At 46.1% G+C, this 288,358-nt stretch overlaps 2 long non-coding RNA genes across 3 annotated transcripts; one reads left to right on the forward strand and one right to left on the reverse strand.

Moving 5' to 3' along the window:
• Nucleotides 1-18,445: 18,445 nt before the first annotated feature.
• Nucleotides 18,446-149,003, forward strand: LOC141747413 (uncharacterized). The gene is made up of 4 exons (XR_012588720.1): nucleotides 18,446-18,477; nucleotides 18,560-18,816; nucleotides 137,640-137,802; nucleotides 148,235-149,003. It is a non-coding gene; the product is annotated as an uncharacterized LOC141747413 (long non-coding RNA).
• Nucleotides 149,004-213,463: 64,460 nt separating this feature from the next.
• On the reverse strand, nucleotides 213,464-224,493 carry LOC141747456 (uncharacterized). 2 transcript variants are annotated; one of them, XR_012588738.1, is made up of 5 exons: nucleotides 224,293-224,493; nucleotides 223,828-223,941; nucleotides 217,876-218,134; nucleotides 216,930-217,090; nucleotides 213,464-216,116 (listed from the first exon to the last, which is right to left on the reverse strand). It is a non-coding gene; the product is annotated as an uncharacterized LOC141747456 (long non-coding RNA). The 2 variants fall into 2 exon arrangements; XR_012588737.1 differs by having other exon boundaries at nucleotides 216,930-217,226.
• Nucleotides 224,494-288,358: the final 63,865 nt, after the last annotated feature.

The following is a 288,358-nucleotide window of genomic DNA, read 5'->3' on the forward strand; positions in this document are numbered from 1 at the left end:
TCAAAATGGTACTTAGGAGGTTTATCCAACAGACTGTGAACTGGAGGTGTAGTCACTGAGCTGATCCTGTTTTAATCATTGACCTTAAGTGGAAAGAAGGGAAAGATCAAACAAATATTTTTTTCTGATCTTTGAAAAGCTGCCAAAACTAACGAAGTTGAATTCATTTGGGACAAAGGAGATGCTTTTGTTTTTCTGCCTCTTTCAGCTCAGTCGCCTTTTGGATGGCACTCAGCTATTGCAACTGGAATACAAAACAACTGCATCAAATCCCTCTGCAAGCTAGGTCTGTCTCGTGTAATTACAATGCCACCCAGAAAATACTTGCTTGCGTATCTTACATGTGTGTACTTCTTATCTTCTTGGTAAGTAGCCCGAATTCACACAGTGGGGTTTTTTGGTTAGGGGGAAGAGCTGGGGAGATAATTTGCCTTTCCTGTACTTCTTTAGCTTGTCCACAAGAGATCAACCTAAATCAAAGGTTGACCCAAGTGCACCTATTTTTAAAATGACAGAGGTGAATTTTTAAGTGTGAATCTCAGCTTTTTGGTATCAGATGGACTGCTGACGTGAAACCCCCCAGCACTGTCACTTGTATCCTTACACTGAATGCTCTGAGCGCCACACACCTGTTCAGTTCAGCAGCTCATACACATACACACGGCACAGCCTGGCCAATATTCATGTATTCTTCAGGTTCACTACCCTGGGAATAAACCTTAAAGCAAAGCCATTTTTCTTAAAAGGTCATTAAAGCTTTCCAGGGGCCAGAACTGTTCGGTAAGGTTCATGTAGTGAGTGAAGTGGTGCCACATTGGTGATTAATGTCAATTAAATAGTGTTGGCCGATCTGGTATGATCCAAAGCAATCTCATCCCATATTGTCTGCCGTGGGACTTTGCTGCAACTTCGGTTCTGGCTGTGGGCTCCTCGCGAGCTAGGATGATAGATTATGAAGGTCATTTGCAAAGACTGGGAGGCGAATTGTTCCTTATTGGAGAGGTCGTTAACATATTCTTTGTGCATTAGTTGGTGTGGCCCAGAATATTTTCCTCCCTGAATTACAACTGAAACAAAACCGCAAGAACAAAAGTGAGCTCAGCAGGGCCAGCTTTGTTTCCTTAGGTGTGCTACTCAGGGTACTGGCCCTGTCATAGAATAACTTGCTTTCACAGGAGTGTAAGCATTTGCAGGACTAAATAAATAAAACCAATATTAACACTAATGAGTGGAAAGCAAGTAACTCCCTGAAAGTTTGATGGATGTTCAAATGTAATGGCATGTGCCCAACAAGTCGTCCTACAGAGAACTTGCACGTTGGCCAGTTATTTGTATTATGGAAGGTTGATGGCAGGAGTGAACAGGCTCTTTCGGCGTTCTGGGCAGGGTGTCAAACAGAGCTTTGCCACCACTGGCGTGGGTGCTGGGCTGGCTCCAGGGCTGGGACAGCCCAGCTCCGGAGAGCCAGCGTTTTTTTGAAGGTGAAGGAAGAGCGGTGACAGCTCTTCCCCAGCATCAGCCGCCTGCAGAATCCTTAAAGGCAGCTCTTGTGTCATTCCCGTCGAGCCTGCTTCCGAGAGCATTCGCCTGCTCTGGCTTCTCCAAGCACCGTCTGCAGAGGCCCAGTCCTGCAGCCGGACTCATGCTGTCCTCTTGTCAGATACCATATTGTCTAAGAAAGTGTGGCAAAAGGGTTGGTTAGCTGACTTTAAAATGGGACCCTGGATCAAGCTAGGACTGAAATATCACAGAAGTGATTTCCTTAGTTATCTGCTCAGAAGTGACTGAATATACTTCCCCCCACCTCAAATGTAAGCCCCGAGGAAGGAAGGAGAGGATTTGGATTGAAATATTAACTGGAATCCCTTCGCTCCCCTGCCTCGCTTGGGTGATGGATGGCTCGGAATCGTGCTGGGAAACTGTCGGGACTCATGTAAGTCAGTCTGGCCTTTTCTTTCTTTAAACCACACGCTCAGTACTGTGTTAAAGCACAAGATGAATGCGGTTCTGAAATCAGTCACAGTCACCCTGAAGGGTAAGGGCATTAGGCAGTATTTGATGCAGGAAACAATTTTCACTCACCAAGGACAGAACTCACGCACAAAAAAGAATAATTTGAAAAGATAGTGCTTCAGAAATTGGATAAAATGCATATTTTCAACTGGATTTTGGGATGTTATTAAACAAGTGCTTGTAAATTTATTCTGTTATATAAGTTTCGTAAACAGATGGGGTCATTTTTTTTCTCTCTTATGACGCCCTTCGTCTTTATTTTTATCTCTTTGTATTGCCCACGAAGTCCGGACGGAGGCTACTGTCTGTAGTAGTTTTTATGAGAATTCACCAGGAACAAAGATCTTTCAGTTGTAGTGAAGCCAACATGCCTGGTTTATAGCTATATCTGTTCCTTTCCCTCATATTTTATCATTTATTCATCGAAAACTGCAACTTGGGGGGAAAAATATTATTTAGAAATGGTTTTGGCTGAGTTGTATGGGGGAAAACGGTTTTAAAAGCTTTAAGGCTTTTCATTCACTTCATCCCTGGAGGGGTTCAAGGCCAGGCTGGACGGGGCTTGGAGCAACCTGGGCTGGTGGGAGGTGTCCCTGCCCAGGGCAGGGGGTGGCACTGGGTGGCCTTTAAGGTCCCTTCCCACCCAAACTACTCTGTGATTAAAAGTAGCACTTCAGTTTTCTGAAGCTATGAACATCTTATTGAAACACAGCTAAAAATTCCAGTATTTGTTGAAACAAAGGTCTAAGGCGTAACTTTTTCACACGGGTCTGCAGTCGGATCGGTTGCCTCCAATTGCTGATGTTGGTTATTCTGAATCTTCCTTCTAGACACTCCTCTCTGATTTTCAGCCTAAACAGTATACTAGTTTGTTCTTATGCCAGCATTGTCCTTTAATTTAAATAGTTCTTCTGCCTCCGTAATGCTTGCTCCCCTGGGAATATTTCTAGAAGGCAATGACATTCTCTCTCAGCCTTCATTCTGCTAGGCTACACAAGCTATGCTCATCGTTGTCTCTTGTAAGTTGAGGTTTGTGTTCCCATCATCCTCACAGACCATTCCTTCACCAGCTCATTTGTCCTCGGCTAGCTTGAAGAAGAATGAACACAACTGTATCTCAGTATTACCAATAATGCTGCAAAAATGTCTTGTAAATCCTGCTAATACATCTCTCTAATTTCTGGAAATTGCTTTCCCTATTCATGCGAGGCCTTAATTTGTCTTTTCTTTGAGGCAGGGATGCCACAACTTAGTGGCTCATAGCCATTTTGATACCCTTGAGGGCTTTCTCCTCTGTCTTGTGGAAATCAGAATGTGATTTTTATGGAGCTCCTTCTGCTCTGATGAAAGCAAACATCAAATATTTTCTGACCGGGCCATACAGTTTTGGGCTAGCAGGCACCTTGGTTTCCTGAGAGTTTGCTGTGTGGTGGGCTCTGCTTCTGGGCCACCTTAGCTGAGTCCTGTCAGGTGTATCAGAGCAGAAGGCCAAGCCTCAAGCGAGTAATCGCCAGATCCAGGGATTCTAGTCCTCGCCTCGCCTGGTCTGAGGTAACCCCCCAAACCGGAGCTTAGCCATCCCAGGGCTGTTGGCACATGTGTGCTCAGATTCTCTGAGGTCCAGTTGTACAACAAAATAAAATGGTTTATTTCCAAATTAAATTGAAGTTTCTCTTGAATGATTATTTCTTTTTTTTATTTTTCATTCTCAAATGTTCCCCAGAACAGAACTCTTTCTCTAGCAATAGTAAATACCATTGTGCTTCTGAGTAGTATGTTTATAGAGAAAGCCGCTCTATTTGTCTTTGAGATTGGATTAAGACACTGGCAATGAGTGCAGCCATTTATATGGCTCTTCATGGCTCTGCTATTCTTAGCTGTCAGCGTTTTCTTGAAGGATATCTTCATTGTACATTGTCACCTTCAGTTTTTTCTCAGCTAACCACGCTTCTCATCTGAAAAAAAGAACCAAATATTTAAGAAGAAAGAACTTTACTCCTTCAGCCCTTAACCTTGCTAGTCATACTGGTCGCCATATCACACTAATTCATCACATACAGCTTTTTATTGTTAGAATTCCTCCACGAAGGACAATTTGTCAATTACCGTGTTATTGAATGCCAAATACAGTGGCTCAAAACTCCCTTTTTAAAGCAATGCCTTATCTTATCATAGAATCATAGAATCATAGGGTTGGAAGGGACCTCTGGAGATCATCTAGTCCAACCCCCCTGCCAGAGCAGGATCACCTAGAGCAGGTTACACAGGAACATGTCCAGGTGGGTTTTGAATGTCTCCAGAATTGGAGACTCCACCACCTCTCTGGGCAGCCTGTTCCAGTGCTCTGCCACCCTCAGGGTAAAGAAGTCCTCATGTTTAGGTGGAACTTCCTATGTTCGAGTTTGTGCCCATTGCCTCTTGTCCTGTCCCCGGGCACCACTGAAAAGAGCCTGGCCCCATCCTCCTGACACCCACCCTTTAAGTATTTATAAGTGTTGATAAGGTCCCCCCTCAGCCGTCTTTTTTCCAGACTGAAGAGACCCAAATCCCTCAGCCTTTCCTCATAAGAGAGGTGTTCCAGTCCCCTAATCATCTTTGTAGCCCTCTGCTGCACCCTTTCCAGCAGTTCCCTGTCCCTCTTGAACCGGGGAGCCCAGAACTGGACACAGTACTCCAGGTGCGGCCTCACCAAGGCAGAGTAGAGGGGGAGGATGACCTCCCTTGACCTGCTGGCCACGCTCTTCTTGATGCACCCCAGGATGCCATTGGCCTTCTTGGCCACAAGGGCACATTGCTGACTCATGGTCATCCTGTTGTCCACCAGGACTCCCAGGTCTCTTTCCACAGAGCTGCTCTCCAGCAGGTCAGCACCCAACCTGTACTGGTGCATGGGGTTATTCCTCCCCAGGTGCAGCACCCTACACTTGCCCTTGTTGAACTTCATAAGGTTTCTCTCTGCCCAGATCTCCAACCTGTCCAGGTCTCTCTGTATGGCAGCACAGCCTTCCGGTGTGTCAGCCACACCACCCAGCTTGGTGTCATCAGCAAACTTGCTGAGGGTGCACTCTATCCTCTCATCCAGGTCATTGATGAATATGTTGAAGAGGACTGGACCCAGTACTGACCCCTGGGGAACACCACTCGTCACTGGTCTCCAACTAGACTCTGTGCCCCTAATCACAACCCTCTGAACTCTATCTTTCAACCAGTTTTCTATCCACCCCACCGTCCATTCATCAAGCCCACACTTCCTGAGCTTCCCTATGAGGATGCTGTGGGAGACCGTGTCAAACGCCTTGCTTAAGTCAAGGTAGACCACATCTACCGGTCTCCCCTCATCTATCCATCTAGTCATGCCATCGTAGAAGGCTATCAGATTAGTCAGACATGATTTCCCCTTGGTGAATCCACGCTGAGTACTTCTGATAGCTTTCCTTTCCTCCACGTGCCTTGAGATGACACCCAGAACGAGCTGTTCCATCATCTTTCCAGGGATGGAGGTGAGGCTGACCGGCCTGTAGTTCCCCGGCTCCTCCTTCTTGCCTTTCTTGAAGACTGGAGTGACATTGGCTTTCCTCCAGTCCCCAGGCACCTCGCCTGTTCTCCAGGACTTTTCAAAGATGATGGAGAGCGGCCCAGCAATGACTTCTGCCAGCTCCCTCAGCACTCTCGGGTGCATCCCATCAGGGCCCATGGACTTGTGAATATCTAGATGATCTAATTGGTCCCTCACTCGCTCCTCCTCAACCCAAGGGAAGTCGTCTTCTTTCCCTGTTACTTTATTCAATGCCTGGGACTCCTGAGGGCTGGGCCGAGCAGAAAAGACCGAAGCAAAGAAGGCATTCAGTAACTCTGCCTTCTCCACATCCTCCGTCACCATGACTCCTGCCTCATTCAGCAGTGGGCCTACAACTTCTCTGGTCTTCCTTTTGCTTCCGATATACTTGTAGAAGCTCTTTTTGTTGTGCTTGATGTCCCTAGCCAGGTCTAATTCCAAGGCGGCCTTGGCTTTCCTTGTTTCATCCCTGCACGCTCTGGTGGCATTCTTGTAATCCTCCCAAGGGGTCAGTCCCTTCTTCCACTTATTATAAACTTCCTTCTTCCACTTGAGCTTTTTCTGAAGCTCCCTGCTCAACCATGCAGGTCTCCTGCGTCCCTTGGCCGATTTCTTTCTCTTAGGGATGCACTGATCCTGAGCTTGGAGGAAGTGGTCTTTGAATATCAACCAGCTTTCTTGAGCCCCTTTGCCTTCCAGAGCCCTAGCCCACGGGATCTCTCCAAGCAGTTTCTTGAAGAGGTCAAAGTTAGCCCTCCTGAAATCCAAGGCTGCGATTTTACTTCTTGTTGTTGTTTTGTGCGTAGTACCCATGATCCTGAACTCAATCATTTCATGATCACTACAACCTAGGGTGCCCCCAACCTTAATGTCCTCCACCAATCCCTCTGTGTTTGTCAGTACCAGGTCTAGAAGTGCTCCTCTCCTTGTTGGCTCCTGTACCACCTGTGTCAAGAAGTTGTCATCAATGCACTGGAGGAGCCTCCTGGACTGTGCATGCCTGGCTGTGTGGTCTTCCAGTAACCTTATGTCCAGTAACCTTATGTCCAGTAACCTTAAAATATTGGACCTCGTTCTCTGGTAGACTGATCATCACTTTTCTTCAAAATCATCACTGATTTTGCACACTGGGGTTCCTTCCTCGAAACACCCCCGAGTAGTTGCCGGGGATGATTATCACCTGCTCTTTCCTCTCACTACCATTTTCAATGATTCCCTCAAAAACTGGTTTGGTAAGGAAAATCACACTACGCGATGGTTCTCTCCTACCAAGTAAATTTAAAGTTGCTATGTAGTGAAGTGAAGCCCGGTTTAACACTAAATGTATTTATTTCCTATAGCGCATTACTGTCAGCCTTCCAGAAACATTGTTCAAGAGTGAAAGTAAGTTAATTCACTTATAGGAAGGTTTTCATTTTATTGTTTATGTTCACACATTGTTGAATTATTGTCTACCAGTTAGATGTCAGGTTACCTTCCACTGCCTCCTTCAAGGAATGACTGTGCATGAGTGACAAGCCACCGTCATGTGCCTGTAGGACACAGCGTCCCTGGAAATGTGGTGGATAGTTTTCACTGCCTCACTGGGTTGCCTCTTCCGTGGTTTCTTTTCTCCACTTCCCTCCTTCCCTCCCTCTCCCCAGCATTGATGTTTCTTTTGAGTTGGAACCCACAAAATCAAATACACAGCTTTCTCCCGAGTACAACTTTATCTCTGCATTTCATGACTCATTTGTGTTCACGACTGGAATGAGTAGAACTGTCTGCTTTTATGAAGGCTTGAGACTTTTTTGTGGCAGTAAGAGATAAATCAACTGGGCATAATTAAGAGAAGGATGTGATAGATTCAAATGCTCTGTGAGAGCAGAGAACTTTGTTCTCTACTAATACAGACAGTATTTTCATGATTGTTACGTCAATTTGGAAAAGGCCTCTGCTTTTTCAAGGGAGTGCCTGCTCTGCATATTCTAAAATTGGGTTACTTTAAAGATATATGGAACTGAGCCCCCAAAATATCTACACACTTCTGTATAATCTGGGAAGTTGGTTGTTCCCACAGGTTTACCAGGGCCAGAGAGACAAAAGAGAGGACAGAAATGTGAAATAAGCTAAAGCTTTTTGAATGCTGTCAGGCTTTGGAGAGGGAAGAAGCAGAAGCCAGTGGGTAGTAAGCTCACACGAACGAGAGAAGGCTGCGGGTAAAAGGAGAGCCCTAGTTTACCCAGTCCTCAACTGTCTCCCACTGCACAGGGACCCGGTTTTCTCAGTGACTGATTGCAGTTGAAGAACTGCTTTGTGGTGTGAGAACATAATCTGGCACGTGTCACCGTGCAGATCTGGCAAAGGCATTACGTGTGTGGGAAGCGATTACCAGGCTTGTTGAAAACGATGTTACAGCGTGAGTTACCTGCTCAGCTGCAGAAGCCAGTGGTCAGGAGACTGCGGTTAGTGTATCGCCTCATCTAACCATCGCCACCTACACTAGTGGTCTCGGAAGCACCATCGCCACCTACACTAGTGGTCTCGGCTGCACTTGGGGCCAATGGAGGGGGAAGTGCTTCACAAGAGTGTTTCATCTTTGCATGAAACTTGCATGCTCTGGCCTACCTGTTTCCATTGTTTATTAAGTGAACAATGTGTAAAACTTAAGACTAAAGCCTTAATTTTTAGGTGGCAGAAACTGCTCTGAATTCTCTTCAGAAACCGTGTTGAGAAGCTGGTTTTGGTGTATACTCATGGAAGACAGTAGCTGCAGTTACTTGACATGATTAATTGACATTTGTCAGCACTTTCTAGAGACTACCTTTCTCTTGCTTGTGTAGGGCCCATCAAAGTCACCCCCCGATGCTAATAATTGTCACTACTGTATAAACAATAATAATGGTCTAGACAGTGAAAAATCATGTGTAAAATAAGTAGTTTATTTAGTAAAAAAAAAAAGTTCATCTTCATATGTCATATAAAGTTAATTCCTCATGAAATCCCATTACAAAGAGCTATTTCCCATTCCGCCTATCTAGAATACTGTACCTGGTCTGAGAGAAATCTTCCTCTACATGGTCCTGTGCAACGGTACAATACTCACTTGCATATTTTGTGTAGACTTGTGTCCTGGCTTTCTATCTCCAAGGAAAAACAAATGAAAGTTGCATGCAGTGTTTAGTAAGTATTATTCCAGCCTGACATACAATTTAAATTTCAATTTAAGATTAAGTTCTGGATTTTCTGTTGTCCATTTTGTGTGTCAACAATTGAGCTGTTGTGGGGTTTTTTTAGTTTTTTGTTTGTTTGTTTGTTTTTGGAACAGGCTAAAACTGGTTTGGAACTCACTTTCTATTTTCATTAGCAGTACAGTCCATAGATAATTTTTTTTTCTATACAGATACAAGAAAATAATATAGGTTTCTCTGTTCTTCATAGATTACAGTTGACAGTTTTTTACAAGTCACAGATTTTACAGATAAGGTAATAGATTGGGATGCGAGAGACCTGAGTATCACGTTCTTCATAACAACCTAGGCTGTGTAAGCTTGGGCAAAACGTTGGATTTCCCTTAAATGATGACCTACCTTTGTCTTGTCTTGTTACTTCTGAGCATAGGAGCTTTCTGCCTCTGTACAGCATCATTCCAGTCTTGTCCGTCAAAAATAGACGAAGATCTTAAGATCTGGCATAAGACAAATAGATTTGAGTTGCAATGGATTTCAGCGTTTACTGTAACATTGGATTCCTTTGAAAATCCTAGCTATAATTATCATCATAATTTGTGATGAACACTAAAATGGAGCAATGGGACTAGATCAAGGGCCTTATAACAATTGAGAAAATTATTTAGGAAAAGAGTCTAGGAAGTTTTATTTTCTAATGTAGCCCAAGCTCTTGCATTTCCATTTCTTTGATAACAGGACCAAGCTCATTTGAGTCTGAATTTCAGCCTGATTTTTCCTTTTGCTTGTAAATCTCAGTCTTACAGAAACTTTTGGACTTACAGCAGATGTGCAACCTTTACTGTGTTTTGCAGTATATGTGTGCTGGGTCTACCAAGTGTGCTGCATTAACTGGAGCAAAAAGCACCCATGGCAGAGAAAGCAGTGTCTTTTATGGAAGCAGTTGACCGTACCTCTCCTTTCTACCAGTGGAAAGGCTAAGTATAGTAGGTTTTACAGCTGTGCCAATGTTTTCATTTGTTCGTTCTAGAAAAAGCAATGGCAAACTCTGTAAGTGAATGATGGAGTGATTTAAAACTGTATTAAACATTCATCAGAAAATACAAAAAAAAAAAAAAGCTGCTGGACTGCCTGGGATTTCACAGCTCCCAGTGCTGTGAAACACTGTGTAGGTGCAACTTCTGCCTGTATCCATGGCACAATGTTGTATCTGCCTTGTCCACGAGAGTCCCACCTGACCTGAGGATTCGGAGCTCTCTGACTTCCCAGTGTGGTGCCCAACAGAACAGCGTCTTTGCCGAGGCTACTGGTTGGCTATATGCACTGCTGGTTATGTGTTCTGTCTCAGAGAAACGTTCTCGTGTCTCTTGGGATGAATGTATGCTCGCTTTCAGATCTTCAGTGTGTAACATCAAACCTCTGCATTGAGGATTCCTGCTTAGTTCTTTGAGTACAATTTCCTTTCAAAGTTACCCTTAAAAAAACCAAAACACCACCTCATGAATTTGAAGGCATGATCTGAAAGATTGTCCCCTACTGCTGTAAAATTAACATCAAAGTCTCTGTGCTGAAAGCTTATTTCACATTGCAGATTCCTCTGTTTGTACCACAGTGGCGTTTACAACACTTTTCCTTTTTAATTACGGTTTTCCATAGGACAAATAACTATGTCCTTTTTTCTTTTTTGCTTTTACCCAAGATGTTACAGGTTTCTCAACAGTATTTAGTCACAAGGAACATATTCAATGCGAGTACTGGTGTTTTGGATAAATTTCACTACTTTATAAGAGTCAAAGGATGGAGTTTGCCTTTGGGTATATGTGTGTGAGCACCAAAGGAAGAAAGGTGTGTTTGAAAGAGAACTTAATTTAAGGTTTGATAGAAAGCCTCTTAGGGCAATAGGAAGCCTATTGATTTCAGCGGATTGGCAAAAACCCAATGCAATAGGTAATTAACTTAGTAACTTGACCTAATTTTTATGGTATTTGCTTAATGATCATATATGTTGTTTACTTGCCGTAGTCTCAGAAACACTCTGTGTTGGTTATTGTTCCTTCAGCTTCCTTTGCTCAGGTCTGGCTGATTCTTTGCTTTTCAAAGTTGAAGGGTGAACAAGAAGTTCAGGAATTTCATCATGAAAGCTGTACAATGTAAAGGAATTGACACCTAGAAAAACAAGCAGAGATAAACAGGATTTGACAGGTTGCAGAAAAGAGAGAGTGAAGAAGATGGGAACAACGAGCAGCAACTTATTATTATTTCACTGGTCACCACGACACATTAAAAACTTCCAAAGTCTGTGAAATTAATTGCATGCAGAGCAGCACTCAAGGTGCTTAATATTTTGTCTCTCTGGGACAATTTGCTAGAGACATCTTTTGAACTACAAATACAAAGCAGGAAAGACAGGGTACTCTCTGGCTGTGTCGTTCTTCATTTTAATGAGGAAAAAATGTCACACAGAGCAGTGTGAATTTGAAATATTATAATGTGCTTCAGTTTTATGTCAGAGTAAGTATGTTTCTTAAACGAGCCCTAATGATTCTAAATTCTAGACCTTGTTGACAAGACATCTGCTTACTTGGCCTGTGGTTTGTGTCTCATCTATAAGCTCATTATCATATATATTAAAAGAAACCTATTAAAATATTTGCATTTTAAAATGAATGATAAAAGCCCCCTGCCCATCTTTCAGAAACTTGTTCCTTTTGTCAAGCAAAACATTCCACTAGGGAGAGAGAAATATTTCAGTTATTTTCAAACCATTTAACATTTGGGTAATTCTTATAATTACTTTTCTCTTTAATTGTTAAAGCTGGAAGGCTTATATAATATTACTTTTAAAATTCATAGTTCAATGTAAATAATCTTTTCTGTACCCACAGACCTCTCAGCTGCAATGCTGACTATAACCCTAAGGGTGCTCATTCTTTCTTTTGGTCTTATTTATTATTTTCTTCTCTCCTCATCAGTTTTCTATTCTTCTCTTTCCTGCCTCTTCAGCTCTCGAGCTGCTCGTGTAATGGGTGAAATGACACTTGAAGCCATGCTGGTTGTTTATTTAAACAAATCAGATTGAGACGAAACGAGCAGATGATTGCAAAGATATAATAAATCTGATCTAGAAGCTCGTCAGGCTCTTGAGAGGTCTTACCATTTTAAAGATCTCCCACCTGGACTTGTGGCTCTGAGATCTTTCGTGTTGGCCCTTCTGGTCTAGCACAGAGCGTGGGAAGGTCCTTCTGCTTTGGCTGGCTGGGTCTGGTCCTTCGTTGTCACCGGGGGAGTTCAGACTTGGATGAGTTTGGCTGCTCAACCCCATCTCAGCTCTGTTAAGTTCCACTGAGAGCAAGGTGGTGGTTTGCAAGTTGTAAACAGTCCTTCTGGGTCTCGTTCTGTGGTAGGACTGACGAGCATAAAGAAAACATAAGAATACACCCAGCAGCTGAGAGGCTGCCTGCTGTCCTGGTTGGTAGGAAACCTCCGCCCAAAGGATGAGAGAGTGCCACAGCAAGTACCAGGGAAATGGCAGCCGAGAAGGTTCAGCTGCTTTCTAGAACCTACTCAGCACAAAAAGGCATCCTCCGGGCAGGATGTTTTCCCCAGCACGTTCAGCTAGTGGAAACTAAAGGGGAGACACCACTGGCTTCATCAGCACAACCAGAAAGGTGCCCTTCTCTGAAGGCGTAGAGCAGCCCGTGTCACCTCTGCTGGACGAGCTGCGTGGCTTGGATGGCAGGGCTCTGTTAGTGCGTCCGCTGTCGCCATGCTGTGATTTTTATTTCAGGAAACAGATGCCCCAGAAGGAAAAGCTGCAGCAAAAATGAGATAAATTTTCTCTGGAGTACCACAGGTTACTCTGAGAAGAGTATTTCTTGGTGACAAGACTAGCAAGGAACAATTTTGGCAGCTAAGGTTCTCATACTAACAAGGAGACATCTTTATTGCTGATACTCCTCTTTCAGTCTCCTCTCTCCAAAAAAAATCTTTACCGTGGCAGTTTCTTAAAACATCCTTAGTGCCTTCTCAGGCATTTAAACCATTTTGTTGCATATTGAAAGCAGGAGTATGGGGAAAGGAAGCAGCTCCCGCTGCTTTTCAAAAGCAGTATGTATAACATCACAGCTGGAAAGAACATGTTTTATGAACTTGATTTATCCCCTCTGCTGTGTGGTATAACTCCTGCTCCCTCACTGCGTGGGCTGCACGTGCATTTTTGAGGGCCTCATCCTGGCAGGTCCTGAACAAGGTGCGGAGGAAGGATTTAATTAAAAGCAATTGTTGGTTTGGGGATTGCTGACTCCTGCACATCCTCTGCTGCCTGGCAGGGGGAAGCACTCGGTAGGACGGTAGGAATCACTACAAATATTTCCTCCCCGCTGGTACTTGCAGTACCTAATACGTTATCTCAGAATGACAGTTATAACCCGTGTGAAGCACAACATGAAAATGCCTCGCTTAAGACAGCATGGTCTGTCTGTTCCGTTTCATAACAGCTAGTGGTAGTGGGGGACAAACTGCCATGGCTTCCATTTTACGTTGGTTTTTCCTCTCAGTGCATTTTGTTGCCAATTTTAATGGACTGACCACTTCTTTTTTTTTTTTAATGGGCAGCTGCACAGTCCCTGTTCTTAGACTGAGTCCCTCACTGTCCTTTGCTTGTTTTTTGTCACCAGTCCCTGTGTTGGGAAGGTTCGCAGGTAACTGAGGCAGAGAAAAACGAGGTATGTGAGCACCTTAAACGATTGAAATCTGTCGGAGTTAGATGTTTGTACTGGGGTTACGTGCTGTCGTGCCGCTCTAGAAGTAAGCGGGCCGCGGCTGGAGCTGTGTCTCGCTGCTGGCCCAGGCTGCCATTGCCGGCCGACTGCTCCTGCTGCTGCCTCTGCCTGCCACATACTCCAGGGAGGATTAAAAGCCAGGGAAGTTGTTTCCTGTTTCTCATCTTAGAAAATCTGGTTATTGATTTAGATGCCCAAACATTCTAGTCCTGTGAGGAACATTGAATAATGAACTACAAAACCTTGAGTAGCTCGCTGTCCTAATTGTGTGCATTATGTGCAACGTGGTTATTTTTAGGAAGGTAGCACGTACACGATGGTCAGAAGCCCGTTATGGGCGTTACTGTACAAACCCACAGGGAGATGTCCCTGTCCTGCAATTTGAAACTTCTGAGATGTTTACGAGGTGGGAAGCTTGGTTCGAACAATGGGGGAACTGAAGGACACTCATTAAATCTTTCAGCCAGCGTCGCACCGGCAGCCTGTGGTGGGTCTGGAAAACGCTCTGTCCCCAGTCTTACGCCTGTATCTTACCAGCACGGCTCCTGCCAGCCCTGTGTGCGAACCCCACAGATACACAGCCCACTGACAGGTACTGATTAACAAAAAAAGCTGTTTTGCTTTATGAAGTGTTGGAGTATTTTATCTTTTCATGTCTGTTGTGGTGTCTGTCCTTCTCAGCATGAGCGGGAAAGGGAGCGAGATGATCCAGATAGCAGCGTCCTTATTAATGAGAAGTTCAGCCAAGCATGTGCTGGGTTTTCTGTCACTCTGTGCTGTGGTTATCTGCAGAACAGGAATAGAAAATGAATATCTAATCTTTCAAAAGGGCTTTGGAAGATTACTTCGACCTTTACCCTGCCCCAGCTGAGCTCTGCTTAAATCCTAAAATGATCTAAATAACTTTTGTTTCAAAGCCGGACATTAGTGTACCGTGCTGGAACCACACAAAAGCAGCCAGTAGGAACTAGGCTGGAGAGAGATTTTCACATAAAAACAAAAGTGGAGAATGTTTCAACTTTCTTTTATTCTTTTTCCTAGTGAAGAAAAGTGGAGCTGTGCATGTTGGAACAAACCATCGGGAGTGAGCGAAGGTCAGACGAGGAGGACTGTTCCTTGAATGCTAACAAGAAATGCTAACTTCTAACTCAGTGTGGGCTGAATTCCTTCCCTATGTCATCAGGACTACATGGGCTCCCAAAGAATTACTTGGATTTCGATTTGCACTGAAACTTTTAGGAAAGCGTAAATACATTTTTCAGTAGTCTGGGGGAATTCCGACTGGATTGGCAACAGCTTTAATTAGTGCTGCTGCTGGAACACATTCAGGCACAGTCTCCTAAGGCACCCTTGTTCCTTCAGGACCGTCCTGAAAATATGACCCGAGTTTAGGGTTGGAGAGGATGAGATTGTGCAACCGTGTGCTACTGGCTTGCACACAGTGTCTGACACTGCGTCTCAGACAGACACGTTGCCTGATGGGAAAGAGAAGATGTAAAAGGCCAGTTCCCAAAGAGTGTGCTTTCCTTTGGCGGTGTGGCAAAAGGGTGGGCGAGGCTTATGCGATTGGAGGGATTTTTCTTTAACTTCAGTTTCTACTAGAAAAAATGGCTGCTTTGTGACCATATTTATTAGGTTCAAGCTCATCATTAATTTACCTGTATGTTTCGCTTGAGTCCGGAGAGAGCAGCTGCCTGCCCAGAGGACACTCTCTCCCTTAGGGAGCTGGAAGAAGTTCCCCAGAGGGTGCCAGGGATGTTGTAGGGCCTGGTCACAGCTCACGCACCCCCTTGGCAAGTGGGCAGGGCGGCAGGAAGGAGAAGCTGGCTTATTATGGACCAAAATAAGGGTTCGGGAGCGGGCTGTGCACCACTGGCCAATTGCAGTATTTCAGGAAGTTTCCGTGAGATCGGTCTCAGTGGAAGACAAAGTGCCTCTGGCTGCTCCACTTCCCTGGGCAGTGCCACACGGCCTGGTGATATTCCGCAGGGATGGAGGGCGAGCTGACTGTAGTGGGGACTTGATTTGCTTTCATGGGTGTACTTTTGGATTCAAAGCGCTGTCTTTCCTCTTCCCCAAAGGCAGAGTAATGAAAACAACTGCGAGTTACCAGGTATAGGGGAGGCTGGGAATAGTGTTAGGAGTTCTCCCGTCACTGCGCTGCCCTTAGGAGAGAGAAGCGGGAGAGCGCCTGCCACAGCCTTCGAGTGCTCCACGTCACCACGGGAGTCAAAGGCACTTAATACTTTCCAGGAGGTGTTTATGGCATCAATCTCTAGGGCCGTATGGGAACGAGAAAAAGGATCATGTGTGTACCTGTCCTTGCTGTTAATTACCTTGCCATTGAAAAAACCAAAGCAACATAAAATGGCCTTAGGAAATATTTAGACTAGCTGGAACAGAAGGGTAAAGGTTTCTAATCTGCTTTATGATGGATAGTCCCAGCAGTGCTTGGGGGGCGAGCAGGGAGCAGTTCTTTCTCTCTTTGGTTATAATATGGCCAGAAGTTGTTCAGACTGCAAACGAACTGCAAACTTGCAGCACCCCCCCCGCAGGGCAGGGCAGCCCCTCTCCCAGCGGTGCGCAGCGCTGCAGCAGCCTCGGGGGGGCCTGGCGCTGCAGGAGCGCCTACGGGCCCCCTGCATGTTTTCCTGACAATAACTGTAAGTCGCGGCTGCTTTTTTCTTTATCATCCATAAAGCTTAATTATTCACAACCAACTTTACTCTAAAGAGCTCTCTCATGTACATTTCAAAAATAGAACATATTTAAATGAACGTGAAATCCTGCTTTTAATTTATACAAGGGTTAGTGCTTCTGCTCCTAAGAGATGTCTTTGAATGGCTGTGAGAAGGTTACCTTGTACCTTCAAACGTATGCCTTCATCTGACAGCTTCTCCCCCCAAGCCACTCTTTCCAGCTCAGTAATTTCAGTGTACAAATAACATGCTATGGAAATATTGTCTTTTTTAAGACTTTTTTTTTTTAATTATTTGATCTTTCCTTTATGTGATGAAATTTCTGTACCTATAGACAAGAACTTCAGTAGCAAAATAATCTTCCCCGTTATGCTGAACTTCTCCAGAGCCCTTGTAGATCTTAAAAAATAATTCCAAATTCTAAAATACGTTAGAAATAAGTATGCAAAGTGCCAGGAACCTGATTTTGAAAATATCTGAGGTCAAGAGGGGAACGGTCTACAGAGTAACACCAGGCAGCATTTTGCTGCTCAGAACTGCTTAAGCGTTCCCAACGCAGAGTGTCAGTCAGTCCCTTTCCTCCGCTACTCTCTTCCATCAGCAGTGCTGTTTTTAACTAATAATCGTCAGAGCCCAGTGATTAAAAAGTCTTTCTTGTGAGCAGTACGAAGACACTACCATCCTTCATGTTACCCCGGGATCATCAGCAGTGATCATCCCTGTAAAAATGTGCACATTTTGTTAAATGCTGTCATTTATTTCAATGCATTTATTGCCATAAAACATCAATGACAGTTTAATTAAGAGCTTAAATTTTTAATACTGCAAAGTAGAAGTATTTATGAAGGAGCTCGTCTGAGGCAGAATATTAAAACAAAACAGGTGTTTTTGCAGAAACACAAATGAAATGTCTAACAGTAAACATTACAAAAATCAATTATTTATCGCGGTTCCTTTCATTCCTATTGAATTGCCTCCCAAAGATTTTGTGTCTAACAAGTCTATGGCTCTGCAATATTGTCTCATCGCACCACTTGGTCTTCCTGTTTGTATCCTGTACTACACCTGGATAGATTATTTGCTTCTTCAGAAAAAATCTTGGGACCAAACTGAGATGAAGGTTGTAAACTAATGGTTTGAACTCCTGCTAATTGCTCTGTTGGAAGAGGTGCCTTTGCCATTTCCTCCGCATGGGCGAATTTTCACTCTTAACGTTAGGATTTCCTCACTGTTGATGACACCAAACCCAGGCCCTTTGTTATGAACCCTTTGGTGGCCTGTAAAATGGCCTGATATTTTCTAGCTTTGTCTCATGTTTCCATTGTTCGAGTAAAGTTGGTCTGTCATCTGAGATCCCTTAGGCTTCTTGCCCAGTCCAGCTGGGAGATGTCTAGGAGGCTGGAGTGGGAGGTGGGACTCAGCGTCATTCCTTGGTGAGGCAGGCTTCACCTGGTGCTTCATCACTTCTGAAGCTCTGCTCTGCTCTGCTCTCCTCTCGTGGTGGCAGATCCTTCAACAATCAGCACTATCTTTAGTTTTATGTCAACATCTAGAAGTTTCTAGGCCTTTGACTTACTGCAATCTGTAGGTTTCCTTCAACTCGGTTCCTTTATGGTGATGTTGTCTTAAAGTTTGCCCCCCACTGGCTCTTTGAAACACCGGGGTTTTATTACAGCAGCTATAAATTACACATTATTTATGGCTTGCCCACATACATTATGGGAAAATTTTGCTGTTGGCTCCTCTGAAAGAATGACTGGGTTGTAACAGGATTCATGTTACAAAATCTCTGCTAGATTTTTGAAGAGAAAAATTGCATTTAATTTTCTTCCAGGTTTCTGATTATCCCCAGACTGATGAGGACAGAGCCCACCTCTGTACCTGGTATTTAGCAGCATAGTGTCATCAGCTGTGCCGAAGTTGTTTGATTCGCAGTAGGTGGCGATAAGGAAAAAATGCAATCATGGTAATTAGCGGGAGGGGTGGAGATGTTTTCATTTCTATAGCTCTGAGAACATATTCCTGGGAAGTCTAAATTTTCCTTGGTGAAAAGAAACGTGATGTAGCAAGAAGATCCATGTTGCTAAAAGTTAGAAAGAGAGGTCAGGCAGGGGTTGTTCCCCTTGTGCAGGGAGGGACTGAGGACCAGGACGAGCTGCCCAGGTGTTTGCAGTCACCTATAAAAAGCTCTGATGAGGGTGGAGAATGCACCTGAGTTGCAGAGAGGGTGTTTTTGTCGCTGTAGGTGAATCTGGCAAGAGGTATTGGGCTGAGACAAGATGTTAGTACCCAGTCCAACTGGAAAATCCTTTTCTAATGTGGAAATCTGCTTTATCCTAGTAGGGATGAACTACCCATCACTGCCAGCTGTGAGGCAGAAAAGAGAAATGGAGTAACCTTGAGATCGTGCTCATCCGTGCTGCAGTGAAGCCAGCAGAATGGATTACAAGTGTCTGTTTTACAAGAGGTGAGGGTAAAAGAGGAGGCGGCTTGCTCGGGAAGGAAGTAAGAAGTGTGTCTTCCTGCAAAGCTCTTCTGCGTCTTTTTGGATCAAGGGAAGCAGAGTCGTGTGGATGCTGGGACTGGTTGCGCTGCTAAAGGTGAGTGAGTTGCGACTGCTGATGTGATACTCCCCCAGCCTGCGGAGCGGGGGGGAGGGGGGCTGGTGGTGTGGCACAGTTAGGGACTGAGGTTGAACGTTTGAGAAGGAGGAGTTTGCTCACGCCTTGGAACTGCCTGTGAATGGAGCCTTCCTTGAGGATGACCCCTGGCTTGATCGGTAGCTGTTCTTTGTCTTCTGCCCTTTATATAAAGCTAAAAAGCAGGAGATGAAATGTTTATCTAAAGGCTTTTGTCCCATGGTTAAACTCTGTGATTTCCTGCCAAACGTTTTCCAAAACGGTAAGACTATGCAGGTAAACTAATCTTTACTGTACCTTTGCACCCGTGGCAGTGTTATTGTTGCAAAACTGAGTGTGCCAGGTAACTGTCCCTCTTTCATTGATCTATCATCCTGTTCCACTACAGTCAACTGCCCAGTGACTTTGTTTCTCACTCCAAGCTCCTAAAGGAGCTATTCACGTTTTTTCCAGCAACTATTGTTAAACTCGGTGGGTGAACTTGGCTGGCAAAAGTCCCGTTGGTTGCAGTGGAGGCCAGATTCCGCATATTGCTGTTTCTCTGTTAATTAGTGGATTTATGTTTTTCCCCTTTCCAATCTTCACAAACAATCGAAGGAACTGCAGCGGGTGCCTCTCATGGTGTCTGCTGCTTAAGAGAGTGAGGGAACAAATTAAACTGATTAAACCACATTTATTCTTTGTGATGTAAATTTGATGACTTAATTCTAGGAACAAAACGGCAAGCGACTTGGTCTGCCAGCTTTGCCAGTGTTGCAGTGCATGAAAATAATGAGGGCCTCAAATACAGAGGGTTCCAGTGACTCAGACAGTGGAAACAAGTTTGTTGTAGCTCTTTGATTAGAGGCTCAGAACTCTGCGTCTGGTGCTGGCTGTAATACTGATCCTGTCTTCATCTCAAGTTAGCAAAGAAATCGGGCTGTTGGTTAAGAATCTTGCTGTCTTTGGAGGAGCAGAGCATATTCCCTCTTAATTCTTCCCTCCAGGGAAGTTTTTACATTAATGCTGTGGACTTTTTCTTTTGCTAAGCTCTCCTTAACTGTCAAATTATAGAAATACTAATCTTTCTCCTGTTCTAGTGCCTAAAACCTTTACTCTCTGGAAGCCACAGAGGATAAGCGGCATGACTCAAAACGCAGGGCAAAGCTCTGGTTTTGCTGGTGGGTGGGGGAGGAAGGATAGAAATAGCCCTTGTCCAGCTGCTTGGTTAGAAATAAAATACTGCATAGTTTCACCTGAAGTGTTCCCCCTAGCTTTTTTTTACCTATTCATTTTATTCATCTACTTTAAGTCAGCCAGTAAACTAATGTGGGAAAGCCACGTGCCAGTTCAGAACCATTTATCCTATGGGTAACATGATCAAAACTCCCTCAGGAAGGCATTAACCTTTGTATTGATTCAATCAAAGAGCTTCACCTGATTTCTCAAGTTGCTGTATGCTCAGTGTGAAGGGAGTGCAACTGGACATTATTCATCTCGTAGCAGTGGAATTAATTAAGCAATGTTTTGGTAAGAGTAATACAGCAAAGATGCTCACTCTGATATAACAGGTTATAGTTTTATAATTACAGAATGTTATTCTGATTTTTTTCTTGCATCTTGCCTTTACCTTTTCAGGTTCAGGATTTATAATACTTATACTGCAAAGTATATCCTCCTTTTCCATCCTTCCCCAATCAGCTGCTGTTTTAAATGCAGCTGGACTTTTAATTACCCATCAGCATCCGCTTGACCAGCCTGAAAAATATTCTTTCTTGTCTTGTGACATTTTCAATCATGTCTTACTAAATAATCAAATAAAGGAAAGCCTGTTGTGCAATACGAAGTATTGAAGTGATCTCTCTGAGCCGCGTCCGAGCAACGCTGCAGGGTGAGCTGCTCACTGGTGTGAATGGGACGGGGGCTGGAATCAATAGGTCAGTAGTACACGCCATGCGAATGCTGCTGCTGCTCCTCCAGCCCCTTGCTCTTAAGGCAAAGGCCTTTGCTGGTTGGTTGAACCTACCAAGTACTATCTTTAGGTAGTACTTTCTCTGTTAAAGAAGACTCGCTTTAGAAATGTTGCGTGCAGTACAAGTAAACTCTTGATGTGGTGTCTGCAGCCCCCCAGCCCTGCGCTAGCACGGCGTCATGGGACCAGTGGGGTGCTCCGGTAACAGAATGGCTATTTCCAACACTTTAACAGCGTAGCATGTCATTGAGCCGTACGTTATAGGATGTATGGCTTCTGCAGAGAGATGGCAGAATCTAATTAGCCAGGAATTATCTAACATACATTGTCTACAGCAATAGATTTACTATGGTAATTCTAAACATAACATCACAGCGATGACTGCAAAGGGCTGCCTTGAACGGAGGAGCTTCCTTTCGGAGAGCTGTGGTTGTTGAGTTTCCATTGGAGTCCCTTCTTTGCACGGTTGGAATATGGCCCCGTGGTGTGGAACACGTGAGCAGATACAAGTTCCTAGAAATCTGCTGTCTTCCTTCTGTAAGTTGGGAATTTCTTTATTTTATTTTTTTTTTCTTTTCAGTCTCCATTGGTCTGCCTGTGTTCTTCTAAAATTGAAGAATGTTCGTAGCCCTGGGGATATTTAGTTATTGTCAGTAGAGTGTGTTCATCATACTTGGTGGGTTTTTTAATGAGGACCTTTTAGAATTAAAAAAAACCCAGCCCCAAACAACCCTCGCTATTGTGTGTGATTTATGGTGTCAGAGGAGCTAATTAAAAATAATAGGGAGGAAACTGCCCAGAAGAGTATAATTAGAATTGAATCCAAATGGAAATCTCAGTTTTGCCCTTTCTTCTACTTTCTCCTGAATTTTGGAGCTCTTATTTGAGCGTTGTGGGATGAAATTTATTTTGTAATATGCCTAAACTAGAACACAGAATCCAGAGTCATCTGAGTGTAGCTTCAGTATAGAACTCTTGTGGCTTGTGTATCTGCGTAATTGCAACCCTTTCAATGTGTCTCTTTGACTATTTGAGTACTTCTTTTCGAAATTACGTACTTAAAAAATACAATTTTATGGTAGGTTTTGTTATAAGAGAAATCTAAATATTATCTTAGGAAAACTCTCTATTCCTATATCATTAGCAATAGTTGCTCATGATGTTCCTTGTTGCAATTCCCGGATAATTTCACTGTTGTTATTGTACACCTCTTCTGTTCTTCTGCATAAAGTGCAAACAAGTGGTTTGTGGCCTGAAAAGAAGACAAGGTTCTACTCTCTCTACTTACAGTTCTGAGAGTCTATTTTAGATGTTTTAGGAACAGAGAAAACTATATTTAACAATGCTAGTAAAACAAACGGAGAAGCTCCCGGGCACGTAGACAGTATACCACAGGTTATAAATATCTGCCTGAGTTATTTCAGAAGGGAGAACAGCGTGGACTCCTTCGCAGATGAACGAGAAAATTCTTGTGGCCAGTGGTAAACGATCCAGCTGGCATTTTGATTACCTCTGGATGAGAGACTTGCATTGAAGGGTTTTATTGTCGTTTATACAAGCTGTCCAAGTGTTCATGCCGCATCCCCATGGAAAACAAAAGATGATGTATATGCAGTTTGGTTCAGATGGGTTTGCTGCTACCATGAATACATGTGCTGGCTTGAAAAGGAGAAGAAACGTTGAATGGTTAGGGTTTAAAAATGTATTACTTAATAGGAATAATGCGAGTGGCTTTTTTTGTCAGTGCAGCGCGAGGCAATAGAGGGTTTTGCAGTTTGCGGCCCTGCCAATGCTTCCTCCTTTCTTCTAACACTTCCAGTCCTTTCACATTCAAAGATTCAGCAAAGGTGTCCATGAACCCCTCTGCCTCAAAGCCCTGTTGCTCTGGCGGGAGGTCCCCCCACATCCCCAGTGCTTTGCTGACTTTGTGCCCTAGTAAGGTCACTGCTTTGGGTGCCACCGCGACCCTTCCCCCACGCTCCTTGCTCTCCATTGCCTTTGTAATCCCCTAAAGGAGCCAAACTTCTCCTCTGAGGCCAACGCCACCAAAGCTTGAATGCAAGTTGCACGGTGAGAGAAAGGGATGGGAAGGGAGGAGGCCATGGCAAGGGAGCAGCGTGCCCAGCTCGCCAGCTCTTGTCGCACAGGGTGTACTGAGCCCTCCTCCCAGCACCGTCTCGCTTAGCCTGGTGTTACCAGCCAGGAGCGCAGCGGGGAGGAGAAGTCGGATGGGATTTTGAGTCATACTTGTGCTCCTGCCCTCCTCAGCCCAGAGGAGTGAGCAGCGTGGCTTGTGCGCCCTGTCTTGCTGGAGAGCCAGTGCTGTACCGCAGCGTGCTCTTATTATAAAGCTGAACTTGAAAAATAACTTTTTTTCCATGCATTCGATTGATGTCAGAATGAGCGTGACCTGCCGGCTCCTGAGGACTGTGTACAGTACAGTGTGTTGTCACTTGTCTGTGGGTAACATAATGCTAAAATGCCTGCTGCGCTCTGAGGGAAAACCTGGTGCTTTTCCCCTTGAGCAGGGTGGGGAAGTAATAAAGAGTTTAACCTACCAGTTTGTGACTCCTCCATGCATCCAGAATGTCAGGCCCTCTTGTGTAAGACGTGAGTTATAAAAACCAAGCTTTGTTACCTATAGGTATCTATTAAAAGCCTGTGCTGATAAATCAGCTGTTGGGGTTACGTTGAATTCCATAGCTTCTTCCTCCATCCGCTCTTCCTGAACGCAGCCACACCACTATCGTCTTGCACTGCCTGTATTTAGAAATCTAGAATAACTGCCAAGGAGGATCTGAAGCATTCATGCTTATTGGCTTTGAGGAAGTGAGGATTTCACTCTTAAATTGCCACTTTATGGTGGTGTGCTCAAAAGCTAGCTGGCCTAGCGTGAAGTTTCGAGTGTGTCTTCCTGGTCCAGCCATGGTGGCTAGCTCTGGCTGTTCTCTGAGTTGAGGAGAGGTCAGGATTTAGTGTGGTGAGTGGCCAGAGCTAATGTCCCTTAGGGGGACAGCGTGCAGTTGAGTACAGCTTTGGGCATGGCTGAGCCCACTACGCGGAGGGAGCTCCCTTGTCCCTGCAGTAGATGACATGGATGCATTGTTAGAAACCACAGCGTGGTGTTTGCATCCCAGAAGTGTTAGTCTAGCTGCTTAAAGGGCTTTTTGGCATAATATCGTAGACTGACCCACTTCCGTACCTCTTTGAGGTAGTCTGCAAAACCAGCAGGTTCTGCTAAGAGCTGGTTCTTACCATATGCGAGGATGGCGTTCTTAGCCATGGATACGGAGCTGAAGGAATTCTAGTAATAGCATTGGGAAATGATGGTGTTCTCTAACTTGGAGGGTGGGTGGATCCAAGGCAACCCTTTCCTATCGTGTGGGATGAAGAACAGGCTTCAGAAGTTGTCACGTGATGGTTCTTCGTCAAGCGATGCTGTGTAGTCCATAGGTATGTGGCAGAACAGTATGAATTATCTGTTCTGACCACTCCTTCGTGTTGGTGGGTGACCACCTTGTGTCAGTCACAACTGTTGCACTTCTTTCCCCAAACCTATAGAAACATGAGGTTAAGTGGTATCTTGAAATGTTTTTGTTGTTTTCCAGAACCGTGGATGAGCTGGTATTTAAAAACTAAGATTTTTTTTTTTTTAATAGCCCTGAAGTTCCCAGAAGTGTGTTCAGAATGAAAATTAATCAAGGGTCCTGTGGATGAAATGTTGTATGATCATGTAATTAAAACCATGCATATATAGAGTGGGGCCAAATTGAAGTTGCATGGGCAGTTCTAATTCTGGCAGTTCTGAGTTTTGGAGTGCTTGGCTTAGCAATAAAATGCTGTTTTATTGTAGTTCTTGGATGTAATTGAAAATATACTGGGAGATGAACAAGTGAAGTAGGAAACAACACTGAAGATAATTACAAGCAGATCTTCATTTCAAGCAGAGCAGTTAATCTTCCTTTGGGCTCTCGGGCCTGTTTTAACAGGGTAATTAGCCATAGACCCTGTGGCTTTTGACTCCCAGTCCCAGCTCAAACCTCAGTGTCCTAATAAATGAGGACACAGGACTCTGTGACGGGGAGAGGCTGTCAGAGGCACATGTATTATGCATGTTTGAACCGTAGGGAGAGCAGTCTGAGTTCAGCTGGACTCTGCTTACTTCAGCAAGGACACACGTCCAGCTGGTTGCAGTGAAGCGAGGAGCCACTAAAGCAATTTAGTTCATGTGAATGCGTGAATTATATTAGCCCTCTTTCTTTCCTTTTCCTTTACATTATCTTTCATTTGCAAAAGTATACAGTCACAGCTGAATTCAGCCTGGCAGAGCTGTAAAACTAATTAATTTGATTTCTCCTTTAACTTTTTCCACACTTTGTTTTTGGGTCATCATATTCAGCCCTTCTGTTTCCTCTACTCTAGCTAGATAGGCATTGCCAGAGGTGAGCGACACCTGACTGTCCTTTTGTTATGAATCTGGTGCAGATGATTATTTCTGTCTCCCTCTTGTTCAAAAGCAGGTCCTGCCTTCTAGGAGCAGGCCCTCGATGTTTTTTCGCTTGTTCCTTTCCTTTGCTTTTTAACGCTCAAACACCCTCCCAGTAGAGTCTCCTTCAGAAGACATCTGGGAGGAGATAAGGTCTCTGGCCACTGTTGCTGCTGTAGAAAGGGAGTTCATGGATTTGCGGTAGTAGGGAAGGGTTCTCATCTCTGACAATAGCTCACTGGCCCATTTCAGATATCAAATCCAGCCCTTTTAAAAACGGGACGGGCCTAACAGTGGGGGGAGATTTGAGTACAGTGGTCCTGGGCTGAACCGTGTGTTCATTGGGCCCGATAGCTACGGCCTGTGCTGCCAAGCCCTGCAGGATCACTCCGAAAAATCTATCAGCCTTGGAGTACTGGCATTTTATTTTCTTCTTTTTCTTTTCAAGAATACTTATAATACGAATGCGTAAAGATTAAAAAAAAAACCAAAAAACTAAGGATAATTTGTGACATGCATTTCTCCCAGGCGACTGGAAAGGAAGGCTTTTGCCAAGCTAGAAAGATAAACAGTGAATCAAAGTTCTGAAAGTTGAAGGGGCAATCTAATAGGGAAGAGAAAATAAACACTCCTCAGCTTCTCATGGAAGTTAACGTTTTCTCAGGTTTACAGAATGATGAGTATTTAACATGGGCTGATCCCATTTTTAAGACTGTTGGCATGAGCACGCGATGCAGGGCTTACCCTTAACGCCCGCAGGAAGGGGCTGAAATGGCCGTCCCGGCTCCGCTTCTGCACTGGCTGCCGGAGGGGGGGGAAGTCAGTGCTAAAAGCCTCCCGAAGGAGCTGCTAGTTCTTTGGGAAGATTATTCCCTTTGGCAAAATGTGCATGCATTGAATAATCTACAGCTTGGCCTCATTCTGTTTCCAGTTTTCTGACATACTCGCAGAGAACTCGCTGGGCTGTTCATTAACGTGTGGGGGTGATGCTGCTCTCAGCCCTGCAGCCACGAGGGTGATACCAAAAAGGGCGCAGCAGAAATACAGGAGCCCACGCATCGTCCTCCCCGCTCTCTCTGAGGAATTTCTCACCCCATGTCTTCTTTCTTAGACGTGTCGAATGTTTTGTTCCGTAGGTAGCACACTTCAGCACATCTTTCCCCTGAGAAGCGGTGCCGTACAGCTCTCTCCTCTCGCTGTAGCCACCTAATAGACACAGTTCGAAGCTAAAGAAATATTAAGCTGCTCGTGCATGTGCGTCTGTGTGCTATAAATGGAGGAGGAAGGATTAAAACTTCCCAGAGTCTGGAGGTAGCTAAATCTACTAAATATTTTATGACTGTCTCTTCCATCAATAATTCAAAAAAACTTGAGTCCAAAATGACAAAAATCTCACTTGGACAGCTGTAGCTGCAGGCAGAACAGAAAGGCCTTCAGCCAGTTGTGGACTCAGTGCTTTGTTGACTATAAAGGTTGAAGAACACCTGAGGTCCCTGCAGTCATTAAAAGAAAAGAGCAGAGCAAAGCAGAATATTGCTGCAGAAAAGGCAAAGTACGTTTTAACACTCACTGCAATTGTATTGATAGGTGTGAGGGGGCTGAATATCTGCTGCAGCACAAGTAACGCTACCCTGAAACACCGGATTAATTTAGGAATGTTACTGAACATAATTTTATCCTATTTGTGTGTAACGAGATCCCTTAGCCCCTGCTCTCTTAATCGCTGGGCTGGATGCGGAGAGAGGAAGGTAGAACGTGGATTTCTGGCACCTGGAGGACTCGGGTATCGATCCAAGCACACACGATGCCGGCAGGATGGAAGGAGCGGGACTCGGGCTGTTACTCCAGTGCTGCAGGACTGGCCTCAGGGTGGTCACAGCCATGCCGGGCTGGGCCCCTCATTCTTGGGTTTCCCCAGCCTTTGCTGGAGGATGTAATGTTGTAGCTGGGACTGTCCCAACGCTTGTGGACCTCAAGAGTGGTTTGAGGAGCTCCTCGCTAAACCTTTCGGCCCCCTGTCAGGGAGGCTTCAGATCCGTTGCGATGGGGCGATGCTGAAAGTTGAGTGTTTTCTCTCACTGAGAGCTTGAGAAACTGAAATCACAAACTGAATTAACTGGAGCGCGGGTGAAAGCTTTCTGGTCGTGCCAGATGGAGGGGTTTTAAAAGTATTTCAATTTGTTGGGGTTTTTTTATGTCTTTGTTCCTTTTAAAAATGATTATTTTTTTTTTTATTTTTGCACTAACATATCAGAGTGAAAAGATGATTTAGGCGAGAAAACAACTCTAGTATTTCAGCAATTTTGAGTGAATTTGGTCTGTTTTTCCAGATGGGAAATGTGTCAGAAGTGGCTTTTTTTTGGAAGGAAAATAATGCTTTACTCCATATCTGATAACTTTTGGTGTGGGATGCGGTTGTCCTGCACCTCTTCAAATTCAGGAGAGATTTTCTTCAATCCTTTTGTTATTCTCGGGAGGATGTATTCTTGGGTTCTCACTTTTCTTCAGAAAAAGAACAGAAGGTATTTCAAATGAAGGAGCAAAGGGCTAGTTTTATTAGTTGATGAAATGTTTGTAGGTGTATGGAAGGACATGTCGATCACGTCTTTGCTTTTCGCCTGCTACTATTTGGGCTCTCAAATAGTATGAATGTAGTCCCGTGCTCATACAAATTGATAGATTTCTTTCTACAATATCTAATTGACCTTCTTGTTTTGTTCTTTCTCGTGTTATGGGGGTCAGAAATCCTTAGCTTATTTCTGGTGAGGCTAGCACGCTCTCTTCCCCTCACAAGGGAAGGTGCTAAAGCCACCTTGACAGTAAGGGTCTGTTGCCTGTAGTCTCAGAGAAGCGCCACTTGTTCACATGCCTCATCTGATTCAGGAATATTATTGCTGAGAGCTTGAGAAACCACCATGAGAGACTGAACGAAGGCTAGGAAGAGGACGAGATTACTAAAGGGCCATTAGTAGCTAAGGATACACGGTGTTTTTCTGTTAAGAACCTGACCAGTCTTCAGTCCTTGTAGGCTCAAAGATGAAAGTATTTGACTTATAAACCCAACTCTGTTCTCTGAAACTTGGTTATTGACAGATGCAAATTTAACTTCCATCTGGAACTGGTTCATGAGTTGGCCCTAAAAATCCTCAGGCTATAAATTCAAGAATCTCTTCCTTCACATTTCCTCTATTTCTAGAATTTCAAATGAACCTAGTGCCCAAAAGAGCAGAATACTCGGTTCACAGCTCTGGTCCTCATAATCACAAATCGTTCGTGCAATACTTCTGGCTGAAGTGAGCAGATCATAAAAGCCTTGTCTCATGAAATTTTCAGACCAAGTTTTATACTGCTACACAGTTCAGAGCAAAAATTTTTCTTTTCTTGAATTCTTATCTGAACTTCCTTGATACAAAGGTTTTTACTGACTACAAAACAGCAAATCTCCAATGTATATGTGAGCAATTCTGTTAAATTTAAACACCAATGAACTCACCCAGGTGAATAACCCTAAAAGCTCAGTCCTTTTAAAGTGCGCAGGTAAAATTCTGATTGTTTCTCAGAGCTCTGTTTGAAGTCAGCGATGCTTCAGAGAGCAGAGGGTGAAATCTTGGTTGGACACGATTGACGTTTCAATGCCATGTATTGTCTAACTTCTTCCAGTAGCTTCACACAAAGCCCCTAGAAATAATTGGATCCGTCCTTAGGTGAGTAGGGCATAGGCCTGAGACCCAGGTTCTTGCTCCGCTTCAGGCTGGGAGTGAGTTCAGATTGTTCTCCTGCTTCTGGGACCTGGCCCCAGCCCTGTGGGGTCCCTTGGGCTCTCAGAAAGATGTGGTGCCTGTGAAAAGGGCAGGATCTTGCCAGGGTGTCGTCCCTGGTACCCTGAGGCCAACTGACCCTGGAGGGTTTTATGTAAGATTAAAAAATAATATGTTTGAAAAACACAAATCGTCAAAACTTCCTCTTTAGTATACTGTAGATTAAGGCCTTTACTGCTGCTGGCATAGTGCTAGCTTTAAGTAAATCTATGTTATGCGAGTAGTTGATGCAAATAGCTAGTTTAATGTGAAACATTTTCCTTTAAGCAACATGGCTAAGGATGCAAGTGGTGTGTTTCCTTTAATGTGTTGTGGCTGCATTATATATTTCACTTACATTTTAATGTAATGATAGGTACAAATTGCTCACATTTGGTCTTATGAAGCCCTGAAAAGTTATGTCTCGTGAGTCAGCGTGTAATTTCCTTCTGCACAAATTGCAGAATTATGCATCGAAGCTAAGTACATTGAATAATGGCAATTTACAATTGAATTCCTATGGATTTACATATTACAATCACATTAATGTCAAAGGAATCCACAATATTGTCAAATAGGTTAATAATGGTTACTGTTAGCACGGAGGATACCAGTGGAATTAATAATGATTAGCCACTTACTTTAAATGTATGCAAAATTATGCAGCTACCTTGAAATTATGAAAATTACAGAAATGTCAGGAAAGTAAAGGCTGGAAAGTGAACTGAATGTCTCCGTTAGGAAGGGTTACCCACACACAACTCCGGGCTTTCCTAGGGAGCTCTCTTTGCATCTGAAAGCTGCTGGAAGTTTGTCACTCGTGGAACTGTAGAATTTTTCCTGCTTTCCGATGTGCTTGTCACTTGGGCTTGCCATTCTGGTGTCAGCTCCGTTCCTCTTTCTCACGCCTTTCTCGCAACCCCCGATGCCGGAGTCACGCACTCATTGATGTGTACCAGCCGGACAGCCCCTCTTCATCAGGCCTTCGCTGTGAAGGCCACTGCTCACGAGGTCCTGTAAGAGACTCCCAGTGACGTTCAGCTGGCTTGTAAATAACCTGGCTGTCTTCATCCTAATCTTTCCCAAAATACAGTCTGTCCATGGGAAGCTTCAGAGGTAGGCAACCAAAACCAGATGTTGAGAAATTGGTGCTACTTGGAGATGAAATCCAGACACAACACGCTTTTTGCTCTGTGATGTCAACTGGGGAGCTTTGAGCGCAGGCTCCTTCCGGTGCCGTTCCCCTCGGTGTGCGCAGCCCAGAGCTCCCGGCCCAGGAGGAATGGTCCCTTCTGCTCTGCACTGGGATGGGGCCACGGGGGTCTCGGTGCAGAGGTGACTGCAGCCTCAGTTCCTCAATTAAACACCGTTAATCGAGCTAGTGCAGGATGTATTCGGCCTCACAACCATCTTGGAGGACAAGGACCTGTCCTTTTGGTTTGTGGCCAGGAGAGAAGCGGAGCCCAAGCAAGGAGAACTTCGTTAGCTCTGACGTGCGGAGCTGCAGCTTCCGACAGCGTTAGTTCAGCTCATTGGGCTCCTCCGTCTGAGCGCTCCCTCCGTGTCCGTGCACCGCATTAGAAACGCGGACGTGTTACAGCTCCTGTGCGCCGGCTGGCGAGCCCCGTTAGGCCTGTGCTGAGCAGGGACCGCAAACGGCACGTTCTGGAGGGCAATCAATGGCACTGCAAACGGACGGGGCCTGTCATTTGTACGGGCATTAATATTTAACTGTCCTTTTTCACAGGCTATTACCACTTGAATTTGTAGGATGTCGAAGATTGCCTGCTTCGGATGAAACATAGATTTGATCCTGGCAGACTTGAAAGGTGCTCAGATTTTATTTTCTGGATCAAAATACATATCGTGTATTTGTGACACGTTTACAGCCAGGAAGCGTTCAGCCCTGGCCCTCAGCTGCGGGCTTTGTGTTCCCCTCTCTCCCATGAGCCGGGGGAAGACGCAGCCTCATACAGAAGCGTGGAGGGTTTTGGTGTGGTTTTGTTTTACGCTCCTGCTCAGCAAGAGTTAACGGTATTTGAGCTGTAGGAGCAGGCATTGATGTTTCGGTCAAAGGAGGAACTGATTGTGCTAATTGTTTCAGCCTGGTCAGAGTGGGCGCTCACATCCTGCTTGTATTCCTGTGCAAGAATGCCTTGCCGCCAAAGGTCGAAAAAAAAAAAAAATTTAAAAAATCATGATTTTGTGAAATAGGAAAAAGAATTAATCCATGACACCACCTGGTCTCTGTATAAGCAAATGGCTAATAAGCCAGTTCCAGAAAGCAGCTGGTTTGCTGTCCTCACCAGAAAAACAAAAGCATGCTTAAGCTTTGATTTAGGACAACCTTTTGATGAACGGGATCAGTATAAGGAAAAATATTCTTCTAGTCAATTTGCACATTTTATGGGGATCTGTCTAGAAGGTGGCTGTTACAGGAAGATAAGGATTCTAATTTTGTAATTGAGTGCACTCTGAAAAGACAATTAGGAGCTAATGTGATAAGTAATTGTAAATTATAACAGCAGAAGAAACCTGATTCACAGCACTCTGAAAACTGTATTTGTGTATTCAAATGATGCATCTGTACTTTTATTTCCCCTGCATGTACATTTTATTTAATAAAGCTAGAAAAAGATTTCTGTACAGTTTTGATTTAAAAAACAGGAATCCAAAAATGCTGGAATGCAGATGCATCTCAGCCTCGTGCTAATCCCAGTGCAGTACTGGAACACTCCTAGGTAGGAGAATAATTTGGCAGTTCTGCCGCTTATAAAGAGTGATAGGGGTATGGTGCCTGGTGTCCCTGCTCCTCGGGGTTTTACAGGATTTGATCTGTGTCTCTTTGTCGGGGATAAATGCCCAAGTCAGTGGAGAGCAGGAGGAAGTTTTAGAGCCTTTGTGACGGCAAGAGGACGGCAGCGGGGTCCGGCTGTGTAAATCCTTGTGGTGGTGGTTACAGTAACGGCTCCGGCACTGCGGGGCTGGAGCCTGGGGCTGAGGGAAGACGGCGCTGCCTTATTGCTTGGCAGAGATGCGTGCAGTTCCTTCATGCCCTCTCCGTTTTTTCCTGGCTGTAGGCTTTCCGCACAGTATGGCTTCTATTTCTGATCATTAAAGTGGGGATAATATTTTTACACTGCCAGGGAAACGCTGTGATTTTTTTTAGGGAGGCGAGTGCTCTGTGCCCATGGGCCGGGTGTCCTGGCTGCCCTGCGCCACCTGGCTCTAACGGGGTCTGCACCGGCCCCACCGAGGGGTCTGTCCTGGAAGGTGTCGGTGACAAACACCTCATCACACTTACGGCTCCAGGCGGATTAAAACCCTTCCAGGAGCCCTGTGTCAAACATGGCTAGAGCAGGCACTGTTTGAGTTTTGGGTAGATGCTTGTGAGCTCTTTATGCACTCCGCTCTGATTGTTTAAATTTTTTTTTTTAATTCTGCTTAATTCTATGAACAAACTACTTGAGTATCTTCTTACAAGGATTTTAACATAAGTAATAAAATGGTTCAAAGGAACTGAAAGTTTATTATTAAAAAAAAGAAAAGCAAGGGTCCTGCTTTCTTACCCTCCTAAGCCTCCTCATGCGTCTCTGCTCCAAAGGTCCCATGCTAAGGAATTCACTGAAAAATTATCTAAGAATTTTTGGGTGGGAGTTGAGGGACAGGGTTGAGCAGAATTCTAAAGATTTCCTGTAATACCTGGCGGAGCCAACTTTCGTCTGCGTCCCAGACCGCAGCGTCCCCCAGGCAAGGTGCCCCTGGGCGGGTGTCTGCTCCCCTGCCCGGGGGGTTCCCGCTCAGCCCCAACCCGGACCCCCCTGGGGACCCCTGGAGCGCTCTTCCTCTAACGTAGGGTGCACCTCTGCGTGTGCGTTCTTAAAGCACTTTTTGCCTTCTTCGGGCCCTTTAGCTAAGGATCCTTCCTGGGCCTTTGTCTGTGCTGTTGCTAACCTCATTTAAAGGAAATCTAGGTGTGTTTTAAAAAAAAAAAAAAAATTCAGTGCTTTATTATGCTGACCTTAATCAGCTCAATGTGACTTCATTCTGGGTATCGTATTATTTTTTTATTTCCTTGGATTTTATTCTAGTTTAATTGTCAATCTGTCCTTCATGAAGTAAAGCTATTGGAATTTTTTTGAGTTTAGGGATAACAGATATTTTGAATTCTTGTTCTAGAGGGACACTTTTGAAAACCAGCACTCTGTTTTCCACATGTTCCCATAACTGGAGTTAACAGAGTTTTTGTATGTAATCCTTAAATCTGTAAAAGTAACCAGTTCTATATAGCTCGTTGAAATATCTCTTCTTTGATCCTTGTGATAGAAACAGTTCCCTAAGATTCTGGTGGCAGCAACAACTGCTCAACTGAAGAAAGCAGAGTGTTCTTACTTTCCCTTATTAATGCTACAGCCTTTTCCTCAGAGTATTAATAAAAATACTTTTTGAAGTGTCTGATTATGTAATTAATAATTAGTTATTATTATTTTAGTCACAGCAATTAATAATTTTAGCTATATAAGTGAAAGACTGTGTAAATGAAATGAAATACTTATGTGAATGACTTCCTAATGTTAGGTTTAGGAAAGGGCCCGTAAGAAACGATCCTTGTCCGTTGCAAAGAACCAGTACAATTGCTCTGCAGTTGCCCCGTACTCGCAGCCAAGTCGTAGTACTGAAGTCTGAAATTCATTTTAGAAAACTACCCCGTTCTCGGGTAGGGAGGAGGGGAAACTGTGATTAGTTTATCACTGCTGAAATCAGCCTAGTGCGTAAATCAATCAAAGCTGTCCTATCACTGCTCTCGATTTCCCCAGCCTGTAGACTCAGAACTGCTTCAGATACAGCAGTGCCAACTTAGCAGGTGCTAAACCTACAGTAATTTCGTGTATCAGCATTTTTTCACTTGATACTAAAACTTCAACAGTAGTGGAAGCTGCTAGTACTCGGAGACTTTAGTGCCGCCATAAAACCAGCATTGTAGGAAAATAGCCTTAAGCTGAGAATGGATGAGTGGTTTCGAAGGTGTTCTGCTGTACCTCCAAACAGAGCCAGGGTGGGAGAGCTGAACACAATCCCCAGTGTTAGCATTCTCTTGAGTGTTGTTGATAGACGGTGAAGGACCGTGTTGCGATGTAGTTGAAAATACGCTGCTGTGGTGCAATTTGTCATATAAAGCCAAACTTCCTGGGTATTGCGTATAGTTCTCTATTCAAAGCTCACTAAACTGGTATTTACTGGCAGCAACTGTCCTCATACCAGGTGGCTTTCTCCCAGCTTGCATCACTTGTCCTCGTGCCTGCATGTTATCTTCTGGTAAATGTGCACTACGATGGAAATAAGGCAAAGAAAAACCAGAGCAGGAAAGCGTCTTTTGCTAAAAAGAACTTAAAGTTACAGGCAGGCTTGACTAAAAGAAATCAGTAGTTTTGAAGGCTTCTGAAATCTGTCAGTGATTTACCAAGCTGCGGACCGTTAACCCTGACTTTGGTTATTTCTTGATCTGACCTCAAGATGCTTCTCAGGTGACGAACTTCTCTTGTGTAGCCTGGCGGTCCCGTTCCTGTGGCTGCTGCGGAGGGCCCCAGCCAGCCAGGCAGGAACTCAGCAGGAATTTGGGTGGGCTTTGCAGCCCGCCCTGGGCGGCAGGAAAGGAATAAATGCCTGTATTCCAAACGTGCAGTTGGCAGGTTAGGTGTAGGATGCAAAGCAGGTAAAAAGCTGTTGTCATCTTGCAAAGAGCAGTGGTATTGAACAACATAAATGCTGTGTTGCTCTGGAAATCAGATTTAAGTTTAGATTATTGCTATTGGAGTCTATCTTCTTGATTTCTCTAGGAATGCTCAGATTTTTCTACTAAAGGTCACTGATTCCATCAAATATAAATCCTGACCTCATACAAGGTCAGATCAAACCAGGCGCTAAGTGGAGATGTCAGATATCTGTACTTAACACTTCATCTGATATCCCTCATCTCTGTTGTTATTGTATAATGTCCTAATTGAAAATAGGTTTGGGGTTAGTCTCATCGCTCTGCCCTGACCACTGAAGTCAATGCCCTCGGGTTTGGTGTGCAGCTCTGTGGATTCAGGGAAGCAGCAGTGGGGGTTTCTCTGGGGGGACGTTGGGGTTCAGCCTTCTGGGAAGAGCGTAAGAGGCTGCTGCGAGCGCGAGGTCTGCTGCTGCAGGCAGGGGCGCCGGCCAGCAGCAACAAACTGCAGCCTGGGTCACATCACCATCTTCTGTGAAGAGATGATGTGGTTCTTGGTTTAAAAAAAAAATTTAAAAAGTAGAATGTGCAAAAGTCAACAACCGGTGTGCCACGATGAAAGCAGGTCGCGAGCCCCCAGTCGCACTGTGCAGCGGCAGCCGCAGCACTAACGGCGTGTGCCAACAGCGGCGTTTCTCTCTGACCGGGCGGTTTTTAGGAAGAGGGTAAAGGGGAAGTGGTTTTGGTCAGTCAGCGGGTTAGGAGGTAAGGGGTCATTCTGAAAGAACAACTGCAGCACCCCTTCGCAACACAACCTGTATAAATAATTTTTGGGAAAATCCGTGTTTGTAGGAATACGAACAGAACAACAATTCCTAGCTATATGAGGGAGCATATTAGCAAATAAGTATGGTGAGAACAGTATTAAGCTGCTGTCTGCTACATAACTCCGCGTTGTTGGATTAGTTGTTTCAGGAAGCTTTTAAAAAACGGTGGGGCAGGTTTTGAAGCCCTTATCCTCTCTGCAGGTAATGGAAGTACCCAATCCACTGCAGGGGAGCTGAAGGCAGAGCTGGTCAATACCATATTTACATACTTGAATCTCCCACTACAGGCCCAGACCGAAATTCAAGTACTTGAATCCCTAGAATTTTTGATATCTAAGTAAAAATGCAATACGGAGCCCGCATTTGCAATAAGGAAGATCTGGTTGCCGCTGCTTTGAAGACTTCTGCATGTGTTTGCATGTATGAGCCCGTCGCAGCACTAAGGTTTTAGGCGTCCCCTTTAAAAATGGGGACAGATTTGTGTGTGTTAAATGATTGCTATCGAGTTGCTGCAATGGAAACCATCTGAGTCTTGGTGGCAATTTCTGAGTAGCAAAGTACAAGTTCGCCATGCTCTCCTGGAGCTGGAGGCAGACTGAAAGTGGTAGGAACGGTGCTGTTCTTAATTGCATCATAGTTATAGGCACCAATCTGAACCAGAGGAATTAATATCTATCAGTCTCGCCTGAACTGGAAGACAATTTAAAAAAACCGTAAAAATAAAATCTTTCAACACGTTGTTCCCGAATGCTGTCCACATTCCTGCTGCTGTGGAAATTGCTGTGTGTACCTGAAAGCCGGGGCCATCACCTACTGCTTTGCTCAGATGCTTTTGACTAATGCTACTTTATGAACCTCATCGAGGAGCACTTTGCTATTAAAACCTCCCTTGGCTGTAGAGTGATTTAATTACATTCAATTAAACATCTCTTGCTCAAAAAGAAAAAAAAAAATAATCAAGATTTATTTCATTGAGAAGAATTGCAAATGTCATCTAAAAATAGTGCTGAATCAGATTCCTTGGGGACATTCATTTCATTCAGAGGAGCTCTCTGGGTTACAGGCATATTGTTTATTAGACAATAATAGCTCTGTTATTTCTTTCTCAAGCAGGTAAAAGCCTTTTGGCAATTTTACACTGCTGAAATTCCTGTCACGTTCAGAACCTCTTACAGGAATCTAAAACGTCAGTGTGAGATTAAGCATTAAAATTTAAAAGGTTTTAGGTTTTGTGAGACACTGCAAACCATGATTCCAGTGAAAATATATATATTATTGCACCATGTGTAATACAGTATATTACGTGTGTGTGTATGTATATACACATGCGTATATGCATTCACAAGGAATACACAACTCTTGTGAAAATTTATATAAATATATATAATAAAAAATCATGGTTGGGGGTTGGCTGATTCCCATGTTCTTTTCTCATGCTCAAATGCCTAAACCTATTGAACTACCCAGTTACTACGAAACTTTTATTCTTTCCTATGGAAAGAATTGCCGGAGACTTACCAGTAGGAATATGAAGCAGCACAAATTACCTTCAGCCTCCCTCAAGTCCGTGATGTACCATTTGGTCGGGGTTTGTGCTCCCGGGAGACGCGCGCTGTGGATGGCGCAGGCTGAGGTCCCCGCTGCGTGGTGCCTTCCACCCGTTTCTCTTGCAGCTTTCACAGGCCGAGATTCACTGTCGAGCCAACAAAACCTGCCAGTGTGCTCATTACCCGAACCGGGAGCTAGCTGATGCAGAAGGTGGTGGAATTCTGGATACATTAGACACTGAGGAGAATCTAAATTCCCACCCCCAGCAAAAAAAATCAAAACCCAAACAAAAACCAAACCAAAACAAAAAAACCAACCAAAACCAACATCAAACCCTAAACAAATCTTTTTCCTTTGGAATTCAACGAAGGGGTTTATGTTTCTAATGGCTTTAATTACAATGATGGTTTCTCAGGATGTTTAACAGGTACTGTCGGTCTCCCATCCAATAATTAGCTGTCTGCTACGCCTCAGACAGCACGCTTTTTCTTGCTGTTCCCCTGTTGTTAGCGATATTGTGTAATGGAAACGCAAAGCCCGTTTCACCAAGCTGGGAGTCCTCTCTGATGTGGGGTCTTCTGTGTCCTGTCGGTTCTCCTCAGAGAAGGGCGCCAGGCTGGCGGCCCTCAGGGCTGCTGCGCTGGTGGGAGCGTGGGGGGGCTCTCCTGGGCAAAACCATGAGTCTGTGCACCTGTCACGACCCTGCCGTCGGAACAGAAGGGACACGCGGTCGGGAAGACTGGGCCGTTGGCAAGCTGCTTATGAAAAGCAGTGGCAGACGTTACGGATGGATCTTTGAAAATGAATCGCTTGCTTTTGTTTTTTCTTCTTTTGTTTTATCCTTTAATCTGCACTTGGAGAAAGCTTCTCTAGTTTTTAGTAGACCTCTTTAAAGAAAAGTTTATTGTTCTGTTAAACTGGTTACATTTCCTTTCAACTAACATGCTGGGTTTTTTTTTAAAAAAAAAAAAAAGGTGAATATTCCATGTTACGACACTGTGGTGGATCATTCTGGTTTTGAATATTCTTTCTTTTTTGTTACAGATGTAAGCTCCTGATGCTGTAGGCCTCTGTAAATCTAAAAAATAGATTTATACCAGAAAACATATGAATGCCATGAATATAATGCATTATAATTGTTGTGAGGCTAGTATTTAGCAACGCTGACTGTAATCTATGTTCCTGCAGTGTACATAGCCATACAAAATGCTAAATATAATGGCATGATGGGACTGATAAACATGTAGGCACACTACTTATGATAATGCTTCATAATTACTGTCTTTTAGTCTTTTCTTAGTTCGAAGACAGGATTTTGTGGCCAGTAGTTTGCAATTGCTGGTTTGGCTGAGAGGGAGTGAGAGGGTCAGCGGTGTGGTGGTGCCAGCGGTGTGGAGAGCAGAGGGACTCCAGGAGCTGGGGCTGTGGCCTGGGAGAGCACTTCCCGAAACAGCCCTCTTCAGACATTAGCTGAACAGATTTATGTGACGATGCCTCTGGTGATAACGCCAGCGCCTGCCGAGTGGTGAGTCCTGACTGTGTGTGATGTGCACTCTCTGACGGTTGAGGAGGTCTGGGAGGCTCCTGATCGCGGGTCTGGTTTTGAAGTGTTGCTTTTGATGTATTGAACCGAAGTCAGAAAGCATGATCGCTCCTGCCTTGCTCAAGGATTCAATTACTCGAGACCTGATTCAAGATGCACTTGTGAAACAACTTGCTGATGCTTAATGGCAAATGCTTTCAGTTACGCGGCTCACGGCGTAGAATTTTGTGAGAAGTTTTCTTTTACAAAAGTTATGTGCCCAGACTGGCTTTCTTGACTATAAGATGTTTTCAAAACACATAATTACAATTTACCATGATAAGTTGAATTTATTTTTGCCTCTAAGTTTAAAAAAAAAAATAAATTACTACCCTGGGAAAATATGCCAAGTTTTTCTCCATTTTTGAGGAGATGCATCCCTAGTATGTAAAGCCAGCTGGAGAATAAGAAGCCTTTCAATTCTGTGCTGAGCCCTGGGGCTGTCATTTTTTTAAATAAGACAAGATGATAATAGTATTGATTGGTTTTACACATTTTCAAGCTCCGCTAAAACAATAACAACTGGTGCAACTACACATTTCCAAAGTTGTAAATGTTTTCTACTGAATTTCTTTTTTGGAAAGAATTGCTTCCCCGTGTACTGTAGAATTAAGAACAGGGTCTAACTATTTTCAGAATGTGGTGGACTGAAGGCAGTCATTTGGAGGAAAAAGGGAGAAGAGAATCAAAAGAATGTCTAAGTTTTCACTTTTAAAAGGCAAGTTTTGTGTTTCCAAATGCGACGTTTTGCCCCGTCAGGGCTCGTGGCAGCCGGTGCGGTTGCAGTGAGAGAAGAGCCCTCCAGGAGGTCACCTCTCCCTCTCCTCGGTGGCCCCCACCCTGGGCAGGAAGGCGCTGGAGGTCTGAGCAGCTGCAGGAGAGGGAGGAGCATCTCTGTCCCTTCCAGGCCCAGAGTCCCTGAGGGACCTAGAGAAGGGTGTCCTGGGTGTTACCTACTGCTGGGATCCGGCACGGGGAGACTGGGGGATTGGTCTCTTAAAGGAGCAGTTTTATTAAAGCGTCATTAAAGTACTCCTATTAAAGATTAGTCGTATTTCTGTTGACTTTAACAAAAGCATGATGGAGTACTGGAAGAGGGAACTGCGACCCCGGTTGTTGCTGCCCTTGGTCTATCTAGGCACAGCACTCATCCTGCTCGCCCTTCTCCCTTGCTCTGTAACGGGGCGGAATTAAAGAAAGTTGAAGTAGCTTTAAAGGAGTGAAAAATAAGTTTCTATGAAAGTCAAAGTGGTAAGATTTTATTTATTGTCTGTTTATTTCTTTTAAAAAAGCACTAGAGATTAAATTTCTCTGAAAGGTATCATGAAGATACTCCTCTGGGCATGGGGACCGAGCTGGGTAGGAGTTCAATACCGAGCTGCGAGCTGGCAGCGCTGTAGGGGCCCGCGTGTGAGTTGGGGGGGTGTCACAGGAGAGCCCTCTGCTCTCTTACTTTCAAGACCACACAGCTGAAGTTTCATGGAGAAATATTTTCAGTGTGATGTGAGTTTCAGCGCCCTGTGATTCCTGCGACCACTCTGAGAGTGTCTGTGTAGCTTGGCTCAAGCTGTTGTTTGCCGTGTTTTTCTATTCCCACTGAGCGAGGAGGAGAGTCACCGGGGGCCAGGAGGGGATCGGGATGTAGCAGGAATGTGTCTCAGCGCCGCCTTGTTGCTCGTGCAATGATACGTGGGTATTCTGAGACAAAGATTTTTCGAAGCCATCAGTTGGGTGAGAAAGGTCAAACTGTGATACTGAAAGTATGTCTGGGCAATGAAAGTACTAAGTGGGTTGCGTTGGCAAAAAAAAAAAATAAAAAATCACTTTCAGTGATGCCGACATCCTGGCAGGATTTTCCCAAACGGTGAGTCTGTTTTGTTGCCTGAAGTTCCAGAACAGAATAAAAACCAGAGGGAAGGGGAAGAGGAGCAATGAATGAAATGTTCGAGGTGACAACTGGCTATTCCCTGCTAACACAGGTTTATGTTAACATGTTTTAGTTTATTGGAGTTTTTAAATGTCAGCCAATTACTGCCCGGTATTAGTGTTTTAGCACTCCAAACATAAATTAGGGTATATTAAAATTTGAAGCTCTTGAAGGGCTGTGCAGGTTATTTGTTCAGGGTTTCATGAGCATCAATGTGGTGCACATATCTAATTATAATCATCATAAGCAGAGTGTATGGAATGCTCCAGCACGTGAATCTCTAATATTGAGTAAGTCCTTATAAAAATGAGGCAGCCCATATGGGTGAACAGATGAAACGCTGATAAACACTGGGAAGTAGAGCAGATGTATGAGTTATGCCAAGGGTTCTTCACTCCTAATGTTTACTGTCCATGAGGAGAGAGTGATGATTTGTTACATGCCTCTGAAATGCGAGGTACGAAATACAACGAGGACTTTACAGCCTGAATCACAGAGGTATTGCTACAGGAGATGCGGTTTTAAGGCCGCATTTGTGGATGATGGTGTAATGTTGGTTAGAACAACCATGAAGGGGGTGTTGGATTGCTGTCCTGGTGAATGTCATCTCAATCATGGAGCAGAACGGTACTTCGACAGTGCTCTCTGCAACAGCTTCATTTCTGTTATTCCGAAGAATTGCAGTATATTGAATAATTTCCTCTGATGTGTATTGCAGCTGGAGAAAGATGGTTGCTTATTGTAGCCTGGAAGTACTTATTCTAGATGGGATATACTTTAGCATAGGCATAGTAAAAAGAAGAAACCATAGGTACTTAAGTGTTTATGAATGACTTTATTCATTTGTGATGAGTTTTTTTAAGGCAAATACAGCAAATGAGTAGGTAGGCTCTTGTATGGAAATGATAAGAGATTCATGTGTTTCAAGTGTTTCTAAAACGTAGGTTTTGCGTGATTAGGTTTTGTAACAAGGCCCAATGCCTTACAAGAGGGTAAAGAATTTTAAGAGAATTTTGGTGGCAGCAGCATCCTGCTGTGTGAGCGGGTGCTGCTCCCCCTGCCCCAGACCTGGCCGGGCTCTGGGCTCTGCATGGCCCGGCCGGTATTTCTCTTCTCGCTGTGCCGGGGCCGTGTGGCCGGGGCAGGGGCGTGCTGCTGAGCTTCACCCTTCAGCCTCCGCTACAGCCGGGAAAGGCTTATTCGGTGAAGCCAGTACCTGTTGTTGGGACCTTAATTGTCACACACCCATAGATAAATAAACGTTGTTTTAGGCTTGATTAAACTTGCTGTATATTTCCTCGTAACAACGAAACCGTAATGCCTGATGTTTTGACACATGTAGGTGTTAAGAGCACGATTTTCAGAGATGGAGTCTGTGGTGAAATCTGCTGGGTTTAGTCAGAGGAAACCCCGGCCACCTTACTGCAGCCAGACACGGACTTCTCCGTGCAATAAGCTCATTGACCGCATTCGCTATTGTTCAGGCAGGCTTCTTTGCCACAAAATTGGACAGGGTGTTTTGGGATGTAGATATTAGAAGTGTCCCACAGCACACCCAGCTAGTGTTTCTATAAGCATTAGAGTCAGCAAGATTTATTTCAAAGATATAACTTACTGGAGAAATCCAGCCTATATAATGTCTATTACCAGTGATGGCATTCCGGAGGTGGAATTGGTTTGTGCTCAGCAAAGAAATGAAACCTACATTGTTATATACAGGCGGTAATAAGTGCTGATTTCCAGCATGAAGATGGCTTGGTTACTCAGGGTTTGTTACTGGTTGGTTAAAATACGTCGAATGAAAAGGCTCATCTGTCCGAAGGATTTGCAAGTGAACGAGATGAAAGTGTATGTTTTGTCAAAGCTAATGAAAAGCAATGGGGAGATAACTTTTAGTGAATAATTTATTCATGAAACTTCCTTTTTGTTTATAAATTTGTTGCAAACAGATGGCAATAGTCTAGAATGCATTTGAACTTGTTCTCATAACTTCTCTGAATAATTCTTCAGCAGGGGCTCACTGGTAAGTTGAATGCGTTTTGTATAATTTGGGGGATTTTGATTGGCTCACCTGTGCCACCAGAGATCCCGCTCCCTGATTAGAGAAATGAGACTCTTGGTGCGGTGCTCTCCATTCAAATCCCGGCTAATTCCCTGGGGTATTTTGCCAACTTGCTGTATAGAGACGATACTTTTATCTGAGGGCCAGGCAGGGATCAGCACAGCAAAAGTAATTAAACTTGATGTGCAGAAGGGGCAACTTCTTTGTTTCCCTTCTTTGAGATTTCTCCCAGGCGAAAGCAGGTGAGCAGTGCCGCGCGACCGCTCGGCCTGCCCGCCTTTCTGCTGAGGGGCAGGAGCACGCGCAGCGAGGTCTCGGGGTGTGCGAGAGGGGAGAAAGCCACTGAAAGGGCAATACTCAATTAGTCTGTCAAACTGCAGGATCTCCTACTGCCTTGCAAACCTCAATAATCTGCAAGTGCAGCTCATAGTCGTACATGTGTATGGGCTTCTTGTGGTGTAAATTGGGCAGGACAGGGTCAGCAAGCGGCAGGCTTTTCATCGAATCCCAGAATGGTTTGGGTGGGAAGGGACCTCAAAGCCCAGCCAGTGCCACCCCCTGCCCTGGGCAGGGACACCTCCCACCAGCCCAGGTTGCTCCAAGCCCCGTCCAACCTGGCCTTGAACCCCTCCAGGGATGGGGCAGCCACAGCTTCTCTGGGCAACCTGGGCCAGGGGCTCACCACCCTCAGTTTCTTCCTGATACCAAATCTAGATCTCCCCTCTTCCAGTTTGAATCCATTACCCCTCATCCCATCGCTACGTGCCCTTGTAAAAAGTCCATCTCCGCCTTTGCTGTAGTCCCTTCAGATACTGGAAGGCCACTGTAAGGTCTCCCTGGAGCCGTGTCTTCTCCAGACAACTTCATGGCAATCCGAATAGCAGTGTGCTCCCAGCGCGGTGCTGGGAGAGGCTTAACACCGAGCTCCTGCTGGTTTCTGAAGGCAGTGGGACCTGGGAAGTGCTGCCTCATACAGAATAAAGCACTGCAGACAAAAGCACTGGCAACAATCGGCCTTTTTTGGGGGAGTGTTTCCTGATGCCCGTTGGGTTTCTGCTTAATCCGTACGCTGTGAAAGAAGCCTGTAATGTGGCAGGCCAGGCTGGGAGCTGTGCTGCTCCTCCTGCCAGGGCTGCGGGGGGAAAGGCAGTGACGTGCCTTCTGTACCCTCGCTGGGTCTGGTCCCGCGCTGCTCCACTGCTGTGTGTCTGAAACCAACCCCTCCGAGGAGGTGTTAGCTGTTCACGTCAGTTTATACTTAAGTAGTCTGTAAGATCAATGAGGTAAAATTTTTCATTAAGCGGGGGGGAAGGGAGCAGGCAATGTCAGAATACTCCTTCAATTGACTTTGTTGTTTTTCTGTACGTAATCTGTGCATAGTCTTTTATATAGAGGACACGCTGTCATACTACATTGGTTGCGGCTACTCCCATATAATACTTAATAATAACTCTGTCAATATTGCTGGAGAGACATACATTTTATTTTCCTGGAGATATTTGGGGAGTACTCAGGAGTAAGTAATATTTCCATAATCTAAATTCATGCTCCGTCCAAGAGGGCTGTGTCTAAGGTACATAGAATTGTGTTTCACAAAATGTGTTTATTGCTATAAGTGTCTGTTTTTTATAGTTCATTTGTTAAGCTACATAGTGATGGGTAGCTGCTTACGCTAAGGTAATAACGATTCTTCCACATTCTTCGTTCTTGCAATCTCTTCTTCTCCCCCTTGATTATCCCAAGGGTATTGAAAGAGCTGGCGGAGGTGCTCGCCAGGCCACTTGGTATCATTTATGAGCAGTCCTGGACAACCGGGGAGGTCCCAGCTGACTGGAGGTTAGCAAATGTGACACCCATCCACAAGAAGGGCCGGAAGGAGGATCCGGGGAACTACAGGCCAGTCAGTCTGACCTCGGTGCCTGGGAAGGTCATGGAACAGATCCTCCTCAGTGCCATTACACGGCACATGCAGGAGAACAGGGTGATCAGGCCCAGTCAGCATGGGCTTGTGAAGGGCAGGTCATGCCTATCAAACCTAATATCCTTCTATGATAAGGTGACCCACTTAGTGGATGAGGGAAAAGCTGTGGATGTTATCTACTTGGATTTTTGCAAAGCTTTTGACACTGTTTCCCACAGCATTCTCCTGGAGAAACTGGCTGCTCATGGCCTGGACAGGTGTACTCTTCGCTGGGTAAAAAACTGGGTGGACGGCCGTGCCCAGAGAGTGGTGGTAAATGGAGTTAAATCCAGTTGGTGTCCAGTCACAAGTGGTGTCCCCCAGGGCTCGGTGCTGGGGCCGGTTCTCTTTAATATCTTTATCAATGATCTGGATGAAGGGATTGAATGCACCCTCAGTAAGTCCGCAGATGACACTAAGCTGGGCGGGCGTGTTGATCTGCTTGAGGGTAGGTTGGCTCTGCAGAGGGATCTGGACAGGCTGGACCGATGGGCTGAGACCAATGGTATGAGGTTCAACAAGGCCAAGTGCCGGGTCCTGCACTTGGGTCACAACAACCCCATGCAGCGCTACAGGATTGGGGCAGAATGGCTTGAAAGCAGCTCGACAGAAAAGGACTTGGGAGTGTTGGTTGACAGCCGGCTGAATATGAGCCAGCAGTGTGCCCAGGTGGCCAAGAAGGCCAACAGCATCCTAGCCTGTATCAGGAATAGTGTGGTGAGCCGGACTAGGGAAGTGATCATCCCCCTGTACTCGGCACTGGTGAGGCCCCACCTCGAGTACTGCGTTCAGTTTTGGGCCCCTCGCTACAAGAGGGACATTGAGGTGTTGGAGCGTGTCCAGAGAAGGGCTACAAAGCTGGTGAGGGGCCTGGAGGACAAACCTTATGATGAGCGACTGAGGGAGCTGGGGTTGTTTAGCCTGGAGAAGAGGAGGCTGAGGGGAGACCTTATCACCCTCTACAACTACCTGAAAGGAGGTTGTAGAGAGATGGGGGCTGACCTCTTCTCCCTGGTGACAAGTGACAGGACGAGGGGAAACGGGTTCAAGTTACGTCAGGGGAGGTTTAGATTAGATATTAGGAGACATTTTTTCACTGAAAGGGTTATTAAACATTGGAATAGGCTGCCCAGGGAGGTGGTGGATTCACCATCTCTGGAGGTGTTTAAAAAAAGGGTAGATGGGGCACTGAGGGACATGGTTTAGAAGTGGCTCTTGTCAGGGTAGGCTAAAGGTTGGACTCGATGATCTTAAAGGTCCCTTCCAACCTCAACAATTCTATGATTCTATCAATACTCAGTACTTTGTTAGAAGAAGTCTCAGTGACATATTGGTAACAGTTTCTCTTTTTTAACAAAAAAAACACAAATGAAATCAAACCCAGAAAACCCAAATCTCTAGTTATTGTAACAATTAGCAAAAGAGATAAGACAGCATAAACCAAAAGCCTCCTTTGAAAGACTGCTTCTGATTATATTTTCCCTTGAAATTCAGACCTTTATAAAACACTAATGCCGTAGGAAGAGATTGTCTGTAGTCCAAAATACAAATTAATTTTGAAGAGGAATGTCACCTTTGAAACAGGACTGCAGTAGAAAATGCTCAGTGCTATTTGACTTTTTATTTTAGGGACAAATGTAGAACATGGAGACTACATTTTCAGCTACCGTAAAGGAAAACAGCTGGTACTTGAATTGTGCTGATATAACACTTCCAGATTATATTGAGTGTAACAACTCCTAAATTTCAGAAATCACATGACGGAAATCCTTACCCTCTAATTAAGGAAAGACAACGGAGTTGTAAGAAGAGGATGAATATTTTTCTGGATTTTTTTTAAAAAAAAAAAACAAACCAAAACAAAAAAGCCTAGTCTGCCAGTGAGTCTCCTTCTCAGAGCGGAGCTAAGACAGTTCCTTCTCCAGGCTGTGGAGGTGGCCCGGAGCAGCCCTGGGACAGGGCCCGTGGGCGCTGGGGGCAGTTTGGTGCCACCGGGAGCTCATGAGGAGCTGGGGGGATTTCTCCGTCGGAGGGCATGGCTGGCTGGGGAGAGCTGAAGTGGTGCGTGTCTTTCTTCCTTTGGTACTATTTCCTATGGAAGATTTACGTGGCGTAAATGTTAGTGTAAATATAGGCTTTGATACAGGTGGGGTCCTGCCGGCGTCGGAGCTGTCACCGGCAGGTCCGTGGCTGCGGGCTGTGTGGTGAGAAGGCACAGTACCATAGGCAGCCCGAAGTAGTAATTCACGTTCCTAAAGCCTGTGTTCACAGAAGGGTTGAAGCTGGTTTTGAAGCCCTGGGGTGCTGCCCTGGGGTGCGTGGCGTTCCCTGCAGCGTGCTGGAGCCCGGGCACCCAGCCTCCCCCCTCAGCTGCAGCACCAACGCCGCTGCTGGAGGCTCCTGCAGAGCGCGGAGTGGCTCAGACCCATTTTTATGCACTCCCTGCAAGGAAATCTGTACAAAAGAATGCTTATGCTTGGTTTTCCCCCCTTGTTCTAGTGCCATCGGTTGTTCCTTTGGTTGCCGTTGTGATGGATTACTTCATGGTCCTTCAGATATCCCAAACCAAGAGGCACTGAGGAGATGAGTCCTCAGCGATTGATACCCGTAGAATAGGGTATGTGACAGCAGCAATAAATATGCAGTTGCTTCTGAGGCAGCTCATAGAAATGGAAGTGCTTTAACTGACAGTGTTTTCAGTAGCACAGGCCCTGGGGAGTCTCAGACAAAGGAAATATTCCACAAGACTTTAGGAAACAGAGCCCTATTCAATTATTCATATTTTCACTGAGTTTCTGTTTTTTGAGAATGGCATAAATTCCTTGACACAGACTTGGTTTTGAGGAGTTCTGTATGATCACTTTTGTTTAAAGAATATTAGAAACACTATTTGAAATGGTAACTATGCTGCGAATTTCAAAGGGGTCAGGGACTGCCTGGAAGTCAAATGGAGTTGGGAACTCAAACCCTCCGGCAAAACCTTAGTTCTCGTGTCCATCATTAAAACTGACCTGTAAGTAGCTTAAGGGCAAGCAGAAGGCAAATGGGGTTTTCCCTTAGGTGCTGGAATGCACACACGTCATTCTGGAAGGCGATACGTAGGCTGAAAGGAGAAGTCAGGTATCCCAGGATACTGAAGTCTGGGGAGAAAGAAGTGAGGTGGGGACGATGCCGTTATCAAAGCCCAGTGCTGAGGTATAGTTGCAGAGCACCCATGGTGTTGCATCACCATCTATTTGCTTTTGGCAGTTTTGATGAAACCGGCAGCTGGAGCAAAGTTTTATGCTCTTAGAATGACTTACTTTTTCTTGGCTTCCCTGTGCTTGATGCCGTTAGTATCATCTGGAACATAGAGCTGTCGTGCTTTTCGCTTTTGTAATCTCATTTTACAAAAGAAGAAAGTTTGGAGATCAACCCGTTTCCACGTAGGCATAAGGAATAGGAAAGGTTCTCGGACAATTGTGGTACTAACAGGTAATTAAGAAATACTGCATGTTGGCCTTGCTAATAGGCGTTTACTGTGTGAATATGTGAGTTTACTTAAGGGCGGTTTCTTGAGAGACGGGATGGGAGGAGAAAGGTGTGCTTGAGATGGCAAATGCTTGTTGTGGAGGCCTCAGGTTTCCAGACTGACCTGCTGTTGAATTTATCCCGCTTCTTTGGTTGAGGAGAAGAAAAACCTGAGCTGTTGTGGCGATGAAAGGAGCTGGTCCCTCTCCTGAGGGAGCTGTTAGGAGGACTTTCTTGCCCAGCAGGAGGGAGTCCTGGTGGAAGCTGCCCTAGATGTACAGATACTTCCTCTGGTCTCTCAGAAAATTAAGGCTGCCTCGATTGTCCCCAGGAGACAGTAATCTCCAAGTAAGAGAGACATATGTTAACACTGTCTGTTTTAATATCGTCTTCCTGTTATGTCTTGTTCCTAATGGGAGAATAAACTATTTTGAGTATGAGCAGATTCTTTGTTTATGGTGCGCAGCAGGAGGAGCAGCACGTATTAAATGTAGTGAGAGGCAGAGTGTGCGGAGTCTCGTGGTCCAGGCGTGGTAGGATGAAACGTTGGCACAGCAGATGGGAAGGCAGAGACGAGCATGCGAGGGGCACGTAACTCTCAGAAGACAATGGGTCGCAACCCAAACTTGTTGGCCAGTCCCAGTCACTGGGCCTCACTGAGGGCTCGCCAGGCGAGACGCCTTTGTCATCCGTGGCGGCAGGATGGAAACGCGGGTCCCCCCTGATCCCAACAGTCATGGCACTTTTTGACTTGTTGGTTGTAAAACTGGGTTTCTCTGCTCTATAAAGGGTAACTTTCAAAGATAATATATTTATTTTAATAAGTGATGGTGGTACCTTAATAAATTAGCCCAGAACATGATTAACACAGACCATCTTTATAGCTCCATATTTTCAGAAAATGAACCCAATATGAAGGCCAAGGAAAGTTTTCTTTGCAGTTTTGTTTTTATGCTGACATAAGTGGTACAGCTATTGAACTGTATGTTTTGAGATTTTTTTTTTCCTCTTCAAACTTAGTGTTCTTACTTCCCAGAGTATCTGTATTAAAGCCGTTGTGGTGCAGTGGGTTTCTGGCATTTGATTTCAGGGGCAAATGTATTTATTGTGGTAGAACAAGTGCAAATATTGTGCCTTTCAGTGCTGCTACTTGTTCCTTTGTTATGATCTAATTATTTAAGAAACTGAGTCTAACTATTATTACAGTAAGTTGGGATTTCTTAGTGCAAGCCAGAAACATTCTTACGATCCCTCCCAACATTTTCCTAACTCTGCAATCTCTAGCCCTGAAGTAATTTCCAAGCTTTTAATTATTCCTGGATGTTAATACTTTGCTTTCAGTTGGATGGTAAGAACCACAAGAGCTTGCCTAGCCTTTTTTCTTCCAGTAGATTGGAATCTAGATATTCCAGCCATGGATGTGACGGAAGATTTTAGATGACACTGGAGATATGAATGTGAAAAGATTTCTTATATGTAAACGGGTTATCTTGCAAAAGGAATCTTTCTTCCCATCCACTCCAGGCAAGAACTATGTAGGTTAGGATTTATTTAGTTCCTGTGGTCTGACACAAGTGCAGGATGAACCTCTTGGGAGTCACAAACTGCACATCAAGACTTGCACAATGTAAATTTTACTGGATGATTTGAAAGTTTTTCATAGTCCACCGTAGGAGACGTCTCCCACTAACCGTGTTGTAAAGAGAATGGGAACGCATAGCCATGAAATAACAGTTCCTATGAGTCACCGTAAAGGTATTTGAGAAGCAAAACATACTGAGTTGAGGCTGAGATGTTTGTGATTCCTCACAATTTAAACAGTGTTCTTTCCTGATACGAGACTCAAAACATAGGAAGAAATAAGAGTATGCCAGGAACGGTACGTTTGTATTCAAACAGGATTTGACTGTTGTGGAAATCAAGGAAATAGGATACATGACTGCTCCCACGACACTTTAAACTGTGCTTCCCTGTGTGTTAACACCTGAGAGAGATTAGCAAATACAAATGGGAAAGGCGCTGTGCAAAGCACAGCGTAGACGTGTTTTACTTCCACGTTGGGGTGCTCTAGGGATATTCAAGGGGTGAGGAATTGCCTTACGGCAGTGCAGCGTACACTTCAGATTGAAATTGCAAGACTCTACCTCAACGCACAGATTTCTAATGTCTGAGGTGTTGTCAAAAGATTAGAGCAGGGAAAGAGGAAGGGAAGACCAAGGGGAGATGCAAAGATGGAAGAGAATGGAAAAAATGAGAGAGAAGGATGGGGCAAAGGAGGAAGTTTAGAAGCAGTGTTGAAAGTAGTTAATCATTTATTGTGAAGGCTGTAGCCTCTTCTCCAGGAGCGTGGGAGCTGAAGGGAGGATGGTGTCCTGAATTAATGCTCAAGCCCGTGGGCCGTAATTAAATATGGAATCTGGCGCTCATCCAAATGAGTTTGATACCTGTGCCCTAAGCACCAGCATCTATGAAGTCAATCAAATGTGATGCCGTTGTCATACTTCTCGTGCCAAAGAGTGGTAAAAAATTATGCGTTGTTTTCGCTTCAGGTATCTGTTACTTGTGTGACTGGTACTTACTTTTTACATACAGGCAGCATAATAATCAACTTTCATTAAGACTAATGCTGACTGTTGATTTACTACAAAGAGTATTTCGATTAAATTTAGCATTTTGGATAGGACGTGATAATTATCTGGTGTTGACATTCAATTTTGTGGGCCTGAAGTTTACAAACAAATCCCACATCTTTGTTAGGTGCATTAGCAATTGAAATACCGTCCTAAATCACTGTCTGTGTAAATGGTAAATCTCTGCAATCAATCTTCCTTTTCTTTAAAAATAAATTTAGGAGGAATTTGCATAATTGGCCATGCTTGATAAAAGTCTGATGTATAGTGTTGTCTTTTAAATGCACTGCTACCTGGAATCGTGATGAAGTGTCAACATGCAGGAGGTAAATATAAAACAAGCGTTTAGTAAAGGACGCAGCTGGTCTCATGAGGTGAGAAATGGCATCTAGCGGTGTTATAGTTTGAAGTGGCTTTATAATTTGGTGTAGGGCTCCCACTATGGAGGGTGCGAGAGGAAAGGACAGAACTCAATTGCATCAAAAAGCTTTAATTTGCACTGAACTTTGAAGTGAAATTTGCACCGAGAAGTGCTTTTAAAATACAGCGAGGGTGATGCAAATGAACATCTGCCCTTCTGTTTGAAAAGACGCGATTCTCACTGTGTGGAATTAGTGCGGGGGTGTGCGGTGGGGCCCAGCCTGAAGTGGTCCTTGCGTAGGCAAACCCTGAGCTCTTGTCGTGGCAAAATAAACCAAGGGAACTGAGTTGGAATATTACACAGCAGCTGAGCTGTGGGGCACCCGCTGCTGTAAATCTGTACGGCACTCCTAGTTCAGGTGCAGGAGGAGATTACAGTCTGGCCTTGTGTTTTGCAGCTGTCTGCAGATTAATGCTCCCTCATCCTTTAAAATTGAGAGGGAAATGTGCAGTCATTTCTCTGATAAAATAAGCAGGCGTTATTTCAATGAGGTGTGTATATATGTGCTTGCCCTGGTAATGACTTGGGACATGTTTGTGCAGCTAAATAGCTGTGGTGCCCTGCCCTAATGTCACAAGGGCAGGGTGTAGTGACAGTCTAACATGGGGGTCAGTGCACACTGACAACCGGAATGTCTGCCCCGGGGCCTGCATGGGCTCTGCCGTCTGGCGAGTGCCCACGCGTTCCTCTTTGGGCCGGCTGGAGGGCGCGGGCGGTGGTGTGCAGTGATGGGTGGGAGCAGGGTCCGTGTGTGGGGGGTGGCTGGAGCGTGTCCCCGGCGGTGCCGGCCGCATCGGGGGCCCGTGTGCCGCGGGAGGGGGCCGCCGGGAGCAGGGTGTGCTGGCACGGCCGGGGTGGGCAACGCAGAGCCCACTCTGCCCAGCCAGGGATGGCAACCGAACCGAGGGGGTCAGAGCCATCGGGGCATGCAGATCTGCGTAGGGGCTTCCTCAGGGTGGCTGCCATGTCCCTTGCCTATCTTTGTGCTTACGTACAAGGACTCTGCAGCGAGGGACTCCAACACTCTTTCGGTGGCTGCCATTTTAGCATGAGCTTGTGAAGGTGAACTGCCGTAAGTGTGCCGTTTGGTCACAGAGGGGACATCGGGTTAGATAACAGCTCACAATGGTTCGTTTTCTACAGCCAGTCTTTGAGAAAATGGACTGAAATGCACTGATTATAACAGGAGATGTTTGATCGTCAGTCCAGAATAGACAGAGCCTGCCGGAGATGGCTCTCCTCATCTCGGTTCCTCTTTACTGTTTCCTTGCCCAGGACTTTTAACAACTTGCATTGGAGGGAGCCTGGTTTTTTTCAGGTCACATGTGTCCAGCTTCAGGTAATTTAATCTCTGAAATACTGATTAGTTTTGTCTTTTGTAGACGGTGGAGTTGAACCAACAAATGCAGCAAGACTTTTGTAAGTAATAAAGAATGCAGTTCCGATTTAAGCACTGGTCTGTGAGACAGCGATGCCTCAGAGTGGGACAGCATCTCCCCTTAAAATATAAGGTGTATCTGGGAAAAATGCTCTATTGTCCTAGAAATTACATACTTGCTGCAAGCTCCTTCAAAATCTGTCATATTTAAATAAGAAAGGATGGTAGAGCTTGATTATTATTATTATTTTTTTATTTTTTTAAATGTAAACTTTGACCATTGTTTTTTCACTGGGTTGAAAAGAGGCCAAATTCCTCTGTTACCGTCAGAGCTGTGTGGTCCCATCTGCATAAGCAAATTGAAGAAATAGGTCAGTTTTACTTTTCTGCTACGGTACAGACAGTTTAGATTTCAGAAGGCTGCCGACAGCTCTGCCGTAACATGAAGCCGCGCGCTCGCCCCAGGGCTGGACAGGACACGACGTGCCCATGCGAACCACTGCTGGGGCAGGGATGTGGGGACAGCCCGCCCAGAGCACGGCTGGTGTCCTTGGCATCCCTTTGTGCCTGCCGCTCCTTTCCCTGGGAGCTGGAAATAGAGGTAACGAGTGACACCCGCTTTCCAGTGTTCCAGTGTCTTCTGTGCTCTGGGTGATCGATGTCTTATGAGCCCATCTCTGCGGGTGCTCCGAGGAGGTTACTGTAACGTGCCTTGGGCTTTTACAGTAAAAGCACTGCTGGTGTGTTTAAGAATCTGTGTTTACCCTCTCTAAATAGCGATGTCTGCTATACTGAATGCTCCTTTTATTCCAGCAGTTCCTTTCGAGAAGATAACAAGAATATCTTCCAGCTCCTTGACCATTTCGTAAGTCATGACTCACAGGCCAGGACTGACTACTGTAACGTGAGCAGTGCAATGTAATACCCTCAGCTGTCAGTTGGTTCGGAAAGAAGTTCAAATAAGGCTGCTAGCATGATGAGAGAGTTGATAATGTTAACAGTGAACTGTGTGCTGCGTGAGAGGTTGGTGTGAGGATCTCAAATTGCAGGAGCAGCATGAAGTACTTAATTTCCATTCTTCCGTACGTCTGTTAGGGAATCTCTGAATTCTTGTGAATGGTGTTCACACTGTGGCCTGGGACTTCACTACGACTTTTAAAAAAAAGAATTTAAAAATTGCCCAGTGGAACCAAAGAATTATCATACAACATTATACACAGGCAGAGTTGGTATTTTTTTTCTTTGGTGTTTGAACCATGACCGTACCATTAAAGACAAACTTAATTCATCATCTTTTTCTACTTGAAGGAATTAGCCATGCCGGTTTTGTATTCTAATTCCAGTTCTTTCCTTATTTTCAATCTGCTGGGGTTTTGACGTGCACAACACATCAAAGAATCGAGTTGATGGGATTTCTGTCACTTTTCTAACATAATGCATTGTATGAAATAACTTAATCTGTTTCTGCATTGTATATAATTTGTTGTAAAACATCATTGTCGTCCTGCCATAGCAAATGCTGACTCTTAGTGCTGTTACGGTGTTGCACGTTAGTATGGGAGCTCGTCGGGGCAGGGGAGGAAGGAGGAGCAGCCAAGGCTGTGGGCAGCGGTATGGTGGGCAAAGCCCGCTAGCGCGAGAGCTGCTCTTCTCGGTCTCCTTGTGGTTTTCTGTAGCCCGCTTGTGTGCGGGCACTGACGAACCAGGAAGGCTTGTGAGTCTTTGCGGATTCTTCTCTAGAGCCTTGCCTAAGGATTTTTTCCAAGCCCTTTCATTCTATTCCCATGAGAATGAGGTGATCCACAAGATGCATACTGATCTTTAAAGCCTAATAGGTGAATTTTCATTTCTGGCAAAACCTTCTTAACTCGGATGCAGGTAAGCTCATCTTCCTTTTATTTTTCTCTTAAAAGCAGCAGGGGAGTAACTGGAGATGCCAACAGCCTAGCGGTGAGAGCAGTGCGGGGCAGCCGCGTTCCGCAGTCGCCTGCGCTCAGGTTCCCTTTGCAGCTCTGTCGCTTGCCCTCTGGGTGCGTGGGAGCAGAGTGTACAGCAGGGATGGGGCTTGGGTGGGCAGAACTTGTGCGGTCGTATCGATCGGTAATTTCATTAGTTCTGTAGATAGAAACACTGATGGCTTTGCTGAGAATCCATTTCACTTTCTGTGGCTGATACCATAATGGATTTGGGGGAAAGACTCATGGAAATGGGAAGTAATTAGTAGTATCGACAGAGATGCCAACCTTCGCTATTTTTTTTGGATTCTCCTGTTGACTCTGACTTGCTGTCCAGGCTAACCCCTGAGTAGGGGTCTGCTTTTTCTCACCGTTTTCTTGTTGCTGCAGGCAGGCTGCAGGAATCTGCCTTCTCTGCTGAAGGCAGGGGACATGAAGCCACACGAATATCTTTGTGTGCTCACCGTGTTTAAAACGGGTGCACTGGCTTATGTGATTTCACCCCAGAAATGTATTTTCTGTCCTCCTGTGTGCAGCCCAAGCTGCAGAGGGGTCCGTGTGTCCTCACAAGTGAAGTGGTGGTGCAAGTGCTGGAGGCTCCGGCTCGTTTGCTCTGTCCTTTGCTTACTGGGAAGCTTGAAGTGTGCACGAGCAGAGACCCGTCTCTTGCAAATAACAAAGTGATCTTCCCCTTTTTATGTATTTATTTATATAGATAACACAGATGTTTAATTATAAGCGGTCTGGGTTGGGGGTAAACTGAACCAATAGGACCAAGGATCTCTGTGGGATAAACTGGCATTACTTCGTGCTGGAACTGCTCTGGTTTAAATCTTCTGAGATTCTGGTCGTTTCTCTCTCTGCCGTCACTCTTGCATGCTCCAGTCCTGGGCTACGGTTGAAGGCCTCAGGTCCAGCTTAAAGTTTGCTGAATGATGCTTCTGGAGGCTTGTTCGGGCAACTCCAGAGGCTTTGCTCTGGTTGGGCTCTTTCCTGACATAAGCCACAGCTTATTCTGCTACTTAAGGTATCTCGTCTGTAAAATATGAAGGAAATAAAAATTGTATTGCAACATGTTTATTGTGAAAACATGTCTAATCCCACTACACTGCTAGGGAAAAGGATTTCTATGGATCCTGAGTGGGGAAAGGGACTATTTGTGTGTGTTAATTTGCTGTGTGAAGACACACTCTTCAGGAATTTTTTTTTTTTTTTTGGAAGACCAGAATTGTGTTTCTTACTTTTATTTCTAAGATGATGAATAAAACACGGAAGTACGATCTGTGATGACCTGTTCCCAAGCCAGAGCTATGCCAGTTGATGCTTAAAGGGGTGATGAGACAGGGTTTTTCGGAGGAGAAGGACCATTGTGTGCAGAAGGGCTGTGCGCTGCACAAGCAGCTGAGGCCGAGAGCGCAGCCGGCGCTCTACCTCTGCCACGACACGGGACAGCCGAGAAATGAAAATAGATCCTTAGGTCTCATTTTCTTGAACCTTTTCTGGAAATATCTAATCCACAGGTGTGAGGAGCATATTGATGTTACAACACAAGTTAGTGCTTCAGCTTTAGAAAAATAACTTTTTTTGATTATTGATGTTAAAGCCAGCTGCCTCTAAGTTTGTGTATCTGCTATAGGAGATCACTGTTGCAAAAAATCTGCCAATTTATCTTCCCTAAGGTAACGCCCTGAACAAGTAGCTTCCTAGCCAGGGCAGAAAACCACTGGGATCTTCCAGAGTTTTCTCTGACTAACTCTAGGCTTTAAAGGACCTCAGAAAGGGACATATTCTCCGTTGCTGTGCTTTGCTTGATGAGCTCGAATAGTTAGTGTATAATGTACCTGCTTTGCTAATTATAGTCAAACTGGAATACTTCAGCAGGCCCGTAAATAAGAGACAGATAAGAGACAAACCACCTTTGTAATGACCTCTACTCAGTGGTGAGTAGGAGGAGATGGATGTACATCCGAGCCTAGTATCGGAGTGCGGCTGCATTGATCCGGGGCTCCAGCGACGCTGTGAGCACTCTGATTTGGCTGCTTGCTGTTCCTTGGTATTGTGAGCAAACAGCTTTTTAAGGAGGCGTTTTCTGAGCCTTTGAACCTGCAGCACAACATATTGTTTTTTCCTCTTTACCCATCCATTTGTACGCATGTGCGTATATAAAGATATGCAGAGCTCCTTACTAGTTACCTGCCGTATACATACACTATAAGCACATTTACTTTTAAAATAGTTTTTTCATTGTTTCTGATGTCACTGGGATTGACTACTACTTTTTATTATGAATGGACCTGCAGGTATGTGTGCTGGCTCCCACTGACTTCAAAGGAATTTAGCGCAAATGGAGGAAACGTTCTGGACCAATCCCTCGTTAAGCTCAGTGATCCTCCCAGCAGGCCAAACCAAGATGAAATGAAGCATCCGTACTTTCGGATGAATGACTTTGCATTTTGGGTCTCTCTAGAACCTGTACTAAATTCTCTGAATTTAAGTGGCTAAAACCAATGTCCAAAATTTATTTTTTCTGCATAAAATAAAAAGCAACGTGTGCTGGAATTTAAAAGTGGGAATGGTGACTTAAATTGCTATTAATTATTTTTATTCTCGGTGAATTGCAAAATCCCTGACTTGATCTCCTGACAGACCGCTTCTTGCTTCTCTCCCACACGTGCCAACTTGGGTAGGAAGAAAACCATTTCAGATCCTAATCAGAGCGCTACGCCAGGAATTTTCAGAAGGGCCTTTTCTTCTGACTGGTTGGGTTGAGAGAAAGGAACAGGACTCACCTCTGAACCTCCAGAATCTTGTCATGGATCAAAGCAGAGCGGCCCTTAGGCTGCTCAGATCCTGCAGAGCTCGTGGCTTCTTCCTGCCCACGTTGCGTTCAGAGACTGTAATCCTCTGTCCGTGAAGCCCTAGTGAGGGTTTTAAAGGCATATTAAGACTTCCATGTCCAGAGGCAGAACACTTTTCATTTAATAATTTTACAAATTGGATGAATAAAGATATCCCTTTTTGTCTTCCCTCTCCCGCTTCTGTTTGCGTGGAAAAACCTTTCCTCCATGCTTAACCCTGATCAACAGCAGGATGGAAAGCCCTCGGCAAGTGGACTGATGGTGTGAAGGCCAGTGACTTTCTGGTGGGGTCTGCCTGAGCGAGCAGTGATGGGCAGCAGTTTGGGTGAGGAAAAGCCTGCTTAAGCTGCATTGATCTCTCTACTAGGTATCCTACCAGACTGCTCTTCAAAAACATCTCTTCAGTGCGGGAGGGGTTTTCTTAATGACATCTCTCTAGCAGATCGCCTCGTGCTCTCACAAGAGGCCGTACTGACTGCAAGCTGGGGATCGTCATCTTGCTCAAGTGGTTTTCCGGAATTATCTTGTGTAGAGTGTGTAGGAGACATGGATGTCTTCGTCACTGAACAGACCCCTCCTTCTGCTTAAACTCTTCTGGTTACTTTGAAATAACGTAGGTCAGAAAGGCTAAATGCATCCCGGAATGCCACTCTGGCGGGTGGCAGGCTGGGAAAATAGGCAGTTCTGGCTTTGCTTCTGTGGAGCGCGGTTGCGACTGGAGGCCTCAAAGTGGAGTATCGGCACACATATAACACCACGTATAAAGGCTGAATTAGAGCAGCTACACAGCCTCCTCAGACTGCCGCCTGCTTTGCCATCTGGAGGAACCCTCCCTGCTCCTCCTACCCATTTACTGTAGCGGCAGCCCGGGGAAATTAGAGCTGTGGCTCAGTCCTGTGGCGACTCCCCAAAACTATCTGTAAACATCAATGCAGAGACCTAATTTGACTTATGGGTGATGATTCATCTTAATGGACATCGTTACTGAAGTCAAACAGATGCCATGGTGCTCAGTTTCAACCTATGGTCGCTGCAGGCAGAAGAAGCAAGCTTGCTTTGCCGTGTTTTGTCATGAACGGGGGCTTAATAGCCTGTGCTCTGGTTTCTCTGAATGGCTCCTGTGCTCAGGATTGTGAAGCAGAGAGGAGGCAAGTGTGTGCTGCCGCCAGGCTCGTCTGGACTTTGTAACGAAGAGTGGTGGAAGTGCCGTGCGGGAGCTGGGGTAACACAGCGTTAGGCCGCGAGCTCGAGGTGGCTTCTGGGAGGGAGCCCTTGGAGGCTTCGCGGGCCAGCGCGGTGCTCAGCAGCGATGCCAAGCTCTGCCAGTAGCAGAGACAGAAGTAGTATACTGCTCGTGAGACTGGCACTACCGATTATCTCGCAGAGCTGTAAAAGGGTAATAATTCACGGGGTGTGGGTTTGGTTAAGTAGGAGAGCCTCCCAAGACTGGGGCGCTGCCTCCGACGGAGTAATGACTTCTGTTGTCGTTACAATGACCTTAATTGCAAGCAGTGACATTAAATGCCGACCAGACGATCCTTCTTCAAGGGGATTCAGAAGCAGGGAGGGAAATGTCCGTAAGCATTTTTCTAGGAACAAAGGGCACACTTTCAGTTCTGCTCCCAGTGGCCACACCTAGTGATTACCCTGAGGATCCTTGTCTGTCAAAAACATGCCACTCATCACTGATCTCATTTAGGCTTTAATAAAGCATACGACCCAAAGTCTTTCAGTTCAGTTATGCAGATGCAGTGCCCTATGCATTTAATTAGGGAGCTGAAAAGCCACTAGCATTTAATTCTCAAACCTCCCTTGTCCCCTCTCCCCTCTCCCAGCCTTCCCTCTGATGCTGGAACTGTAGGTGCGTTGTCGGGGATGCAGCCAGCGGTGATCGGCAAAGGGCTAAGATGGGTGGCCTGTGTGTGTGTATATCAATACGTACATACATATATATATAAAAAACCAAAAAGCAGCAAAGGAGGCGGAGCTAATGAGGTTCAGCCTCCTCTGTGGGTGAGCCGTGGCTGGGATTTGACAGTGGCACAGGAGAGTCGTGGAGTACTTGAAGTGTAAAATCCTGGAGGGAGATTTTAGCAAAGGATTCCGTTTTGGTTTTTTCCCAGGTCCAGAATCCCACCTTTTTCATTGTGTAAGAAAAGATTGTTTTAAATTAAAGCACAATTTGTTTAAACTTGAATCTGTAAGATTCTTGGCGAGAATCAGTACCCAGCACATTAGTCAAAGTGATGGAGGCTAGAAAGGACTGTGATGGAGGCTAGAAAGGACTGTTTTGTCGTGAGAAAAGGAAAATATGTGATTCTTTTTCAAAAGATTATCAGCAGTAAAAACTTCGGGAGCCACCAGGCAGGCGGAGTTTTGGACTATACTTTTTTTCCATATCTCCTGAGAAGATAAAATTATATGCATTAAGACTGCTATAATAATCCTTTTTTTTTTTTTTTACCACTGGAAAATTGTTCCCTGCAGTTTTTCTCTAATGCTTTTTCCAGTCCAGTTTCAAATGGCCCAACTGATAGGTTTCCAAGACTGAGTTAATGCCTAAATTGTAGGTATTAAATCTCTCCTTGAACTTCTGACTGAGCAGCAGAATTGAGTCACAATTGTCATATATTAAAAAGTAAAGCCCAGATTTCCTTTGCAATTTGCATCTCCAGAATTCCTGTTCTGCCTTCACTTCCCCCCCCCCGCCCTTTTTTTTTTTAATGAGGGGCTGCAATTACTAATGGGCTTTGTATCGAGTTAATTATATTTTCATCAAAAACTTTGCCTAAAACTTCAATCCCACTGCCCAAACTCCGACAGAATCGGTGGCTGCAGATGGGCAGGAGGCGCGTGGGGCAGCTGGTGAGAGCAGCAGCAGCAACAAGCTGGCAAACATGAAGCAACTTGGTCGTCACTGCTCAGGTCTCCCATCTAATGAGCTGCTCACGTGGGGTTTGTCCTGAACGATGGGGCTGCTGAAACATTCGCGTTTGGTGGGGTTTTGTTTTGTTTTTTTTAATGGAATTTCTCCTTTTAGTGGAGGTCTAGATTTCTGAGCAGAGTTGTGTGCAAGTGCAACTGGGCAGCTTCGGAATTGGCCTTTTAGCTATTGCTGAGGTGCTGGAAAAGCTTTTCTCTTTATCTCTGGTTCTTCCCATAAGGCAGATTGTGAAGCGGTGCTACATGGGGGGAAAATGTCTGTGTGATGCAAGGAATGTTGAAAAGGGCGAACACTCACAAGATAAGCTAATACGCAAACTCCAGCCATGCCAAATATAAAATCCCCTGTTTTCTTTTTTAAAGCCTAAAACAACAGAGAGGCTACATTCAGCAGAAAAATAATAGTACTGTCTCCCAGGAGACACAGAGTTGTGACAGCTAAAATGAGCACAATTTCATTCCCATGACGTGACTGGCACTTCTGAGGTACAGTTCCTCTCTGCCACCGGATGATCAAAATATGATAAAGTACATGGTCAAAGCCAGTAAATCTTACTGCCTTTCATCTGGATGATGATCCTTGCTAGTAGAAATGAAAAAGAGAGAAGGCAGGAGATGTTCCGCTCTGCCTGAAAGTGCTCAAAGACTTCTTGCCCTCCTGAGAGCCTCGTCTCCTGCGGCTGCTGTTACTGCGCTGACTTTCATAGCAGGGTTTGGAACTGGTCCAGAGCTTCTTCCCATTATGGGAGGCTTTCTGTCAACTCGAGATCGCTGCTTGTTGCCAGCCACTGCAATAAAATGAATCATAGTCCGTAGGTGTGGAAAACCCGCTGTATTCTTGGATTTCTCTTTCAATTATTTAATTGTATGGTTTTAATGATCTCACACACAAGAACTTCTGACACTTGCAACCTAGATTTTAGAAAATCACATAGCAGCTGAACGTTAGAGGCTTTAATATTTTGTATTTGTCATAATGGGATCTTTCTCCTGCAGTTAGAATGTATTTTTGATTCAGTATCATATGTGTGTGTAATGTAGGAATTACTATTTCCACTTGAAATAGTGAAGTGTTCTTCAAGGTGGGCCCATTTTAATATAAAACACAAAGTCCAAAGTGATGAAATCTTTATTTTAAACTTTGGCATTACTTGTTTGAAAGCACATAATTCTCAGAGATGGTATTTCCACTTTCAGTAATAAGACCATGTCATTTTGGACCATAAAGATACGGGAAGTAAGTTGCTTTGTTTGAGACGCAGCTACAGAACCCCGCATGGGCACGGACACAATAGAGGAAGCATGAAATTATCTCCACAGCCGTGGCCAGCATTGGAAGGACAGAGCTGGATAAACCCCCCTCTTCTGAAGAGTGATGCACCTGGAGAGGCGCTTGTTCAGAAACTCCTCGGAGATCCTCTGTTCACAAAGCAAAAACTGCATCAGTCTCTGCTTGGGAGAGAGCTGGAGAACCTTCCCTGCAATTAGACAGACCATAGTTCCAGGCAGCTGCAAAAGTAGAAATTTAATAACAATTTAGTTATCAATTTTTGGGGGAGGAAAGATAGCATGAATGTTTCAATCAAATAAGTGTTCCTCATCTAAGAGGGTCAAAGGGACTTGTAAAACACAGGGCGTGTGGAAGAGGAGAACTCCAGCCTGGAGGTCATTGTATGCGCCAGGACAGCGCGTGAGGAGAGACAGAGGACACTGCCGTACTTAATTAGAGTGAAGATGCCAAAAACCATTCAGAAAAGACAAAGGAAAACCAAGGGCATGATCACAACTTTCTGGATAGCATCAGAAGCGTAGTAAGGAGGCAGATACCAGGATGGAAAATCACCCCAGGTATCAATCTCTAGTTTTCAGTTCTCTCAATCTGTGGACCTCCCAGTATTTTCAGGGAGGGTGCAGACCAAATTCAAACTGACCGGAGAATTGCTTTTATTAATGATCCATTCTGGAGCACGCTAGAAGTAATTTGCAGATACCCAGTGCCCGGCAGACTTGACGCTGCTGTGAGCTCTGGGGTGGAAGAGCTATCAGAATCGGAGAGAACAGAGACTGAAGTGCAGGAAGCTAGAGGTACTTGTCCTCTTCAAAGGACGGCAGACCTCTCCAGTTGTCCTTGCCCCTCAAGGACAGAGAAGACGATCAGTTGGAGAATGGATGCCCTTTTACAGCTGCCGCACCTGGTTAGCCTCTGCTGTACGAGGGCCGGAGCAGTAACAGTGAGCAAAAGGCCGGGGATCAAAGAGATTGTGACATCGTTCTCCATGTCTCATCAAGCAATGTACTAGGGGGCTAGGTTTATGACATTGCTCTACACTCGAACCTTCCCAAATTTCAGGGTTGGTAGGATGGAGCAGAGAGGATGAGATACTGATCCCTGACGCTTCTGAAGTAATTCTGTGGAAGGGAACGGATCTGCCGGCAGGACCAGGCTGCAGCTGCGTGAGGGGCTCTGGAAACAAGCATCGCGTGTGGGGCAGTCGCTGTGAGCAGGATTATTGTATCCGAAAGCAGCCCCGCAAATCTGCCTCTGGAAAGACAGGCTCCGAAGTGAGATCAGAACTGGGGCCGCATGTTTGGAAATGCATTGGTATTCTGTGCTTCATGGATAATCTGTACCCATTGGCATATCGAAGAAAGTAAGGTGTGTGCTCTATTTTTGCTTTGAAAACAGTCTAAATAGAGGAAAATATTCCAGAAGCAAACCGAAAAAGCTCATGCTGCATTATGCTGAGTTTCCCCCTGACTTGATTGCCTTTATTCTGCTGCAGCTACAGAAAACTCATTTAAACTATGAAAGTTCTTTGGCATGGATTCTTTATATTGATGAAACAGAGCTGACTTTCTCTGGAGAGCCAGAATGTTATTAAAGCACTTAACCTAGCACTGCTGTGGCTATCAATTATACCCTTCATTTACACTATACAAGGCTGACGGCTTATTTGAAGTTCAAGAGGTTTTTTTAATGAGATGTTAATTGAGTACACCTGCAGTTGGCTAAAATTTTCATGGACAATTAAGTGTGATCTTTTCCCTTCCTAAATTCTTTGGTTTTCCTAGGTTCCTACGCTGTATGTCAGTAAATGTGTTCAGTGTAGAAGTATGGACTCTTAATATACACCAACTAGAAGAATAATCGATGCTTGTGATTTATGACTAGTGCTTTAAGCTTATTGTCTAAGTCACCATGACTTTTCTGTTTACATGAACCAGAAGGCTAAAGCTCTGTGCCTCGTAATTTGATTAAGCTGGAAACCATTTGTGCTCGAGCAACCAAATTGCCTTGCGAGTAAAGATCCCGATCTTGGAAAGCCACCTTTGTCCCTCAGCATCCTGGAGTAACTTCTGTGTTCTTTTCCACTTCCTTCCATGGGGACTTTGGTAACAGAGTCCTCTCCAGATAAGTGGAGAAAGTCAGGTCATACTATGGGTATGTAACTTCTCCCGCGAGGCGAACCCAAGTACAACCCAGCTTGTGTTCGGGATGCTGCTGGTGGTGGTTGCCTGGTGGATCTGAGCGGCAGTCTGCAGAGGTACTAGGGTGGAACAGAACTGTCAAAATGTAAAACACTTTAGCCGCTATTCTTCTAGTGCTGTTTGCAACTTTGTTAAACCTACAGAAACTTATCAAAACAGGAGATAAAAATAGAATTTGTTGTGCCCTGGCTTGTGTCATAGGTTTAGAGCATAAACTCTTGGTTCCAGCTCTCCTGGATAAGTTTATGACAGTGCCATGGCCTCATGTCTCAGCAAACAGCAGAGTTCTTGTACAAATAAAAAAATCCTTCAGTCTATGTGAAATTTTTGTTTCTCAACTTCCGCTGAGATACTGCAGTTCGGCGTATCTGAAGGTCAACATCATTGGACTTTTTGACTTGAAGTGGCAAATATTCAGAGGAGAAACATGTCACAATGGGAAAACAATAAACATTTCAGACATTAAACACTGTAGTAGTCTGGTAAGGACCTTTCCTCAGCTTGAAGAAGGCTGAACTCGTATAATTTCCCTCTGCGGGTCGATGTCTTGGCCATCATCCTGTGGGGTAGGTGAAGTGAGGAGGAGAGAGGGACACTGACGCAGCTCTCTTCCCAAACGATACTGTCCTCCTTTGTCTAAGGCCGTGGAGTGTTCGCTGAGCTGGAAAGCAGAGGGCAGGCAGTTTCTCGTGAGGCGCTCAGGCTGCGCGGCTGGGAGATGGGGCAGTTTGTGGTGGTGAATCCTCTCCTCTCTGGTGCCAAGGTCCAGGTGGCCTCAGCGAAATAGGGATATCCATCTGCTTCCCAGGTTGGTGCTGTGGCTACCGGGAACTGGGTGGCACAGGGCGGAGGGCACTGCTGGTTCTCTTTGTCGGCTCTTTAGTTACATTCAGATTTTTCTGTTAAGTAAGAAAATTTTTTAGCCACGCAAACCTGAATATTGTGTTTGATGTTTGATCTGGATGGCAACTGAAATTTCGATAATTTGTGGAGTCCTGTTTTCTGTATTGTTAACTCTGGTGAATGAGTGTGAAAACTTGAGTGTCGAAAAAGGGAGGAAAAAAAAATAATCTGATCACGGATATTGTACTACTTTATCTTTTGCTTTAAGCAAGTAATTTTTGACCTGTGATCTATTCTGGGTTTTCTCTGTTGCTTCTAAGGGGTTCAGGAAAAGCAAGTTAATATGCAGCATCTACAGATGGGAATGTTCCACACTCTCACTGGAATGTTTTTTAGGGTCCATAAATCAAAAGATTGAAAATGCCTCCTCTAAACATACTAAGCATACAGCAATTTCCCGCAACAAAAGACTAAAGTGATTTGTTACAATGCGAACTAATTTTAGCACCAAGTTCTCCGGTGTGTTTGCTGCAGGCTCCTTGTGTGCCCAGAGCGGGAATGCAGACCCAGCTCCCAGCAGAGCCTGTGGACTTTCATTCCCCAGGCTCCGGAGCCACGGAGCGTAACTGGGTCGGGATTCAGTTGGTGTCGCTCTGCCGTGGTGCCTGTGCCAGAAAGCCCAGAGTCTGCCAGGAGAGAGCATTTCAAGCTCTGGCAGGAATTACTCACTGATAAATTGAAGGACGGCTTTGAAAAGTCTCCAAAGAGGCAGGTGTTCAACCTAAAACATTGGCACTGTTTTCACCTGAATGACTGCTTAACCTGAAGTCTTATCAATATACAAACATGGGGCTGAATTCTGCTCTGGTGCGACAAGGTGACTGTATTACAATGACCCTGATGTCTATGAGTAGACGCCAGGATAAATAAAGAGAATGATTTTTTTTTTTTTCTGTTTCTCTAGAGTGGACTAATTGCCTGTCTGCTGATGAGAAAAGTGCACTTAAATTAATTAAAGAATGTTTAACAAATTCTACAAAGCTGCATGAAAGTTCAAAATCACATAGAAAAATCTACCAAACATATTCAAGAGGATTTTTTGAGAAGGGGCACCTAAATGGGGGGAAAAAAAACCCAAAACCCAAACCAAACCCCACCATATGCAACGCATTTGTTTTGTGGCCCTTCAGCGATGAAACGCTCTGCACCAAGCGCATCCTTTTCAGCTGTCTTTGCAAAATAGAAGAGGGTAAATGCAGCTCCCTTTGGGGCCTGATCTGAAGTACGCAGAAGTAAAGGGGAAGATTTCCCTAAAGCCGGTGACCTTTAGATTGTGTCCCTTAAGGTCAGTGGTTATGGTTTGGGAAGTATTCTCACTCTGCACCTGGCCAAAGCTGTGGGTAGTGTCTTCTGGCTCCGTTTTTGCCAGATTCCCATGGATTTTAGCTAAGCCATGAGTATACTGTTTTGTACATAGTGAATTACTTATTACAACTTATAGCAATCGCTGAGAATTAGAAGGTGACATTTTTCTTGTCTGTTAACTTTAAAAAAAATTTCAGTTTTTTTCTTTAAAGTTGAGTGTTGCCTCGACTCTAGTGCTCCTACCCCGTTTTTCCCGTTCCTGTTCTGTTGACGGTCAGTGTTGTCCCCTACACTGCAGTCAGTGAAGTCTGCCGTGTCAGAAAGAAGCTAACTGTTAGAACCAGTAAAAAATATTGTTAATTCACGTTTCATGTGGAAGAATGACCCTCCTGATGAAGACGTTTTGTTTGTTTGTTTTTGTGGGCTTGGACCAACCTCCAAGATATTAAAATCCGTTGAGTTCCTTTCTTTCACTTCATTTCTAGCCATGAATGTGACAGAACGAGTCATCACAAGGATGCTGCGCTTTATTCCCCACCATTCTCTTAGTTTTACTGAATTCAGTGAGTTGCAGAGTAAAGAGAGGAAAAATTGAAATCTCAGCTCTGCAGAAGTTTCACCAACGGTGGAGAACAACTCTATAACTCGGAGTAGGTTCAGTGGAGAATGTTTGTGGCCCTTAATTGGAGCAACACAGTTACCTTAATGTCGCCATTCTTCTAAATTAACTTTAAGTAGCATTTGTATTAATGATGATCATTATGTATTAATGAGAAATCATTTGTTCCTTCGATATTTCCAAATTGTATTATGATTTTCAGAGCTTGGTGGCGGTGATTACCAATCTAAAAAAATAAACAAATCATCTTCATAAGGACAGATCACATCTTTAATATGACACAAACGATAAAAGAAGAAATAGATCTTACTAATTTGCTTGATTGTAGTCAATATCATTGCATATTGAGATCTAAGCGGTTTGTGCCGTGTCAGTCCTTATTTCCCATGGAAGAGTCTATGTCGTGTTGTCTTGGTTCATCACTCACGCCAAGGGCACGGTTACCAGCAGGAAAACAACAGCGGAGACACGAGTCTCTGTTGCTGTGCTGTTAACTGCTTCTAAACAAAACCTTCGTGGCACTGAAGACAGAACCGTGCCACGACGACTTCGCCTTAAAGCTACTTGGCTTTGACTCCAGACAAGCATTTGCTGGTGTCAGAAAACCCAAAAGGCGGGTTTGAATGTGTCCGGGCTTCTCCTGACTGATGCTGCCTGAGCGAGATGTCTGGAGAAAGGGTGTTCCGAGCTAGCCAGGATGGATGTGACCCAAAGGAACCTACCCTTAAAACCAAGCCCCTGCTGGCTCCGTTCGGCTTTGACTGAGGCCCAGGAGGAGATTTTGAAAGCTTTGTTTTCAATTTCTTCTGAATGCAAAGCCAGATGTGCTGATTACAGGGTGGAATGACTTTGGAAGCACAGAGGTGACCTTCGTTTACTGGTTAGTTCTCTGACCTTGTACGCTGCTAAGACCAGGACTGTCATCCGGAGTTATTTATTAAAAGGTAGAAATATACCTGTGAAATCCTTGAAGGCAGCTGCTTTCAGAAGTCAGAAGGGTGCTGAAACGTTTCTCCTTGCAGTGTTCCCCAGATGGCTTAAACGTACAGAGCACAAGGACATCATGTGCGGTGGGGTCAGACCCTCGTCACGGGCAGCAGCCTTGCCCGGGACAGCAATTTAGCTCTTGTAGATAATGTGCAGTAGCAAAATATCAGTGTGAGGTCTTGCACTTTTCTAAACAGCTTCATTTTCCAGATACGTCAAACCTCTGCTGAAATACTCTGGAGAATAATTTTTGCAGCCAGGGAGGGCTTCAGCACTTCTTTTTCCCTTCTCCTGGGAAAAGTTTCATCTTATAAAAATGATTTTTTTTCTGGTTCTCCAGGTGGGTTAATATTCAAAAGGGCTGCCTTTTTTTTTTTTTTTTTTTTTTTTGGTATTGCTGTTGAGCTCCTGAGCTAGGTAACTCTGGCTGAGACTTTGAAAGGCGTTTAGGCATACGAGAGCATTGAGAGCACGTTAGCTTTACGCCTTCCATTAGCTGTGTCTTGTGGGCTTGCAAATCTCAGCCGTCCGCTGTGCCCTATAGCACTGCCGGCATCCCCTCGCTGTGAACTGGCGTCGCTCCACAGGCGTCAGTAGAGTTGTACAATCTACACCAGGTGTGACGCCTTGTTTAAAATTATTCCTCTAAGAGTTTTCTAGACACTGTGCCCAAGCTATATAATCAGATAAATTCCTGAAAAGGAACCAGTGATTCCTTTGCTCCTGCTCCAGATCTTTTTCTGATTTTCTCCGCCTTCCCTGGGTCTGAGGGGGCCGGCCGAGCCGCACACCCAGCTGCTCTCTGAAGAGCTCCGGGCCGAGATCAGGAGCTGGCCTGGAGCATCCTATAGCGCGCGTTAGCTCCCAGCCCGCAGATTGGAAGGTCGAGTGTTTCCATGATATGGAAAGAAACAGGCAAAGCAAACACAGCAAGGTCAGGGAAGTGAAAATCCAGCCTGTTTGTGTAAGAACAGCAATTCTGGTACCTACCGGGAGACTTTGCTGAAAGCAGCGCCATTCCAGCCAGGCTGAGTGTAAATTATAACAGTGATAAAAGATTTGTTCCCCTCCCCTTAACTGAAAAGTGGTTTAACTTGACTTAAGGCATTAACCCTTTTTTCTTTTATTTTGAAAATTTCTGAGCCTGTATGGCAGCTGCTTTTTCTGGTCTCGGCTATTAAAAATGTATCATTTTTATTGGTTGCATGGCAACAGATAATCCCTTTGTTCTGTTTTGTTTAAACAGATGCTGAGAACTCTGCCTGTCGCAATAAGTAAAAGCACTACCCTCAGGCTTCCTTTAAAACTGCAAAAGAGGGAGAGTATGGGGCTTGAATTAATGTTACTTCCAAAAGTGAAACTTTTGGTCATAGCAAGTAACAGACCTATAATCTGCTTAAATAGTTATGCTTAAAATGTGCTTTGATGCCATAACCTAATTGACTTCGGCAGCCTTGCCTGGAAGGTTAACTCACCCAGAGCGGGACGGGGATTGCCAAGCCAAAGGCCGTAGCTCCTCTGACCAGGATAAAGGAATTGTTCTGCAGAGAAGCAGTAAATTGAAACCAAAAATCTGTTGGAAATCGGAAGCATTTTTCATTAACTTTAATAAGCCGTAAGCTCACTGATGTTTAATGAGCCTGTTGGATAGCATAAATTGTAAGTGGCACGATGAGGCCACAGTCCTGATTTTGGTTTCTCTTGGCCCGATATAATTTCACTGATGCCTGGGAAGTTTCTCCTGAATCCCTTCAGCTGCAGGGAGACCAGAAGCAGGCTGGAGGAGTTTCGCAAAGGGCCAGCACGAATGCTTCGGTGGCCAGTGTTACCTGTTATAAAATGGATGAGGGTGTCAGTGCCTCAGAGGTTTTCCTGACAAACGCGAGTGGAGTGCAGCCCGGGAGACAAAAGGAAGAGACTTGCAGCGTGTCTGTCACAATAGAGCTGTTATAAACACTTACGTTCGTTTTGCCACCTTTGAACATTACCATAAGGAATAAACCTCACCGCTTGCTTTCTCCCCCCCCCCCCCCTTTTTTTTTTTTTTAAATAAAATGAACACTGACATGGTGCAGCCAGGTGTTTAGGTTTTCTAAAGAAGATAAATGAACCTGTAGAAAGTTATTTAGACTCTACTGTTGCCCTCTATGATGTATAGACTTGGAAGCCTCTGAAGCATGAGAGAAGTGACTGTAACGTCTGCATGTTAGTCGCAGACCCAAATTACACTCTAACAACTCTCCCAGGGGATATTTTTAGGAGGACCAGGTTGCTTGGGTATTAGCATGTCTCCAGTAAAAACTCTCCCTAGACACTGCTATGGGGCCACAGGATTTTGTTCCTGGATTTGAACTGGAGCCTCAAAGAGGGAGGCTCCACTAGTTTATGTAGAGAGCAACGTTGTAAGAAGGCTTGGTAGATGAGAAAGGTCTCGCCTTCTCTGGGTTTACTGCAGACTCTGAGAGGTTTCAGTGACAAATGGAGGAAAAGAAAAGGGTTATGAAAAAGCTGCTTTTCTGTCCTCTGAGGCACTGAGAGGCAGGGCACAAACAGGGAAAACACGGGCAGCTTCTCCACTGTCCATCTGAGAACATCTCCTCGGGGTGTTCTCTGCTTCTGAGGGGCACGAAGGGAGTAGGGAAGTTTGGTTCTTGGTGTATTCTTGGAGCTGCACAGAGATCCTTGCACTCAGGTTATCGGTGAGATGCCTGTACACTCTGTATGGCTTAAACCTTGGGCCTTTTCAACGTGAGGATGAAAGTGTGGATGAGATGAGACAAAGGCTTTTTTGTCCATCAGAAATGTAATATTTGTTTCTCAAATGTAGCTTTTACTAATCAACTGTTCATGCCCTGCTTTCTACCTTAGACATCCTCAGCTGCTGTAAGGGGAAGTTATGCTGCAGGGAAGCTATATCCAGTTCTTCTAGGGTTCATTTGAAAAACACACATTTCATTGTCTATTCAGTTCAAAAACGTGCAAGAATTTGTCCTAAGGAGACAGTTCATATGTCAGTCTTAACTCTTTGTATGGCCCTAGTGTTGTTATATCATCTGATTTGCTAGGTTTTATTGTCTTTCTCTGTGCTGTGGCACTTCTAATAAGTTGCTTTCTAATTCCGTTGCCACATAAACCATTTCTCTGAAGCCCCCATAAATTCAGACTGGCTCACGCTCCATCTGTGCCTCTGCTCCTCCGTCATATCAGCAGGGATTGGGGGGTCTCAGTCTCAGACTGTGTCCGTGCGTCTCACCTGCCTAATGCTCTGGAAGAAATAAGACTGGAAGCCCTATGTCACAGTCGTGCAATTGCCTGAAGACATCAGGTAAATAAAAAAAGAGCTGATTTATTCTGATGTGAAGGCATTGTTAATTAAGTCATTGAGGGGAATGAACGCTAAGCAAAGAATGCTATCTGACATCAGCAATTATTTTATTGATGCCTCCGCATCTCAATCAAATGCAGCTCTTTCTTGACAGGTAGTATTTAGCAATGATGGCAAAATGGTAGCTTTAGAGGAGGGGAGGTGAGGGTCTCCAGCGAACGGTGGAATATTTCCATTAGCATCAGATTTTTGGATACAGTTTTAGGTGCAAAACTGAGTTAACTCCACCTGGGTAGCTGCGTGAGTTTATTCTAGAAGATGAGTTCTTAGTTGATGCAATCCCAGGTATTGTTCCAAATCCTCAGAAAATTGGTACAGTCCTAAATTAATGGAATGGGATCTATTGGCATGGACTTTAATGTTGGGTTGCTTTTATATTTATTCCTCAGAAGTGCCAACAAGTCTGTGCTGTGATCAAAAATTGTTTCATTTTTATGGTATAATTTTTGGAAGTGTTACTGTTTAAAGCAGGGGTTGCTGGGAATAGTTGATTTGTCATGTTTGAAGATCCAAGTATCAGTCTTACTTGGGCGCTGGCAGAAGAAGTTCGAGTTTGTAAGACCCATACTGATATTTCTTTGCTTAAACACCAGTTAATCATCTACTCAGGTGCTTCTGTGGTCACCAGAGGACAAGACAACCTCAACAGCAGCTAAAGTCAGAGCAGAGTGGGATGTGTGCTGATGAAATAAGCTCTGATGCATATAGAGTCCAAAAGAAACTAATGCTCAGAACTCAATGGATCCAAATCTTTGGCACCTAAAAAATGAAGAAAAGAGTAAAATGAACTGAAATATTTTACATAAAAGTGTTTCACATTTAAGAGAGCATGCCTTGAGCACTAAAATTATAGTAGCGAGAAAATAAACTTTGTAGACTATGTCAATAGCATAAAGGCAGATTAATTTTACCTTAACAGTTATCTCCTCCTCTGTGCAGTTATTCAGACGGCATTATGCCGTGAAAACAAAGAGGAGCCTACTGTGCACGTGCAGTTTGCGACTGTAAATAAGAAGGTATCAGAACCGAAGCTTCTAGTTACAGAACAACAGTAGTTGTAGGCTGCGGATCACATCGGATACCCGGCTTGCAAATTATAGACACAGGCTGGAGGAATGGCGGGGTGAGGACAGTTTCTCAATTGCTGCTTCCCAGTTCCCAGCGTGCTCAGGGTTTTGGAGTGCTGTGCAAACAACGTAAGAGAGCTGTTACGTGCCCGTACACCAAGCAGGGGCTCTGAGTCTCCTGGAGGTGCACGGGCCTGCAGAGCACCGGCTGGTCTCTGTCTCTGAGATCACCCCAGCGGTGGCTGCTCAGGTCATCAGGCTCTCCAGGCTTCTCCTTAATGCTTTTGTTGTCTACTGTTGAAATAATAGTATTCATCATCTTCATCATCAGACGTGACCGTATTGTCCAGCTTTTCTTCACATAGAGGCAATGTGTTTACTGAAAACATTTTCCTTTCCTGTGTTATTTTTGACCATTTGACACTTCAGTCTCTATATGAAGAGTATGACTTTACGCTTCCTTTCTGTTACTGTTGTATCTAAACATTTCCTTATCTTGGCCTTTATTTTTTTATGCAGCTCGACAAAAGGAGAAATCCATGGCTTTTCTGTAAGTTTTTAGCAATTTCTGTGTTGTGATTTGTATTAAAACTAAGAACATTGCATTTCTTGCATTTGTTATACCTATGTTTTATACCTGCTTCCGCTTCCCCCTAAGCCGACTTGGTTTTGTAGCGGCTACAGCTTGCTTTGACTCAGACTGTGGTTTTTCTGGACATCCAGAAAAATGTTCTTAGGCTGTTCCCAATTATTGTAACATTTTTCTTCTAAAATTCTTTCTCCCAACTGGTTTGGCTCTTCTACTCCCTGCCCTCGCCGCCCCCCAGCGTCATGAAATCGATCCTTTTTAAGCAGCAAGCATGTATATTAGTACTTTTGGCAAAGTAAAAAGTCTTCTGTTTGCACTTGAAAAATGCAATCAAGTCATGATCACTTCTTCTTTGGATAATACCTTTTTTTTGTGATCAATTTACTCCTTATCACACAGATGAGCTCTAATATAGAATTATCTGTGTTGGATGCACCTTTTCTGAGTTAAGATTTTGTCATCCGTAGTTTCTTAGCAATTGCAAGGACAATTTAACTCTGGCAGCATGAGTTCTCTCTGCATAAATCACACATTGGAGTATTATTATTTTTTTTTCCCCTTGCGCTTTATATATTGGTGTTCAAGGAGCTGCTCGTACTGATTTGTACTGTGATTTGGTCCTCTTTTGGGGGTGAGGGGATATCTTTTTCTCAATTACTTGCAAAGGGGCTGACCAGATGTGTTTTTGCTCAAGACCGTTTTTATTTTTGGCTGTCATCATAGACCTAATTACATCTGCATGATACCCCGCGAAAGCTGAGCCGGTAGCTCCACTGGGCCCTGCACCTTTCCCAGAACAACCCCCCAGCTGTCGCCGCCCCTTACACCTTCCAGGAACGGGGTGATGCTGCCCCGCAAACTGCCTCTCCTCTGCTTCGGGCTGGCTTGGCCAGCCCTGGCAGACTCCTGCGCGGATCCTGGAACAAAGAGAGTCTTGTTCTTTGGATACTTGGAGATCTTCAGTGCAGTTGCTGTGAAGGTGGAGAGCTCTCCCGCCAGGCAGGCCGCGTGGTGGTGTTTGCGGAGCAGCACTTCTGCCTCTCTGAGAGACAGGTCTCGGCAGCGGTGTGGCCTCGCAGGGGTTCCCTTTGGGCTGAGGCGCAGGCTGCGCCCCGCAGGCTTCGGCAGGGTCAGGGTGGCACCGTAACGCTCGCTTAGTCTCAGACGCATCCCCCTGCCCCCAGTGATTCGGCCTCTCTGCACTGTAAAACACGCTCCCGGGCACCTACCGCCTTCAGTCAGAGAAAACTCGACGTGAACGTACGCGGTAACATGAAGGTTTGCATAGGGAAGTAGTAACTTGGGGCCAAAGCGTAGAGTAGAGTTATTGCTGTGGTTATCACTTCAGTGTCTGCTGAAGCGATTATTAGAAGCACCCGGGAGACACACGACAGTTCATGCGTATGCTTGCCTTGGAGAATGCAGAACCCACACTGGAATTAAAATGCTTAATAAAATAGGGTAGTTTGCGTTAAGTTTCAAAAGGGATTTATGAGAAGCTGTAACCAACTGACTAAAGAATATGGATCAGGCTGTGAAAGAAGGAAGACCTAGAATTGACATGAAAGATTTATTCTTGAAGGCGATCTTATGTAATCGAAATCGGTGGTATTACCATATTTTTGCCTTTCTTCGGGAAATAATTAAGCACTCCTTTCTGATCGTTTTATGGAATCAATGCTCTTTCAGCAGCGTTAGCATTATTTGTCTTTGTGAAGTGCACATTTAGGGATGGTAATCATTTTTAAATAGCTGACATTAAATACAGAGTAGCCCTCTTTTCCCTGGACAGAGAAGAACACGACTGAAGGGCTGGGAGCGGTATTACTATCTTCGCGTGGGTCCCCTCTTGGCTGCAAGTGGGCCGTAGTTCCAGCTCCATATTCACTTTTGCCTTGATTTTAATTGCCCGGTGCTTGTTTTGCCTTTTCACACAGGGGAGCGGGAGGGGGCAGCCCTCAGTGTCTCATGGGGCAGCTTTGCCCTGCGCAGTCTGAAGTCCCTCGGGAGCATTGGGTGAGACCTGAGCAACGCTGGGCACCGGCGGGGCACGAACCGATGGGAGTGAAGGGGATAAAGTGAAGCACATGGTGGGCGGCAGCAGAGGAAGCAGAGTTAGCCGCCTGGAAACGCGGGCGGGAATGAAGCAGCAGAACAGTTCTCGTCACTTCACTTTCCTGTTTTCTCCTGCAAATTGCAGAGGCAGATACGCCACGGGACAAGTTAGTTTTCTTCCCACAGCTGTTTGCTTTGTCTGCTCTTCTCAGAATCTACCCAAATCCAGTGGGTAGCGCTGGAGAAAGACGGGGGGAGTTTGTTTGAACCCCACTAGCTGCCTCTGCAGCTGCACAGGAAAATGAGCTGCTGGTGGCAGAGTGAAGAGGGGGCAGCAGGAGGTGGACCAGGAGGATGGCAGGAACCCAGGGAGAGGTGCGGGATCGGGGTGCCAATGCTAATCCAGTCTGGTGAAAAATTCCCCTGTTTTTCTCCTGCAATTTAGCCTTGTCTTTTCTTTACAGTTGTGAACTTGAGTGCTTTCAGTCTGCAGCTCATCAACCTTCCGGATACCCATCTCTAGTTGCAGAACAAGCCATGGCAGACAGTGTCTCTGCCTTCATCTCCTGCACCCGCGTGCAGTGAGCTGAGGCACGGTGTTTGTTACCGTCCTTACCCTTTTGTGGGGTTTATCCCCTTCAAAACTTATTAAAAGACTCCCCCTAAAGCAGTAACATGGATAATGCTCCTAATCATCTCTGTGCTCTAAAATACTTGTAAATGAAGCCTAAGTACCAGCCAGTTCTTGAAATGTAATTACAGGAATTCACTTGAGATGCGAGTTTCTTTGAATGTGTTAAGGATGGAACTGGAGTAGAAAAATAACAACTAAAGACTGGCTTCTGCTTGGAAGAAAGCCTCTCTGCTCCCCCCTCTGCCACATCTCCCATGCCTAGCATAAAGCCACTGTGTCATTGGGTCAGTGGGTCTCAGATATTTAGCTTAAACCAGCTGAAAGTTCAAGACAGATACTAGAAATACTGTGTTAATTCTGGCTTCGTTCCTTCCTCTGCACAGACACTGCTTTAAGAGTCTACTGAAAGCAGAAGGTCTTTTAACTCCTGCTATGTTAGGGTACCCATAAATCATGAAAGCTTTTATTTCGAAGCTCTCTGTTGTATGTGGGACATCTAGAGCTTCTCCTCAGAGCATTAACACCGTGTCGTGCCCCTGGGACACTGCGAACCGGCTCTGTGAGCTGCGTGGTCCCATACGCGCCTGCGCCGCGGCAGCTGCTCGGCGGGGAGATGGCGTAAGCAGCAATACATTCCTCTGACTTTGGTGTGTATGGGAGCGGGGCTGGGCAAGAGGGTTGTGGCCGTTTTCTGTTCTCATTATGAGATTGAAACCACACCTGGTTTTTGTGTGTGTGTCCATGTGACTGGAGAACAGCAGGGAGTCGGCAGAGCTTGGCTTTGAACAGAAAGGAAATACCAAGATATAAAAAGGTATTTCTCTAAGTGCAGCGACCTGGAGGCAAACCCAAGAAGGGAGAAATTATGCCAGGAATACAACACGGAGCCCGTGTTTAAGAGCTGGTGTGAAGAGGAGGGAAGTTGAACTTGGTGATGCTCTTTGTGTTGCTTACCTGTAGCGGTATTGGAGATGTAACGAGGATAACGAGGTGATGGTTACACCAGCCCTAATGCAGAGCAGAAGGAAAGCTTGTGTCTTCATAAATGATGTATAAATTAGTGAGACAGTTTGAGAAAAGTCTCTGCCTCTGTTTTTATGGGCTGTGCTGTTAGCCCGGCACCAGCTGCCTCTGTCAGAGCCCCCCGTGTGCATTCAGCTACCTCGGGAGCACGCTGTGTGGTGGATTTATGAACTCACAGGAGTTGCAGTGCTAAGCATGGCTGCCTTTCTCTCCTGATTACCTGCTTCTTATTAGGATATATTGCTCTGCCAGTCGTGCTGAGTGCCGGTTCCCAGGACCGTGCGTGGCGTGGCGTGGCGTGACCAGGCGACGTGGCCAGCCCTGGGTGCTCTGGGACGCGCTTGTTCCCTACCAGCGCTCTTAAACCTTCTGCAGGCTGAGCGCAGAGTAAATATGACATTCTCACCTGCCAGGGAGAAAGCCTCTGGTGTGGGACGGGATTTCCCTAATCTGAAATTGCAATAAAATAAAATATTAGCAGCCAATATGATCCGGGGAACCCTTTCTCAGTCAGAATAATCAGACTCCACTGCAAGAAGCGATTCCTCTAACAGCTGCCACGGGGAACAGCTGCCACGGGGTGCAGCTGCAGTGCTGCAAGGTGCCCTGTCCACAGCGGCTATCCCCGGGGAGAGGAGCTTCGTGCGTATCTGAGAACGTACACGATGAAACGATGCTGCAATCAGTGTGGTTAGGCTGCAGCATTTGATTATCAGCGAAACCTAAATGGCATCTAGGCTAGCTCTGTAATTGCTCTGAGACCTCAAACAGAACCGGCTGTTCAGATGTGGCATGGCTCGCAGAGAAGATTTGTGGTGCTTGTCAAGAAATTTATTAAATTGTCGTTTATTATTGTTATTCAATATTATGAGTACACCGGCATGTGATCTTTCCATTTACAAGAGAGTACAAATTTACCTCCCTGCTGAAAGAAACCTCTTCTAACTCAGAAAGTGCGTTTGCAGAGAGAGAGAGAGAGAGACTGTTAAGTGAATTAATGACTTAATGATGATTGTTTATTATTTGTATTACAGTAGTGTTTAAACTGAGACTGGATCTTTTATGTGTTCAGTATTGCACAAAGGCTGATTGCAAAAGCCGCTTCCCCAAAGAGCTAAATGGAGAACAGATAAAAGACAGAAGAAAAATGACTTTTCCCGGATCTGAGAAGTCGAGAAAGGAGCTGCCTTGCCTGGGGTTACGTAGCGAGTCTGTGGCAGAGCTTGGATGTGAACCCAGATGGATGAGTACAACTCTTCTCACACAAACCGATGTGGCATCTTGATTTTTATCCAGTGTTGCATTAACTACTTGGTGTTGCACTGGTGAAAGTGTCTGTGCTCCTCTACTGAAGAAAGCAAACACTTTGTGTGTACGTGGGAATAGAAAGCTAACATTCATGTCTGAAAGTATCTTTAATCTCTTGTTCTTACATATGCGTGTTTCTTAAAAAGATACATCTGTCAGCAGCTGCAAATCCCATCAGTAATGCTTGCTAGGTGCAAAATTACCCTGTCTCCTGAGCCCTGGACTGGGATTCGGGCAGTCTGAGTGCTAGCCTGGCTCCGGCCAGGTGGGCTTCGCTCTGGTAAGGCGCTGCAGGGTGGGAGGGGCGTGTTCTTTGTTTGGTTTTTTCTTTTGTTTTTTTTGCACCTTTCAGCCTCAGTGTGCTTGTCACCACCGTGACCATCTCCCAGACTCAGACTAGCTCATTCCTATCCTTCCATCTTGTCCTCAACGGTGCTGTAAGAGCCTGAGCGTCTCCCGTGCTCGCTGGGTTCCTCGGAGCCCCCCGGGAGGGAGCAGCAGGCCCTGCCGTGTGAGCCCCGGCCGGCGGCGGGGCCGGGCCCTGCTGGGAGGCGTCTGCAGGCTGGCGGCGGCGCGGGCCTGGGGGGACTGGAGGAGGCGGCTCCTCCCAGCGCTGGCACTGGCATGGCGGCAGCAGCTGAGGCCTTGGCACGGGTTGGGTTTGCCCAGAGCTCTCCACGCTGGCTGCCCACGGCCTCTGCTTCTGCTCTCCGCCGGGTTCCGGAGGGAATTATTTTGTGCTTCGCTCCTGTTACCTGAGGCTCTCGGTGGGGCTGGGCAGGACGAGGGGATGAAGGGATCCTTTCATGAGGCGTCTCCCGGCAATCTCTGCCGGGGTTTGCGGAGCCACCCGTGCTGGAACAGGCCTTTCGCTGACACCATAGGGCTTGTGGGTTCGGTTCTTTTAAAAAGAACTGGCTCGTTTCCCAAGGCAGAAGTTTCTTTAAGAAGGAGCTTCCTGCCACATACAGTATTTGTTTTTTAATTAGTTGAGCTAACGTGCAATTAACGTTTATAATGCAAACCTGTCTGGGGCCATTCATTCACTTAATCAGAACGCTTTCAGTAGTTGCGTTTTCTTTAGTGTTTGTTCTTTGTGAACAAAATGCTGTGGCTGCATAACAGCATTTCTCTTGAACCTTGCTGTTCGCTTGGCTGGCCCTCCAGAGTCTGCTCCTCCAGAGACCAGCCCTGAGGAACTTCTTGTTCTTTGCTGTCCAACAGGTTTGTAAAACTTTCCCAGAACAAAATGAGCCAGCAAAAGAACATTCCCACTGCCAGGAAAATTTTTAGCCTGTTTGGTGCTTGTTGCTATTTCCAGTCTGGAAGTAAAATTCCAGTGTGAGTTAATAGACCTTGCTTCAGATTTGAACTGGCCTGAAATTGGATTTTCTCTGGCAAATATCTTTGCTATTGGATACAGAAAGTTTTGTTTGTTTTTAGTCGTGTATCATCCTATGTCTTCCTTCTCTCCTGCCCCAATAAGCAGGTTAGACACAACATTTTGCAATACGTTGATGCAGCAAGCTTAGGCAAAGGGCAATTAAACACAGTTGGACAAAAACATATGAAAACTATTTAATCTTAGATACAATTCAAGTGTAGACATTTAGAAATGCAAGTATCGTGTTCACTCGGTGTGACAGAAGATCAGAGGCTGGACAGCCTGTAACAAGTATCCTTAACTTTTCCCAGAAAAATACTGAAGAACTTGGAATAACTGCTGCGTCCCTCGTGTGTGTGTGCCCGTAGGTGTGCGTGCGGACATGGCTAATGACCGTAGGAACTGGCATCGCTCCTATGGGGTGACAGCAGGAAAACTGCGTGCCTGGTCCTGCCATGTCTGTACAGGCCATGCTTTTTGTTGTCAGCGTGTAGGTGTGTAGAGTGCTTTCAGAAACATAAATAGCTGGGGAGAGCCGTGCTCCTGCTCTGACTTGATCTGGTGGCCCTCCTCGCTAGGGAATTTGGGTAAGTGCTCAATTTGCTGGTAGGAAAACCTGTACTGGGTGGTGGCCTTTGCAGAGTCTGGAGGAGCTGCCAGCCGGGGCTCGGGGAGGTGCGTGGCTTGGAGAGCTTGAGTTATGGAATGGAAGTGGCAGCAAGTAGGGAAGAACTGTTTACGGTCTGTTTCTGCACAGTAGTGAAGGACTTTCAAACTAATCTTAGTTCCTGAGAGTCCAGTAGGAAAGTGTAATACCATTGTAACGGCTCCTGGACCTCCCACGCGCGCTACCAAGAGTGTCCCTCTGGTCTGCTCCTTTCCCAGGTGGTCTGTAGCTCTTGCTCTCTAATTTTGCTCACCTTCACGTTCACATCCCTTTGATTCTCTTCATGGGCTTCGGTTTTTGAACCTGCTACCTTTTTGTGGCCGAAAGTCTGTTAACATTAGGACCTCATCGGTACGGATGAAGTGCACTCAGAAAGGGCTTACCTGGCAGGGTGTGCAGCCGGGAGCGCTGGGTGGGAGCAGCTGCCCGGGCAGGGGAACGGCTGGGCTCCTCGCCCTGAACCGTCAGGACTCTGAAGAGCAAAGAGCCTCGAAAACCCTGCGTATCCTGTGGTTCCTCACTTTTGTCTCAGAATACCATCAAAGCAAGGGAAAAAACCCAATATCTGGGATATTTATTCCTCTTCAGTACAGGGAGTGAGCCAAATGGTTATTTGTCCCTTGATGTCCCACAGTTCTCTAATCCTAAATAAGTGTCTCGAAGTGGTGGCAGACATGCATTATAGCTGGCATTCAGAGGCGAAACAGTGGAGGTGTTTGAAGATATAGTCATAAAAAGGAAAGAAAATCAGAAAAATACAGTGTAGCTGTAACAGTCAGAAAGATGACAGATGTTCAGTAATTGAGACTTTCAAGACACATTATTTGGTAACGTCCCTTCATGTTTCAGACTTAATCCTGTTCAGCGCTGGGCTCCAGTATCATGTGAGTGAAAGGCAGGGGGTCCTACTGTGCGGTAATAAGGTCCTTGCCGTGTGGGGACCAGATTCCTCTTCACAAGCGAAAACCCCCGGCGCTTTCTTAACGCAGCAAGATTATGTCTCCTCTCTCTTGCTCTGACTGGGGAAGACGCTGGGGAAGCACCAGAATAAGCAAACCTGCTATAGTCTTGTGGGTCTGGGTGCACGTAGCAGCACCTGAAGCATGAAGTAGCCTGCACCTGACTCTTCGGAGCTCTTCAGTATCGCTGCTGGTCACCCTCTCTGTATGAAAGAGATTGTGGCTCATCTTGAGCTTATGGCACTGCCATGAAGTTAAGTGGGGACAGATGTATAAAATAGTGATTTGATTGTACAGCAATGAATCATGTTCTTCATACCATCAGTTTCTGGGCTGTTAATTACAGTGAAGTGTTTCATGGTAGGAACTAAAGCAAAATCCATTATGGCGTTGGTCAGCATGGGAGTAATTATATCCTTTTGATTTGGTCTGTGGTGAAAAAAGGCCTCACTAAAGACTGTGATTCTTCTTCCTTCTGAAAGAGGAATGTTCCAAAATAATTAAAACTATCATAATGAACGCCTTAATGGAGGATAATCAAGAAAGAGGCAAGACCGCTGGATGGGTCAATTTGTAGGGCATTGAAATCAATATCCAATTATCAGACAGTGCTTTAAAAACACAAGTGAAAAAAATCAGAAACAGTGACCTTAACTTGGAGTTAATTTACTCTTATTAATTTGAGTAACATTTCTTCTGAATGCACAAATTAAAACTTGGCTGAGGGCATTTGTTTCAGGCGTGATTATGGGCCTTATGAGTGCGCATGTGTGCAGGGAAAGAAAACCCATTTGTGTGATGTTGCGAGGCACGGTGTGGGGGCAGTTCTGGTGCAGAGCTCACATGCTTTCTTCAGCGATAGACTGGCTGGACTTGTGCATCGGAGAGATATTCCAATGAGGAGCAGGTGGTTCACCAAGATGATATAGCCAGAGACAAGCCAAGCCCTATTTTGGGGAAAAAACAGAGAAAATATAAACATGCAGTGCCTCTTTCAATATCTTCTGCTCATGGTGCATATCCTTTCGGGAACGGCATCCAAAATGACTTATCAGAACTTGCTATGCTTCAGAAGGAAGGGTGAAAACAAACAAGGTATGCTATATCCAAATGAAGGCTGTAGAGCATCAGACACGTGTTGCCATAGCAATGCTGCATGTAGGGCATAAAGAAGTGGAATAGCAAGAAGCCAGCAGGTCATTAACATCATCAGCAGGCTCGGTGGAGCACAGCTCTATGGTAGATAAAATGGCTTCGTGTTTTCTTCAAACAACATCTGTGGGAGTGATGCACAAAAAGAGAGAAGATGGTTAAAGTACAACAGCGGTGGGAGTCCTACCCGTGGTAGCATTGACCCTGACATCTGCGGCAGCTGCTTTAGTCCTCTTGAAACCTGTGATGGGTCTGTAAAGCTCCGGCACTGGGGATGTCCAGGGATATCCCCCATCCGGAGGGCTTCTTGTAGACGCTCCGAGGATGCGTCACACCTCTTTGAGGTGACGGGTATGACCGTGGCTCAGAAATGCTCTGCCGCCTTCCCCAGCATCTCTAGGAAGGTGATGGTCAATCGCAGTTTCATTCTTCCCAGCCAGAGTATCTGGGGTTCTTTATGGGCTTTGATGTGTCAAATGAAAGGAGTAAAGTGAAATTCTAATTTTGGTTACGGGGGAGATGCTAAGAAACAAAGGGAGGAAGGAATAATAGTAATGCAAAAAAGATCTCTTCCATATGCCAAAGCAAGAAGGAAAGACTATAAACGCTACTGCCTGTAGGCATTGAGCAGAATTCCTTGTGTGATCCACTGTGTGGGGATACATCTGTGTTACAGCCACTTAGCTTGTGGCTTGTACTATCAACACAAACGCACATTTCCTTTCTTTTTTGGGTTTCTTCTAATGCCATTTCCTGAATTTCCAGGGAACGACTGTGGCAGGGGAAATAGAATGATTGATCCCATATTATCAGTGCTGTACAATCATCTCCAGATGTCTGTCAGCTTCAAGCGGTATCCCTGAAATCAGTGTGGGCTGACGAGCTGCATGCAAATCAGGGTCAGCATTAACAGGGCCGGATCCTGAACTGCTGTGAGGTGGGGCAGCAGATCAGCTTCCTCCGATCAGCTTCTGCTCCCTAATGGTACTGCGTGACAGGAGCAGATCTTTTGTGTTGGTCAAATCCAGCAGTTATGCACGTTATTTAGGTTTTTTTAAAAAATCTTTTAAAAAAATTGGGTCAGCTTTTGATTAATGCCTTATTTTTTTTGGAACACTTTTAGTTGCTCCAAAATTCCTGTTAGGGCTGAAGCGAGTAATTTTTTTACAGGCTTTCTATGGTGTTTAATTAAAAGGACAAGGTTTGGAGCTTGAATGTGCTTATTAAAATAAATGTTGCTATTTTAAACAGGAGTCATAATCAGAAAAAATCAGAAATCATTAACCACTGAAACAAAGCTTATGTAAAAATAGTTGGATTAAGCAGTGATGAGTAGGGTCCTGTCCAGCTTTAGTGCCAGAAACATCTTTTCAAAGCAACCATGCTTTCCCAAGACAGTATCAGCGAGGAAGGATTAGCACTACAAAACGTTACACCTTGTTTAACTTTCCATAGAGGCAAAATGCTTGTGTTCTGTAGCGGCTGTTCATGTTTTATTGGTATGACGCTAAATCACAGCTGCCAGGCGAAGAAGCGGCCAAGACGGAGCAGAGACTCTCTGCTCTGGCCCCTCGTTTGCCTCCCCGCCCCGGCGGCTCTTGCCTTGAGTTGAAGCACGTGGTAACTATGGTTTGTGTAGACACGGGCTCTCCCCGCCGCGGGGGCACCGGGCAGACCTTGGGAACAGATCGCCCGCAGCCGTTGTGCAGGGGCGAGAGGCGCAACTGGGTTGGGAGTGAGGTCAAAATGTATTAGGGGACGTATTCTGCCTTTACTCTGCAGCAGTGGAAAGGGGCAGCTCAGAGATGCCACCCACCACCTCTCCACCCTGTGTCCCAGTAAGCGATAGTGCTTTTGGTTGCTGCCTTCCAGAAAAGTCATGCCCCACAGCCACTGGGGATGGGGCAGGGCTAGAAGGACACCACAACGCTGCTCCCAGAAAAGCAGGGTGTTTGCAGCCCGGTTTTGGCAGTCCTACAGACGGAAGGAACAGCTGCACGGCTCGTGTCCTTCCAGGGTGAAGGGCGCACCAGAACTGTAAGGCTGATGGGGCTGTTGTCCTTTGCCTGGTGGCAAGCTGTGGAAACACAGAGCAGAAAGGAGTCCTGCAAGCTTTTCCCTGTCACCCCATTAACGTTCAAGAGATTTCAGTATTTGCAACTCTGTTCTGGAGAAAGTCCGCCATGCCGAGAGTTACCAACTCCTGCTGGCAGCGCTACTGTAGAGCTGCGCGTCAGGAGCTCTTGACGTGTGAGCGAATCGATTGAACTCTTGCAACATCTAATTAATTTGCAGTTGTTGTGAAGAATCTACAAACGATCATTATTGGTAATGAAAGCTATTGATCCAAAGTGTACAAACGAAACAAAAAAAGAGCAACAGGTGAAGGCTCCAGGGCAGATCCCTTGGTAGCCATCACCGGCACTTCAGAGGCCTCAGCGGGGCCTTGCTGAGGAACAGCAGCTGAGAACACCGCACATAAAATTTAATGTTCCTTGAACTGTTTCAGGATTTAGTAATAATGTAGCTTATGCATACACCTACGCGGAAATTTTCAAAGCTACCTAGGGGAGCTGAATGCTAATTGTAATGGAAATGGGCACTCAAAGCCCTTAAATGGCCCTCCCCACCTCAGCGCCGTGGCGGGAAGGATGCGGTCCCCGTCAGGCAGAGCCATTGCTCGGCCCCTCGCTGCTTTTCCTCTTTCTGTCGACTTTTCTTTCAACCAGAAACCAGCCCCTTTCCCCTTCTTCTTTTAAAGGGTCTGAGTTGTAACCATGGCACAAACTTTGGATGCTTTGCTAGCAAACCTATAGATTGCTAAGGCTGTGTAATATAAATTCTCCAGTTTTCAGTTTTCACATGACTTTGTAATTTAAAAGGTAATTCGGGAAAGATACGTTTTGAAACTCACTGCTGCCTGTGCTCTCACCGCTCTTTCTTTTTGACTGTTCAGAATACAACTACTGTATGGGAAAGGGAATGATACAATTTTAGTTGCTGCTGTAAATTCGTCCCTAGCACAATTCCATTAAAACTAATGGAATTATATCACCATTAGTTTTGTCCCATTTTAGAATTTTTGGACACTGGAAAAAAAATCATATTATGCTTGTCATGAGGTAAAGTAAGTCTGACACTACCTTCTATGAATTCAAACTTCACCCGTTATTAATGTTAGAGGGTAATGATGCCCTGTATTACTTTTCCAGCAGCTGAAATACTGTGCTGTTTTAAGGGATTTTATTCAGTCCTTCAGGGACATTTGCTGCCGCCTGCAGCAAAATGCGTTGAGATGTGCCTATGGAAGTGTGTGCGTGTGTTCGGTGTAGACACACACGCATGGGTGCGATCGCACAAAAAAAGGCAGGAAACCTCTGCATATGAAGGGGGTTTAAATTGTTTTGAAGGAATGTATAGACCTTGCAATTTTCCAACCTGTTTCTATTTATTAAATGAGTCTTAAAATTAAGAGCAAAATAGCATTTAAACAAGTTAAATCTTAGCATTCGTCATGAAAGATGAATGCCTAATTTCTAGGCACTTAGCTGTGCTGCTGCTTTTTTGGTTGGATCTTGAGAGAATTTTATTAAAATGCAAATACTGTAGCTACAACACTGTTCCCTGATTAAATGGAAGAAGCATCACTTAGTACTCATTGAAGTCAAATGTAATCAAGATAGAATTGATTTTATATTCTGTTCATGTAAACACTGTTCATTCTAGCTGTTAAAAACCCATAAAATAACAAAAATGCCAACTTTATTTTTCAAATGGATACAAGGTAAAGCGAAAGCTGCTTATGTGCTTTATCCATGTGTAATGGAAGTGATGCTAGCCTAAGGAAAGTGCAAGAATGATACTCCTCCACTGCTGTAGGCCTCTGTGGAAGCTATGGTTCAGTAATGACATTTTCACAGGCTGAGTAAAGTTGAGACCTTTCGGCATGTTTATAGCTCGAACTGAGCTCTCCGTCTGTGTGCGCCTTACCTGGGATGGCGTCACCCCTGCGGGGGTGAGGAAGGAAGAGCGATGGTGTGGCAGGACCCAGAGACACTCACTGCAGATCAGGCGTTGCCTGGCGGCTTAGCCTTTGGTGTCCAGACCCAGTTTCTTGTTGGGAATGACGCTCTCTCTATAAAGTAGCTGGTTGCAGGTGTATCTCCCGTGGGCACGTCCCACCCCTCGATCCAGACAGACATTACGGTTAGGATCAGGGTGCTGAGCCCACTGCATGTCTGCAAGGAGAGAAAGCCGTTTGGCAGACGCAGATAAGTTCACAGAGTTTTAGGCACGGTTAAATGAGCTTGTGGTTGCGCCCGTGCAGGAGTGCAGTGGTGTGGGAGGAGCTGGAAACCAGTTGTGAAGCCTGTGAAGGTGTGTAAATGCGCAGGTGGGATCATCTGCTCCTGCACACCCCGAACGCCGCTGGAGGCACAGCAGACGCCGCCTGGTGCACGCTGGGCTCTGCCTGTCCGTGAAAATCGCTCACACAGGACACTTCAACTGCACCCCTCTGCATCCAGCGCAGCAACCCGGGGCGTGCGGTTATGGGGACTTGCTGTCCATGTGTCCTCTCAGTGGTGATAGGAGATAAGTTATGGTTGATTTTCCTACCTGCAAAGTGTCTGTTTTGTTTCGCTGTGCAGGCACAGAGACACAGACATGTATATGCAAAGGAAACCTTGCGGGCTGTTCTCAAAAACTAGGCACCAGGCATCCCGCTCTCTGGCTCTCTTAAGTCATAACATCTGATGAGCATGTGGACGGAAGATAAAAGCTTCTACTGACGTTGTGTTAATGCAAAGCCAGGGAAATGCTCCTGAAGCTCAGAGTTCTCTGAAGTGTTGGTTGGGTTTTGGATCAGTCTCATGAGCTTCAGCTCCGTTACCTGCTGAGGAGGACGCAGGGCAGAAGGTGGAAGGGCGTAGGTGGGTGGTCTTCAGGCTTGCGTTTTCCCCGCTGGCTCCTGCGCTCCCCCGGCATGTACGGAGTATGGAGGCACCGCGGGGGGTGAGGAACCTGCCCTACATCTGCTGAGCCAGTGGGAAAATCTCCACCTTTGGTGACGGAGGATGCTGTGAATCCCGTCTTTAGAGAGAATACACCCCGGTGAGCCCCGCTGGCAGGCAGGGCGGAGAGGGAAGCTGCGTCTCCCTCCCCGCTCTCTTTTCTACTGGATTTTGCTTTTTTCACATTGATCTAAGGAGAGCAATTGAGCTTTTAAGCGAGTTGCCTGGGGTTTTTCTGAAACACACTTTAGGTCATGTACAACAAAAATATTAGTATTAATGCTACGATGGTCTTTTAGTAGCTAAAATTAGATTCTCTGGGAAGAAAATTATATTTTGAATTACTGTGAATTCTCGTGGGTTTATATATTTACTGTTTTTCCCGAGATGATGACTCCTAATAACAATCATTATGCACATTTCACAGACATTACACTGAATGATTTAAACTTTAGGAAGTTTCTTTTTTAGAAGCCAGTCTTTACAAGGAAAATTAGAGTGCTGGCCTCTTTTAACATAAAGTGGAAATGAAAATTAATTCAGTTTGCAAAATGTGTTTCAGGATGTGTTTAAGCAAGCGAAAATCAACAAATCAAAGGTCATTCTTAGAAGATGCGGCAATGTGGAGTGAGTGCCTTGGAGCACGTTTCCTAATTAAATCCCTGTAGAGGAAATCATGGTGAAATTTAAAGACCAGAGTCAATGCATCTAGGACAGGTCAGCACGTCAGTTACCGCGGCGGCTTTGACTGTCTTATTGAAATGACTGCAGCAAAAAGTAAGCTAGCATATTTGGGAGTAAGAAGGTGTAATCGATTCATAATTTCTACTAGTAATAACCTGTTTCACTGTAAATTCCAGGTGCTTCCACTTAACGTGGCACACCATTTCCAAAGAATGTACTTCTGCATCATAAAATTGTTATAAAAGACGTAATCGGAAAGAAGAGTGGAATCTGTGAATGCCATTCATGTCGCTTTTCGCATGTCTGTCCGTCTCCTGACGCAACGCTTGCACCATGAAGATGGTCTTCTAAACCCTCCTCACCTGGAAGGAGGGACAAGCTAACGGTGCTCAGACATTTCTGAAGCGGCTCCTTAATCCTTTTCTCCAAGACTTTTTGCTAATCACTCTTAGAATTAGGTAATCAATTTTTATATTGAATTTCTCCTGCTTCACTGCAAGTGTTTACTCTTGTTTGTTTCTTTGGTTTTTATAATGGCTTTTATTTAGTGTTAGTGAAGATGATATTTAATTACATGTACACGAGGCTCTTTGGACAACTTACATAGAAACAACTGATGCAGTCAAAGAGGCAAAGGAACAATTCTACAAGACTTCTAATGCTCACGTCAATGTTTTGTGTGACAGCAAAAATTAGTGAGACTGTCCGTCTAAATGCCCGTGACTCTGTCACCTGGCACTAAGGGACCGGCACGGCCGGGGCAGGGGGTGCCCCTCACGCCTGCACGGGGCAGAAGTGCCAGAAGCTCTGTGGGGGTTCTTCAGTGGTTTGCAGGGGGTGATGCCCCTTATTTTCAGGCTGGAAGCTTCCATCTTAATCTTAGCTTGGATTATTCTGTATTTGATGTGTGCTGTCTCCTTAACTGCGTAGCTTAAATACTAGCTAACTTTTTAAAAATAGAAGAAAATTGTTTGTGCGTCTTTTGGTACAAGTGGCTGAATCTCAGATTTGAAACATTGGCCGTGGGGGTGCAAAAAACCCAGGTTTTTTTTTTTCTTTTTTGTGGTCAGGGTTTGTTTTGTTTTTAATCTTTTTAGACTGGCAAGGGCTACTAAACCTGTCACCACGTTATGGTTTTTTTTTTCATTTGGCACTTTGTTATAAACAGGTCAGTAGTACAGGTAACCTAAAATCCACAAAGGGAATGAAAATAAGAGAAGAGCACTAGCTGTTTCACGAGCTGAATAGAAAAAGATATGATGAAATCACTCCAGAAGCAGAGAGGAAATGTGATTTCCATGCTGCTTTATGGTTTACGCTTTCTGAGCTGTGCTACAAAGGCAGCAATGAAAGGAAAGCAAAATATCCCCTGGTGCTACTGTGGTCACTGCAGACCACGGAAGGGCGGCAGCTGAAGGCCGCGGGGAGGAGGAGCTGGTGCTCCCCCCGTCCAGCCCCTGCGCTCTGCTGGGACGGGCGCACACTGGGCGGCACCCTCCGTCCTCACCCCGGGGTTTTCTTTTCCTCCCAGCCCTGTCCATAGTGTCGGGAGTCAGGGCCATGGGTCCGGTGAACTGGAAGCCCACAGCAGCTCTCCTCTTAGTATTGCCTGTTGGCCCAGGTAGGTTTAACCCTGTGCATTAGGGAGCAGCATAAAAAGGATTTCAGTGGATTGCAAAGAGGAAGAGGCATAGACAAAACCCGTGATTCCTCCTTAGCAGTGTTTCCTGCATGCGTTGGACCGGTGCTGGGCAGAATAAATCAGCCTTATTCTGCTGAAGTCTGTGAAACCGTACGGAGGTGGAGCAACAAATAAGGCACTTTTTGGTTTAGCCCACGTGATTGTAAGGTTAATGTGAAGCACGGTTCCTCCATCGTCACTCAAGTCAATAATTACCGTAGGCGCAGTCCTCCTGTGCGTACATGCGCAGTGACTGACCCAACTAAAGACCCTTTCCACAACCTTTCATAACAGGTTTGTGCTAACGTGTGATGGTGGGTTATCTTCAGAGTTGCCTGATGATCAGTGGTAGAATTGAGGAAAAACCCTTTCTGGGATAATGCAGAGTGATGCTCAGCGCAGACCTTCTCCTGCCGTAGGCTGGAGTCCAGGAGGTGCCGGCTAACACGAACGCGGCAGGGAGAGCTCTGAGAAGCACAGCCACAAGTAGGGGGGAATTATCCTTAAACTGTGAAAGGTGGAAGACTGCTACAGCTGGGATTTGGCCTGGATGTCTAAGCTTGAAAAATATGTGGGTTTTTTCGTCACCTTACTGATCCCATTTCAGGAAATTTGACTCTGTTTTAAGCAATTGCTCAGATGTAAGCCCCTTGGTTAATGCCGAGAAGACCTGAACAAGAGAACACGGGGCTCCCTGACGCAGCAACACCGGCCCCCCGGCTCAAACGGCGTGCGCGGCGCAAGGCCTGCCCAGCTGTAAGGGGGAAGGGAATTGAGACAGAGAGGGGGGAGTTTCTCAGGTTGCGTATTGCTTTAACAGTCCTTCCCGTGTGCAAATGAACATGGTAAACTAACATTTGCTTTGTGAGTTGACTGAACTTCGGTACAATATTTCAGACTCCTTTGACTCGGTCCCGTGTTTCTTCTTACTACTTGCACTTGTGAATTTTTGCACTCCTCTTCTTAACTGTGGCTAATTCAAGTCAATAAGGTATCTTCGATTTGCTATATATTTTGTTGAACGCAGCTGTAAAATTTAGCACGCAAAACGCTGCCATTTCTTGTAGTTATAGTGGAATACTATTCAAGAAATCGATCTGAAAGATGCCACATTCAATTCTGTTGGACTTTTAGAATAACTGTTTATACTATCACTTCTGTGGGATCCATACATATTTTGTTCAAATGAACTTTTCCAATGATGGAAGTTTCAGTTTTAGCATTCATTTCAGCAGAGTATGTTTAAATCCATTCAGTCTTATGGAACTTGCAACTAGTTTAATGAAAGTTAAATGCTTGCTGGATTGGAGCATTAAGGCTATTTCTGCAGGGGTGTGTCTGAGCTCCCGAGGTTGAGGAAGGGAACTCTGTAAGTCTGAGGCCCACAAATTTAAAAGGACAGTCTATTGTTGCCTGCTTTACATAGGGTAATCCTCAGATCCGGGCAAAAAAGCTTGAAAATGTGAATCCTCTGATCCACTGAGATAGATGTCAAGAGGGAAACCTTACTGGCAAGACCGACTTCACTGGCAAAATTCAGATCTACAGGGATAAAATCCTCTCATACGTTTTCAATAATTTTGTCTTACAGGCTGCTGACTGTACTCCAGCAGTGGCTCGGGTCACTGACAGACAGGGTCAAGCTAAAACTCTTACTCAGGCCTTCTTTTTCCAGGTTTTTCCAACTGTGTTTTTTATAGACTTAGCAAATTTTCAATTCTCTCTGTCTTGCCTCAGGGAGCAAAATTTCCCCGCTCACGCTCCTCCTTGCTGCTCGGTGCCGGCATCCTTGCGAAGGGCGTGCATCCTTGCGAAGGTGCGATGCTCCGAGCTGGGCCAGCACTCGCTGGGGCCGGGCCGGGCGAGTGACTTCATGCCGCGCACGTCTGTTCAAATGTCCCGTCAGCACGCCCGCTGAGCTGCGGAAATGTCATTCTGTGTATAATCCCGTGTCCGCAGCCTAACCACCACAGGAAGAAACAAAAGCCTTCCCTGCCATGGTTGCTCAACCTGTTTCACTGAAGAGCTACCAGATATTTTTTTCTCTTCTTTCTGCTCTTGGAGGAATAAACAGTTTGAACTGTTCCAGCTCTCTGTTGTTGTAAGCGTGGCTCTGGCTCACGTTTGTTGTGTTGCTAGGGAATGTGTGCAGCTTTTGTTGCTCTTGAATTAGAGCCGCCGGCAGTTATCTTCTCCAGCAGCAAATAGCATTTCTAGCAAGTTCTTGGAAAGCAGTGCAGTCATTTGTACTGAAGACAGAATTATGGCAGCAACAAACAGTTACAGGGAAGGATTTAGCCCAATGTTGCTTCTACACACAGTTAACTCCGCTTACTCACATCCATCATTCATTTTTATAAGAACAATTTCCTTAAATTTCTGGAAGAGTGGGAGAACAGGTTCTCCCCAGCGCTGGCTAAAGCAGGGAATTTCCATTTGCCCAATCCGCTTCTATGACACTGTAACGGGTCGTGGAGACTGAAGTATTCCAGTGATCCACTGAGAGGGGGTGGGGGTGGAAAGAATAAAAGAGGGTTTGGGGAAGCTGACTTACTGCGCCACTGATCTGGGATGAGAAACGGGGGCTTCAGTTTTCCACGTTGCGTCATAACAGCTAAACCACTCTTGTATCCTCTTTGCAAATGGAGAAGCTCAGATCTTATTCAGAAAGTGGACATTTTTGCCCAGTTTTGTTTTCATGGCAAGATTTTGAAATGGGTTTGGTTTTGTTCCAACGCAAAACAGAAAACATTTGGAAAATATTTTCCACATTTTGTTGTGGTTACATTGAAAGTTCTCACAAAATGGAATTGTCATTGTCTGGTCAGCTCTAATTTGCTGGCATTCAGAAATTATACCAAACAATTATACATCCCTATTCCTGTTTTATGGACATCTTGTTTCCTATTCTAGCAACACGTGTTTTCTTCTGTGATCAGGACAAAAATGGATTGAATGGGAAGAGGGATTTTTGTGCAAAACTCCAAAGGTCTGGTTTAAGCCAGGGACGTCGGTGTGTCGTCTTCACCGAAAGAAACCAGTGCTTCAATCCCGCGTGGATCAGCTGTCTCAGCCTGGGAGTCCACGGAGGGGAAGTCAGTGATAAAAATCGCCCTACTGATGAATAAGGTTCTCATCTTTTTCTTCATGTTATTTAAAGCTTCTGGGGAGACAGTGAATATACCTGGCATCACCCTGATGAAGAGAAAGAGCTTTGTGACAATACAGCCAATGTGAAACTCTGTTAAGTGAAAGGTTTATTGTTTGGGTTTTCTATTCTTTCCAGCCTTTTTTATTTTGAAATGCCAATCACTGACTTTGCCTGTCAAAGTTGAAGAACTTGGTGTTCTTTTCAGAGAGCCATCCCAGCAACGGGTGCTTCAAACATTTAACCCATATGGTGGAAATCAAGTGATAGCGTAGGATTCCTTTTATCTCTCTCCAAATTATAAGAAAAACAAGACATCCCGTTCCCTAATTTAGCCTAATACATTAGAGGCCTGTAAACATAGACTGATGTATGTATGTGGTTTGGGGGTTTGTTTGTTGTTTTGTTTCCTTTCCTCTCCCCCCCTGCCCCATCATGAGTTTATGATGGGACTTCGGAAAAGTACTCTCCCGCTATGGGCCTGACAGAATTTGGATGTGCGTTTCAGTGGCGTATGTCTCTAGTCACCTTTGCCTCATTCAGATCTAAATAGCGATGGTCATGGTGTGATGTTGGAACTCAGGCCTTAAGGGAGTGAAGATGAGTGTTCTCTTTGTGTTTCTGCTTAACGAAAGGGTGCCAACAGAACAATGACCGATGAAACCTCTCTGAAGGGGAGGTGGTGTTAGGTGGGTCGGGTGTTCTGGAACAAGGAGCAGGGCTGTGGCCAGTGGAATGAATTTTCTCGTAATGGGGTAAAAGGAAAACTGCAGGCAGTCAGTGTATCCAGCGCTGTCATTTATTCTTTGCTTATTTTCTTAGGGAAATGGAGTAGAAAGTTCCTCATATAAATTAGCCTACATTCTAGTGGGGGGAGAAGCAGGGAGGAGTCGAGTGGCATGGTGTGTGATTAGATATATTGATCGCAAAATCCTCTGATTTCATGAATCTTGATGCCCCTTACGTGATATTGAAAGGAATCTCTCCATCCCGCTAGCTCCAGAAGCAGAATGACACACTTGTGCTTATCTGCCTCCCGGCCCGTGACCGCGTGCTGCCCGAGCGCATCGCTGCCCGGTGAAGCGCCCGCTGCTGTCACCAGGGGATCGGCTTTGGCTTTGACGGAGCTCTGTCACGTCCCATCACTCCGGGACTTCTGGTGACAAAGAGAATAGCCTGAGTTTGCTGCCAGTAACTTTTCACTTCCCTTTGGCACCGAAAGCCCCCTGGAGGAAAATGCTTCCAGAATCACACCCTACTGTGAAGAGTACAATTCTCGTTCTAGCAAAGCACGCTGATAGAATTTTTTGTCATTTTCTGTGTAGCTCCTACTGTCTTAGGAGCTTGGGAAATGAAACTAGCTTGAAGCCAGTGCGTAATTCTCTGAATATGCAGTAAGTGAAATAGGCTTTCTAATTAACGGTGTTTATAGCTACAGAAACATTGGATCTCAGTTTCTTCTCTTAGAAATAAACTCTTCACCACTGAGTGTTGTTTATTCTGAGTATCTGTGGCTGTATTTTTCCTCTGTGGTGCTGTTAAGAATTTACAGTAAGCCAGGGCAGATCACCTGGATTTTCCATGGTGGATATCTGTTTGGGTCCCCATTACCTCCATAACATTTTTATATCAGTTGCAAGTCTTGTTCTAGATTTCGTTTCTCATTTCCACAGCTGTGTGATGTGCTGGAGGAGAATGTGAGCTTCCGGAGACACTTGAGTTCTCCAAGACAGCAATGCTAAATAGACAGTTTCATTTTCATGCTGAAGTGCTTCTTTTTAGGCTCTGCTTGGGGAAAGTATCTCTGGGAGTGTCTTAGATCTGGAGACGTTGAAGCGTCGTTTTCTTTTTTTATACCTATCTGTGAAATCTCCGTAGGCACTCCAGCACACGCCGTGTATTATCTGCAGCTATTGCTTTTCCCCCTGCGTTCCAGTTCAGTGCTGGGACTGCTTGGTTGGTGTGTCTCTACGTACTGCTGTAATTCTGTTTCATATCATACATTATTTATCCATCCTCGCGTTAAACTACAGTTTCTGTTATGTGCTCTGAGCATCGCTTTGGTTGTAGCCCTGACTGTGGCTCTCCACCTAAAAAACACAGGAGGTGATTTTGCAGCAAGAAGCGAGCAACAAGAAAATTGGTAATGCAAGGATTAAGCGCTCATTTAAATGGAAGCAAATATTTGCTTAGACAAAGGAGGAGAACAAAACACTCTGTCTAACCTGATTTCTAGCTGCTGGAGGCTGATAAAGGTGGTCGTCAGGAAGGGTGGACTTGAAATCTATAAAGCAGAGGTCTCTCTTCTCAGCTGTTTTAAGGAGGCTGCAGAACCATCATCCTAAGGTCTTTTCCAACCAAAACAATTCTATGCTTCTGTTCCATTCTAGGATATGCAGGCAGTAAAGAGAGAGGAAGATGGCCTAAACTGCAGCCTAAATGCTCCTCCTTTTCTCCCCTTGACATGTAAGTGAATCTAAGGGAGCAGGAAAACCTTTGCCTCCACTTCTCCGGCTGCCAACAGGAGGAGGTGGCCGAGTCCCCAGAGGGAGGAGACGGGGAGGGCGCCAGCACTCCTCTCGCCGCTGAACAAGGGGGCAGGAGAGGGTGAGCATATGGCCCTTAGCCAATTCCTGGGGCACTTCGTCGCTTATGACAAGAAAAGGAGTTCAAGTTAATTCGTACATGAGCCCCTGGAGCTGTCTCGTCCTCTGAAAAGAAAGGCAGGAGAGGATAAGCACTTCGGACCTTGTCTGTGGCTAAGCTGTGAGCCCGTGGTGTCACTCATTGATGGAGACGTGGAGGCTGGTTGAAGTGGACCGATATTGTCATCTTATGTCATCATCATCACACGTTCTGGCATCTCAATTACTGTTCTAAAATAACGAAAGGCGTTGTCAGGTCAGGTAGGTTAGATGAATTACCCAGCTCGGTTACTCCTATCTGAAATAATCTGTATCACTTTACTGAGCGTCAGCATGGTGCTTACTTGAAAAATTACACTTAACACTAGTTTCCCTCAGACATAAGCAGTCATTAAAGAATTCTTTGGGGTTTAGGTCTCTTGATTTAGTACGTAGCAAAGAAAATGTCAAACCATTTCTAAAGAAAATATTTCAATATTGGAAAAACATTTAGGAATATAATAGAGGAAAAAACTACTATAGAGAAAATAAACCTGTTTACAATGAAGGATTTTACTATGGCTTGAACATATTGATTTCCAAATTTACCTCTATTAATAAAAATGGATGACTATGCAGTTGCAAAAAATGCAGTACAGATCCTGAGCAGGGGGAACCCAATAGCAGTAATGCTATTACAGTTCATTTGCACATTTTATTTTGTTAGTAACTATTTAATCCTGTCACAACAACGTTAAGCTTTTTATGGACAGGTAAGAAGACAATGTCCTCACAGGTCTTCCAGGTAGATTGTTAATACTGCAAGGAGAATCTGTGCGTTTACGTGATCTGTGCCCAAGGAGGACATGGAGCTGTTGGAGCGGGGCCAGGGGAGGCCCCGGAGCTGCTGGGAGGGCTGGAGCCCCTCTGCTGGGAGGACAGGCTGAGAGAGCTGGGGGGGTTCAGCCTGGAGAAGAGAAGGCTCCGGGGAGACCTTCCAGCCCCTGCCAGTCCCTAAAGGGGCTCCGGGAAAGCTGGGGAGGGACTCTGGAGCAGGGAGGGGAGCTGTGGGACGAGGGGGAAGGGTTTTACACTGAAAGAAGGGGGATTTAGATGAGATGTCAGGCAGAAATTGCCCCAACTTCCATTCTGATAGGGTGGAAGATGGATGTGTGGAAACCAGCAGTTTCCTGCTGAGCCATGTGGGTTTTGTGCTAGAGCAGAGGATTGGTTCAGTGACCCCCATCTTCTCTTTTCTCCCACACAGGGACCTAACGGATTACAAAAATAATAATTTTTCTTTTTATCTCTTGTAATCGATGTCTCAATTGCTTGAACTTCTGCACTGTCCCTGGCAAGCTGGACTGCTTCGTGTGCTCACACATTTGCTTCCATCTGATGCCGCCTCAGAAAAATGCCTAGAGGGGCTGCCCATTGCATCCTCCTCATTGCTAATTGGAAAAAAAATTGGTCTCATTTAATTCAGATGGTGGTGGCTGCACTGAGGGATTAACCATGCTTGGCAGTGATGTGGTTTACCTCCGTTACCAGCTGATACAAATTCAACAGCTGCTAATTGTGGCTTTTCTGGTCTCTGCTTGGGATTTGTGCTGTTGCTTGGTGATGCTCACATACGTGCAGGTTTTAGTCTGGGGTATATAATCCAAAATACATAATAGAACAACTTTGCTTTGGGGAGAGAGGGAGAGGAATTCATAATAAAATCTAACAAAGTAGCGCTCTTCCATTTCCAATTAGTGTTGTTCTACAATAAAGCTGCCTTTGTCTGCAGTGATAGTTAGGAAAAACTCAAATAAATTAGAACGTATGAAGCCAGAATATCAATAAGGTTCTGAACTATGTGGGATGCCTAGAAAATGAAAACCAGAGTAGATTAGTATTGGTCAAAAGCGTGGGTGAAAGACGAGCAATAAATTCCAAGAGCAAATGTAACCAGATACAATGATGCTTATAATGAATCGAGGTCAATTGTTGACTAAACCAGTTTGGTATAGATAAATGAAGAATAATTGAGACTTTATGAGTCTGTATTGCACGAGTCCATAAACCATTTAAGTAACTGAAGTAAAAAGAGCTAAAAGTCAACAAGACAAGTTGGTCTTCCTGGCAGTTCTTTACCAGTGACACCCAGGGGCCAGTTCTGTTCGCATGAGCTCTGGAAGCGGAGAACCGGCTCTCCGCCTGCTCTGTGGCTAGTGTTCCCGAAATACTCTCTCTTTGGCATTGTTTTTGGCAATGTGCCTCCAAATTTACTCTGCCTAGTTTCATCTAATTTTCCGTGAAGCTTTCCTTTATTTCTTTCTCCCTATACTAAACTGGAAACAACTCATTTGCAGCAAATACATTGAATTTTTTTAATTTTTTTTTTAGTATCTAAACCCCCCTGTCTTTTTCGAGCGAGAGGCCAACAATCAGTTAAATTTTCTCCTTGAAGTGTTTAATGCAAAATGGAGTTGAGCTTCAGGTTTTGAAGTCCTTTACATGACTCTGGTCCCAAAGTCTACATCAAAAGGCTATCTAATTCCCTGTTGGCTTTCATCCTATTTATTACATAGCAAATATAGTATATTTATTTTACACGTAGTTTGGTAACATTTTACACTCCTGTTTGCAGCGGTTTGATGAATACTGGAGAGAGCAAAGCAGGAGGCATCAAGTTTACTTTTTGCAAACCTAAAATTAAATAGGCTCGGTAACATGTGAAAAAACAAACCCAATTCTATTCTTCAATTGGCCGGACAGCTTTTTTTGGTGATATGTGCAAGGAACATAGCTGTGGTATATTAATTTGCAAACAAAGTGCTTTCCCCCTCCAAGAAAGGTTAATGTGGAGAAGCCAGAAACAAGGTGGTGATGGTGGAGATATACTGGCTCCTCTCCCTGCTGCTGCCCCCGGGCTGCTCGGAACGCCCTGCTCGCGCCTGGGGAGCTGCTCCTCAGCTTCTCTCCTCCAGCGGGCCCCGAGGCGAGCAAGTCTTACCTCTCTGACGCAAGCCAAGGCTAGAGAAAAGATCCCACCAGCCCTGCTTGAGCGTTTCTCTACAGCTGTGCCAGCGCGTCTTGGCCTGAGTGTACTTACGGTCTGGAGTTGTACCTTCTCAGAACTGTTTTGCCACATGGTGCCCACCTGTGGAGAGGCAACAGCACGTTGCCGTGCGGTGCCACACTTTTTTGGGTTCAAACTCACCTTGTTAATTCCCCCTGCCACGAACAGCAAACGTACGTATACAAAAAAGCTTTTCAGAGGGAAGGATCAAGGCTACTGGATTTTAATGATTTTATATTTTTCCAAATAAAAATAAGTGGGACGTTGTCCTTAACATCTGTTGGTGTATTCTTATACAATAGGATCTAGCTCCTTAAGGGTGACCCCAGAATGTTGCGTGTGAGCTAGTACTGTGATCCTTTATGCAGGTGACACGGGGAAAAAGGGACTTGCCCGAGGACACCCAACAGATCATGGCGAAAGCAGAACGCGGGCCCCCTGCACCTGTGTCCCGGACGGCCATGCAGCCCCAAGGGGCTGCCGAAGCACTGTTGGTAACGAGGTTTCCCCATTCCCTCGGGCTTCACGGTGGTCTTTCTGGAAAGCGGTAGTAAGCGCGTGGAGGGACGGTGGGGCTCAGAGATGCGTGACGGCGCTTCGCCCGGCTAGTGAAATAGCAGGGCTGCAGCAAGAAAGCTCTGCTCATCCCGGGCTCTGTCTGCTGGGCCCGAGGAATTTAACAGGAGTGATTCTCATCTGAGCTCGGAGGCCATAAAACAAGGGAAAGCTCCTCAGTGCCTTGCTGTTCCCGCTACGATAGCGGTATTGCGCTGTGAAACATTAAAACGTCCAGTAGCCCTGCTTGCTTCTCTCCGGCTGGGCACGATGATGACTGTATGCTGGATTGTGGGGAAAAACTTATAGATTAGTGTTTCGAAACGATCATAACGCTTTGCTGCACTCGTTTACAGTCTTCCAAAGTGCTTTACCAATACTCCTCGCTCAGTCCCAGCGCAGGGCTGAGACAAGGATGGTTGGTACGCGCGGCTCGCCAGCAGGTGGTGAGGAGTGGCCGTGGTGCCTGCCGTGGGGGCGTCCGCCTGCGTGGTCGCTTTGTGTCCTCCTGACTGTGGCCATTTTTGGTCTGTTGGCCTACCCCGGCCTGCCTCACATCTGCACGTGGCAAAGGGTGTCTTTGTACAAATGCCGTTCGTCCGTAAATGAAGTGCCAGGGCTGTGCCCGGACGCAGCAGAGGAGGGACGCGCTGTGCCTGGGCCGCTCTGCCAAGGAGCTGACGCCCTGGGTAGGGGAGAGAAGAACCTCTCTGGAGGGGAGAGGTGCCTCCCCGCTTGACGGAGGAAGCTTTGGCCCCGTCTTGCCTGTCAGCACCTATAGGATAGTTTGGAAGACCTGTCAGCAAAATTAATTTGGGCAACCATATGTGTCGTGTCCCATAATAGCAGGATGCCTCAAGGAACGCGCGCAATTCGGCTGAGCAGCGTTTCGGCTGGCGTGGGAGGCAGCTCTCAACTCTATCGGAGATAAGTTGATAGAAATGCTGCTTTCAGACATTTTCTGGGGAAAACCTGATTTCTCAAGCGTTATTTCAATGCAAAAAAACTTTGTCCATTAGCCCCATAATCTTATTTTTAGCTGTGAATGTGAGGAGCACACACACGCGTGTCTGACTGCCTACAGCTGCAGTCCACTAGGGAAAATCAGAAGGCAGAAAACAGAGCGGGGGTTGGTTTGTCTGAGCAGATGAGAGTAGTTTATATGTACAAGCTATTTATAGAAAGGCTGCAGCAAGCTAATTAATTGTTTATAGGGAGAACTTTAAAGAGCATAACCTGGGATCTGGCATTCTGTGTAATAATTATAATTAGAGATGATCTGGAATCAAAAATCAGGATGTGAACACAGATACATTTTGGGAAAGTTTTGAATCCGGTCCAGACCTGAGCAGCTCTTTGCAGCCGTTAGGGTCGGCGAGGATGAAATCCTGGCTTGGAATCTGTCCTTCTGTAAAGTGCAGGTCTGGATCCGCGTTGTGTGATGAGGGCCAGCTCCTAATGAGCGTGTGGCGTGCTAGGGGAACGCAGTTCTGTGGGGTTGCTATGCCCTTATTAGTACGTATTTATTTGTTGGGTTTTGCTGTTGTTGGGGGCTTTTTTTAGTAACTCCGAAAAGCTTACTGAGTTATGCATTAGGGTCTTGGAAAGTGAGCATTGATATTTATAAGGGTGATTCTCAAACTTCCCAATTATTTCAGTAAGAGTCTAATTTCTGTTAAGTCCTCTTGAGCCTTACAGTAAAGGAGCGGTCTGTTGGTGTTTTCCAGGTTTGGAGGAACAATGGAAGAGGTTTTGAATGTTCAGCTTGGAAAGGCAGCTGGGGCAGAGATGCTGGTTTATGTCCAACGTTCGCCAGTGCTTCTTCCTGTCTGGGTGCAAAAGTACATAAATATTTTGAAACTTGGTTCTGATTCTCAGCTAGTTAAAGTCAACTACTATGTGCTGTATAAATAAATATACAATAGTGAACCAGATGGAAGACCAATTAAGGAGCCAGAGAGTTAAATCTCAGTCAAATATTTACGTTAGCCGGTGCATCTCAGTTTATATGAGATATCTCTAGGCAGAAAGAGAACACATCCAAGGAAAGACAACATCCTGCCTGTGTGATGCAATTAGCAAATACGCAACTAAATTTCAGATTTTTGTTTTTCTTCCATGTACCAGAGGTAGTTGTGGAGAGTTTGTGATACTTTTCATAGGATACTGGAGAGACCTCTGTCTGTGTGCAGCAGCCAACCCGTTTCTAAGGCAGATGCAGAAGAGCCAGGGCAGTGGCGGGGGCAAGCGCGCTTGCTTCTGCAGCCGGTGCCCCGTCACAGCAGGGCAGGACTTGCGCGTAGTTGCAACACGTTTGGGTGAAGTTAGAGCCTGTACGAGCAGTTCTGACCAGGGCTGTCCCATATTCAGCATCACGTACCTAAGGCCCTGGCACACCGCAGGGTTCCGAGCTCAGCAGCCACGGGCACGGCTCGCGGGGGGGCTGGTTTGCTCCTGGTTTCATCCTTTTCATCCCAGATGTTTTTTCCTGGCTGCTGGGGCTGAGCTCATGTTGCCTTTTACTTTCTCTCTTAATTTCTTCTCCTATTTTGTTACGGACCTGAGCCTTTTGACAAACGCGGGACTCTTCTCAGCTTCCTGTCAATGCTTTTCCAGACAAACCAACCCGCTTCCACCGGAGCAGTGCCCGGGCTGCACAGCCGGCTCCTCCTGGGGCTGCACCTTCGGGCAGAGGATCTTCACTGGCAGGGAACCGCTCCCCCCGTGTCCAGCACCCCCCGCAAACTGCTGGTTTGAACTAAAAGGTGATCGTGTTCTCTCTTGTGCTTGTCAGAGGCAGTATTTGTTGCCTCGGGGCAGCTTCTCCAACACCTAAACGTGTCGCTATGAAAACATTCTTCCACCACGGTGGCCAAAAAGGTGGCGGTGGTTTTGTGTAACGCCAGCTGAGCTGCAGGACTGAGCTACCGCCGCGGAGCATTGCTGCTGGCTCCGTGACGGACACTCTTGTCGTCTTCAGTGAACTTACTGGTCTGCCTAATAAGGACCACACACGTAATCTTTTATTTATGTAACGGTCTATTTATCAATGTGAGGTGAGAATTTGGCCTTATACAAACTTCAGTATTCCCAAGTTGTGTCAAGATCCAGTTTCCTCTTGCAGCTCAGCCTGTCCTAATCCCATTTTGCATTTTCATTGCACTTTTCATTATGTAGCTAATTAAGCCATAGTCATATATAAACACCATTACGCAGTTTACCAGCCAGTGAAAAGTTCTCTGATATACGGTGTATGCAGCGTGGGATTCTTTTTCTGAAGTAGGTCGTAGTTGGTTCAAATCAAAATGACATTTTACTAATTGCTGTGAAAGCAGACTAATAGAGTCTAACCGTGAGGTTTCTTCTCCCTCTGGAAAGAAAATGAGAATAAATGAAAACACATGGTGTTTTTGTTCTTTCTTGTTGCATCTTGTGCCCAAATCAAGATTTCAGAAAGTATAAACCAGCCGATGCTGAACTAGTACATAGAAGTTGCAGCAAAGCTTGGATTTAGCTGTGAAAGTCAAACCGTGAACAACATCTCCTCTGCGCCCACAAATCAGCCCTGACGTGGGATGATGTTACAAGGTCTTGTTCTCCACGTGCATGTCTGTCCTTTGCAGAGCCTTTAAAGGCGGGTGGAGAATCAGTTCTCGAGGTGACTTGATGTGCAGCCCCGCACCTTTCGCTTAAACCTGGGCTGCTGTCGGCATCTGCTCTGTCCCGCGTCTCATCACCACGGCCTCTCCTTGTCTTACAGGGGCATTTTTAATTAGGAGATTTAAATTAGTCTGACTTGACTCTTCAGGCAAGAGCCCAACCGTGTGAACAGAAAAACAGAGTTTGGTTTAGGAGCCCACTGTGAACTGAAGCGTGCGAGGCTTCTCTGGCTTTAGTTACCTGTTTCCAGGGATACTCGAATCTGCTTAAGTAAACTTCCATGTTTCTAATATTCACTCTTCTTACCAGGACAATTGTGTGCAATAGGCTGCTTCTGCAGGCTTCAAATACTGCCTGGGGGAAGAATGACAGTGAAGTTCCGTTTCTGCTAAAGAACATGCCTTGGCAAAGTGTATTTTACACGTTAAACTGACACCAAGTCATTCGTCTAATTCTTAAGGGACGAGGGAGAAGGCACACCTGGCTGAATGCTTCGTTCCAAGACCAAAGTACGGAGGGTAGTCTGTTGGGTTGGATGTAACGTGCTGTAAAGACAGGTCACTAACCTCGGCCATTAAAGGGAGAAAAAACAACGTGTGTAATTCCAAGTATAGAGCAAGTACCTTGGGACATCGTGTTCCACCACGGAGCGATTACTGACTCGCGCAGAGTACGTGTAACAGGCTGCGGGACTGGGACACGTACGAGCGTGTTTTCCCACACTGACTGTGTATTAGAATAATCCTTTTTCATCACTGCCTGCTCATGGGCATTAATGAAATAAGCCCACTAATTTAATGATAGTCTACAACTTTGCCTCAAGTACATTTTTTGTTCTGGCACATAAAAAAGTAAATAAAATGCGCAGAACAGTTTCTCATCACCACTGGGACTATACGCCAAGACGATTTGTCAGAGCTCCTACAGCTTCAGTGCCTTTTCACTGTTTCTTCCACCTTCCCCCTTTCTTTTGTTTTTAACTTTCAATTTATTGTTTTTAAATTCAGTGAGATAACATAGCTACCTCAGGGGAGGAATCTTATGCCATTCCACAGTGAAAATGGCATTCTTTAAAAAGTTATGCTATTACCTTACAGCTTTTAAGAAACATACACACAAAACCAATGTAATGAAAGCTTTTAACTAGAATTAAGAGTTTGTAAATAGCCGTGGGGCGAAGTCCTGGCTCAAGCCTCTGTTCGCTAGCTAACCCCCAATTAATCTGTATTTCATTAAGAAAGAAAGGGTTCGGCACGGAAGTATCAGGAGGCTGCGAAAGATCTTAAAACCCCATTCGGAGTTTTACTTTCCTACATCTGTAGAAGATTGCCTCAGTCTCTGGTGTTAAAATTAAAGCTTTTGGCACAAAAACCAGATTGGTAAATGTTACCTTTTCATATAGGTGGATGTTTTTTGTAGAAAATGTAAAAAGAGCCAAAGAAGAAAATAATTCCATATGTAGAATTTACTTCTGATAACTGTTCAGAATTAAGGAAAATTTAGGATTTCAGGAAAAATGGCAGGATTATGCACGTAATTCTTCTTTCCGAAATTGGGTGAGGTAATATTTGGGGCATTAGATTTCATTACAGTTGGGTTTTTTTCAGGGTTTAGCAAAGACTGGCGAAGGTTGTCTTCACTGTGGAAGAACACAGTAGAATATTCGTCAGTGGGGAGGGTAAAAAGAACCAAAAGCTGAGGGTCCTTTGAGATATAACAAGAAGAAAGAAGAAAAAGTTAATTGTCAATATTTTGGGTATTTTAGAATTTCAGGGTAAATGCCGTGAGTGAAACACCAATACTTCAGTAGAAACCCCCCAACAGTTAGGGTAATTACTGCAACAGAACTTCTTCCTGAATCCTCATCTTTTTGGTACTGATAACGTTCTGAAATTTTGTTTGGTCTGAAGTTTCATATGGTTGATCTCTATCAAAAGAAACCAAGCACTTTTAGGTTTGCTATAATTTGATTATTTGTACAAAATTCCTTCAGCCACTTATGAATTATGTGAATATGAAAAACAAATACAAGCTCTTCGTTATAATCCTAATTGAGTTGTAATACTCTCCCACTGGGTACTTCTCTGTCCCTTTAGGAAACTAAATCCCTTAAAAAATCTAACCCCTAATCCACTTATTTCCTTTTGAAAATCAAATTAGGCAGCCAAGTGTACTTTTGGATACCTAAGGACCTTTGTCAACCAAGCCCGGGTCATGTTGGGCAGTGACGCTGCGATGGCACGTCCCGCTTCGCCCACGCTGGGGCTGGGACCGTCCCTGCCCCCTCCCTCGCTCCCCGCTCCGGCAAAGGCTGCCCGGTGCCTTCCCCATGCCCGTCGCAGCTACTTGAGGGAAAAAAAGTTGTTTTCTCTGCTGTAGGAGCTGGCCCAGATCACTGCTGTGCTCTTGTGGTGTCGCAGGAGGAATGGGGCTCTGGTGGCAGGGACGGTCTAAGGGACAGAGGAGAAGCAAGGTTTGCAGGGGGAAGTGCTGTAGCTGGAGCCTGTAACGTGTCTGCGATCTCGCCTGCTTCTGTATATCAAGCTAATGAAAGTTACCACCTCTCCCCGTTACCCTGCCCTTATTTCCATTAGAGCCGAATCAGCGGGGACAGTGGCACGTAGGGCTGGTGGTCACGCTCGCGTCCCCTGAGCCGCAGTAGGTGGGCAGTAATCCCTCCTTCAGGAATGCCTCCCTTTAGCTCTTCTGTTGTAGACGGAGGAATTAAAGATTCGGGACTGAGGAGGAAAGGGGTGGTTTGGGGCCGGGGTGACCCTGGCTCCCGGCCCGCTCCAGGCGCTGCTCGTGGATCTCGCAGGAAGAACAGTCACTGCAGAAATTGCAAGAGGGCCCTTGGAGGGAATGTGATGCTGAGCGCTCTTGGATCTTTTTCTTAAGCTTTTACGGTTTTATTCCTCTCTAATTATGCGTGGAACTAAATCCTGAAGAAATCTGGAAGGCTGCAGTGAGAGCGAGCTGTGCTACAGTGGGAAGGGTTGCTTGCTCTCGCTGGCTCCCTTTCTGTCACACATCTCAATCAGAGACACGCTCCCCAAAATTCAGCTCAAGTGGAGATGGGAAAGCATGCTTCACTCACGCGTGGTGGTCTTCTGTTATGGAAATACCTGCTAGCCTTTTTCCAGCCATGACTGCATGGACAGGTAGCTCTGGGGGCTTCAGAGGTGTCAATATAAGGGTTGGTGATGTGAAAACAAACGAACAAAACGTTTCTCTTGGAGTTGTTGGATCCGTGCATCGCGTGTGTGGAAAAACTGCTGACTGCTCTGCAGTCGGAGGTACTCTCGGTGCACGGATCTGCCCGGGCTCTCAGCGAGAGCAGCCCTCGGCTGACGGGAAGGTCAGAGCTGTGTTTCCAGAGTCCCAGCTCCCCGTGGAGGAGGAAGAGGGATGCCTGCGTTTGGGCAGAGGAGCGCTGGCGTCCGTTCTGCTGCGCATCCGGATAGAGGGGCTGGCAGCCGCCGCGTCGCTGCGACACATGAGTCTTTCTGCAGCTTACTGGTGTCTGTATCGATAACCTGCCCGCAAACCTTTCTGACACTGCCAAGGCTGAACGAGCCCCTTTGTGACAAATGGCAGGCATGACATTTAGCATTCAGCACTGCAGCGTCCTCCTCCTACCGCCGACACCCGCCCTGCCGTCTCTTTGCATAGCACCCGGGCACCTCGCGGCGTTTGTGCTCTTTGCCTGTACCCCCTGAGGCAGGCGATGCTGGGTTAGGGGGCTGGGGTCTGTCTGAAATGCTGGTGCCCATCCTGAGCGGGTTGTTCAGCAGAACTGTGCGTGGTACGAAATGCTCTTCGAGGCAAAAAGATCCCTCCTGTCCTAAGGAGATGGGGCAGTCACCTTCTGCAGGTATCGGTCTCTCGATAGTGACGATAAAAGGGGTTCCTGCAATAAGACCAGACAAATGCCAGGCGCCTGCTGCTGCGGGCCCTCTCGGAGACTGCGGCAGGCGTGGGAGTGTCTTGATAAACCTGGTGCCCTGTTCCTTGCCCAGCGCACGGGGGAGGCGTGAGGGAGCACCGGGAATCGCCGTGTCCTGCGCGGTGGGCGCTGTCGCGCTGACCCGCCTCCAGTTCGCTTTGGCTTTCGCCCCACTTCAATAACGACATATCGGTAATTGTTACGGTACTGTGATGCTGCTTTAGTGAACCTTATTTGTTTTCTTTACTTCTTTTCTACTCTTCGCAGTGGGAAGGAAAAATCATAAAATATGGAGGTATGCCCGTACAGTAATGAGGCCATTTGTGTCCCATCTAAGTGCCGTTTTCTTCTTTGTGTTGAAAAAATATTTATTCTATTACTGCCTGTGGCCTTACAGGCCTCTGTTTTTCTGAGCACGTATTTAATGTAAATTACCAACCTCAGACGGTATATAATGGCCCGTCTATAACTGTGCAAAAAGATGCTTCATGTTTAAAGAAAAAATGTTAATTTTGGCAGATTTAAAGAAAAAAAAGGACCTTTTAAAATAATTGCATTTCAGTACAAAGTTAGTCCTATTGGCCCTGAGTCATTCAGGTGTTTACACGTGCATTTCCAGCTCCAAGAGCGCGGTGGTCCCCATTGTGCCTGCGGTCGTTGGTACTTGCTTAAAGGAGCTACGCTGAGGCTGAGTCACCTCCAGCCGTTAGAATGTCACGGTCCAAACGCACGTGTGCCCAACGCCGAAACTTCATGCGGGGTTTCGCCCCCGCAGGCGTTCGGGGTTTCGGCCGTACCCTGTGTCCTCTGGGCAGCCGGGGGCTGACTGTGGAAGTCCGTCCCGCCAGACCCAGGGATGCTCCGAGGTGACGCTGGTGTGGCCTCTCCTCATCTACCAGCCCCGGGGGTCTGGCTGCCGCCTTACCCACGGAGGCCCAAACACATCCCTGCTCCGAGAGGGATCGGGGCATAACCACCGGGGTGATGTTTCTCCAAGGGTTTTTGTGGCCCACCTGCCCCTGGGCTGTTTCCCTTCGGTCTCGGAGATGTCTCCCTCGGCACCCGTGGGGGACGGTTCTGCTGACTGGGGCAGGGCTCCCTCCTGGCAAATTCCGTGCCAGGGGCAGGATACCAAGGGAACGGGGATCAGGTACCCATGCAAGCTTTCATTACTTTCTCCTAATTATGACTGTAATTTATTTTTTTAATCTGCAGAGATTATTACAATTGTATTGAGATTCTTTATCTCCTTTGTGCATACTTATCCTTTGATGATCTGTGTCTAGTATTAGCTACCTCTCCTCTAATTACATCTGCCTGATTCTTCAGCAAATCTTTTAAGGCAACATTAATCAAGTGAATTTGGAACAGAGAGCACCTGAGGTGTGTCATGCAAACCCTCAGATTGAATTTAAATTGTGCTCTCAGAAATGAAAGGCAATTTCCCAGAGATTTTTTTTTAAATTTAACTTCAAAGCTTCACAAGTATATTTTATTTTGATAGATCTCAAAAAGAAGAACCTTTTTTATTGCCAATACATTCTGCTCTTAGATATATGCAGTTTACACCGGTAAGGCAGAAAAGAATCACTACTCCATCAAACAACATTTAAGGAGTTTTCAGTAGCCACCTGGGAGCGATAAATAAGAGACAAGCTTGTTGCAAGAAAGTGTATTTTATATATCCATAAAGAAAAGATCTTTCCTGGCCAAAGTGTTTCGTGTTTCAGTACATACTGCTGATATTTTGTTTTCTTTTTTTTTTTTTTCTTTTTTCCTGTTTTTGGCCAAGTTAGACACTTTTCTTGCAAAAAGAAAGTTATTTTACACTGGGAAAGAGGCAGTATAGAGATTTGCTTTACAGTTTGACAGCTGTTCCTCAGAAAGTTTGCAACAAAAGCCTCTTGTGAGAAGACATTACAAATGCCAAACTCGGGGAAAAAATTGCAGTCAGGTATTTCTGAACCGGCACAAAATTCAAGAGAAGCTGCCCTGTAAGTCTGGATGTGCCCTTGGGCAAACCTGGGCTGGTTCACCTTGGTTTACAGCAGACTGTGGAAATCAGGTAGGGCTTTAGAGTGAAGTGCACTTTGCATCAGACGTTAAAAAGCAATTTGAGGGTGTCTGTTGTGAGAGATTTGAAGCTGCAGCTGAATTAAGGACATACTAAATCATAACTTAAAATCAAATAGCCCAGGACCTTTCTCTGGCGAGATCACTCTGCTCCCAGCTAGAACCTACTAGAACCTTCTGTTCCTGCGCTCGTTCAGTCTTGTACCGTAAGCCGTGGACACCGCAGGGAGCTTGGCTTCCCTCGAGGCAGAAGGATCTTGAATGCGCGTGCACCGAGGCACAGTGCAGGTTCTGTTCAGGGCGATGTCGCCTTTGTCCCTCATTTAAAACAGGAGGTGCCGTGCTGTGCCCCCTGTAGCACGTCTTCCAGAGGGCTGGGGAGCGCTCCCGAGGGTGGGCTGATGCGGTGCGCGGTGCCCGAGTGAGGGGCCATGAGACACAGCGCCCACGCGGGGAGAACATTCGTGTCATTTTATATTGTCGGACAGGTGGAGAGGATCCCAGCGTAGAGGGAATCTGGTCTGAATGTACTGATGGCGCAGAACCGTCAACTCTCTCCACCTGACCGGTGCCTCCTTTGGCAAGGTGCCGTCTAAGCTGAAGGTTTTGCAATTGCAGACCCGTTATTGTCTCTACCTGAAGCAGAGGTGGCCACTGGATTTTTTCTTAAGCTCTCCAAACCCACTTCTCCTGGTCACAAGGAAGCTGTATGTAAAATACAGACATGCAAAATAACAGAAAAAGTGAGTTTTTATTAACAAACTTAGTACCAAAACTAAAAAGCGGAAGGAAAAAAATCCCCCTTGCTCGATGGAGGGATGTATCAATGAACAGAGGATTTTGGAACTAGAGGTGTTAGGCATACGCCGTGGCAAATATTGCTATGCTTGAGCGTGAGGCTACAGCTATTAAACCTGGCATTTCTCTTAGGTTTTTTCTGACTTCTTAGAAATGTCGAGTTCATGACTCTTCTACATTATGTTCAAATAACGTGTGTTAGGGAAGCACTAATTCTTTCCTGCTTTTATCATCTGTGTGCAAATGAGCGGCAGAACGAACCCGCAGAAATCTGCCTGACGCAGCTTTTTTTTCTTCCTCTTCATTCTCTGTTTTCTTTGGTTTATTTTCTTCACTCAAGAGTGCGTTAAAGCTCTAAAAATAAATAGAAAGAAACACTTCTATAATGATTTCCTGGGCTTTGGTGTTTAGGATATACTTTTCTACTGCTAGAGGAGCGCTCATCCCATGCTTTCAGCACCCCTGGTAGTTTTCGAAACCGTAGCGGTGAATTTGCCGTAGCACCTCGGGTCCCCGTGGGCTGCGTCAGCCGCCGGCTGCTCACATCCAGCGAGTGAGGTGGGCAAAGAGGGTGTTGGGGCGCTGAGCTGGGGCCTGGGCTCACCCCAAGGTTCGGAGCATCACGCCCGTGGTATTAGAAACGTATCGACGGTTTCAGAATTAATCCATAGCGCCATTTGTGCTATTCAATGGTCCGTGACGCCAGTAGATATGTTAGAGCTGGCACAGCTTCTGTGTGCTTCAGTAGCTTTAGATTAGACTGTGTTCTCTTTGAAATGACAGGAATTATTTGGTTTGGGAAAAATAAAGAGATCTTCACATTTTAATAGCGTCATTACAATAATTTGTGTTTGTTACGCCTTTACTGCTTTGTCTCAGGATGCACTCAAAACGTGGCACGGTGAACTGTGCTAAACGCTGAAGGCTTCTTCAGTCTAAACCACAGCTCCTTGTTAGATATCACATTGGGGAGCCAAAAATGTTCTCAGCGTTCTCTGTGCACCGTTTCATAGGAGGAGTATGCGAGTAATGCGGGTTAGATTCCACTGGCGTTCATATTTGCACTCTGGCAAAACAACCCTTGCGTTCCCGTGTGGATTTAGAGGGGTGAGTGGGCCTGTGGGATCCACCGGGCACGTTCAGTGGTTTGCAAGGCATGGAACGCAGGACTGGCAGCAAGGTCCAGTCCTGCAAACGAAACCTACTCGTTCGTCTGCACTCGTGAAGTCAGTAGCTTTGTGGTAAAGATGCCTCCCTAAGATCCTTTGTAGAATCTTGAACTGGGAAGAACGGCCGTGTGGTGTAGGAAAAACCGGAGTGTTTCTGTGCCCTGAATACAGCCGGCTGGCACCACGGGGTATCCCTGCGTAACTGAAGATAATCAAACAGTAACAGAGGCGTACGTGTGTTCGTATGTAGTAAAAAAAGAACTTTTAAACTACATAAACTCTGTGGCCCTTAGGATGGGGGGCTCATTTAAGAGCCTTGCCCTGAACATGTCAGGTGTGCGCCCGGCGCCGAGCCCGGGGCGTGTGTGCTGCGCTCGGTTCAGCGCTGCGCTTCGGCAGCGGGAAACGTGTTTACTCCAAATTCACGTGGTTATGCAGAGATGTCTCACGAATTCTGCGTGCCAGGTCACACCGTCTATGCACGCTCCTGTTGTAAAATGCAACCGTGCTAGTCGGCGGAGGGAATCAGAGTTTTCAGGACTGAGTCCAAGACTATTTCCATATTTTTCTTTTTTCCATTTCTTTTGTAAAAGCCAGGAAAAGAAGCCAATTTAAGCTACGCCCATATTGTGTCTCTGGCACCAGAGAAATAAATCAGTAGCATTTTAGTGAGACAATATGTAAATACAGCTCAACCTTCCTCACGCTGATCACTTGATTGCCAATTTGGCCTCCGTGCAAGTACAGAGCGGCAGAAACGATACTTCTTTAAAACTCACAGGCCACCACCATTCAGCTCTCCATATATTGAGCATTTTTCTGGTTTTAATTAGCGACTTTGATATTAAGCCAACTGGCAAATATTTATTTGATGAAGATTCTCCATTCATTAGCAAAATGAGAAAAAATGAATCTATAATAGCGTATAACTGCCCCATTAAGCAGCATTAGCTATCCATTTGAGAGCTAATAATGTAAAATACAATTTTCCGACCACCAGATGTTGATGAATAAACTGGTGCTAAATTGGTGGCAGTAAAGCAATAAACAGGTCAGGGGTCAATTGGTTCCACCAGAAAGAAGCAACCCACTGGGAAAACGGCAGCAACGCCGTGATGGATGCTTAGGGGGTGACTGACTGGGGTTTGTTCCGAATTATGCGCACGTAGCTGAGAGAGCTGAGAGTCGGGCCCAACCGAGGGTTACCTGTGTGGGGGAGTCTTCTCTCCTACTGCAGCAAAGCCAGGGGACGCCAGCCGGGGCTGTCCCCTCTCCAGCAGTGCACGATGCGGGATGATAATTTTGGCCCCACTGGAGGCGATGGCTGGTCCCATCAGCCGCGCTGGGACCGGCAGTCTCCTGGAGCGCCTCGTCCCCCGCGGTGTTTGGATATGGCTCAGCCTTGACACGCGCGAGTGCAAGCTGCTGTGCCTCTCCCTGGGGGCCAGCCCAACAAAAAAGGTCCACGTGTAATTCCATCCTTCGGGAGGAAGACACCTCAGTACATGCCGAGCTTTGATTTCGGGTGGCTTGAACAAAGGGAGATGAGAGCTGCAAGATGAGAGCGCTGAGCTGGGGGAGCCAGCGAGGGTGCGTAGGGTGAGAGCTGAAAAGTAGCCCCACGTTGCAAAAATCACTGATTCTTCCACTAACTTTGTGCGAGTAATGCACGGTCGTGCAGGGAGGATCACAGCTTCGGCATTCTTCCTTTCATTTTGCGTAATTAAGATACTCGGAAGGAGCGAGTGGAGTTTTCTGTTCCAATACATCTTTTTGAAATAGTGCTACAGGAATTAATCAACTTTTTTTAATCATCCATTTTATTCTGACCTATCACCTTTCCTTACAGCACTAGCATGTAAATCTCATGCGCGCTGCGTTAAACTATGTTAATGTATTCCACAAATCACTCCCAAGGTTTGCTGCATTATGTTGAGCAGAAATGTGATGTGACAGAGAATAGAGAGGAGAGGAGGAGTGCACCTTCTCGGAGACACACTCCGACTCTAATTGAGTATGAGTCTTGGAAAATACTCAGTCCCTACAGAAAGTACTCCAGTCCTTACAGCGGCGGCCGTTATTCTCGTGTCCCTTGCAAAGTCCTGCCATCTTGGGACGGTGTTAGAAAGCAGACTGAAGGGATAAGACAAAGTAAATACCCATCGCCGAGTGCAAACTGTAATCGGTGGTGAGCTGGTGGCGTTCAGCGTGTGTCACCCGGCAGACGAGAGATGTCAGTGATCCACTGTGCTTTTTGTGCTGCTGATCATTGTCGCGTTCAGAGTTTTCTTTCTCTGGAATAATGGATCACTGTTTTTCTGTCTGAATAGCTATTTCCTCCTCCTTGTATACAATACAAAGGCTATCGCTTAAGTATAAAAGCTTCTCATCAAATCTCTGCAGGATGTTCTTTGCCCAAATCTGCACTTTAAAGACACTTTTTGCAGTGCAATATCTGAATTACATCAGATACGTGGCAGCTTTTTTTCTGAAAATAGCAGCTCTGAGCAGGACGAACAAAAAACTGTTGGAAGTGTCTGAGTAGAAAAACTTGTGGAGTTTTCCAAGTAAAACTATGTGGGTTTTTTTTAATTCAAACCTCTGAAAAGTCTATGTAATGTATTTTTCTCCCCTCCAAAACAAAGCTGTACTTTCAGAAAATTCCACTGGGAGCAATTAGTAGAGATGGTAGAAATACTCATAGTGAAAGCTGAAGCTTTTCCAAAGGGGTTTAATTCTGAATTAATGCCGTGATCCTGCACCCACGGATACCTGTGCTTGGCTTTAAACACACGGAAATCAATTCAACCCAGCTAAAACACCCCAAACTGCTCATGATTGTAGCGATACTGATGTTCGATTTGTGAGGCAGAGGTGGTGCCAATAAGCTTTCCCACGGCTGTGCCCCGAAGTGCAGGTTGGGGACACCCCGGGACCCCGCTCGGGTGTCCCCAGGGCTGGTGGGCAGAGGCTGCCGCCCAGCGGGGCCCTGACCTGCTGCCCCTGCCCTGGGGCTTGTGCTGGAGCCACTTGTCCCCAGCACACGAGAGGCCGTGCAGCTCCCCTGGATCGTGGAATCCCAGAATGGTTTGGGTGGGAAGGGACCTTAAAGCCCACCCAGTGGCACCCCCTGCCCTGGGCAGGGACACCTCCCACCAGCCCAGGTTGCTCCAAGCCCCGTCCAACCTGGCCTTGAACCCCTCCAGGGATGGGGCAGCCACAGCTGCTCTGGGCAGCCTGGGCCATGTCTCACCACCCGCGAGTCTTCACCCACGGGGGCGAAGAGGGAGTTTGATGTCCTGGGGCTCATGTCGTGATGCACAGATGGAGGTGTGAGGATGGCACCAGACCTGCTGGGTTGGGTGGCATGAGGAGGAGGAGACAGGCTGCTACACGGAGCTACTGGTTCAGTGCTGCGGGTGCCAGGGGCACCCAGTTTCTCGCAGGGGTGCTGGGGGAGCCCCAGGACTGGGGGGGCACCCTCCGGGTTCCTCGTGTGCCCGGGGCGAGGAGCGGGGAAGAGCAGAGCGCCGCTGAGGGCTGGGCGATGCTGGGGCCCGGGAGCTGGGGCTGGTGGGAGGGGGCCGGGCAGGTCCCCCTGCGCTGGAGGGGTCTGTCGGCGGGGACGGGCGCTGCTGGGAAGGGCGCGGGGCTGGGGGTGCAGCTGGGGCTCGGTAACACGCGCCGCACACAACACACCCCAGTGAGGCACGGAGTCTCGGAGTCTCAGGCGCTCTCTCTTCTTCCTCCCCCGCCCCCAGCTTTCTTACTTTACAGAAGAAAATCACTTTCAGAGTCTTTGAGCATCATCTCCCTTTTCTGTCCTATTATTTTCACTCTGCTGTGGTTTACAAAAAAAACATGTAATGTACATATTGTATGATAGGGACAATTTTATTCTCTCTTCTCTTCCCTTGAAGAAGGCGCTGATAAACGTTGCTTTGTTTTTGATTCATCCTCTGTAATAGCTTTCTCCCAAGCCCAGAAAAATCCTATACAGAGGCACATACACGCTTTCTTTCTTTCACAGAAGAGATATATTGACTTTGTAGCATAGAGAACAGTCTTTTTTTTAATAGCACAGTCTTGTCCTCATATTAGCATCTGGATATATCTTCTTCAGACAGATGGACTTCTTATTGTGAGTCTAACCCAGGGTGAATGATCACAACATGAATTTAAACAAAGAATTAAGGTACTGTTATTAATTGACAGTTTTATTTTCTTCCTTTCCCTTTTAAATACATCTGTGTGTGCTTATACATATATTTATGCACACATATATGTATAAATACACAGAAAGAGTACTTGGCCTGGTTTTAGCCTCTATGTCTCAGCAGATGCACATATAGGGGGGAAAAAAAAAGAGAGTAATTTGCTGATGCAGAGTTGCAAGTGGATGTTTGTTTCTGGGAGTGGAAGAACTGGGAAATGCCAGCCCAGATCCCGTGGCTTCGTCTCCCGTCACCTTTCCCACTCAGCTGAGCTGGCACACGTAACAAGGAAACCTTTTAGGAAATTCAGCCTGGGGCTAAGGTGCATATTTTAAGTGAATTGTAAGAATCTGTCTTTGCTGTCCACTGCCTTGCGCCAGGCGTGCGTTTTAGAGAGCGGGGAGTTCGTTGGGGTGTCCCTTGGCGTGTCCCCAGAGCTCCGAGCTGCCCCGGCAGCTCCCAGGCCGTCCTGTCAATTCCCGCCTGTCCCAGCAGCAGCTCTGAAGAAGCTGCTCCCGCTGGTGACACGTTTTCCAGTCTCCTTGAACCCTGATGCTGAAAATTCAGGCTGTCCCCGGCCCTCGCTGTCACTGGTGTGGCACCAGCCGGGAGGTGGGGGGGGAGGACGTCAAAAGTGTGCGCTTATTCTTCTCTGTCATTGTTTTAAAGTTGTTTCAAATTTCTGAAATGCAAGTTCAAAGAAAGGGTAATTACTTTCTGCAGCGGGCATTCATCTAATGGGAGAGTCATTTGCAATGAAAATATTTTAAGGCCTAGGTGAAATGTTGCTAATGATTTGCTTTGTCAGGTCGTTAGGCAGCTTTCAGGCTTCGCTGAAGGTAGCAGGAGTTTGTTCTGGGCACCGCCACCGAGGAAGCACTGTCTGCGGTTCTGCTCCCACCGCGCTCGCCTCTTACAACATTGGTTGATGCTGATAAACTCGTCTCTTTGGGGGGGCAGTGATGGGGAGCAGGGGCTATGGCTCCCTGCACCTCCGCGCCCGGGCACACAGCTCAACCCGCCGGAGGCAGGAGCCGAGAGCAAGCAGCGAGTGCCGTCCCTGGAGGTCTTCCGAAGTCGGGCGGACGTGGTGCCGGGGGACACGGTCTAGCGTTGGGCTCGGCAGTGCTGTAACGCTTCGACTTGATGACCTCAAAGTTCTCTTCCAACTATAACGATGCTATGATTGAGACCCATCTGACCCACCAGCAATGTCAGAGATCTCTGGTCTTTCTTTTTTTTTTAAAGGCGTTTCTTCCAAAGCACAGCGAAATCAGATTTCCAGACTGCCCAAACGCAGCTTGAAATGCGATGGTGCTTCGTTACTCAGCAGCAGCCACAGCTTTGCCCAGGCTCCCTGGGAGGGGATGCTCAGCATCACCTGGAGGTTTGTCGTGTGATACTGGACTTACGCAAACAGAAATTCAAAATATTTAATCAATACTGACCCAGTTTGATGATAAAAGTGCTTTTTAGCCATGGGAACCTGAAGGATCTCTAACATTTTTTTCCTGGGAGGAAAATCCTTCTCTCTTCCCACCCCCACCGTTTTAGTTGTGTCCTGGTTTGAGGTAAAACGGAACCAACTTTCTGTTCAGTAATTTTATTTCTTAGCTAGGCCTCATCTATTCAGGTGTTTAAATCTGTCTAGGATAAGAGACTAAAGAAATAGAATTGGAAAAATATTACAGGCAAATTCTATTAATGTAGGTACAATATGGTACTAATATTTTATAATTATTTTCTACAGAAACATCTATCAGACTGTTCACAAATCACCGCATTTAAATATTTCAGACACAGTACAAAACTGTTCTTAGAAATATTTTATTGGGAAGTTTCGCTTTAACTTGTTTGATCTGGTTAGGAGCCTTTTCCTATCAGCAGAATAGGCCGTTTCTTTATGTCCAAGTGTCACTGTGAAGAAATGAAAGCATTTTTACAATTCACACAGAAAAAGGAGCATTTCGTGCAATGTAAGAAACACCAGATTTCTTGGCCTGTTTTCTTTTAGTTCCTCATGTTTCCAAATGAACTTTCAGATCAGGGTGGGGATAATATAATTCAAATCCTAAACTTACTTGTTTAGTCTCTTGTCAAAGTCCTGCCTTTGTTGTCAGGTTCGGAAACGTAGTTATTTCACTTGTCATTTCTTGTTAGTCCTTTCTTTCGCCCATGATCACCGAGTGGATAAAATATTTAAAAGAATGTGCCGTGTTCTATCAAACGCAGTTGAGATGAGCAACAGGGGCTGTCAGCAGCAGAGGTCATCGGGCAGTTTCACTCCCTGCTTCCTTCTGGGGCCGTTGCAAGCCAAGTGTTATGAAAACAGGCCAGTCACAGAGGAGGATCCGTCGTTTAATATATAGTGTGCATTTTCAAGAAGAGAATTTGGCTTGGACCCAGGGATTATAATGACTTGTTTCTGATGTGTAGTAGTTCAGGTCTGTGGGAAATTGGTAGAGCGTAAAAATTCATTTGCGTGTGACTCAATATGAGCGATAATTTAAAAAGGGATTCTGATCTTTTGCGATGCAGGTATGCGGTGCGCCCGCGTTACCTAGGGGTGGGTATCCCCAAGCCAGCAACATGCCAGGGCATAGCGGGGGAGCCAACGGCCTGAAAGGCTCTGGCTAGATACGGCCAGTTCGGGATGGCCTAGGTCTGACTCACAGAGGTCCTGAGCACCTGGTACTTCAGCGTTCAATCAAAGATGCCCAAAGCTGAGTGCCTCCAGATGAAAAGGCATCAATGACCGGGTTCCCTGAGGTAATGTTATATTCTTTACCAACTGCTGTACGTGGGTAGAGCTTTGTTGCACCAAGCTCTGCACCTCGTCTGCCTGCCCTCAAGCAAAAATCGTGGTCCTCCTTAGTGAGCTGCAGGACTTTTGCGTACCCGACTGAGCCTGCACATCTCATCCATGCAATGAATGCCCGTACGCTGTAGGGTCTGCTGCTCATCACGGGCACAGAAGGGTGCAGTGTGCGTAGCGTTTGCTGTTCTGCATACAAAACAGGGGGGGATCCCGTGACTTAAGGACCGTTGACCACTGAGGTCGAGTCTGATGATCTTGGCTTGTGTCAGAATGGACACAAATGCACGGTCCTAAGAACAGGTTGGGATGCCGAGTTGCGCTTTATCTCCCACTGCCTTGTAAATGGAAGCTTTCATGGGTGTCATCGTTGTTTTAATACTGTGTTGGAGCCTGAATGGTTTTGGGTTTTGACTAGCGTTCTGAGAGCTCCCAGGAGTACTGCAGTTGTCGACAGCACCATTTCCATTCCTCCTTTCTAAAGAGTTGGGGGGTTGGTTTTTGTTTTCTTTTCTTCTTTTTTTTTTAATCAACTGGAAACTCATCCCAGCTGAATGCTGTCATTTTTAAAAGACAAATGTAAATCCTTTTCCCTCCCTTCTCTTCCCCCCTGCCTCCCCTGAAGGTCATATCTACCTTTATCAGACAAATCTCAACTTCTTTTTTTTAATGTCATGTGAATGAAACTCGTGACAGCACTGGGACACCCGAGTGGGTACAACGTCCCAATCTATTGGCTGATGTTCAAATGCAGGATGACAGATGTCAGTCTAAGTGCAGAGGAAGAAAAGGAAATAAAGGACATGAAGTAATTAATCCAAGATCACACATCAAGTCACTGGCAGAAATGAATTCTGCACCTTTTCCTTGGGTCTCTTTGCCTCTGTTTCTTTCTTAAAAAAAAAGGCGCACCATAACGCGGGGAGGTTTGTGTTGGTACTTGAGTACAATTTTGGTTTCATTTTTCCTAAATAGGTCTCCACAAAGACAAATAGTTGCTGATAATATTTTACATTTCAAGGCAGCCTTCTGCAAATTTGAGAAGTTTAGTAAGTAAACCCCATTTAACCTTTGAGTTGTCCTGCTTCCAGTATCCAGGTGATACCACTGGGCAAAGATATTCTGCAGTAATTACAGGTACTTTATTAACTTCCATTTTTATGACAACAGGGCTCACCATCCAGCCTTTGAATGGAAGGGTCACCTGGATTATAGATAAACTATGTTCTGTTTTATCTCTAAATATTAATAATGGGAAACAGAAGCAGTGCTTCCAGTTCTGTTATACCTATCAGTATGTGTCCTGCCTGCCCTAAGAACATTCGCCGTTTGCCAGGATTTACTCGAAAGTTGCAATTATACAATTAGCATATTTACCCTATGCACATAATTATACATAGTTACTGTAATCATGTCAATATGAGATAGGGAAAGAAAAACCCTGCGTTTAATAAGTCCCAGTGAAATTCAGATGAGAAACTCAGCATTAAAAGAACATTAAAGGCTTGACACAACAAAAATGATTCATATTCAAATGCCACAGAAGAATATGGGATTGCCAGGGAGCTGCTGGTTTTAAATGTACAGATATTCATCTTCCAGTGGGAATTTCCTTGACTGTATGGTTCCTGGCAAGCTTTTCTGAGAGAACAAGCTCAAGTGCAGTGACTAACAAATTTGTGTAGGTACCGTGCACATACACGCGCAGAGGGTGTACTTCAGCTCTTCTGGAAGTGATGATTCTGTAACTACCACAAAACGCCATGGCGTGTCTGGACACAACAGTGCAGCATCTCAGACCGGTTGCTTTAGCGTGGAGTGGAAGAAAGAGCAAACTTCCGCAGTTACCGCTCCAGCCTAGAAACGGTGTAAATAAATAAGTAGCCTAGGATGCTATTTAATAGCGTAATCATTTTTCCTAAGTTAGAAGCTGGTGTTGACATTGAATTTTTCTTCCAAACTTCTGAGGGTACCGTATATTAGGAAAAGCGCCACGGTAGCAAAGGTCACAGGTAGTTACTCCAAGGTGTATCAGGGAGTCATTTAACTGGAAAAGCTGAGTGCACCCGCAGGGACTCCGTGTGTATGGAAACCAGAAAGGAAGGTCTTGCCAACATTCACCTTTTTGTTCTGCGTTGGAAGATGAACAGGTATGGTTGTGAGTCTTTCCACTGTCTGAGCAGCCCTCGGTGGTCTACAGGGAAGACGGTAGATGCAACACAGTGGTGCTTGAAAGAACGACTGTGCAGAAGAATTGATGATGAAGTTGTGATTTGCAGCAGAATTGCTGTATTTTGAGGTTACAGGGACCATTTCGAGGGACCACTGAGAGGTGACGTAGCCCGTGTCTCTGCCCCAGGGCAGGCTCAGCTGTAGCTGACCTGAACATGACGGGGAGTTCCCAGCTGCTTCCTCAAAACCTTCAGTGACGGAGAGTCTCCAGCTTCTGTAATTAATCCGTTTCAGGACTTCATTAGACTTACTATTAGAAAGATATTCTTACCATCTAACTTAAAACTATCTTGTTGCAATTTGAACCAGGCATTTCCCGTCCTTTCCTTTTTGTAGTTACCTTGGAGGCTTTTGCCATGTCTCCCTTGAGGCTGGAATGGTAGAAAGCCAGCAGCAGCTTGCAGGGAGCTGGGGACCACTGCCCGCTTCTCTTCTTTTCCTCCCCTTCTTGATCGCCTTTTTCAGTTCCCCGGAGTGTCTGCTTACGTAGCGTGCTGTGAGTCAGCGGGGTTTATGGAGAGGGGAAAAGGGCCTATTTTGGCCATTTAAGCCACGTGCTACAACTCTGAAGGAGTAGAAATGCAAATGGAAGTGCAAGATGTTGTTTCTTCCCATATTTCATTTTGGAGAAGGGCAAGGCAAGCTCCTCTGTCGCAGAGGAAACGCGGTGAGGAGAGCAAAGTGCTCCGTGAGTCATTCCTGGCACCAGGACTGAGTCTCAATGGTGTAGTCAGATTACTGTCACTCAGTTTTACGGGAATATATCCAAGGTGAAGATGAATATGAGAATTTCCCTTACAAATGCTTCCCAGAGGTGATTTGCAGCAACACGCGTATGTCAAGTGGAAGGTGATTGCACCCCTAAAAACCTTAATCTCCCAGAATTCACGTGTGTCTACGGGTTTAAGATTCCTCTTAAACGCATACCAATTTCCCCGCAGTAGCGCGTAGCCATTACTAATTTTTGCAAGATTTACATCATATACTGCATGGCAGAGGTACCCGACCCAGGCTGCTGAGAGGTCTCCTGGGTGTTGAAAGCCGCGTACGGGATGCTGTAGGCAGATCACGGAAGTTTATGAGTGACTGCTTTTTGTTAACGCGCTGATTAGTAGAAAGCAGCCGGCTCTTTCAAAATCTTCCTTTAGGGATCTGTATTCTTACCGCAGAAATGTAAAGCTGAGTTCTGCCTTGTGTGTCCAAAACAAGCTGGCTCATGTGTACAGTACGTACTGCGCCGGCTCTTTTCTTACCACAGACGCGTCCGTCTCCCATCAGGAGAGACCATTCCGAAATAATACAAAGCCCCGACTCCCTCTTTTTCACAGCTTATGGCTTGTCTCCGAAGCACAGTTGCGTCTAGAGGCTGTTACCAAACAAGACGGAACAACCTGGTGCCAGCCACCGGTTCAGCACCCACAAACACAGCCGTCGCAGGAGAAACAGTCGTTTTGTAACTTTAATTGCTAATTAAAAGTGTACTTTGTGTTCTGTGACCTTGAGGCTAGGCATTCAAGTGCTGAAATGTGATCTCTATTTGACAAATACTGTTCTGATGTGGCCTATATTTCACAGATACCATTTTAATTGGTCGCTAGCACTTAGAGCAGCATAAAATAAATTTTCCCTGATTCTCATTCATTGACTAGTGTCTATTACATCATTAATTTTTGTGTAGCTGTATTGTTTGTGTTGGGGAGATTTAGATGCCCAGAACTGTATTGTTTTTCCCTTGAATATTTTAGGCATCTCAAATTTTTGCAGGTTTAGAATAGCTAATTCAGAGGAAATTACGGATATCATAAAAAAGAGAGGTTAATTCTCATAAAGGGTCAAATTCTGAAAAAAACAAAGGAGGTTAATGCATGCAAAATCGAGGCTTTATTGTTGTGAACGTGTTTTGGAGGCTGATGTAGGGCAGGAGCGTTGAAGACTGCTCTGTTCTGGTAACATCTGCAGAAGCAACGTGGATCCTGGCTTTGCCGTTTCTCGGCTGCACGGCGCTTTTCTCAGTGGTGGCCCGGAGTAAGGCTTTGTCACGGCAAAAAATGCGAAGCCTGTCGTAGGTCATGTAGAAGGAACTTTATGCTTTCAGAGAGGAATGCAGCACTTCAGAGACGTGGATGTCTGGTGACATCACAGGTTGTCGCTTTCCATGATGGTCAGCCCTAACATGGACTAGAGTTTAAAACAACGAGAGGTGGTGTCCGGGAATCGCAGGGAATGTAGGAAGAAGTGGGAGCAAGATCTTCGGCTCTGATAAATTTGTGCATCTCTGTGCCTGATCCCAGTGCTCGCTTACACCAGCGAAAGACCTGAGTATTGCCTGGTAAAGGGGAGGGCAGGACGCTCTGACGGCGCTTCTGTGGAGCAGGTGGGTATCTCTCATCAGGCTGCCCAGCGCGGCGAGCGGGAACGGGCCACCTGGGGAAGGGCTCTAAAAACGTACTCCTGCAGGTCTCCAGAAACAGGCTTTAGAGCAGAGAGAGTGCACGTGGTTCAGCAGCCAAGCAGAGAAATATAGTTAAAAATCACTATTCTGTTTACTAATTGCCTTTGGGAGCCCAGGAGAAGCGATGCTTTCACGAGTGATCAGCAAAAAAGTTCTGTGTTCTCATGCAATTTTGCTGAGCTGATACAATCCTGCATAAGGCGTTTTTCAGAGCAGATTTCTTAGATTCCCTGTAGGAAGAGAAAGAAAAAAGTCTGAAATCCCTCCTGAACTGAATTTGTGATTTTTAGCATTTCCCCATCGTGCCGAGACTGGGGACCTGCCGAGCCAGCTCCAGCTGCAGCGGTTCTTGTCAGGACGGTCGGGAGCGAAGCTGCTCTTGGAGCGTGGCGTAAATGTGTGGTTCTGTACCAGCCATAAAAAGAAAATAAAAAATTGTTAAGTTAAAATTTTTGCTTTGCTTGAATTTTAAAGGGGCAAAGCTCGCAGCAGAGTTGCAGAATTGAGTGTTTTCTCCCTGATCCAGGTAATTTCAGTTCCTGAGAGAGAGTTTCTGTGATTGCGAGATGAAAGGTCAAAATGAGCGAAGAAAGTCAATTTGTTACGAAGTGGCTTCTTGAAAAGATAAGGCTGTCTTCCTCCCTACACGCTTATCGTGTATAGTGTCCACGTAAATGTCCTTAAAGTATTCCCTCTCACTTCTGTGCTCCTAGGGAAGGGTATAGAAAACCAGAGTAGGATTTGGGATTTCTCAGTAAAAGGAGGGGAATCCCTTCTCCTCCCTGCAGCTCGCTTTCCCGGGTGGAAAAGCAGGTTAACGATGTTTATTTGATGAAGAGCTTTAGGGCTATGTTATTTTCTGAAATGCTTCGTATCTGGAAATATCTTACCTAGTTATATTTTTACCATTACTGCTAGTAATGCTACCAAAGAAAGGGAGCGGTAATGAAGCAGCCGGCGTCCCCCTCAGCAGGGCTTCCCACCCGACTCTCTTCTTGGTTCCCAGCACAAGGAACAAGGGATGGAGCGTTCGGTCCTTCTGTCAGGGATCCTTGTGGCGCCGGACTCCACCTGCCAGCAGCCTCAGTGACTCCGACACACCGGCCTGCCCAACAGAGATGAGAATTGGCCTGATGACCTCAAAAAAAAAAAAAAAAACCAAAAGAAAAGGAAAGAAAAAGGAAGTTTGGTAGAAAAGGAGAGGGCTGTTTGCTCTCCTCGCCACGCAGAGCGAAGGGGATTGGCGGGAGGTTGGAACCGGGCATCTAATGTGAGAGAAAGCAACGGCTGCTGGGTAGTGGCCAAATTAACCTCGAGTTTGAAGAGCTGTTGAAATATTTCTATTCCAGGAGAACATTTTCAGGTTTTTACGTCAAAATTATTCTGAAATATCTTTGACTCCCGTATGCACCAGGAAAGCTCTTCTGGTTGACGTTGATAGGTTGCTTATCTGTTTCCTCCCAGAGCTGAATTCAGCGGGCAGAGAAGTCTCCCCGGGCAGCTCTCCCGCGCGCGGCGGTGCGCTCTCTGTTGGGAAGGGCCGTGGTGCCGGGCCAGCGGGAGAGGAGGCGATGTGCTCTCAACAAGCGCAGTTGTGAAGGAGCTGCTCCTCCCAATATTTGTTTATGCTTTGCTGTTGATTACGCGCTTTCCTGTTCTGTGTGAGGAAGATCGCTGGAAAAAAATGAGAGGTTTGGAACTGCTCAGAATATTTTCATCAAAAAGATTTCTTCAATTACAAAACCATTTCCCCCCGATATTTGGGAAATCAATTTTGATTACATTGCTTTTTATTAAAAAAACCCCAAGGGATTAAGTGCTTTGATTGTGTCAATAGCCTATTTCGGTTTCTGTGGGAGGAGCACTTTTAAAAATTCCAAATCGACATTTTAGCAATGAAGCACAAACATAAGTATATTCTTATAATCTTAAAAAGCTGAAAACCAGCCCAAAGAGATCCTGATGGATCCATCCTGATGGATCTCAAGCCAAACTGAAAAAAAATCCCTGAAAATGAATTACTAACATTGTCATCATAGCTACCAGGCAATATGTGGTGCTGGTTTTCAAGGACTGAAAATCTTTTGTTTTGAACTTCCTGACATCGGCTGATCCAGCACAAATCCCGAGGGTGCAGAAGGGCTGCCGCTGTCAGACAGAGCCTTGGGCTGCTGCCGCGCTTACGAGCACGATGGATATATCGGACATGTTTATTGTGAACGTGCCTCCTTCCACGTTTTCCTTTCCACGTCCTCCTTCCTTTGTTTCTGCCCGAACCTCGAGCTTTCCCCTTGCTGCCCTGCAACCCCGCTCCCCGTCCCGTGGCCGGCCCTGGGCTCTCGGCCCCACAGCCACCTGGCCCCACAGCCCCTCGGCCCCACGTCGCTGTCGCTCCCACGCCCCGTGCTGCTGCGGCTGATGCGTCTCCCTCCCAGCACGGCCTCTGCGCCGGCGTCTCTCGTCTCCGCGTTACCGGGGCTGTGCCGGACCATGCACATCTGCTCCGCTTCCCTGCCGGCGTTCTGAATTTTGTTTCAGTTCTGCAGAATGGGGATCCCCCCTGAAGTTTTGTTTTCCTCTTGCAGTCAGTCTGTCCCGCGCTGCCGTGGACTGCGCACCGAGACTGTTCCCTCCGGCACCGCAGACCTGCTGATTATTGCAATTTACTTGTTTTTAACACAGATTGTGCCTCGCTCCTCATCCTCCCCCTCCCCGTGACAGCTTTGCCTGGGGAAGCAGTCCCAGCCAGAGCTCCCAGCCTGGCTGTGGCTGTTCCTCCATGTGCTGGGAGGTTTCCCTTGGAACAGCGTGCGGCTCTTGCGTCTGCCGGCAGCTGGGATAATTGTTCTTTGCACTTTATTTTCTGCATCATGCCTTTCTCTTACGCCTTCGTTTGAGAATGAGGATGTGCAAGTTTCACATGATAAAAGTCTTATTTGTCGCTGCCCAATCTCCCCGGGAGCGTCAGTGGAGAGCGGCTGGGTAGGGGTGGCACCTGGGCACAGACAGGACGGACGCTTGTCCCCGCGCAACCTGGCCGTGCCGAGCTCTCCCGCCCAGAGCTGTGCCAGATCCAGCTGCCCACCGCAGCAGAGACGAGGGTTTGAGCTCTCTGAGTCTGGGCACAGGCCAAATGCTGCTCGGGGAGGCTGGCTTTGGGGAGGTCGTGTGCCGACACCTCCTCGGTGCCCCCCAGCCGTCCCCTGTGCCTCCACAGGTGAGGTTTATGTGGCGCGTAATTCATGGCCGAACATCCCCGTAACTCCTGTCTGCAGCGGCTGCTCAGCGGTCAGGACTCTGATAAAAGTTTGTCTCAAAGTCCTGGTGATGGTTTTTAGGACATTGGCAAGAAACGTCTGAAAGCGCCTGAGGAACTCACACCTCATCTCTGTGACTTGCGTCAGGAATCAGCCATTTCCCTGTTACCCCGATGCGGCTGCGCTGTTCCAGAGCCCGTCGCCTTTTCTCGGTCAGTGGCCTCACGAAAAAAGGCATCTCTTCAAAATAAAAGAAATTTGGTTTCTCCACGAATTTATTCTGGAATAATCATGTCAGTTAATTGTCCCGAATGAGAGAGAGCCTGATTTGCACAGAAAGTCCAAAGATTGCTGGGTGCCAATGCTTTAGAAAAATCTCACCCTTTATTTTCTGGTTCTCGCTGAGTTGGCTGGAAACCCGTGTCGCAGTGGAGAACTGAGGACAGACTTAGGAAGTCGCCCGAGTTTGTGTTTTTCTGCCCTTCAGAGGTTGTACTTAAAAGGTAGAAACCCCAGATCTGCTTCTCAGGCTAATCTGACCCGTACTAAATCATCAACCACGTTAGCCTCATCCCCTCAGTGTATATGTGAGTGGATGCTTATTCATTTCTTAATATAGTTTGGCTTTTAAATGATTCAGACTCTGTTTCATGGTTTTCGTTGCACTTCGTGGAAACCTGGCGGGGGCCTGACGGGCCGTTGCTCTCCCCAGCTCCTGGCTCCGGATGGCTCTGCGCTTCCGCGGCAGATGAAACGCGCTGGTCGTGGCACTGCAGTGGCATGCATTCGCTAATCCGCTTTGCCCATCTCCTGGACCCTTGCAGGATGCTTCTCTGCACCACGTTTGAAGGGTTTGCATTTAAATTGGCTTTTGAAATTCATGTTTCGTTTCCTTATTTTAATTACTGTCCCTGCTGCTCCTGTAGTTAGTTACTATACTCGGCTGGAATACTTAGGGGTAGTCAGGTTTCTTGGGATTTTGGTAATAAATTTAGACCTGTTGTTATTGCTATTATACCAGGACCTACACACCTAATTAGTGTCTCTGTGGGTTTTTGAGTAACTATATATATAGATCATCTGTTGCATTTCGTTTCAGAAAAAATATAGTAAAAATAGGCAAAACCATAGTATCTCCATTTTACTGATGGTGAACTGAACTTCTGAAAAATTAACGGTTTGCCCCAAGATGCTCAGGAGACTGGTGGAATCTGGGACCTGCAGTCCCTGGGGCTCCTATGCCTCCTGCCTCAGAAACTCGTGACACCTCCTGGGATCAGAGCCACCGCAGCAGCTTGGAGAGCCGGTCTCACGCTGAGTCAGTGAAGTTCCTCACAAGTGCGGTTTCACTAAAACAGTGGGAAAATGTTTCTGACTATTAATTTACGTTCACCTCCACGAATATATCAGAGTCAGACTGGCATTCAGTGGCATGAAATATCGTGCCATTTGCAACAGAATCGGGGTTGGGGCGGTGTCTGGGTCAGCCGGGGCAGTTGTACCCAGCGCGTTGAGCCAGCGTATTTCAGAAACTCCCCTCTAGGCAGTTACTGGGTGGCAAACGTGCTTCATATTCATAAAGTGTTGTTTTTCTGAAAACCAGCCCTATTATGTTACACTGAAATATACTTACTTAAAATTATGGTCCTATTGTGTTTCTCTGGGGCTGTCTCTGGGTAATCCTTTGGCTTTTGCCATGGGTCTCGGTGTTTGACAAGTGAAGCCGTGCTGTGACACTGGTGGCTTCAATTTACTACCCCTGCTTTGTAGTACTCAAAGTAAAGACAGCAAATTGATTCACACTCTAGTTAGTGTGTTTGCTGCTTTTGAAGAACTTCTCTACCTCAGCAGCTTGCATCTCAGGCCACTTCCAGGACCAGACGTCTTTTTCCACTTGCCTGGTCCCTGGAAAGGGTCCAGCGTCGCGTGCAGGGGGGGTACGTTGAAGATGCTCTGCTTTGACCCCTCTGGGCTCGTTTAATACATTGCACAAGCCTGTGGAAGGGAGGAAAGCTCTCCTGAGTCCGCACTTTTGCAGGAAAAGCCTTGCACAATCAGTAGGGACAGCTTGTGGAATGGAGAGAGCTGGTGCGTGGTGTGAGCACGTCTAGTAGGCTGTGTGTCCGTCCGTCTGTCCGTCGGTCTGCGAGCCACGGCTCCTGGCAGCAGCACTGGAGCGTAACTGAGTAGTGGCCGTTGCTGAGAAGCTGTAACGAAGAGGAGACTTTAGGGGCTGAAATTTTCAGTTCTGCTTAAGGCTGATTTTTGGCTGTCATGATGTTACCAGGGGGAGATGTGGGGCACTGCGTTTTCGTACCCCCCGTGCAGGAGCTGTGTGTGGGACCAGTTGGGGCCAGCTGTTGTGCTCTGCAGTGATTCATGTGGCAAAAAATGAATGTTTAGAAATCAGATGCGAGTGAAGAGACTCGCAGTCTTCAGCTGGGCTGAGAAACGGCTTGGCCACTTGGCTCTGTCTTTTTGTAGGTCCTTACTGATGCGTCGTGAGTTCAAATCTAGTGCTGGGATGAATTATTCACTACTGAAGTAAAAAGAATTTTCAGCTCAACGTTCCAGGCCGTTTTCTCTAGCCCTGAGAGTTAGAGGAACCACTGCTTAGACAGTTAAAGCTGCTGTAAGAGTTCTTAGTTGAATTTAATTGTAATTAACTTGGGACCAGAAAGAAGGAAATCTGACCCTCTCTGAGAAAGGAGAAACATGATGAGCATCTCAGACCATTTGTTCAGTCCCTTGTTTGTGTTGTACAGGACTTTTAAGAGGATTTCAATCTTTATTTTATGTGTCGGATGATTCCAAGCAGTGGTTATTTATTGCTGCAGTTGCAATTTTTTTAGCATGTTCCCTTGATAACAGACCCATTCGGGTCGGTAAACTCCAAAATCCTCATTCCTCATCCCTCTCCTCCTGTGACATGTGAACCTGCCTGAAGGTTCCAGGTGCATGAGGTTAAATGCCTCTGGGAAGGGGGAGAGTTTTACCAACGAGTTCCCAACTTGTCTTGCTGCAATCTCGAGCAGTGCCGTTACTGTCGGATCTAACGCCGAGGCTTCGCCGAACCCTTCAGTTATGCACTTAGAAAGTCACAGCCTGTCAGAATAGCATTAGTGTCATTTCCAGCACCTCGCCCACCCGCTGCCACCTCAGATCCTGCCGGGGATATTAACTCCTGTGCTCTCTTGCAGCGAGAAAGGGCGGATGATCAGCTACTTGTCAGTCAGCCTTTCAATCCGAGCTTCTGGCTTGCTCGTGAATGATACTACCATTAGCTAAAACAAAGTGGGTGGTTTTTCTCGTATTCCTCATCTATTTCCACATCGGAGAGAACTCCCAGATGACATACCCGTGCTCCGAGCTCAGAGCCGCTGCAGACGGGGCTGTGGAGAGCCTTCTCCAGGCTGGGTGGGTGGCTGCTCCCCGCTCCCCGCCTCTGCTTGCGCACGCGCTCCCGGTTAGGAATGTCATCCCGAGTCGCCACGGGAAAGGACACATCGCCACGTAACTGAGCTCTCCGTGTTTCTCAGGGTTCCCGCTCACTACTAACGACAGAGCCTTTGTCTCCAGAAGATCACAATATTTTGATTTGCGTTTTTCTCGCCAGGAGGAAAGCTGGCAATGAGGGAGCAGGCCACCTTCACCACACACCTACTGCCGGGAAGAGAAATTCTTCACAGCTCCAGTAAAACATGCAGAGCACTCAAATGTCGGTCAAGGTGTTGTTTGTTGAATGTTTCTCTCTGTCTGAGATAAAGGGAAGCAAACTAATTTTCCAATGGTATCCCTGGGGGAAGGTCAGGATTCCAGGCTGCTCGGTTAGGAGGAAATCCCGTGGCTACCTGGGCAGTTGAAAGGAGACTTAGAGTAATTGTAAAATCAGGTCTCTGGCAAGTGCCTGGGTTTAACTTTTAGCTAAAAAAAAGAATTGCCCCGCGCTGCTCTGCCCGCTGCGGGGACAGAGCCCGGGGCTGGGTCACCTCTACAAGCCCCTGCCAACGCGTGGGGCTCTGGGGAGGTGACACTGTTTGGTAATGACCTGCTTTTAATGTTCTTGATTAGTTTGGTGTCAACTACCTAGTGATTGTTTTTTGTACAAATCCAGGATTTTACACGTTTGGAGTAAGTTTATACAGTTGTGTGTTTAATTTGCATGGTCTGTTAGCAAAACACTACACAAAATTCTTTTGGTCAAGTTTTCATCAGACTAATTAGAGTTTCTGTTTAGTCTGAGACCACAATGGTGGCTGGTACCATCCCAGAGACTGGCCTGCTTGAACAAAAAAAGGAAAAAAAAAAAAAGATAAGAATGATGAATCGGGAATCCCTAGTCCCAGCATGCATTCGTGTGGAAGGAAAGAAAATACTCTGACACAGCCAGCCCAGAGATTTCCAATCAAACTGGAGCTGTTTCCCCCGTCAGTTCTGTCTTCACAACACTCAACGTTTTGAAATCAACTGTAGAGTTTATTTTGACTTAACCTCCTTTGGTTTAGAAATTTCCGCCCAAGTGAAAGCAATAGGGTTCCTCGTTCTTCCAGGCTAATTTGCAGTACATTGACTAAATGAAGGTGTATTAACGAGAGACATCTCCTGTACTATCTGCTTCAGTTTATGGTTATTTAGAAGCAACTTACGGAACGGTTACCATAGTCACAACCTAAAAAATAGGGGCAGTAGCAAAGCTGGTGAGCTAAAATCCAGTATTGCTACATCATGAAATCACAGATAAGTGTGACAGGACGTGACATCTGAGATACAGTTTGACTTACCAACGAGGGACAACGCCAAGATAAGACATACTGCCTCTGGAGGGGGGGGCGGGGAGAAGGGAAGATTCACTGTAGGAATCATTTTGTGTTTTGAAAGAAATCACAACGCTTCAAAATGATTGTGCTGTAACGGTTAGAACATCAAAAGCAAGGATAAGCTCCTGGGAAGCTATATTTGTATTTCCATTTAACCACTTCAGGGCAGGTGAGCGGCAGGAGCTGCCCACAGCAGGGACCCCCATTCCGACACCTCCAGGTCACTCGTGTTCTCCATGTGCTTTGTGGGGCCGGGCAGAAAACACCCCCAGCTCTCCCCCGCCGAGACCTGCGTCTCCTGGTGTCCCCGGCTCGTATCACTGAGGCCCTTGTTGACAATTGTTCTCTCCTCCTCCCAGCCCCCTCGCAGTAGATCCCACCTTACGAGGTGACCGAGATGTCGGTGTTGAGACCGGTGTGTGACTCCGATACAGACGGAAAGGATTTGACTCCAGTGCAAGCAGCCAAAGGCCGCGGTGACCTTGCTGGACGGAGCAGGGTCAGCCTGAGCGCAGCCGGGCCCATACCTCCCAACGCCACTCAAAAAACCAAATTAGCAGGCGCTTTTGCATGATCTGCCTTTTGCTGCCTGGGCATTTCCCCGCAGTGCTTGCAGCTCTGATTAAAGCAGTCAACCATAAATCACTCGGGCACATGTCAATGAAGCCCTTACGATGCCACTGGGGATAGAGGAATCATATCCTCTTATTGCTTTAATCGCGAGGCTGGAGTCCATTAAAAATCCATTTAAATCTATGAACTGGTGCTAGTTTTAAACTGGTAATTTATGTCCAGTGGATATTACCAGCATTTTTTTCCCCTCTATCTGAACTGTTGCCAAGAGCTGCTCTAACCTGTTCAGGCTCCTACAATATAATCTCCTTCCCGTTCTGGGTATATATCAGCAGGCAGCAGTAATGGGCACTGTCTGAATCAAAGCCTCTTACAGAAGTGTTGCAAACCAAAATGAAAAGACTGGAATAGCTCACCATCGGTATGTGGAAAGTATTCCAACCTCGGAATCGATCAGTGGATTTTCTGCCATCATCTTTCAAACTGCATTTTGGAAGGACTCAGGAGAGGCTCTGTGGTACGTACCCAATACCCAACATCTGCCTACCAGGACGAGCTGCACCATAATAGTAAACCCGATGCTTTTAGCAAACAAGGGCAAATTCAGTCTAGTTAATTACTTCGTTGTTTTTGGAGTTCGAGTATTTCAGAGGCGCTCTGTCCTTGTTCTCATCTGGTTTTCAAGACAAGGTGTTGTGCAGGGCAGGAGATCCGGCAGGCAGCACCAGCTCTTCTCCTCCACGCCAGGGCTTTTGCCTGGTGACCTTCACAGGTCGGCAGCCAGTGACCCCCTTCTAACTCACCAAAATCAGGCTCTACAAAGGGGCCCAGCTGGAACAGTGCAGGCTGGGTATACGCTGTACTGGGAGTATAATAAGAAACACTAGAGAGGAACAGCAGCAGCGACGGCACAGCTGGCACCTACATTGCCGTGTTGAGAGGGGAAGCGTGGAGAAGCACTGACAGCTTGGGCAGATGTGTCCTGAGGCTGGGACGGTTCTGCAGAGCCTGCGCAGGGCCACGACCCCTTTAAAGCAATCTGACTTTTCCCCTCTGTGCTGTAAAAAGCCTCTAACTGCTCTGTGGCAGTTTCCATTTCAGTTTTCTTGCGGAAAAGGACTTTGAATCACAGAGGTCAATGTCTTCGCATTTACTCACGGCATTAAAAAATTCCGGAATTTAAAACAAAGGCATGCAAAATCTTTTGTTCCCGTTGCCCGTTTTCCACTCTTGCATGATGTTCCAAAGTCCTGAGGACTGCAGGTAGTTGGGCGATCGCATCCATCTGTCGCTGCTGGGCCTTTTCAAACCTCCGTCTCTGGTGCCTGCCCTTCCTCTGCCTTCTCCCCCTCCGCTCGGCGCAGCGGCACAGGGCAGCCCCTGCCAGCGCCACGGGGACGGGAGGATGGTCCCACCTTCCCAGCGCATCTCTCTCCAGCTATTCGGTCCGTCTGTTCCGGTTTCTTACCACCAGCAGGTGAGCACCGAGCCCTGGGGGGCTACGAGGGCAGAAGCCGGCACTTGCAGGGTGACGAGAGGAGCGCGGTGCGGGATGTGAAGGTGTGGATCGCAGCCATGACGGGAGGCAGGAGCAACTGTAGGAACTTGTGCTGAGGGTTTTTTTGCCCTGCGTTTAGAAATGACCGTTGGAGTGCAGTGAGGCTGGCTGTTCTGCCAGAGGCAGACAAAAGACACTGACCGAAAACAGGCAAAGGCTCCAGCGTTTCTAAGCCAGAGTGCTGGTCTTTATTTTTTAAAGTGAACCCAATTAATTCCTGCTGGACATCTACCAAACTATTTACTCTTACTTCTGGTAGCAGCAGCCGCAGAGGTAACCAGAAATCTCGAGGCAGGCCAGGTGTTGGAGAGCAAGAGCAGCTGTTACGATGAGAAAGAAAAAGGAGAAGGTTCCCTTCAGTTTCAGCTTCATAACCCAGATGACAAGTTCTGAAATGAATTAAAAAAAAAATAATAAAATCCCCACCAGACGCTTCATGACAACCTGGCTCGTCGCTTGCTTTGCTCGCAGCTGCGTGGCTGCAGGGCGCTGGCGGGGGACAGCCGTGGTGGGCGCTGCCGTCGCCCTTCTGCGCGGCCCTTTCCCGACTCGCCTCCCGTTCAGAAGCCAGTTTCTTTCTCCCCTCGTTTTTTGCTCATTAGTGCAAAAGAAGCACCTGTGCTCTGCCTGAGCTGCTGCCTCGGCTGGACAAAGGAGAGCCGGTTCCTGGGGCGGGTGGGAGATGTTGGGTTTGTACGAGGGGCTCGCCTGGGACAGAGAGCGAACAGCAAAACTAACGGGTTGCCCCCATCCTAACGTGTCCGTTGGCTTTCTCCTCTGCAGGTTCTCCTTTGAAGGGGCAAGGTTCATTGACTGAGCTTGAAGGCATCCAGATAATGCCTCCAAAGGCAAAATTATACTGATGTCAGCAGCATCAGGGAAAGTTGAAGTTGTGGACATAAGCAATCCAAAGTAAGCCAGAGAGCTGCTGTTTGATTCAGACAGCTTATAGCTGCCTGTCGCCGGCGTTTGCATTTGACATCTGCAGAGCTACATCCTTTTGATTTTTCCTGAGCAAAGCCCTGCAGTAGCTCAGACGTGAGGGGCAGGGTTTCACGCCTGTGACTGAGCAGAGAGAGCCAGAAGCATTTTGCAATTATTCAGCACAAGTTATGTTTTGTTCTTACCGCTTTTCTTTTTGGCACCAGAAATCGATGCTGATGTCATCCTCGTGTTAGCTGCTTAGTTTAGTGAGAAGAAAGGACAGCTAAATCGGGACCCTGCAAAACGCAACACCCAGATGGCTGAAGAGACAAGTGAACAAGGTGCTGAAACGAGAGGCTTTTGTCTTGGGTTTGGAAAAGAAATAAAAAAAATCAAGCAGCATACAAGTAATACACGCGACCATACGCAGAAGCGGAGTTCATTTTGAGCCTGAATTTTGCGTTCCTTCGCATCAAATCAGGCAGTCAGTATCGCTATACTTACTCCGTGTTAAAAACAGAAGCAAAACCAAAAGCAAAGCAAGGCAAGGAGAGCCAGGCGTCAGAGGCGTCTCCTCGGCAGGGTGTCGGTGCTCAGAGGCAGGTGTTGCTGGGGCGTCACAGCCTCGTGCGGGCCAGGGGGTGCCAGGGACACCCGTCCCTACGGTGGTCCTTTGCTGCGACCTTCTAGCCACATGCTCGAGTGGCCAAGGAGCATCCCAGGTTTTGTTTCCGTCCCAGAGCCTGGATATTTCACCACACGCGTTTCAAGCCCTCGTCGTCGCAGTGCCGTTCCTGGGGGGGGAGAGGCAGGCTCAGCCGCTGAGCTCACCTGCGTCTTGCTGCAGGAGACGTTGCAGCGGAGGCGAGGGTAGTGGCTACACATTGGAGGACCGCTAATCTAATGATCATCAGGTAATTACCCAGCCACCGTCAGCCAGGTACGACTGCTTTTAGAAATGTCCCAGGAGGAAATGAAGCGAAGAGGGAATTATTCTAACATATGGCAATTTACCAGTTGCTAACGCCAGCAAGGCTTTGTTGAAAGATTCCCTCGGGGTTCTCTGTGACAATGTCATGGATTTACAGCTGGGGATGAACATGTCCCCGAATAGTGCAAAACACAGTAAAGTATTACAGGCTTCTGGGTGTCCTGTGATCTGGGATACAGGCGAAACAATTTCCACCGTAGCGGGTATCTTGTGAGAGAAGGCGAGATGGTGCTGGTAGTCTGTGTGGCCGGTAAGGTAGGACGGTATTTGCTTAGATTGTTTTACGCAGGGGCTGGAGAGAGAGTCGGTAGCCAAAGAACCCAGAAGAAACTTGCTTACTTTATCTTAGAAGATACTTTTTTGTCTGATTTTCTCTATTTTTCTGTCAGCACTCGTTATATCAGACATAGCAGCATAACACATAGGTGCTAAAATTAACAATGCTGTGCTGTAAAAACCTCTTTTAAAAAATGGTGACTGGTGGGAACAGCTCATGAATAAAACCGAAAAGGAAGGAGGAGCGAGGCATCGTGGAAATGTTGGCAGAAATGTGCTTTCGAAATTTAAAACGTGAAGATTTGCTGACAAGCAATATAGATTGCTTTAGGTAGGGCAGTGATCGCGTACAGACTATGGATTGGTTTTTTCCCCTTGTGAAAAGTACAAGACGGGAGGGTACTGCAGGTGTTTCCAGCCTGCTGGGCTTCCACAGAGCGGTGGGTTCTGGTTGGTTTTGGCCGCGGGTTACGCTGCAGGACAGAGGAGGGGGTGTCCCCAGCCCCATGCAGGCTCCTCACTGGGAAGACCCGAGGTGCTATGCCGAAGCCTGCCTTTTCTTCGAAAGGGCCTGGAAACGTGGGCAAGGAGGAGCCCGTGAGACTGTGATGGACACCTGTGCCGGGAGGGCACGCCGGGGGCTCAGGCAGTGGCTGGAGCTCTCTTCCTTGCCCGCTGCAAGGATACTCTCGTTTCTCTCTCTCCCCCTACGTGGGAAAGCATGTTTTTTTGTTGGGTTTCTCTTTGTGCGCACTGGGGTTGATGAACTGGTGTGATGTGACAGTACAGCTACAATTGCAGAAAAACCAGGAAGAATAGCATGTTTTTTTGGGGGATAGTCTCTGTCCCGTTCTGACATTTATTTGGCACGTTGATGCGTTAGTGCTTCATGTGCTGCAGTAACCGACTTTTTGATAGAGAAGTTTTACTAGGGAAAGCGGTATAGAGTATGCAGTGCCAGCAGGGTTTTGGAAAACAAGTGGGATAGGGGAGGGGAAATTTTCTTTTTAACAAAAAGTGGTAAATTCCAGGATGAGAATATATACGCCAGCTGGGGCATCCCAGCAAAGGTAAGAGTTAGTTTGCAGATGGTGACGGTCATTTGTGTCCTGAACAGTCACCATGTAGAGGAGAGCACAAGCTTATCCGACCGAGGACCGGGGCACCACCTTCCAGCAGGTTTCTTAGCATCGGGTACGTGACATTTCCTGAACTCTTTGTGAGGGCTGGATTTTTCCAGCCTTTCAGAATGTGTTACCTTGGGGGATTGAAGGGATTTAATCTCTGGTTGCCCACGTGCAAACAAGCGTAGGAAAGGCAGGGAAAATTAATACGGGCCAGCGTTTCTGCACCTTTGGTTGTGCTCTTGGTTGTTGATCAGACTCTTCTTCTATTTGTATTTAGACTTGACCACAGTGAATGAAGTTAATTAGACTTGGTTAAGCTGATAACACCACTGCAGGAACCCAAAGCTGAGCTCTCCGTGCCTCTGTCAAAGAAAATCAATAATTTCATTCTTCCATAACCTCATTGCTCTGTTTAGCAACACCAAGCCTACGTTATGCTGAAACTTATGCGCTTAATTAGAGCTTGGGGAATTTGGAGGTGTTTTTTCTGTAATTAGAATGAAGGTTTTCAAGAGTAGGGGTTTGCTCTCTATGGTTTTCTGCAATCTTAATAGAAAAGAACAAAAACAAGTAAAAAGAATCAACCCCAGATGTAGAAGGACTTCCCTGGCAGCCGTCCTTGCCCCGTGTCGGCCGGGCTCCCACGCTGCGTTTCTGGCCTTCCTTTACACGGAAGGTCACACGAGTGCTTCCGTCTCGCTGACAGAAAGGCACCGAAAGGGGAAGATTCCAAATGAAACCAGGATAGCTCTTCCAGTAAATACCTCGCTCCACAAACAGGCGCGGTGGGATCAGGGCCATATCTCCTGGAGAAGAGTAATATTCCCCATTAAAAGGGAATTATAAGCTGCACTTACGCATGTTTAACTATGTTTAATTGCTGGCAGACTTGATTGAATTGCTTTTGGGGGTAATAGTTACCTGATGTTCTCTGTTGTGTAATAGATTAAGGGAAACGTTGGGGAAGGTTTTGTCCTTACGCTGCAGCATCTCCCACCGCCCTTTGGGACAGGAACTGAGCGCAGTCAGTCAGGGCTTTGGCAGCAATGGAAATCCAGCCCTGGCTTTGGGCAGTCGCCGCAGAACGTGCCAGAACACTTCCCTCCCTGGAGGGACAGCCCTCTACTCTACTGTCCATTGCATTTCCTTGCAGAAGGACAGACGAGAAAGGGCAGAACGGCCCAGAAACATTCCTGTAGCTGAGTCTCCAGTAGCAATACTGCTAAGAGCTAGAGCTTAGCGATTTGACTTGGCCAAATAAAATGTTTCTGGTGCTATTCAGAGCTATGCACAATCTCCAGTAACTGTCTTAGAAACCCAAAACTGTCTTGTTTTTTAGTAAAAGAGCTGTTGTCTGAATGGTGCTAGAATATTGAGAGCGAAAGAAATTATTCAGAAAAGCAGTAAGAAGACCCAGTTTCACCTAATAGCTTTTACTACAGGTGAGCGGACTGCAGGGACTGTAGTCACAGGCTGCCCGGGGCGGTGGTGGAGTCGCCATCCCTGGATGTGTTTAAGAGCCGTTTAGATGTGGGGTTGGGGGATATGGTGTAGGGGAGAACTCTGTACAGTGGGGTTGATGGTTGGACTCGATGATCCCAAGGGTCCTTTCCAACCTGAATGATTCTATGATTCTATGAACGGAGTAATGTGCCCAGGCCCAGCCCGAGCAGCCGCCTCCTGGGCTGCAGCCGCACCTGGGAGCAAACGCATCACAAACGGCGTCATCAGAACTGTAGGGAGTTGCATTCCTTGGAAGGAAAGTTCCAAAGACAAAAGTGACGTCAGTGGCAGCAGTAGGTAAAAGTGTTCCTAAGTGCTCAGGAACAAAGGAGGTTTAAGGAAAAACTTCAAGCAAAGAGGGTTCACGTCTTATCTATATTCATCCCTGGTTCCGTTTGCTCGCAGTGTTCTCTGTCTTACAAAGGAGATCGGCTTTTGTGGGGACAGCTGGGACGGGGATGGCTTATTGTCAAGTCTCAAATGTCAATGACTAATGCCGATTTACATGCAGATTGCCTCTCAGCTTTATTTTATTTGGTTATTTATTTATTTCTCAGAAATGCTGTCATTTGCTTCCGAGGAACAAATCAATGAGGGGGCAATAAAGAAGATGTAACCTTATTGCCAATTCAGGAAAAAAGAAGAAGGAAAGAAAAAAAAGAAGCGAGGACGAGATAAGCATTTCAGCACGGTTTCACCGCTGGCGGCGTCTCGATCGAGGTGAGTGCCAGATGCCAGCCTGGCCGGGAAGGACGCGTGTGGCTGCACGTCCAGCGCTGCGGTTGAGCCTGCAGCCTCCGTGTTTGCTCCCCGTGCTCGGAGTTCGCCGTTAAGTTCTTTGCTATCGGTGGGAACAAGTCCCATTCCGTTAGCTCTCTTCCCTGGCCGCCAAAAAAATGAAATCCTGTAGCTCAAACAGAAAAGGGTTTTTTCAGTGGGAATGTCTTCTTTCCAGGGTGTCCAACTCATTTCTGTGTGCTTTACTGACAAAAATGAAAATTTACTGACATTTAAAGATACTGACATGAATTAAACTCTTGTGGGCTGCCCGTCCCGTGGCTTCAGGGCTGTAACGTGGCTCTTTATTTCCCTCCCCTCCCCAGCCTGTCCCCGTCAGCTGCTCTGCAGCGCTGGATTCTCTTTGGGGTAGGAGCGAGCTCTTTGTCTGTAGCTGTACAGTGGCTTTACAGACCTTTCCTCTTCCCGCAGAAACATCTGTTACTGGCGATTATTTGTAATCAGAAAGAAATTGGCTTAATGTTTTCACAGCTTTCTTGTTGAGCTTGGCAAGTTTGCATTTTGGAAGTTACAGACCTAATAGCGATGGGAAAGCTTGAGGTACAGCCACTGAAAACCAAATGTTATGCACCACCGGGTGTGTTTTTCTTGGTAGTTTCCAAAATACAGTTGTGTTGTCATCAGTCCTTGTTCTTGCTTAACTTTCACAGACTTCAAGGGGAATTCGGTCCCCAAACTGTTCGGAGGTGGCAAACTGTGTACCAGGAGAAAACAGAGTTGCATAAATAAGGACCAGATTTAACGTCAGGAGAGCTGGGTTCCGTCCCTGCCGTGCCGGTGGCCCCCCAGCCCCGCGGCCAGCTCCAGCTCGTCCCTTACCGGGGAGCAGGCAGCGCCTTGGGCCCACGCCGTCTCTGCGTGTCTGTGTCTGTGTCTCTGTGTGTGTGTGTGTGTCTGCGTGTCTGTGTGTGTGTGTGTCTGCGTGTCTGTGTGTGTGTGCCTGCGTGTGTGTGTGTGTGTCTGTGTGTGTCTGTGTGTGCCTGCGTGTGTGTGTCTGCGTGTGTGTGTCTGCGTGTGTCTGTGTGCGTGTGTGTCTGTGTGTCTGCGTGTGTCTGTGTGCGTGTGTGCCTGTGTGTGTGTCTGTGTGTCTGTCTGTGTGTCTGTGTCTCTGCGTGTGTGTCTGTGTCTGTGTGTGTGTCTGTGTGTCTCTGTGTCTGTGTGTGTCTGTGTGTCTCTGTGTCTGTGTGTGTGTCTGTGTCTGCGTGTGTGTGCCTGCGTGTGTGTGCCTGCGTGTGTGTGTGTGTCTGTGTGTGTGTGTGTCTGTGTGCGTGTCTGTGTGTGTGTGTGCCTGTGTGTCTGTCTGTGTCTGTCTGTGTGCCTGTGTCTCTGTGTGTGTGTGTCTGTGTGTCTGTGTGTGTGTCTGTGTGTGTCTGTGTGTCTCTGTGTCTGTGTGTGTGTCTCTGTGTGTGTGTCTGTGTGTGTGTGTGTGCCTGCGTGTGTGTGTCTGTGTGTCTGTGTGTCTGCGTGTGTGTATGTGTGTGTCTGTCTGTGTCTGTGTGCGTGTCTGTGTGTGTGTGCATCTGTGACACGGTGCCAATAACGACACACTCAACCTTGTACTTACCCGAACATCCCCCCCCGACCATACAAAGGCTGGCTGGGCTGGGGTGATGCTTATCTCCTAAGATTTATTATAGTCGCTTGTCCTATGCACCGCCCTCCTGAGCACTGGGGAGAGTTAGGAGATTTATAAATAAGAACTTGGGACTAGCAGATAAAGGCACTGAGAGGCAACCCAGCTCTGGTGGATTTATAGCTAAACTGCATTGATTTTTGTTCTTTTTTTTTTTTTTTTTAAATTGGAGTGGCTAAGGAGGTAAGAAGTGATCACAAATTGATGGTGACCCTGAAAATCGCTTTCTAATGGTGATGAAAATCTCTTATTAAAGATTTACGTGGAGCGAGGAACCAGGTGACAACTGTTTCTGGTGCTGCGTCAACGTGCCTCAGAATAAGTAAACGTTCCTAATGTTATGGAGGTTCTTTCTTGAGAATTTTTAATGATTAGAGAATTTCTTCATTATAGTCAGATATCTAACCACTAATTACTCTGTTAAACTGTGTTCTGGTAGCGGGAGAAATGCAACAACAAATTTATTTACCTATTAAAATCTTTATGTGTCTATTACTGCCACCAGTCTGTGGCTCCTCAGAAATATAGACTCATATTGATGGGATCCCAGATGCTAACTAGAATTTAATTTAGTTAAATGGTTTATACTACAGATTGTATTTCTCCATGGATATGCGCGAACAGAACAAGATAAAACCATTACCAATTACTTAGGCTTTTTTTTTACCTGCTTGCACCCTTCTTTCTTTGCATTGTAAATATAAAATATTTACAGCTATTTATGTAAAATATTGCTTTTTTGAGTCAGAAAATCTGCTCCCTGTGCTATAAAGTTGCTTTCAATGCTGTCGCTCCAGTTGCAACTGTCCAGCGGTTCCTAAGACACTACATCTGGTTCTACTTATCTTTTTAGTAGATTACATTAAAGTGCATCCTTAAGGCTAAACCCTCTAATTTACTAAAACACACGCACATAAAATTACAGCTGTCTCACCAAGGCCTTCATTGATTTGAACAGAACTGGGATTCATTTAAGTGGTTATAAAACTTAGATAAGTAAACTTCTTTCAAATCTAGAGGGAAAAAAAAACAAAAGTAAAATATCAGAAGCAACCCCCCCCAACCTGCCAAAGAGCCCTGATTACGGGTTTATTGATTGGCTCATCAGTGTCTTATTCTCTGTGTCCGCCGACACCGTCTCTGCCGGATCCCTTGGCTCCAGGCGCCCCTCGCTGTGCCTCCCGCGCCGAGGGACAGTTTTCTCATGGAAGCGCGATGTTTCCTGTCGTTAAAGCACAGTTTCGCTCCTAAAAGTAGCCGTACGCATGGTGTAAGACTCATCTCTGCGAACCTTCGCTGTCTAAGATGAGACGCCTACCTGAAGCTGAAGGCAGGTCAGCCGTCGGCTGGCTGTCACGTGCAGAGGGAGCGTCGATGGAGACCGCAAGACACACGGCTAATTTTTAGGCAGCTTCAGTGAGGAAGGAGGTTGTTTCCTCCCTGCAGGTTTTCTGCTATTAGAAGACCCCACGCTGGCCTTCTGCGCACCCTTTGAATGAGGTATTTTCCCCCCAAAGTCTGTGGGAATACTTTGAAGCTGTGCAGGAGCTGTAGGAGCATGCCCCCAGGGACTGGTGTAAATCTGCTCGGCCCCACGTGTCCTCGCTGCAGGGACGTGCCGGGAGTTTTACACCAGCTGTGGAACCTCCTCAGCATCCCCGATTCCAGCTCACGGAGACGTGGGGCTCCAGGGGGGGAACGTGGGGACAAAAGAGATGTAAAACCTTGAGGAAAGGGGAAGTGAGTTTTCTTTAAAGACTCAGCCGGGAGCCGTTCCATTCCTCCCCAGGAATTGGTGCCCCGTTTTGTATCCTGAGTCTCGTTTCCCGGGTCTGTCACCCAGCTTAGTGCTGTGCAGTGTTCGGGCGTCGCTGCGGCTGAGTGCTGGGAGACACCAGAATCCAATTTAGAACAACCACGCAGCAATATTAGAAAGGAGGAGTTGGCTTTAAAGAGAGCAGTTGCTGCAGTTTCCTAGGAAGGTGCCGCCTTTCCCACCACCGGCCCTCTCTGCTGCTGGGCCCTGTTCTCATTCCCAGGGGTATCTGCCAGTTCAGTCAGCAGTTACGAATTTGATGCAAGAATTAGTGGGAAGAACTTTCCAGCTCCTGTGATAAACAACCGTGGATGCTCGTAACCCGTAACAACCCCCTTCCCTACTCTCTCCTTTCCCGGGGAGAGGGGACAGGAGAGCAGCACGGGGCAGGTGTCAGTCGCTTTGCTGAATGCAGCGCGTCCCGTCTTGCGGCGTGTTGGGCTGCGCGGCCAGCGGGTGCGGGACCGGCCTGTCCCAATTCCTTCCTCTGCTTCCACCCATAGCTCTGGAAAAGGCTGATTATTTCAACCAAAATGGTTGAGAAGACGTCTTTTACAGCGCATGGTTGTAGCGCTATGTTCTGCCGGAAGGGCGAAAAGCAGGGTTTGCCCAAGGCTTCCCAAGAGTGCGCGAAGCGGAGTTGCCGGTGGCTGCGCGTGGCCGTCCCCGCGGCGCTGGGGGAGAGCGAAGGGGAGACGATGGCGTTGCTGCTCGTTTCGCTCTCTGGACAGGAGGGTTGAGGAAGCAACTGCTGGTGTGGGGACAAGTCACCCTGCAACTCTCTTCAGCATCGCTCCCCTCGCCCTTTTCTTTGCCTCGGCAGTTGCCCAGGTGGGGGCTGGGGGTGCCGGTGGGGGCAGAGGGGGTTGACCCCGGCAGCCTGCTCTGGGTCACTTTGGCCTAGGGCTGCTCTACGTTAGAGAGCGAAGCGGGTTCTTACTAATGTATCTGAGGGACACGAGCTTTGGGGCTGGCAGTACTCTATAGAATTATGTCTCGCAGGAGGCGTGTTTGCCCGTCCCCGTGCGTGAGACAAGCGTGCAGACCTACAGGACGCTGGCAGCAGTTTTCGGTGTTTTATCCAGCCGTTCGGGCAAACGCACGGTGTGTGCCACAGGGACGTGGAGGCGGGTGTGCAACGCCTGACCGGCAGCCTGGGAGCGTCGCTCCCTTCGGCAGGGCTCGAGGGTGACAAACCGAATTTACACCCTTGTAGGAGAGACCTGTCCCTTCTGTGCCTCTCCTCTTGGGAGCTCCATTTTTCTCTCCCGTTGTTTCTGTCACTTCTCCTTTTTCACAGGATAAACGCTCACGAGCACCCAAATGACTTGGGAGCCCAAACGTTATTTTCAGCCTGAGCTGGGTCCTGTGATCCCGCCCCGTCTCCTACATCACGTTGGAGATGCCGTGGGGGCGTCCAGGGAACCGCACCGCTAACCTGGCAACGGCATTTCCACCCCTGCTTCCGCAAGAAATGTCTGAGGATTTATTCAAGTATTGTGCAGTTAAGCGTGTGTTCAGGTGTTTTGCTGAAGCAGAGTGTGTTTAGCTTTAGAGAATTACATTTATTATATTTTTGTAAGTAAATTTGTTAAATTTCAGTAATTTTGTCTGTCTCTTCTGGACAGCTTGGGGTGTTTTAAAACAGCCTTAAGGATGTTGGTCTAAAGTTTGCTGTCTGCAACAGAAACGTTTGAGCAAGTTACTGAAATCGTAGAGAGAAGATTGATCTCATAGTTCTGTACAGAGATGGTAACTTGTTGGCAGAAGGTGGTGCTGTTACCTGATACTGGAGCAGATAACTAACTCCCATGTCTTGAAATTCTGCTAAACAAAATCCCTGACTAGAAAAGAGATTTTTCTCCCCCCATCCCCCCCCAGTCACAGATGTGATGCGCGAATAGGTACAGATGAGGTTTCCCAGTCTCTGAGATATAATAGTCTTCTTAATTAGGAGGCAGATGGCCATGCCAACGTTTCTTCCAACATAAAGTAGAATATCAGGAGAAATTTGTTCTTTACGGAAATGAATGCAGCTACATCATGCTTCAGAGATGGAGTGGCTGATTTCACTGAGACGTACAGGGTCGTGTGGCCTGGATTTAACAAAAGCAAAAAAATGATTGATGTCAGGGACCACTGAAAGTTTTAAAAGGTTTTTCTCGTGAGCAGCATGCTGTCACGCTCGATAGTGTCAGGAGTCACGAGAGAAAGTTTGGAAAAAGCCAAAGAGAGGTTTTGGCTGGGAGAAGCTCCGTTAAGTTCCGTCTCGTGCCCTGCTGAAGCGGTGGGGACGCTCCCGCTGGCCGGGGGCGCGGGGCGGGTGTAACACATCCAGAAACCACTTCTTGGCTCTGCAGAACGATTCCAGGCCTTCGGGAACACCTATCAGCTTTTTGAGAAGAAAGGATAAAACGTACCTAATGATATAACAGATACCAAGTCTCATTTCTGAGCCTTCAGAGTATACATAGATCATATTTTCAAGCTTGACATTATAATCCTAAAAGTTAGAAACTTCTTTTGTATTCAGTAAAAGACGGGGATTTTTTTTCCGCCTAATCCTCTGCCTGTGGGATTTACGGCGCTGGAGCAACACACAGGTGTAAACACAAATTGTTACTGCGTTGTTTCTCATAAAAGATGTTAGTTGAGGGGTTAGAAATTGTAAAAATGGAATGTTTTACCTATTTCTGGATTACGAGATGCAGAAATTATTGTACTTTTACTCCACTTGCAGTTCCTGCTTTAGAAAATATTAGATCTTCAAAAAGGCTGTTCCTGAAATAGCTCCGTGGTAACTAGTGGCTGAAATATCAGTCTGTTTTCCAAAGTGTTCTGGTAAATTTTCATAAGTAAGAGATTTGGAAAATGCAGGTATACATCCGACTTTTTATCCTGAAGGGAGTCCAAATTTCAGACTTTCGACAATCCCCGCCCATCACTAATCCTTCAGTAATTTGAGCTCTTTTTAAATACAAGCCTCTATAAACGAGAAAAATATTTCACGTGTGCTAGGAGAGAAGATAAACCAGTGAAAGAGCAAGTCCAAATTATGAAATACATCAGGACTCGTGCTGTCTGCTCCTGTGAACCATCAGGGAAGCGCTGGGGGGTTAGGGGGGGTGGGGAGCGTTTGTGCCCCTGTGAAATGGTCCCGGTTTGGGCTGGCGGCTGTGAGAGCGGCTCGTGGCACCCCGAGTGTCCGGAGCTGGGCAGCAGCCCCAGGGACTGCCCGGACTCTGAATTTCAGCGGCGAATTTGTACAGGTGCCGTGTGCATTTTGGGCCATGTTTTCAAAATTCAGAAACCTCATCTTTGATCCTTTGAATAGCTCCCGGGATGTACAAATAGCCAATAAATACCTGCACTTTGGTGGGGTGTGAGTGGGGCTTTGGAAATCTGGCTTTCAGAGAGAAGGCACGATGCCGTACCTTTGCAGAAGAGAAACAAATCTGGTCAGATGCCATTTAGGATACAATTGGGCCTGAGACCGAAAGGCTTTTGCAGGATTTTCAGACCTTGAGCATAAGGCTTCTCTTTTTTTTCCAATTGGATTTCATGGTTGAAACTTGGTGTAAGAATCCTGAGACTAGGGAGCAAATAGCTTTTTATGGAGATTTGAATTACATTTTACACTTGAAAAATCAGTCTAAGCAGTGAGCCAAACGGCCTGGCATTTTGTCTGGGCTCCGGTCCCCGCTGCTCCTTCCCCGGCCACAGCAAGGGACACCCCGGGGCATCGCCGGTGGCTCGTGGCTGCGGCAGAGCGGGCGCAGGTGGCTCAGTGGGAGGCGAAGGTTAGGAACTGATGCTGCCTCCTCCTTTGAAGCCCTCCTTAAAACCTGTTTTAAAAGTCTGGGAGGATTTTGGCTCTCGCTGGCCCTGGCTCGGTCAGTGAGGCAGCCGAGGGCCGTGGGCTGCCTTACAGCCTTCTGCTGCTGGCCCCCCAGCGCGGGCTGGCGGCCCAGGGCCAGTCCCTCCGCTGACATCTCCGCTGGTGACAAACGCCATCGCCACCGCAGCATTCAAAGTCCGCGTCCGGTGATTCTTACAGTTCATCTGATCATCGCCATGTGGACCGTGTCCCTTCTACAGCGTTTTCCACAGCTGACGTTGGGCTCGGAGACACGAGTGGAGCAGGGTTTCAGCTGGTCCTGAGTTCACCTGCTTACGTTGGAACAAATCACTCTGAATTCACTACAGTTTCCCAGGGTGTTCGCTGAGGGATGTATCTTTACTCGATTCCATTTTCGGTGATGTTTATCTACTGCAGAGATTAGCAGATTTACCTGCCAGTCAGTTTATGAACTGGAGAGTTCATAAGGTTGATACTTATTTCCTGTTGTTTTGTGGCTTTTGATGCATCTCTGGACAAATGGGTGACTTTACTCTTATTTTCCCTCAGAGCATGACTGTAATTCAGGGCCCTAAATGAAGAACTGTAAGCACAGGACTCCAAAACCTAAATTCTCACTTGTCAAAGGGGAAAAAAATCAGCCTGATGGTGGCACAATCTAGCCCTGTAAATAACATCTGCTCAGGTGAGTTGTCCTGGTCCTGCAGAAAGCAGTTATATGTCAGCAATGATCATCTGTTTTCCCATTTTTTTTGTGCGAGTTGCTGAAAAGCAAACCTGTCCCACAACTAATTTTATTTGCTAATTACCTGTGAAAAAGCAATTATCTCCAGGTGATTCACTTCTTCGGGAAGGCTTTTTTGATTGCCAAAGATGGGGAAAGAATCTCCGCTATGGATGTTGTTTTCAGAAAAATCTTCCCAAATATTGTACCTGATGTATCACATTAGACACGTCGGATTGGCTTGCATCAGCAATGTTGCATTACATCACATCGCCAGGGTAATGTGCTGTGACAGACTTGCAATGCAATGTGTCAGCTGGAAAATGGGGAAAGATGTGATTTCCTGAGCAAAATGCTGCTTAAGCTTTATGGTATTTTCCCCTCCTCCAACTAAAGAAGTAGCTGTTTAAGTTTGGGGTATTTCTTAAAAGACTCGACTGCCTATTGAAGGATTCTAAGCATTTTTTTGTTGTTTCCTCGTTCTCCATGGCTAACTAGCAGGTCTAGAAAGAAAGATATTTTTTGCTACTTACGTTTCCATACCCAGATTATAAGATATATAAAATATAATACATATATTTTCCCAAACTTTCAGTAAACTGAGAAGGCGTTTCCTAGGAGGAGGAAAGTTCTTGATGTTTGTGTGGTGCTCTGTGTGGTGCCTGGTCTTTTACCTGAACTCCTGCAGTACGGGAGGGATGCCAAGGGGTGAGTTCTGTACCATGAGGTTCAGCATCACAGTGGTAAGGATGCAAATACGGAGAGGAAACATGGCAGCGATGCATGTACACGTCAGCCAGAGCTGCAATTAGGAGGTGATGTTGTAGTGCGTGACTTATTGATGGTGCACTTCTCCTCCAGGGGTAGTCTGGAAGGACCTTACCCTGCCTTCCTCCAGGAGGGTGACCTTCGCAGGGGCGGCAGCAGGCGGGTACTGCAGGGGGTCCTGGCAGTTGGAAAGCCATCCTTCGGTGATGGACAGGAAGACAGAATTTGTATTATCCAAGGTATTTCTCAAGTCCCCAGCAAAGGATGGCTTGGCTAGCTCGGGAGAGAGGGCAGTGCGACGAGTGCCCAGCCAACCTCCCCCAGCAGGCAGCTGCCGCCTGCTCCCCGCTCTTTGAATGAGCTTCCACGGCTGTTCAGCTGGTGGCAGCCCGGCACCTCTGACAGGAGGCTGGGTTGTGGTCCTTGCTGGGCTCTGAACGGGGCAGAGGAGGTGGGGAGAGGCGCACTTGGGCTGTAGCTATGGAGGTAGGGCACACCGAGGTGGAACAGCAGCGCAGGCGATAAACTTGGGACTGTTAAGCTCTTTAAGAAAAGAAGGAGCTATCAAATCCATGTAAAAGCAAAAATCCAAATATTTTTAGTATCTCTTCACAATCAACATTGTCAGAAATAACGTATAGTAGGTTTGATTCATTTCCTAGTTTTTTTTAAAAATGAGCTACTCGGCGTTGTCTGTACCGAGCCCCCTTTCAGGCATACATGGTGCTTCAGTGAAACACCAAAACCAATACACAGAGAATTTCTGACGAGGGAAGTGCTATACAATAATGATGAACATATTGTCCTCAAGCTGTGGAGGTTAACAACTCAAAATTGCTTTGGTATTTGTACATACTGAAATAAGAAGAATTTATATGTTTGCTCTCATTTTAGTGGGCTCTTGTGATTCATTACATTGGCACTTCAGAGTTCAGAGTAGTCACTTCTCTCCTGCAAAGCAGCACCCTTAACTGTGTTACTACTTGGTTGCTCATTATTGTCCCAGTTCTTTCTTTTTTATTGCTGCACAAATACACTTTGGTTTCTCAGTAACCTGCCTAATGCTGCCTTCTGTAGCATTCATCGTCAGAAGGATCAGGGTGCTGGCGTACTCAGGCAGAAGTCACCTAAGTAAATCTGTAATAGCGTTGCTGTTTAAACAATGCCTTGGATCACTGAAGCTAAAAAAAAAAAGAAAAAGTTGTTTATGTACCTATGGATACCTTTCATTTTACATTCAATAGTTTTTTTATAAAATGGCAGCAGTCATGTAGAAAACGTTTACTTGCCTTTTTGCTTACTTTGATTTAGTCGTTAAGGACAATGCAGTCATTTTACAGTCTGTCCTGGCTAAGGGAAAGTGCGTAATTGCTGTGCCCTAGGAACAGCCTGGGCAATGAATTACGAGTTGAAAGTCTCCAATCTTTCCCTGCCAGCTGCACTCCTGCTTGCTCGAAGCAGGTATTAAGACCATTAAGAATAAAGGTATTAATAAAGGTATCCAGGTGCCTAAGGACGCAAATGGGCTCACAGTGTTTTGGTTTTTTTTCCCAGACACGAGGGTATCCCGCTCACCTTCGCTGAGCAGAGGAGGAGCTGCGTGCCTGTTCCCCTCCAGCCTCTGCCATGTGGTACCCGTGGGCTGCTCCGACGCTCTGCTGGCCTGGCTCCTCTTGTGTCCCTCGGACCCCGAGGCAGCGTGAGGCCATCCCGTATCGCCCACGCGAGAGCCCGACTCCCCGCTCCCGGCGCTGTATGGGCCGAGGGGCATCCTGAAGTGTCTGCTCTCTGCCAACTGTGAGAGTTCCTCTGGGCCAAGCTCAGGAATGGATGTTTCTAGTCTGGCAGCCGCGTTTACTCTGGAGAACCATACTTTAAACAAAGGGGCAACCTTGGTGCTTCTGTCGCTTGTTTTCATCAAAATGTTTATTTTCTGTACCCCATTGTATGTGTAAGTTGTTCAGATCGATAACAAAACATTACTAGTCTTACCTTTTAACCAAATATTAACCTTCCTTCCTATTTACAAGCTGGCATTAACTCACACTAGCCCTGTTCTGCATTCAGAACTCCTATTCTAAGCCTTTGCTTTAAACCTGTTATTAATTCTGCCTTTTATGTCTAAACCTGGTACAGCAGCACAATTAACTGCTTTACTTAACATGCGAGGGTAGAAGTGATCTCTGTGATACCACTGACATTAAGAAAGTAAATGGGGTTAAACTGATTCTTATTACAAGCTGATCTTTATACAGTCTTTGGTTGGTAGAACCGGCAGCAGACGTGTATTGCAGAATTAATTTTAAGAGAGGTATAAGAATCATTGCTACATAATGGTGATATCAGGGGAGAATGGAAGAATCCACACAAGTCTTTAATCTCCCTCAAGCCAAGATATTAATTGTGCTTTATTCTGTAGTTTAAAAGAAATCCTTAATCACACTGTCAACATCTCCTTTTGTGCTCTTCATTTCCTTCTGGTTATAAATATGAATCAGCTTTTCCTTTATTAAGACCGGGAAGTCGAGAAGTTCAGGTGCTTCTGCTCACCAGGAGCAAGAGCTTCTTTTCCCACTGCAGCAGGAAGACAGTATCTCGGTTCTTTAGCTCCATGGTCTTAGACTTCTCTGGTGGTGAGTTCATAGAGAAACAGCGTGTTCAGCTGTTCTGTCGGGTCCAGCCGGCAGTGTCCCATGATGAGACTGAGAGAGAAATCTCTCAGCAGCTTGCGAGTGGCATTGGGGAACGCGCTGGTGATCCCTGTTAGTAAGCGACCGAAACGGTGACTTTCCCCTACCCAACGAGGCACATCTTTGTAAAAGTAAAACAGATAAGCGGGTAAATGAGCTAATTCTGTGCTTCGCTCTGTGAAGAGCAGGAGTTTAACACAATTTTAAAAGAAGTGGTAGTGGTTGAGACAGCAAGTGACTAATGCATGAGTAAGGTTTCTACAGAAGCTGTAAGGCGAAGGTAATGCTCAGCTCTGGCTAGATTTATAAAGGCTGTGATCAGCAGCTATGCCAAAGCAGAGCTGGGAGTTTCAAACAACTTGAGAATATGGCTGAATTCCAGGGTTTCGGGGCAGATACCATACCTGAGCGAGATTTGTAATAGCAATGCCAAGGACATGACAGAAAAACCACTCCAACCACCCACTCCCCGTCAGGAAGATGTCTTCTTTTGAAACGGTGTGCAACAGGCGCTCGGGAGAGCTCTTAAAAGACGCCAGCGCACGGAATAGCTGCTGAGGAAGCTGCCAGAAATCCCCCCTAGAGGAGCACGGCTGAAACCAGCAGTGAGGCATCTCTGGCTGGGGAAAGGAGGATGAAGAGATTAGAGAAAATGAAAAGTTTCCACCTGGTTTGAAGATATTAACGTGAGGAACTCGGCCCAGCAGTGCCCTGCGAGCACCTTCTTTAGCACCCTCCTCTCAGTAGGTTGCTGGAGATTTGCATTGCTAATTTGCTCGCTTGAAAGTTCTCCCAGGCCTCCAAGGAAAAGAGGCAGATGTAGCCTTTCAGGGCAAGGCGATAAGGTGTTTGAGGAATTTCACCTCTGTGTCCTAAACTGTTGACGTACTGGGTGTGAAGCCTTGGGGTTTCTGGATAGAAAACACCTAAATTTACCATTCATTAAAGAGAGCTAGTTTCTAACCACTGTATCCTGGATAAGTGGCACATCAGTAGGAGGGCAAAATAACAATTGCTCTAGGCTTGGAGAAGCTTTTGCATTACTGCTACCCCAATTATTTCCTTTTTTACACACGTTCAGCAATCTCTCGCCTCTGTAATTACCGCACTCAACACTGCAGCTATTAGATACAGCCACTAGACTTTTAACAAGCCATCATTACTTGCACTTGCTATCTTACAATTTAACAACAATGTCTTTGAGAGCAGTGTAACTTATTTCTCCTTCGCAATGAACGCACAGACCTGTGCCTGGACACGCGCGTGTCAAAGCCATAGACTTTGCTAAGGAACAGTGAAGAGCCAAGGGCAGAGCTGCAGAACGTGGAAGCTGATGCATGCTATGGTCCTGATTCGAATATTCTAGTTAAGAGTTGTTTGTAATACCTACATTGGGCAAATTTTTCCTTTCCTTGAGAAACAGAGCTGAGGATGCTGTCCCAGTAAAACCGAGCCCTGACGTCAGGGAGATCATTGCCCGATTATAAAGCACAGAGATACCCGCAAGGCTCGGAGGTCTCAGGCTGATGTCCGGTGTGGGGACAGCCGCGTGTCAGCTCTCCTTGGACACCAAGAGAAGTGGGGAAGGCGGATTGGGAAGATCTGCCTTTTCCCAGCTTCCCTTCTGCTTGGCAATTTCTTTCCCGTACTCTGAGCTCCCGTAGTGGCGCTGAATACTAAAGAGAGGTAATTTTGTGTACAGCCAGGCAAGCAGGAGCGCGGCGGGCCAGGCTACCTGATTAGCTGGTGGATTTTCTGTTCTAACCCCAGGTGGTCAGGCAGAGCAGGCATTTAAAAACTCATCCATCTCTTGTCTTACTGTCTTTGAATTTGCATAATTAAAAGTGAATTACTTGCTGTATTTTTAATATGTGCAGTGAAAATGCATGAAAAGCTGAAAAATTACAGCAATCCAGTAATTCATGTCATGTCCCATTCAGAATTACAGCTTTCCAGTGCCAGCTTAAACATCGAGGACTCCCTGCCACCATAAAGCTATAATTGCTGAATTAATAACAGCGGGTTTTGGAGAGTGACTGCACGGACTCTCTGACCCAGGTAATAGAAATACTCATGTTAAAGTGAAGTTGATACGCGTGACTTAATCTATTTTGTGTCGGGCTCGAGTAGCGAGGATCACTGCTGTCCCTGCCACAGGAGGTTACGGGAGCTGCAGCAAGGTCTTACTTTTCAGATTTAGCTTAAACCAGCTGCGTCGGTTAGCCAACAGGGATTAGAAATGAAATTCTCAGGGACGAGCCAGACTAGCTTTCCTCCTACCAGAGGACTTGTGGTGCCCCAAATCTGCTGGTCTGCTCAGCGCTTCCGGGAGGTGGAATTCTCCATCCAGCTGCAAAGGTGTGGAAAGCAGGATGTGAAGGGAGATGGTGAAAGGCTTCTGCTAATGTTTCTTTACTCCAGAATTTTGTTAACGACAGCTGAAGAAACACTCCCTCCCCTTCCAACTCAGGAACAAATTCTGCAGCTGCTGCTCTTCACCTACGGCGCTGCCTCGTGGCCATCACGGCACTCATGAGGACAGGGATAAAGTGACTGCTCTTTTGAAACAGGATGATTGGAAGTTAACCAAAATGGTATGATCTGAATGGACGGTTACTTTTTTCTTTCTTTCTTTTTTCCCTTTTTTTTTTTTTTTTTTTAAGTGTCACTTAGGTACTGGAGGGAACTGGTAATCCATTTACCATGACTTCCTCAGGTTGGGACACCGATGCCGTGGTCATTGGAACCCTGTGGGACTCTACCTTTATTTCAGTAGGTTTTGTGATTCGTGGTCACTGCTAAAAGCTGATTCAAGTCACTGGAGATCAATTGGCTCATTTCAAAGGATCTGCTCGTACCAAGGAACTGATTCAGTGAACCGTTATTCACCCTGCAGAGCTCAGCTGCAGCAAAAGCCAAGGCGTATGACCAGTCAGATGTCGGACTTCGCAGCTCAGGGTGACGTCCTGTGCTGGGAATCTTTGCAATGGTCTGGTTGAGATTGGGTGTACGTTCTGGATAAAAAGAAGTGGCAGTTTCCAGGGCTGGCAATCTGGTTCCTTTCGTAAGAATTACCATCGTTAATTAAAATCTCTTTTTCTGTCTAGTTATTTCAGCTCTAATTCTCTTGCAGGTTCATAAATAGTAACGTCCCGTTGTCCTGGAAAAAGTTCATTTTTTCTCCTTTTCCTTCTCTTTGTCATCGCCCTCATTCTCTGCACTCTCATGGCTTAAGGTAATTAAACTTCCGAAGTCTGGTCACCTCTCTGAAATATTTAAACATGATCAAAGAGATTTTCACGTTTCTTTTGCCCGCAGAGCTCCATGAGCGTTTTGAAGGCACAGGCTGTGCTTTTCCCTCCTGGAAATGACTGCGGAGGAGGGGCCAGGCCCAGGAAGGGACCTGGCTGTTACCCACACCCGTCCTGCCGACGCGCTGTTCCAAGAGCAAACGTTTCAAGCCTTACAGCTCGTAGGCACTGTGAAAGGTATTTAACCCGATCTTTGTAATTGCCTCTTTGCCACTTAACACCGAGATCGCAGCATTTACTGTTGGATGTTAATAATTCTCTCAGTTGAACTTTTGCATCCAGCAGATGAGTTTTGCAGAATATTCCCATGGGAGATACTCACTGGAATTTGTACGTGCCTGAATGCATACATGCAGAGTAGCTTGGGCTAAGTAACGTTAATGAAGAGGAGAAAAATCTTCCCAAAGACAGATACGTACAGCACTGTTACCCGGAAGAGCTGAATAAAAGCCCTGGGTATTTTGAGAAAGGATCAGTATAAAACCGCGGTGTTAAGGCAGAAGGAGATCCTGCTTCGGACAACTTGAGGTTGAAGTAGGGGGGATCTTTCTGGCCTCTCAGCAAGGCAATAATTTTTATCAGCTCACTATGAAATCTGCCTTTTCTGTGCAGATATTTAGCTTACTGGCTGATGTTTTCTTGAAATTTCCTTTATTAAGTGTCAAGTTTTGGTACCAGAAAATATCAAACACAGCTAAAGGTCAAAGTCATGAATGAAATTACACCAACTGATGTACAGGGAAGGATGAGACAGAATGTCAGAGGCTGGTTTACAGTAACGCTGTCCCTGGATCAGGGGCCGTCTGTGCCCGCCCGGAGGAGCCCCCGTGCCTGCACCCTGGGGATGCAGGTCTGCCACAGCTTTAGGATGTGCCTGGAACGCCCACTAATTTCACTGCTAAAGCAGCAAATGGTGCCCGAAGCGTAACAAGCACTTGGGGAACTGGTCTGAATGCTTGTGTTTTGAGAAAAAAATCCAACTTCTTCCTCCAAAACCAGAGAGATGCCAGCGGTACCAGGTGTCTGTGGGGGTGGCTCTTCCCCAGCGGCGCAGCTGCCCCCAGCAGTCCTCCTGACCCAGCAGCAGAACCCAGATTGCTGCGCCAGCTCTTCTCTTGCTTGTTCGCTTATGTGATGAGGGAAGGTAATCGAGGTCTGCTGGCTGTTGTAAGCCCAGGAGTACCATGTATGGGACAGCTCGGAGGGTGGGGGAGTCTGTCAGATCGGCCCCTCGGATCCAGCGCCACGCGCCAGCGTTGGATTCCTGCGCTGCCCCAGCGCACCGCGTCTTGCTGGTTTCCAGAGAGTCAATGCAGCTTCAGCCAAAGCTTTGCCATTTCTGTCCGTTTACAAGCGGGACTTCCAAGAGCAACACTTTTGGTGGCTGTTAGGCCCCGAAACGGTGGTGTCTATCAAACCCATTGAATTCTGCTGAGAAGCAATTAGTTCTGTGAGCCACAAAGACAACAGGATTTCCAGTCCCCGTGTCCTGCATTTATCTCCGGATAAATGGAGAGCTCATTTCTCTGGTTACTGAGCTGCCTATTTCATAAAATTTGTAGGAGTGTTAATACCTTGACTACACACAGATATACATATTCAGAGAGGCATTGTGATCATAGAAAACTTGAGAAAGCATAAAAGGAATCCGTTTTTCTGGATGTTTGCAGTGTTGCCTGTACCAGAAAGGAGTGACAGAAAGGGAGGGAAGGAAAAACGCACGTCCACAGATCACAAGCAGAAAAGTAGGAATTCTGAAGTGCTTTGATGGTAACAAGAATGTTGTCTCCTCTCCAAAGTCGGTGTTTTTTAAAGCTCAGTAGGCAGCAATATGACATGTTTTATGGTTTTATCAAGCGCGGCAAAGTCACTGCTATTATACTTGCAATTTCATGACCTGGGAGGCAGATACTTCTGTGCGTAAGGGTCTAAGCGTCAGTGGTGTAGAAAACTGGTGATTATGCTGCTTTGTGAAACAGAAGCTTCTTTATAAGAAATGTATCGCACCTGAAGCAGCGGCGCTTGATATTTGCCCTTGTAGAGCGTGACCCCGTGGCCAGTGTTTTTAGTGAGATCAAGAATGAAGAAAACTGATGGGACAGTTAATCTGGAGATATATGTATGTATATTTCAATTTCAGTGTGGGAGGTATGGAATATGTGTTATTGCCTCTCCAAGCCCGGTGACTCAGCACCGCATGCAGTATTGGATTCCTGCCTTGGTCCAGTGCACCGAGTCTTGCCGGTTTCCTGAGGAGAGTCAACGCAGGTTCAGCCAGAGCTTTGCCATTGCTGTGCCTTTACCAGAAGGACTTCCAAGAGCAGCGCTTTCAGTGGCTGTTGGGCCCTGACATGACGGCGTCTAACAAACCGATTGAAAACTTGAGTTTTCTTGGTGGGTGCATTGAACCGTCTGCAAGTCCTGTAGATATGGTGTAGTTAATTTTATAAATTAATCAGAGATATGAGAGAAATCTGGTTGTAGGAGAAGGGACCCCCTGGCTGTGGGCTTCCGCAGAAATCTTTCTGATTTCAGCAGTGAATGGTAGCTTTATGCAGTTCTTGCTGCGTCTTATCTAATGTGTTATTGACGCTATTGCATTTGCTTTCAAACACAGTCATTAGAACATTTAATTTGCAGCAGCTGTAATTTATATTTGTAATTTTGTTTAAGATCAATAAAGGAAACCGAAGAGATTTATAGTCCTAGTTTCAGCTAAGATAAATTGAAACAGGCTCTATTTCCCTGAAAAGCTTTATTTAAACAGCATTTTAAAAGAACAAAATGAATTAGATGAGATATTTGCATGCAAGCGTGGGTAAATAATCCCTTGTGTCTGGAAGAAATATTGGAAAGTGTGAACATGGTCAGTGTGTTCTTCTTTGAAATACAAATAAACTTCTGGGAAGTGTTACCTTAGTGTAGGCTCTACTGGGAGTCCGGCAACCGTTCCAAAATGTTTCTTAACAGCAGCACTCGATAAATATCCTTGGGATCTGTTGTATTAATACTTCATAATATGGCTGTGGCTGCATGTTTTAAATACTGTCAGGATCAGTCTGAGAGTGGAAAGCAAGACCCTGAAAGCAAGGCTCTTTCTTGTTCTGCGGCAGTCCTTGAGCATGGATTGCAGAAATGTGTTAATAATCTTTGAAAAGGCTGTATTCCTTTATGAAATATTCATGCCCCAGGCGCTGCCTCCCGCGTGGGGAGGAGGTGCCTCTCCCATGGCATTCGCCGAGGGGTCGTGCGGGGCAGAAGGGACGTGAGCGCGGTGGGGCCGACCCAGGGCTGTGTGGGATGAGTCTGGTGGAGGGAAGGAAGAAACGCCTCGAGAACCTTTCTCCTCCTGCACCGCAGCGGGACGGGTGCCAGTGCCCGAAAGAGCTGAGCACTGGGGATGGGGGGATGCCGTTCGGCAGCGTGTGGAGTGCTCAGCCCTTGCGCTCCGAAGCCTTTCTAACATGGTGTCCCTGGGGAAAGGAGCATGTTCGTTCTCCCCGCTCTGTTAATTTGACTTATGCCTAACCCAGCCGCCTTTTGCCAGCGACTGCCGGTGTTCTGTGCCAGGGCACGTGTTACTGTCTTCCCCGATGTAGCCAGGCTTGAAATTTCTGTACTTTTGGATAAAGCCCCACCTCCTACTGTCATGGGGTCACATGAAAATGGCAGATTGCACACTAAGAAAAAGATAATTTGGACTTCTCCGTGGCACGAGGGAGAAGTTACAAAAAAAGACCTTCACCCTCTCACAGGGCAGGTTTGGGTTTTTTTGGATAGTTTTTTTCAATACTATGGTGTTTTGACTTGGGGTTTTGCCAAACTGCTGCGCCCTTTCTGGGTTTGGTTCGGCTCAGAGCCCACATCCTGAGCCCAGGCTTGTCTCAGGGCTCCTGCGCTTGCGGGGTTCGTGGACCCGCAGGATCGTGGTTGGTGTGTGGCGGGGTGAAGGAAGGGAGCGGGAAGCCTGTTCCAGCCTGCACGTCGCTCATCTTCCTCTCTGGTTTTGGAAAGGTGCATCTCCAGCTGGCACTTACATTCTGCAGGCGTTTATACCTGTGCGGAGCAATCCGGGATGGAAATCGGTGTTTCTGATCTGCGCTGTTCTTAGATGGCTAAAGCCGGTGGGGGGAGCTCCCCATTTTCTACGCTGCCACTTGTCGCATCCCACAAAGGCTGCAGAGGGAGCGAGAGTAGAACCTGACCCATCGCTGTGTGCGTGCTGCGTTTCATGAGGAGGATTTGTCTTTGAATGCTAATGGTCAAAGGCAGCTGGATGCTGGCCTGGAAGACATGCTTTCTCCTTTTTGCTGCCGTGGCTGGTTGTTTGAATTCAATTAATTTAATATGTTTTTAATAGTGCAGTGCTGCCATCTCTACAGTACCTTGTAAACAGCAATTTTTGCCGTAAATGCTCAACCAGCACCCTGTGTCTAGTCATGGCAGGGGTTGAATGTTACCGTTATGAGCTTGGACTTAATGTGACTAATGTCTGAACTGCGACAAACTGCTATATGGGCCACAAGATTGTAAAACCCATAATTATTTCTGTTCTTATAGCTACCATTAATAATAATTGTATAGATGTTAAGACAATTACTAGATGAGCAAACAAGGGATGATGTTGCTAAGGCCAGAACAGAGACAGAAAAGACTATGGAAGAGGACAGATCTTCTGAGGACCTTCTCTTGCAAATGGATAACTCAGAAGCAAATGTGTCAAGGGAAAAAAAATATTTGAGAGGCAAGGAGAGATGCTCAGCATCACGTGGGGAATTGAATAGAACTGAGTAGTAGCCTGTAAACCCTGAACCACTGCTAGGCTCACATCATTATCCTCTTCATCCAAACACAGCTATGGCGTTCTGAAGTCCCAAACGCTTTGATTATTGTGTGCAATCAGTTCAACTTGTCACTTCACCTACACTTTCTGTCACCCCATGTTTTCCTTAGAAGCGTCTAACAGAAGATTCAGGTGGAAGATTTCTTGAAAATGAATAGCTGTTTGTGAGTCAGGGCATGGTATTGGATTTCACCTGCCGTGGTTTTTGGAAGAGAGAGATTTAGAAGGAACACAGATAACACAGCTGGATTTAAATGACTGGTAGGTTAGTTTGAGGGCTTGCCAGTACCACGTAATGGCCCTCTGCCGTGTTGTCGGCCTGCAAGACTCTGTCTTCAGGCTTGCAGGGCTACAGCCCACGTGGAGGCAGAATGGTCTGTACTTTCATCATCACTAATGAGACTGGGGGAGTCCATTTCCTTCCAGAACTTTAAGTTTGTATATTCCTGGTACCTCTCCTCTTCTGCTGAATAAACACTGTGGGTGAGCCCAAGGAGGGATGGCTGACTTTTTAAACTGCAGTGAGAGAGATCTTCTGCTGAGGAGGGTTTGCTTCTACTAAGGAGGTCTTCTACTGAGCATCAGCAGAGAAGCTTTAAACCCCAATCCCAGCACAGTCAAAGCAGGAAAACACCCCCACATTTAATACTCTAAGATACACTGGGTTTTTCTAACCATTTTCAGGGCTTTCACTGGTGGGCGAATACATGGCTGAACCGAGCTTAGGAGGCCACCACTTCAACGTGCTGAACACCAGCACTGGAGTCACAGCTGCACCCTCAGACTGCCAGTGGGGAGGGTGGGATGGAGAGAGTGGAGATACGTCTCCATGGCTTGGGTCCCTGGGGTGAACAAATGAAAGACGGGGATGTTCAAGAGATGTGTGCCATTAAACCAGCGTTTCAAGTTGCTAAATAATAGGCAGCATTGTGAAGCGTCTCCAGGGAGGAGGCTTCTGGTGGTAGCTCTCTCTGTGCCTCCCTGCTGTGAGTCATTGTGAACTCAAGTTCAGAGGAATTGGTACCAAGGAAAAAGCATTGAGATAATAACCTTGAAAAATCAGAAGAGAAGGCGGGGGAAGAGAAAGATTTATACACTGAAAAGAGCAGAACTGCCTCACCCTAAAAGCATTCTATAAATGAACTCCTGTGCTTCCCAGCTCTATGCCTTTATCAAAGCCACCATCTTCTAAGGGTGGAGAGACATGTGCATCGAGATTTAAGGACTTCACATATTGTGCCGCACACCCTAGCCGGTGGTTGGTGTGCTGCCAGATTGCAACACGACTCATCGAGGCAATGGAAATGTTTTTAAATCTTATGCTTGCAATTATAAGGAACAGTACTTTGTACTGCCTCGGGAGAAATGGCGTGCTGTGATTTCCTCTCTCTAAGCGTGGAGGTCTCTCGTGTTAAGAACACCGACATCTATTCAGGCGTGTTCTACCTTTCTGAGAGCCGCAGACGGTGCCATGGTGTGTGGGAATTCTGTGGTGTTTGCTAGTTGCTGGGCCTTCTTTTCTTGGAGATAAACATACATTGTGTTATTAAGGACCCTTCGAGTTGCTGTACTGATTTATATTCCCTTCTACACTGTTGCATGCATTTATTGTTTGTTAAAGGCGGACAGCCCTGGAGACCTAAGCTCTTTATTTATCCACAGAGTGAAATTCCTCTCTCTGCAGAGGGGATGCCAAAGGCATTAATTGTCAATGACACTGTTGCACACAAAAAATATCCTTTCTCTGTTTTCCAGCCAGAGCAATTTTGCCATGTGAAGGAGGACTCCTGAAATGAAAGGGGATTTGGAGAACTTATTTGACGGAGGCAACGGGACTTCAGCTTGAGACCCGAGACAAGCCCGAGTGACGGTGAGGGGGAGGACGGTGGTGCTGTCAGAGATGGGAGTTTTTTTCTTATGCTTTACCTGTGCTGTAAAGCCAAATGCTCTTGCGGAGCGATCTTGAGAACTGGGCTGTGCGATCAGAGGTGAGCAACAGCCTTTGTTTTGTCAGCAGGAGCCATGTGCTAAGGCCAGTGTCCCTGTGGGGTGAGCCCTGGGCATGCACACACCTCCACGTTAGGCGTCATCACCATCAGAGCGTAGGTCTCAAATGTCAAAGATTTTGATCATTTTTTTATTAATCTCAATCAGTTTAAAATGATGTAGTATATTCCAGCTGAGCTCCTTTAGCTCTCTGCCTCCCTCAGTTCTGTGTGGTTTATTAATCGGCATACCCGGTAGCTGCTGGGCCAGAGATACCTCCTGTCCTTAAACATCAAAAATGTCGGTGATCCTATTGTTATTATTGTAGGGACATGAAGAAAGAGAGGGAGGGAGATCTTATAACAGAAAAGTACTTTTCTAACCTTACATGTTGGTTTTAAATGTGATCCTAACATACCAGTGTATCACAGCTTACAAAATACCTTCCAAAAGCAGAATTCATAGAAGCTACCAGCAGCCTATAAAGAGTAACATTGAAAAGCATTTGTATTTACTCATTTCCTTCTGTAAAAAGAAGGTGATGCTGGGGGAAAAACTAAATTTAACAAAAAGCTGAGTGTCATGGTTTGGGCTGGGCTGGCCACTAAAACGAATGACACTGAGTTTTGATCTTCTCTTTTACATTCCTTTAATAACTGTTCAAGTAAACAGCGTCCGCCAGCCGTACCTCCAAGATCCCAGGGAGCAGGAAGCTCCCGTTTAATCTGAGGAGAGACAGTGGCTTTGACCCGGTGTTTGTTCTGCTGTAGTGTTCTACAGGAATGGCTACAGGGCATCTACTCGAGAAACGTGAAAAGCAGATTTATTTTAATTACATCAATTTGTGTTCATTAAAAAGCCTCCTCAATAACTAACCATGGTATTGAATTGTTTTGTATCTCTTCCTAATGCACTCAGACAATGTTTATTTAATTTAATTGACAGTAAGGATGAATTTATAGGACCGTAGTTCACACTTTCAGTGAAAGGAAAAAAACAGCGTAGAACTATATTATTTGCTGCAAAATTTAAGTAGGGAAATTCATCGGAGTAAAGTGTATATTCAATTTCAATAGTTTCCCTCATCAGGGTCTCTTGAGGGGGTTTCTTTTGCAATTCCTCTAGGGCATTTGAAGCTGCCCATTGTGAGAACTTGCCAAACGACACTGAAATAAATCCAAATGTTAGAGGAGTTTTTAACAGCGTAACCTGTTCCCTTCCTTCTCCCTCTGATGTCACTTTTTCTTGAGGAAAAAATACTGAGTTTCCAAAAGTTCTCCGTTCTCTCCCTTTAGTTTAATCAGAACCTTTGCTTCAGCCCAGGTCGGGGTTTGGAATGAACAATCAGAGCACTTGTGGTCCCTGGGGAGCCTGGCTGCTTCACGAGCAAGAAGGTGCCTCCAGCTAAGCTGTTGGTAATCCTTGCTTAGGCTTTCTGTGCTTGGCTCTATGGAAACTAAAGTCTTCAAAGAACTTGATCTAAAAGGGAAAAAAACAACCAAACAAAAAAAGTCCTACCACACCCCACCATCCTTCCTGTTTCTGGGGGCTTTGTTGGGTGAAGGTGGTATGTCCGAATGCTACGGGAAGGCCGGTTCTGCCGGAGTGGCTCAGAGAAGCCCTGTCAGGCCGAGAAGGGGTTTCGGTGGGACGGGGAATTACACTCAGGAGTGAGGTGGGATCTGACCCCACGACCTGCCTGCGCGTGGGGAAACAGGCTGTGTTCCAGCTCCGCGTTTTTAGGAAATTGCTCTGTTGCAGGCCGAGTAGAGTGTCTTTCAGATGACAAGATTTCTTCCTGTACTATAATCAATAAAGGTAAGTATGATGCTAAGAGTTAATAAATGGAGTTTATTTGTCCAGAGGATCACCCTTCAGTGCAGAAATCAAAGGCACTGATGAAATTCGGCCTGTCTGTGGGAAGCTTTCACAATGCAGTGATTATTATCAGATCTCAATAACTTCCAGTGATGTGTAAGTAGCATCAACAACAGTTATCACACAATTTCATTGGGCTTTCAGATAAGTATCTGGAAGTAGAACCAGGTTTTAAAGGTATAAAGAATGCAATTACCATTTTAATATCTTTGCACAGGGAACAGGAAGATTAATTTTTGTAGGTCTATTTTTGTGATTTTTCACGAGTTGGGAGAGATATGCAAAAAGCTGGCAACAATACACTAGAAATAAATTAAGTGCTGCTGATAGCTAATTAAAGGAGCACAACTAGGTAGCAGAATTATTGGAAAAAATCAAAATCACTTGTACTTCAAAATCATGCTGTATTTTTGACTGAGTTTCCAAAAAGAGAAGAAATTTTGATATTGTTGGCTCTCATTTCTTAATGAAGTCTAAACCAGCATTTTCAAAGCAAGGCTACATCTCAGAAGTCCAGAGAATAGAGAAAAAAATATTTTTTTTCCCCTTTAGGCTTTATAACTTGTAACACTCCTGAGTGTATTTGTTGTTACCTGTCAATTCCTGTGTTCTCATACACAGATATAGTGTGTTTTATAGCTCATTCCAGCTCATTCCAGCAATTTCCAGCTCGTTCACTGTTCCGTCTCGAGGTTTTTGAGTTGGCCCAATGGAAAATGAACTCCGTTTCTAAACGGTGTGGATACGTGACTGCCTCGTTGGGATCCAGTTTAAGAGAAGAGGCACAAGCTGGCGAAGCTGCCAGAGCGCGGGGCTGATTCTGGGGAGAAGCAGCAGTGTTTTGGCACAGACCCGGCAGGAGATTTGCCGCAAGCGGCTGGTGACCTTCTCTTTTCCTTTCACACCTGCTGGGAGCTGAGGAGCCGCATCCGTGCACCTCTGGGGCGCAGGGAGGAAGGGAGGGACGGTGTCGGCCGCGGTCTGCGCAGCGGTGCGCAGCATCGTGTTGAGGTCAGGATGGGCTTGATAACTCTAATTAGCATTATCTCCCGGCAGCGTGCTGCCAGGGGTGTTGCTAAGAGGCTGCGGGGGTCAGCGAGGCGGTGAAACAACAAACAGCTGTCAGCAGGAGGAACAGAAACAAACCCTTGAAAGGGCACATCCCACGTTTTTCCTGTGTCTCAGGCGTTAGAGATATTGAGCTTGTATTTTAGACTGGAGATAAAGTATGGAAAATCCATGACTTCTAGATCTTGCTACAAATTAATCAATTCACCAGGCAGAAAGGTTGAAAGAGGGGTGAGGCTTGAGGTGTCCCGCTGATCCCTGCGAGAAGGCAGAGTCACGGCGGCTGCACTGTCACACGCAGCCCGTCGCTGCCACGGGAACGGAGAGGTGGCAAATTTCAATGACTCCGTAATATAACTGGCCACATTTATATAAGCGCTAGGAATGTTGACATCTCCTGCAGCTGACTCCCGAGGTGTCTGGGGCTTTGTGCCAAAGGTGCGGAGGTTGTTACAGGGGCTGCTCGGTGTTTTTTGGGGGATGCGGGGTGGGAGGGAAGAGGAAGGATGTGAAGTAAACATACGTGGGGAACTCCGGAATATTTAACTGTGTTTGCCTAAACTGGACTTGTCTAGGGGTAACGTGAAGGCCATACAATTCTTGCCGCAATAAACTTAAAATTATAAAGTCACACAGCTGAATGAAGCCCTTTAATATATCTGTATGCCAAAAACCTCTGTGATTTTAAACCAGCCTTGCTCCATTGTCTCTCTTTCAGGAGGCAGATTTTTGGCCACTCCAGTGGCATCTGTTTTAATGACAAAAGTATAATTTAACGATGTAAAATTAATTTTCCCCTCTATTTTCCTTTTAGTGAAGAGGATAGCACCAGGTTGCCTTTTACTAGTAATCATCCCCCATAATTTGAAAGATACAGTATTTCTTGGCACCCTTTTCCTGCTGTTGCTTTTCCCCTAATCATCAATATTAAATGCTCAAGAAGAAAACTATTTCAGCAGCCTGTTTTCCAAAATAAAGTAGGAAAAGAAGGGATTTTTCTTGCTCAAGCATTGCCAATGACACTTCAGAAGCATGATTTCTTGTAAAAGCACGTATCTGAGCTTTCTCAAAGTTCATTCCAGAGCAGTTGCATCCAGGGGTTGGGAGACCTCCTGTGAGAGTCCAGAATGACAAAAATACGTTTCTGAGAGGGGCCGAGGCCCCGGTTACCTCCCCTCCCCCCGCCAGCATCACCCCGCAGGTGGCCCCAGAGTCCTCGGGCAGGGAATGGGCCAGGGACCCGCTGCCGAGCCCTGGTGCCAGCGAGGAGCCTGCTTGCCGACTCCCCATCGGAGTGAGTTGTGTGGGATGCTCTCTCCATGGAACGTCCTCTCCATCGTCCTGACCTGCGGTACCTGGCTCAGGACCGGCACAGCTGGCGGGAGCGGCAGCCGGAGTGCCGGGATCGCTCTGCTGTGGAGGTAAGCACAGCGGGATCCCCACTGCGTAGCCCCCCCTCTGCTCTGCCCATGTGCTTTGGGGTGCGTTTGCTGCCATCCTAGTTGTGAAGGAAGCGGCTGGTGTGTGGAGGGCGGTAGCGACCCAGCTACTCTCCGAAGGAGGAGCTGAAGGAAAGCATGTGGTACCTGTAAGTATAAACCTATTCTCCAGTTGGAAAGGGCAATAGCTACTAGGTTGATAGAAAGACGAAGGGTTTTCTCCCAGAGAAAAAAGCCTTGTTTGTTTTGGAGGATGAGGACCAGAAGGAAAGGCATAGATCTTCCTGCTTCACGTGTATTTCCTTATAGAAGAGGGAAGTGTTGGCATCCAACAGAAAAGTCAGAATTTTATGCTGAAAACCAGTACTTTCTTCAGTTTATTTGTTTACTCAAAACAATAGCTATACATCAAAAATACTTTTTGGTAAAATGTGTCTTCAGATATCATCTCACTGGAGACGCAGGAGGTACAAGTGAAAAATTCTCTTACCAACTATGTTTTATTTTTTAACTTCATAGGAGATTGTGCTTTAAAGAGAGCTTTGGCTATTACTAAAAGAGACTATGTTTTAATTAAAAACAGAAAAAAGCAGGAGAGTGACAAAAATGCATAGAAAACTCTTTCAAAATAAAAAAATTGCTTTCTTTGTGACTGTTTGTGTGGGCCGTTCCATGTCCATGTCCTGTGAGCTCTGGGCAGTGCGCGGGGCTGGCGGGGAGGCTGGGGAAGAGCAGTCCCTGCCGGCGGCCGGCACGGCGCGGGGCTGTGCTGGCAACCATGCGTGGCTCAGGCTGGCCAGCTTCCTTGCCGGGCTAGTCAGAAAGAAAAGTGCCACGTGGCTGAGATAAATCGGCATGGCAGAGCAAATTTTGACAGTTACGTCAAAGTAATTTGAATTAGATAAACCTTTGATGTCTACAAAGCAGGACTTGCTATCCCAGTGGGAGCAGGTTTTCCTACTATATGTTCATTTAATATTTTTTTTTACCCTGGGTTGGGCAGAAATAACATAAAAATGGCTTTTTAACAGTCATACACTTGCTTCTGAACTCCCAGGGAATGCAGAGATCTGGCCAGATAAAAACCTGAAGAACAAGTAACACCCAGCTGTGACTCTTATTCCTTGCTTACTTCTTTGTTACTGAGGTGTGGGTTTGTGTGGAAAAGGTTCATTTTTGAAAAGTTATTCCAAATCCTTACTCAAGTTGGAATCCATAATAAATGCAGTTTATAAAATGCGGGATGCATCTTCAAATGATGCAAGGGATTTGCTGCGTTGAACGTGTGGCAGTTCTGTCTCAGGAAGATGGAAGTACAACTGAAAGTCTGTGAGGAAGGTCACCACAGAGGAGGCAAAGTACTGTTTTAATTTACACACTCATGTCGCTTGTGGCAGGTGTTGAAGCTGGCATCGCTGATGATGGGAAAGCACAAAAGATACAGGAAGATGTCTGGCATTATCAGCTTTAAGTCGTGCACTTGAAAATGATACAATGTGAAATGCAGAGAATTAACGTAGAGAATTTTATACTTCAGCAAGAATGCTCCTACCCTGCGGATTAGCTGACGTTTGTGGTCAAATATTTCCCAAGGTAATGGCAGTTTTATAATTAGGCTGTCAGTGAGCAATGCCTTTCTGCTCATGCCTCACCCTGTACAGAGTAGCAGCGTGGAGGTTTCCAGTGGTGGGTGTGATGTTCGACACGCGTTGACCAGAAGTAACCGGAGTAAAGGAATAACTGGGATTAGTCCAAGTGTGTGTGTTTAGTGCTGAGGTTTTTTGAATCAGGCTTCCACTTCAATGAATTCTTCAGGGTCATGCAACGTTCATCACATGAATGGGGATACGTATATTTGCAAGAAGACCTTTGTCACCCTGGGACAAAGCAGGACCGTGTTGCCTGGGGACACGAGAGGAACGGGCTTGTGCCCACTGGCTCTCCCGCTGGGCTGGGAGCAGCGAGGATTGCTGGCCAAGAAACGCTATTCTCATCATGTCAACATTTTCATCATTTCAGTTGTTTTCCTGATAGCAGATGACTTGTGGAGCGACACCTTGCTTCCTAGTGGCACAGAGCAGGAATGTGTCGGGAGCTCGGAGGCGCAGGGTGTTCCTCTGCCAGGAGCCGGGGCTGGCGATGGAGCGTGGAGATCAGCAAGATGCCTTTGCCCTTTTGCCACCCTTACAAACGCTGTTTCCTGCCAGAGTCCCATTCTCACTATCTTCTTCAATGGAAATATGAATAGCTTGGTGAAGTTTTCTCCGGGATATTTCTGATTCTGCCCTAGCAAGGCTGTCTCCCCCAGCGAGGGCAAGCCATCCCCGCACGGGGGGAGACTGGCCTTCCTGACCTGCAGCTGCGGAGAAGCCGCTTGGGCTTTACTGACCAACACCAGAGAGAGAGGCTTAAATGCAGTACCAGACAGTGCCGCCTTGGTGAAGCTCATGACAAGCAGGAAACAAAAGGGAAATTGTGAATGATTTCCATTATTTTCACACCATAGTAGATTTTCAGGAAGACTCAAACAAAATATACTTGCTGCTTTTTTTTTCCCTCCCTCAAATGGTTTGTCAAGTTCTGGCAAAAATATGAACATGCAGAGATAAATTATTGGAACATTTTCTTTACATGTGCACACATAGATATACATATAGATCTAGATATAAATGTGTATAAGTGTATTTGTGCACATGCATGCAAATCTGTGCGTGTGCTTGTGTGGATATATACACATATATGTGTGTTCATCCACACACCCAAGAAAATAACTCTCCATAGCCTATCTCTTAGTTAACAATAATACTGAAATACTGGCATTCGACAATCTAAATCCTCAAATGTGTAGGTTTTAATGGTGTTAAATGAGCCATTTAGCACAGAGGGCCTCTCACCTTCAGTGGCACACTCTCAAAATGAAATCCAGTGTTCAGATACAATAATAAAACGAAGAAAAACAATATTACCTGTTTAAAGAGAATATAAAAATCCAATTAAGTTCTGAATTTTAATTTGCTTGCAAGCATGGGTTTGTTGCTCTGTGAAAAGAATGAAAATGTAAATGACATTTCTGTGTGTTATCTACATAATCCAGAGGCTAGAATATCCTGTCATGCTTATTTTGTCTAGTGATGATAAAACTAAACAGTTTTAACTGAATTTCCTGTAAATGGGCAAATAATCAAAAATGAACATCTTTATATTCTGATCTTTCATTAATTTATGTATAAATGCTGTTATAAAGAGATTAGCTGTTAGGAAAGAGAATGAATTTTGCCTGGCGTCTGACAGCAGTGACACGAAGTGCTGTGGGTGGAAGGAAGCTGGAGCAGCCACTCGCTTCTGAGCCGTGGGTTCCGCAGGAGAGAAGAGGGGAAGCTGGGCAGTCACCGGCCGTTGACACGTAGGCACAGACCGTTGTGCCCCAGTATCACCACTGTCCCCGAACCCCTCTCGCCCGTAAGCGCAGTGGATCAGTCACTCCGCTTGCCGAGTCCTGTGTCTTGCAGGAGCTGGTGGCACAGGCTGGAAGGCAGCAGGACAAGGTGATGGTCTGGGATGGCAGGAGAGAGCCCCTGTGGTGGGAGGCTGCACAAGTCGCTTCTGCGGTGCTAATCCCAGTGCAGTAACCACTGACTGTTCCTGCTATTCCCTCTTTCCTTGGATTTGCTTTATTTCGACTAAACATCACAGGAAGACGCCTGTACCTGGACTGTAAGTATCCAAATCATCAATTAAATTTGTACCTATGGAAGGCTGTCATCCACCAGCCTTGCCTCGCAAAGAGAATGTCCCAGGGACGGAGCAGTAGCAAAGCAGAGCTCTGTCACCCTGCCTCTGCAGCCCGGCGTGTCCCTGTGCCCCCAGGAGAATGTCCCAGGGATGGAGCAGTAGCAAAGCAGAGCTCTGTCACCCTGCCTCTGCAGCCCGGCGTGTCCCTGCGCCCCCAAGAGAATGTCCCAGGGATGGAGCAGTAGCAAAGCAGAGCTCTGTCACCCTGCCTCTGCAGCCCGGCGTGTCCCTGCGCCTCCCTCCCAGGAGCATTGCCTCTTCCCACCTAAACCAGCACAACTTCAGATGCTGAGGGCTCAGAGGGGCGAGGCAGGGTTGGTCCTTTATTTGGGTATTTAATACGTTGTTAGGGAAAGATATTTGACCAGGCTGGTAATTGGGGAGCACAAATACACCTACGGCAGAGGTACCTGCAGAGGAGCAGACAGCACATCCAGGCTGGTGTTACTCTCTGACAGTAACTTTTTGCATGGTTTATAATTTAAAACAGGCAAAAGGCAGAACGTCCAAACCCACATTATTGTAACAGACCTTTGTGCCTAATGGTGGGATTGAGGATTCAAACAAAGGAGTCTGTTGGGTATTGAGCAAGACTGGAAATTCTTGGTGTCTGCTTTTCTAAATACCAGTGTCTGTAATGGTGGGTGCCCCGTCTGAAGAGTATCCAGCCCTCCAGTGTCTGGGAAATCTGCTCCTTCTGAAACGGTCAGGGAGGCTGTTTACACACTCTCCAGGTTTTGATATTAGATCCAGAAGAAATTATTAAATTGTTCTTGTGACCTAGAATTGTACAGAAAACAGGGCTGTAAAACTACCAGATCCGCCCGTTGATAGGAAGCTTTATCTGGTTTTCCCCTTTTTACAAGCTGTATGTACTGCTCCTGGCCTTTAATGTCACGACAGATTTTACCACCTTTGAACTGTTCATTACGTTGCAGCGCTACAGCAGGGGTGGGAGCAGCATTGCTTGAACCCAGATTCTTCTGCGCTCACAAAGTTACGTGCCCTGTTCTGCGTTTCTCCAAGTTCAGAAAAGTGCGACTTTTATGCCTCCTTGTGTCCCGTAAAGTAATTAAAAGACAGCCAGGTAAGTTTCAGATGGAAGTAAAAACTAATCTTGTCTTTATTTTTCTGTATCCAGGATTGTTTTCATATGATATATGTCACTGCTGTGGTCCTACAGCATGTGTCTTGTTCAAGGTGATGTTGCCTGTGAAAATGGAAAGAATGAATTCTAAGTGTATGCAGAGATATAATGCAAAATATATTTAACATGACAAAGCTAACACTATGATTTTAACCTTTTTTCATTTAAAGCCTCAAAAACAATCTCAGGGCCTCGTCTCCATTTCTCCCAGGCAATTTGTTATGCAAGAAACGTTGCCTTCCAGTGCCTTGTATGAAGCCACCAGGTGTTGTGCAGCCCTTCCGTATTAACCTCCTTCACGCCTCTTCCAGGGTGGCCCAGTGTCTGTCTCACGGCAGCGTATGATAATTAGCCACACATGTTTATAAACTTACTATAAATCTGTTTTCATATTCATAAAAATAAAGGCATGAAAAGTCTGAAAAGCTGTGTTTCTGCAGACATGGTGTCCCCCGATACCCAGCGCTTTTGTTTCCTGAAGACGCTGTTGTCCCCAGGAGCGATGGGTCGGGGCAAACCCCAACCAACGCAGCCAAAGCTGCTCCGCGAGCACCTCCCTGCTGCTTGTGCTGCTGGAATTTAAGGGCTTGATCGTGCCCTCATTTTAAAAGCCAAACACTAAATTCAGTCAGCAAAAGATTAAGCAGTGCTAGTGCTTCCTGATACCGCTACCAAAAAAAAAAAAAAAAAAAAAAAAAAATTATGGCATATGAGTTATTTGTGATCGAGTATTGAATCCCAAAGGGGTGGTAGCTATTTTTTGTAATTCTGTGGAGATGGAGTGAATGGTTATGAATAGCACAGGGGCAGAACGGGATTGATGACTAAGTTCCATTCTATTAAACCCACCTCAGTTTGCCAAAAGGGCTTGTAGCGGGACTCATCCCTGTGCCCCGGTACTGTCAAGCCCTAACTCAAAGCCTGTGCGGAAACAAGGAGGCCTGGGAGGGTTTCAGAGGAGCTGCTCGCCGCCTGCTGCCTCACACGCTGTTTTCGCTGCCCGTGCCTCTCCCCTCTTTGTGGCAGAGTTGGTACAAATGGCATCTCATCCTGAGCGCTTGCTCTGCCATCTTAATGGTCCTTTCCAAGAAAGAGCTCTAATAGTTCACTGAAATTGCGTTTAGTCTGCAGGCCCCCCGGAGCTATTACGAATGCAATTAACGTCTGCAGATCAGGACGAAAATGCGAAGGACTCTGTGCTGTATTGACTTAATAGATCATAACGGCTGCGTCGGGGCCTGGGCGGGCTGTTACTCGTGCCGGGGTTCGGTGCGGGCCCCAGTTCCGCAGTGCAGGTTTGGCGCGGTGCAGGCCCTGCAGGAAGGGCCGGCTTGCGATGCGGCTGCTGGGCCAAAAACCAGGGGATTCACCCCAGCGAACCGGACTGGAGACTGGGGCTTGGCTTCCCCCTAAGCCTTTGTGGGCGCGTGGTTTTACAACCCGTACGGGAGCTCTGTGGGCGAAGGCAGCGCGTGGTGCGTGGCTGGCTCCGCTGGGGTGCTGGTCCCGGCTGCCCCGGCCTCGCTGGCGCCCGGGTCCCCATCGCTGCCCGCGGGGACGGGCGTTGCTGGCGCCTGTACGTGTTCTTCTTCGCGGAAGGGGAAGACCCTGGGGGAGGCAGACCTTGGGGTGCCTCAGCCTCCTGCGGGCACTGGCCCAGGGGTTGTCCAGGGTCTCTGTAATAACCCGGCCCCTCCGGAGCGCTTCATCCTGGGCTGGGGCCTGGAGACCTGCTGCTGGAGGAGCCTTTCCCGGGCACGTGTTTGGGTTTCGTGCTGGGTAAATGCAGGGCACTTCACCAATTGTGGCTATTTTCAACCAGTGAAGCCTGATTTCGGTCAGGTCTTTTCCTGATTTTACACGGTGAACGCTAAAGCAAATAGATAAGCAAATCTATGTTTTATCTTACAGAATCTCCCAAGTGCCTGAGGCAGTTTCAGGTCCAGTGGCTGAAGTTAAGCTAAATTAAGCACCGTTGAAATGCAGAGCAGGCAGGGAACAGCTTCCCTTCTGAAGTCCTGGCGGTGAAACTGGCTGTGCAAGGGGAAATCCTGTTAAATGTCAGAGAAATCGTTTGCTTTGAATTCTCCATCATCTGTGTTATCTGGTCTTTTAACCTGTCTACCCGTTCATTCAGCATTGGAGTTCAGTGTCACAGTACCTCCTCCCAGTCCGGTTCAGGTGTCAGATGTTAAATATCAGCTTCTTAGCTCTATTTTTTTTTAGCTGCCTTTTTTTTTTTTTAATGAAACTGGGGTTAGATTAATGTACACTGCAATGTGTTCATATATAGTACAAGAATAAGAAAAATGAGAGGTTCATTCAATGAGTTGTTTTCTATAAGTGTCCTGTCTCTAATCGCAGTGCTGCTTTTGATATGACAATGCAGAGGTGAGTGAATGCTGATACAGCTGCACTTCGAAGCAAAAAGAAGGACACTCAGGTCTTCAGATTTGCACCCTTTCAGAACTAGGTGCTATAAACATCTGTTTATATGGAGGCAGAGTATGATTACAGAAGAAATATTTTCCATGAGAGTATATGGGGTTTTATGCCACGTCAGTGTATTTTCACGTTAATTATATCATTCTACTATTTAGGCAGAACTTCTGGAATTTATTCCAAAGGAGTCATGTAACTCCCTGATCCTAACTTACCTAAAACCATATTTGTGACACTCAGCTGAGCAATGTGCACCTTCAATCCCAGCATTAAGCTCACCTGGCTCAGAGCTCAGCACATCCCCTGGTGAGCGCGAGCTGACACAGTTCTATCTTTTGTGAAGAATCCTTATTTTTCCTTACCAAATCCAGACGGAGAGAGGCAGGCTTCCCACAGAAGCTGTGATCAGAAGGGGATGCGTCAGCTGCTGTCTCCAAACTTGCACGCTTGTAATCACAACTGCTTGTATGTGCCAGAAGAAATTGGAATATTTACAGCTTTTCAGTGCAGCCGGAAGGAAACAATTACAAGTGAAATACAAACATGCAGTCGCATATACAAATATATGGGGAAAGCAGAGCTACGAGCACAGACGTGCAGGTTCACACTCATAGATAAACAGGATGCCAAGAGGAGCAAGGAGAAAGTGTGATGGCAAGTAGAACACGTTACCAAAGAGGCAGAATGTGAAACCGTACAGCAGCAGGGGACAAGGCCGGTGGCTGAAGAGCCAAGTCCCGGGAGCAGCTTTCCTGCTGCAGGTCTGAGGGCAAGTCTAATTGCAACAAGCTGCTCAGAAACGCTGCTCTCTTCAATTAAATGGGTGCTGCACGCAGGACGAGTGGGTCTGCATGGAGACAACATGGTGCCTTCTAAGGGTGTGGGGGTGAGCTCTAGGTTTGGGACTCCCCACCACCATCCTCTCTGCCAGGTCACATATCCCTTCTCTCTTCTGAGGCCTGAAACTGCGCCAGAGTCATCGCGTGGCCTGACCGGTCATGTTCCCTCATGAGCACGGTAAATACCTGCATTCCTTCTGACAACGCAGGGAGTCTGAATTGTTTAGTTTTATTCCTGCTAGGTTTTCTTTGTCTATATGCTTCTTGGGAAATCAATGCTCAAAGGAGCAACCTGTGTATCTCTGCCTTGCACGCAGTTCCAGCTGAGCAGCACCAGGCTTCTAGCAGAAGGATTGAAAGGACAAAGAAAAAGGTTCATTTAATTTACCTTGAGGGATAGTTCATTTTTCAAATAGAGACAATTTGAAAAGCACAAAGCACTCTGCCAATATCTTAGTCACTTCAAAAATAAAATTAAGTCTTTCTCGGTAGGAAAATAAATGTCAATGCTATGTACATTTGCATCCAGCAGCAATTCTGCAGCTAATTTCATAGTAATTGATACGCTGCTATATTGCTTTATTATGAGTGTTGAAGCATTAAACATTCAGGTCTGGGCCAGACTTGGCCTAACACCAAGCGGTCATTTGCCACTTACCCAGCTGCCCGACCCGTACACGGCAATAACCAGAGCTGGCACGGAGCTTGAACACTGATGTCCACTGCTGGCCTGAGTGCAGTTCAGAATATTATAGGCCAGAAATACTAACTTGCACAGGGCTGCACGATGAAACCAAGAACTGACCTGGACAATATGAAACGATACATCCGATTAGAAAAGAAGCTGCCCTCCAACCAAAAGGCCATTAAGTAGCTGATAAATGGATGTTTCTATGAGTAGGATTTCAGGGTCCTAAAATAAAACCAATGTCTTTTTTTGAGTGGTGCTGATAAGTATCTTTATTATGCATGAAAGTGACTGTGAGAGTAACTTTGTGAGAAAGGTGCATATCGGTTATCTATTAGAAGGACGTGTCTGGGTAGGCTTTGTTCAGACACATGTGATAACTTCTTTCTAAACGCGGAACCACACCATCAGCTGGGGTGCGGTGGGTTATTGCCATTGTCTGTCCCAGTACACATCCCCGACGCTGCCGTTGCTGTGCTGCGAGGATGCCTGGTTGGCGGGGCGGTGGTGGCCACAGCTCCAGGAATCACTCTCTCTGAAAGCAGCAAACGAGAGCGCTATGGCATGACTCAAAAGAAACTACAGATACCAAAACGCGACAGGAAGAGAGAAGTGTTTGCTGTTCTGGACGACCCCCATTCAGGCATAGTCACATTTAAGCCAGCAGCTAGTTACTGTAATGACTCTCGCACGTACAGAACCTGCCTGCCCTGTGCAGGCTGTCCCAAGCCGCAGCTCCCGGGTGCTGCTGGAGCAGCTGGTCGGACCGTAGCTGGTACGTGCGCTGTGGCTGTAGTGGTCCTTACTGGTGTGCGGTGTGCCGTTGCCCGGCTGTGCGCTGCAGGCTGTGTCTGTGCTGTTCGCTCTGTCCACTTAGGGCTCCTGTGAGGCAATTCACTTGTTTATTCCTGCCTGTGCTGCTGGGAACGAGGACTAATTGCTATCAGAGGATCTCGTTACTCTTTCTATAGCACATCAGCTGGACATCCCAGACGCCATTACCTAGCGAAACCGCCTGCTGATGAACTAATCCTTTTATGTTAACAAGATGGCTTCATCGTGACACTCCTCCTGCAATTACCGTGACGGCCTCGGCACATGTAACGTTGGGATGGAAACGGCGCTGGGCCACTGGCCGGGACTTTGCTGCAGTGAGCGCAAAGCGAAGGACAGGGAGGTGTTTTCCCGGCGGGACAAAGGCCAGGGAAGCCGAGGTGGGCTCCAGCTGGGCAGAGGGGCTTTGCCAGATGCTTCCACTTGGGGTCGGCGCTGAACCGAGCCTGGGAGGAGCCTGTGTATGCCCCCGACTCCAGGGGAGGCTTCTGTGCCCCAAAGCCTTTGGGAACCTTCTTTGTGCTCTCTGGCTTCAGCAGCAGTGGCTTTGTAGCTAAAAAGTGACACCCCTGGAGCCCTCCCTGACACCTGGACCACTGTAAGGATGGCCCCACTGGGTTTTGTTCCACTTGAAATGTGCTCTTCACCAATTCACGTCTTTCCCTTTGACTTAGCAGGTCCTCTTCGGCTTTCTGCAGCAAGCAGGTGTTTCTCCTTATTTCCAGTCTGTGAACTTAAAGAAATTCTAAAATAATTTGTCATTTTATAAATAAGTTATACAAGCTGTCACCGCAAATCTGTCACCACGCAGACAGGTGCAAACATGCGCGGTATGCAGAGAAAGACACCGACACCAAGATTAGAATAAAGGCCATCTAAAAGCAATTACATTTCCAGGTATTAGGCAAACGCAATTATTTAAACTACTAGTCAAAAACAGTTGATAAAATAGATAATTAAAAAAGATTGACCTGAAAGCTGATTTTAAATTATTCTGTAACGTGCACATAACTCATATAATTGCTCTCTCATGACCCAGCCTCCATTAAAAGGAAATTTCACCTAGGAAAAAAATTATATATGCAGCACACGGTGATTAAAATAAATACATATTCTCTCGAATGCTGGAAATGATGTGAGGAACTGTATTAAAAAGTGGGAATGAATTAGCCCTGCATTGCAAGCTGTAGTGTGGGCTGTCATTTTAATAAATCACACTCAAGAGGCATTGAAATAGAAGGTATGACAATGCATTAGACCACAGAAATAGTAGATGACGTATCATATGTAGATATATAATAATTAAGCTGGAAAAAGACTGTAAAAGATAATGTAGATGCCGAGATAGAGGGGAATATTTTTTTTCTTATTCAGATTCCAATGGCTCCGAAATGGCCCTGTGGGTCCTGTCGCGCCGTGAGCACGGAGCTGGAGAGGCAGCAGCTGCTGTGGAGAGATTGCGTTTACTCTCGACTAGACATAAAAGAGGCAAAAAGAAGAGGAACAAGAATTGTGGTGCAGGCAGATTAGAGGCCAGATTTCCGAATAGATTTAGTGCATGTTGATGAGGGAGATGGAAGCCTTGGAGGAGTCTCGGATGCCCTTTTATAACCTGCCGAGGTCACACGAGTCTGACACCAAGATGAAAACTAAATGTGGAGACCTGAGGCCAAACGCGCATCCTTAGTGCTGGGAGGCGGACGTGCGGGCACCTGGCTGAGCTGGACACATCTGCTATCAGTAGTAATTGCTGGAGAAGAAAAGCAGATCTTTTTGGCTTGCTTGGCAGTTGGCACCCCTCTCTGCTTCTGCGGCAGTGGCACGCGAATGGCTCACAAATGAGGTTGGGTTGTACGATGCTCTCGTAAAAGAAGAAAATCTCACAGTGCCTCTGTTGTGAGATGTTGCCTCTGACTTAGCTTTTAATGGCTTGGTGCTCAGCTGGAGTGGAGAAACTTAACTGGTGAGACAGTGAAACTACGGCAGTTTATACCCAGTTCTGTTGCTCCTGGTCTCGGTCATGGGTGATGCTTTCAGTACCTGTGGCCAAATACATGCATTGGCAAGAACACTGGCAAATAACAAATAAATGAATTTTGACTCATGGCTATCCATACATATGCAATTCAGAGAAACTGGTCAAAGAGACGGATAGCACCAAAGGACATCTTTTGAAGAAAATCCTGTAAGACTCCAGTTTTAATAACGTGTAGCGCTGCCAGCCTCATTGCAGAAACACGGGAGCACCCGCTTTCAATTTACAGTGCGCGCCTCCACGTGTGGTGCTCCTCTGAACCTGTCACTTCTCAGGGGGCTCTTTCCCAGGCAGTCTACATTTTAAATCAAGCAGTTATGACAGTCTTCACAGCGAAAGGGGACAAATTAGTGAAGGCAGCATATATCGAAACTTGGTTACGATAGCTGCTAAACACAGTAACCAGGGTTCCCGGGAAATAAATAACTGGCACAGATTTTTGCAGTGACCATCCATAGGAAAAAGAAAGTCACGTAGGACGAAACCAGCCCACTAGCTTCGGTGCCAAAGTAATGAGTTACAAAACGGCGCTGACAGAGATCGTTAATCCTGGATCTATTGACGAGTTTGAAAGCCCCGGGTAGACCGTCGTTAGAAATTCAGCTGAGAGTGCAATCTGCTCCTGCGTCTATAATGCTCTTGGAGCCCTCTGCACTTTCAGATATGTTTCTTTTCCCATGGTGCCTTTGAGGCGGAGCCATGTGGGCAGTCCCATTTTTGTGGATGGGATGTTGAAGCTCAGAGGCCACCAGAGTGGCTGTCGAGGGGCTGCGTGGTAGCCCAGGCTGAATTAGGACTTGGAGCCAAATTTTCAGCATGAGGCCTGCATGGCCCTTCTTTCCCCTTGGCAGAAGCCGGAGCTGCGGGCTGGACGCTGCTCATTTCCTATGGCAGGTTTTTCAGACAGTTCTGGCTCAGGCTGTGAGTTCCTGAGCAGCAGCAGAATGGAGTGGCGAGGAAGGAGCTATTTTACTAATCTGCTTTCAGAGTCCAGTTTTCACATCTGAGACTTACGATAGGAGATCAAAGACCCTCATTAGGGGAGTGAATCCAGTATTTAATACAGTTAATACCCACTTTATATACTCACAAGATAGCCTGGTTTCTGCGTAAAACAACATCCAAGCTCCTTTTGACACTTAATGAAGGGACAGAATGAGTGTCTTTAAGACCTCGTTGTCTATGCCGTCGCATGGTGGTGGAGCAGGACTGACTTCGGTAGTTCTACTGTCATACAATCGGCCTGTCAAAAGCAGGATCAGTCTCCTGTGCTTTACCTGAGGGGATACAGGAGTATCCTTATTAATTCATCTGCCTTTCAAAAACTATCCTGTGATATCCTGCACTATCATCTTTGAAACATCCTGGACTTGGGGAATGTCAAAACTTAGGATCTGAGCACACGCTATTACTTTGTAAGTTATATTGGAACTGATTAACCTATCAATCTCCATTATTCAGCTACTGGAAATGAGACACGTACTTCTCCTGGGGATTTACCTGGAGTGAGATCAAAAGGAAACTGCTTTCTCCCTTCCCTGCATGAAGGTTCAAAATTTGTTTGGACTAGTGACGTTAAAAATAAATAAATATATGAAGTGACCTGAATAACTTGTGATTGCAATTCCCTTGTGATTAAGGCAGGAAGCGTTTGAAACATGAAAAGTTGCGCCCATGTTCAAATGAGAGAGGTCCTAATTAATTATTTAGAGCAGCCGAAACCTCATCAAAAATTTAACCGAGATTTATTTCTCCGTGATTGTGCAGGCACCACAATGTGCAGAAATGGAGGCTTTAACTCTGTTAAATGAAACTCTGGAGTTTTCACCTCCCAGCTGGCCAGTGCTGCCCCAGTGGGGCCGATGCCTCATTTTCTCCATCTCCCCTCTTCCCCAAGCACCCACAGAAAATGGTCAGTGATGCACATTAGTAGGGGGGTTTAAATAGCGTACCCAGGCAAATAAATTTGCATTTGAGCTGCTGCTGGGCGATACTGGGGGGGTGTGTCCGTGTTGGCCCGCAGCAGACTGTGGCTTTTCAAGGCTCTAACTGTTCACCCCGGAGGACGATACCAAACAGAAGGCAGGCTGCAGCAGAGCCCTGCTCCTCTCCTGTCGCCGGGGTGGTGTGGCTACGAGCCCTGAGCCCGCAGAGCCTGCGGAAGGGAGGGGAAAGCATGGGCTGCCTGCCCGGTACCCTGCGGGGCAGGGAGTACCCGTGGTCCCTCCCCGGTATCACTGGTGGGATTATAAACATTCTTGGTGAAAATGGGGAGAGGGTTTTACAGGCCCAGAATAAGACCCAGAGGTGAGGATAGTTCCTTGGTTTTCCATCCATCCATCCATCCATCCATCCATCCATCCATCCATCCATCCATCCATCCGGGATAGGGGATGCACTGACAGGCAGCTGTTCTTCACTCTGTTTCTTTTCTTGGGACTCTATTTTTTTTTTTCCTTCCGCTGACCCTCAATTCCCAGACCTGAGAAGTCAGAGCTTTGCAGTACACAGACTATTTAAAATTCCCCAGTGCCGCCGCTCCCCGGCCAGAGGCAAGCGGTGCTGCAGGAGCGGCGTTGCAGCCCTGGCCGTGGCTGGTGAGCAGCAGGTACCCACACACCCCGGCTCTGCACGCCATGAAATAACCAGTGCTGCAAACTGGGAGCTGCTTTTAAGCAATTTATTTCAGATCTCACCAATTTTGTGCACACTGCCTCAGAGCTAGGTCTGGGCCATTGCCCTTTTCTTTGAAGTCCATTGCATTTGTGATTTTCTTTGATCGTTGCTGTGGAAATGACTGAAATGTTTTTCTCATAGGTTTGTATGCACACAGGCATAAGAGGACTGCAAACTTCAGTGAAGGTGAAACATCTGACCTTATCTTGACTTCGTTAGGATGAAAGTGACATTAAATGGGACAAAATTATGTTCTAACTACCTTGAGACACTAATGAGGAGGGAGCAATATTATTCTCCTACTTCTATCAATATACTCAATACATGAGATGACTGCAAGAGCTTTGCCAGTAAGCTTAGCAGGCGTGCAGGGATCTAAAATGCCAGATTTCTAAGGCATCTACTTCTTTCATTGAGTTTCCAACGGTGGCACTTGATACCTAATATCTCAAAAGGATAAAAGGTCCCTGAAAAAAAAAAGAAAAAAAAAAGAATCTTTTCCCACCATCTCTGAGCAGAAAGGGCACACAGGTGTCCTGGAGAAGCCCCAGCCACGCCATGTTCCCCCAGTTTCTGGAGCTTCCCAGACCTTCTGTGCGCTGAGCCACGAGAGAGAAAGCTTCAGCTGTGTGCCCCCGTGCTGGTTTGGCCGAGTGCTCACTCTGCGCGGCCTCACTAGAAAAACTGATTAAAGAACCAGAGCTCTGAGTCATTCCGTACAGCCCTTGCGAAAGCAATTCAAAGCTCAGAGGTGATCAGCAGGGGAGCAGTGCTAGGAACAATGCGGAAAGCGCTGACGAATAAAGTAATGGCATTTCTTAATTTCGATTATATCAATCTGTGGTGTGCCAGCTCTCAAACCCTGCTTGGGATCATCTTCTCCGAAAAAGGCTAAAAGGGAACAAGAAAGGCTGGGGATCAGGAAAATGGGGGGGGGGAGGGGGGTCTGGAAGAAAGAAACGGTCCATATGAAGTGAGCGGCATGAATATCGTTGGTGGCAGAGGATATCCTACTGGGCTTTCAAAGCACGAATAATACGGAGAACATAAAGAGTGAACAATTATTCATCTTTTCTCACAATACATGAAATACTTTTTATACTGAAAAGATTTTTGGTAAATAGCTAAAATAAACCCCCAAAATCAAGCTGAATAGTCTAATGCTTTGGAAGTGGTAACTAGGGAAAGAAACTATACAAGGCTTGCGTTGTCACTTGAAGTATTCCTGCATGTTTTGATTCATTTGGCTCAGTTCATGATATAATGGAGCATAACTGATGTAACTTGGCTTGATGTGTCTCCTTGTTACATACGCTGCAACAATATCTGCAGAAACATTTGAAATTACACATTTTTTTTTAGACATCTATTTTAAGGATCAGTAACTTCAAACAAGCAGAGCACTTAGGCACATTTTAAAGGCTTATTTCCTGCAATCATGCACGGGTCATGGCTTAATCCTCATCAGAAAGCACAGACTTTGGGATCCTGATTACAGGAGGGGGCAGAGAAGGAGGGACACAGAAAGAGAAGGAAAAGTATCAAGAGTTTTCAAAAAGAGCCCAGAGACCTTGCACCCAACCAGTGAATCTTTGATGCTAATTTAGAAGAGGGCTGATATTTTAAAATTCTGAAGGAGGGGCCCCAAGAAGCAAAGCAAGGTTGATGAGTCAAACTATCTGTGAGGAGAACTTCCGTCCCTGCTCAGCCCTGCGTGTCCATGTGGGGCACAAAGGCCTTGGAAGACCCGGCCGCCCTGGCAGGGAAGAGGGAGGGGCAGCTAAATCCAATATTTCTTACTGAATTACTGAATTTCTTAGTACTTTGTAATAAGGTTTTTAAGAGAAAGGCAGGCCTAAGAGTCATTTTTGAGCGAGGAGGAGTAGGGCGCCTTTGCTTGGCCACATGCACAGCTTCTCTCCAGTGAGCTGGGCTGGAGAAAGGATCCCGGTGTTCTGCTGGAGGGGTGCAAATACAACAGCTTTCTGCAGCCGATAAGAACTGGATTTTGGGCCACTTTGAATAAGTTAAGCAAATAATTACCTGCGAAGAAATTGCTCAGGAAGAAAAATGCTAAATATATTTATTAATGGATACCATATGGTTTTTGCAGCTCCTTAACAGAAGGCTCGTAAAAGCACACGGCTACATTCAAGAGTCCCCCAGTCACACACATTTTCTGCATATACTTTATACACTTCGTAGCCAGAATACTCATTTAGTGCATATTTTAAAAACTTACAACCATCTCTTCAAGGTCTGTGACTATAGAGTGAAAGTCTGTTTATTCCTTTCAATCACACCTAGATGAAATGTCCAATATCCCAATTTCTTAAGTGATTTAACTTAAGAAATTTGGGCATTTGGCAGTCGAACAGGAGGTTTTCGCATTTAAAAAAAATGAGGAAGGGAGTTTCCCGTGCAACTCAAGTTCCTTTACTTTCACACACCATTGAAATGACGCTATTTCTGGGGTATAGGGTTTTTGAAGGTACTCTGTGATTACAAATTATTGTTAATTCTGCTTGTAAGAAGTCTTCCAAATGTCCTGAGATGGGCGCTCATGCTCATTGCTGGAAGTGCTCCCCTCTCCCCACACCTTTCTGTTTAAAGGCTCTCCCAGCTGGTGGGGTTTACGGGAGCCTGCGGCTGCTCTCGTTTGTGCTGACGGGGCAAAAGCGAAGGGAGAACAAATCGTGCCAGCATTCACCTTCAGTCCCACCCTTTGTACTCCAGTCATTGTCCGTTATCTCCTCAGCGAGCGCTCCAGAAATTGGGTTGTAATTGTCCTCCCGCTTCGCATTTTTCCCCGATGCCTGGCAATGCCCCGGGGTTTCCACGGGGCAGGCGCTGCCCCCCTGGCTCTGGCTCGGATGTATGAAGTGTGGCAAGCAGAGGCAGGATTTTAAGGTCTATTTAATCAGCCTGGTAAATCAAATTTTGATTTGAGCTTGAGTTGTTTATGTATAAGAGAGGATGCTGCTTCCGGAGGGAGTCTGGCCTCTCTGCGCCCTGCGTACACCAGTTATTGGAGACGCTGCAAAACAACGTGCGGAGCAAGAGCTGCAATAGCAGCGTAAGGTGGATAAGCTTTCCCTAATGCTGGAAAATTAAGAGAAGACTTCAGGAGACATTTCAGCTCTCTTGCAGGTGAGCGGTGAGTAACCGAGCAGTTACAATTGCCGTAAGATGGGGACAGAATCGCTGTTACTGCCCTGTGGGGAGAGCCATGGGCTTTCTGCCGTCGCTGTGCGCTGAGCTCCCCCGCGCTGCCCGCTGCGGTCAGCCCCGGCTGGGAGCTTTCGCGACCCACACACCATGCCACCAGTACGGCGCAGGTATTGCCACAGAAAATCTTGCAGGAAACACTTGAGGACTTTTCTCTCAGAGCATCGCTGCCTGGTTGGCCTCGTTAGGCAGCGCGGGAGGCTGCGTCGGAGCCTGGATGCCGGTGAGGTGCCATATTCACTGAAGTCCAACATAAGTCCAAGCGTGGTGAGCGAGCCGTGTCTCACCGGGCAGCTGGTAATTGTCAAGGGTATTTTCGAGCCTTCCATGAGTGGAGGAAAAGCCAAAGAGGCCAGGCCGCACGCTTTGTAAAACTGATTTGTAAATTCTGAATTCAAATATTTTGATTTTTAAGCTCAAATTTGATCTCACCACTGTGAAAAGTCTGTTCCTCCCTACCTGTTACACTCAGAAGCACTTCTGCAGATGAAAAGCAACTTTCCATCCTGCAACCTCCCACAGACATATGCACGCACATTATGTCCCGTGTTTAATTGCCTTTCAAAAGTGTCTTATCTTGGCACGAACTTGTCATTGGTTTATCTCTGCTCAGGATAAATGCATACCTAATCTTATTACTGGATGCACTCAGAGCAGGCAATCTCATTAATAGCCACCCTTAGGGGATTTTTATCCATGGATCAATTTCATAATTGGAGCACAGCTACATAATATATAAATATATCCCTTCAATGGCACAGCCGGTCTCATGCTGCTCTCATGCTGTTCAGTCTTGCACATCTCATGGAAAAAAAAAAAAAAGAATCTAGAAAGAAAGAATGTATTTTTAAAGCAGAGATCCTTCTTGGAAGCTTGTTAGGTTTTCAGATCACACCACAGGCTTACAAGCTTGATTTGTCAGGTTCATGATTGTTACTGGATATGTGAGTTCTATCATTTTTAGCCTGGATAGTCACTAAGAATAGTTTTCTCTGTTCATAGTGGCAATGCTCTATGCTCTTTGTTGTAGTATATAGAATTCTATAATGGGAAAAACCTAACTTCTAGCTACGTATCATTTTCAAACGCAGCAGGAGCTATATAGCTTTTACGAATTAAATTATGTTCATTTATTCAGTGACTGCAAAATACCCTACTAAGAGTGTAACAGCTTAAAGGCTTCCTAATCAACTTTACTTCATCATTAAATAATTATGCTTTGTGTATCTGAACTACACTTTTGTCACATCTCATCTATAGGAGAGTTAGTGAATATGAGTCATTACTGAGGCTGAGTGAACCATTCATAATTAAACCTGAACCAAGCAAAACCGCCTGGTTTGGAGTTGTGTGAGGCTTTCAGCGAGTCTGGGCTCAGTTTCCAACAAACTCCAATTCAATTATACCCAAGCCCCAGCAGAATAAAACATACGTACGCTGCGCAGCCTCCCGCGGCAGCAAACATTACTCAGGTTTGGTGGATTCCCCCCCATCAGGATCATTCCAGCTCTGATCGAAAGGGATTCATTTTCCTTCTCCCTCCCACTCTGCAGGCACACGGTGCGGACGGGCACCACCGAGGCTCCTGGAACACGCACATGAGAAATTAGAGAGAAAGTATTTTTACAGTTTTACCTATTTGTAGCTGCAAGGACAAGGCTTTTCACACTGACACCACTGGGCATTGCTAGTCAAAATGTGAGAGAAATTACTGTTATTATTCAAAAAGTGAATAGCGGTATTAGTGATAAAGATGATAACTTAAACAATAGCCAGATGTGTATGTTTACTGTGTTTGATTATCAACAGATCCCAAATCACACAAAAAAACCCAGCAAATATCCTCATCAGCTGCCCATAGTCATCTTACCCAAGGCTGCCAGCAGCAAAGCCCCCGGCCGTCGGTGTGGTGGGAAACGGGCTGTGATGGAGATGCTGGGGCTGCGACGGAGACGCTGGGGCTGTGGTGGTGATGGAGATGTTGGGGCTGTGGTGGCGACGGAGATGCTGCGGTCGCGATGGAGACGCTGGGGCTGTGGTGGTGATGGAGATGTTGGGGCTGTGGTGGCGATGGAGATGCTGGGGCAGCGATAGAGACGCTGGGGCTGCGGTGGCGATGGAGACGCTGGGGCTGTGTTGGAGATTCTGGAGCTATGATGGCGATGGAGACGCTGGGGCTGCGGTGGCAATGGTGCTCTCCCCCAGCCACGGTGGGGCTGTGCTGGGCGCACACAGCTGGCCAGATGTGATGCAGGGGACACCGCTGCTCGGGTGGGGACACTGAAGCCCATCCGAGGCTGTTTGGATCCCTCTCTGCTGTTGGAGAGCCATCCTGCAGCGGCGCCAAGAGTGGGAAAATAAAAAATGGCAATAAGACACTTATTTTGAACCGTGGTGGCAACTCACCATCAGACTGACTTCCTTAAGGACATGATGGATTATCTGCTGCTTGCAGTCTTCACATTGAACCTTCCAAAACGCAAGCTACATTGCAAATAAAATAGCTCACTAAAGGTGGAAGGGTTTGGAGGGCAGCTGATTGATAGGGACGTTTCTGTGGAGCGTGCCATTCAACTGCTTCATTTATATTTCATTAAGCATGAAATTATGTTTATAATTGTATTAGACAACTGTGTGAGAGATATTAGCTCATAAGCCCAGACTGAATTAAAACAATTATTAATTAATTCTTATTATGGTTTTTTTCATTTTTAATGAAATTATGCTCCTGAATTCAAAGCGCTAGTGAAAGCGTATTATTTTAATTCACAAAACCCCCACTCGGATTGGCTGCCGTGTAACTGAGAGAATAGCGTAGGTGTTATTTAATGCAAACACCGCATCATCCCAGAGTGCACCGTTGCACAACCCGTATGGAGAAAGGAGGCTCCGTGCTCCGCAATGGACCTGAGAAGGAGCCCCGTCTGCGGGCGGTGCGGCAGGGACGGCCAGGCAGCGTGCAGGGAAACCAGTCATGAGAGGTGAAAAAAACCCAGCAGCAGCTCTAAAAACCTGATGTGTTGCGGTGCCAACAGTGCCGTAAGTGGCCAGGTGCAGCCACCCCTTCACGCTGGGGTCCGGCCCCATCCGCAAACCCTGCCTGGTGCGAAGGCAGCGCCAGCGGGGAGCAGGATGGGCCCTTCTCTGCAGTGGGTCCACGCACAGAAACCGGGCCTGAAAAGGGTTTCTCATCTAAAAATCTGTCATCAGGACTATGGCTCCCCATTACACTTTTCTGCCTCATCCTGGGATGCTAATACACATGCAAAAGCCTCTCAGACTTCACAAGGACGCGCTCACCCCATGTGAGCGCTGCGGCTGTTTCCCGAGCCACCCACCCATGGGTGGCTCATAAAAAAAAGCTCAAACCTTTAAGCCAGTGCTGGTGGCTACTCACCTTCACGTATTTTCCTGTCAGTTTCCAGCTCTCACACTTACTCTGCTGATGATTAAGGCTCTCAAGCTCTTTGAAACAAAGCTTTTCACCTTTAGATACTTTTTCAGCATGTGTGAGAAGAACAGGTTCCTGCTGGTGTTTATCCTGCAATGTGCTCTCTGGCACCCCAATCCAAAATATTTTGAAACACATTTCTTTTCGTCTCAGAGCTTCGTGAGTGCCAGGCAATCCAACTTTTTATTTGTTTATTTGTAGAGGCTGATCTTTTTGGCTTCTCCTTTTCTCCTTTCTTGTCCTCTGAGTGCAGCTGACCACACGGTTTCCTTCACTGAAACAGCCGATTGCAAAAATTAGACAAATACTTTGACTTCGCCCCTGGCTTTGGTGGTTGCCATACTTCTGAAGGCTCCATTCACCTCTAATTACATATCTGTTGAAATCATGCAGAGAAGGACCAGTGTAAGTCATTAGCCCTCCTAAATGAACGTGCAGCTGACCAGCTAACGAAGGCATTAGCACGTGAGGGTAAAGGCGTTGCGTGCGGATGGAGGGGTCAGCGGGTGACTGCCTGTTACACACAACTAATGGCCACCTGAGGCCGGGGAAGCTGCTGGCTGCGGGCTGGGCTCACTGCACGGAGATGCGTTTCCCCTTAGCTCCTGCCCTGCCCGAAGCCGGAGCAGAGCCGGTGCCCGAGGGGACCGGAGAGATCCGAGAGCTCGGGAACCAGCGTGGCCCAGCTGGGGAGCAGGAAACAGCTTATGGAAACTCACGGCGGTTTGAAGCCCAAAGACATTCGATAGGAACCTTCTGCCTACTAAAGAAACCCCGTACTTCTTAACTTTCAACAATGCTTCTTCGCTTTAATCCTCCATGGCCATAGTGTGGCATGTGGCTTGATACAAATGGTTGGTTGTTTTGGGGTCGGTTTTTGTAGATATTTAATAAAGACCAAAAAAGCATTGTAAAAACATTTGTCTTCTTCCCCTACCTAGCATTTTCTTAAAAGCACCTCACGATTCAAGAAAGTATCCACACTACAACGAGCCTTTCATAGATTAAGCTGTCCCCCGATAGACACTTCTCTAACTAATATTTTACATTTTTGAGAATACAAATCCTATTCATGGAGCTTAACAGAGCAGTTAATTCTGTGGCTACTAAGGAAAAGTACCTACGGAGGACTTCAAAATGCAGCAGCAATTACTAGATACGCCACGAGGCCGAGTTAGGGGATCGTGGTCATCGCTGTCACCGTGGTGCTGTCGATGAGTTACTGAATCGTGCGTGCTGAAAACATGCCACTACATTAGCATCATATCCTGCTTAGCAGTAAGAAAAGATTTTGGGTAAGACTTCCTGCTGGAATAAATACTCATCACTCTATTGAAGTCATTGCAGCTGTTACGATTCAAACGGGCTGAGATTCATTCCCCCAAAGCAGACAAGGACAAAGCGCGGGACCAAAGGAGTGGGGAGCGTTCGGCCCGCGGTGGGAGTGGAGCAGAAAGGGCTCTGTCTCGGACCGCTGAGCAGGGACGCGGTTCTCTTCTCTGCTCTCCCTTGAGCTGGTCACAGCGCAAAACTGGTGTCCCAAGGCATGGCTGAACACAGTCCCAGCAGGATCACACACAGCATGTCCAGGTCAGCAGCCTCTGGGGATGCCTTTTGGGGGGCTGGTTGTTTTAACCTTGCCAACAATACACGGTAGAAAACCTTTTGGCCTATTTTGGAGAAAAGGTGCCATTTCGTAGCAAGTTAGCTCAGTCAAAGTAAATTAACGGGACTATACATAGATACGCTTTGACATCTTTAGCCCAATTTAAAGACAGCGGATTTTAGTGCAGGCATTTTAAGTTATCTAATCAGCCACTGAGATAAACATAGCGTAAAGATACAAAACTAAGGCTGAGGAAAGACACAATAGCAGTGGGGTGGTATTGTACCACGTGAAAAGGATGTTTATATCCAAACATCACACGCACAGTTGAGCGTGAATTCACAGGAGATCAACTTGAGCTTCAAACATGTATGTATTAAACATGGGTGGAAACAACCATTTTTCACTAGTGGAGCACTAATACCACAAAGGTTTTCATCTGGTGAAATATACGACTTCTAAAACCCCAAATTTGGCTAATATTTCCAAAGGCCCAACAGCATCTGAGCACAGGCAATGATACCTAGTCGTCTTTGTTATTATTAATTTCTTTTTTGGCCTTATTCCTTTCTATATCTTTAGTGGCATGTCATTTTTGCCCTGTAAAGATCTGTAACAAGTGAAGCTGAAGACATGAATCCACATTTTTCCCTACTGACATTTTAGTGTTTCATCACAGTGCACCGGCAGAGCGGGGGAGGCAGCCACTGCCACCGGTGTCAATAGCTCCGTAGGCGGCCACCGCCTCCTGGGTGCACATGGCCACTGGCCCAGCTGAACCACTCACCGTCACGCAAACAGGAGCTCAGCGGAGGTGCGCATGCGACTCATCAGCAAAGGTTGGAGGAAAGGCCACAGAAGCAGCGATTATGGGAATAAAAGGAAATGTATACGTGAGCCAACGGGCACCCCACAGACCATCTTCCATTCACTGTGGAATACTCCTTCTCTTGTCTGATAAAGTGACATCTGGTTAGTGTATCTGCCTAATTATTTAGTTCTCTGCATCACTTTGAGCACTGTAATCTCTCTAATTGGTATATAGGATTTTTTTACAGTATGGTTAAAACAGCAGATTCCTTCATGGTTGTTTTTGCTATCAGCTTCAGAAATCGTGCAAAAGGAGACTAATTTTGTCATTATTCGTTTGCAGCATTACCATGTTTGCAGCCTCAGAAACAGTATTTAGGTCTACATATGAAGGAAATAAAATGCCCTAATTAATTTTCTGCATCACTGAAATGGAACTTCAGTCAAATGGGGAAGGCGGACGCTGCGGATGCCAGAGAGCCAGCCTAGAACCAAGCCTCCAGCACAGTTCAGGAGCAAAAGGTAGAACGAGCCAGCAGACAAGAAGATGAAAATGCTGATTATAAGAGGGTTTTTGGATGAGATAAGCAAATCTCCTTGCAATCTCAAATAAATCTGAAGTTTCCCTGCTGTGGGCTCACCCCACCCCGAGCCTCACGTGCATTTTGTTTCTGAAACAGCCCTCGGTCTGTTTTTACGCTTCAGGCAATAACAGTCTGGATAAAAACACTCTTCCTTGTCCTTATTTGTTAAAACCCTAAAGGTTATTTCCTGAAGATAAGAGGGCGGTCGCTGCTTTCACAATGGCACAGATTCTCTTTAATATAAACAGACCCGATGTGTTTGGTCCGGAGTGGTTTTTGAGGGCTGGCTCGAAATCAGCCCCTCAAAGATGTCTCTGTCTTCCAGCGCTGGCCCTACAAATCCATCACTTGGCTGGAAAAGCTCTCGGTCAGGAACATGCTCCCAAGAGGAAGACGTGGAGATTGAGTAATAAGGCAAGCCTGCTAAAGGTAACATAAGCAGGGCTGTGGTTTGTTGGGGTTTTTTTCTTCTTTTTGCTATAAGCAGCTGTATTCAAGCCTGGGTACTACTGATAGGACTGGGATTTCTCATCAGATTGTATTTGTGATGTCAGACCTTCTCATACTCTGACTATTTTAAATTCCTCAGGAGGCTTTTATCCCAGTACGTCTAAACAGCCTAGCAACATTCATAAGGCATCGTGACACCCCAGTTATTGATTAAGAGAGCTTTCGATGCCCACTTCACAGAAGCGGTCATCCTGGAATGTATTTAGTTGGTAAAAACGGACAGAAAGGAAGGGTTAAAGTATCCCTGGTTCCAGGAGAGCAATAGACATTATAAAGAAGTTAAGAAAAATTTTGTTTTCATAAGAAAAAAAACTGAAAGTGGGGAATTTGTAGAGCTTTGAAATAAAAAGATATGATAATAGTCTTCTAATTCTCAAAATGTCTGCAAAAAGGGTGCTTCCAAAATATTGTCCCGGTCACCAAAGGAGCAAGAAAAGTGGCTGGCTCCAAATGCAGCAAAAGTTTCAATTAGAGATTTGGAAAAGCTTTCTAATGAAGGGTACTTAATCAGTGAACCTGGCTGCTAAGGGCTGCTGTAAGGTCTAAGTTCTAAAGGGCCAATTAGACTAAGACCCGTCTGCAGTGGGCACAGCGGGAGTCTGCTTCCATGCAGCGAAAATGGACTTAAAGCCACTATCATACTGCGGTGCTATTTTTTGTCCCCCAGAACCCCACTCAGGTCCTGAGATTTCGTTTTTGCCATACACACACATACATATATCCCTAGACTGCATGCAGTTCCTCCAAGCCCAGCTGCGAGTACTTTCAGCCAGTCCCACTTGTATAGAGCTGCCCGTCTGGAGAGAAAATCCATAAACCCAAATTGTGTGAGATCCTGAGGAAGTCATGCAGATTAAAATGAATTTCATTATTATGAGTAGAGCAGCCTCCCCTAGGGAAAAAGGTGTCGTCTTGACTCCGTTGAGGTGGTACCTCGGCTGACCTCAGCTAGGGAAGGCTCCACCCCATAACCACCTTTTATGGGGTGGGGGGATGTTCAAGGATGAGGACCCTTGAGGAGAGAGGACATTTCCCTGCAGTCCTCAGTGAGGTGTGCAAAGGTTCTCCCGGTTTCCAGCGAATGTGTTAACGCAGATGGTTCCCTGGTCTGACTGATTCGGGTTCCTGGCGCAGTGGAGAAGTGTGGACATGCCATTCACAGCTCTGGGTTCCCCTCTGAAAGCCAGGATCCTTCGTACCAAACTCAGTGCTGCTTCCTAGGCTTCCAAATCCTTGAATTTAGCCCTAGTCATGAGTTGCAAGAATGATACCCAGCATTGTAAGTCAGCAGTATCCCCCAAATAAGATGATAAAGCAGCTGTGTTGGCTCTACAGAGCTTAACTTTAGGCTTCTGAGTATGATGAATTATTGTTTAAGGAGATGTATTCATAATGCTGCTCCTTCCAAGCAGGTGGTTGATATTTTGAGATCCCTGCTGTATCAGCACTATGTATATTTGGCACAGAAACTGCATGAATATTATAAATTCTATATTTAATTGGGTCTCATAAAGAAATCCTGTAAATCATAGTCATCCCAGCAAACAAAACAGGAAATGGATATGGTGAGATATTCAATAACATTACTTCTTTTTGTCCCCAAAGGTTAGAGAAAACTTTGTTGTTTCCTTAAGAAGAAAAAATAGTGATAGTCAGGTATCTTTGATGTAGTCCTGTCAAGGATGATCAGAGGGCTGGAGCACCTCTCCTATGGGGACAGACTGAGAGAGTTGGGGTTGTCCAGTCTGGAGAAAAGAAGGCTCCGAGGAGACCTTATAGTGGCCCACCAATATCTTAAGGGGGCCTCCAAGAAAGCTGGGGAGGGACTTTTTAGGATGTCAGGTAGTGGTAGGACTAGAGGGAATGGATTAAAACTAGAGATGGGACGATTCAGACTGGACGTTAGGAAGAAGTTCTTCCCCATGAGGGTGGTGAGACGCTGGCACAGGGTGGCCCAGAGAGGTGGTGGGAGCCCCATCCCTGGAAGTTTGTAAGGCCAGGCTGGACGGGGCTTTGAGCAACCTGATCTGGCAGGAGGTGTTCCTGCCCAGGGCAGGGGGGTTGGAACTAGATGAGCTTTAAGGTCCCTTCCAACCCTAACACGTCTATGATTCTATGATTATCTGAAAATAACAAAATCCTAATTCTTTGTACAGAAATCAAGTAATATGAGAAAGTACTTTACTTTTAGATACAACTCCAAGCCTGCCGGAGCCAGCACTCAGCCAACAAAGCGCTCTCTTTAGGCTGTCAGCAAGACCACAATGCCACTGTTTATTCAGGTTGCGTCCTAAGCTTTCCTGCTTCTTTATATCTTCCATGAAATCTTTCTTTCTGTTTCTCTCTCTCATGTATTTTGGCAGAAAATATCACAGCATCATTTGCTATACAGTAGGTGGTGAAACTCCTCCATTTACATGTGTGAATGTCAGGTGGGATTCTGTGCTGGGGGGTGAGAGTGAGTGCTGTTTCAACTTACTGGGGCCACAAAAATCCTAACGCCTCCTGCTTTTCCTGAATGAGAGACGGTCCAGTAGTTCTTTCCATAAAGGCAGGCTCTGGGGCAAAGGAACAAAGTCACAATAGGTAGAAGAGAGCCAGTTCAAACAAGCGCGAGTCTTACCTAATAAATAAGGTTAAGACACACATACCAATGCGAGCAAAAGGAGATTTATATCTAGTTCCTTAAGTGGGTTTCAATCTGTACATGACTAAAGCAGCTTCCATTGTTAGTTATTGAGTTCTCTGTTCCACGGGATTACAATGAAGTACTATTTGCACCTATTTTATCTATAGTACATCTATTACATCAAATCAAGCAAGAGGTAAGAGAGACTTGTGCTCAATGAATGCCGTTCATTATTCAGCTGTATCTGGCAAACCCAATCAAGGCAGCGGAGGTTGATTTTTGGCTCCTGACCTGCTTTGGCATCTTTTGCCTGCAGAGCGCTCATCGTGGGAGAGAAGAGTTTGCTACACGGAGCAACAGCAGGCCAGTGAGCCTTCTGAAGCTCATGCACGACCACATTTTCCTGACAAGCTGCTTCAAGTGCTCTCCAGAGTTATTTGATCTGGTCCTCCAGACCCTGTTCACACTGCTCCTCATTCCTGCTCTTACTGTGGAATTCATCACAGGCTGTTTTATCTGGGTGAGCGCTGAGCACACGCATGGGTTTGAGTCCATGCAGCGCATCGACAAATAGCCAGGCTGCTCCGCGAGGTCCCTGGCCCCGCTTATCAGAGCGAAACGGCTGGGGACTGGCCTTATTGACAGGCCAAGGTGATCCTGAAGCCTGGCGCCCCGGGCAGCCGCAAGGCCCAGCACGCGATAGGCAGGACGTGCACTTGCTTGTCACAGGTCAGGGAAAGGTCCCATTTGAGATTGTTTGCAGATCTGTGTTGAAAAGCCTCTTTGATAGGAGTGGATAGTCCAGGTATAGCAAGAATGGTGCTTGTGATAACACTTGAACATGACAACTGTGTTACACAGTACAATAGCGATGCTAAAGAAAAGCCACTCACGTTGGCAGCTCCTGAGCGTAAGGGAAAGCGCAGGGCGAAGGCTGATCTTCACTCCGCCGGGTAAACACTCCTCACTGCCCCAGATCCCACCCTCTCCTGCGAACGAAAGCCAGTGACACGTCGCAGTCATGTCTTTCGGAGATGCCTGTTTCGATCTTGTTCCGCAGCAAAGCGCATACCCCGTATCCATAAACCTGTAGATATTTCAGGGAGGAAAAAAAAAAACAACTAAGGAAGATCCAAAGGAAGCTGGTGAGAGCAGGGGCAGGGGAAATGGTGTCTGCTGCTGGTTTCCAGCGTGCTCAGGGAAGCAGGAGGCGGGTGGCACAGTCTAAGAAAGGAACATGGTTACACTAAGTGAAATATATGTTTTAATGTTTTTTGCTCCTATCCAAAATGATCCAAGACAAAAATTGTCCAACGGGTCACTATGGGGGAGCAGGAGTGGTGGCGTATGCACCTAGTTGTTCACTGCAAGTATGAATAACTATAGAGTTAAGTAATTGTGAGTAAGACTCTCTAAGCAGGCAGGATTTCATGAACAGGGGTTAAGAAGGCCTGAAATGTATCGGAAAGTCACTGTGCCGAAATGCAATTTTCGCATTTTTCTATTACACAAAGAAAAAAATACGTTGCCCACCAGAAAAGGGCCTGAGCTTTACCGTAATAGAAGTCAAGAGGTAACTCTGCTGAAGCCATTGGTATAAGCTAAAGAGGTGTGAATATACTTTCATATACTAAACAATACCTGCACAAGGTTTCCTCTTGATTTCAGGGGGACTATTTGTACAGCAAAATTGCTGCTCCGTACGAGTAAGTCTATGAGCATCCGGGTTTCCGCTAAAATAAGATTACACGTCTATTAGACTATCCAGAAGCTACAACATTGCAATATACTGTATTACCATGCACTGAAGATAGGTCCTTGGGAAATTATTCAATAGAAATATGTAGGAGACCAATTTCCTCAGTAACAGCAAATCTCTCAAGCGCTGCAGTTTAGGTGACGATTCAGCTCTTGGGGTAGAATCCATTTAACTTTGGATTTGGAAAGGCCGGGGCTGGAAGTTAGGGAGCAGCAGATTTATGTGTCACAGGATTATAATGTGGAGGCTATTTTGCAAATAACCTGTCCTCTGAAACTGCTGACTGTAAGACGCTTTAGGAATATTGACATTTTGCAACAAGTACAGAAAGCTCAGAGTCAACTCGTATCGTCAGATGACTTAACAACACATTTCACTTGCATAAATGAAACAATCTCCCATCCTCATAACAATTATGAGAACATCTTTCAGTTATTATGCTACCCTGCAGCAAGGAGAAGGGTATTGATCCAGGCCTATGTTTCATTTACGAACCGTATTTATATCATGGCTCTTATTGAGAGCTTTTCTGGGGAGAAAACAGAGGATATGAAGTATGACTCCATCTCAAAGAAAAACATCCTTTGAAGAAACATAGAATATTCACAATGTCTTACAAGTGAGGAAACACAAATACCGGAGTCTATGCACTGCTCTGGAGGAAGCTATTTCATATCGGTGTCATAATAGGGGCTCGACCAAGGGGTAGTCTCCCTTAAGAAAAACAAAACAAACAAAAAAATCATGGCAGGTCACTCCTATTCCAAAGAGTTTTTTTATGCATGGGGAGCTGCACAGAGAAAGGCTGAGGTTTTCTTTTCCTGTGAATCACAGAGCCCTTGCTGGCTTTGGGAACGGAATCAAGAGTTCCTCAGTCTCTATTGAGTCACGCCATCCTTTCTTCAAAAGCTAGGTCCAACAGAAGATCTGTAATCACGGAATGGTTTGAGTTGGAAGGGACCTCAAAGCCCACCCAGTGGCACCCCCTGCCCTGGGCAGGGACACCTCCCACCAGCCCAGGTTGCTCCAAGCCCCGTCCAACCTGGCCTTGAACCCCTCCAGGGATGGGGCAGCCACAGCTGCTCTGGGAAACCTGGGCCAGGGGCTCACCACCTTCAGAGGGAAAAATGTCTCCCTTCTATCTAGTCTAAATCTGCGCTTTTTTAGTTTAACGCCATTACCCCTTGTCCTGTCCCCACAGGCCCTGCTAAAAAGTTTTTCCCCATCTTCCCTGCAGGCCCCCTTTAAGCACTGAAAGGCCACAATAAGGTGTCTCCGGAGGCTTCTCTTCTCCAGGATGAAGAACCCCAACTCTGCCAGCAGCGGGGCTGAGAAACTGACACAGATGACCTCGCGCCAGTGTCCTTTTGGACTACTGCAAAGTGCACGGCTGCTCTGCAGCCACCAGTTCCATCAATGGCAAACGGGCAACCATTGAGAACATGAGGAAGTGCCGCCTTCCTCTTCTCAAAGGGTCATTTGTTTCCACTAATCCAGAACATTTCAGTATTTTTATATTTGGTTTCTGTAAGATGAGCCTCATCGTCTTTTCATCCATGCAGCTATCAATGGGCAATCTGGGCTCTTGAACATCTCAGAGATGCTTTAGTCTTATTGTCATTCTCTATCACTGAATTTTAAAATCACAGTTTCATTTGTTGCAGCATTTATTGCATTCTGTTGTCCTCTTTTTCTGAGGGGACAGAAAGTTGTTTTGATAGAGAGTTGTTTCATTTCCTGAAACTCAGTGACAAAACCTACTCAGAAGGCCAGAGCTGTTCTTGTGTTCTAAATACATATGCGAAAAATATCAGCTAATTAGTGCTAAATTAAAATGTGAAAGGACTATGCATTATTTTTGGGTTATGTGCACACACCACTTACTTCTTTACTGTTGCTAAGAAAGATCAGGCACTGCGTGCTCTTATACCGCTGAGAATACTAAAAAAGCTGTCACAAAATGATACCTTGATAAAACAAGATGACCTTTAAGTTTGAGCTGTGGAAGCAAACCAGATCAAACAGCAAACCAGATAAAAATTTTTTTCAAAATATATGCAAAAAAGCTCTATAATGAATGGAAAAGTTATGATTATCACATTCTCAACAATTTTAAAATTATTTTACAAGATTGATAGCATTAAAGTAGGTATTATTTTAAAACAGTGGGATTTCATGCCATGCGGGCTACATTCTTCATTTTTGAATGAACTTTAGTTTTTTCCACTTAGGAAGCAATGCTGATTTTTTTCTGCACGCTTTTCATTTTTTCACGCATACTGTATAGCTAGGACAAAAATTTTCACAGCAGGAATTGATTACTAACTGGTCACTTTAAGCCACGTGCTCTTCCTTCCTTGTAATTATCGAGTGACTCTGCGTCCTTCGCCTTTTAAAAGGTTTCTGGCAGCAGACAACAGCTGGGGTCATCCTTATTGCTCCTGAGTAATCTTGTTTGGTACAAAATATCAGAAGTCTCAAAGGAGCCATCCACTATCTCAACACTTCTGTGTACAGAAGCTCTCACGCAGAAGAAAAAATAATAATAATGAAAAGCCCCAAATGTCTGCTAGCATCAATTGTATTTTCCCCTCTCCAGATTCTGGTCCCGATTTTACAATTACATTCAAGTGAAATTGTAGAGTTTGAGCCAGTTTTTGCTATATTTTTGCATAATGCCTTATGAAATGAGTTCCTAATCCTTGATTCTGACTGCGTAGGTCAACTGCCCTAAATATAACAAATAATATTAAAATTCAGGCTTTGCTGATGTCGAAAAGAAATGAGAGAGCGTGAGGATGAGCAGAGTTGAGGGGGTGTGTGTGACCTTTGTCAGTAATCCCAGTCTGGATCCATAGATTAACTCTATTCTCTTTGAACAAATACACTACCGCAACCCCCCGAATCAGCCAGAAAATTCACAGCATCAGTATTACAGGGTTAAAATTTGAATTCGGCTGTGGAAACAGGTCAGTGGGAAGAGGTCTATTATTAATTGCACTGAAATCCCGCTCGCAGCCAGGAATCTTGTGAAACATCCAGCCACGTTTTAAATGTTAGTCACATCCACCAAGGCTTTCCTGGCTCGTGCTGGTTGAAAAGGCAGGGGAAGGGCGATGAAGTGGCTGAAATGGGGAGCTCAGACCCGCGTCTGGTGACGACTGCAGAATTCCTGCGGCCGAGGAACCAAAAGAGGAAAAACTTGTCCAGCCCGTGCCATGGCAGGAAACAAATACGGTTTCATGTGCACTCCGCATTAGTTACTTTTGAAAGAAACTGGGATTCAATCACAAGTAATTAACTGCTCAGATATACCCGGGGTATCCTACCTTCATGTTCCATACTGCCGGCATGGAGATTTTCCTGGAAAAATATTCATTTTGGTATCCTTTAGATGGGCTGCTACAGAACTCAATCATCATATGCATGCTGGATTCAGGGAACTCCTTGCACGAAGTTCTGTTACTTCCTCCTTTTATTTTTTCCTGGAAGGATTTCTTCCACTTCTCCTCCCTCTGAGCCCCACGGCACGTCTGGAACTCCTGCTTGCCCAAAGGAAGCTCACCAGCGGGATTGCAAAAGGCAGAAGGACGGGCTGTTTATCAGAAAAAGTATCTAAGAAAAGAGTAGAGAAATCCTGGTTTCTCCACCCCCAGGGCAATAAGGAGAGGAAAAAGATGTATTATTTTTTACCCCATAAAATCGAACAAAATTTTCCCTCTTACCAGGAGAGGAGGGGATCCCTGGAGTCTCCGTTCCTGCCAGGCTTTCTGCTTCTCGGGGCCACGCGCAAACCCCTTTCGTTGCCTGTCTCAGGAGACGGAAGGCTGGAGCAAACTTCCCATGCAAGTGGGGTCCGCACATGGTACCCTCTGTTTTCCCAGCAAAAGGGGATTTGGGATTTCTGGCCCCAAAGTCTCAGTGGTTCCCACAGCCCTTTGGAAGTGGGACAGTTGGCAGCCTGGCAGGTGAACAATCCTAATCTTCCTTGAAAGGCCAGACTTCCCGGCTTGGCTTACTTTCTTCGTCCCTATTCTGCTTCTGTCTGTGTTTAACAGCAAAGGGAAACCAAAGAGGAGTAGTTATGTGGAGAATTTAAAATTGGGATGTTTTTACTGCTTTCAGCTTAGTCCACATGAGGACAACAGCATTAAACCAGGGAAATATCCTTGATGAATACACAGGGATTTCCAGAACAAACGTCTCAAGTGCAATCCCAGGTTTTTACTCCGGGTCTGGTTTTGAAAGGTACGGCAAGTGCTTCATATCCCTTTCCAACACAAGGTTAAAGTGAAGGAGTTTAATGAACAGATTCGAGATAAGTTTCACTCTTTGATGTTAAAACTCTGATGAACCCTTCCCGTCTGGGGAAGAAGGAGTTATGTGTCATAGTAAAACATAAGTGATGCTAAGGAGATATTTGTTCTTAACATCATTACCAGAGAGCTCTAGAAATGCTTAAAAAGAAATGCCCCTTGGCTTTGACTAATAACTCTGGCCACTTTTTCAAATTAATAAATCAGGAAAAGATTTTCATAGGCATTTACTGACACCCGGTCTCACTGAAACACCCTCAGACTTCTTTGATAACCATAACCCATATAAATACATAATACATATTTTCTTAATCTCAAAGCTGATTGTGCATTGCACACAAATCATCCCCGAAACGACACTGGTACCTACTCAGATTAATGTGGTTTTTGATCTATGTACCTTAGTGATTCATACAGCTCCATGTTCTTTATAAAACTACCATTAATTTAACTGAAGTAACAGCTTCGTCTCTTTTGGCATCACTACCTGTTTGCCGTGTTATCCTGTCAAAGTGACTGACTGGAGTGCAGTCTCTTCGTCTTACATATTGGAAGAAAATAAAAGGTTGCCTGTGCATAAAGAAGGAAAGGGAATCTTCCGCTCGAGGGCTATTTTTTCCTTGTTGAATACACTGTCCGCTTTCGCGGTGTCTTTACAGCACAGACCGTCCTTTGCAGAGGGTTGCAGGATGTGGTCTGCCACGAGCGTGGGGAAAGGCAATGATTGTTCACAACCCAGCAGCACTAATTCAGCTGAAACTCTAAACAGGAGGAAACTGCATCCTTTGGAAAAGGACCCCCAAAGTAAAACCTTTGTGGTGGGTCCGTCCTTCCTCCAGTGCCTCCTTCAGGAGCCCAGTTCAAAGGCAGCGGCTGCATTTCCCAGGACAGCCCGAGACAAGTAGATTAGTGAGCAATGCAGGTGGATTTTAAAATCCGACCTTCTCTCTCCAGCAATAAAACACTGCTGTTCATTGTATATGTATAAATTATACAAAATATAAGAAATACGCTGTTCCTACAAAGCAGGACATGTCTTCGTACCTCTGCCTCTCGGAGCTCAGGGCCTGTGTGCGGTGGTTCTGCCTGTGTTCACACAATTAGTGGTACGCTTTGTTTCTGTGTTTGGGCCGCATGGCTGAATCTCAACCCAGGTGTTACAGCGACGCTACTGAAGGAGATTTGGAAAGGCACCCGAATTAAACAGCACAGTTGGCTAGCTAGGAAATTCAACACTGTGACTTAATATCACAGTAGGAGGCAGTGTGGAGAGGTGGCTTTGTCTGGGGGAACTCAAGAGATGTTTGCTTTTGATAGCTGAATTAAGCATGCAAGAAGCAGAGCCCATATGCATAGGGCCATGTTTTTTAAAAAAGACAAAAGCACAAAAAACTTACCTGTAGGAGGTGAACTTCAGTTTTGTTTGCAGGCCATGGGTAGATATGTCCTAGAGGAAGACATTATATGTCTGCATATAATTACCTGTGGCAAACCTGACAAGAATTCAAATTTGCGTCACCTTGCATTGCACCAGTAGAAAACCCAAAAGAACAGCTTCCAGTGCAATTTGCCACTGAACGCACTTCAGATAACACATAAACTCACTGAAATGAGGCCAAAAGTTTATGGAAGATTTACATCTTTGATGTTCTGGTTCGACGTAAGTGGCAGAGTGATCCAGAGAAACGCTGCACTGCAATATCTCTTCATTGCTGAGGACCTACAGAAAAGGAACAAAGAAATGTAAACTAGGACCCTACCTACACGACTGCTGCTGTGAGAATTGCAATCGTTAGGCCAGTCCAGGTCATGAATGAAAGCTGCAAGCCATCTTCTGCAAAATAATGGGTCATCGGGTCAAGTCCAATAAGCATTAATGCACAGCAATTTTCTGCTGCCCCAAATCCAAATTGATACGACAGCTGAATTGCAACTGTAATTCAGAGGAATAGAGAAAACAAAACATTCCCTCGCTGACAATGAAAGGAAAGGAAAAAAACTGTGCAAAACCACAGGGGGCACCGACTTTGCAAAAACACGGTTGTTCTTGTCAGCTTCCTTTGACTTAGTCTTCTGCCCTCATCTCCACAAGGAGTGTTTAGAACCAGCGCCCACTAACACTCAATGATATTAGCGCTTAGCCTGGTTTTTGGGCTATTTCTTACTGCAGTCATTGAGTAAAACCTTAGTTCTGTTAAACGCTTTCATTCTTTCAAAGGAAAAAGAAAGGCACAATAGGGACTATTACAGAAGTATCCTGGGGTGACATTTTATCCTCCTTCTGTCATGAGCTGAGAGGTAAAAGAACCAAAAAAAAGAGAAATGAGCCATAAAAAAATGAGCAAAAGATGACACTCGGATCATTGCATGTCAGAAATGCCATACAGGACCAGGATATTGTCTTCAGTCAGCAATGACATCAGTTTGTCAGTGTCCTCACCATTGTTCTACCGGGTCCACCAGAGCTAACTGGACACAGCGCTACTCAATCATCACCTATCAATCACATTCTAAAAATAAAGTTCAACCGTCATCAAGTGACTGAAATTCTGGACTATTTTATATGCTGGCCACCCTGTCACTTTAATCCCCTGCACCACTCCCGTGTCCTGTGCGGTACAAGCTTCTCAGGTAAGTTGCAATGTGAGACGTATTGAACCCCAGGGACTGGGTAACTCAAGGAGTTTTGGTAATAACTATAATAAATATACAAAGAAATTGTGAAAAGGAAGTTTTAATCAGCATCCACTAACACGGGGTTTTTTCCATACTGGTTTCCTGCTTTGACATGTCCTTTACCAAAACCCTTTTGTGGTTTGCAAAAGATGTGCTTGATATTTTTACCCCATCCTTCCAGATTCCAGCTGGGATCAAACACTGAGGTTCTCAGTATAGCAGCTGCATATAAAAACTTGCCAGTTTCTGGGAAAAAATAACAGCCTGGATAAATTTCTTTTTTGCCTTTTCTGTTCCTAGTATTATAGCTGTTATCAACCTGTAGCGAGAGATAAGTTGTACGAATATTGTACCGTGACCTTGGTATCCACCACTGGCTTGCGAGGCACTAACGGGTTAATGGGAACCCACCAAGAGGTTCCGGACTCGGGGAGAGAAGGTGCAAGTTGAGAGCAGCTGAAAGGGGAAAAGCTCATTTTTAAGCCTGTGACAGCTCCATGGAGGAGAGACTGATGGGTAACTATCTATCTATCTGCATTATTTTTTAGGAATTCCCTTGGGATTTGGGTCGTACAGGACCGGTTTGGATGGTGCCAGTTTGCTCCCCTCTCTTTCCTTACCCTTCTCCCAAGTTTCTGAGGAAGGAACCAACCTCAGCTGGCTCCTGCTGGTCCGAGCAGCAGGAACTCCGATCCCACAGCAGTTTGTCACAAACCCCAAAGCACCCACAGACACCTGCAGAAGAGACACTGGTTACAGCCAGTCAAAGCGTAGATCATCTTGCCAGAGGCAGAATTCTTGCTAATTCTCCTGTTTCACTCCACATGTTATTAAACATAAAATACCAGCCCAGCACAAAGCTCACGAAAGAACACCACCACAGAGACATTTCTGAGATGCTGGGGAAAAAAAGCTCTAGGTTCACTTAAATAATTACTCAATTCCTGGAGGAGATGCAGCATGTACTTCTGTCTCTCTGCATATTTATATTATTTCTACCTCCTGTGCCCTTGGTGAAGTATCCAAGCAAGGCAGCAGAAGGTTCATCTGAAAGGCACGGAAGTTTTGCATCCAGATTTTCCTTCAATATAAATTTGTGAGACTGAGTCTTTGAACACACCCAGGCGCCTGGTTTTATTTTTACTTTTTTTTTTAACTCTGATGTCTTGCTTTCTTCTTTATCTTCTCCGCAACAGCTGGCAGTACTGCTGCCAGATGCCACCAAAGTCTACAGAGTATTAAAATCAGGCCAGCCCTAACCCTGGGCTTGCAAGAGTGACGATGCCTCCGCAGCCAGAGGACACGGAGGAAACCAGTGAGACAGAAGGAGCTTGTCAGAGAGTTACGACTTCAAACTAACAGAGTAACAAACCTGAGATTCAAAATGCAGCTTGGTAGCCCCAACAACAAGCAGATGTTCGTACATACTTTTTTTTTAGTTAGTGTTCTTTGGTGGCAATTAATTTTCTTAGGCAGTTCTTGGACATCACACGGGACTTTGCAGAATACGTCTGAATTTTATAGACAAGAAAAGAGAACGGGTCTGGAGGTGTCATGCACAGACAAATCTTTTCCGAAGCCAGATACCCGTCCGAAGGCAAACGTATGCTATTTTGATGAAGAATCCGGTCTGGCCGATAGCCATTTCCACGCTGGATACCTCTCACGTGTCTGGTGAGGTCAAGGCACGCTGGTCCTACAGTCAATAAGAGCCAAGGTGGTGCAAACCCACAGGGACGTCCTCTCTTAATCAAACCAATGGAACCACAGCCTTTAGCACAAGCTCAGAGCCAGGCTCGGCCACCCCCACAATGTACATCCTGGTGTCTCTCTGCTCCATCGGAAACCGGCCTGGTCACCCCTACGAGTGGCAGCAATATACCACAGCAATATGATTTTCCAGCAGCTGATTCACAGCGAGAGTTCGTTTGCCTTCCACTTCAGAGGTTTCTGGAAACTTCCACAGGGTGGTGGTGGAGCTACCCCTTTTGATCCCCTCTCCGAGTTGCACCACGTGGTGCACCACTGAAGCCAAGTAGCCTGAAAGTTGGCAGAAGAGGATTTCCAGGGTATTGGCTACTCACTGGGAGCTAAAGCTGAGGCAGCGGCTACTGCGAAGCTGACTGGAATAGGTAACGTGAGGAGCTGGAGCCAAGGCAATCCAAGCCAACAGGATCACTGGAAGCCAGCGAGAGCTGTCTCTGGGGACCGCCCTGCTGCACATACGTTTGGAGCTCAAAAAAGGGAAGGAGGGTCTCGAGGGACGTGACTCAGACTAGTTGAGCAACGCTGGGAACTTGAACATCGCTCCAAAGCCAAAACTTCTTTGCCTTATCATATCCCAAGCTTATTACAGCAAAATACTGCAAAATGGCAGAGAAACAAAGTCAGATCCAAATCAATATTTGGAAGAAACAGTTGACAAAGAGCATAATATATATGCCAAGCATCCTCTTAGGAACAGACTAATTTTGTGCAGACATTCCCGAGTAGGAGATACATTCATAAAAATGTCTCGTCACTGGGTTTCCGAACAGCACGGGAACTCCTTACAGAATTAGTTTCCAGGCGCGACTCAGCCCTCTCCTTCCTCTCCTTCTCCCCCATGACCAGTTAAGAGCAGCCACCCCTCCTCGGGCTCTCCACAGGGGTTCATTCATCCATCGGTGGTACGCAGACACCGGGATTGCCCTGAGAGTTTCCAAGGTACAAAGGGAAAGCGGGAAAAAAAAAAGCAGCTCCCTGCATGATTTGTGAAACATGCAAAATACAATAGCAATAAAAATAGTAATGAGCTCATTACAATGGAAATGGTCTCATTAGCAGTGCAAATGCCAGTCATATACGTGGCCAGGTTCCTGATGGTGCAGGGAGTCCTTTGAACACGGTCCTTCCCGGCTCCAGCAATGCAAGTCCTATTTAAAAGCATGTAATCCTTCCTCTGCTGGGGCTGCTCCCCGCTCCCCAAAGGTCGCCGGGCAGCATGGAATGCCTGGAAACACGGCAGATGGGGGTTGGCTGCTCGGCTGCGGCAGCGCGCGTCCCCGTGCACTGCTATGGGCAGAGGAGCCATCCCCCCCTTCAGGCTTTCGCTGCCACGAGAGCAGGGGGTAGAGGACTCCATTTGCTGGCAGGAAATGCCTTGGGCATACAATGGGAAAACATATTCGGAAATATTTTAAGCGGGAGGAAAAGAGTTTTCATCAACATACCGGTAGTGAATTCAGTTGCCGATGAAGAGCAAGAACGGGGATTACAGCGCAGGTTCAGAGGCGTTAGGCCAATGAGTCGGAGCGCAGCACACAGACGGCGTGTGTCCGGCTGCTCCAGACCTGCCTCTCAGGGAAACGCAGCGAAGGATGATGGCACCTGCCCGGCGCCGGAGCACGGCCTCATCGCTCCTGCTCACTACAGCCAGGTGGTGTGGTTTCTTTGCTTTCAAAGTTTCAGGCACAAATATCGCCTTAGCTGAGAACGCGCTGGCCAACGGTCCCGCCGGGTGCCAAAGAGCAGCCAGTGGATGGCAGAAGATGGGGCAGGCGCTGGGAAAAGGCGTGGGAAGGGCATCGCTCCGGGGGGCTGGGAGCCTTCTGCAAAGCAAAACTCAGTCACTCCCGTCCTGGTTACTCCTAGATTCCGTATTGCGCAGGGAGAGAGCACGGCCAAGCTCTGCAACACATGCTGTGTGGATATTAGTTGAAAAGAAAATGTCCATTTCACCCTTTTTCTATTAGATGTCTACATACACACCTCTTGAAAGCTAGAGCTGAGTTCCTTGTATCAATGTATTTACCTGTGTACGTGAGAAGACACCTACTATCTTCATTTTATAGATCAGCAGTTGCACCGCAGGAAGTGCAGAGCTCGATCGGCAACAGGGCGCGCTGGGCTCGTGGCTGGAGGTCCCAGAAGTTATTTCTCTGGGCAGCAGCGAAGCTGACGCGGAGCCTTTTCTGCTGGCTGACATCCATAACGCGCCGTCCACGCGCAGCCTCCCGGGGGTCACTCTTGTTCTCATTACACATTACATGCCTTGGGGATCAGACGTCACAGGACATAGGTCTTAGGGCACCTGAACCTGTAGGCGCTGCAGCACCAGAGTCCCTCCGTACACGGATCTCCGTGACTTTTCCATGGTCGTTCCAAAGCCCGCAGCACAGCGGGGAGCCAAAGCCCTGTCCCCGCAGGCCCGGCGGTGCTGTAATTGCCAACCAGGACCCACCGTACACAAAATTCTTTTTTCATTTGTAATCTAGGCTACCAGAAACGTACAGCTCCATCAAGATCTGCAAGGTAATAATGAGCCACACTCTTCAAAAATGTACTTAAAGCTGAAAGTGATTAAAGATGCTCCAGCCTGCAATTACCTATTACTCACTGGTGCTCTAAATGGTTCATTTTTCACATCATTCCAGGAAGTTGTAACTTCTTAAAGCAATGTTTCTGGTAATTATGGGAGAGCAGCAGCAGCAGCCACCGAGCATTATCTAACGCCGCAGCAGTCAGCAGCGCTGCCTCCCGCGGATGACACCGCGAGCGCGGGGAGCTGCAGAGAGGCAGGGGCTGGTGCTCGGGCTCTCGCTGCTCAGGGCTGCAGACCCCTCACCAGGGCTTCGGGGCCCTTCAGAGAAATACCGGACCTGGGAACGCTTCACCCGCTCGGCGTGTTCCCGGCGGCAGCTTCAGCCTCCCCATGTGGGAGCTCCCGAGATGTGGCCCTCCCTCTCCCTGGGGCTGAGGCAAATCCCTGCCTCTCCAAAGCCAGCCCAGGAATCGGAAAAGGCTTTAGGAATGTATTTTTAGGCTCTTCACATTTAAATTTTGAAATGTAGTTGAAGTAGCTACGACAGACGCATCGGAACACTAACCCTCCACAACCTGCCTTCACCTTCAGGGCCTTTACTCCGTTAACGTTTTTTTATTTATCAATTTTAAGTTTCAGACAAAGTTAAATGGGACCTGGTTTTCTTGCGGTAAAAGTAGTGCCACTTTGGTCTGATAAACATATTGGAGAGATGCCTAAAGAAAAACAGAAATACAAATAGACAAATAAAAATCCCAGGCACCCGAGACAAGGACCCCGTCCCAGACACTGCAATTGCAGGAGCAAACGCTGTGGCTGCCTCTTCGCGTAACCCAGGCCAAGGAATGAACCCTAATGATGGTTATATCAAGCGCAACAGTTTCTGACAGTGAAGAATGTAGCTTTTATGGCTACGGGCTCCTCTGGCTGGGAGCTGCCTTGCCTTAGGGACATGCCTACGACATACAGAGCATTGGTTTCACGCATGCTGTGGTGTTTTCACTGTCTCTTCTCGTTTTGCTGTTCAACTCATCACTGGGATGTCCTCACCCCCCTTTCCTGGGGCTGCTGCCACCTCTGGCACAGCGTGATGGGTCACACCTCCTGAAAAGAGAAAGAGGAGAGCAAGGAGCAGCGCTGGCAGACCAAAGCCGGGTGGGTGACGGAGGGCTTCGGGCTCGGCTCATTGCGCCGGGTGCCGCCGGGCTGCGGTACGTCTCTGATGAAGACAGCCCCGCGCTTCTTGTAGACAGAAGTCACACACGGCCATTCCCTGCCTTGTGCTACTTTGGCCGTGAAGCTGAACACGCAGAAAAAAATTAATTATTTGCTGCTGGTTCTGCTACACGTTTTGACTTGGAGAGAGAAAAGGTGCAGACGGGTTCCCAGTGCAGGTCCCGGCTCGGCACCGAGCTCCAGCCTGCTCCTCCGGGCATCCTCCTGCCATGGGCTCTCACCCCTCCCATCGCCCTCCCCGGTACCTCGCAAACACCCTGGGATCAAGTGCCCCACCAGGACGGTCCAGACCCATCGCTCACTTCACACCTGCCTTCTTTGGCTCGGAAACATGGTGATGGTTCATTTTAGCTTGGGAGGGGATATCGTTTTGACAAAGATGTTATTTCATTCTCAAACAGGCCAGTGACCACAGCTGCTGGCTTTGCGAATTTTATCGCAATAAAATAACAACAATAACTTTTACCTGTTTGGAACGTACTGTGCACACACACAACAATGTATAAACACTAAATGACACTATTACTAATAATCACCCCTGTTACTAGTGACAGGAACGTTTCTCAATAATAATAATAAGCTTTCCCAAGATGACTTCAGCTCATTTAATCCCATGAATTTATCTCAATAATAAGGGAAAAGATGTTAGAAGTAGAAATAGAAAAAAGACAGATGTGCCTAAGAACCGCAGAACTGTGTGTCTTCTGTGGTGAACAAACTAAACCTGCCTTCTTGCTGGGGTACGTGTCTGAGAAAAACCACCAGCCCACCCCCCAACCCTGCCTTCTGCGGGATGCATTTATGCAAGAAGAAAAGCTGGAAAGATGAGGGTGTTCTTTGGCTTTATGGGACGCCCCGCTGGTGCGGAGGGAGGCGGCAACACCGAGCAGCAGCGAGGTCACGCGTGGACAGGTTCGGGCGAGCAGAAGGTTTCGGTTCCGAAGGGGCATGCCAGCCCGGCAGAGCCCTGCGCCGCACAGCCACGGGGAGCACCACCGCTCGCAGACACGGATCCAGCGGGGAGGGTTTCGTGATGGTTGGAGCCACTGCATACTTCCATACATACCGCCCTCGCCGCGGCGGCAGGTCTCCCTTCCCACGCTCAGGCTGAAGCTGCCTCTTATTCCTCCTGCCGGTCGGGTCGGTCGGGGAGATCTCTGCCTTGGGAGCAAAGGCAGCCGAGAACTCACGGTAGCAAAAGGAAACAAAGAAACAGCAACTACCAGATGATTAACGCTACCAATATGAACCTTGCTGACGGCTCAGAGCCTGGGCACCTCTGCTGAAGCAGATTGACAGTCCCTTGAAACACGGGAACTAAAGGAGAGGCAGCTATCCACTGGGAAACGTCTAAATCCACAGAGGAGCGATGAGCGTGTTTGGGCTGGAGGAACCGGCTGGAGAAAATTTCTGGCAACGGTTGCCACTCTGTCTGGGTGCTTAACACCCACTCGTCCCAGTGTGCAGATATGGGCTGCCGGTATCGCATCTATTGGCTGAAAAGTCAAAGGCAGCGGCACATGAATTGACCTTCGTTTTTTCCCCAAGTAGTTTGGAAACATTTCCGGAGTTGTATTTTTCCACCCCGACCTATATTTCTGGTGATGATTTTTCTTGTCTGTATTATCCCCGCCTCGAGAAAGGCAGACTGCAAAAGCTGTGCGCCCCCAGCCCCGGCTGGGTTTTCCCACCCTCGCTGCCCACGGGCCACCGTCGCACCCCGGGGACAAGTCACTCCTGGACCGTCAGCCTCCCGCTTTGCTGACAGGCTCGGGGGATGCTCTGGAAATTCCAAAGGCATATAGAAAAGTCAAATACTTACTGAAATACTCGTTGCGGAAGCGCATGCGAGCGTGAGACACGTGCCGAGCGTTCCCTCGGGGATTTATGGTGTATTTAGTCATGTCATAAAAAGAGCTGGCGAGCGGCAGGCAGCAGTCACTCGTGGGTCACGCCCCGGCGTGAAACTTCCCACAAAAAGTAAATAAGGGCTTGCCCCAGGTGTGGGGGTCAGGGCAGGGATCCGCACCCTGCCCTGCCCGAGAGCACCGAGCTCGGATTTTAAAGCGATGTGAAATAAAGGCCTGTGCTCCGCAGCCCCCGGCTTTGCCCCTCGCGGCCGCAGCACGACGCGCTCGTCGTCCCCAGGGGCTGGCTCCGCTCTGCGCGGCCGGGCACAAGCGCCCAAGCGGAGAGACAGAAAATGAATTTCATTGCTTATCATTTTTCCTTCCCGCAGCACTCTCCCACTTCGCCCTCCTGAAGAAGTTACAAAACTTTAATATTGTCTCAAAATACTGGAGACCAGCAGGATTTTAAGGCCCGATTCGTAACTGGCAGGAACTTCAAAGGAGCAGTCCCAGTTCCCTGAGGTTCTTTTTCTCATCTTTGCACTGGGGGGCTGGTCACAGCTGATTTTGTGATAAGCGAAACAAGCCCAGCCCAAGCAGTCCGACTGCGGTGGCAGAAAAAGGCTCACGCAACATCTTCTAATGATTCCTATATCGGGGAGGAGGAACATCACCTCTAGGAATTCAGCTTTATTGGATACTCTAATCCAGAAGAGATAAAAGCACTTACTAATTACTGCTGGGTTTTGTTTCTTTGAAGAATTGGGTTTAATCTCTTTTGAAAGTAGATGTCTGTTTGTGCTCGTTAGATGTATAATTAAATTTGTTTAGGACTTTTTCCTCTTTTAGGGTTTTGTTCTAATGATATTTGTGCTTTTCTTCCTCTTCTTTCCCTCTCTTTTCTCCCCAAAGATATGAACTTTTGATTCACTCTAGATTTCTTTTTTTAATTTAAGAATGAACATCACCAAGCTGACGCATCTTCTTTGGGGCCTTATTTTTTCCTCTAGAATATTCATTCCCTTAAAAAAAAACCCAAACAAACAAAAAAGAAAAAAGGTTGCTCTGCTTGCTTGCCTCTTTAATAATTCTGAGATTTATCTGCTCATGGGATGTTTCCTGACTGAAACCTGTAGTCGTGCTACGCTGGAGAGAGAACTCAAAATACCTACTTTAGAAAAAAAAATTGTAATATTATAATTTATCTGCCAACCACTACGGTGCAACATCGCAGAAGCAGAGGAAATTGGGCTGAGAGGGAACTCGGGAGGTCATTTAATTCATACTCCTTCCCCAGCTCAGGACCAGCTCTGCCCACAGCGTTCCTGACAGATGTTTTTCTGACCTGTTCTTAAAAGCCCCCAGTGGCACCGGAGCGCAGCCTCCCACGGCAGCTTCTCGTAATACTCAACTGTCCTCACTGCTAGAAAGTTTTTTCCTAATGTTTAACCCAAATTTCCTGAGAGGCAGTTTAAGCCTGTGACTTCTCACCCTGTCCATGCGTGTTTGATCCTGCCTTGTCTGCCCGGCCGAGGGGAACGGTCCGGCCGAACTCCCAGGAGCACTTGTGTTCCTCTGCCATTGCAGAACGACTGAGGAAAACCCACCCACTGAGAGCTACGCCCAAAATTCAAATAGAGCTCAGCTGTTTGCCCTGCCCGTGCCTGACATCTATTGAGATTTTGCTGCGTCCAGGGGAAAAAAATAAAGCCTTACACATCACACCCCGCAGTTCATTGCGCAACTGCCTTCCCCGTGCACCCCACCACGCAGCACGGCAGCGTTCTTCACTCCTGCTCTAGGTTACACACTGCGGTATTTGAGTATTAACCAGCTCCTCCTGCATTGAGCACACTAATATTTTGATGATGTATTACAAATAAACTGTCCCCCCCCACCCCTGGAAACAACACCCCAAAATAAGTAATACATCTCGTTTGCTATACAAATAAAGAAAAACTTCGACTGACTGTCCTGTTTCTTATCTGTAGGATGGGAATATATACAGTGCTACTGACTCATAGGTGCTCCCACGGCGCTACAAATGAAGACTAATGTCTCAGTTGGCTTTGCCACCCGCCTGGTAGATTCATTTGGGTCAGCCAATTAACCCTTCCTTTACCTGACTTCCTATGTTAAAGGGAATGATTAAAAAAGATGTATTTGCAAAATGCTCTGAGATGCGTGTCTGAGGCGCGCTCTGTTTTACTGTTCTCAGGTCTAGGGACCATCACGTGAGTCCGTCAAACTCCTTGGTGCAAAATACAGCAAAAGTGGAAGTAGCTCAGGGCTTCACGGCCAAGTACCCATAACAGTTTCCTCCGGCGAGGGCCTGAGAGGGATCCCCCTTCTGGCAGCCGCCGCTGCCCCTCAGCCTTTTCTCTTTCTCCCTGCAGCCGCAGCCAGGGCTGGCCCGGGCTCTTCCAAGGCAGCCACGGGCCAGCGGGGCAAAGCCGGCCGGGGCACAGCTCTTGTGCTGCTCCCAGCAGTTTTGCCTGCCCCCAGGGCTGGCCCTGTCTGGTTATTAATATTTGTTTTCATTATTATTACTACTACTAAATAACAATGGAACAAATTCCTTCCCAGATTTTTTTTTTAAGTTACTACATCTTGCGGCGATGAAAAGAGAAATATTCTTCTTGTATTAACGGGTGAGATTCCTGCGTGCTGGATGGTGGGGGCACGAGGAGTTATAGTTGGAACGAATTGGGTGTTGGGGTCAGACAGCGCGGGGAGACACTGCCTCAGGCACCCAGAAACCCCGGATCCCCCCGTCCCAGAGCAGTTGTAGCCCTGAAGGCACAAACCCTGGAAACGAGGAGGCCCCGCAGTGTGACAGACCAGAGTGGAAGGGAAGCAGGGAGGATCTATCAGACCACAAATGGGCAAAGAATTGAAAGCATTTTTTGATTGATGCCAAATGATTGTGCTGCTGGCCTCGGGAAAATGAAACACTGAGCAACAGAACACCATCATTTGGGGCCAATCAAAGATTTCTTGCTCAGCCCCGAGCTGAAACACTTTTGGTTTGTTTGATCTTCTGGGAAAAATAATAAAAAAAAAGTATCATGGACACATTTAAAAATGGGGTATTTTGGAATGGGAAAAGAAGGAGGACTAAAATCTTTGTTTTCTTTTCCAAGCTTTGACCAGCTTTCTTGTGTGAAGCTGTTTCACAAGTTTGCCTCAAATAGTTTTTGTCCAAGAAAAAAAAAAATATATACAATCACAACATCTCTTGCTTTAACTCAAACTTTTTTCCTTTGGCATCACACCATAAATACATTGGAGGGACGGTGTTTCCACCAGACACATCACTTCCAGTGAAGCAGGCGTTGATGTTGAAAAGCTGCTGGGTTTGGCTCAGCGCTCCCCGCACCTGGGGCTGGAGCATCGTGTCCCCGGCCGAGGGGATGGTCGGTGCCTCTCTTGGAGGACGCTTCTGAGGCCAGATAACAGAATCAACAGTCGGGGCAGCATAGACAGAGCTGAGCCGGCCTCCAGGCACGACTCCGCTGGCCCCTGGATGACTCCTGCAGCCCTGGGATCCCTTGGTGACTCGGGTAAAGCCTCAGGTCCCCCGGTGCAGACCAAGGTCTGGCTGCGCCCGGAGTCACAGACAAATAACAAAAGAAATCCCGGTCATAAGGAGCTCACATTTAATTTTCACTGCCTGTTGAAAGGAGCTAACGAGCTTTGGCCTGAAAAGCCTGAGGCTTCTCCAAAAAGACCTTCAGCTTCTGCCTTTCTGCAGCCGAGGTGGCCGCAGCAGACGCCGTGCTGAGGCTCGGGCGCCAGAGAGATCTCGATGAGCAAGAAGGATAGCTTATCACTTCTCTCGAGTGACGAATCAATAAAGGCTCTTCAAAATTAAGCCCCATAGGTCAAACTGCATCAGCAAGTCTGCAAGCACAGCCATGGCTCTCGGTCTCACGAGGCGGGACAAGGGGACCAATGCCACAACACAAACGCTCAGAAGCACAGGGACAAAAGAAAGCAGCATAAAACCAAGAAATGCACAGTAATTTCCACAGAAATAGTTTTAAAAGTTATCATTGCTTTTTTTTGTCCCTTAGCTCATCCTCCAGCCACGCACAGAGCAATCTGTTAACAAAGCAAGCACAAACATACTGGCAAATTCCTCTATACCTTACGCACCATCGCACTTCGCAGCCTCCACCACCACTCAGCTTGCAGCACACCCCTGAGGCAGGGAGGTGCTGGGACTCCAAATTTACTGGCAGAAAACAAAGACACAATTTCTGCAAAATACCAGGTCCTGATGCTGCACCGCACCACTGCCAGCAACCGCCCTCCAGGCTGCAAACGCCGGCAGGACAGAAGGTGAAGGGCTAATGGAGGACCTGAGGCAGCTGGGCCTGAGCTTTGAGCATGTCAGAGGCCACCTGGGGCCATTTAAGAGCCTGATTAACTCCCCTCAAGGAGGCTGAGAATGTCCCCAGGACACACCTGAGCTGGGCTCCTCCCTCCCACCCATATGGCTTGTGGCATCACCCCACGCGATCTGGCTCGCCTGAAATTAAGTGTTTAGCAATCTCCTGTAAATACTGAAACAGATCTAATTATTCACATAATCAGGGAAAAGAAACCTCCCAGAAAGCAGGCAAAATGGCCCACTGCAACAATGCAGGAGAGAGGGGCACGTGCCACCCCAATCCCATATGGAGTGTGTGCGGAAAGTCTGTCGCTCGCCCTGCAGTCTGCTGCCAGCCCCACACCTCTCTTCAGAAATGCTTGTACAGCACAAAATCCAAGGGGTTTTTTTGGTTTTTTTTGCTACTCAATAAAACACACAAGCCCAAACCAGTGAATTCTCCAAATCGAAACGCCACTCGTGCAGAGCAACCCAGCCACAGCCTCATCCATCAGCTGCCCCCGAGCCCGAGGAGGGTAAATCAGGGCTGTGCTGGGGTTTCCGGGCAGCCCGGTGCCCCCATCCTCCCTCGCCTTGCTTCGCTCCTCTGGAGCTCATGGAGCTGAAAATAGGAGCGATGGCAGCACAAGTGGCATTGCTCCGTGGCTTCCCAGCAGCTTGCTTGGACGGGAATGGATGGGAAGTGTCAGCTCCGAGGGCTGTGGAGCTGCAGGTCTCTCGTACACCCGCGGGAGGGCACAGGACAGGGTGCAAAGACTCTGCTTTTAGCCACCTTGTGTGGTACCAGCTCCCCTCTGCCTCGCATGGGGAAGATGGATGTCTTTGGGTTGCCAGCTCCTGACAGCGCTGCCCTCGTTGCTCCCTCTCTGAGCTTCCTTTCTCAGTTTTGTTTTTCCATATTTCACTTTCTTTCTCTTTCCCCCCTGCTGCCCTTCCTCTCCCGGGGTGTCCTGGCCTCCACACAGGGCGCAGGGACAAGCTCTGCGCCGTGGAGCACAGCCCTTTCCCAAGGGAGCAGCGTGTCCCTGCCCCAGGGAACCCCTTCCAGCCTGCTGGGGGGGCTCAGGAGAGCCAAATTATTATTTTTTTTTCCTTTCCCCCTCCTTCATGAATTCTCTTTTCCAGCCCTTGGGTGGCTGTTGAACACCCCCCTGGCCATTCCCCGCTGGGGTTTTGCTCTGCCTGCCCTTGCGTGTGCCCTCGTGCCGCAGGTGCCCCCACACCGCGCCTGCGGAGGCCGGGATGGATCCCGGGATGCTCCCTGCATTAGGCAGCGCCGGGGGGAAAGAAAGCCCCAAAGCCCAGCAGGTGCCGTCGCCAGGGTGGCGAGGCGGGAGGGGACCCCCGCGCAGGGCAGGGGGCTGCGCACGGGTGGTTCAAGCAGGGCGGGAGGCAGTAACGGCACAAACCCCCCTCTTCCAGACGGGGCGTGAGCCAGCTGGGGCGCAGCGGGGACGGAGGAGCGGGTCCAGCAGCACCAAGCACAGACAATGGACTCCCCTCCGCAGCAACTGCATTAACTCCTTTATAGCTTGCTTTCAAGCCCAGAAATAATCAGTTATCAAGTTACAGAAAATACTAAATTATCTCTTACTTATTTTTCTAAAATTGTGTATAACTTTATGAGCTTCTTGTCAACACCAACTGTCAGAAAGGCAAACTAGTAGAGTCAGTGACCTCTGCTTCAAGAACTTGACCATCTAATTTCTTTTCAATTAATGAGATTTTTGAGACTAACACAACCTGTGCTTCCTTTAATTTGATTTTTTTTGTTATTATTTCTGTTTCTCAGCCATCCACCTACGCCAGTGTCACATTTTCATGCCTTTCTCTGCAACCACAAAGGTAAAAGCATTTTTTTTTTTTAATTACAGCTTTTATTGTGTGTTCCAGAAATGGGTGCTGTCAGTCAATATTTGAAAGTTCACAGTAGGTTTGTGACAGAGAGAAATCCTGAATCATCCCCGTTTGTGCAGGAATTCAGACTGTGTCTAGTTTACTCCCATCCAGCAAAAGAGACGTCGTCAGGGGCACGGCCGCTACAGCCAGAGCTGGCAGGTGGGTGCACAGTTCAGTTCCTGACCGTGGGCTCGATGTCCTGCTGGCCACCAGCCTGGGCGGGTGATACGGGACCACCCTCCGCTCAGCTCCGTGCTGTTGCAATGCATATTCCTGAAGGGTGGGATCAGAGTCAAGTCTCAGCCACCATCGGTTGCAGGGGAGGCAAAAACCTTTTCCTATCGCAAAAGGGGACGCGCGCAGGGAGAGGAGTTGGTGCTGTGGCCCAGACATCAATCAGCGCTGGGAACTTGCAATTAAGACTTTGCTTCGGTGATGAGTAATCTCTTTGCATAATTCCCCTCTGGATGTTTTGGATACAGCAACATGTTTCTCCTGTAGCAGCAGATTTTGGAGGGTCTTGCTTACTAATTCACATCAAGTCTAGTTGGGCTGCAAGTCTGTCTCAGTCAAATGAAAAAAACTGCTCGTACTTGGGGACTTTGACAAACATACAAATGTTCTTAGAAAAATGAGTCTCCCATTTTAAAACATATGTGTTTTCTCCGTTTATCTGTTTTGTCTTCGGTTTTTTTGCAAACTTCTTAGCAAATGTGTTGGCATGAACAATATGTTTCAAGCAAAGAGAGCAAATACTTTCAGAAAACAAAGTTTTTAAAAGTCATAATAGTTGATTCATCATTGTAAACATGTGATTTATGTATTTACTGTCCCTCCAGTGAGGGCGTCATAGTATTGCCCAAGACTGAATGGCCCAATAAAAACAGTTATCATTAACAGCAAATGCTGTAAATGATCTATGTACCATAAGCTACAGCCCAAAAACTTTTCACGGAAGGGTTTGCTATGATGACTTATTTCCAGGGAAGTTATCATCTGCTCAGTAGAACTTCAGGTGGCCAAGGAGAGGAAAGGTGTAAAATGAATCAAATAAAAATTAGCAATTATTCACCCTCTTTGACACCCACAGAGGTGACCCAGTTGGCTGTGTACACCTCACTCCTTCCCTATGGGGAGAAAAAAAGAGAGATAAAAGTAGAACAAGACTTCTCTGTTCCTTTGGAGCCACATTTATTTGTACTTCCCAAAACCATCCAGCTGCCAGCACAATGGTCACTTATGTCCAAGACTGTCCAGTGAAAAGCAGATCCTCCTCAGGAAACGGGGACTGAACAGAGCAGCTCATCAGTACAGGAGTGAACAGGCGCTTCTGAGCCTGCTCTGGACTGGACGCTGCTCCAGTCCCCAGAACCATGGAATGGTTGAGGTTGGAAGGGACCTCTGGAGGTCATCTGGTCCAGGCCCCTGCTCAAGCAGAGCCACCTGGAGTCAGTTGCCCAGGACCGTGTCCTGATGGCTTTGGAATATCTCCAGGGATGGAGAGTCCACAGCCTCCCTGGGCAACCTGTGCCAGTGCTCGGTCACCCTCACTTTACCCTGCACTGCCTATAGTTCAGCTTTCCATCAGCTATGAAAAAAACATATCAAAGTTGTCAGAGAAACTAAATTCACACCTTCATTCCCACCTTTCCAGGCTACAGCAGGGGCTGAAGCAGTCCCATGTCAATAAGTAAGCAACCATGAATTGGCTGGTTTTAGTCGATTCCTCTTCTGCAGATTCAAGCCCTCTTGAGAGATTTGTTATTATCCAGGACATGCCTCTAGGAATCTTTCCTTTAAAATCCTTAAAGATTACATCTTACATGGTTTAACAGGCCACCACAGGGTCTCCGTTGTCAAAATCCACTGAAAACATTGAAAAATAAGGCTTATGTTGTGTTCCAGCCTAAGTTGAACTTTCATATGGGAGGAAGTTTCCCCCTAAAGTAATTTGTACCAGGCCCAACGCAACGTGTGTGATCTTTTCCAGCCGATTTCCCTGCTCTCTGTGCTCTGGATCGCACAGCTGGTTACGGGCTTGGTGAGTCGCAGAGAAGTTCCCCGTGCACCATTCCCTTCTGAAGAGCACCAGCCTGTTAGAAACAACGCTGCCATCATTCGTTTTATTTCTGCTAACCGTCTGCTCCTGAGCACCTTTATTAGAGGCTTCGAGCTTGGAGTTAAGAGCTAATTAAACTGACAGTGCTGCCTCGCTGCAATTCATTGCAAAACGATTGAGCTTTTATTTGATCTAATTTCTCGGCAGTGGAACCAGGCAGTGCTGGTGAGAGAGGGAGCGCTGTAAAACGCAGTCACAGGTGAGTGGAGTTACGTTCCCGTCATTCGGCCGCAGGCAGAGGCTGGCCATGTGGATAGGCAGGCGGGCTGCGTGCGTGCTGCTGGAGGGCTGGGCATCAGGCAGGATGGGAGGGATTTGGCTGACGGTGGGAGATGGCTTCCAGGTGAAGCAGCACTGCACGACATCAGCGTCATCCTCTGCGAAGGGTCAGCGAGGCTGAGGAGATACAAATCATAGAATAGTTTAGGTTGGAAGGGACCTTAAAGACCAACTCATGTCCCCCCCCACCCCCCCGCCCTGGGCAGGGACACCTCCCACCAGCCCAGGTTGCTCCAAGCCCCGTCCAACCTGGCCTTGAACCCCTCCAGGGATGGGGCAGCCACAGCTTCTCTGGGCAACCTGGGCCAGGGGCTCACCACCCTCAGAGGGAAAAATTTCATCCTGAGATCTCATCTAAATCTCCCCTCTTCCAGTTTGAAGCCATTACCCCTTGCTCTACCACCACATGCCCTTGTAAAATGTCACTCCCCAGCTTTCCCGGAGCCCCTTCAGGGACTGGAAGGTCTCCCCGGAGCCTTCTCTCCTCCAGGCTGAACCCCCCCAGCTCTCTCAGCCTGTCCTCACAGCAGAGGGGCTCCAGCCCTCCCAGCAGCTCCGGGGCCTCCTCTGGACCTGTTACTCCAGGTGGGGTCTCCCCCGAGCGGAGCAGAGGGGCAGAATCCCCCCCTCGCCCTGCTGCCCACGCTGCCGGGGATGCAGCCCGGGGTGCGGGGGGGGTTCTGTGCTGCCAGCGCACATTGATGGAATGGGGGAATTCACTTAAGACAGAAACACTGACCCCAGAAAATCCTGTTCAAGAGAGTTATTTGAGCTCTTAACTGGAATCACGAAGAAAAGTCAGCCTGCCTGTTTGTGGTTATGTTTTGGAGTTTTTTGTTGTTTTTTTAACAAAGTGTTTAAAATCACAGAACTCAAAATTCCTGTTTAATATTTTTTGCTCATGAAAAAATAATTCATTTCTTAAATTACCTAGCAAGAGATCTTAGAGAGACAGATCGGATGCTGAGGAATTATCTGTTCTCCACTAACATGGGCACGTCGTTGCTGTTGTGAAATCGCAGCTTGGCTGAGCACGGCGGGGTCCCTCTGCTCCACTCGCGGCATCCGTGTTGGCGGCTCTGTGCAGATTCCTTTTGAAGTGAAGCGGTATTCTGACTCAGTGGTAAGTCAAAGTCAGCTGACACTTGTTTCTCAAAGAATGGAATGACATGAAAACCTTATCATCATATTGAGGTAATAGCCAGGTTTGGGCAGGAGACAGTTTTTCTGTCAAAGTCAAGATGCAATTTGATAATGTCAACTCACTTTGACAAATAAGAAAAAAATCTGAAAACCAGTAAAAAAATCTTCATCCATAGCTATCAGGAAGTTTCATTTTGTACCTAAAGAGGTGCTTAACTTGCATTTAAACTTTTTAAAAAACCAAACAGATCAGTGCCCTTTTTGCTTATTTTTGTCTCATGCATCTGAAATGTTACTTAGAAAAATTCTAAGAGAGAAGAGCTTTTCAGATCGGGAGATCCAGCAGAGAACAGTCTTCTTTCTCAACAAATGGTGTGAGGCAAGAAAAGTTTTTCAGAATGTCCTAGCAACTAGGAGTAATTGCTAATACCAATGGCTTTTAAAGCACCAACTATCAGCGTGATCAAACCACAGCTCTAACACAGTCTTTGGAAACAATTCTCTGTACTTTTTGTTACACAAAGCAGTAACAACAATCACAGTTTTTAACTCCGTGGAGTGAACAGCCTCTCTCCTCACGCTTGGCCAGGAACAATGCAAACCTCGGCACAGCAAGAGGGCAGGTTTGTATGGGCACGGTGAGACCAGAAGTGCCCCAGGTCTGACTGCCTGGCTCTTGGCTCTTGACCTGCCCATTCAGAGACCTCCGCCACCACTGCTGGCTGTTACTTACCACAGCTGTGAGGGGTCCACCTTACACTCTCGCATTTGAAACTCAGAGAAGGAACCTTCACTGTGTTCATGTGTTAACGCTGTTAATGTTGTTTAACCATTGTCCGTGTTGCAAGAACATCTTCTGGTCTCGAGCACTTCAATAGCCTTTGCTTGTGGCAGTTCTGGCCGCACACTGGCCTTGCAGCTGACAGACGCTTCTAGCCACACGTGGAAGCAACTGTAGCGCTCTCCTGCCTCTTCCTATGGCCGCCGAGACCCTGTTAAGGGAAGGTCTTTCACTTATTACTTTCCTGAGCAATTTGGGCGCTGGCAGCGCTTTAGCTCAGGGATTGCAATCTATTCTTCCGCCCTTTTAGCAGCTGTAAAACCAAACTATTTACAGGATGCCAAGTGCGTCCAACTTCTGTTTTGTTAAGGTCACATTTTTTTCCAGAGTTTATGTGTAAGAACTTTCCACTGTGCTGTTCACCACCTCCTCTGACTAATCCACGTTTTTCCATAGCTAAAGATGAGGGGGGACACTAAAAAAACGTCTGCCTTAGCCTACTGATATAAGATAGTATACATAGATAAAGCTCTGTTTTCACTCTGTTCTGAATCCAAGCCTAACAATCTGTAAAGGTAAAGGTACCTTTACAACTACAGTTATTAACAAATACGGTTACTAAACAAATAACTGGAGTCTAAGACAACAGGTGCATAAATAATGACTGGGAAGGAAATAGCATAGCAGTATGGTAGTTTTCTATGTTTACTTTACCATTTTTACATGACGAGCTCATCCAATATTATAAATACTATGTCCTTGTCTTACTGCAAAAGGATTTTCAACCATATTGCTCTGTAGACTATATGATTTTTCCTTAGTGTAACATTCAAGTTGAATTAACTATCTGTGCAGTCACTTAAGTAACAAGCCACTGCAATGAAAAATTGCTCAAAAATGCTTCGTTATCAAGTTACAAACATCGGATTTAAGAAGCAAACCAGGGTTTTCAACCTGACCTCTAGAACATTACAGTAAAGCCTCTTCCATGTTACAATGCTGCAACACGGCCACATCTCTGAGATGAGGACTCTTAAAATGCTGTTTGGCTGTACCGTGCCTCCACAAGAAATTCTCCATGTAAAAAGCCCTTTGAAGTTATTTTAAGCAGCAGTCAAAAGGATTGGGTTATTTTCTTTAATCATGATAGCAAATGAAGGCATGTGTTAGAGCCATGCTCTCGAGGCGCCCGTGCTGTGGCCGGGATGCTGAGGCTTGCTGGGAGAGCACGAGCGCAGCTTTATGGCTTTGCTGAATCAGGGCCTTGGGACTGACTGGTGAAAATGAGTCATTTTAAAAGTACGACCTCATTTTGTACTTCTGCTAATTGACACAAAACTGTTCTTGCTTAATACGGAAACTCACGAGCTATGAGGTGTCTTTCCTCCTCCCTCTTAAAACCAGGAGGGATGGCTATTCTTGGGTGCCCGCTGCGAACCAGTGGCACTGACTTAGCTGATCGGTGCCACACCTCTACGTACTTCCTCACACAGACTTTTCCTACTGATGACCTTTCGGAGCTGGAAACTCTGAACATTGTGGAGACAACGTAATTTCCTGCTACTGTAAGTGAACCGTGAAACAGCAGTCCTGCACAACAGCCTGTCAAAGAAAACATGTGAATAGTAAGATCAAATGAGGAACTGTGGTGAAACAAATAAATTAACAATGATCAAAGTCAGCTGAAGAGTCTGATCCTACAGGACAGGAGGAACTGGTGTGCTTTTTCTAACTCAGTTTTTAACTTGTGCTGTTGGAAGCAGAATTTCAAGCACCTTAAAGTCAAGAAAACTAGTAAAAATGGGGAGACTCTCTGTCCCTCTCAAGGGAAAAAAGTGATACTGCAGAAGCCTTTACCATTACAATAGAACAGATAGTTTGTAATTTGTAAGATATCTCTTAATAGTCATCACGAAGCACTTGGGTCCAGATGAAGGAGATCCCAGCATTTTATGCAGCATTTATGCAGTAAATGGGAGAAATAGGAAGGCCTATGGGGAAAAGGTTTAATATTTCAGCTCAAAGAGGTAGACAAAACTGGAAGACAGCGTGCTGCTTCCCATAACACCACACTCGGCTGGAAACATGCCAGCAGAAAGCACAGGGAGGGGAAGGAACTCCCACAAAGGATAGGATGAGAGCAACCAACGACAGGATGATTTCAATTAAGGACAGTGCGGACCCAGGCGTGCGTGAAAATATCTGTGGCAGAGAGTTAAATTGTTGGAGATTCCCCAGCACGTCTGCTCCCGCCTGGGCACAGGACAGGCTCTGGTGTTCAATCTCGCTCCTGGGGACGTGGGCTGGGAGGAAAGCACGGGCGGAAAGGCTGTGCCGCTCTGCTGGGGCTGCACAGCCCAACCGCTCCTTGGTCTTTGAGACTGGTGATGGCATGGCGAACACAAAAGGCCGCGCTAGAAAGCTTGGAAAGACAAAGAAGGCAAAGGGGTCAAAAAACCAGCCACCGTCTTAGTGCTAATGGCTTTTTGCCACTGTACTAAATGAAAAGCACAGTCTGTCTTCACGGGCACGATCAGCACAACAGCGCAGCAAAGGCACTGCAGAAGGCGTCAGAAACGCTGAGGTCTGCTGAGATGTCTAACTGCGGCGGGAGGGTTTTCACTCCCTCTGCCTTGAAGCCTCAGTCTTTGAGCACCGCACTGGGGATTTCTGCCCTTTGAAAGGCTGCTTTGAAGAGCCGTACCTGAATAAAGTGAAGATATCAGAAATGTACCACAGATAATCTTGCTAGGAATCCACGTTCCCAAAAAGTCTAGTGTGTTCTCCTGATGAAATATACGTATTTTTTCCATGGATGAATTTCCAGAAGCGCACATCAGGAGTAATTCGACACATGAAATCCTGAGCACAGAAAATCAGCAAGTCCGCTGGGAGTCCTGACACTGAGCAGCAGGCGTTGTGCTCTGCTCCCCGGTGGTGCCACCAAGCAGCTTTTCTGCTTAACCCGAGGGAGCTCTGTGTACTTCAGGGAGAAGAGGAAAAAAGGGTGAGGAAAAAAAAATCTGTTTGTCATCATGGGAGCAAAACAGTGGTAGACAAATTCATCCATCTCACAAGATTCCTGTCATCATCTTCTCTACAGCTTTTATTTTTCCCCCTTTTCCAGTACATGTGTATAGAGAAGAACATCAGAATGATGAAAGATGAAATAAGAACGAGTTGAATGACAAATTCAGTAGATATTATATAATGAGCACGTTCTTCAGAATTGCTTAGGAGCAAGATTTATCTTGTATAAATAAGATGGAGTATTTCAGCATAGCATGGGACCATTTCTGTCCATCTGGCTTTCCAAAGGAATTATGTGGGGAAAGTAGAATTACATTTCAAGCAGTAAAAAAAGAAGAACTGAAATTATAACGGTAAGAGTAAAACAAACAAAAAAGAATCCTGACTAATGCTATTTAAAAATGTGGAGCTGTTCTAGGAAATGTAAAAAGAAGTGGTAACTGATGGAAACGAAAAGAACTAAGCTTTGAATTTAGTAAACGATGCTTACTTGATTACACCCATATGCAGTCACTGATGAGCTCTTGAGCAGAACTGATGAAAAATTGGATTGTTTACATGTATTAAACCAAGCAAATGGGAATCTAAGCTCAATGTGCCAAAAAACCTTGAGAATAAAAATGCTAGCAATAATTGCTACATTTTATGTGTCAATGGCATGCCAGCAAGGATTCTGCATCAAATTCTGACCAATGGAAAAAGGTTGGGTATGTGAAACTGTAATATCACTTATCTACCAAGCAGGCCACCTGATGACTGACAACTTTAATTTTAGCGTGAAATTGGCTGACTAGCTGTTGAAACATCCATCCCTTTTGACAGGGATAGTAGTCTCCGGATATTTACCACTAGAAACTTCCAAAGTCAGCCTCCTGCTCTACTCATCTTCATTTCAAGCAGCAAAGAGAGCAGCCTTAATTGAAATTACAGCTCTCCCGCAATGAGTGGGGCAGTGATTTTCTCAGGGTCTTGTCGGCACATACCGTGCCTGCCTCGATGGAAAGGTCCATGTGCTCAGGAGAAAATGGAAGCACTGGGGGGGTTGTGTACCCAGAGGAAAAAGCACGGTCTTCGAGGTAGGGGTGTGATTAAAATCGAAGAGACTTTATTTTATATGGAATGAATACGTGGTTTTTAACCAGAGCCCTCTCTGTGTTCTTCCCAGTCAAAAGTAGGCCCACCAAAGGAAAAGAGCTTGAATTTATTTTTGGTTTGTATGTACGTCATCTTGCATGAGAAAGCTACGAGTGTAATCTAGTAATGGGGTTATCACACACATTATCTCATGGCACCTGCAGAGAAAGCTACAATCTCTCTTTTCAAAATAAATACTAAGTGGAAGAGAGAATAGTGAAAATAACCATGACTGTTGTACATTTACTATATTACTAAATACCCTGAGTATTGCAGTGCTCTCCCGCCTGGACAGAAGAGATATTTTAGTCTGAAAATAGCCGTGCTCCGGTGAGCTAGGAGAAAACTATATCTCATTTTTAAGCTGGGGGAAAAGTGTATCTCATTTTTAAGCTGCAATCTCATAAAGACCTGATGTGGTTCTAAAGCCCATTGCATTTGAATGTCTTTGCTTATTTAGGAACTTCATTAGCACTTGCAATCATTTAATCATCTGACTTTGATATTTGCCATCCACTCCGGGTTAAGGGAGTATTTACAGCTAAACAAGAATTAAAATAGGAGCCAGACAGCAAATTCCCAAATCCTTCCAAATCAGCCTTGAATGGTGAGCTGCCTTCCTCCAGGACTGTCTTCTACCAGAGAAACCTCCATCAATTCCAGGGACTTTGCCACAGCACCATGGGCAGATTTTGCTTTCCCTCCAATTCTACATTTAATCATACTAAGAGTTCTCCAGATCAGTCCAGGCACTTCTGAAATATTTGGTTTCACAGGGAAAAGGTCCAGAGAGGACATCCCTCCCTTCACTGCAACAAGGGACTTTCCATCAGCCTATGGCCAAGAGACCAAGACAGCCATCCCGTAGGGAAAGAGATGACATTAAAAAACCCCCAAACCCGAAAAAGCATCTGCCAAAATAAAAATCTTTCTTATGGATTTCTGGCTATTAGGATCCTATTTGCCATTGTGCTTCTGCTGTTTTGGCTGCCTGGAGCCCCAGAGTAGTTGTAAACCTTACCCATAGCAGCTCTGGAGTGACTTTGCTGTGCCAAAGCAGGACACAGGATACTAATGGTATTTAACTTTCCCAAAAACACCATCTAAACAACGGCCTAGGGGAATGGTGAAGTACATATGAAGCCTGAATGCTGCATTGACTTTTGGATTGCAACAGAAGGCTTCCACAGAATTGAAGGATTACTGCTAATTTTTATTCAGGAAGGAAAAATGGAACTGATGAGTATAACTTGTACACATAGAGTATGCTGAACGCTGCATCAGCCCAGAGACTATTAGCACATAATTAATTAAAATGGCTTGGCACTCAGGCTTCTGCTACTGACACTATGAGAGCTAATGTTGGCCCACTTTCTACTCTCATTACAATCCATGTCAGTAGGATGGACACATTTGAAACCATTTCCTGCTCTTTGTTACAGTATTTGCCAAAAGCAGGAGAAATTGATGCTGTAAAAGCGAGAAAGCATCTCCAGCATTGCAATGGAGGAATAAATTATTCTCTGGTACAGATTATAACTGCAACATATTTGGTGAGAAAAAAATAACTCCTCCTCCTGATATGGCCAAAGGAATTGTTTTGTGGTGCTGTGAAACGACGCTTTGATTTGTGGCATTAAGTAACGAAGGATTCCCATGAACAGCCTTAGCTATCTAAAGACGTGTTTGGGTGCGGTTGAGGTGCTCTCTCACCCCAAGCTTATGAGTTTGCAAGCTTACTTGTCCTAGGACATGAACTCCATGAAGTCATCTCTCAGCAAGAAATTGTTCTCTCTTTCCAGAATCGGACCTTCAGAGCAGAACTTTCATTAGCGTTTTCTTAAGGACCCACTCCTGAAAAAACAACAGAAGAAAGGTGTGCAGTCCGCCCCCAGAGCCTGGTCAACAGCAGGGAGGGAGATGCTCTTGCGGGCGAGGGCCCCAGGCAGCTGCCAGAGCTTCTTGCCAGAGCATCCCATCAAGATCAGCCTTGCCCAGAGCCAAGGGTCTCCTGCTTTGGAAAACAAAGCAGGAAAGGTAGATGTGTATAATAATCAAAGAGGGAATTAAAGAAAGAAAAGTCAGATTTTTGATAAACTTCAAGAGAAAAAGTTTCAGCTTGTATTTTGGGGTGATAATTTAGCTCCTTTAAAAATCCACTGAATCAGAATAGGCTCTCTTTGCCAGAAAAGATTTTCTTCTTACCTATTGTAGTCAAAGACTGTAGGAAGCCCAAAGGGCTCTTTCTTTCTTAGGTTCAAGGACAAGGACTTGCTCTGCCACTGCCTGCACTGGCAGATCCTCCACGTGGACAAGTCTCCGAGCCCCTCGACCGCAGCCGCGCTGTGCTGTTACCCCGGCTCAGGCTCCGTCGGCAGCACAACCGTCTTGAAAACACCCGGGTCTGTGTATCTGCACAACACATTAAACGCAGCTCTTCAGGATTTATTAGTGTTGCAGTGTCACCAAGAGCTGATTAATTATCAAGGATTTCTGCATAGCAGCTAAAGGGAGAGAAACATGCTTTGAAGAACAGCATCATCCATGCCAGCCGTGTAGCAGAGAGCTAATTATTTCTGCCTATGTCATTGTTGTTGCCATCAGAGGGGAGAAGCTGGCATTCCTCCAGCTTCTGGTACTTTAAGGTAATAACGAAGAGTGTCTCAGCATGCTGCATGTTAGAAGGAGATTTAATGTGCTTGCTGAATATTGTATTGACTTCCTGATTTGTGTCAGCAAGACCTGCTAATTCATAAGAAAAAGTGTCATCAGGACTTATTTTACATACATTTAGACACGGGTAAATTGCGCTGGAGAAAGCCTGACTGTAGCCATTAGTACTCACTGCAGATCTTGTCTGACTTGAAAGGTCGCTAAGGGATCCACCGAGGTGCAGACAGACCTGCTCAAAGACACCCCTCCAGGATACTGCTGGTCGTCCTCCAGAAAGGCTCAGGCGTTTTATTCCTGCTGCTCCTCTCTCTGCAGAGAAACCTCCCAGGACTCTGTCCCTACCGGACTGTGCTTCCCATTTCTGCGCAGGCTCCTGCTCCCCCACCACCCCCCGGACTCTCCAGCAGCGGCGGATCCCCTGGTGCTGCTGGGAGCACTCTCAAGCAGCTTTTGCAACTCCCTTTCCCTCTCCCCTGGTGTATATAAAACAAGGCCCACATTTGCCATCTAAAAATCACTCTCAAAATATGTAGGAACTCCACTAATACAAAATACTCTTTTCCTATTTACCACCAAAAAGGAAAAGTGCTGAGCCCTGACACGATTTGGATCGGGGGACGAAGGGACCCCTCTGCTCCCTGCTGTGGCCGCGACGGGCACCGCGGCTGGGACGGGGGAGCGAGGGGCTCCTGTGGCTCCCTACCAGAGCCTCCAGGGCTGCAACATGTATTTTGATACCAGAAAATCCCAGAACCCTTCATAAAATATTCATCACCTTTTTAGTGCCGCATCTTCTAATTTTGAAATTCATCCCCTAAATAATTTAGCAGACTTATGAAGAAAAATAAAGAAAAAATAAACAAGTCTCCAACAAACAAAACCCCCATTGAGGTTGTGGCATGGTTACTAAATTAAACTTGCCAAAGATTCCCAACACGTTACTTATTTCCCATGAGAGATTTATAGCTGTGCCCACTACCTCCAGGCACTGAGCCTTTTTGCCGTCGGAAAGCCGGCAGCTCCTACCGGTGGCCTTGTCCCGCCCAAGGCAGGCTAGTGCTTCTGGACTTGCAACTGCTCATTTGCAGGGCTGTGAGCAAGCAGCTGGTGAGACCCTGCCGCAGCCCTGCCGTCACGCTTCGTCCCAGATCCCACCTTCTCAAGCCGCCACAAACTCTATAGCTTTGCACCATAAATCCTAAAATATTATTCCTCCCTGGATGCCCCATGCACGTCCTGGTCGCAGTCCCCGGGGGCCATTTGGCCACCCGCTCTGGACTCCTGCGTTACAGACATGAAGACACTTGGAGGTGGAGCGTTCAGACCTTTCTTCAGTACTCGGTTGCATAATTAAAACATCTAATTTGGTTTGAATTTGTGTGCTTTCAGCTTGCAGTTCTTGAGCCTTGTTACAGTTTTTCTATGCTAAACAAAACAGCCAGCGTACCCCAAACTGTCTCTTTTTCCTTGGACAGGAAATGCTGTCCCACAGATACAACCCAAGTGGGCTTCTCATAGCTATTTATCAACATACAAAAAGACTGACTAGTCTTAAAGACGAAATCAAAATACCAACCTCTCTAGCCATGAACATATTTTTCAGTAACCACATTTTGCCTCTGTGGTTTGCTGCTGTTCAGGGCTGACTTTGCATAGGTTACTCTTGTGAATGCAAACTCAATTCACCTCTCTGTAAAAATACAGTATGGCCCCTGAAATGGTAAATATGCCAGCTAACTTTCCCAATTTGATTAACTTTTCCCCAATGGCCTTGCTTAAATAGACTTCAAAGTTCAAAAGACAAAAAAAAATAAAATGAAGAATTGCATTTTAATAATGCACTTGACAAAAATGGGAAAAAAGAGTTTTCATTATTCGGTATTGAAGTCATGGAAACTCCGGTGCCTAGCGGCTGTTTTGCCTTTTATAACATCAATAATTTAAAACTTAATTATTGTGCATTATTTGGTTAAAGAAGATTATGACTCTAACATTTGCATTTATTTATCAGTAATGGTGAGACAGCTCTTCCTCAGTAAAAATATATTTGGAAATTCATTCACCCTGCAAACAAAATCACAGAGTAGCTCATCGCTAATGCTACTATTTAACCACCGAGAAATTAAGCCTCCCCGTTCTGCTGTATGATGAGAAATGTCTGTTTATTACCAAGCCATTTTGGTGACTTTTCTGCAGTGCACTTTCAAGCCATTAAAAAGGCATATTTTGAGGGTAATCTCTGGGAATAACAACCCCATTATACTGTGCTTAAGCTAAGTGAAATTTCTTGGTTGTATCTTCAAAGGGCAGGAGACATTTCTTAATGCCTTTCATTTATCAGAAGACATTAAACCTCCCCGGGAGCACTCTGGGTGCAAAGGACAGCGCTGCCAGCCTTCCGGACACCAATGCACGCAGCCGCACGCTGGCACTTGTCACATCTTGAAGGACTTTTATATTGGATATTAGGAAAAATTTTTACACTGAAAGAGTTATTAAGCATTGGAACAGGTTGCCCAGGGAAGTGGTGGAGCCACCATCCCTGGAGGTATTTAAAAGCTGGGTAGACGTGGTGCTTAGAGACATGGTTTAGATCAGTGATGGTTTTTTGACAGAGTTAGGCTGATGGTTGGACTAGATGATCTGAAAGGTCCCTTCCAACCCAGGTGATTCTATGATTCTATGACTTTACAGTTTGCAAGTTTGAAGTCCTGCCTTCCCCCTTAAAGACTGCACAGGGCCCATGGGCTGTATTTGAGCCGGGGGGAGGGCAGGGTACAAAACTACCGAGTACCTCGAGACTGTCCCGGGACTAAACCAACTCCCACCATAAATCTGCAAATGCAGGGGAAACCTCCTTTTGCTTCCCGATGGCCCCGCGACGGGCAGTTTGCTCTGGGGACTTCTGCTTTCCCCCCTGCCCCTCAGCCGGGCGTGCTCCGTGCCAGCCCCGCGGGAGAGGCAGCAGACGGTGCCGCTGATGGGCCACCCCACACCCGGAGTCCTCCCTTGTCCTGCCGGCTTTGACCGCGAGAGCTGAAAATCCCATCTGCCATTAATTATGGGGAAGTTTCACCTGTTCACCTCAGAGGAGTGAAGGGTTGACTTAGCTTTCCAAAAATACCACCTGCGGTCCTGCAAAGCCCCAGCAGCTCCCACCCGATGCAGCATCACAGCACCACCACAGCGGCAGGAGGGGCGGCAGAGACTGGGAGGGAGAATGGGTCTTTCAGGATTAGAAAGCAAAATGTGAACTTGGCTGGGATTAAGTGGCACAGAAAATTCTTCCGCTGTTTTAAATCCAGCAATCTTGTAACATAAAGCACTCTTGAGAGCCTAATCAGAGCAAATCACTTTCAACTGTTGATTTAAAAAAAAAAAAAGGACAGGAGCAAAAAGGCCTGTTATACCTTCTTTCTTTTACCAAGATGTACAAAGAAACCCAGAGAAGGTGGGAGGTAAAGATTTCAAGGAAAGTAATTTCAGTCCTCAAATCCTATCGACCATTTGTATACTTACACCCTTTTGAACATACCCCTGATGCAGAAAGGCGAGCACTACGGACCACGATCCTGCTGTATAGATCTGTAATTAGAAACAGAAAAAATTAATAGCTTTGAAAAGTTTACAGGTTCAAGAGGACCTCCAATTCTGAATTGGATGAGACTTGAATCTGCGAGCGCTTGCGCACAGAGCAGAACATTTTCCACTGCCACACTACACACAAATCTGTATGTTCTGCAGAACTCCGATGAATTCAACTCTGACAGCAATTAGTCTCACCACCTTATCATATACTGCAAAAAGTCAAGTCACACCAAGTACAAAACTAAAGGTTGGATTTTCTGAGGTTCCTAACGCCTGCTCAGGCATCTGTGCAGATTTTCAAAATGTGCAGTAATGAGACTCCACGGAAAACTGAAGTTGCTGCAGAAAATGACTCCCCAAAATGCAGGTTACTGGGAAGGAGTTTGTTGGTGTGTTTTGGGCGGTAGGTACAGTCTGCTCTCTGAAAATAGGCGGCCTCAGCTAACCCTGCTAGTTACTGAGCCAGAAGACAGCAGGCAAGCTGATTACGACCATCTACAATAAAATGTAGAAATCCTCAGGAACAAAAATGCCCATAATAAAACTGGAAGGGAAAAGAATAACCAATGACCTTCCGAACACCTCATGTTAGAAATACGTGGAAGGTGGCAATCTGTCTGCAGACGGGTGAATCGTGATTAATAACAGGGCCGGGGTGTCAGGCTGCAAACCCCATTTTGGATGAGGCTCTCTCCTGCTGTCTTCTACCTCCGCAGAGTGATAATACCCACAGAGGTGTCAGGAGACGATCTTGCCCCCGGCGCAGAGCTAACAAGGATCATTACGCTCTGATGAACATCCATTTAAATCGATCTTCCTCAGTCAAAACGCTGGCTCCTGTCCAGGGCGGCCCTTCCCCAGCGCTGGGCCTGCCGCGCCAGTTGCAGGAGGCCGGGCCGGCGGGGCGAGACAAGCTGAAAACAGGAGGCAAAACCACAGAGGGAACCTGTGTCCAAGAGATATTCCAGGCAAAAAGGCAGTGCCACGGTCATGGCAACCGGCAGAGGCAGGGTGGCCCCCACGGCAGGGCCAAACCTCAGCCATGCGGCTGTTCCTCCCCAGGGCAATGGCTGCTGCCCCGCAGCGCCCGGAGGGGTGAGCTGGGAGATACAGAATATTAACAGACGGGTTGCGACAGAGACAGAGGAGCTGGCAGGATCCCCAGCCCTCACCCCAGGCTAATGCAGACGCACCGAACGCATGATTCCAGCGGTGGAAGGGGCACAGGGACCTGCCACACAGCAGCTCTGTGAGGACACTTCAGCCCAGAAAATGCAACATAAAAACCCACTAAGTCAGTTGGCATTCCCCTGCATGTTTAGCGTCTATAAAAGTACTTGCATGTGTTTAGCAAAGCATTTAATTAAGTGGAGCTGGGTGGTAATATTTACTCAGCTAATACTTCTTTATTGGCAATTGCTTTCACCTGTGCAATGCTCCTGTCTTTTGTTTTTAAAGGCCTGTGTTTTTATCACCACACCTTGCTCTTAGGAAGGATCCAAAGTCATCTGAAAATGACTGGTATTCCAAAACCTAGGGAAAAATTACCTGCTTTCTAGATAACCAATGCTATTTTCCTGGTTGCAAAGAATACAGACTGCCTTAGAATCATAGCCCCTCTATAATCTGCTATACTTTATTTTATATTTAAATGCTATATTTTCACTTCAGCAGATATATGTCATCAGTCTCACCTGGTCATTCACAGAGGAACACTTCACCATTCATTATCTACCAGCACAAATTACAGTTGCAAGTGGAGCATTATCTAATTATTGGTTTAGGTAGAGCAAACCAGTAAAAAAACCCCTTGAAATCCCAAAAGGTGATTTGGAGGCAGATTTAAAGGGAGCCAATGCTTCAAGTTCATCTATTATTTATGCTCAGCTATGCTGACCTTTGAAACATAACCTTAAGTCACACACAAAGAGCAGAGAAAGACCCGACCCAGACACCACTGAAAAAGCTTACACTGAGGTTTAGTGGGATCCAGATCAAGCTCAACACTAAATTAATTTCTGGGTTGTTATAATCTTTATCCCTGACTATCTTTCATGTTGCACCATATGGTTATCAAAACGTTTTGCATTTCCATCTGGGTGTATGCAAGAGCTGTGCATTAACTGTCAAAACTGAACCTTCACTATGAGGAGAAAGAGGGTGTTTTTAAGGGCTGAGAAGGTCTGAAGGTACAGCTCCACCATGCAGCAGTGCCACCAGCCTGCGTTCAGCCTGGTGTGTTTTATAAATGGGTCTGTTTCTTGATTTTTCTTCTTGCTTTATTTCTGTCTGGTACTACTGGATAATATTTACTCTGTGCCACTTCATAGCCTGGGAAATGGAAGGATAGTTCAGCTGACAGAAAAATAAAAAAAAAACCCAAACCACAAAAATCCCCATCAGTCCAAACCACCCCCATGTCCGCATCATACGCATTCAGCGTTTGGCCGGAGGCTGCAGAGCTAATGGAGAGGATTAGCATTTCTCCCTCGACAGGTACTAATTTGGGAGACACTTATTTTCCTTTTGCAGAGTTTCCTGTGCAAATTGCACACTCTTTGGAGAGGCAGGATCTAAGCTACAAGAAAGATCTTGTTATGCTCTGGCTTCATCAACGGGAGCTTCAAAAATCAACAGAGCCTTATTATATATGGGATAAACAGAAATGCCATGAAGGAACCCACTGTCTGTTGTAGATTCATGAAGTGAGAATGGGCAGGATTTTCCAGCAGATAGGAAGTCATTCACTGCCTTCAAAGTTTCTGGCTCCATAAAAATCAGAGATCCAGATGCCCGGTACCATTGCCTGCAAATACAAACTGGGAATTGTGGAAATGGGGGAAATCTTTTCATGCAGGAGTCAAGAGTCCTTCTCTGTCCAACAATCCTCAGTGTTTTAGATGTTTTTGACCAAAGTTTGGAAGGGAAGAGAGAAAGCGTAAGATGTGCAATAAATTACATTTATTTACAAATCTGCCTTAGTTTAGAACCCACTTAATTTATACCAAAAGCCCTTGGCTCAGAAACACTGTATATTTTGCATAATATACAAGTACTCAAAGAAAAATGTAGTATACAAAAAGTAGCCAAGATTTTTTAAAGTGACTAATGATTTTTGAGTGTTTAGATATAAATAACTTTAAAGGGAACATAATTTTCATAACCCTTGAATAAACCTTTTCAGCTCTTCTTAAAGTAGATACTACACTGCAGTGTGGAGGTACTCTTAGAAATCCAGGCCAGCTCCTCATTTTTAAATTCCGTATTTTAAAATTAAGAGGTTTTTTGTCCTCCATGAGGACTCTCAAGCTACTGTCCTACACAATGTAAGTCCCTTTGAGATTTCTCCACATACCCTTGCAAGGGCATGGTATTTTCTTAAAATAACGGCCTAATCATTCTGTTAAACAGCCGTGGCATTTAAAAGCCTTTTTTTTTTCAATTTTGCTTTGTTGTTTTTCTTTAAAAAAAACCCCAAATAGACACGAGAAGAGTGTTCTGTAGTGAGCTTCTTGTCTCCTTTGCCAAGTGTATCTTCTGTTGATAAAGTCTTTGCCTAGTATAGCCCATAAACTTCATCCTCCATTTTATACCCTCCATGTTTTCATGCCAGTTCATGCCTTTACCATTTTTCCTTCTTCCATATTCAGTTATTCTACCCATTACTAGTTCTGTTCCCAAATACTCTTTTTCTGTTGGTTGTCTGACTGTGCTGTTCCCGTATCTCTGATACCTTCCTTTTACTCCACCTCTTTCCAACTCCTCCTCCTTCCAAACCTTATTAATTTAATTTCTACTTCTACTGCTCAGGTGGATTCTGACACTCAGCATCTTCCACCCCATTTTCTCCTCTTCTCCAGCCCCCTCTTATCAATTATCTTCCCATAGTCTATTATCTTCCCTCACAATTTCCCCAAATAATACATTGACTGATAAATATTTCCATGCTCTATCCATCTTGTGTTTGTGACAACCCCAAAATGAGCTGCCTTGCTCACCCATTAATCCAGTCTCTCAGTTGTCTTCTACCATCAGTTCACCCTGTGTCATCCTCTTTGCTGTCAATCAGCTTTTCCGGGTGCGAACAGCTTGAATTTCCTCTTCGGTTTCCTTTGCACCACCAACTTCACACCCAGTTACTTTGGCATCACCTTGCTTCTCACAGTTCCCCCCCACACCCCCAACCAAGATCCTAACTCACCTTTATCCCTTTCAGCATTCCCAACATCTATTCCAGCTCACTCTGTTACACTCTGTTTCAATATTCATATCAGGGGTAGGAAGCAACCAGCCCAAGATAAAAGTAGAGCAGAAATTCAGGGGATGGCTCGTGAAGCGTGCAGCTTTTAGCAATCATGGGCAATGACATTTTGAGGCTGCTCTGCTCAACCAAATGGCTGGAGGCATCTCCCCTGGGATTGTAATTGAGGAACTAACGCTGTCTTGCCAACAGCCTCTCTTTCCTGGTCTCTGCCCAACAGACATGACTTGGATATTATCCTTCCTCTGTGCCTTGAAATCTGGGCATACTAAGTAGTCATTTTCCCTCCTGTTCAGGTTTTAATTCAACCTCCCTGACCACAACAGGTGGTGATGTTGGAACCATGTACTGAAGAGGTGCACATTGCTGTTCTCACAGGACATCATATTTGTAGTCCAGCAGCAGCTGTTTAGTAATATTTATATTTCTCCCCACTCCTTTTAAGTGCATATTTAGCATCAGGCATTGCTCCCCTTTCAGTCTGTCTCCTGCATTTGCTCATTTTTTTTATTTGCTTAATCCTGCATTGCTGAATTTGCCATTCCTCTACGTCCTACCGAACTCATACCTAAATTTGCACATGCTTGTGCCCGATTCCCCCTTCAACCAGTGACACTTGCACAGAGCAATGCTGACATGCGAGGAGCACATGGAGAGGATAGGGACAAGGAAAATGAGGAGAAAATTTCTCTGTCTCATTTATTTTTTCCTTCTAAGCAGGCATGTGGTAGTGGGTCACAGTTGCATTGCTGAAGTTGCTGGGTAGGTTCATGAAGAGTGGAAGAGCAGAATAATAAACGAGATGAGAATGGCACCTGATGACAAATCTGTGTAATGGGAAATCTTTCCAGACCAATTTCCATAGGTGTCTTTCACCAAGGAATCTTCATTTGAGTACTTACACACTCCAGGAAAATCAGTTTATTTCTCCGTTAGAAGGTTGTACTCCTCCCCTCCGCGTCCGTCTCCAAAACAGCTTCTCCGGGCTGCAGCTCAGCTGAGGAACCAAACAGCTTTCCTGAGCACTGGAAGAGCTGCCCGTGCAAATCCCGTGCCCAGCAGGCGCGTGCAAAGGGCTGGGTCGGGTGGCTGCACAGGTCAGAGGCGTTGACACCGACGGTGAGAACAGTCACCCCTGTCCTGTGGTGGTGTGCCAGCGGGATGTCCCCCTCCCCCCCACACTGTGGGGGACAGCCAGCCCTTCAAGAAAATAGCAAAGGGAATGGCAACAGCCTCTTCTGGGGTGGGATCAGAGCTGGGAAAAGGTGTAACAGTGGCTCTCACTTACTTTGTAGACCTGTTTCTCGAGTGTCTTTTAGATGTTGGCTTATCTATTCAAACATAAAGAATGAAGCTCTTTAGTTTGGTTGTTTTTTCTTGTATTTTTGTTGTATATCTATAGACAATTAATTTCCTGGACTGCTTTTGCAGGGAGTGGAGAAACAATGTGAGTCAATTCAACAAATTGTTCCAGAGTGAGTAACCTGCTATGCCATGGAAAATTGGATTTGTTCTTTCTTTTCTGATGTGGAAGTCTGAAGTCTTGAGTATACATACGTATGCTGTGCACTTCCAGAGTGTAAAACTGGAACGGAATTATCTGATATTCCTGGCGGGAGGAAGGGTTTACTCCTTTTACCTCTGCCAACTCAACCCAGCAGAAAGAGAGAGAGGGATTGTGCAGTGCCTTTCTCAGCCATGAGTACCAATGTCAGGTCCATTAGCTTGATTTTAATATTTCCCAATTTGATTAGAAGTGCTGGCAGTTGGGGAAAAAATGTCCTTGGACTAATAAACACAGCAAATCTGATAAGGGAGTAACAGAAAGACGCTGCACAGCCTGACAAGTACGGCTTTCAGAGATGATGGTATTGCTTGTTTCAGTCTCTACAATAGTACATGGAATATGACTAATATTTAGCTCTTCGTGATGATACTGAGAACCTGGACTGTTGTCTGGAATAGCTGATTCTCTGAAGTGTGCACAGGAATTTGTTTTGGGTTGTTCTTTTTTGTTTTGTTGGTGGTTTTTTTTGGGGGGGGGGTGGTGGTCATGTTTTGGTTTGCTTTTTAAAAAAAAAACAAAACAAAAAACCAAAAAAGACTGATACAAACATAGCCTTGGGGACAGCAATATACGTTTTGCATCTTGACTCAAAAACTCATTCGTCTTGACTCAAGAACAACCATTCTATGAAATGGTCTGTGGCCCTTTCCAAAGTGACGATAAATCTCTGCCTACCAAGGCGCACACACGCCTTATTGCAGATTGCCATAGTGAGAAATGATCACTACATTTAATTAACACATTATAAAAAACTCCTGTGCCAGGAGAGAGACAGTGAAATCAGTGAGAGACCTGAGCACGCTCTGAGGGCATTATATAGCTCGTGGATATTTTTTTTGACCTCTGCTTTACTTTGCCCTGCCTGTGTGAATGCTGCTGAACCGAAAAGTGAAACCAGCCCAAAATACAAACCTTACATTTACATTTTTTGAAAATGTTCCAGCTCTTGGTTCCATCTGTGCAAATCAAAACCCATGGTTGGATAATACACAAAACCTTATTAAAAAATACTAAGCTGAATTATATGCAAATCAGTTTCATTGTCTTTCATCTCGTAAAGGCTAATAACATTACACATGACAACCTTCTTATCAAAAATAGTTTCTAATACAAATTGCCTTTGACTATATTTACAATGTCACTTTTAATCAAGTAAATTGTCAGGCTGTTGCACTTCTGCGATCTACATTACGCAAAAAATATAATGAAGAGGGAAGCAGGTACAAGTGCTTTCAGCTTTAACGGGCTGCCCATTTCGTACCAATTGCTACCTATTTAGTAAGCTTACCCTTGTGTTCTTAGAAAAACGCTGGATATAAATGTATGGGTTCCTCTGAAGGAGACAACGTGCAGAAACGGCTTATTCCGCTTACCAAGAACATTTCTCTTCGTAATTACACTTACTTCTCTTACTCCTATGCAATTAGTAAATACAAGCTAAAAATAGTCACTTGAATGCCGATATGGTTCCTGGCTGTTTCTCTATTATGTCACTTTTAGGTGAGTTCAATGGTCCATTTGTTTGTAAGTTAACAGCTTTATTCAGCTGTTTTTATCCCTGCAGGTATCCCCGCACACACTCCCGGCCACACGAGCATCTCCTGCGGGGACACAGGCAATTCCCGTTCCCTGGGTCTGGCCGCATCCCACGAGTCAGCCACACACCGGCACCTCCGCCGTGGTTTCACGCTGGGTGGGCTGAGACAGAGGTTTGCAAATACAGGAGCGAGGACTTACACAGTTTGTGCTTTTTTGTTGGTGGGGCTGGTTTTTACTTTTAAGCTCTGTACAGAAGCAGCAAGCGTTTAAAAGCAGAGTTTGAGCGCTGAGACTGAGTCTGTGACGGGCGGATGATGCAAAGAACAAAGACAAGAGCCTGAACCTGAGGAAATCAGGGATATGTCTCAGTTGGTTCAGATGGCTCGGAGGTCTCATTCCCAGGTTCTGAATCTCAAACCTAATTTTCAGAGATGTCCATTAAAAGCTCTAGCCCCTTCTGTCATCTCAAAGCCAGGCATATTGGAGCAGCTGGCCGTAACCTGGAATTTCGCCCTTGAGAATAGGACGGCTTCAGGTAATCCTGGGTGTTTAGACCTCCGTGGGTTTTTGCTAAGGGCAGTTAGCAGAAGGCAAGTGGCCAAAGGCTGCAAACAGCCCTTGAAACATGAAGGGAAGACCCAGCACTTATATACAGTGTCATGAAGGCTCTTGCAAAAGGCCTAGTTTATGATCCTTTGAAGCAAGCCTGGATGTCCATTTAAAATAGCTATTTTTAGGTATTTTTTGCATGTGAACATGTGGACCTGAACTAGTGGAGGGACTTTCACTGAGAGTCGATAGCTGGTTTCTTGATCCAGTGGCTGGATCAAGACAGTGGGCGAGGACTGCTGTAGATTTTGGGTTGACCTAACGAAAATTGTACTTTTCCACAAGATCTTAAAAATACTTCCATGTTGAACCTGAAACGGAGCTTAATTTTTGTGGGATTTTTGATTTGATACTGCTTTACTTTGCTCTCAATGCTTCCTCAAAAGGAGAGTTCAAAGTGCTTCATTTTGAACTGAACCATCATGCCTTCATTCACATTTTCTTCTGGCTAAAGCTTTCTACTTAGTTCAGCTCAAATCTGAGTATAATTTCTGCCCACTCAAAACTTGTATTTTGGGGAAATGACTGAGTTGCTTGCCTGTAGCTCTGAATCACGCGTGACTTCTGCCCAAGAGAAAGAAGCAACTCAAATCTGCAGGACCAGAGGACTGGTGACAGCCCTGCTCTTGCCAACCAAGGGGTGCCAGTCCCACCGTCTGGTCCCTCTCCTGCTGCCCTGCGGTAAGACAGGCCAGAGAACCAAGTTGCCAAATACTGACCCGGCACGAAGGAAAGAAGCCTTTTGACAAAATACGACTCATCAGAGAACACCCTTCCCTGCTTCCAAGGAGTGGAAAAGGGGAATTTCTTCCATACTCTCCGAAGGCAAACTTTCAAAGCCAGGCTTGCAAAGGTCACTTCATGTGCAGAGCTGCTGTCCTCCCCCTGGCAGCTCTGGTCATAAATTGAGAGCTCCAAGATGAGGAAATAAAAGTTTTGATTATATGTACTAAATTTCTATGATACTTTTCCTCTCTTCCCTATCACCGGGCTCTATTCCCTGAAATCTGCCTCGTAAAAATAGTGGCCCTATCAAGTCTTGTGTATTGTCTCCAAGACGTGCTGATTTGGCCCCATACCTTCCTGGTAATGGGACTTGCAGCAATACCCAGCCCAATGCCCTGGCCCCGTCCTGCCTCGGACCACCCAGCTGTCATGGCAAACAGCCACGCTTTTCTCTAGCAGGGCACGTCCCCTTGATTTAGTGCCCAGTTCTCCTCCAGTAACGTCCCCTCTGTCACTGGGGGTACCAGCAGCCACTATCATCTCCTTCAGCAGTCATAATGTAGAGGTCATCCACAGAAAGCTGTTAGAGCCTGGCCCCGGGACTGCTAAGAGAGACACGTCACCATCTTTGTGTTCAGCCTGAAGAGGCTTTCTGTTCTTTTAATAAGGTCAGTAATTCTCGCAGCCCCCTAAACACCTCTACCAGTGGCTGATGCAGCGCTTAACTGCCCTTCCTCGCTCCTCCTCACCTTCCAAAAATCCCAGCACAACACAGTAAAGCAGATTAGGGTACTTGGGGGGGAAGGTCTCTCCTTCCCCAGGTCCAGTCGGCTGAGGAAATAAAGATGAAGAATTGTTTACACCTCGTACTGGTCCCTGCCGGTGGCTGATAGTCCCTGTGGCAGAGACACCAATTCTGGCCTCAGGACAACTGGTTTCTAGCTTCAGTTTTCCTACAGATTTCCTCTGGGCAAGTCTTTTAATTTGTCAGTGTCTCAGGTCGCTGCCAGCTGAGTGGGGATCCCCATTGCTTTTCCCACTCCCCGGCACATGCCGGTTTGAGCTCCCGGGGTTGCTGCACGGGGGGAGCCTGAGCCGGAGGCGGCAGCAGCCCCAATGCTGCGGGAGCACCAGCATCCCGCTCCTGCCGAGCCAAATGTTGTATTCCCATTTTCCCTATAGGATAAACAATAAAAGTAACAGTTGTCTGAATAAAAGAGACAGAAAACACATACAAGGAAGAGGAATAACAAATTTTAAAATTCCTAAAAAAGTCCTTTAAAATTCCTTTAAAAGTCCTAAAATTCTCCTGTGCATTTAAGCACCAAACACTCCGGAATCTGAACTTCCACCCTTTTCAGGGAATAATTTTCAATTTTTTTATCAGCCAACGATATTTGAAAATAGTTTGGAGCTACAAACATTAAGTACTAGCTTAATTAGAATGTTAAAATGTATCTCATACATAAATATATATCCACAAGCACGCCCCTGCCTCTCACCCATGAAGGTTTTCCACACAGGTCAGTTTGTTATTTCTGTTGCTTTTTATAGAACAGTTATTTTTATCTATAAGAACCCTGTTTTTCTTATTGAGAAAAATATTCTGCAGAAAAAACAAAACATGCATTAAAACACTATAAAATGAGAAATACAGTATCAGTTTAAGAGTTGGATAGCACCTTTTTTTCCTAAATACAAAGAATTTAGAACATTGAAGAGGAAAGGACAAAAGAATTAAGTTAATATATCTAATATTCCTTTTCGTCAGGAAAAAATATTGCAGGACTAATTTTCTCAAATCCCAAAAGAGTGAAAACTCTTTCTTTCCCCTTTCTCAATGCAGTTTTCATTCTTTTGAGAAATTAGAAAGACTTTAATTTCCTTTTTCATTATAGTTTGAATTATAAACACAGGCGCAAGCTTGCGGGGATTACATGTTGCACAGAAAAGCACCCCAAACCCAAACCATAGGCGGCCGTTCCAAACCGTTTGTTAGCGCGCAGCGAGGGGACATTGCTGCTGGTCCGGAGGTCGGCCTGCAGCCCCGAAGCGGGCGGCCACCTCCCCTCTGCCCCCAGCCCACGGAGCTCTGAACCCTCCTTCTATAATTTCTCCAGCTGGAAAACAAGTGACTTTGTCTCCTTCCAGGCAACGCTGCTGCTGCCATTCCCACGGGGAGTTCCAACGTTTATCCAGCGCCTCTGACCCCCACAGCTGGAAACCTGCCCTGCACCGAGCTCACAGTCCTGGTGCTTGCGCAGCGGAAAAGTTTCTCCTTCTTTAGGAGATCAAATCAGACTTTTTCACCCCCAGATTTTTCTTAAGGATTGAAACCGGACCCTGAGCTACCACGCTATAGAGCTTTCTTTTTGCCAGATTAGAACTGCTGGCTGTAATCCTGGTCCTGACCTGCATCATGTCAAAGCTCCCATTACTTCAGTATTTCACCCCCAGAACCCATTAGGAGTAACAGTAGAAACGTGCTGGCTTCTTCAGGGGCAAAGCCTCTAGCTTTCTAGTGAGTTAGGTTTCTGTCTTAAGGCCAAAGCCTCAGTATTTGACTCCTGGGTCCTTCCAGCAAAGGAGAGGTCTCAAGGGACCCAGCAGTGCGTTACCAGCCCCTACCAAAGAGCACAGGGATGATCTCAAAGAACCGACGGTCTGGGGAAGGAAGAAAAGAGGACGGCAACAGAGACTCGCCCCCATGGCAAGATCTGCCCGCCGTCACGCCGGAGTGGGGCTGGCTTGCTCCAGGGTGCAGGACAGCTTCTCAGCATCTTCTCTGACACACACCATGGCCAAATCTGCGCTCTCTAAGGGCTCCTAGACTACACATCACACATTTATAAACACAGCTAAGCAAGAAACCACCTTTTCTAGCCCCAGAACACGCACGCTTTCCAATAGTCTTTCCACATTTGCAAGCAAACAGATCAGTTTGTTTCACAAGCCTTCTCCTGTCTCCATTCAGCTGCCAGAAAGATGATCTCAGGGTAAAGCGTGCCAAACAACAGAGAATATTTTTTGGGGAAAAAACAGTGCCATTACAGAAATAGTCATGTCTGCTTGCCCCCCTTGAGCCGTTTAATTTACAAAAGTCTAATTAGGGAAGACATAATGTATAGCATACATAGGGAAGCTGAAACTTCTAACAAAATATGCTCAGTACCGTTTTCTTCATGCTTCATTAATAAAGAACAAAATGTCTCTAGACTTTCTGTAACATATGCACAGAGTGATTTCAAACCAGACTGAGATTCTTTTCAAATGAGGGCTATAATATATTCAAGCAATAACAATGCATTTTTTTATTGCTTTGCTTGTAAAGTTGTTTGCATGTTCTGCTAGGACAAAGTTATTTGTCATTTTTGCAAAATATAACTTGTTACTTTGATGGTTTTTAGGACCTTTCTATTTCAGCTATCGATTCAAGGTTGAGTGTAGCCTACAGCAGAGCTGAGCTTGGGGAATCAGCGAGCAAGAGGAAGACTTGTATTTTTCTATAGAAATGATACCTTTTCATACAAATTAGAGACACGGGAAAACAAAGTTTTGCTTCATCTTCTAACTCATATATAATGCGTAGGGCTCTGTGCCATCACATCACAGGAGAGCTAAAGCGATGCCTAGCTCTTCCACATTTGCTCGTCTTGCTCCGACTACAAACGAAACAGTCTGTTCATTGGATAGGTCTGAAACAAAGAACGTCCAAGAGACAAACGCAACCATTACAATTTCAACCAAAGACTATCAACAAAACCAAAGAGCGAAACAACAATCAACAGAACCAAACGCATTTTGCCCACGGATGCAAACCCGCCACTCTTGGCTGGCTGTCTGCACTGAAGAGCGGGGCTGCAGCAGCCTGGGCAAAAGAAATCCCTGCCCTGATACTGGTAAATGGGGCAAGCAGACGTGCAGAGCCGAAGAATTTCCCTCTTCATATCCATTTCCAGAAGGAATCAGACAGAGGCAGTTCCCCGGGTGATCTTTCACGGAACACGATCTTTCTCTGTGCGGGCAAAGGGGAATCAAAATGATCTCACGAGTATAAAAGATTTGATATAGTAAGACAATCTGGGGGAGAACGTTTGCCCAGGAGATTAAGAAAACCCAATTTCAACTAGCTTTGAAAACGCGCGTGTGCTCCTACAGCGAGGTGTTAAATTGCATTGTAAGTATTGAGACATCAACGTTTACCAACGTTTGCAATTCAAATATAAGCACAGAGTGGAAAACTGTGAAACTGTTTAAAGGTGTCAGCGTGTGGATTTGTAAGCAGAGGTTTGTATATCATTTGATAGCTATTTATTTCTTGTTAATGTTTATGATGGCCTGACTTTCCACGTGGTGCGGATCATCTCTGATGGGTAAATGGCACCAAATCAGTGTTTTGCAAATACAGAATATTTTCATATTTAGCCAGTGAAACAAAAAGGCTTCCTAGAGCGAGCACACTATTAAAATGCTAATAGACTGTATTTGAGGAAGTTTACTCAGACCTCAGCAGGAAACACATATACCATTTACAAAGACCCAGATATGCGTTTTTAACATAAAAGGGTTTCCCTTCCCATGGAAGTTAAGAACCTTTAGAAGAGAGCCAGGGTAATGTGATAAACCCCACGCAAATGAAGAAAGAAGAAAAATACATGAAGGGCTAGTGAACTTAATTATGTTGAAATACGGGTATAATTGTGAGCAAGAAGTATGTGCATATAATGTGATAGCAATCTTTTATGTTTAATGTCCTAAAAGGAAATCAGTCCAGTCAACTGCTGGTGAGAAACACCACAGATACCGTCACGATATGTTTCATCCCATCAGAGATTTTAACCTAAAGATGCCCAAGTTTGACCCTTTTTGTACGTGAGAGCAGGCGCTGAGCAGAGCGGTGACCAGGGAAGGCCACAAGCGGAGGGGCTTGCTATACATTGCTATACATTGCCATACACTGCACGGCATTCAGCCACGAGTACCACCTTCCAGACCTCAGCGGGGTGTTTAAGAACTGCTGTGAGCTGTAACGCAAAGTTCAGAATGAGAAAGTAAAGAGGAAAATGTTGATGTACCGCTCAGTCCCGTCAGGGGCAAAGCTGGCGCTGGCTTCGGCAGGGGTGAGCGGCCTTGTTCTGTGTCCAGTAACTGAACTGAACCGAAGGCGGCGGGGTCAGAGAAAGCCGCGAATCCAAGAAGCCTACGAAACCAGAGTCCAGATCTGCTGGAGAGCTGCAACCTCCCAGAAATGTAATTAAACAAACACACAAGCAGTGTTTGGGATTGAAATCCGTTTAAACATCCACTGTTACTTTATTTGAATATCAGAGTGGAAGATAGAGTTCAAATGTCGAAAAAGGCCAGAAGATTCCTTTTGTCTTCTTTTGGTCTTTTTTTCTTGGGTTTCTTTTTTTTCCACTCATTCTGAACACTGAATAAACATGACATTAATTGGATCGTGTCTGATGGTCAGTAGGGTGACAGGATTTGAACTCTTACATTAGGAAACAAATTCCTTGCCGAAAACAAATTCTTTTCCTCTGGCTCATACATTCCCAGCTCCATACAAATAAAATACACAAACTCAACTCACTGACAAATGGCATGGATATTCAAAGATATCGATGTCTCAGAAACATCTAATAAGCAGTTTGGATTTATTTAAACGTTTTGGCTCCACTTTCACCCTGAAATGTATGTACATAAATTATTTTATGCAAATGTCAGTACAATCCATCGCCATCAGCTTAACACATTTCCTCCAAATGGTTGAACTCCCTCCCGTTGTAGGGAAAGTGCAAGGTTTACGATTTCTCCCAGTCATTTAAAAAAAAAAATAAATGGAGGAGAAAATGAGAGATTATTTAGCTCATGGATTTGTTTTTCTTTCCTAAAACAAAATAATTCTGGATTCTACTTACTGGAAATCTGCTTGGTTAAGAAACATTTAAATGAAAACAGCATAGGCCTGTTTTGCTTTGTTGGCTTTTGTTGCTTAGGAATTTTGGAAAGGTTTACAGTGGAATTATAAAAACAAAATTAAACAGTAGTTTAGCATTTTGCAGAATCACAGAAGAACAAAACATTCTGATTAAGAAGGCTAAATCCCAGAAACAGAGCATATCAAGAATTTTCTGATGAATGGTTGATTTCTAGAAAATGTTTCTTGGCCATAAAAATCTCTTTTTCTAGATACATATTGGTATTGTATTCTAGGTACATATTGGAACGAGCAATTCTTCTGAGAAACGGCCCCCCACATAACCGTCCCACCTGCTGCCTCCAGGGCTTCTGGGCCTGAAGGATGTCAAGGACTGATGCCTGCAGACCTGTGCTACTGCCTCCTGCCACCAGTCAGTAGCTCAGATGAAGAGGGACGTCCCCATTTTGTTCTCGGCCCTGCAGTGTCCCTTGTGAGACCCCAGCAAGGCCCAGCACACCCTCACTGAAACCACAGCCCTTGGAGCTACCAGGTTCCTTCTGGGAGCCCGCAAAGACAGGGCTCAGCTATTGGGTTCTGCAAAAGGGAAAGAGCAATCGTGTGAATCCTAGTGGAGCTAAGGGCGTGGGAAAGCCTACGTTTGCTAATGGTCTCGGCTCAGAGCAGGGCTCCAGGTTCTCCTCCCTGGTGCAGTGCTGAGGAGGTGGCAGAGCTGCTCTCCCAGCCCCGCTCGGCCGCGCTCCCCAGCTGCCCCAGCTCTTATGGCCATGACAACCCTTGGGTGTGCTGGTGGCCAAGAGTGTCCATCCCATGATCTCCATTCCTGACCCTGCCACTACCCCCACAGGAAGGTTTTCTCATCTCTATATATTCTTTTTTCCTCCTGCCCTTTTGGTGTGACTATTTATCTTCGGGGGTGGGTGGGGGGGAAGAAAATAATTAAAAATAAATGCCTATTTCTTTTGTGTGGGCACCTGCAGAGACTAGCACAATAGAGCCCTGATCTCATCTGAGGCCTTAAGGCATACGCTCCTTTAATGTAACTATCTCTTAGAATGTACACAACAAACAGACCAGAGAAAAACTAATTTTCTGCTTTCTTTCTATTTAAATATACTGCCAATTCAAAAGACAGGCTCCTTTCATCATCTAAATGTCTTTCCCGTGTACGGCGTTCCAGCGATTACAGAGAGAAAAAAAGCTGAAGCCGTGCAGTAGTTTCAGCAGCTGAAGTTCACAGTCTGGGAGAGACGCTGTGTCCGGCAGCTGGCTGAAATCAAAGTGAATGGCTGGAAAACCTTCCCGAGCCTGGAAATCACACCGTTTCCAGGATCCAGGAGTACGTGCTGCTGGTCGGCGTGCGTAGCTCGTACACAAGCCTTGTACTGCTATGGGAAATTTATCAGCCTGAATGACAGTAAATGTATATTTACTGTATTTCCCCAACCTGCATTATCAGTTTATGTATTAAATTCATGCACTTGAATATCCTAGAAACCTTGAGTCATAAAAGCCACGCAGTGGAATATTGATCTGAATTATTATTTTGTAACAGGCTCATTAATTTTTTTCAATAGGCCTTAATTATACTGAAATAACGGCACTACGAAGGTGCCCATTTCACTTATATCGGTATCGTGTTATCTTGAATATTATTTTTTCAATAATAGCCAGAAAATATTAAGTACATTGTATTAACCAGAAGGCATTCCTCCCATCCAGATATTCCTTCTATAGTGAAAACCACTTAAGAAATAGATTCAATTAATTTTGTTGCTAAGATGTCAGTACAATCTGCCATGTACACTTAGCAAACGTGAGGAAGTCTCAGCTTATACCTCCTAGGCTTTTTTGGAACGTGTAGAATTACAGCAATTAATTGCTGCTGTTTAAAGAAAATGTGAAAAACTATTTTGACATATATGCTGGGTAATTGTGAGTGCAACAGCTAGAAGAGAATAAGTAGTGGGCGGGAGTTTCAGATGACTGGTAAATAACAGAAGTGTAGTGATTTGCAGTCTTTTAAAAATCAGAGGGTACATTATTGACTTGCATAAGAGATGACAAAGGAGAAAGAGAAAAATGGGCCCAATACTACAAGACACAATCAATTAAGAGCTGATTTAGTAAAATAATGCTGACTTCTTGTAGATAAGTTAGGCTCCTTATTGCATTCGAATGACAGTTAAAAAAAGCTGATTCCAATGCTGCCTTTGTATAAATACAACTCTTTAACATGTAGTATTTTTTTTCCTCTTTAGAGCATAGTCTACCAGGTAAATCAAAGAGGAGATCAGCTTTTATTGGGATCCAGCTGCTGCCTAGAAGACGTCACAGTCACGAGTAGCGCACGCGCGCACACACACACACACACACACACAGACACACAGACACACACCCACCCCTTTTACTTGGCGCTGCTGAGGGTATAAAACCCTGATGGGCTGAAAAGCCTACGGCAAACTGGCTCTTAGCCCTGCTCAGAAACGTGCGAAAACAAAGCGCATAATCTGGGGGCTCTCAGTGTAAGAATACCTTGTTAACAACTTTAAGTTCACTATCTTGAAAACAACTTGAACTTGGATTTTTTTTTTTGAGTTTTCAGTTCATAATGGCATTATCCTTTAGAAAAGAATTTGTTTTTTATATTTCGTTTTACACATTCCTCATTTAATAAACTACATAGTCCAAGAAAAAAAACAAACTTTATCTTGCCTGGCCGTAGCTTGCCCTGGTTTACCTGAAACAGTATTTTGAGTATCACCTCTAAGTATTGTGCAGGTCACAGGAGAAGCCATTTGCTGACACAGTTCAACTTTTAATCCTCATTTTATACAGGAGGACAGAGGAGAGTTTCAGAGGCTTCTTCGAGTCACGCCAGACAAATTGTGTACTTGAGACAAGAACTGTATAATTTTTCTCTTGCGTTAAAACCAGTTCTTGTCTGGCCTGTTCCTTTCTAGTAGGGTCCAGATGTCTTCAGCCCTTTTCAAAACAGGAATAAAACAAACCCACTGATCTTTGTATAAATACAACTCTTTAACATGTAGTATTTTTTTCAGGCAGCTCCCTGGTGACCTGCTGTGCTGTCGCAGGGCGGCCACGCAGCATCCCTCTGCCAGGCTCACACCGCGGTACCGTGACCCAGCCAGCTGAGGATCCCATACGCACACTCCTAGGCATGCGCACACACATTTACGTGGGTATACAGAGGATAATTCCAGTTAGAACTGCAAAAGAGAAGTTCTACCTTTAAAAAATTACTGCTTTTGTTAATGCACTTTGCTATATACAAATATATTACTTTTTTTTTAACTGCAGTTAGTGGTTTCTAGTCGAAATCATTACAACCACTAATCACTGGCAACCAGGTTATGTTCACAAAGGAAAATAAAAGCTTCAGAATACATATTAGCTTCTGGACTACAATGTTTGCAGAGCCTCCAGGATTTTGATCTGTGCACGTCCCTAATGTACCAAATGTTGAAAATCCAACACAACTGCCAAAACTCACATTTGGCCCTGATTATTTCCTTGTTTATCATGGTTAGCATTCCCCAGATAAGAGATAATGTTGCAAGCTCAATAACCACAGAAAGTTTTGAAGACGCACTTAAAGAGAAACATAGCTATTTCCCTAAAACTTGGTTCAAAAGGAAATTAGCGTAAAAGTTGGTGGATTTTAATTGAGCGGTGCACAGCAATGCTCAGGTCTCACTTGTGAAAAATTCTACCTGATTTATTTCCTAACTGGACAGATGAAAAATTGAAATGGTTCCTTCATGTATGCATTTGTCTTTCATCTACTAAAACTGTATTTCAGTTGTCTTTTAATCTATTGCTGTAAAATAATCCCTGAAATTCCACCAGTAAATCGTTTCTCAACAGAAATGGAAGTGTCTTGTCCGTTCTCTCCTAAATCTAGGTTACGGGTACAGAAATAGCAATTATTGTATTGCTGTTACAACTTACCACATGAAGACACGCACGAGTCTACAGAACTTACCCCCACAAGCCCTCATTAGACGGAAGAGTTTATCAGTCATCCAGCAGGTCAGTGTTTTGTTCACTTGAACAAGAATTTGCAGAGACAGACACCAAAAAAACTTAGCTGGAGAAGAAAAGCCAGCATACTTCACACCAAGAGAGCACTACACGGTTGGGACGTAGAAGGAAATTATGCAGCAAGGACGGAGTCATAAGGGTCCATGGGAAGCCTTTTCCTCTCTTAAAACACCTCCCCCAGGCTTTCGCCAGCTCTCGGATGGGTGCGGTGGTCGATCGCCCTCACGAGCAGAGCCATCTCCAGGCGTGGAGGGAGCCTACCGCTCACCAGCACTCCTGCACGGTGCATCTGGCATGTCTGCACTTGGGCGGCACTCTATGAACAGGTGAACCAGACACGCGAAAAGTTAACATTCTGCTGTTGTGACAGTATAATTATCTCTAATAATAAAGGAAAACAGCTGCTTCAAATAGTCTTTCACTTAGAAAGTGTTTGGATCATTATACTTTGACTTTTATCGTCTGTTTTTTGGATAAACTCCCAATGTGGTTTATGGTTCTGCAGAACCGTAACATCTCATTTTATGAATGACAGACAGATGGGGTTTGCTGCAAGGCTTCTTGACAGTGCAGCACGTAAGACCGTTCAAGATACTTAACTGCAAGAAATACTGGAGATAACAAAATATTGCCTTCTCTCACTTTTTAAGACTCCCTGTTATTTATTTTCAATGGTTTCAAGTTTTCTTTTTTTGAACGTTCAGTATTATCACCTGGCAATCCTAAAACTTTGTGATTTTTTTTGTTGTTGTTTCAGTGCACAGAGAGGAACCACAGCTGTTTTACAATTAATTGAAAGGCAGTGGAGATGTAGCCCAGGTCTCGGAAGAAGGTCTGGTTGCAGATTTGTATGCCGTTCATCTCTCTCTCTCCCTGCCTCCCTCCCACCCCCAGCAATCACCTAATTGGATTTTCGTGTCCAAATCCTGTTCTCTTAATCAAAAGGCAAACAAAATCAATCTTTTGGGTTCCCAGAATCCAAGTGAAGCATTTAGTCCTAAAGCACTGAGAGACTTATTCCGCAAAGCTCTGTCAGACCCGGCTTACTAAATTGGTTAACCCTTGTCACTAAAAGCCACAGTAATCATCCGTGAGATCTACTCCAGTAATGTTACTTTTTGTTATATTATGAAAGGTTTTATTTTCCCAAACCTTTGCAAGATCTGTACAATTGACATGGGACAAATGGTTGGGTTTTGTTTTTTTTCCGGTTCTGTTTTAAACTATTTGTTATCAAAATTTAAGCTTTTGGAATCTGATACTGCAAATGCATGGTGATATTATGCAACATTTGACCTGGAAAGAAAAGCATCTAAAATGCATTTTTTATGAATTGCTATGTATTTACTCTGACAGACCAAATCCTTGAAATGGGAAGTTCAGCTCTGCTGCCTCTCTTCCTCTGGCGCGGTTTATGCCGCAGGACACAGAGCGAGGGCTGGACGCTTCCCTGCATTGCTTTCCCCCGCCTGCGCCGTTCCAGCAGTGCGGAGACGCTGCACCCCTCTTTGGGAGCCTCCACAGCGATGCGGCAGGGGCTGAGCAGAGCTGTGCCCCCCGGTTTCCAGATAGGAAAGTCTGGGATGATAACTTAAACCCCAGCTCCCGGCTGCCAGAGCAGGCGCTGGGGGTCAATCTGGAGGATGGCGTGGCTTACAGTCCCCAAATCCATCAGCCACAAAGAAAGGACACAAAAAGCAAATGGATCTTGCTCAGATTTTTTACTCACAAGTCTATATGGAGCCTCATGAGGTAGACAGAACCACAATACTCCGGGAGCAATGGTGATTTTAAAGGCTGTGCAGCTTCCCGCAGAACACAACAATTTAAATCACCTGTATATGGACTGCAGTAAATAGCCGGAGACCATTTTCCACATAGGAAATGGAGACTTCTGGTAGTTAACCAGCAATGGTGCGCCCTCCCAGCTTAGCACAGAGCTGTTTGGTAAAGGTATTTACTTCACTGGGAAAATTCCCAGCGTCCGGTTACGTGCAGACTCACAACGTTCCCTGCGCGCGGCTGCTGCCCAGGACCGCCTGCACACTGGCTGGCCGGCGGCTGCACAGCACTGCGGGCATCGCCCTCTTTCTTCCCTTTCCTCTATCTTCACCAAGGCAGCAAAATTAATTCCTTTTAAAAGTCCCTGGGAGTTTCTGGCATCCCAAGCCAACACTGGACACACGCGAGGGAGCACGGGTGAATGCAGCCCGCGGTGTTCTCTGCAGCCGGCTCACAGCCAGCATCCCTGAGTAATTGGGAACAGCCTAAAATGCCTGCTTGTGACTGGGGACGTACCCTACACACATGGATCATGCATTTTGCTCCCCCTCCAGCCCCCTCCTCAGCAAGTGATGAGCCCAGCCGAGCAATCTCATTCCAGGTCCTTCCCAGATGGCGGTCCCAAGCCCGCCGACGGCAGCGGGCTGGGCAGGGGGGACAGGGAGGGCACACAGCACAGAGCCGTCACCCCAGGGCTGGGGTGGCTTTCGAGATTAAATTTGCAAAGCAAAGCTTTGGGCTGGTGGGCACAATTTTTCATGGGAATGCTTGCCTGTGTCTCATATAAAACATATGAGTTGGCACAGGACGGGCCTTTAAAAAAATAGTGGGAAAGCAAAGTGGCTACGGGACATAATTCACTGGGCCTGCTAAATCCTGTGATAGCTGAAATATAGCTCCATTTTACAATTCCTTTGCTGCATTAAAAATCTGCATATCCATATTATGAGCTATGTCTGTGCTGAACAGGGAATAATGAGAGATTGTGCCATCCCCGGTGATGCTTAGTCAAAACAGTATATTGAATTTTAATGTCAACAATTTCATGAAAATTATTCCGCGGGAAAGTAGTCAGGCATACATACCATTGACGTTTTACTGAAACGTGTACTAGCAGCATGGAAAGTATGTTTTAACTTCCCCTCTCATTTTCATGTCGAATGAAACAAGTTTCTTTTTTGCTCATCCAGATCTTTGAATATTCAGGTTGTCTAACTGGGGACGCTTGGCAGGAACAGACAGCAGGGAAAATGGTAACGTGCAGCTCTTAAACAGGGGCAGCTTGGAAGGACGTGAAGTTACATTTTCAACACTTCACCAGCGCCTCTTTTAGAGAGAAGTATTTGTCTGCAACAACGTCAGTGTTTCTCTTCTCCTCAAAAAGGACCTTACAAACACTGTCAGGAGCACAGACAATGAAAGCTACAATTTCACTCGTCTACTGCCGTCAACGTGCAGCACAAACTCTGTCCTACACTATCCCCATTATTATGCTGGGAAGAATTTGAAAATTGCACAGTCCAAAGCATACAGCAGAAGTGGACACAGAAACAATACGGCGCAGGTAACCGCAGACTGCAAAACCAGGTAACCTCCGTAGTGAGTGCTTTCTGCAGCCCTGCAATTGCTCCAACATGGCCCTCCAGCAGCAAAGCTCAGCAAAAAAAGCTGAAGCCGTACCATACGGTTATCTCATGACAGGATCACCTTGCTTTGAGACTCGCCTGTCCTGCAGATCCTGGAGCCTCACGAGTTGGGGGCTGAGGGGGCTCTGCCTTCCTTTGAGTGTCGCTATCGGACTCATCCTGAGGCTCCACTGCCATCTGAGCAATGCAGAAAATAATCTCTTCGCACATATTTTTGGTTGCTTTTCAGCAGTGGCTGCCAACATGCTGTCCTTCTCAGCTTTCTCACTGAAAGAATCACCAAAAAGGAAGATCCCTCTGTTATTCACTCCATCTCCATGGAGCAGCCGCCCGCCGTTGAACCTCTCCCATGTTCAGCCTCTCTCAGAGCAATGCTCAGGTCAGAGCCCGGCTCCGCTGCACTACGCTGAAGTCTCCTGTTCTTACCTACAGGCCAGATCCAGCTCCAGACGCCCCAACCAGGAATCTCAGGGTCATAAAAAGCACGTTTATCCTCAGCTGTCACACGAGAGAGTGTTTTAAAGACATGACGGTGGTCCCTGCTTCTGCAGTCCAGCTGTGGCGGGGTCCCCGCTCACCGCAAGGAGCCAGAGGAGACCCCCCGGTTCTGGAGAGAAGCCTCCAGCCAGGACCCACCCACGCAATTTAGAGCTCCCGGTCCCAGTTTTTTCAGTGGGTTGTAGGACAGCTTGCTTGAGCAAAAGCAAAGAAAATGACCTTTAAAGAGAAACAAAGGAAAGTATAAAGATTTCTTATGTCTCATGATAGACTCATAAAGTAGCTGTATCGAGTGTCAGTGTTGACTGCTGGTTGCAGTTCAACATTACAAGACAGATTCCCAGCTGAAAAAACACAACTTGATCCCCAAACAAATGTTTCACAATAATCTTTGCTGGAAAGTCACCACATAGCTTTGGGAACCCTATAAAATTCCTCCAGGGAAGAATTTCCCTCTTGCTACAGCACAGCCAGTGTTTCTTCTAGCATTTATCACATACCTAGCAGCTTTATAACCTTTTGAAATGTGCAATCGCGGAGCTTGTGACAAATTTCTTGATCTTTCTTTTACAGGAGACGTGTAATGTTTTGCATCCATTATGCAAATTCAGGTTGCAAAATAATTTCTCCAGAAATTGCCTGAATAAATCCAGCAAGGCAAGTTCAGAAGCACTTAAAGCCAACAGACCGGGTCAATAAGGACAAGGATAGCCTAATCCACAAGACTGCCTTTATGATTCAAGGCGCAAACTCGTAATTAAAGACATGAGTAGAAGATTTAAACACTTATTTGCGCAGTTACGTTATGTATTCCTTAGTGGGGGAGCGTGGAGTTGGACCCAAAGAAGCAAAAATCAGCAAAGATGCAAAATCTTTGGCATATTTGACTGCAGCTCATAGACTGCGTCTACTGAACAGCAGACAGGTCTGCTGGTTGTCTCGTCTTTGTGGTGTGCAGGACAGTGCAGGCAGAGCTAACAACAGCCTGCGAGCACAGGCGGAGCGGCCGCTGGAAACGCTGAGGTTCAGAAGCGAGGGAGGCAGGACACGCAACGACTTGCAGTGCTGGAAAACACAGAGGTTCAGTATAAAGAGCAGCAGAAATTGAAAAGCCGCATCTGAACAGGAGCCAGTAGCTCATGGATCTTCCTCTTTGGCCACTCCTTTGCATACATTAGAGTGGGAAAACATTAATTATACCACAGGAATCCATGTCTTCCAAAAAACAAAGTCTGTGCTGTTTTCCCATGCCGCTGTCAGCCTCCGCCCTAGTCCTGCAGGCGTTACCGGAGCCAACACCACACCCAGCGTTTCGGCTGCAGCTGATGGAAGCACCGACCTCGCGACGAACGCAGCCCAGCAGCCCTGAGCGAGCAAAGGAGACAACCCCAGGCCTCCGCGCAATCCTCTTATTCCCACCAGCTCCTCGGCACTTCCAGCCTCTCCCTGCAACCCTGGGACGAAATAAGCAGATACCATATCCCAGCTTTGCACTGGAGGCTGTAAGAGCCCTAGGGGTTTGCAAGATGAGTTGAGTGCTTCGCACCCTGAAGATGTGAAACCAAGCTCTGCTCCAAATATTATTCAGAGTTCAGTAATCCATATCCTCCTAAAAGCAATCATCAGCTTTCTGCTCCTGCCAGCGTCTGCCCTGACGATGGCTCAATACAAAATTTCTTCCAAACAACAGTTGTTCAAATGGAAAAAATCCAAGTAAAATAGAAATCTTAAAATCCACCATATAAACTGCTGATGAACTTCACGGTCTAATCTTGAGCCAGTGCAAGAGATGTAGGAAAGGAAGAGACGAGCTCAAAAGGCCAGAGGTAGCAGTAGTAACCTTTGAAGAGTTAGCTATCCAGACCCTAACTGAAATAAATTTGTAGGATTTCCTGGAGAGTATGTATTTTTAAATTGGAATAAGCAAAAGAAAATGCTGGTGGCTTGAAAGCCTGCGTAGAGTGCAGAAGATGAAAGTCTCGGTGACACATCCATTCAGCTGCCCAACGCTTCCAGGGGCTGCTGTCTGCAGAGTGAGCCCCGATGTAACGCCGACAGAAAAGAGAGTCGAAAACCGGCAGCTGTGCCTAAGCCTGCTCTTCAAACGCAACACAGAGTAACCTGCATTCACAACTCGGCGCCTCCTGTTGGCTCTCCCCTCAAAACCCATCCACTTTCATTTATGTTTTGTGTGAATGTTTGTGCCCATTTTTCATTTTACATAAACATCTGCCTGGTGATAAGGTGCGCTGGAACGCGTGTTCTCGAATGTTTATCTCCACAGACCGTTTTATACAAACTTAATATATTGGTCTTGTTTTTTATCAGTCCTGACCTGGTTTATAAGGGTATAAATCAGAGCAAATTAGATTCAGGTAGTAGTAAAAGCAGAACAATTTCATCGGACATTAACTTTTAAAGCTCTTGCAGCTGACAATAGAGAAGAGCGCAGGAGAACAACTCCAGCTCTGGGACACCTGATGCAGCTTTGTGTAAGCTTCTGCATCTTTAAACTGCTGCACAAGCACAAAAAGAATAAACGAAATAAGAGGAATATTTCAATTCCACGTGAGTACACGTTCTGTTTCAAATGCAGCTTAAATACCTCCATGTAAAAGCAGGCCACAACCAGTCCATTCCTCAGATGAAGACATAAATTTGCAGCTTTCATTGTCAAGTTGTGAGATTCTTTGTTCCCCTCTTGGTCACACACTTGGATGATTTTAAAAGGGTGGATCATTATCAAGGTTGAGCATCCCCCCATGTTATAAACACAGCATTTGCTGCAGTAAAAATTTCCAATTTGCAAAAAAATTGGATGAATTCAAAAGCGAGAGCAAAAAACACTGTTAACAGACTTGATTATAAAAGCAATTATTCTTTTTATTTGCTCCTGGGCAAAAAAGTACTGCAATGTTATTCTAATCCTCATTTCGAGGAATCAAAGATCCTTTTAGTAAATTGTATCAACTAAGCGTCAAGCTATGGACTGCTAGCTCGGCCTCAGAGCTGCCCATCTTGACCATTTGCCGATGCCTTTCCACTCGGTCCTCGAGCAGTTCACCATCCTGTCTCTGGGTGTGTCGTGTCACAGCTCCTGAGCCTGCGCTGCCCTGAAACCCCCACCAACTGAAGGTACGGCCTCAGAGGGTTCAACGACGGCAGCGACGATCTAGAACACACATGGTGAAAAGCAGTTCTTTACGTGGTATCGTGGCTGAAACAGATAACGCAGCATATTGTGCAGATATGAAAATTAATTATTGAAAAAACTTCAGTGGTTTGCCCAAGGTCACACATAAAATGGATTGCTTGGGAGCTAGTCCAACACCTTAGGAAAGCCCAAGACGAGAAGAAATCAGCCAGTGTCTATGCACCCCAAGGATGTGATGAAGCGACAGCTCCCTGCAAAACTCTGTTTTCCTTGATTCCACCTTGCACTGGAAAGGCACAGGGCTGAGGCTTGGTCTGGTTCAGCTCAAACAACCCCAAGCAGTGCGGTTTGTGCCCTCCGCGCTCAGCTGCCTCCCTGGCTGCAAGGGCAAGGAGTGAACAGAACTCGCTTGGGGCTGGGAAGCGGAGAGCGAAATGGGCAGAAAAAGGGGGGAAGAATGTAGTTTATTTTATTTGCATGCGGCTTGGGAACAAGGTTGAAAAGCCGCTGTGAGAGGGTGGTGCAGCACAGGCTGAATGAAGAGACCAACACGGCGGAGGCCTTTAAAAAACTCAGGATGCGGGATTACAGACCGAGGGGAACACAGAGAAATTTTCTGATAGTAAAATCATGTAGAGCATGAGGGACGAGTAATGTTGAAACACACAGCAATATTTTCTACAGCTTAGTTATTAAAAATCATTTCTCAGAAATAGCCATCTGCCTTCACAGCAACTGCTCTTCTCCAGAGAACAAATGTAGTCTATTAGTTTTCCTTTCTATATCCTGCATTGTTGTAATACTGAGCAATACTTGAATCTAATTCTTCTGACACACAGTTATGAAAAATGTAATTTTTAAACCTTAAAATATTTACACAGCTAGCAAAACTTACACAATTAAAGTCTGAATCAAACCGTCGTTTATACGTGGTATACAACAACAGATTTGTTAAATTCAATCAGTTAAAATAAAAGCGGCAATAAAGTATCACCAGACAAGAGGAACCCATTTCTGTCTGCATCCAGCTGTTTGTTTATTTATGGATTCATCTGCTTAATAAATTTCCCCCAGCCTTGCAAATATGCACATTTTAATGACAATTTTGGAGAGGCGGCTCATGGGATTGGGGTAGGGAGGACACAAGTTTTCTTCTCAGCCAGGAAGATGCCGTACTTAAATTTCTATCTGCAGTAAATTCATTTACTTCTATTGTAGCCTCGGTTATAGTAATATTTGGCTGCTGAAATACCCTTTTTGGACTTGGCACCCAGCTTAGCATCCCGAAACCCGCTGCAAGGAGCACAATATCAGGAACCGGCTCAGCGAATGCCAGCTGCATCAACATCCAGGTCGGTGGCGCATTCCCTACAGAACCGGCTGCTGCGAAGTCTGTCTACGTGCTCAGGATGTTAAACTTTTTTCCTGCCTAACAGGTAGGAATCCGTTGGGTTCAATAACTTTACAGTTACCTACATACAGCTGCACAGTACAATGCCTTTAATGATCGGATTCTGTCCCATGAGTGAAGCTCATAAAAAATTACAGGATCAATAATATTAGGAATACTACCACTTATTACCAGCAATAATTTGCCAAGCTGATTAATTTAGTTTTTCTCACTTTGATTCGTCTCTGCTGCCTGCGTGAGCCCCTATTACACACAAATCATGGAAACAGACCCGAGTGCCTACTTGCACCTAATCTTGTTCACCAATTTCTTTTCATTAGCGGCTGAAAGCACTCTGCTGCGTTTGGCGCTCTGCTATACGCTCTTTGAGTCTTTGGCTTAACCCTTTTAACATGATTAAAATAAACAAAGATCAATGCGGCCAGCATTCCTCAGAATGACAGAGATGAGCCTAATTGCTATTGAAACTTCACAAAGGGAACAAAAAAGCTAAAACTTTTTTCCTTTTTTTTTGACTTAGGGGAAAAAAACTCTAATTGATTGTGATTAGTAAAGCCAATACTTTGAGACGTTGTCTAGGTTACCAGATTTATTGTCCCTTTCCAGCAGTCCTGGCCATTACTTAACTATTGGATTAATTGTATGCAGAACAAATCATCTGCCATTTCATTTTATGACTCATTAAGCAAGTATAGCAGATAACCATTACTGCTTTTTGGTGTAAGAAGATTTCAAAACTTACTCACTGCTAATGATGCTAGAATTAGGAAAAGCAAATACCTTGCTGTGTGCAAAGGTCAGAGTAAGCACTAATGGAATACTTATCTGCCCAAAGAGTAAATTAAATCAATTTTCTGAGCCTTGTAAGAGGTATAAAGCCGCGAAAGGAGGCTGGGGGATTGCAGTTCGCTTGCAGGTGGTCCCAGCCGTACCCTGGGGCAGAGCCCTGCAAACCCCACAGCCCAGCAGAGCCCCCCGAGACTCGCTCGCTGACAGGGGGGTGCACCTCGGGAAGGGCTGGAGCCGGCCCGGAACCTGTCTGAGTTTGGGGAGACTGACGTCTAACGGAAGGAAAAAGGTTTGACTAAGAGAGACACACGCGGCACACTGCGGAAGGGCAAAAAGGAGAGGAAGAGGCTCCTCTCGCCAGGCTGGGGGAGAGCACGTCTGTGCCGGGAGGGGTTTGCTGCATGTCTCAAGCCCCCTTGGCCTGTGCTCTGCTCAAACCCATCGCTGAGGGGTAACACCTTCCCCTGCTCCCCCCTCAAACCCATCGCTGAGGGGTAACGCCTTCCCCTGCTCCCCTCAAACCCATCGCTGAGGGGTAACGCCTTCCCCTGCTCCCCTCAAACCCATCGCTGAGGGGTAACACCTTCCCCTGCTCCCCTCAAACCCATCGCTGAGGGGTAACACCTTCCCCTGCTCCCCTCAAACCCATCGCTGAGGGGTAACGCCTTCCCCTGCTCCCCTCAAACCCATCGCTGAGGGGTAACACCTTCCCCTGCTCCCCTCAAACCCATCGCTGAGGGGTAACGCCTTCCCCTGCTCCCCTCAAACCCATCGCTGAGGGGTAACACCTTCCCCGGCTCCCCTCAAACCCATCGCTGAGGGGTAACACCTTCCCCTGCTCCCCTCAAACCCATCGCTGAGGGGTAACACCTTCCCCTGCTCCCCTCAAACCCATCGCTGAGGGCCAACACCTTCCCCTGCTCCCCCCTCAAACCCATCGCTGAGGGGTAACACCTTCCCCTGCTCCCCTCAAACCCATCGCTGAGGGGTAACACCTTCCCCTGCTCCCCCCTCAAACCCATCGCTGAGGGCCAACACCTTCCCCTGCTCCCCCCTCAAACCCATCGCTGAGGGCCAACACCTTCCCCTGCTCCCCTCAAACCCATCGCTGAGGGCCAACACCTTCCCCTGCTCCCCTCAAACCCATCGCTGAGGGCCAACACCTTCCCCTGCTCCCCCCTCAAACCCATCGCTGAGGGGTAACACCTTCCCCTGCTCCCCTCAAACCCATCGCTGAGGGGTAACACCTTCCCCTGCTCCCCTCAAACCCATCGCTGAGGGGTAACACCTTCCCCTGCTCCCCTCAAACCCATTGCTGAGGGGTAACACCTTCCCCTGCTCCCCTCAAACCCATCGCTGAGGGGTAACACCTTCCCCTGCTCCCCTCAAACCCATCGCTGAGGGGTAACACCTTCCCCTGCTCCCCTCAAACCCATCGCTGAGGGGTAACGCCTTCCCCTGCTCCCCTCAAACCCATCGCTGAGGGGTAACGCCTTCCCCTGCTCCCCTCAAACCCATCGCTGAGGGGTAACGCCTTCCCCTGCTCCCCTCAAACCCATCGCTGAGGGCCAACACCTTCCCCTGCTCCCCCCTCAAACCCATCGCTGAGGGCCAACACCTTCCCCTGCTCCCCTCAAACCCATCGCTGAGGGGTAACACCTTCCCCTGCTCCCCTCAAACCCATCGCTGAGGGGTAACACCTTCCCCTGCTCCCCTCAAACCCATCGCTGAGGGGTAACACCTTCCCCTGCTCCCCTCAAACCCATCGCTGAGGGGTAACACCTTCCCCTGCTCCCCCCTCAAACCCATCGCTGAGGGGTAACACCTTCCCCTGCTCCCCTCAAACCCATTGCTGAGGGGTAACGCCTTCCCCTGCCTCGGCACAGCTTCGCCATTTGGCCCTGAAGCATCACCTGCGGTTCTGGTCAGGCACTGCGGTGCCGCCTGCAGATACGGAGGGAAACGATGGAAAAAGCAGAGCATGGAGTGAAAAAGATGGAAAATGACTGTTTGTGTACTACTAACATCCTGTTTCTCTGGAAGTAGGGTGTGGATTTCTGCACTTTGGGATGCAGAACAGAAAACCAATTACAGTAAATTGCAGACGTGCCACCTTCTCCTCTCTGTTCTGAAATTCTCTCTCTCTCTCTCCTTTTTTTCTGGAGATTAAGTGCTTATACTGTTCTTTTCCAGGGAACTAATAATAATAACAGTAACAATCAATGATATTTGCACACTGAACTCTCACTACTGCCATTAAAAGGATCTTTTATTCTAACACTCAGCCCTTTATGTTTGTTGCAATCTGACCTCTCAAGCTGTGAATAATGTAAATCAAAACATGTTAATTTGTCTTCAATGTTTTAATTACTATTCTCAATATTAATCACATTCTAGCCATTTTCCACACTTATTCTATCAAAAATAGAAAATTTTTTTCCCCTCTCATTCTTAAAGTATGAAGTTTCCTTAAGTGGAAACTTAAAGGGAACTATCCTGGTGAAACCTGCTGTCACAGATAAAATGTTTTTAGGAGATGGGAAGAGGCAGGTCAGACACGTAAGACGCCAGCACAGAGCCCTCTCAGCCTCCCTGAGTTAAGAAAAGCCTGTGCATGTGGGGTTATTCCCCCAGGCTGAAATCTGGAAAGGGGAGAGCAGACCTTAAGCATTCGCTGAGAAAAATCAAAGTGCCCCTGCGGAGCCTGCAAATGATGGCCTGTAGCAAGGAAACGCACGTTACAAAGGCATGACGAATCCTTGGGAGCGCAGGAGGGACCCTTTGGGGGTGGATACAGGGAGGAGAGAGGCAGCCGCTGGCTCTCGGTTCCTCCCTGACCGTGTTTCCATCACTCCCTCTGCCCGCCCGGTCTCGGAGGTTGGATGCCAGCTGAGCAATCCCCAGCACCAGAGCAAGACCAAAGCTGAAACACTGTCATCCTCTTCTTTTAAATGAATCTCGTTTCTTATCTCCTCCCTGCCTGGAGTTGTATTTTTCATGTAAAATTTCGGCGATTAAACGGCAGGGAGGCATCCGGCTTGGGTGGCATCAAGGTAACCCCAGGACTGAACAGATGAAGTCTTTGAAACGACTTACTGTCGGTGGTTACAGCATGTTCTAAGGACTTGCACGATGTTCGTGAGCCGTTTGGCTTAATCCTCTCCCTGATGAATGAGTTTTCATAGATCCAGGACAAACTCCTCATTTTTCTTTTCCTGTTAATAGAACTGTACTGTGCAGCTCCTCTGGAGCTGGCACCTTGGAGGGCTGTTTTGTCATTACCCAAGTTGCTGTAATGTTCTCCCTTTCAGTAAATGCTAAACTTTTTATTTTTCCCCCTCCAATGTACTTTTCTCCCATCATTCTGTGTAACTGCATTAGATAGGAAAGACGTCTCAGCTGTTTACCAAGAGAAAGGATTGCCTTATTGTGCTGAGGAATGTAAACGTTTCCTTGTTTTGTCAGCTTTCCTCACTTAAAACTAGGAAAACACATAACCTGAAAGTGTCCCGTGTTTTGGAAATAGAGCATATTTTGGGGCTATCAAATACAGGTCAGGTAAACAGGTCATTATGACTTCCCCATTAATTTCTATTGCCAGAGAAGAGAAAAATAAAAAAAGAACAACTACAGACTGCCTGAAGGTCTCAGAGCAAGTCTTCCCCTTGCACAGCAGTCCAGACCTTTACAGCTTCATCAGTTACTGTTTACAAAATGTTCTATACTGAAAACAACCCTGAAATTGCTGTTATTATTATTAATTTAATATTATATGTATATTTGTTCGTAAAGTACTATTCTCTGCCTTAATGCCACAGAAAGCTCATTCATCACATCACAGCTTCTCACCCTCCCTTTGTTTGATACTACCCAAAGCGTGCCATGGAGGGTACTCTATTTCCAGAGATACCTTTTTTCCTCCCCTTTTCTGTTTCACCTCATTTAACATACTAAGTACATGCTAGGATTGCAAAAAGAAGAATTGCCATACATTACCATCTGAATGCAATGAGAACCCATTTTATGCTGCCTTAACTTTGGATTTCTAGTGCTTTGAATGCAACTGGGGTAAGCATTTTGCTCAACAATGGGATGCTATTATTAAGAAAATAACAGTTAATGGCCATATCTTCTTGCTCTAAGAACTCTTAACTGCATTGAAACATGAGGCAAATCCACTATTTTGCTGTTCTAAATGAAAGCACCGCTATAGGTGAGATGTTTTGATTGTGCTGCCAAGCACTCCCCTTCTCGCAGAATTTAACCTGCTCGAGAAATTTAACTGATACATAACATTATTTTAGACTTTTTTTAAAAAAAATATTTATTATTTGCAGACAATTATAGCTTATCATCTTATGCATTTGCTAAACCTTCTATTTAACTCCCCCAGTGTTGCAGGTGATTTTAATTGACCTCGTGAACACCTCAGGTTCCCAGTGACACATCTGTTCCTGGAATTACAGCATCGCAGGGTCTAACTAGAGGCTGGAAATCAGATGAAGCAGTTTAAAGTGGAGCGGACTGGCTGTAGCAGGCGATGCAGCCGGGGAGGTTTGCGAGTGCCCCGTCTGCAGGTGGGTGAGCGCGAGGTGCCAATCACTGCACGCTGTCACAACCCCAACTTTGGATTTCTACCATTTTAATGATCCTGTGACAACTGCAGAATCTCCCAGGTGGCCAGAGGCTCATAACAACACATGAGCATTCGTAAATACAGGAGAGCTTGCGCCTGGCTTGCTGAATTCATCGACCCTGGCGTTTCCACAAGACGGGGATGTGTACACCGAGTTAGTACTCAGTGGAGCGGGGCAAAGGACTCCCAGCGCTCACTCTAAAAAGACTTGGCATTAAACAGGCCAAACGAGGCTTCTCAGCAGGGAACGAACGTGGATTGTCTATCAATCTGTCACGACAAAAACAAGCTCCAAGCAGAGGCGTTATTGCCCTCATGGCCAAGGATGCACTGAGCTGCACGGGAAGCGGGCTGCAGGAAACGTGTTAAATAAAACGACGTGGGAGCAGCGAGAGAGGGGAGAGATGGAAAGGAGAGCAGAGATGTTATTAAGGCAGACAACCGAGATAGCCTTGGAGCTACCAGCATATGTGTCAAATAGCTGGTTGGTCAAAGAGTTTTAGTCGCTGCTCTCACAGTTCCTCATCAGCAGACCCTGACTACAGTCACTGCATCAATTCATTTCAACATCACCACGAGTTGCTTTCAGAAATGCAACTTTGGTACCTTTTCTTCTATCCACTTTACCAGCAAAGTTTAAAACACCCCACAGAAGTTTCCAAGGGGTTAAAATACACGGCCCCTGTATTTTATTTATCATCATGTGGGATAAAGCTTCACATTCGTGACATATTAAGTGAAAACCATTCTTTTGTATTTTAGACTACTTCCAATGCCATCTGGAGCATTTTAACACTAGATGACTCGCTAGCAACCAGTATAAAAAATGAAGCGCTTATAAGAAAGATACATGGCTACAAGTTGGCCTATTAGTATTCAATGGTTTGTTTTATAACTTTGGAAGATACCAGGCTCTGATCTGCATGAAACTCCGATTAATGTTAATGGGAATTATGTGAACATCCACAGTAGTTATATGGCCCTTAAACTCTTGGTACAACAACTCTCATTGTCTACTACTCTAAATTTGCATAAGCAATTAATGTCTCATTAATGTCTCATTAGGAACTCATATGGTGTGAGGGAGGAAAGAGCATTAGTGCCTCTGTGGAAACTGTATTAGGTCACACATGAAAATGACTTTACTGGTTTCATCTTGTTTTGTGTTTGTACAGGCAGAAAAAGACAAAATTGCAGAGACGCACAATTTGTCAGAGCTCAGCGCGACCGCTGTAGAGTGAGGCAGATCTGCAACTGCAGGAGTTTCCAGTTAGACACCAGACATCCAGGCAGGGATCAAAAAAAGCCCACTGAGCTCCTCTGACAGCAGAGCAAGCTCAAACCACGTGCTTTAGTGTCTGCAATTGGTAAATCCCATATTTAACTTCAAACAATTGAGCAGTCCCATTGAAGTCAATTAAAGACCCACAGCTTGCCGGCCTGTAGCCATCATCCCTTCACGCTTACAGAAATCAAAAAACCCACTTAGGTTTAAGGTTGTTCTGTTACGTTCAACGAACCACCAGCCTAAACCCATAACGATCTTCCATCCCTCAGCCTGAAAGCTCCTTCTGGTTACTCTGCACGGCTGGAAGCTCCCCCGGCATCCGTAACTCCTGGGTCACTGTTGAGGTGTTCATCCTCTGACAGTATTTTGAGCATTTATATTTCTAAATATATGCACTGGGTTCTAAATGTGCGCACTGGAGTTACAACACGTTGTGAGACAAAGCAGGAACATTCGCAGGTACAGCAGAGTACCAAAGCTGACATCAGACCCTGTCTCAAACAGCAGATTTTAAAAATCTCCATACAAACAAACTATACCTTCCCGGTAGGAAGTCTGCTCATTGCTGCAGGAGCTGGGCTTTGCACTGTGCTCTCTGTTTAGATGAGACCTCAAAATTTCATTCAGACCAATGTGAACAGAGCACTGTCAGAGGAACACTGACACATGAAGATCAAAATCTTCAACCTGTCCTACCAAAGCTTGCTGTGAAAAGCCCAAGTCCTCTGCAATACCCACGGTGCTGAGAAGCCCTGGTGCAGTAGCCACATGGAGCGCTTTAATGACGAGCTGAAGGAGCATGTGAACGACGGGTGTATTCAAGAGGGTCCACTCAAACAACAGTCGGAGCAGGACGGAACCTCCTTGCTCCACACATGCTGAAAAAGCTTCATGTTGCCTGAGAGAACCCATTTCTTTCCCAAAGAAATCTAACAGGATTCATACTCTGAAGTCGAAGAACATCCTAACTATTAACTGAAAACAGAACTAAATGTTCTGGGTGCGTTCACCAACGCGAGGAGAGCACATCCAGCGCCCTCAGCTCCCACTGCTACCTTGGGCGGCTCCGGCAAGTACGGCTGTGAAGAGCAGCACGTGTACCCTGAAGAGTCCCAGAGGGATCCCGGAGCTCTAACCTGGCTGCGCTCCCATACGCGCAGTGCCGCTTCCCACACCACCGACATCCCTCCTGCAGCAGCTGGAGCGTTATGAACCCCCGTCCAGAGGCGTCCGACAGCCCACGCGCTGCTGGCCCCGGGTCTGTCCCTGCCACAGAGCCCCGGGACAAAGCGACAGCTGGCACCGAAAAGGAAACAGCACAGAGTGCTCTGGTGTTCAGTGGAAAAGGAGATGAAAGAATTAAAACAAGCACAGGGCAGTCCAAAACAGAGAGACACGAGCAGTTAATCAGAAGAGCAGGCACAATGCTTAAACGCACCTCTTAAATGGAGAGAGTCTTTTTTTTTCTGGATAAGCTGTTTGCTGTGCAAGTACATGGAGTGAATCCAAGGCTGATTTGTCAGGATACGGGCCATCGCACCTGAAGAATACTCCTGGCAAATATTTCAGATCCAGCTACTCTGAACTGTACCTCTGACACCTCTCAAAGCTGCTGGAGCTGGTGGCAGCGGGGCTGCAGGAACACGTGAAATGAAAAAGACCATAGCCTGGGACACGGGGAAGATCTAGAATAAAAGACGGCTCCAGAACAACAAACAGGAATGCTGTAGGACTGTGGGGATGAGGCAGGTACAAGCAGAAAAAGTACAGCAAAATACTGCCAACAATTCCACATATAAAGCCTTCATTGGTTTGAAATCCTCGTTAGGTCTGCTGTTTAAATTAAACAATATAGCCATTTGTTGGAGAAACCAGTTCAGGGTCCCTGCATTCCCATTCTGAAGCTCATAAGACGCTGTGAAGACTGGCAGGTGCTAATTACACAAATACAAGCATCCTTAACTCTACGCAGATAAAAATCTATGCGTTTTCTGATGCATTCCTCAAACCAGTAATTGCCACATTTTGGAAATCTTTAAAGGGATCAAGGTTTCTATGAGAAATCAAATTTATGCAGTTGGTCCTGAGCCTGGGCACAGCAACACTGCCCGCACACCAGACGAGAGCCCAAAGGAAGGAAAACACTGCTCCTTCTTTTATCACCCTGCCCCTGTCCTTGGAAGGCAGCTTACACATCACCGCTAAAAGAAGAACCAGTAGGACAAAATATAATAGTCGGTAACGAGCGACACAGCCACAGTTTCTGTCTGTGGTCTCACAGGCACGTCGTTCTTCTTGTTCTGGTTCTGTAATTTTTTTAATGTTAATATCTACATTTTAGGGTCAATTCAGATAACTACAAAGAATTAGCGACCAGAGTGGACATAAAATGTCCCCTGGGGCTGGTCAGAGCTGTTTCTCTAAAATGGTTTTATTTATTATTCTTTCTGGTTTCTATGAGTAAAATCCATCTCTCTGAGATGGGAATTGCTTGCTACCCTGTGGAAAAATTAATACTTCTACACTATGTTTTAAAACCATCTGAATCAGAGCCTTCTGAATTTGACCCATTTGCATCTGCTAAAAATAGGGGTATATACTCAAATGGCTGGAGCTTGAAGCTGGTGCCAAAGTATTTTTTTCTTTAGACAATCACCAACTCTGAGTGCACCAAAGTGAATTAAAAATACTGAAAATAGAATAAAGTCCCCTCTTTAATTGGGCTGAGGACTGAATTATAGCAATCTCTAAATTGCTAGACAGCGTAGTAGACCATGCTCTATCTTCTGTCCAAGAACGGTACCTCTGTTTTTAACAAAATTCTTTTACTAACTGGAACTTCAAGACTTTTCTAGAGAAAATTGAAAACCAATGTAAGCTGGGCAACCACTGAAATTCATGCAGTGATACCGGCACGAAGGCACTGGCCTCGCCGCGGATCGTTATTCAGGCGAGTCCGACGCCGTCCCTGCCTTTTGAGGGCAAAACGGCCCAGGAGCCCCCCCGGGGCCAGCGGCGTGTGGGGCGAGGGGATGCGCTGAACGTAAGCAACTGGCTGACGGTAGCCAGAGTCAAAGCAAGCCAAGGAAGACAGTGTGTATTCTTTACTAGACAGTGTGTCTTTAGTTAAGAACTGTGGGGTTTTGCAAGTCTGTCTCTATCTCCTCGATGCCACAGATGTTTTTGCTGTTTTGCCGAGTGCACCCGTACTTCTCACGGCATCTCAACAATCCCTGCGCTTACCCAGCCGTTCTGACTGAGAGGGAGTTTAATTTACGCACGCTGGGGACAGCTCTCCCAAGCGGAGTCCTCCCGCATCTTTGCACACTATTGTAAAATGCCCAGTGTTTTCTGGACAGAAATACCCTGCAGCGTGCCATGAGCCTTCTGGTCGATGTGTGAAGGGCTGCTTGGCTAGTATACCAGGACAGAGGTGATATATTTTCTCTCCGTATTCAGGAGAGTAACAGCATACTTAGCCTTTATTGTCATTAAACACACGGCCAGGGAATGAGAAGCAGCACCACCACGGAAGTTACTGAAGCAAAGTCCCTTCCTATCATTAAATGCGCTGGCTTCAGCGGGGCCAAGCTGCTCTGGCTGTGAGCGATGCCAGCGTCCAGCCCGGCCTGCGGCCCGCCAGCCTCGCCTGCTGCAGACTTCCGTGGAAAAAACATTAACGGCCTCCGTCTCTACAGTTCTGGTCTGCCCTTCTGTAAGAACGGATGTGCTAATCAATATTTCCAGAAATGAACATGGTGTTAAAAAATACTTTTGATTAAACAGTTGTACTGATAGTGGCTTTTTAAACACAGATTTAAATGCTACAGACAATCTGTTAAATTTTAGTAGTGAGTATGCTTTATTACGCTATAGGGCTCACTTTGGACTTTGCAAGTAAAATTTTCCATCACCTTTTAATTAAGAGTCTTTCAGTAAGAGTGTAATTTATCTCCAGTTGAGGCAACACACTCTATGAATAGAGCCTGCCTTCGTCTTAATAGATCAGCCCGAAGCACCAGATGTTTTCTGTGAGGAATAAAAGCCTTTTGGGTCGGGGGTTTTGGTTTTTTTTTTCATTTCTTAGTTGCAATCCCCAGGCCAAGGTACACCACCATGTTGGCATCCAACAGAACGATCAAATGGATAGTTAATAACGACGATTCCATTGGGCTTTGGTTTACTAAAGTGAAGGATCAGTAAAATGTTTGTAATATGGGGACTAACAATTATATTCTCCAGCAGGGGCTTAAAAAGGAAACTAAATGAAGAGAAAGAGGCACAGCATGGAGATACTGATAGACAGGACTGTATACAACCCCTAGTCATAAGAAAAACCCATCGGTCTACATGCTCTGAGGCAGAGCGTAAGCCAGCTCCATGGTGGACACGCCACGGAGGTCCCTGGGCACCTCGCTGGGCTTGGGCTGCCAGTCCCAGGCTCTCCGGGAGCTGCGGCTGCACCAAGGCAACAGGATTTCGTGGCTCCTGGGTGAGACCTGCTTTGTGTCAGGACCTCCTGTCCCGGTGGTGTCAGCGCCACGGTGGCCTGCCCTTCCGCTGCGCTGTGCCACCCATCCCCAGGAGCTGGCTCCAGCCCTCCCGGGGCAGCAGTGGTGCCTGCACGGGGCATCAGCTCCGGAGACAATGGCTTTCTTTACAGGAGCAGGAAAACTGGCACCACGTCTGCTTTTCAGGCTCAGCGCTTCCATTGCCAGCATGACCCAAAAGCAGCGATATTGTAGTCGACAGGAGGGACCGGGCGGGAGAGCCTGGCAGGGGACACACGGATCCCTCTGCCACCGGAGCAGCGACACCTGGCAGGCAGACGTCAAAGGGGAGAGGGAGCACAGGTCGGAGCCCTCAGTCTTCTCCTTGTGTCCCTAATTGTTTTCAGACCGAAATCTGGGTCCCGTACCTGTCTCACCCTCTGCATTTCCTACATTGGGACGCTCAGGCTCAACCATAAAACAAACACACGTGCTGCTCGTGCTGACAGACTTGGCTCTGGTGCTTCAACAGCTCACCTTAAAATATGAAAACGGTGTTTTGCCAAAAGAGAAGACTGCCTGCAAAAGCAAGCTTATTGGCAAGAGTTTTCTCACACGTTCTTTCTCTCCCTTCTGCTTAAAAAATTGTCTTATTACCAGTAGCTCCCATAAAACAGTTCAGCATTCAGATCCTTGCGTATCAAACGGCATAAGTAAGGAACAAAGGAAAGAATCCCGCTCGGTGCCGAGATATGCTCAGGTTCATAGAAATGGTACAGATTTCTAACATCCTGTTTGTTTTCCTGGTATTATGGAAAGTGTGCGTATAACCCAATTTTCAGTGTTTCACTTCTCGATGCCTTGTTAGCAACAATTGCGGCTCCCAGGAGGACCTACCAGTGTAGAGTCTCGTACTGCCTCTGTACAGAGCGATTCTTTGGGGAATTTCATACTCCACACTACAAGCTATCAATACAAAAAATCATAACTGCCTCTAGTTGCACAAACCTGAATGCAGCTACCGTATGGCAGGAACGTTAACTCTTTAAAGCCTCTTTATCTGATGTTCTCATTTCAAACCACATTTATCTCCCAGTATCTCTGAGGTTTAGCAAGTCTTGTCTGAAATGGCACATTGTAATTACTTTCCTTCCACCCCCCTCCCTGGTACATAGAAATAAAGGCTTTTGCATCTTACCTCCCAAGCTACTATGAAATGCCTTTGTTTTTGAACACAGCAGAACAAAAACAATGTTGTATTATTCAGTAGCCGTGGGAAATAGTTCTTTATTTGGATGCAATTAAACTTAAATGGTTAGTTCTGCTTTTTATCAAAAGCCTCTATGAAATATGTATAAACACAGCAATCTTTGCCTGCTCATTTATTCACTTTGAATAAACTATGCAGAATTAAATTGAGCTTTATTTCATTCTTGCTGTTAATAAGGTGGATAACTAGCTAGTAAGTTCTCAGGACATGTTACATGCTGTATTGATCTTGTTTCTTTAATCTACTTCCAGAAAAAAAAGGGGCAGGATTCTTGATGCTTCAACCGCCAGAGCTTTCCCTTACGGAAAGCAGAGCTCTGGGCACCAGCTGAAACTGGCGGGTTTTGGCCCATCTCGTTCTCACGAAGTCAATGGGCATTTGCTCATTGACGGTGACATCTGAGAGCCTACGGCTGATTCTCGTGGCATAAATCCACAGCGCTTCGGAAATCAGAATTTAATCTGCAACGTTTCTTAAGCTTGCTCTCTGGCCAAGTTTTCGGGAGTGGGAGGAGATCTAACGGGAGTTTTCTGGGAAGCGTTATTGCAGGGAAGTTTTGGGGGAAGCAGAGGGAGACTCCGGTAAGGGACAGTGTGAGAAATCACTACCAGTTTGCTGCCAAAATCATCATCCCTGATGCAAACCGCTGGGGCTGCTCTGAGACGGAGCTCGCACACTCCGGCCTCGGCCCCCCCCCGGCATAGAAGAAAACTCTGACCCCCCTCCAGTTGAAGACCACGTCCATTTTGTTTTGGAAACAACCACCAACATTTTGCTTTCTCCACCCCCAAAACAAAATTCGACCAGTTTTTCCCCAAAGGAAAGCCAGGTTCATTTCCATCATAATTCTGAATGAAAACTTGTTCGCAAGGGGGGGGGAGTTCCTGTAGGATGGAAACGTTGAAGATTTTACAGTTTTACCTATTGGAACCATCAGACACTGAAGCCACAGTTAGGGAAAAGATCAGGTTGCCTGGGCAACAATTTTTTCACAGTCAGCAGATCAGTCTTGCAAATTATTTTTAGCTTTTCTCAAGGAGAGAAATACCATTGCGGAGGAAAGCTGGCAACAAACAACAAAATGCATGGTTCCTAGAAGTAGTAGAAATATGAGTTTGATTCCACTGGTATGAAAGAAAATATGATCTATGCTTCTGAAAAAAGGCAAAACCCCAAGCTTTTTAGCGCCAGGAGTCATGATATGCACAGCAAACACGCTGATTTTGTATCTGATTTGCACGAGCACAAAGTCAGCCACTTAACGCATGTAAATGGTTAGTTATACATCTAAGAGATAAACATGCTTTACAGAACCCAAAATCTGTGCTACATACTACAAAGCAGCTATAATCATTTATTTAGCAAGTCCCTGGAATTTCTGTTCATATTACATGCGTTTCAACATTTGCGTAGAGTAAGTATATTTGAGGATTCGCCACGCTTCTCAGATGTCATGAATTTTATTTTGGTGTTTGCTTATGTGAAATGATATTAGGATAGAAATGAACCAGGAAAGATCAAAACGTATGGAATTAGTTCTGATGTTCTAAGGTAGCTTTTATGAGCATTTGTCCTTGTGAGCAGCAACACGTGCTCACAACTCCAGGCTCAGGTAAATAGGCTGGAGCGGGGCATTTTGCACACCGACACCGCGCGATCTCTGAGGAAACGGTTCAGTATTTCAGGGGGAAGCAATGGGCAAAAAGCATTTTCTGAAGAACCCGAGCTGCCATCCCTTGCTGAAGAGGTGCTGTTTCTATCTCCATGATAGCGAAACTTCCCAATGATCAATAAACCTGCTCTACAGACGGCCAGGAAACAGCACTCGTCCCAGTTGCCTGGATTACGCCGTGTTTGGAAGTACACCCCGACCTCTTTTCTAAGAGATTCTCTCTGACGGCCACTTTCCGATCAGATGCAACTGTTACCTCCCCAACCCGCGGAAGTTTTATTTCCTCGCTCAGCGCAAACTTCTACCTAGAGTTTACACATAGAGAGGATACGCAGGTAGATGTTTTATTCCTTGTTAAGCTACTGAGGCTGGTTTTAAAAAGATTTCCGGTACATGCGAGTCCAGGTGTGCTCTCAGACAAGCACGAGTGCTGTGCACAATTAAACAGCCGCCTTCTCTCTAGGCAGCTGCCAAAGCCCTCTCTCTTCCCAGACCTGCTTCCACGTGTGCTCAGACTCCGCAGAGGAGGGATGCGGGAGGGCGGCAGAAATACATTTCCATTGCAATTCCCTGTTTCAAGAATTTTGTCTTTGGAGGGGCCGAGCCAGGATGCTCTGGATTGGGGTGGCCGCCAGGGACACCACAGCTCTGGACCGGGGATGCTGGCCTCTGCCCATCAGACGGGTCTCAGAAGGCTCCGGAAAGGCCATGGGAGGACGCGGTGCCTGGAGGGAAAGGAGGAGCCACCACGAGGAGCCGAGGCCCTTCGTTCTCCATCTGTGGTAGCACAGGGCCCACCACGTAACTCCCATTCCCGCACAGTGTGTGCATCTCAGATAAGCAGAGAAACGGGGGAGGAGAAGGAACGACAGACCAATTCCAGTATCAAATGGCCAGCCCTGGGCCCAAAGGCATTACGTCATTAGTAGCATCTGTGCTAATTGCCCCACTTTGGAGAGCATCCTCAGTTCTGTTGCATAATTCTACTGCAACATTAATTAATAACATGCACTAATCTGCACTTAAACTCCCTTTGTACCCAGATGTTGATGTGACCCCTAGCTAGTCACTCATGTCTAGGTCAATATATCATCTGGTAAACTCAGGCAGCCTTCCTCCGCTCAGAAACTAAAAAATCTCAGGAGCACAAAGCATCTAGTATCTCAAATCATGAATCCCTGGGTATTTTTTGCATCCTACTCCTATCTGTTATTTCTCCATAACTGGGACACACTATGACTTATGCCCCCTTACCTGTCACCCTTCATTTTGGTCAGAATGGATGCGATTCAGCTGTGTATTTCAGACGCTACCGGCATTTCAAAACCTGGTGCACTATGAAGGTTTCCTTAGCAACAGTCACCATAGGAAGCCCTTTAAAGATGCCTTTCCCGACTCTTGTAATTCTGCTTTTCAGAGATTTATACAGGTAAATCAGATACAAAGTTTTGACGTGAACTTATAAAACAGCAGCAGAAAAATAAGTGTATTGAGTTTGAATGCAAATAACTTCTGAATACGCTCTGAAAACATATCTCCCATTTAAGCTCATAGTATTATATCCAGCAACTTGCAGAAGGGATAACTTTTCTAAAAGAGCAGCCAAAAAAAACCTCCTCTCTTCCAAGAAAGCTTGTTTGTGTGATCACCTTTGATAGGAATGAGCCACTCCATATATTTATTATCTGTCATGTTAAGATAATTAAACAGCTGGTTTATGAACCATTGAACTAGTGTGTTGGTTGATGATGCTGTAGGTTTAGTTGCAATTCATACTCTAGTCCATCTTTCATAATAATCTAATAATGAGGTATCAATTAATTATCACAGCTTTGAAAGGGGAGTGTAGAAAATGCCATTGCTTCAGTAATGTCTCCAGTAATATTTTATTTTCTCTTTAATTATACCCCGAAAGCAAATCCAGCCAATATAACTGCAGCGGAGCCACCGCTTGTAAATGGCAGACTAGCAGTCCATTAATCAGTGGGCTCTCTGCGAGGAGATACCTCGTCTATGCTGAGCGAAACAGGACTCTGATTTTACAGGAGGCATAAGCAATAAAATACCTACTGCTAATATCTAACGCGATGATTCCCTTTTACTTGTGTACCTGCCACTGTGAAATATTACTGAAATAACCCATTTTCAAGCATGATGCTTTCAGCATCAGTAAATCAGCATTTCACTGGCAAGCAGAAAACCACCCTTATTTATGCAAGACCCCTTGCAGAAATGTGCTATTTCTGGAAGAGGCAGCCATCATAAAATATTTTTCTCAGAAAACATAGTCGTTGTCCATGATAAAGAATCATCCAGATCTCAAAGCAAGCCAGAAGCATGGAGGGTGAAGTGAAGAATATGAAGAAAAGCCTTCAGAGCTGCGTTAGAGCAGGCACCCCGTTATAGCTCTGCTCCCTTTGCTGGGGAGGCTGGCAAGCTTTTCCTGCTGCTGTTAAGAAAGGTTTATTTTTCCTGGCAGCCGATGGATAGCGCTCTCTCCCAGCCCTGCTCTTAGCACACACTTGCATGTGAACCATTTAATAAACAAAAAATTTCTAGTTGATGAGACTGCAAAGGAACGGCAAAGCCAAGGCTGCAGACAGGAGGAGGCGTGACCTGGGAGCCCTTTATGGGAACCAGGCAGACAAGGGCGGTAGAAAAGCTGGTGCAGAAGGAAGACGGTCCATCCAGGAGCCGGTGGGGGAATTCGGTAGAATTCAGAGAAACGTTGCTACTATTTTTTGCGCTGGGCTGTTGCAGCCCTCTGTGCTTGCTGCCCATTTGCCCTGCAGAAACAGAATGTGATCCTCTAAAGCTTGTATGCCTAATTGGAGCCAAAGCACAAATTAAGAGCCAGTGGTGTGGCAGAAGCTATCTTGTAGGAGGAATTTGTTTTTCTGCATCTTGTTTGATCTCCAGAGGCAAACTAGTCTGTCCCCCTGCAGATCTGTCCCCCTTCCAGAAGCAGCACCTCCTTCCCTCCCTTCCTTCCTTCCACAGGTGCCGAGCTCCGCTCTGCCCTTCCAACGCCTCCTCCATCGCTTCAGGGGAGAGGGCGAGCATCCAGCCGAGGCTGCGCTGGGACCAGGCGCCTGTAGAGGCACCACCAACTGCCCGGGTAAAAGCAAATGCTTAAACCCCCCAAATGCCGCAAAGAAGTCTTTGGGTATAACCAAAGCAGAATATTCCAGGAATGCTCAGAAATTCTTTCAAAACCACTTAGTAAATTTAGTTTTCTAAATAAAGTGTTGTTTGGGACCAGGAGCAGGGCTTTGCCATGCTTTTGTCTCCTTTGCTAGTGAACATCGGCTTCTGCATAGGACAACCACATCACGCTCAAACGAAAGGAGCCCATTTGATACAAGAGGCTCCGCCAAAAGGCCAGGTCTTTGCTGCTGTTTACATACTCTTTTTAAAGCCCACTTATCAAGAAACACAAGTAGATTATATAGATTCACTTTTTCAAAGTGGCTGGAGTAAAGGCCTGCGAGTTTTGAAAGGTCAGTCATGGTTATTGACTGCTTCATAACAGTACTAAAAGCCTTTTCATAGCAAAAGCACTTGATCACTGAAAAAATATTGATTCAGGCACCAGAAAATACCACTGTGTGGGACATGAAGAATATTGCAGAGCAGGAGAACTTAAACACACAAAGAACAATTCAGAAAAGCTTTTCACAGTTGGCCGCTTCAGGAAGGGGACATTTAAATGTAGTTTTGGACAATTGCATGAACAGATGAAGTGCCAAGCTGTCCCTCGGGTAAATTCACGAAGTTCACAGCTGCAATGTTGAGATGGGATGTCATCCTAGAGATACGGAAGATGCTTAATCCAGGATTAAGAGATTACAGTTAAGGAACATTACATTTCCAACATGAAGCGCAGGTCGGTTTCTGAAGCTCGGGTGGCAAACAAGGACAATAGGAGTCACGCATCCTTTGAGTCTATGCCATAAGGAGAACATAAATAACTTGTCCTACTATCATGTAGCATTTTCTGGGGTTAAATCATAGAAGAGGGGCTTAGTTGGCCTCAGATAGAATCATAGATGTATGATAACAACATCACAGTGGAACAGATCATAGAGTCATGCACAGCAACATGCGTGTACCTGGGACTGGGTTTTTTCTGGTTTTGGAACAAAGGCGCAGATTGACTGACACAAGCCTGTAAGCGCTTCTCTTTACAAACTCGTTAAAGAAATACAAACTGTGTACGTTCAGGCTTCTAAAGTTAGATGGGCTGGGACAAGAGGGAGTAAGGGGCGTTGCAAAGTCAGTAATTTTCTCTTGGAAAAATCTATGAGGACCATCATAAAAAAAAAAAAACACAAGAAAAAAGAGGGAATTAGCTGCTGTCTACAGAAGCTGAACCCATCTCCCCTTGGCTCACACACATTAACATCTAGAGAACTTCCCTGCGGGGAACGTGTTAAGGATAACACACAGGGTTTCTACTGCATTACAGACAGAAATTTCCATTAGCCTCTTAGTAAATGTGGACAATATGCTTCATGAATTTCTTAGTGGGCATTTTAACTGAGTTGTAAAATACAGCGGTGTGAAATCCTTCCAGATTGTGCCATTACAGGATGCAGATCGGTGCATAAGAAACGAGCTGTGGTGGCAGCTGTGCGTACCTGGAGTCAGCTTCTTCCACAGCTTCAGTGGCAGAAAAACCCGTAAGAAACATAATTAGGACTTTGAAAAATGTAACTCGTGACACTGAATAAAGTGTGAACTTGGCTGATGTTTGCTTTGAAGTTTGAATAACACCTTATGTTTTAGTATTTGCTACACAAGATGTACCTTGATCAGTATCAAAATAAGATGTCGTCCCCAACACGGTACAATTCCTGCATGTGCTGCTGATGTCCATCAACAAATGCTGTTCAAAAGCTTCTTAACTACTCAAACAACATGAATTTGGGAACGTGTTTTGCATCAGCGTTCAGAATTCAAGTGTACTTGCCAGAAAAATTCTTGGTTTTATTCCCTAATCAAGACGATGACTTCCATGGTCTGACAGGCAGTGGAACGGTTGTTTACTACCCAGTGAAAATTCGCTCAGAGTTGCTCAAAAATAATCTGCAGGAATGCAGCTCGGTTGATTACTATCACACGTTCTCTTCCGAGGCTGCTGCAAGGGGCCATTCAGGTTTCCAGTCACAAATGCCACGACTCACCCAGAGGCAGGGGGTCCCTCGCAGCCCACCTCCCTCAGCCACCACCGGCGCACACGCGGTCCCGCATCTGCTGGAGCAGAAAAGTCCCTTTTCCCAGCCACAATTACATCTATAGGGGCTGCAGACACCCACACGCTTCCTCAGAGCACCACTCCAAAAGACAGACGCTGGTGACGGTAACGGGAGCAAAAGAAACCTCCAATCTCATGTCATCATCAGACCAATCTGGAATCAAAAGCTCCCTTAAATCAATACCTAAATCCCAATGCACTTGGTGCTACACTAGCACGTAAGTTAGGACAGTCTTTAAGACCTGACAATGTAGGCTTTTTTCTTTTCTTTGTATTTTTTCTTTTTTTTTTTATATATATATACTTTGTCTGCGATTCCACTTCCTCCATTACTGCTTTTCCCTGTTTGCCCTTTCTCTACTCAGCCTCACAAATTGGGACAACAAAGACCCAGAAAAATGTTTTTACGCTGCGAGAGTTTCATTTCTTGAAGTGATGATCTTGTATTTAATCCACCTGGGGAAAGTCCAATTTCTCCGTGAGGTTTCACCCTTGCTGACGAAGGAGAAAGACGCGACTGAAACGATTTACCTCTGGCCAAAATGCTCTCGCTGTGCAATGGGAACGGAGCCCCGCTTTCTCCTTCCAGAGGCGGGGGACCTGCCTCGAGCACACGCTTCTAGATGTTATCTCGTCACAAGCACGTAATAAGGCTGTTTTACTCCAAGCCTCTGGGTAAAGAGGTACATAAAGGGAACCACTTTAGAGGGGTTTTGGAGAAGAATGAAGTCCTGGCTCCACAGCCGTCTTGACAATTATTCCCATTTATGTAAAGAGAGACAGACTTAAATCCCAATAAACAGGCTTTCCTCCCTAAAAACAAGACAACTTTTCATTTCCTGACTCCCGTGCACGGAAATAATTTGTGGACTGCTTATGTATGGAAAATGCGTTTTTCACACCAGATAGCAAATATGTTCTTCTGAAAACTGAAACCGTACTCTGTGGCAATGTTTGCTGTATGTTCATCAGAGAAAGATTGATCATATGGGGGTAGCTTTTGAGGATGAGCTGCGTTGCACTTGGTTTGTGTGCTATTGTACCCAGCATATGTTTTCTGCTTCAGTTGACAGGTGGTACTGGTTTTTTTTACTGAAAACAATTAACATCAGGGTCAAAATGGCTGGATGTTTTATTTTTCTGTTCCAGGTCTGGAAAAATGTAATTAAAAATAATAGACAGGTACTTAGTTTAATTTTTAACTGTGTGCATGCCCAGTTGTGCGCGTAAGGAGCAGTTAAACTAGAAGCACGTTACGTTGCTGTGCCTCCAAAGGCAAACCCACACTCTAGAGCTGAAAAGCACTTTTTTTCCCCTCTAAAGTGATGCAAGACTATATATATATGTATATAAATTTAGCAGTAATTTTTAGCAGCAGGGGGGACTGAGTTGGTTTATAGACAGATGACCCTCATTTAAGAGGTGTGGCTGGCAAAAGCTTCTCCTCTGATAACTCCTGCTTTTATGCGGCTGGTGTTTACTGGACCAGTTACAGAGAGATAAGGAAGATCAGAAATCCAACTCCTACCTCAGTTCGGGGTGGTTTTTTTTTCCTTCCCCAGCAAATACCTAGCAAGTAAGCACAGGCTTGCATATTTATTTTTTCCTATTCTAAAGACTCCTCAAAATTTTACTAGTTCCTAAAATCCTAGGCAACATTTCCTTTGAAAATCTTGCCCTGATTTTCCCAAAGCGACCAGTGACCTTTGCTTACAGAAAACAGGGCACCTGCCCTTTAGCTCGGTCATGGGGTGCCCCCCAATTGCCTACTACTCGTATAAACAAATAGGTAAGTGTGTATAAATATATTTCAAAATTTCAAATTGTAGGAAATTTAAAAATCTGCAAGGTCTGTTCTTTAAAAAAAGGTTTCTTAGTCTGCTTTCTGCTAAAAGAAGTCTGGATTTTTGTGATTTCTGTGTCTCTGCAGTCAGCAAGGATAAAGAGAAGCGTGACTTTGCTAGGTGCTGAAATAAAAAGGAAAAAAGCCTCAAAGCAGTTGCAGGAATGAGTAATAAGGGTAATACTAGAAGAATATTACAGCTGGATTTTTATTTACAAGGATCTTTACATTCTTTGGTTTACTAAAATTAACCCTTTAAAATAATTACTAAGTAGAACGTTAGTAAAATACTCCATTAATTACAGATTATCCTCCAGTCTGAAGCACTTGTAAACAAAATACAGACTAAATCGAACCAGTATTTCAAGCGCGCTTGTATCACCTAGGGCAGACAGAAATGAGATTAAAATCCCCATCAAACTAAAAAAACACCCCATTTGTTCAAGCTTACTCACGTCATTGGGAAAAATTTGTACCAACTATAGACAAATCAATAACATGAAAGTAATCCAACAGAATAAATGTCTAAGCAAAGCTGATCGTTGACCCGCCGTATTATGATCATTCCAGCCAAAATGAATGTTAAGATTTGTGCCGATTTATGTATTGGACCACCTAAAACAAGACTAAATGCTGTTGCCTTGATAAAACGCGTTGCCAGAGATGTGAGAAAATAAACATCAGTGTAACGTTTAGCGTGACACCTGTATTAATGTAGCTATTAAAACTATTAATTATGTCCACAGCCCTGTGATTTCTTAACCAGTTTCAATACAGTATTACTATTACCATTGTTAAGATTTATTTCCTGGCTTAATGTCCTATTTTAAATTTTAATTTCAAGCCACTTTAAACTCAGCATATAAACTGTCAGTTCAGAAAGCACGTTCATTAAATTATAGAAATGGTCAGAAATTTTGTAATTGCCTGAGCTAGAATCCAGCTTTTAAACCACGCATCCTGATTTTCCCATTATTTAAGAAAAAACGTGTACACGGGGAAAAAAAAGCCCGTGAAGTTTATTTAAAGGGAATTTTATTCATGGGGATTATTTGCCTTATTTAAGTTGATGTTATTTAATCTTGGCTATTACAAGCGCTGAGGTACTCTCCGTAGATGAGCAGTAGTCGCTGTGGCACTTCTGGGACGGGCACCCACGTCTCCGGCTCCGTCGCGGCTGAGGACTTGGAACAGGAGCTCCGGGACCCTCGCAGACACCGGGACCCTCGCAGACACCCTCCCCTACCCGCGCCTCCGCCACCAGCAGTGTCACTTACTGTTGTGCCCAAATGGGAATTACTCCCCAGTTGCTAAGTGAGGCGGCAGCCTTCAGGGCCTGTTCCCTCAAATGCAGATTCACACCTTAACCCACATCCACCCCTGGCTGCGAGAAGCTCGCGTGGCGATGAGGAGAAACCCCCTCCCCGTGGGATGGCCAGGGATGACCCATTCCTTCTGCCATCGGCACCCAAGAGCCGCTTTCCACCCCCATGCGCAGGTGCTTCATCTCTGCTGGTCCACAGTGCCTAAACCACCCTGATCTTTTCCCAATCTCAAATGCATGTTGTGCCAGATTATTTTTAAGAATCCATAACATAGCGGCAAACGTTTTGCTTTGAGACAGACAGCGGGCTTATCTTATGGCCAAGATAAAGTCTTTCCCTTCTGTGGGAACCCGGGATTCAGACACGTCACATCAGCGCTCTGCAGCGCAGGGGGGCTGTGGGAACACAAGTCTCGCCATAAATCACTGCGAGCTGTCCCTCGCCTAGCACGCCATAACATAGCTGACGTTGCTTTTTATCCCCAGGATATTCTGGAGCCAATTAATCTGTTGCACAGACTAATGAGGTAAAAGGACATCCTGGCAAGTAGAAAACCTGGAACAACCATTTTACCACATCGTCGGATTTTAAATATAAGAAGCGAGCATATGGTACTGAGAAAACTTCTATTGATAAAAGCAAAGTCGTAGATAGATAATGAATGAATCCAGAAAGCCCTGGCATGACAGCACATTGCTTTTGAGTGCGTACAGTTAAAACGCACTCCTGCTAATAAGACTCTCAAAAGTCAAGTTTCTATCACCCACTCACACTGTGCTTGCAAAAATCTGATTCACTGTTTTGCAATACCACCTCTGCTGGCGGGGCCCAGGGAGCTCGTGGTGGCTAATACATTACAATTTAAGCAGGGATGTGCCAGGCCGGTGCTATAATCAATTATTCTTGCACTGCAACACCCACCGGCAGCAGGAACCACAGCTCAGACACAATGATCGCAACGGACTCGATGCGTTTTATCTGTTTGAATGAGTGTTTTTACAGATCATATGGCGGTACCTGAGGTGCTCTCCCAGACTCTGCTGGTGCTCACTGAGACCGAGTGCTTTCTTAGTTTCGGTAATTGCCTTTGGGGATTCGGGAAAACAAGCTGGAGTCATTTTCTTCTAAACAGGGCGTTGAAAACTTCATTTGCCACCCCTTAAATAACATAAGACACAATCTAGCCAAAAAGAGACAAGAAAACTCAATCAAAAAGTAATCATCCTCCCATCCAGCAGCCCAGAGGAGCCGTATATTCTGTTTTCTGGCCTATTATATACCAGATAAGCCTTTTCCCTGAAGCTGGCTGTGCGGACAGCAAACCCCACTTCCAAAGCTTGTCACCCACCAGACTGCTAATTCATAGACATAAAAAGCCTAACCACGTTAAACAACTTCAGCCCTTGAATAATACTTTGATTTGATGCAGAAGCATCTCCATTATTGTTCCCAGATTTAAATCCTGATTTGTCTCTTGCCAGCTACTTCAAGCAGAGCTACTTATTGAAAAAAAGCAGGAACCGTGGAAAAGATTTCAGAGACTTGTGCTGCCTATCCAAAACAGCGCCAGCAACTGACCTATTTCCTCCCTAGAATCTGCCAAGGCAAATAGTCTGTATCATGAGATAACGACCCACATCTCGGACTAGAACGAAACCGAGATGAGAGCACAAAGAAAGAAAACGGATGTCGTCCAATTAGCATAGCTCTAAAAGCAGTGGAACAGATAACCATGGTGTTATGTTTACATCATTAAATACGCTTTAATGTAGACAATCATATTTTAAGAGGATCCTCTGGTCGGACCTTGTAACCATGTAACATGGGCCATCAAACTTCACTTTGAATTCCTACTCGTGAGCCTAACGACGTGCCCTGGCGTAAGGGCACAGCCTGTGCCAGGGTAAAACCTTTTTGGCTCTGTCTTGACTGGAAGCCACAGAAGCCTATTGTTTTACCTGAAAGCTTGTTATCAGGGATATTCCACCTCAAATGTAAAGCGTGCCGTATTTCTTGGCGTTCGCCCGACTCCGTCTTTCAGCCGCTGCCTCCTGCAAGACCCCACTGCTTATTTCCAGCACAGAATAAAATGCACAAATAATAATAATAATAAAAAAATCCTCAGTTTATGAACCCTCGTGTAGGAAATGTAAATCCACTGACAACCTCGGAAGAAACCCTCACTCAGTGCACATCTCCCAGCCTGAAAACCACCGCCCGAGCCTTGGACGCCCTCGGCAGCCGAACGCCAGCCGTTGGCTCCCCAGCAGAGCGGCAGCGCCACGAGAGGCCATTGATCCACACAAAGCGCACCGCACAGCCCTTGGTTAAGCGCACCGTTACGGCTGGAGTGGACCAGGAGTGCCTCGAAGAGAACAGGCGTCCCTCCAAGCACAGGGGCGCTGCGGCGCCGACGGGGCTGCCCAAAGGGCGCTCTGGGCTCAAACCCCAGTTTTCCCCACAACACGCAGCCCAAAGACCCACAGCCCCAGCTCCGTGTGGTCTGGGGGGGTCAGAGCCCTCTGCACGCGATGCAGCCCAGGCCAGCAGGGAGCAAGGGCAGCTCCCAGGATTGGGACTGGGCGTCTCTGCTGCCCTTCCCCACGCGCAGCAGCACGGCGCTTGGAGACGGCATTTCTCCTGCTCCACCTCTAATCCCACTTAAACATCGGCACTGTCGGCACTATGGAGCCCGACGGGAGCGTGCAGGCTGCCAGCCTCGCCGGGAAGCGTGCCCTGCTTCACCCCAGCGTAAATGGTTTTTCCCCAATAATCTTTTCCTCCCCTTACCAGACACCGCAAGCGCTGTGGCAAACAAAATTTCCAACAAAACCACCCCCCAAACCCCGCCACTCCCCTTAAACTCTTACTCTAACGTCTCACACAGAAGACGCTCTTCGGCCCAAGGGGGTCACAACTCAATACACAGTTTTAAAGCCGAGTATCTGCAGCGTTCCGTGGGGGCTGTAGCAACTTAAAAATGTAAAGAATGAGCTGGGGCTGTTTTGTCACCATTTATTATGTTGATTGTGTATTTATTCCTTGAAGCAGGATTCTGCTTAATGTTCTGTGCTTTGAAAAAGCCTGGCAGCTGGTGTAAATGAGTTATAGACCCATTTGCCACCAAATCAAAGCCCGGAGCCAGATCAAAGCCAGATAAAAAAATCCTTTTTCTATCACAGACTGGATGGCTTCTTCTCTGCCCTGTAAATAAAATTGATATTATTTCATCCAACTTCTATTTTCTCCTGATCAAAATATGATTATGTCTAATGCTATCCTGTCCAGGGCACTGAAGTTATACGAGATGTGAAAGCTTATTGATGTATTCAATTACTGGATGCTGCGCCATTGTCTGCTGAGCAGAGATGCTCAGTTATCGGTTCTTTAGAGCTGTACATTTCTGCCTAACAAAGTCATAACTCCCGCAATTACCTGCCTGATGGATGGAAACCAGAAATATCTCACGAGTCCAATGCTGTTATCGGCTCTTCTCCATCTCTAAAATGGCTTTATATTAATGAGATTAGGGCTGTGAAAGAGGTATCACGATTTAATTATTTATATTTTTCCTCCTACGGTAGCAACACGCTCATGTTTCTTGATCTGCATAACGATTTTTCTATAGCACAGCGTTTCCACAGTAAGAACTGGATGAAATGTGAACAGCAATAAAACGTAACCTTTCTAAAGGCTTGTGTAACTGGGGCTTACAGATCTCTTCTCCCACCACCGGGCCATCCAACCCACACGCCACAGCGCTCGTCACACGAATCCTCAGCAGAACTCGCACTGAAAATGAGAGACACCCTTGCGTTTAATTAGGCTGAAACACACAGGCTAAGCTCTCGGGAGCCAGGGGCATCAGCTGCAGGTATCCGTGTGTTTATAAACATACCGAGTATCGGTGACATTTTCTCCCTGTAGCATTCCAGCAACAACTGTCCATGCTCCACAACGGTACCGAGTAACGAGCTGGCATACGCAGAATCCTGCTCTCCAAATGCCAGTGCACTCTCAGCCTGGACTGTTTTCCTCAGAAATCTAGTTGGAGGTTATATGACCACTGGTGGTGTGTTTTCACCCCTGCCTTGGGCTTGCGGGAGAGTTTTTCATCCAACAGAAACACCTTCTCTTACTGCAGTTTGCTCCGATGAGAGGGACAAGGAGGGGTATTTTCCACACAGCGGCTCTGGGTTGCCGTCCCCGCAGAAGCACTGAGATTTCATATAAACAATACAGCTGCGATACAACACAACTGCCCTAAAGGCTGTCGAGGCTGGCTCTATGTTTATTATTTGTGTTACACAAAGAAGCGTTTCACCTCCATCATCGTCAAACAGAGCGAGTTTCAATCCCACAAGGGGGACGTTACTGTGGAAGTGAAGCACGTGGAGATGACCCTGTAAGTACAGGTCACCTGGAAAAAATCCCGGTCCAGACGAGGCTGTTTGGAAACGCTGCTGCTCCCCGAGGTGTGTAAGCGAGATATTTAACCAAGAGATTAATTTTTCCCTCCTCAACATTTAGCAACGGCTGATCTCGGCTTGGTCCGGCCCAGGGTGCAGTTCGGTGCGGAGGCTGCCGCGGCCCTCGGGGAGCGATGAGATCATTGAGCGGCTCCTCCTGGCACCCCCGACTGCCTCTCGCGTGCCCTTGGTGACATTTAATTCATCACCCTCAGCTCCCAGGAGGCAGAATTACGGAGCCCTTCAGCAGCGACCGTGCAGCCTGTCCTGACGCTCCTCCCACCTCCTTCCCCCCGACTCTGGCCAGCCGTCCCTCAGACAAAGAGGGTGAAGGTGTCACTGCCACACAGATGATTTTCAGCTCATCATTCTGTAGCAGCCTGACTGCTGTCACCCTCCTGTATTATATATAGCAGATGACAGGAGCAATCTTTGGGTCAGAGTTGACTGTTTTATAAAATCTTAGCGTGGTGGAAGCAGCATTACGTGGTATCGCTGGCATAAAGCTCGAGATACTCACACCAACGCCAGAGATAACCGCATCTTCCCTTTAGACCCCACATTTCTTTTGGATGCATCACTATAGCATTTTTGCCCCCATTCAGCCTGCTGTAACGTTTAAGGAGGGAGATCTGTTACACTTAAGATCTATAATGTATTTCATACAGAAAAGCAAAACAGGTATTTTTCAGATCAGAGCAGATAAGCAGCATAGATGGAATCCTGGGACAACAGCTTGGAAGACGAGACATCTGCATTTATTTAATGATTAATCTCTTTGGACTTGTACTTTTCTCCGTATCTCAAATATTGTTTTCCTTCTTTACTCAGGAGCCTGTAACTCTACTGTAAGAAACTGCAAATCAAGATAGTTTGTCGGTATTTGTTTAGAAAGCATATGTTATCATGTGAAGTGGAACCACTTATGACATTTTCAGAAAGCTATGAATAATCACACATCATTAAAACAGTTGATTGAAACAGTGCTCTGCCATGACATTTTTAATCCATGGCATAAGTAAATGCAAAATCTCCCCAGCAAAAGGAAAAAAAACCCAAACACCCAAAACTCCGAGTATTGTACCCCGAAGTGTTCTCTCTACTGTACCCTAGATGTAAAATAAAGGAAAGTGTTGCCGGCAAAGCCAGTAGGAAAACTTCCACTGATTTCAGTGGGATCAGGTTTACTCCAGTTGTGGCAATTTCCTAAGGAATAAAGAGGATGTCTTGCCTTTGGAAGGGAGCTCCAGGCTCCTTTCTATCACACGTGGAATCTTCCGATAGCTCTACATCCTTCTCATTAAAAAGCTGCTTTACTTTGCCAAATTCAGAATATCAGCCAACTCTGCGTTAAAAAACCAAACCAGTAGTTTCATATAACGTACACGCTGGGAATAAATCTGCTTTTTTATAGAAATTGTTAAGACCCAGGAGTGTGAGAAATTGAAGGAATAAAATTTAGCCAGCACAGTGCACAGGAGAGCTGGCGTGCCAGAACATGGAGCAAGTTCTCCTCATACCCCTTGTGGTGGGAGCTGACAGATTTATCACCTCTGCAGGCGACGCCTCCTGTGCACCGACTCGGTACGGCTGAGACACAGGCTGCCGTTTCAAACGGGCCGGGAGACCGTCCTCGGGAATGCCATGGTCCTGCTCATTTCCAGCCAGGTCTACTCCGACCAGGAAACCCCTGCCTAGGAAGAGGCAGTCTCTTCCAGCCTGGTTTCTTAGTGACCAACAGGAATCAACGCACATTATACAGGATGGTGTTTCTTATCCTGCATGCCAGGCAGTACGACGCTAAGAAAGTTCAATTTCTGTAAAGCTAAACTGACTTTTTTCAATTAAGAAACTACTAAGAGGTGCTGCGCGTGCAGCTAACGCTTCAGAAAAATATTGAAAAATATATTAAAAAAAACCTAATCAGTGAAGAACATGATCCAAATTCCAGTGGAAAAAAGGGCATCTTCACACAGGAGCTACCCAGAGGAGAGCACTCCCCACCTTGTCCACAAAGTCTCTGCCCTCCACTTTAAGCGTTTTCAGCCAGCGCCAGACGGCTCCACAACCCCGGCCGCAGGGAGAACGCGACGCCCAGGGAGCCTTTTCCCTGTTTCCTGAGCCTGGTTCCCCAGTGGAGCTACGCGCGCTGATGTTTCTGCGTGGCCCCACTTCCATGCAAAGGGGGAGGTTGTGCCAGTGCAGTAACAACTGGTCCGACTGAAATTTTGAACCTTGCAACAAGTTAGAAGATCCTCCTGGACCTGCCCAGCTCCCCGTATCCCACTCCTGGTCGTGTTTCCTCTTCACCCTCGACCGCTCTTTCCGTCACCCTTGGCCCTGCTAATCTCCCTGCAGCGCCACGGCTTTGAGACACAAACGACTGTTGGAACACGCGCACGTTTGCTGTGAGCTTGCCAAAGACAGAATTCAAGTCCCTACACCCTTGTCCTAAAAACCCAAACCCAAGCGTTTCTTTAAACAGAAACACAAAGACAAATCCTGTTCATCCCTGAACGAAAGCATTCTCAGCCAGACTGTCGTGAAGTTGGAGCACTTTCGGCTGGACGGCACTGCTGAAGCTCTTTCATTCCACCACCACACTCAAAGCATGGCCAGAAAGCCCTGCCTCATCCTCCTAAACCTGCAAATGTTTACAGTATTTATCTGAGCAACACACGCCTATTCTCCATGAGACAAGTACGTCACCGAATGAGGGCACAACATCTGCCAGATTTCAAAGGGCTACGCTAGACCTCCATGGGGGCATTCAGTTTTGACCTCAAGAAGAAACCACCGTTTCTGACCAGGCTTTCTGGCCAACCTTCACGGGAAACTTTGGTCCAAGACAGACAACAAATGAACTTCCTCTCAAGCTGGTAAAAGTCTGCCAAAATTGCAAGCAGCTGAAGACGGGGTGCACATTACCGCCTGAGGCTGACTGATGTTCCCCAGTGTCACTGCTTCACCTTGCGCAATGGCCAGTTTATGTATTCTAAGAAGCCCCCTCTGTGTGTTTCTCAATGTTATGCATTTACCCACCTGATGGCTCGGACAAAATTACCCCCAAACAGGCACCGCTATTAAATAGTAGCCTCCAGTTGGATCATAACAAATTACGTATTCTAAGTTTTTGAAAGTCATTCCATTTCTTGATTATTTTTGAAAGCCAGTAGCAAAGTTACGTGTGTGTCTGGTTCCTGTACCTACGAAGGTGCAAGATATGACAATACCTTGAGGTAAAGAAAAAATGAGAAATGCACACACTGAAATAAATCCTCCCCGATGCTTTCTATATGCCGCTCATTTCAGACCTAATCCAGAATCCACTGAATTCAGAAGAATCATATTCATTATATTTGGATAAAGCCATTATTCATGAAAAAATACTTCTGCTTCCAAGCATGCTCTGATTAAACATAATAATACATTCACATCTCACAAGCAGCAAATAGTCAAAGCAAACAGTTTACGAGCTTTATTTACAAGATCTACGCAGTGAATACCAAGGAATAAATAATCCCTTCGCTGAAATCAGGGTCAACTCGCACATCCGAGGGACAGAAAACCAAGCCGAAATAGAGTGAAATCATTTTCACTGCATGGTTTACCCAGCTCTCGGTATAAACGAGCCGGACAGAGGTTGAGCCGCCTTGGAGTTCATTTGGTTGGGATTATTTTCTGGCACTGCAGGAAATCTGTAGTCTTTGGACAGGGGAATCTGAGTTTTAAAAAACCATACCCTTCCCTTGTTTCCGCCCACAGAAATCCCTTTTTCGCAGCCCGTCACTAGAGAGCACACACAGCGGAGCGCCCGCTCTGACCCCTGGAAGCGGGCGGGCGATGGGAAGGCCCATAAACCCCAAATAAAGAGCCGCGGTACCCAAACCAGCCCCCGTCCGGCTGGTGGGCAGCAGGCGATTAGCGCTGGCAGCAAACGCGCGCGCTGGCTCGCCCAGCCGTGCCGAAAATGACTGATAATTGCCTGGTACAAAAGCACACGAATTCCACCCCAACGCTGCCCACACGCCGAGGAGCCGCAGGACGGGCGGCTGCGGGAGCCAGCGGCTGGAGCCCGCACGTCCATGCTCTCCGTTATTTACGGTGTCCTTCTCTGCTGGCAGCTGCTTTTCAGAGCTGCTGGCTTCAGTGAATTTTTAGCATATTCATTAAAAAACTTGGACCAAAGCTACTGCCTCTCTGCCAAGCAGATCTGTGTGTGAAGGCAGTGTCATTGCCAGAGATATTTATTTTGAAAAAAAAAACAAAACAAAACGAAACAACAATAAATCAACCTTTCAAGCTTATATTGTCCAGTAAGTGGTTCAAACAACCTCAGATATGGAATAATTCAACAGAATACAGGCAAAACTTTATTGCCATTTACATATGTGCTACTCCTCTTGTAGTTTAAGCCAGAGGTGAAGTCTGAGAGTTCTGGGTTTGTTTACTGGCTGAAAGTTTAGATGCTCATTTTGTCTCTAGAAAATAGTCTGATAAAACGGTCAAGTACACACCACCTTATAACTACAGCTCCCAGGAAGCAGCGTGAGTACTTGGCTTCTTCAGAGCAGTTCTTCTGGTGCGCAGTTGTGTTTCTGCCGTGGCAGGCGGTGCGCTACGTCTAAAAGAGCGTTCCCGGGGCGCTACGTTACTGCCGTCTACCCCTTTTGCAGGTTTAGCCTAACTTGCCCTAGAAGTGTCGGTGAGAGGCAAAACCCGTTAGCAATTAAATATTGTACCAGAAATAATTAAAAATATTGGCGATACTAAATAAGAATACGTTTATACCCTCTGGATGTCCAGTCCCAAGCAGTAAAAATAAGTCATAGAAAGAGAACACGGCAAATAGCTGGATTCCAGAAACAGCCAGAGAGATTTCTTAGCACAATAATAATATTTATTCCCACTCCTTCAACATAAAATGAAGGCTGCAGCACTTCCAAAAAACGCAGTTAGTGCTCAGCAGCAGCACCTGCTTATGCGCTTCGCTCTGTACGCCAAATTCACAGGCAGGAAATCTTTAAACTCACTTAACTTTGCAATTTTAACAAAATAAGAACTGAACTCGTGCCAGATCTGAAAAACATCTAAATCTGGTTCAAGTTCAGTGAAATAATCACATTTGATTTGTTTGCACTGAAATATTGCCTTTGACTCAACTCTCTTGCGGTATAGATGGTCATAAATTCTAAACCTCAGGAGGTTTTTACAGTGTCATCCTTTTTGAACACTGATATTCTGCTTTGCAATACGTCTCCCCAGAATCTCACAGGCCATAATATTCTTAACCGCAGAGCCGGCTTGAGGGGATGCAGTTCTTAAAATGAGCCTCTATTAAAATTCCTTGCAACTGGATCACAGTATTTGGCAATATTAGCAATAATCATTAAACCCAGCCAAAAACCTTTTGACAGAAATCCGGGGGTTGACCAGAGAGCATATTTATGAAAAGTACGCGGTTTTATTCTAAAGGCGCTTTCCTTGGAGAAAGAACTTACTCTGATTGCCTTTGGTTTACAAAAACAAGAAGTTGACATTTTCTGCAGGAAGTACAGCATTTTCTGATTAGCTCTAATAGCCACCTTTGGGAGATGCTGCAATTTATCCCAGCATTTGAAGTGGCTGAGTGTCATTAATTGCTATTCACCGGGGTATTCGAGGCACTCGGTACCTGGTAAAGCTGGGAGCTGGAAATCAGGCTGCAGGCCGGGACGGAACAAAACACTTCAGCGCACGGCTGAAGGCTGAGCCGAACGCAAACCTCCCGCC

This window comes from Larus michahellis, chromosome 8 (genome assembly GCF_964199755.1).
Source record: "Larus michahellis chromosome 8, bLarMic1.1, whole genome shotgun sequence".
Classification (NCBI taxonomy): domain Eukaryota; kingdom Metazoa; phylum Chordata; class Aves; order Charadriiformes; family Laridae; genus Larus; species Larus michahellis.